This window comes from Hyperolius riggenbachi, chromosome 2 (assembly GCF_040937935.1).
Source record: "Hyperolius riggenbachi isolate aHypRig1 chromosome 2, aHypRig1.pri, whole genome shotgun sequence".
Classification (NCBI taxonomy): domain Eukaryota; kingdom Metazoa; phylum Chordata; class Amphibia; order Anura; family Hyperoliidae; genus Hyperolius; species Hyperolius riggenbachi.
The window spans coordinates 458437778-458726135 of NC_090647.1; the positions used below are offsets into that span (position 1 = coordinate 458437778).

The window sequence follows — 288358 nt, forward strand, 5'->3', positions numbered from 1 at the left end:
ACAGACATCCATATATTAAGGTTGACACACAAGAGTGCAGCAATATTCCCATGCACAGACAGCCCACAGCAATATTACAGTTGCTACCTGCAGCATGTACCACGAGTTACGCTATTAGCGTGACCCACCCGCGGTACCCGAGTATTTCTTTCTTTCTAAAAACATAACAGCAAGAGCGCAGGTTCAAATTATTACAAAAACCTTCATGTAACTGGTTCTATTTAAAGGACTACTGTAGGGTGGTAGGGAGAAAAAAAAAGTAAGTTTAATTTACCCTGGGCTTCTAATGGTTCCCCGCAGACGTCCTGTGCCCGCGCAGCCACTCACCGATGTTCCGGTCCCCGCCTCCGGTTCACTTCTGAAATTTCCAACTCTAAAGTCAGAAAACCACTGCGCCATCATGGCCATGTCCATGCTCCTGCTGATGTCACCAGGAGCATACTGCACAGGTGGGCCTGCGCAATACACTCCTGGTGACGTCAGTGGGAGCGAGGAAATGGCCGCGTAGGTGCAGTGGTTTCCCGACTTTAAAGTCGGAGATTCTAGAAGTGAACCGGAGGCGTGGACCGGAGCATCGGTGGGTGGCTGCACGGGCACAGGACGTCTGTGGGGGACCATAAGAAGCCCCAGATAAGCTCAGGGTGTTACAGAAATAGCTAAAAAAAAGTCCATCATGACGTAAAAAAGGTTATAGTTAGTGTTGGGCAGTTGGGCAAGGTTGGGGTTAGCCTGGAAAGGGTTGGATGGAGGACTAGTCAGGGGTTTCATGTAATGCTGAAAGCAGAAGTTGAGATTACTTCCTCACCATGACTATCAGTGCCCAACTGATAGCGCATCCAGTTTCATTGGTGGCAAATCCAAATGTCCACCCAACCCACAGCTATTATGATGGAATAGAAAACAGATTCCATATAAAACACTGGGCATCAGGTTGGGAGAAATAGGGATGGTATGATCCACACGCAGCAAGTTAGTCTCCTGGCCATAGTGCAGATACTGGAGGCTCTTACCAGCTTTGGCCAGAATAACCATCAGTCACTCAGCATCTCAATGGGCTGGCTGTTAAATTAATGCATTCTTTTGCCTACAGATTTATTTTAAGTAAGATTTTACAAAAGATTCGTTTTAAACAGAGTTTCACACGCAAAATTTGTACAAAGAAGTTATCTGTCCGGCAGGTAGAACCACCAATACAGACACATGCTGATGAAAAATCACTGAGAATATTAAACGTCTCACACACAGATAAATAAGATTCAGCGTTCTTTGGTTCACACACGAGATCACTTTAGTCCATAGTGTCTCCCTTATTGCACCGCCTGGGAAGCAAAACAGCTAAAAAGACACAAGAAGACTTAAAATTATACCAGGTAAAAACAAAAATATATAAAATATACAGGTTGTGACTTAATGGCACACACTGGAAGACTTGTGTTCTGTCAATACATGCCTAAGGAGGATATTAAAAAACAGATCAATACTAAAAACTAAAGCAAGTTCAGTGCAATAACCCTCCAAATGACACAGACAAGGTCTTCTCCAGAGTGACCATGCTTAATGGCTGCCTGATAATATAAACTAGAGTCTCTCAACTGAATCCATTTCCTGCAGGACAAACTGTGGTGTACAGCTGACTAGACAATGAGACACCAGGGTGTCATTCAGAGTGAGGTGCAAACATTGTCAAAACAGCTCCAGAGGTGACAAAAAGCAACACACCCATCTCCTCTTGTGTGAAGCATTAACTGTAAATGGTTTTGTAAAAATAGAGCGCTCCCAGCACCTTGTGGACATTCCTGTGTTATCTCTCACTTGTCATGCTGCCTGAGGCAGGCGCAGTGTCAATGGAGGAGAGATGCATGAGAACATGTGTCTTCTATTGTCAGGTTGCTGGATGCTGTTACAGGGAAGGGGGTAAAAGGCCCCCGACAATCTCCAGTGCCGCTGACAGGAAACTTGACAGGAGCAGGCAATGCTGGGCGAGGAATCACTCAAAACGTCGCAGGTGGTTATAGAGAGATTGGACATAAGTGAATACACACATTGGATCCGGTTTCCTGCCCATCATCAGCATATCTTCAACTTCAATGAGCCGGTCGCAGTGGGCCAATTTCCTGAAATGTGATAAAGAAACAGCCATTAACAGAGAGCCTCTATCTATATGAAAGCAACACGTCTGCCTGCACATTAGTATGTTTATACAGATTATACATAGAAGGGTAATTTTTTAAATAAGAGATCATGTCCTGTGAGAGAACTCAGGTGAAAAGCATCCTGAATCAGGGCCGTCTCCTTCAGCCAAACCTGAGGCCAATATAAAATAAAGAAAAAAACAACAAAAAAACAGGCTCTGGGTCCTGCTCTTCCTCCCATGGCCCCCTCATTTCAGCACCGTCTCCCCATTCAAATCTTCCGCTGCTGGAGGCTTCGGTAATCTGCGTGAGCCCAAGTGCTCCCAAAGATGGGCGGTTCTGTATTGCGCATGCGAGAGAGAAAACTTCCGAAGCCTCCTGTGGTGGTGAGAGCAGTCTGCTAACGGGGAAGACATCGCTGGAACGAGGGGACCAGGACAAGAGCGGGAAGGCTCTATAGGACCTAGAGTCTTCCCTCTCCCTAGGAAAGTATCTGTTTTTTTTAATTTGCCTTCAGACTCCCTTTAAAGCTGTGTTCCCACTTGAGCTGAGAAAGGAAATGTTTTGATTGTTATCCACCTCTTGTTAAAACTATTCTCATTTCCTTCATATGGTAAGAAATCACCTCAATGGGGAATAGATAGGACTAAAAGTCCTGAAGGTCTTAAAGTCTAAAGGTGCCCATACTGGACCATGAGACACATCTGGTCAGATACGAATCCATTGCCTACCTACCCATACACAACAGACTGATTCCCAATACATTTCTGCATAAGCCGGGAGTTGCGCCAGAGGCACAGTTGAGAATTGAGAATTTACACTGCACACTGGCACTAAGGGAAAGGGGGAACATTTCATGGGGGGGGGAGGGAGTCAGCGGCCAGGGGTCTGTCGCTATACCGAACGCTGCTGCCGTTGCGCACCACATTGGACCAAAGTATGCTTGATAAAGAAATGACACTGATTTCGGCCCGAAATGGATTAAATAATTGGTCGGGCATGCTTGTTGCGGCATCAATTCTCATCCGATTTCATAAAATTATTAATCGGATGGTCGACTGGGACTTAAAATTGCTAGAAGTATGAGCAACTTAACGGATGTTCTCACATTACCCACTGTAGAAGAAAGGAGTTTACCTTCAAAGTGAGATTCATTGGTCCATATGCAATTCCCTTTTTCACCTGAGTTTTCTCCTAGGTGATATTTCCACCACTTGTCATAAAATTCCTTTTAGGCCACCAGCAAGCAAAAAAATACTCAAAATAAAATTGATGGTACTTTTTCACCAATATTTGGGTACTTTTTCAATTGTAAAATGCTGAAAAATTAGTTTAAAGAGAAGATGAAAATGATCTCCTAGGAGAGAACTTAGGTGAAAAAGTTAATTGCATATAGCCCATTATGTTTTACCTACTACTCCTCCCTTTCATGGTAGCTTTGCACTAATGATCTAATCTACCAAACCCTTAAGCAGCCCATACACTCAGCCGATTTTCTGGCCGACCGATCGATCCCGATCGATCGATCGATCGATTGCAAATCGTTTGGCCAATCGACCGATCGACGGCCGATTTCGATCGATTTCGATGGATTTCCATCGAACTTGCAGGGTGGAAAATTTAGGTCGATCTGATGAGATTGCTTATCAGTTTGCATTGGCCTTAATGGAAATCTGATGGCAAAAAAATGCCATCAGATCGAATTTCAATAGATTTCAAACTGAAATCTATTGGAATTCTATCCTGGTAAAAAATGTTCTAAAAACGCATCAGATAGATCATCAGATGCATTTCTTATCTATCTGCTGCCAATCTGACGAGTGTATGGGCACCTTTAATTTAGATACAGTTAGGATTTTTCTTTAATTGGCTGGAAGGAATTCTGCCTAATGGGGGTCTTTGAAAGAGAGAATGGGGATTTGTGCAGCTCCTAGTTAAGCAGATGACCTGCTGTAGGGCTGCCAGGGCGCTGCATGATCCGTTTTATCCCGTGCCACATCCATTACCGTACATTAGATGTGCAGTGACACAACAAGTTCCCTCCTGCCCCAAGCCTAAGATTAGTATTCACAACAGCAGGATTTCTGACACAGACCTCTGCCAAATCTCTGCTTACATGCCGCGGATTAATATGGGCTTGGATGAAGCACTGGTAACAATGCTGCCCTCATCCACCTGCTCTTCATGTGCTCAGATTAAAGCAGCGCTGATACCATCCTATCTGACGGACATTCTAGCAAATCCACTACAGCACAGTTTAATCTTTTACTATACTTGTAGGTCGGTCATTTCCAATCTCAGTATTTGTCTAATCACATCGCTTTGTCCACCAGAGAACATTTAAAATATCAAATTACTTTAACTGTAAAATGTGGCAACTGTATTGAATGGATATGCACTGCTGCTTTTACAGAATGGTACAATGTACCCAAAATAAAAATGTTTTAGGAATGAATCACCTCACCACACAGCCAGCTCTGTAAGGTGTTGGCTCCGATAGATACCCACCTTCCCTACTGCTGCTCTCCAGAAACCTCGGCCTCCTATGCAAATACTGAAATCTCTGGGCTGTGGTATTTACACATTACACCTTACGCATTACACCTTGCAATCACAAGACGCTTCTAGCCATAGGCAGTACCCAACTTGGAGCTGCAGGAACACATCTGCACACAACCAAGGCTAGCCATAGGAGGGTGTGCATGTATAGTGACCAGCTAGATCTCCATTCAGAGAATTATTTGTGATTGTCTTGGTAAAGAATCTAGAATGAGTACAGTACAGATGTTCCATGACAACGCTGGCAGCCCTTGAGGGCTGGAACCCACAAGGGCGATTTTTTTGAACGTTTAGGGAGGGTTTGAGCCCTTTTCTCTAATATAAGTGGGTCTGTTCTAAGCAGTTCCTTTTTGTTGGGCGGTAACAGAACCTGAAGGCAGGATACCCGTAGGTGATGTTTATATGGATAGATCCTGTTTTGGGGGCCTTTGTGACGCCTTTTTAGGTATTGGTCTCACCATTTTGCTCGAATCCTGGATGTCTCTAACCATATGTGTGAGTTCGTTATGTTGTATTAGTTTTATCGAAAAGTCTACTTATCCTGTTCTCTGTTCATTGCCTAATGATATTGTATAATTTACAGATGAATGATTTTTACTGTTCATGCTGTAACAATACCTGCTTACTCCTTTTCTTTTTAATAAAAATTTATTGAACTCTGAAAACGCTAGCGTTTTGTAAAAACACTCAGCTAATGTAAATGGATGGGGCAACTTCCACTGGAGCGATTGCAATTAGAAAAATCACAAACGCAGGACATGCAGCATTTTGGGAGCGTTAGTGCTTCAATGTTAAGTATATAATCGCTGGCGTAATCGCTCATCAAAACCTGCACTGAGCGATTTTGCAAGCGTTTTGAAGTTACTGCACACTGTAACAAAATTGAAAGGACCAATCAGACTTTAAAACGCTAATCGCTACACAACCGCTGGCAAATTGATACACTTTTTAAAAGCGCTCCCTAAAACGCTCATGAAATCGCTTACAAACTGCTCATACAAAACGCTAGCGATTGCGATTAGCGATAGCGTTTTGTAGTGGGTTCCAGGCCTTATACAGCGCTGACATCCTCTGCAGCATTTTTAAGTGTCTATAGTCCTGTAACTAACCAGAGGGGCTCACAAGCTTATCCCTACCATAGTCTTAATGTGCCCAACGGATTTGGGAAAACGACCGATCATTCTCTGATCAGACTGATCGAATCCTACCACATCAATTTTCAATAGATTTCAGCAAAAACATCTATTTAAGAAATGTTTTAAACCACATTGATGCACTGCTCTGTGTAGTGCAAAATTATGGCCCAGCCATCAATCACTGTTTTTGCTCCACCCCTGATCGGCATAAATCTTCCGCCCTGCGCGGTCAATACTTCTGATCAATTTTAGACCAAAACCATCAAAATCTGACACTTTGGTGAAACAGATTTCTGGCAGATGCGATCAGTGCGAATGAATCTGCTGAGAATCTAACTGAAAAATTGATGCATGTATGGAAGGAAGAAGTTTTAAACCAGGATGATACAATTTATTGGCTAACTAAAAATGAATAAGAATAAGCAAGCTTTCGGATGTAAGCCCAACGAAGGCTGCAAGGCCGAAAGCTTGCTTATTCTTATTCATTTTTAGCTAGCCAATAAATGGTATCATCCTGATTTAAAACTTCTTGCTTTTACTGATGGCTAACATGGTACAATACCCTACTGCTACTAGTATGGAAGGAAGTATTTTATCAGTATTTTATCTTGTGAGATGTGGGTGGAAACTAGAATTCCAGGAGTAGGACATACAGTACAAACACAATGCACATAATTGTAGGGGTTTTGTTAACTTGCTCGTTGTTTCACTTTAAAGTAAACCCCCAAAGAAAAAACACAGTTGAGACATATAGGTGGACTGATTCCAGGGCCGGTTCTAGACTTTTTGCTGCCTGAGGCAAACTTGTGAAGATGTTCCCCACCCCCTGATTTGGAATGATCACACAGCACCCGAAATTTAGTCTGCTTCATTTAATGTTCTCACATGACATGCTGCAGCTCAACACAATAGAACACTGGCTGGCTTATGAGTCTGTGACAAACAAACTGCTCACCCTCAGCCACTCTATTCCTCCTCAGTCAGGACAGCAGTGCCACATCCTCCCTTCTGCTGTGCAAGTCAAATGAAACCCTGCTCCTCTCCTGCCTCCCACCTCCTCACTCACTGTCAGACTCCTCCCACAGCACAACTAGCTGCTTTTCCCCAATGATGACCTCTTCACCTCGCTCTGCTCTCGCTTCTCCTCCTACTCACTGCATGCTGTTAGTGTAAACACCGTACAAACATGCTGCCCCTGTAATCTCTGCCGCCTGATGCAAATGTTTCACCCTGTTTCATGAGAGAACCGGCCTTGACTGATGCCATAGCACATGTACATTTTACTGCGGTATCAGAGTAGGGTGAAATTATACCTTTTATAGATTACATTGGAGAGCTTTCCAGATAGCGCAGTTACTCTATACCTAGCGGGGAGACCTGAGATGTTTTAGAATCTACTCAGGAAATTGGAGACAAATGACACCTTTCATTAGCTAATTCAATCCAAATCAATTTACCAATTAGCAGCTGCATGTGTCACATAGGATCCTCACTGAGGGATTAAACTAATTGAAAAAAATGCTTTTAAAACAAACCTGAAGTTAAGAAACCCATACACTGGGTCAAATTCCCGCCGATACACTGCAGATTCAATCACTGTGATCAAATCTGCTGTGAAATCTTTAACGCAAACGTTGACATCGGTCCCGATAGAAAATTTTGCTCGATCGCTGGCGGGTCAGGTGCGTGTCGCTTGCGGCGTTCGATTCGGCGGTGACCGACGCAGCATAACGGCAGCAATACATCATCTGTCCGGCTGGCGAGATTCCCTGGGGTCCATGCTGTCTCACTTTCTTCTCCGTCTCCTCTTTACTTCCTGTCGCGTCCTGTGACTAGCCGAAGTTCAAACAGTAGAGCGCCCTCCAGGACGCGAAAGGAAGGGAAGAGGGGAAGAAGTGAGAGACACCACGGATCCCGAGGACTCGCGCTGGCTGGACAGGTAATGCATTGCTGCTGGCTGGGAAAGCCGAATAGGGGGAGGCCAGGGGACGGCAAGCAGTGGCTCCATGGGTTCTGAATAGATTTCATGCTTAAATCGATTCAAACCTGTGTGCAGTGTATGGGAAAAATTAGATCTCTCTTTGATCAGATTAGATCAGAGAGGGATCTAACTTTTGATCGATCTAGTGGCCATCTATTAGTGTATGGTCACATAGCAGCTAGCATTGGTATTCCCTTTTAAAAATGCAAATTGCCCAATTTATATGCTGATCTTTTGGATACCCTAGATTGTATAACATATGTCAGGCTAATGCAATGCTATGGGGGATTTTTTTTAAATCACATCGCTCAAGTGGGATCACACCCATAGCATTACATTAGCAAGAGTTTTCAAATCACAAAGCGCTCAGAAAATCACTCCTAGTGGGTTTCTGGCCTAAGAAGAATTCAAGATGGATGCAGCCAATGGAAGCAGAGAATACCAGATCTGTACATTTAACCTGTTGCTGACCCATGCTATTTAAAGTGAGCCTAAACTCTTGTACAGCAGACAAGGAAAATTGATATAATTGATTAGAAAGTCACTCTGTATGTGTTTAGAGAAAGGGGTCTGTGTAATTACCACTTATCAGCATGTAGTCACCTAATGTAAATCAGGGCTGTCAGCTGTGTCTTAGTGGTGCCACTGTGTGCCCTTGTTCTGTGCCAATATGTAAACATTGAAGGAAGTAAACACTGTAGGTTTATTGTTGCAGTTGTACCTCAGAAAGGTTTTGCTTTAAAAGGTTATTCTGCTATTCCTTATCTTTTATTGCAGAGATAAAATTCTAAGTTGAGGTTAAATTTACATTTTGTTTACAGCCTCTTATCTCTGCCAAGACATAGATAGATTTCAAAAGTCCAGCTCCCATGTGCCTTCAAAAAAACAACAACAAAAACTGAAGACAATATTTCTAGTGGAAAATTGGGATTGTAAGACAGTCTCCAGCTTTCAGTCTGGAGCACAGACATAATTCAGGAACAATGACAACACAGCAGACATGGCCCAGTACAGAGACAGTAACGTTTGGGATGGGCTGGGGCACACATAGCACTCTCCTGATCTGTCTCCTTAGTGGAGAAAGGTTTCCCCCCCCCCCCCCCACCCTGAGCCTGGTTCAAGATTACCACCAAAGAGGTTAAGAGGGATATGAAGGCTGACATACAGTATTTATTAAACATTTGGAGCCAGAGCCTTCTGTCATGCTGCCTCTACCCTTTGAAACGCCTTGCCACAGCTGATCAAGACCGCTCTAACCCTGGAGCCATTTAAATAAAAACTGAAAAAGCCACCTGTTTAGTCTGTCCTCTGAAACACATCACAAACCGCAACTATGTACTGATATGAAACACGCCTATAAGCCTTGGCTCCTATGGGAGAAAAGCATTTCACAAATGTTTTGTTGTCTATCTTTAGAATAATCAGCTCACTTATGACTTACAGGCAAGCAGTATGTTTAAAGCAAGTCAGTAATCAAATATTCACACTCCTCACACTTCAGGCTTCCTTCTGCTTAAAATACTCCAAAAGTACGGTATGTAGTGGTATGATTACGTCCAGATTTTAGGGTCTAAAAGTGGTGCAATTTTTACACAAGCATTTAGATGCTAACAACAGGAAAAAAAAAAAAAGATCTGCAGCAGCTCCTGCATAAAACTCACTCAGGCTCGGGATTACCGCTCTGAGCTGCAGATTTCCATCCCGAGCCGGACTCGGGATTACCGCTAATGGCCCATACTCACGGGCTACAATTGTCGCCGCAACCACATGGCACGCGAGTGTTGCGGCGACAGGTCGCCCGTGAGTATGAGGCGCGCACTCCGAACCGTCGCTCGTGGCTGCTGTCGCCAGGCGATTGGCGCGGTCAATCGCACAGCGACAGTTGCCGCCAGGCGATTGGCGCGGTCAATCGCATAGCGACAGTTGCGGCGGCAACTTCCCCGCAATTGTTGCTAGTCCGCGTGTGTATGCGGACTAGCGATAGCAACCAATAGAGAATTCACGGTGCTTCCGGCGGGGGAGAGGAATGTCGGTGACAGCTTCCGTCGCTTCACTAATCCCTGTTCCGCGTGTGTGCTGTCGTGTGCTACAAAAGTAGCCCGTGAGTATGGGCCATAAGAAGGTTAATCGATAATGCAAATATATTGAAAGAGGCAATCAGTGGCATCTTCATCAAAGCCATTAGTGGCAATCTTTCCCCTTTTTTTGCCATCTTCTCCATTTCTACCTTGCGAAGTTCCCAGTAGAGCGCATTCAATTTGAATATAAGGCAAATGCCATATGAAATCCTGAATATCATAGAATGTCAGGTTCTAAAATAAAACGTTCACCACAACTGTATATATATAATACACTATTGTGTTCTGATAAAGCCAACGGCATGTTAAATGCCATGATGTAGCTACAAGTCTGCATCATCACAGCGTAATTCAAAAGTCGCTATCCTGCAAAAATAATACAGCTTATGTTCACCTAAACCACAACGTAACAACAAAACAGCAAATAAATTAAACAAAATTTTATTAAAACTAAAGGCAACAAGATTCCAAGTGGAAAATTGGGATTGTAAGACATTCTCCAGTTTTCAGTCTGGAGTACAGACATCATTCAATAGCAATGACAACACACAGCAGACATGGCCCAGTACAGAGAGAGTTAAGTTGGTGACAGGCTGACGCACACATAGCACTCTCCCGATCTGTCTCCGTCTTGGAGAAAGGGAGGTTAACATAGTATGAAGTCATTATGAAAACATTCCTGAAACACAAACACAATAACTATGGCTGGGGGCGTGTGTACAAAAGCAACAGTGATTACATGTGCCAGCCAGACAGGGTTCACTGCAGCGGCACCCACTCTGCTTTATAAAGAATCAGACTGACCATAGGTGATTCCAAACCTGGTCAGATCACATGACAATCATATGTCCAAGCAGTACAAGCACACACTGCTGCATGTTCTTTGGTGGTAATGATTGAAGAGGTTATAAAATATATTCTGATTATTACTGTTCTTGTTCTGGCAATAATGTGAGAAACAACTGATCTGCTGCATGCTTGCTCAGGGTCTATTGCTGAAAGTATTAGAGGCAGAGGATCAGCAGGACAGCCAGGCAACTGGTATTGCTTAAAAGGAAATAAATATGGCAGCCTCCATATGCTTCTCTGCTCGGGTTCACAGCTCCCCTGCTTATACCAGACTATAATCCCTCCTGAGCAGCGACCCTGCTTGTTATGTTTGTGTTTCTGGGTTGTGACATCTATCAGTATTATCTATATGAATGTGCATTGCAGCCTGCTCAGTCTCTGGCTCCTCGATTTCCTGGGCAGCTTTCCCTTGCACTGTCTGCCACAGAGTATCCATTTCATTCTTGTCATTCCTCCTGTGCAGTAAAGGCAGGTTACTTGGTATTCATTGTGCGGATACCTGGCCCAGTGGCTCTCTGTCTCAGTTACTAGCCTTTATCTGCCACTCAGGTGACCCTTACAAGAAATAGCTGCAATAGTTGGATTTTGCCTTACCGTTCTGCTAGCTAATCCATACTGATTTTAGTAAAAGGTGATTTTCACAAATTACTTTTTAAAGAATGGTCACATGGAGAAACTTACAATTGTTTTTTTGACGTTCCACTATTGCTTAGCCCTACCATGGTCCTGGAAGTTGACACCCTCCCTACTGATTTCCATTCAGTCACTTTAAATGCTGCTGATTAGAAATATGTAAACAAACAAGTAAACATTGGGTTAAAAGGATGTCTATGTGTCTCAGAGACACTATTGCAATCAGAATTGCAGCAGCCTCTCCCATGACAGTGAAGATTAATCATATTAGGTTCACTCTCTGGTTGGCCAAGAGCTCTGGCCATTTAGGGCATTTCTTCACATCAATACTAAACAATAAGAAGTACAGTGTACCTGCTAATGGCTGGCCACTTTACATACAAAACTTTGCTTACTAAGTGCTGCCCAGGATGTAGAAACAAGGAGGGGGGGGGGGACTCCAACACGGCGAGGCTCCACCCAGAGGATAAACACTAGAGGCCAAATTCTAAAGGCACTATGACATGTACCTTTCATGAGCACTAGAGGCCTCTGGTGTTCAGCCTCTGTTTGTTACATGATACACAGCTCCCTAGGAGAGAAGAGACAGCGAACAGCGCCCGGCATGGATGGAGAGAAGATACTCGCTAGTGAATAGAGAAGAGTAAGCTCTGCTGGCAACACTTGCACGTAGGTTGTCCGCCAATCAAACGCTGCTGCCGCCGAACTCCCGATCCACCGACAATCGAGCAATATTTTCCATCTGGCGCGATAAGGCATATATCGATTAAATAGGTATAGTTTGCGGTACCAATTTCTAGTTGATTCAATCAGAGTAATTGAATCTGCCGGATATCAAGAGGAATCATCAATACATGTATGGCCACCTTTAGGCACGGAGCCAAACAGCTCCTCTGTACACAGATCATGGATACACAGCTGCACAATGCTACCACAACCAATCATTATGGGAGATACAGTATTTATCCAGTGTGTATTTATGCAGCTTAAAGTGCGATTGTCAGCCACAAAATCAAATTCCATTTACCCACATGTCCTGTGTTTATTAGGTAGTCTAAATGCAGTCTGTTTTGCATGCATACCACCAATATAATCCTAAATGCTTCTGCTGTAATGAATCTTATCTCTTTTAGCCTGGCTCTATTGTGGTACATTGTCAAGAAGAGGGAAGCTTGTTATCTTCCCCTCCCACATTCTTGCTCCTTACTGATTGGCTAGGATCAGTTCAGTGTGACATGAGGCTAATGCTGGGAATACACGTTTCGTTTTTGCCTTCGTTTTAGCCTTCGATTCGTTCGGTAAACGGATCGAGTGTTGAAAACGTATGTGAAAATAGTCATAATCTCATTATAGTTTCGATTAATAGACCCCAAAAACGAACGACTAGTGATCGAACATGTTTGATATTATCTCTCTTTATCCATCTAATCGAGCCATTGGTAGGCTTGATGGCTGTTCAGATCAATTATATATTCGTTTATGCCGTCCGTCCCTGTACTACGTTTCGTTTCTTTGCAGCCTTCGATCATTGGAAAAACGAAACCATCAGAATCGAAAAAAAAACCGAAACCGTGGGTGGTGATATTAACCGTACGGTCGATTATTTCAGGATCGAAAAGGACAAAAGGCACAATCGAAACGAAGGTTTAAACGAAGGCAAAAACGAAACGTGTATTCCCAGCATTAGAAGGGAAATACACCTCACACCTCTGCAGAAGCTGCTGAAATACTATGCTGTGCTCACATGTGTTTACAAAGCAAACTAGATATGACTGTGCAGTTTCTAGGCGAAAAAAATAAAGAGTAAGGCTGGTTTCACAGTGGGACGTTACAGGCGCACGTTAGAGCAGCCTGTAACGCACCCCACCGCAGAGCAATGAAAAATCAATGGGCTGTTCACAGTGCCCACGTTGCGTTACATAGTAACGCTGCGCCACCAGACAACTTACTGCATGCAGTACTTTCTGCTTGCACATGCTCAGTAACGTTGGGCAGGAGCGGAGAGCGGCCAGGCACATGGCTAATTAATTTTCACTGCACTCAGTAACGTGCAGTGTTTACTTCCTGGAGCGGCCGCTCTGTGCAGCGATTGGCCGGCGGGACCACGTGATGCCGCATGCGCACAAGAGTACGCATCATGGCATCACGGACGCCAGAGTGAGCTGCACAATGCGGCTCACTCTGACGTCCAAAGCAGGGAGCACCAGGCGTTGCGTTAGGGGCATGTTATGCGACCATCCTGGTGTGAAACCACCCTAAAGGAGGAAATTACTTCAGGATTGGCTTCAGCCAGAGGCAGTAAAGATGGAAAATGCCTGGAACAGTTTTCCCTTCGTTTACTATATAAAATTAACTGAAATCAAAATGTGGACAGTAGAATACATGTTATGTAAGTAGATCAAGTATTTATCTACTTATAGATGTGTTTTTGTTCTCTGGGCTAGTATGGCTGTCCCTGCTGCTTTAAGGCTGCAAGTGCCTGTTGGTTTCACTAGTAACGCATAATTTACCTATTCACGTCAATGGAAATAAAAGGGGAAGTCCCAAAATGCCCTCATTACAGCTTCATTAGCTGTAATGTAGTGATGAGCTGATACTAGAAATGCCAGAAACTCATCACTGCTCCAAGCTATGTAGTCCAGAAAGACCTCTGTTATAGATAAAGACATTAGTCAGCTGGAAAACACTGTGTGTAAATGGATACAGCAGGTCTATAGGGAGGTGCAAAAATGATAAGCAGTGAGGTCATGCAGGTTATGTTAACAGAAAATACATACAGTGCACATTTACGGGAATTTCTGTACATAAAAAAAGCCACATATGTTTTCAATTGCATCCTCTGCTATGACAGTTATACACAGATTGCTGCAGGATTTGTTTAACCTGACCCTTTTTGGAAAGAAGTGATGACATGACAGATTCAGAGGCCCTGTGCAGAATCAGGATATGCTCCGTACGTCGCTAATAACAGTTCTGAAGAACAACAACTTATTCATCACTTTGTTCTGGTTGCTGAGCTGCAGGGTAGAGTGAACTCATTGTTTACAGGGCAAATGCAAAACTACAGACCACCAATTCTTAAAAAGTAAAAAAAAATCAACACAGCAGATGATCAGGTTTTACACCCACCTTAACACAACATTGTAGTTGCTGAATTTTAAAAACAAACATTGTTCAGTGTAAATTACTTTTAGCACTGCATTTTCAGATCTGACATCAAATCGCACATATTGCTTTTCAATGGCAATATGCAACTTAGTTTTCTGGCCGCGGTTGACGTGTGTAACAACAGCCGATTTCCTGCCACATAAATCGCAACGCACGTACGATTCCCATAGACTGCTAGAAGGAGCCGGCAGTCTATGGTGGAAAGTGCATGTGCAACGACGTGCAAAGGATGTGAAAAAATGTCCAAGGGAAAACGCCTGTGTTTTCTGCAGACAAGTGTGGCTTTCTCTGCGACTGTGCCTCTCACATAGTAGCTCTGTGTAACCTCAGATCTGTGTTCTGAGGTGACAAGAGCTGTTGTGAGGGGTAACACAATTTGGGAGTAGTCCATGTTAGTTTGGGTGCTGTTGTAGGTGCCCATGTAAAACGCTGCTAATATTGGCTATAACAGTACATTTGGGTGCCAAAGTCGCCCGAAAAAAATAGTGGCTGGTGGACCGGCCCACTATAGAAACCGCTGCTATAAATATAAAAATAGAGAGCGCTTTACATGTTCAGAATCACTGTTCAGCTGTAGCTAAGCATCGTCTTCTGTTTATTGGAAGAAGGAGGAGCAATGAGAGGCACCCGAGCGAGTAGCATCTTGTGGTGTAGAAGACAAAAGGAGATGCTGCACTTGGTTTTCATTGGCTGTGGCAGTAGATTGACCGAAAACAATTGTCTCACTTAAGAATTATCTAGTGTGTATGAAGCTTTAGAGAGTAGTAGGTGCTTCCTTTAAATGTATCTGCCTTTCAATAAAAGTTGCAAACTACCAAAAAACAAACTATTTTTAAAAAGACTCTGTAACAACATTTTCAGCCTTATTTCTTCTATTCTATAAGTTCCTATACCTGCTCTAACGTGCTCTAGATTACTGCAGCCTTTTCCAGTTGCACTATCTCCGTAATACTGTATATATAATCTTCTTTTCTTTGTCAAGCTTTGTCGACCCAGAGAGTAATGGGCTGCCTCTGTAGTAATGAATACAAGTTATGCACGCCCCCTGCAGGCTCTGTGTGCTTTGTTTACTCCTCACTCTCTGCTCTCAGTTTCAGTTGTCTGTGATGCAGTTTGTGAGGCTGAAGGGGTAGGAAGATGCCTGTCACATGCTGACAAACTGTGAGAATCCCAGACTGGAGTGCAGATAATTCACTATGTAATAAAAACTTGTAGTACACTGTAACAATATATATATTGGCAGGCGTTGGCTCCACCCACTTTTCCTAACCCTAACATACAATTACTCAATTACTTAATGACCAAGTGTGTGAGCTTTGTGGCCTTTGGCATCAATAATTATGCATTGAAATAAAATAAATCTGATTGGCTGTGGCTCCACCCCTTTACTGAATTTGAACCCTAATCACTCAATGGCCAACTGTATCAGGTACAGGGTAAATATTACCCCTTGAAAATCAATAGGTGGATTTTGATTGGCTTTTGTAGGCTCCACTCACTTTTCTGAATATTAATCCCAGTCACCCAGTGACCAACTGCGCAAAGTTTGAGAACCCTGCCATTAACAGTGAAAGAATGGCTGCAGTTTACATTTTCCCAATGAAATTTGTATTTTTCTCCGCCCACTGATGTCCCGACATTGCTTGGGTATGTATTTGGCTGGTGTTGTCTCCGCCCACTTTTTCTAACCCTAACACACAATTACTCAATGACCAAGTTTGTGAGCTTTGCGGTCTTTGGCATCAATAATTTGAATTGAAATGAAACAAATCTGATTGTCTGCTTGTGGCTCCACCCCTTTTTTCTAAATTTGAACCCCAGTGACCCAATGACCAACTGTACCAGGTTTGAGGCTTGCGCCATTAACAGTGCAAGAATGGCAGCAATGGAATATTCCCCTTAAAAATCAATAGGTGCCATGAACCATACTGCAATAGCCCTCTTTTTTCTGTCATTGGAGGATACCCATGCACCACCTTTTACTTTTACTACTAGAGGTTACTTTATATAATAGCTTCATATATGAGGAACTCTTGTGTTTTTGGCTTCTTTTCTTTCCCTTCCCTCTCTCTCTTTCTTTTCCTCAGGGGCTAGACCCTCCTGATTCTCTCCTCTGGCTTTCCTCTGTCTCTTAAGAGAGTATTATTTATCGGTTAACTATACTAGTTAAATGTTAATATATTTCCTGATTTTTTACATTTTTTTAAGTCTTTATAATCAGCAGAGAAAATATATTGCATTTTTTTTTCTAATGTTGAATCCTTCCTCTAAAAACTCCACTTAACGCATTTGAAATATGCTATATGCCAGACACTCTCAGTACTGTTATGTATGTCTTGTTCTTGTTTCAATAAAAAGCTTTATTACAAAAAAAAAATTCAATAGGTAAATTTTGATTGGCTTTTGTAGGTTCCACCCACTTTTCTGAATAATAATCCCAGTCACCTCAGTATTCAACTGTGCAAAGTTTGATAACCCTACCATTAACAGTGTAAGAATGGCTGCTGTTTACATTTTCCCAGTGAAATTTGTCTGGCTGCACCCACTTTTCCTAACTCTAACACACAATTAATCAATTAATCACCAAGTTTGTGAGCTTTGTGGTGTTTGGCATCAATAATTTGCATTGGAATGAAACAAATCTGATTGGCTGTTTGTGGCTCCACCCCCTTTCTCAATTTGAACTCTAGTCACCTCATGATCAACTGTACCAGGTTTGAGGCTTGTGCCATTAACAGTGCAAGAATTGCAGCAATGTAAATATTCCCCTTGAAAATCAATAGGTGTATTAGGATTGGCTTTTATAGGCTCCACCCACTTTTCTGAATATATTAATCCTAGTTACCCAGCGGCCAACTGTGCAAAGTTTGAGCACCCTGCCATTAACAGTGTAAGAATGGCTGCAGTTTACATTTTCCCAGTTAAATTTGTATTTGTCTCCGCCCACTTTTTGGTTATGGGAATAAAAAGTATCCTACTTTAAAAAGTATCCTATTAAAAGCCAGGATCGCGTCAGAAATGGCAAATAGGGATCCAGGAGGTCACAGTGACTCGATTGGTATGTTTTTTTTATAGCACAAATCGGACAGTACAGATTCCCTTTAAGACATTCAGGCCACTTAGATTTCTCAGTGTTCTCAAGACTTGGCAGGCATTAGTAAATGGGGGAAAATAAATGATTATTTTTTTCAACAATGGAAGACAAGGACAAATTTCTTCCATACTCTATTTGGAGAGGCCAAGCCCCTTCCTATATTCCTGCATTTCCTGCCGCAGCTGTTGCTCTTTCAGCACTATTGCTGCCGCTACCTCAGCTGTTGCCTCTGATAGGCAGCCTCTCCCCATGGTACTGAAACATCCACTCAGCCAGGCAGGTCAGCTCTGCTAAACCACCACAGAGAGATACAACTCATATTCCCGTTCATGGCAATTTCATAAACTGCAGCAATTATCCTCATAGCCAACACATGTGACTGCCTCTTAGGACAATTTTCTCATAATAAGCAGTCTGGATTGAAAAATTTAACTGTGGTCAGTTTCAAATATTTTTTTCAAAGAGGCTAATTGTAGGTTTCATCAATGAAATGGGTATTAGGTTACTTGACTAAGGCAGGAATAAATGCTCGCCAATAAAATACCATTATTAGTCATCAGAGGCTCACAGTCAAGTGTTTGTGCTTTTAAAGTTGTAAATGCAACATATAAAGTCTTTTTTTGTATTATAATGCTTTAAAGGGAACCCGAGGTGAGAGGGATATGGAGACTGCCATTTATTTCCGTGTAAACAATGCCAGTTGCCTGGCAGCCCTGTTAATCTTCTGGCATAATTAGCGTCTGAATCAAAACCCTGGAACAAGCATATGGCTAATCCAGTAAAACCTGAGTCAGAGTACCTGATCTGCCTATGCTTGCTCAGGGTCTATGGCTAAGGGTCCATTTCCACTTGAGCCGCACGCGTCTGCGAGATGCGCGGCGGCACTTCCGGGTCTGCAGGTACACAGACTAATTCCACCACACGGCTATGGAATTCGCACCAATTCGGATGGAAATGCCGGCTGAATCGCAAGTGATTTGGCCGGCGGTGCCATTGTTACCTATGGAAGAGTTTCCCCGTGCGATTTGCCTGCGGGGAAACTCTACGGATTTGTCGTGGAAACCGCGCAAGTGGAAACGGGCCCTAAAAGTATTAAGAGACACAGGATCAGGAGGACAGCCAAGCAACTGGTATTGTTTGAAAGGAAATAAATATGGCAGCCTCCATATACCTCTCACCTTAGGAGGACACCCGAGGTGAAAATAAACTGCTGAAATAAACAATTGTATCTATCTTCCTTCTCCTAAAAAAATGACTTTTTAAGATATTCCACAGTTTTATTTTATATTTATGTCTACTTTTCAAGTTTTTACCGTTTTATTGTTTTTGCTCAATGACACATTCATTGAAGTATGCCAGAGCTAAAATTTATGAACTATTGACCCATTTTAATTCTTTCCTGCTCTCAGAAGCAATTTTCTGCTAGGAAAGTGTTTTATAGTTGTAATTTTAGTGAGGGCCACACTGTAGTCTGAACCAGTCCTGACAGGAACTGCCACTTACATACCTGATATTTAACTCTTTCAGGCAGAAAAAAAAAAAGGAACAAAGCAGTTATTTGTGTGCTAGGCACTGTACATACACATGTCTATATCATCATGTCACATGCCATCTTGGGTATCCTTTAAAAACAAACAAAATCCTTTACACTCCATCAGGGGTGGAACCCACAGGATCGCTTTTGGCAGCGCTGCGGTACGCTAGCACTTTGCCAAAATGCTGGGCTAATGTTAATGGATGGGGCAACTTCCACAGGAGCGTTTGTGTTTCTCAGAAACGCAAACACAGGACGTGAAGCATTTTGGGAGCGTTAGCGCTTCAATGTAAAGTATTGAAACGCTAGCGGAAAAGCTCAGCAAAACCTAAACTGAGCGGTTTTGCTAGCGTTTTGCGGTACAGCACACTGTAACAAAATGAAAAATAATTCACAGGACCAATCAGGATAAAAACACAAAACGCAAAAAGCTACGGAACCGCTGAGCAAAAAAATACAATGTTGCAAAACGCAACCGAAAACGTGCATGAATTCGCTTGCAAACCGCTCAGAAAAAACGCTCGCTAGCGGTTGCATTTCGCGTTTGCTGATTTCAGTGGATTCCAGGCCTCAAGGTGTTGGTGGTCAGGTAGATCTGTGAATACACAGTGCTGAATGACGATTTTCTCATGTGCTCTTTCAATAGCTTGCAACAGGAGGTCAAGGCCTCTAGGTCTACTGTGCATTCATCAGAGCTGTGGCATCGGAGTCGAAGCAATTTTTGGGTACCTGGAGTCAGGGTCGGGAACAAATGCACCGAATCCGACTCCTAATGAATTTAAACTGTAATTAAAATAGAAAATATGATAAAATGTTCTATTTCTCAGATAATAGTCATCATAAATAATTTATATATACACAATAATAGCTGTGCTTAGTCCACAAAAATGAAATAAACCAATCAAAATTAGTTACTTGTGCTGCTTCAATAAAGCAGTCCCAGTATTTTTAAAATCAGATATACCGTATTTTTCGGACCATAAGACGCACCTAGGTTTTGTGGACAAAAATCTGAAAAAAAAAATATATACATGGCACAGGGGTGTCTTATGGACTTTTTGCCCCAATCCCCCCAAATTATTATGGCTCCCTTGTACATTTTAGGTCCCCCTTGTGCCTTTTGTGTCCCTCCTTTTCCTCCTCAGTCCTTCCTTTGTCCTCCTATGTTCGTCCTGTGCCCCCCATGTCCTTCCTGCGTTCGTCCTGTGTCCCCTTCTCTGTCATGTGGCCTGTTGCTGCATCTCCCATGGCCGCCTTCAGATGTCTGCCGGCCAATCAAGTCCTCGCTCCAGGAGGCCTCTGCTTCCATATTCTTCCTTTAGATGCCAGCCAATCATGTGGGGTGCTGTCAATCATGGCCGCTGCAGCGGCCCAACACGCTGGCCCCTGCTGTCACTCTTCCTCCTGGCCTGATGCTTCTGTACAGCGGCGTCGGTGCATGCTTTCCACTAAGTCTCCTCTGCCAGAGGGCTGCCTCGCTCTTCTTGAAATGCCCATTTTGAGTGGCTGGCAGTCTTGGTCAGAAACGCTGACCCATATGCCGCCCCCCGCACCAGCGCGTTCGATCGCTGTTCCTCCCGGCTTCTGCCTCTATGTGTTCCTATCAGACGCCGCCAGCCAATCAGGAGGGGCTCGATGGTCTTGAGGGCGGGAGCAGGCTCTGGCAGAGGGCAGCACTCTGGCAGAGGAGACTTAGTGGAAAGCACGCACCGACGCCACTGTACAGAAGCATCAGGCCAGGAGGAAGAGTGACAGCAGGGGTCAGCATGTCGGGCCACTGCAGCAGCCATGATTGACAGCGCCCCACATGATTGGCTGGCATCTAAAGGAAGAATATGGAAGCCGAGGCCACCTGGACATTACCTTTAAAGTGAGTGACACGCTGGCGCATTGGTGCAGTGGGTGGCAGGGGTTAGCGTGTCTGACCGCTGTTTTTGTGGGTCCCTGGTGCTGGTCCCGATTATTACATTCGGACCATAAGACGCACATACTTTTTCCCCACACTTTTGAGGGAGAAAAAGTGCATCCTATGGTCCAAAAAATACGGTATATAATTGATTGTGACTATACAGTATATATGATGTGTACACAGGAATCTCTTATATATGTTACGGCCAGAACCCGAAGTTTGGCCACTTCTAGTTCTGGCCGGCCACTTCGGGTTCTGGCCGGCCAATGCGCGAAGTGGCCGCTGCGCTGCGGCCAATGTGAGGAATGGAATGAATCCTGTAACATTCATGTATATTCTGGCCCCAGCGCAGCGGCCAAACCTATCGCAACTTAGTTATTTTAATGAAATTAAGCCGGCGGCTTTTTCTCTGCCTCTTTCTCTCTCCTCCCCCCCCCCCCCCCCCCGCCTCTCTCTCCTTCTCTTATTATTGGCAGCACTACGTGTCCCCCTCCAGAGTCGTTCGTCGCACCAGGGAAGCCTGCCGTTCCTGCAGAGCGGGGTGCTGGCAGAAGCGATGTCTGCAGCCTCCCCGCTCTGCTCTCCCTGGCGCGACGAACGACTCTGAAGGGGGGACACGTAGTGCTGCCAATAATAAGAGAAGGAGAGAGAGGCGGGGAGAGGAAGGAGAGAGAGAGAGGCAGAGAAAAAGCCGGCGGCTTCATCTGTTTCATTGAAGCCGGCTTAATTTCATTAAAATAACTAAGTTGCGATACGTTTGGCCGCTGCGCTGCGGTCAGAAGATACATGAATGTTACAGGATTCATTCCATTCCTCACATTGGCCGCAGCGCAGCGGCCACTTCGCGCATTGGCCGGCCAGAACCCGAAGTGGCCGGCCAGAACTAGAAGTGGCCAAACTTCGGGTTCTGGCCGTAACATATATACTAAATACCATCTATGCTGTAAGTATAAAGCCTGATGTGTAGCCGTGTCACTAATAGAGATGGTTAATGAGATGGAAATAATTCTGCGCTGATGCTGTTTTATGCAAATTTATGCACTCCCTTTGCTCATGAAATCAAATAATTTGATATGTTTTTAAAATTTGTTTTGATGACTACAAATTAAAGGTTCCCGGAGACGGATGAAAAGAAAAGTTTTATACATACCTGGGGCTTCCTCCAGCCTCCTTCAGGCTAATCAGTCCCTCGCTGTCCTCCTCCACCACCTGGAACTTTTGCTACGAGTCCCGGTAATTCAGCCAGTCAGCGCAAGGTGTGTGATTCAGACACTACTGCAGACAAACAGATCAGCAAGACAACCAAGCAACTGTTATTGTTTAACCTCCCTGGCGGTATGCAGTTTCAGAGGCTGTGTCCGCCGGGAGGAGTTTTTGTAGCAAAATGTGTTTTATATCGGTTAGCTAGCACTTAGCTAGCTAACTATGTGCCCAAAGCCCCGCCGCACCATTTAGCACCCCCCGATCGCCGCCGGCAATACGTACCCCTCTGCGATCCCGCGAGAGCCGCAGCTTCCCATTGAGCTTCACTCGTCGCTATGACGACGATCAGAGATGACATCATCCGCAGTCCCGATTGCCGCCATAGCGAGGCCTGGAGCTGATTGGGAGGCAGCACCATCGCGGGATCCCTGGGGAGTACGTATTACGGCGGCGATCGCAGGGGAGAGGAGGCACTTGGGGAACATAGTTAGCTAGCTAAGTGCTAGCTAACAGATATAAAACACATTTTGCTACAAAAAAATCCTCCCGGGTCCATGTGATCCCCTGCAGCAGCTAACCCGAGCGTAGAGGTTAAAGGGAAATAAACGTGGCAGCCCCCACATTCCCCTCACTGCAGGTTTCCTTTAAAATCCTAGTTCAGGCTTACATATTTATTAATAAATATAACAATTAGCAATGCACACATTTTTATGCATTGCACCTAAACTACAGTAGTTCTGCATTATTGATGTTTATTATCTGGCTGGATGGGTTTGCAATTCTGTCTTCCTCTTCCCAGGTGGAAGGTGGATGAGGTCAGGTGATGGCTCTGAGCTGAGGAAGCACCTCCCACTCTCCTGACAACTTTATACTTTGGGAAAGTCAGTCACATGACCCAGAGATCATGCACAAAAGGGATTTCTCTGGAATGGCTGCATGAAATATGAAAACTGTAAAGTAATGGCACAGGCTCCTGTTTTCTGTGAGGGTGAAGTAGGGCACATCCCTGGCAATCCCACCTTCTCAGGAATAAAGCATTGAGCTTGACTGAAAAAAAAAATCAAACCTAGGCTGTCACTATTAACCTGAACACAGATAAGCTTTGGGGAAGCCAATACAGACATGAAGATGCCCAATTTGACCTAACATGGATAGTGTATGTGGCTACATGAATACACTGTGTGGCTATAGTCTGACATCTCTACAAAGGACAGGGGACAGAAGAGATTTTATTCTGCTTTTCCAAGGCAGTATAAGGGCCCTTCCACTCTCAAAATCAAGACCGCAAGCGCAATCACGGTGCGCTCATTATTTTAATTTGTTTTCAAGTATTTCACCACAATTCTGGGTGCGATCGGCTGGCGAAATTATGATTCCCTACATGAAAAAGAAAAACCGTGGGAAGCATTTTCAAATGGGAGATTGCAAAGCAAATCACAAAACACCACCTTTGCTGTGTGATTTTCATGCTCTCCAATTAACTTAACCTAATTGCAAATGCAGGCAAATTGCAGCATGCATTATGTTTGCGAATGGGTTACACATGGATTGGATCGCTCTGTACTGGGCACTGCAATTACTATGTTAATCACAGAGCCCTTTCAATCGGCTAAATGCATGCGCTTTGTACCTGGGGTCGAAGCACATGCAATGTTGAAGGGCCCCATCAGCTTGCAGGTCTGTTACTGCAGGCTCTCTGCACTGTACCCCTGTAACTGAACTATATACAGTACTTCTGGACACTGCTCCAAGCACTGATGCAACGTGAATGGAACAGTGGAGATTGTAGCTTTGGTCTCTAGTGTGTCAGTGCCAGGAGTAGGCATGATCAATGAGATGCAAATATTTCCAAGTTCATGCAGATTTATGTAAATTTTTATGCAAATATATGCAGCTTGAAAATGGACCAATCAAGTACCACCCTGGATTAAATTAATTGGTCCATTTTCAAGCTGTGTAGATTTGCATAAAAATTTACATAAATCTGCATGAACATGGAAATATTTGCATCTCATTGATAATTTCTAGCCAGGAGTCTGTGGCTAAAAGCTGTGTAGAGCAGCACTGGATCTGGGCATCAGGGCTGTTTCACACTAGGAGCTGTTCCGTCCATTTTGACGGAACACACCGAGGATGCAATTATAAAAGGTAACAAGATTTATTAACTTTCATGTTACCTTTCACATTAGGCAAAGCGTGCCAGAGCATTACATTGTAGCAGATACCAGATACATTGCATCTGGGAGCTTTTAAGCGTTTACCGTCAGGTGAATTAGAACTAGCGCTGCTGATACGCATCGAACTGCAACTTCCCGACGTCATGCTGTAATTCATAACGCGTGAACGAAATCGGGTTCGTACATGCATTAGTTAGTGTGAGTCCTCAGTGATCCTGCAGGCTGATATTCAAATAGGAAAGAGGCAAGTATAATCTTCCCAGTCTCTCTTTCTGCGGTTTATAACCCATGCTTGTTGGAAACTGACTTAATTTACTGTCAATAATACAATTTCACTATCATTGAACTAAACTATAGCATGCTAAAAAAAGTGTCCATTGTACATAATCCTGATTAAAGCAGTAGGATCAGCCATACCATGCTAGGGGGAAAAAAACACATATATAAGTAGATAAATACTTGATCTACTTACATAACACATGTATTATACTGTCCACATTTTGATTTCAGTGAATGTTATATAGAAAATGACGAGAATTCTGTTAGTGGTGGGGGCCATGTCTTTTGCCCACAGTTAAGGCTAACTCGTGATGTCATTTCTGCCCTTTACTTTTTTTTCTTGTCTCCCCCAATCGCTGAGTCGCCTCAGTCTTGCTTGTAAACACAAGTGAGTAGGGGAATAGGTTTCAGATAAGCAGCTGGCAGGGAAATAAAGGAAACAGGAGGAATACATTATAGATAAAAAGAACCCCCAGCATGCAATCCTTTGGCACAGACTACTAAAGGGCCAGTGCTCCTTAAAGGACTTACGAGGCCTGTTTTCTAAAAAAAAATAAAAAAGTTAGATACCAGTGTCAGTTTGTAAGGCACGGAGGATGCCGTCCGCGCCCTCCGTGCCGTTCCGCCGGGTTCAATATCCCCCCGAACGTCCCCCGACCGCACGGCCCGGGTCGGGCTCTCCAGCCTTCACAAAGATGGCCGCGGCTGCGCAGTCCGCAATGCCGCGAGTGCGGCTATGCAGCCCTAAGGCCAACCTCTCGATCCATGTAACAGGCTGTTTCCTGTAGCGTGGATCGGGGGTTGGCCTTAGAGCTGCGCAGCCGCACTCGCGACTATGCGGACTGCGCAGCCGTGGCCAGCTCCGGCGGCCATCTTTGTGAAGGCTGGAGAGCCTGACTCGGGCCGTGCGGTCGGGGGACATTCGGGGGGATATTGAGCGGCGGGGACCTGGTGGAACGGCACGGAGGGCGCGGACGGCGTGCTCCGTGCCTTAAAAACTGACACAGGTATCTAACTTTTTTTTTTTATAGAAAAGAGGCCTCGTAAGTCCTTTAAGTATGTGATAACTAGAGATGTTGCGAACTGTTCGCTCGGCGAACATCTCTGGGGCTTTTACTACTTCCGGGTCGCTCTGACCCGGAGTAGTACGCCTGCGCTGCCCGGCGAAGCACGTCCTAGATCGCGCTCCTGTTGCCGGGCACTCTCTGCGCATGTGTGTGACGTCGTTCATGACGTCACGCACATGCGCAGAGAGTGCCCGGCAACAGGAGCGCGATCTAGGACGCGCTTCGCCGGGCAGCGCAGGCGTACTGCTCCGGGTCAGAGCGACCCGGAAGTAGTAAAAGCCCCATGTATCCAGAGATGTTCGCTGGCGAACGGTTCAGGAACCGTTCGCTACATCTCTAGTGATAACTCCAAATCATAACAGCAGAAAAAGTTTTGAACGCAGGATTAGCATCTTTATCACTTAATATACTCAGACCAGTTGTTGTTGAAATTTGATTTTTATGGTGACGATACCGCTTTAACAGAGCGACATCCAGATCAGTGTGAAAGCCATAACATATAGTGCACATATGCATAAAGCTTGCCATGTGTCTCCTAGTCATCGTAATGATTATAACAGGTGCCCTGTCGCATGATATAAAGCACGGTTTTAATCATCTTTGTGACTAAAGCCGGGAAAATCAGGAAATAAAAGTGAAATACCTTTCCTGGCAAGGATCACTGTTTCCTATTTGACACAATAATCATTCCCTAAAGAAATCTGCTTAGCAGGTTATAAAAGTTCCCTGATGCAGAAATGTGGGCAGAGTTGTGCATATAAGTAGAATTGCAGCTGGGCATAACATCTATAAGAATGCCTGCAACTGCTCTGCTTCTATCAACAGCTTGCTAGCCATTTACTAACTGGGGAATTCACTTTAATGGAAACTAAACTCATTAACATATTAAATATGTAGAAAACATCAATTTAAACCAAAAGTACTGTCCATTTATTATTTTTTAAATTTGCATTTGAAAGAGAACAACTTAAAAATATATACACACTTACGTTAACCTTTTGCCACCTTTACTATTATTTTAAATTAAACATTGACAACTACTAATTAAACTATATTGTGGGTATAGATTCTAACATAACGGCCACAAAAAACAAGGACCCTGTTCCAGTGTATAAACTGTGGCAGTCAGGAATTTGGGAGTTGAAGGCGTGTGTCAATCTAATTTAGGAAATCTAAAAGGGAAAAAAATAGTTTAACTTACCTGAGGGCTTCTTGCAGCCCCCTGGAGTCATCCTGTGCCCGCGCTGTCCTTCTGAAGTTTCTGAGACAGTAGTAATGGAAAACATTACTACTTGCTCCGACACCTCCACGGACGGGACCTAGGAGTCTTGTCTCAGCCAACCATCGTCTAATGCAGGGCCGGCAGCCAATCCAAGAGGGGGCATTGTAGCCCCCATGTCACGCATTAAGATTGGGGGCGGAAGTAATAGTAGCCTGAGTGTTCCGATGCATTGTCTGTCCATGCTACACTGCACCAGCTGGGGAAGGGAAGTTATTCTGGGCCTCAACCCATGCTGCTCCATGCAGTGAAAACATGCCTCCTCATTGACTGCCATGCCCAGCTACCCAGCAGGCAGTCTCCCATCCTCCTCCTCCTGGCCTGGATCAGACGGCCTGATGATTGGATCAGGTGATTGAAAGCTACAGGAGGTGGTGAGTGGGGAGGACTTTGCGGACGCCCACAATAGCGATGTGGTGGGACACTTTAGCGCCGGTCCGAACTGTATTATTCGGTTCATAAGACACACTGACTCCCTGCCCCCCCCCCACCTCCAACACACTTTTGGGGGAGAAAAAGGGCGTCTTATGGTCTGAAAAATACGCTACTTTGACAGTACTTCCACCCCTAATTTTTGCTATTTTTTTTCAAGTACTGAAAAGTTGTTATAAACAGAAGATTAAAAAAGATAGGGGCAATAGTCTATTATACAGCAGAAAAAAAAAAATCTTGATCACAACCATTAAAGGCCCAATGTGTTTTGTGAACAAAGTTCACTTCTTCAAGACAGAAGTTGTAAACTAGATCTATTTGCTGCAGGTTCTGTGCCAAGCGTAGATTGGACCCCTAGCTGTGTGATACTCCTGTTTATTGCCTGATGAAGCGGGATTGTGCTCGTGAAACGCATTGCCAGTTGTCTCTAGGAGTATGTGAATAAATTGTTATTACCTTAACCACTTGCCGACCGCACGCTTATACCGTGCGTCGGCAAAGTGGCAGCTGCAGGACCAGCGACGCAGTTCTGCGTCGCCAGCTGCAGGCTGATTAATCAGGAAGCAGCCGCTCGCGCGAGCAGCTGCTTCCTGTCAATTCAAGGCGGGGGGCTCCGTGAATAGCCTGCGGGCCGCCGATGGCGGCTCGCAGGCTAAATGCAAACACAAGCGGAAATAATCTGCTTTGTTTACATTGTACGGCGATGCTGCGCAGCAGCGCCGTAAGGCAGATCGGCGATCCCCGGCCAATCAGCGGCCGGGGATCGCCGCCATGTGACAGGGGACGTCCTGTCACTGGCTGCACAGGACGGATAGCGTCCTGTGCAGCCTGGATCACCAGGGGGGAAAGGTAGGAGAGGGAGGGGGGGGGGGGGGGAATTTCGCCGCGGAGGGGGGCTTTGAGGTGCCCCCCCCCCGCAACATGCCTGCAGGCAGGAGCGATCAGACCCCCCCTGCACATCATCCCCATAGGGGGGAAAAAAGGGGGGCGATCTGATCGCTCTGCGTGCACCCTGATCTGTGCTGGGGGCTGCAGAGCCCACCCAGCACAGATCCCAACAAACAGCGCTGGTCCTTAAGGGGGGGTAAAGGGTGGGTCCTCAAGTGGTTAATCGACAGCATCGAGTCTGTTTGGAGTGGCTGGTCCACCACCGCCTCCTGAATGTTTTAAACAATTTTAGCATATTTTATTATTTTGGCGCCTCTGTACACCTTTACAAAGTAAGTCATCCACCCTTGATGGAAGGGTGGTACACCCTCCTTTTCTTCTATCCACAGAGAGCGACATCTTAATCCTGAGTGGGGACAGGTCTAATCTCCCCACCTGCTTCTACAGTGGTTGCCTTGGTGGTAACCCCGGTTTGTAAGTATAATACTTACGTCTCATTTACTCCCTCCTTTTCCAATACATACTACACTATATTGGGCTCTCGGTTTTCTGCTTTCTATGTACATCTTAAGGGATGTCGGGATGCCTCTTACTATTGTAATGCCCTCACTGCACAGAACATAATGTAACAAATCACCTTGATCCGCTATGCTCTGTTGGTTACCGCACAGGTTTTTGTCGATGGGCTTTGGTAAATTACTGAACTTCTACCGCACCTGTGAAAATTTCTATGAATTAGCACACAAAAGTCTAAAATACCGAATGCAATATTTTAACGACCAGATTTTTTTTTAGTGAAGAAAGGATCCGCAAACCAGGATTGGCTTAGTGAAAAAATGTCCGTTCTTTATTAGAAAAATCCACATGACAGAAAATGTGCAATAAAATCACAGGATTTTATTGCACATTTTCTGTCATGTGGATTTTTCTAATAAAGAACGGACATTTTTTCACTAAGCCAATCCTGGTTTGCGGATCCTTTCTTCACTGTATTTGCTAAAGGACTGGCTCTCTAGATCCTGCACCGATTGGTATGTGTTGTCATGGGGGTTGAGCGTTTATGAACTTGTTCTCAGATTTTTTTTTAATCGCATAGCCCTTTATGAAGTGAGGCCAATTCGTTTTTTTTGCCAGATTTACTGGCCGATTGATTTTACGATCATTTTTCTGATCGATTTCCACTCACTTCTATGAGGAAATCTATCAGAAAAACAATCAAAATTCGATGGGACCTGACGTAAAAGATCTATTGTGCTATCTATCATCCAAAAAAACCTGTGTATTCCTAGCATAAAGGTGCCCATTAACAATACAATTTCCAGAACAATTGAACCTTTCAATCCGATTTTTTTGATAGTTTGGAAAACAATTGGAAACGACTGTTCGGGACCATCTACAGAGGGGAAAATTATAAGCAATCTGATATATAGGACAATTGTTTGTCCTTGATCGGCACACAATCGAACGTTTGGGCGATTGTTCAGGAGATTGTACCATTAATGATCGCCTTTGGTATGCATTGCTTTAACATTTTTCTAAAATAAGCTACAGAAACAAGAATTAGGGTCAGGCGTGGTGAAAGAAGACACTCGTGCACCAATTTGTCCATCAATATTTCAAGATATATTAAAAACAAAATTAAAAATAAGTCTACTGGATTTCATCCTGGTCATAAAGGAGGCAGTACAGTCTTATTTCAGTGCCTGCAGATTCTCATTTAATGTTTACGGTAAATATGTTTCCTGCAGTAAGTGAATTATCTGTATTTTCTATTTCTAGACATTTCTTATTTCACCTCATTTGAACTGAAAAAGTCACTTGTAATTGTGACAAAACATCTCTGAGAACATAAAAACATGTCCACTTAAAACTCCCTTATTTTCTTTGACTATATAAGCTGAAAAGCCTTGTAAAAGTCTGTAAAGAATTCATGTGCTTAAAATAAATAAGCCAAATAAAGCCCAAAGTGTATGATGATACATAAAGCCACGATAATCAATGACAGATTGCCTCCCTGCCTATAAGCCAGCTGTTTACAACATACACCTTGCCAGTAAAAGAAGTGAGTTCAAGTGCCTCTGAAAAGTATTCCAGAAATTTGGCAAAAATGCCATTAAGTTGCATTATGACTGAACACTGAATAGGGTAGGGGTTTTAATCTCATTTCCCTGCACAGAAATGCGTGTGTGCGCGCGCGTGCGTGCGTGTGTGTGTGTGTGTGTGTGCATGCGTGTGTAACCAGTTTAAAATGTTCCCATTGTGTAGCTGACACTTTTCCAAGGCAGAAAGTCTACTCACTCAGCTGTAGAAAATGCTTGTTCAAAGTTCTGTCTAGGATTTGAAGGCTCCAGAGCATCATAATCAAATGCTTCAGGGAAGAATGAGTGTACGAGGGCGCAGAAGGCCATGCCATCACTCCAACTGGAGGAGAAGTTCTGAAGATCAATGTTCTAAAGAGAGACCAAAACATAAAACTGAATCATCCATTTTACATTATAATTATAAGATTATATTTACTGTATAAACTCGGATATAAGTCGACCCCAATGTTTGATCCTCTTAAGCTGGATTTTTTTAATGACTCAAATATAAGTCTACCCAAAGTTAATGGCTGCACTTGAGGACCAGGAGGAGTTAATGTTAAGCTATTAACTCCTCATAGCCCCCAAGTGCAGCCAATAGCTCTTCAAGGTCCCCACATACAGCCATTAACCCATCTCCTGCTTTGACCACCATCCCCCAACCACCTAATGGTATTCTGCCCCCCACCACCCACTCCTCATGTACCAGTTCTCAACTTCTCTGACCCCCCTCCCACCACCTACAGGGGTGCTTCCTCTCACTTCCCCCATTCCCCGGTGTAAACCCCCTTTCTTACAGTGCTGAAGTTCTCTCACCCATCACAACCTAGAGTGGCTGTCTCTCACTGTCCCCCTCTTCCTGTGTAAACCTCCCTCACTGCAGCACTTAGCTTCTCTGGCCCCTTCCTTCTACCCACCACAACCTAAAGAAAGACTACGCTGTCGCTGTCCATTTTCCCCCTCCCCCAGTAATACAATGTAGTGCGCCCAGCAGTCACATGCCTTACCACTCTAGTGCTGAGTACCACATCCTCTCCTGTCCTTCACTCACGCTGGTCTTTATAACGTTCTTTCGGATCCTAAAGTCAAGTGACATCGGGAGGTACACTATGCAGACCAGCATGAGTGAAGGAAGGGAGAGGATGCAGCACCTCGTGCCAGAGTGGTGAGGGACATGACTTCCGCTAGGCGCACTACATTATATTACCAGAGGAGGGAAAAAAACAAAAGTCTGCAGACGGCCACCAGTGTACAATGTCGTTTTAACAACATTGTTATACTGAATGAGTTGCAATATCAGTGTGCTGAAACTGAAAGTCTTTTTCGCTGCGTTAGTTGTCCGTTTTCAGCGTAATCAAGGTCTTTACCTCTAATCCCTTTAAGGTCTTTACAGCAAGGTAATCTGCATTGTTTTAAAGGACATAATTATCCACGTCCCTTTCAGTTCATTTGTGCTTTAAGATCTGGTTTCTGCTGGAAACCGTATCAAAATCAGAAGTGCAGTGTGTTGCATCCATTATTGCCCCTCACTTGTACTCTGATTAATGACTTTATTGCCCCTCACTTGTATTCTGATTAGTGACTATCACTCAGGAAAGGTGTGGGGCTGTTCTTGCTACTACAATTTCTGTGAAAGTACGAGTAGTCATGAATATGAGAAGTAGTTATGAAATACAAGCACAGTCATCTGCTGCTAATAATGACTCGAGAAAAGCAGTAAGGCAACCCAACAAGCATATAAACGGCAGTGAATGTACCTTATAGCCAATTGTTTTGGAGCGACACCATTCCAGGAGGATCTGTTTAATGCTGCTGGCACTGGCAACTCCGAAACTCTGCGACCTTTTCAGCTTCACCTTGGATTCCCCCTTGCCTCTATAAACAGCAAAAGAGAAGGAGTTTAATAATCCAGTTAGAGCTTACAAAGAACAGAAGGGCTAGGATTTCCCCAGTACACGAAAGAGGATATTACAGAGGAAATTAGAAGGTAATTCTGTGGAGAAAATCACATTATAAAGCAAAATATGTATGTGAATTATAACTTGTGATAATATAAACATTTTCTGCACAAATGATAAAGCATACACTTTTCCAGTGTATTAACAAATCAAAACATATCAAATCTTTGTTGAAGAACCTTAAAAGCAAAAATAGAGAGCCACTTATAGTGTAGTAATAAGACCACAAACTAGTTTAGTTGTATAATACCAATGATTACTCATAGATGGAAGTCACCTGAGGCAACCAATCACTAAGTAGGGAAATTGAGCCCACCCCTGCTTGGGTCTGTAAAGACACTCCAGGAACAGTCAACAATCCAAAAACAAATGGATGAGAACTCAAACCTGACCTTCCACCATAGGAGAAGAGTAAAAAGGAGGCATAAGGTTTTTAAAGAACAACTGAAATCAGTTTAAAGCAGAGGAAAGGTGGTGGACTCATCTCCTAAATGAAAGACAATTGTTTGCTGTTTTATTAATAAAATTCTGACCTTTGTGGTAGTCCAAAACGTTTTCTCCATTTCAAATTGTAGTTATAGAGCATTGGTTTACTCTTCTTAGTCAAATAAAAGAATATGTACAATTTAGCATAAGCTAGTAGTTGTGGATAGGATGCAACAAACCACATGGTCATCATAAACACTAAAAAGGTAGCTATATCAGCTAATGCAATTAAAGCCCAAGACCAGATACACCCTCCCCCCCCCAAAATCATAATGTATGAAATGTTCTGTTGACCGTTTATTATTTCTGTTCTGTTGAACCTCCATTGTTCAGCTGGAGTGGACGGTGCAGTATCTGTTCTAGTGGTCCACTGTGGTCCATTTGGAATCCAGAGCGAATGCGTTTCCTAGATTGGCTTCTATGGGTAACACAGCCGCCTGTCCAGAAATATTGTGCAGGTCAGGACTTTGCGTTATTGAATCACAACGGATCCGTTGCAAAATGACATGTGTAAAAGGATCCCATCAATAACATAGGATATGTCGACACCTCAGTTTGGTGAGCTGTAAAATGGACAATAAAATGTGATTTTTTTGGCTTTAGTGCAAGAAGAACCTTAAAGAGACTCTGTAACAAAAATGTCATCCTTTTTTCTACTATCCTACAAGTTGCTAAACCTATTCTAATGTGCTCTGGCTTACTGCAGCACTTTCTACTATCACCGTCTCTGTAATATATCAACTTATCTTTCCCCTGTCGGATTTGACGCCCTGTGTCTGGAAGGCTGCCAACTCTTCAGTGTTGTTGATCTGTTATGCACATCCCTCCTCCACGCCCACTCTATGCACACTCCCATGTGTGCTATTTACATCAGGCAGCCTCTCTGCCCTCTTCTCTGTGCCCTCTTTTACAAGCTGGATAAATCGTCCTCTGTTAGGATGTGAAAGGAGCTGGGCTGTCACATACTGAGGAATTACAGACACAGAGCTGTCTGCAGGAAGAAACAATCAGCCTGTCACTCTTCAGTGTATGAGAGCTGCAGGGGGATAGAAGGTAAACACACAAATGATCTCTTGAGATTCAAAAGGAAGGCTGTATGCAGCCTGCTTGTGTATGGATGTATTTTCTTTGTGTGGACATACTGTACATCAACCTACTTCCGGTTTTGGTAGCCATTTTGTTTATAAACAAACTTTTTAAAACTGTTTTTGACTACTTTGAATGCGGCGGGGCTATTTTGTTTATAAACAAACTTTTAAAAACGGTTTTTGACTACTTTTAATGCGGTGGGGAGCGGCAAAATTGTGACAGGGGGGAATAGGAGACACATGGGGCCATATGCAATTCACTTTTTCTCCAGAGTTTTCTCCTAAGTGATATTTTTAAACTAGTCAATAAAATGCCTTTTAACCTCCTTAGCGGTAACCCCGTGCTGGACACGGGGTAAGCCGATGGAGGGTGCCGCTCAGGCCCTGCTGGGCCGATTTACATAATTGCTTTTTTTCAAACACGCAGCTAGCACTTTGCTAGCTGCGTGTTTGGTCCGATCGCCGCGGCCTGCCGCAGATGCGCCGCTACCCGCCGCTAAACAGGGCCCCCCCCGCATACCTCTTGCGCAGCCTGGCCAATCGCCGCCAGGCTGCACTATGGGGTGTGACGTCACGACGTCACTCCGGTCGTCGCCATGGCGACGGGGGAAGCCCTCAAGGAAATCCCGTTCAGAACGGGATTTCCTTATGGGCAAGCGGCGCCGGCGGCGATCGGAGGTGACGGGGGACGCCGCAGGGAGGGGGGAAGCATGTAGCTAGCGCTAGGCTAGCTACATGCTAAAAAAAAAAAAAAAAAAAGGTTAAAAAAAAAACCCTGGCGGCCGCGCAGCCGCAGCAATCATACCGCCAGGAAGGGTTAAACCACCACAAAGCAAGACAACACTTAAAATAATTAATATAGTACATTTTACCTACTTTTTGGTATTTTTTTCAATTGCAAAATGTTGGAAAGTCATTTTAAATAGAAGATGAAAAATGATCTTCTATGATAAAACTCAGGAGAAAAACTTAATTGCATAGGGGCCATGATGTACCTGCAAATTAATACTACATATTTACCTCGTCGTGAGTTCAGCTCAGAAGCTCACCATTTTCTTCTTACAAAGATTACTTCCAGTTCTGACAAAATTTTGTCAGAACTGAAATAGATCAGTCGCTGTCAGTTATAACTGAAAGAATAACTGATGTGCAAGGTAATGTCCATGTTTCCCTATGGCTCATGTAGGCAATAATACAGTTTAACAGTGTGCTGACCTGGAAGCTGTTGCAGGGCCATTGCCATTTTTAAATGGAGGACGGAGAATTCCATTGATCACAGTGGACAAACAGGACGTGGGAGAGTAGAAAGAGATTGATGAGTAGACTATGCGTGATGTAAGTTTGATGTGTGTATATTTAGTTTTACTTATCAGTTCAGTTGCTTTTTTTTTGTCATCAAGCAAAAAAAATAAAAAAATAAAATAAAAAGGAATAGAAATAAATAATACCCCCCCCCCCCGCTTTACTTACCCAGGGCTTCCTTCAGGGACTGGAGGAAGACCCAGGTAAGTAGAGGGGGAAGGGGGGAGGGGCTGGGACATGTCAGCTGCAAGGGGCTTGAGGACACCTTTAGGCTACTTGCACACCAAGACGTTGCATTAGGTGCCACGTTAAGGTCGCATAACGTGCACCTAACACAATGTATGGTGCTGCAAGAGCCGACGGTAGAGTGAGCCGCGTTAGGCGGCTCGATTCCTATAATGTCTCCCAGAGTGGCGCTGATTGGCCAGCGGGACCACGTGATGCGGAGCGAGACACTCCGCATCACGTGGTCCCGCCGGCCAATCAGCGCCCACCAGTGCAGTGAATATTAAGTAGCCATGTGCGCGGCTACTGTAGCTGGCTCTCCCCGCCTCCTCTCCGCCCCCCACTGCGCATGTGCAAACAGTCTAACGCGGCTATAGCCGCTCCAACGCTGTAGCATGCTGCACTTTGCGCAGAACGTGCAGCGTTACATGTAACGCAACGTGGGCTGTGTGAACAGCCCACTTGTGTTACATTGCTGTGCGTTGGGGGAGCGTTACAGGCGCACTAACGTGCGCCTGTAACGTCTTGGTTTGTAAGCAGCCTTAAGGTTCTCAATTATCCATATCATGATTTGTCAAAATAAGGTAAAAAAAAAAAAAACAATTCTCCTTACTGGTTTCTAGCTCAGTTTCTGTTTGTCTGCTAAGCTGGGTAACTAGCTGAGCTCCTGATGTTACTCTACAAAGCCCTGTCTATGATCACATTGGGAAACGTGAAACAGGCTGCTCTTTCCTACAGATGAGGCATCAAAACATCCCAGATAACGGTGCTAGACAACTGCGCCGCTTCCCTTAAAAAGTTCTATGTGGCCTGCTGATAAACTGTATCAGAGTACGGAGGAAATGTGTGTTTGTGCCAAGTGTCACTGCTAAATGTTAATTAAATCAGCCAGTGTCCCACATATAACAATCGGACATAAAATGCACTGCTTACAGAGTGCGTGTGAGAGACACGATGAAACATCTTGTGCCGAGCTCTTGGTGACGAGTAAGTAAATGTGTATGCAAGTAAACCACAGCAGAACCGCTCCGACATACACTGCGAATGGTGCATGACCGCATAAGTCTGGGCGTTGTGACTCAACATGTCGATAAATTCACTGTTAACACTTAGTGATTCATCTAATGAAGGGTTAATGAGGCCAGACAAAATCCAACCCTATTGCACCACCACCTACCCCAAAAATTCACCCTTGTGATTATGCAGGCAATGTGCTATACATTTGTTGCTCACGTCCTGTTCCTCAAAAGCATAAAAAGGGAAAAAAAAAAAAAGAGGGAGAATGGGAGTAATCACTCCCTGATTTATGTAGGATTTATTTCTCTAAACATTCTAGAGCTGCTTAGCACGTAATGCAAGTGTGAGAACATTATTTATAATCCCCAAGGAAGAACTGGGCCACCCATAGAGCTAAACCTGCAGGTGATTTACATAGTTTTACTATCAGCGAAGCAGGAAAAACGCCGCCATAGTCACCTATGATAAAAGCCGTATTTAGCGGCATAAGTAGGAAATTTGGGAGCATGGTGGCAGCCGCTAGTGGGCGCCTAATGTTTCCTTTTTTTTTACGCAAATCTGCAAATTCTGCAATGTAGTTATTCAAAAGCCTTTTCCCCACAAGACTGTCAGCAAAAAATGGCCCCTCTTGCCCCTAATTGGACTCCTCAATTTACCTTCATAGCTGCATATCGCGGCTTTGTGGAAGGGGAGGGGGTTAGCTTAAGGAGGGGGATTTAGGGTTTAGGTGCCACCAGGGGGGTTTAGGCACCACCAGGTGGGGAGATTAGGGTTAGGTGCCACAAGGGGGGGGGGGGTCTTAGGGTTAGGCACCACTGGGGAAGGGGGGGGTCTTAGGGTTAGTCATCGGTAGAAGGAGGGTTATGTGTGAGAAGGGTTAGTTTTAGCCATAATAAAATATCAGTAAATATTACCGATATTCTACTATGGAAATTCAGTAGTAAAAGATCGCTATTTTAGCGAGATTCTACTAGAGACAAACCCTGCGCCCTTTTTTCCAGGCACCTTTTTTATGTATGCACTATTAGACCTGGTATAAGAAATAAATATGAAAGAGCAGAATTGGCACAATGATTGCCCAACGCAGGAGAAGTCATTTCAATGTCATAAAAAACTACATAGACAGACCTATGAAATGTCACCTGTTTAAAATGGAATCTAATGTCCTCTTATTGATCTTCTCTACAGAGACGTGAGCATGCCCAGTACGTCAATTTCATCAGCTTGAAGCCTAAAGCGAAGTACTGTACATGCCTTAGATTTTCGCTGGCCGCATGTCTGCTGGTAAGATCATTCAGAAATGTAATGTGAGGGCTGATGTCACTCAACACCAGTGACAGCGTCTTTTGGCGATCAGTCATGTTGGATCTCCAGCTACTGACTTCTATTGGTCTTCTATTGTATTCATCCTGCAGTGGTGCCCCTCATGTTTATCTCTACTACCAAACCCTCTATAGTTCAACAGAACAGGTTGCAGAGCAGCATGGCTGTACTACGATCATTCCCAGAATGTTCCCACAACAATCTTTGCATGTGACAATTATTGAAAGTAGGTATGCAACTTAACCAGATTCTACATGTATCATCTGATGGTATAGTAGGATTGTCCAAATGTTGCCTCTTTTGGATACAAATGAGGCTCCTTCACCTCAAAATCCTATTTAAAATCCTGTTCAGGTGACCTGAAGCAACTCAGCTTGAAGAGACTCTGAGACTTGGCCAGGTGAAGCAGATATAAGCCTCAACGATAAATTCTGTTGTGAATTGGGTGCCAGATGAAAAACAAAATATTTACAGCAGTAATGACGATAGTAGCTGGAAAAATGTAATGATATTTCTCTACAACTAACCCTACTCTCACACAGAACCCTCCAACCCATTACCTTATCCCCCCCCTTCCTGACCCCTAACCCTAAACCCACCTTCCTAAAGTCTAACCCTAAACCCCCCTTCCTGAAGCCCAACCCTAAATACCACCTTCCTGAAGCCTCACCCTATAGCCCCCCTTCTTGATGCCTAACCCCAAACCCCCTTCCTAAAGCCTAACCCTAAAGCCCCCCTTCTTGATGCCTAACCCTAAACCCCCCTTCCTGAAGCCTAACCCTAAAGCCCCGCTTCTTGATGCCCAACCCTAAACCCCCCTTCCTGATGCCTAACCCTAAAGCCCCCCTTCCTGAAGCCCAACCCTAAATACCACCTTCCTGAAGCCTCACCCTATAGCCCCCCTTCTTGATGCCTAACCCCAAACCCCCTTCCTAAAGCCTTACCCTAAAGCCCCCCTTCCTGAAGCCCAACCCTAAATACCACCTTCCTGAAGCCTCACCCTATAGCCCCCCTTCTTGATGCCTAACCTCAAACCCCCTTCCTAAAGCCTAACCCTAAAGCCCCCCTTCTTGATGCCTAACCCTAAAGCCCCCCTTCCTGATGCCTAACCCTAAAAAAAACCTTCCTGATGCCTAACCATAAAACCACATGCATCACAAAAGAAAACAATGGTAAATACCAAAGAAAAAAAAATATAAATATCTATAACTTTCCAATTACATTTAAAAACAACTTTCAAAAAAAAAAAAGACCAAAAAGTTAAATAACTATAACTTTTGAATTTTCAAAACGATAAAAACTTCAAAAAAAGTATTACATTCTAATGTTTATAAAATAAAACAAATACATTTTAAAGACTGTAACGCTCTACTTTTCAAAACAATATTTATCAGGCGCCCAATAGCCGATATTTGCATTAGCACCTATGGCGGCGCCAAAATCGTTCAATAGCCGCAAGTGCCCAAATTTCCCGCTTCCGTGACCACTCTTCCTAAATGCTGTTAATTTTCAGACAGCAGTAGTGAATAAGTATGTTTTAACAATGTAAAAAAGGGAAAATAAAATACTCAGCTTAAGGCCTGCATTATGCATGTACATACAAGATTAATGTCTGCTTCATATTTACACAAGAAATTATAAGCTCTGCTTACGCTTCTACCTGTCATTCAAATATGTAGATACCTCAGTCTCTGCAAATCTAGAATTCAATTGCCAAGGGGTACACTTCTGATGCACAGTACATCTTTGTTTGTATAATGGAGTTACCAATGTGTACATAATAATGTAGAGCAATCCACCCATTAACCATTCTGACATGTGTTGGTTAGCAGCTGACACCTGTAATTATCAGTACAGAAGAGTGAAGTAATCGGGACTCAAGAATCCAAGAGTGAGTAGTGAGAACTCCAGCCACCAGATTCCATTCATCAATCATAGCAGGAATCAACCACCAGATCAAGTCAATTGGATGGATGCCGGTAATAATTATTGGTAATTAGGCGCCCAAGCGAAGTGCAGGGCGCCCCACGTGGTAGAAATAGTCAATCAGCTACTATAATCAGGACTATTAGAGGAGCTATTTTTCTATTGCGTGGGCAATTGGCTAGAAATAGCAGTAGTTTAAGTGCCAGGTTACTGTTAGGCACTAGTTGGGGAAGGTTAGTGTTAGACAGTAGGTGTGTGTGTGGTGTTAGGGCTGGTTGACACTGCAGTAAAAAAAAGCATTTTCCAGAGCACAAATAAATGCAAAGTTGAATGGCGAACTCATCCTATGTTATTAATAGGATGCATTTACATCGTCAATCAGAACGCAAAGTGCACACATTGAACCACAAGTGCAAAATACCGATCTGCTGCATTTCCCTACAACTGTATTACCATCGCTTCTCAAAGCAGATGCATCGGAAGCCTATGGCGGCATTGAAAGCGCTGACTCACCTGTCCCGTGGATTCAATTCCGCTGCCACCCGCTGTTTGGTCCTCTGCTTGGAAGAAGCAGATTGAGCCCAACAGAAGCATGGGGCGCCCCACTGGTTTGCAATAGGGGGCCCCATGCTTCTGCCAGGCTCCGATCGGTTTTGGAATGAGCAGAGGAGCAGCAGATGGCACAGTGGATAAAGCGGACAGGTGGCAATGGATGCAAAGTGGTAAGTATGTAAACGTTGCAGTGCAGATGCACTTACCGCACTGTTGCTGCATTTAAGCTGTAGTGCTAACCGGCCCTTAGGAGGGGAGAGTTCATGTGAGAATGGGTGCCCAGTAAGTGTATAGTAATTTAAATGACCAATAATTTTACTAGCAGCACCACCCAGAGCCCAACTCACGCAGCCGCATTACAACATGAACTCATCAACCACAACAGCTGGTTGCTGTTGAGAAAGAAAACTTTAATTGGCTCACATTACATTGTGATACACGATGCTGCATATGATAATGTGTGGTAGGTGGAGCTCGGCCTGTATTTGGAGGCACTGATTTTATGACTTTTGCATTTATTATCATCCAATGTTATGTCCTTTTACATAATTAACTTACTTTCCGCTATCCTGCTCAAACTTCTCAAAGAAAGCCTTGCGGACTTGCGTGCCTGACGACCTTGGCAATGTCTGGGACCTGACCAGCTCCCGCTTCTTCTCAGCCTGGCGACTCAGCACAGGGGGTGGAGACTGCGATTTTGGAGTCACATCAAAATACCTGTCTGTACTGAAATACAAAGATTACAGATTAAAAAGATTTACTTGCATGCCATTATTTATTTTTGAAAGACCAAGTAAATTAACCTCTTGAGCCCCAGAGGTTTATACCCCCCTAGTGACCAGGCTATTTTTTACAATTCGGCATTTCACAACTAACGGTTTATTGCTTGGTCATACAACTTAGCACCCAAATGAATTTTACCTCCTTTTCTTCTCACAAATAGAGCTTTCTTTTGGCACTATTTGATTGCTGCTACTGCTATATATAGTTGTTTTTTTAATTAATAAAAAAGGACAGAAATGTAAAAAAATAAAACATACAGATAAGTTAATTGGCTTCCCCCTTAATTGGCCCTAGACTAAGATACATACACTACACTTTACATACATAGACATATGGCTGTGGAAGGGATTAGATTGTGAGCCCCTCAGAGGGTAAGTTAAGTGACAAGACTAATCTCTGTATAGCGATGCATAAGAGGTCAGCGCTATTTAAATGCTAATATTACTTATGAATAAAATAAACAGCCTGCCAGTGCTGATCTCTGGCTGGCAGGCTGTGCCCTGGGGTCCCCTGTGCACAGTGACGGTGGAACACACTCGTGCAAGCTCCAGTGAAATAACATTCCTCGCGAGATGACGTCCAGGATTCATGATAGAACCGCTGTCCCACCGCCATCCTGCGTTAGGTGGACGGGAAGCCGCCTGCCCTTACAACAATGAGAATTTACTGTATTTTTCGGCATGTAGGACACACTTCTCCCCCAAAAATGAAAAGTCACTGCATTTTACATTCCAAGTACAGGGAGTCGCAGACTTACATGCGGGGACTTGCAATATTGTCACTCATGTCTCCTCCACCCCCCCCCCCCCATTTTCTCCTTCACTCCCCCTGAATAAATGAAAGCAGCAGCTGCACCTCTCACCTCATCCATCGGAGCAAGCGGCGATCAGAGACCTCTCCTCTCTCTCACCACTTCCATAGTGCCGGCTTCTGCTAATGATGCGATCAGCAGAAGCTGGCACTAGGGGAACAGAGAGAGATAGGAGAGGTCTCTGATCGCCGCAGGCTACGATGGGTTAGGTGAGTCGTGCTGCCGCTGCTTTCATTTATTCAGGGGGAGTGGAGGAGAACATGGGAGGGATAGGAGACAGAAGGGGACACATGGGGGACACAATAATTGGGGGAGAAAATCTACTAGGCAGTCCTGGACCATGAACGCACCAGGTTTAGTATATTTTGTTTTTCCCTGGTTTTTGCCCTCTAAACCTAGGTGCGTCTTATAGTCTGAAGCATCATGTATGCCGAAAAATACGGTATATACCTTAAGGTGGCCATTAACAATACCCCCCCACGGTCAATCAATCGTTTCTGATCACAACGGTAATCTATTGAAAACAACACTGATGGTCAAAAACTCGCTAACAATTTTGATCAGATTGATGAATGCGATCCAAAAAACAATTACTGTATATTATGGCATATAAGACTAATTTTTAACCCTTGAAAATCTTTTGAGAAGTCAGGGGTCGACTTATATGCCTGGTGTCATTGATGCCGGGTGATACGCCCTATCCTGTAACCGACTCTCAGATCGCGCTGCTGAGGACTGTAGTGAAGCGGCGCAGGCTCACATGTGCGAGATCTGAGAGGCAGACGAGTAGGTAAATAGGGTACAAGGATGGGCCAGAAGGGTGAAAGAGGTGTGTTTTATGGGCACAGCGCAATGTATTCTGCCATACTGCTCTGATAAACAGGGAGAGTTGACCAATCCAACCAGTCAATCATCTGTATACTGGGTACCACATACAGTACAGCACCAGTATCTGTTCATACATATCACCAGTATATGATGTTTTTAAAATTTTTATTTGGTGGGCGTTGGAAGAGGGGTAGCCTTATACAGCGAGTACATCCCAAACTCTATGCGCTTGATTCACAAACGAGTGCTAACTGTTAGCACGTCCGTTTTCGCATGAATTTTCGCGCAAAACGATAACGATTTCGTGCAAAATTTGTGTTTGTGCGTGAAAACAGTTATCGTTTCGCACGAAAATTCGCGATCGCACGCAATGCGAACATTCGAGCGAAAACGGCCGTGCTAACAGTTAGCACTCTTTTGTGAATCAAGCCCTATATTTTAACTGGAAAAGTTGGGGGGTTCGTCTTATACGCCGGAATATACAGTATATTTTATCCAAATGTAATTGCCAAATGCTCTTGCTAATGTCACAAATCACATTACAGAAGGCCCATTTGCTCTCTGTTTTAAGAGTCCCCACAACGATGAGTTTAGTCTAACAGTATGTACATATATTTCATTTTTGTTTCCCCCCAAAAATTGTTTGTAATCATTTTGGGTGAAAATCTAGAGTATATACAGGTGACCTGATTAATGGCAGCCTTACTTTGCTGATCAGCCATGTTTGATTGCTCTTGCCGCTGTTCTTGTGCCTCCAGCAGGCCCCCTCTCTACTCTTGACCTTTTGATATCCATAGAAAAGAACATGCCTCTAGGCAGGAAGTGGAGCAGCATTCCTGCACAGCGATCATTTCTAAACTTCAGTTCCCAAAGCACGGGGGTAATATTCGACTCTTCTCTCTCTTTTATTCCTTATCTTAACTCCATAACCAGCTCCTGCCATCTCCAACTCAAAAATATATCTCGCATCCATCCATTTCTCACTCAAGACACAACCAAAATGTTAATACATGCTCTTATAATTTCTCGTCTGGACTACTGCAACATACTACTTTGTGGACTACCTTCTAACAAACTGGCCCCGCTCCAGTCGGTACTGAACTCAGCTGCTCATCTCATTCATCTTTCTTCTCGATCTTCCTCTGCTGACCCTCTCTGTCAAGCTCTTCACTGGCTGCCAATTAACCAGAGGATCCAGTTCAAACTCCTAACCCTAACCTACAAAGCTCTCCACAATCTCTCTCCCCGGTACATATCCTCACTAATTTCCAGATACAAACCCAATCGCAATCTCAGATCTGCAGACAATCTTCTGTTGTCCTCCTCTAGAATCACCTCCTCACATTCACACTTACAAGATTTTGCACGCGCTTCACCCCTTCTCAGGAATGCCCTCCCACAACTCATCCGTCACTCGCCAACCTTTGTTACTTTTAAACGCTCTCTAAAAACTCATTTGTTCCGACAAGCTTATGCGCTACCTTAAGCCACTTCCCTTTGTCCTAAGACCAAATTGCACTCCTACTAGGTATTCTAAAACACACTGCCTTTATATATTTTATCGCATACTACCCCTCCTCTTGTTTCCCCCCATTCCCTTTAGATTGTTAGCGCGCAAGGGCAGGGCTCTCTCCCCCTTTTGTGTCTTGGAAATCATTATACATTTTATTCATCATGTTACTTTTATCACTGTCATTACCACTTCTGTATTTTGTATTCTGTATGCTGTATCATTTTTTGTATTTTGTCACTAATTATGTATCTTGTATATTAGTGTACACCATTGTCTGTATTATGTACCCCATGTTTGCTTCTTACTTTGTACAGTGCCACGGAATATGTTGGCGCTTTATAAATCAATAATAATAATAATAATAATAATAATAATAAACTGTCACCCAAAAACAACAATCGTTTCATGCGACAAGGATTCAAAGTGTGTAAGCTTTATACGTCTGCACCTTTCATCAAACATTACGCCAGGTGTTTCAATAGACCCCTCTCTGTAAGACATTCATGCACGACAAGCAAAAGAATGCTGCCGTTTCAGATGACCAACATCTGTCATGCTCCATGTTTCTTTTAACCACCTGACTCTACATTTTAATGCACATAGTTTTTCCTTGCAGCACTTTGTACTTGCTTTAGTTGGAATTTGCAGTTTATTTGAATTCTTGATGGGTATTTTGTACTCATTGCAGTGTGTGTTTAGCTTCGGAAATGGCAGTGTGATAATTGTGTCTAGGTAAAAAAGTGACAGCCTGACGGATTTTCTTTCCTATTTTTCAAATGGTGGAGAGGAAAATTAAACACGCAGTGTAAACCAAATAATGGAAAAAAAGGCATCAACTCTAGAAGTAGCTGCTTCACTCAAGGGTCTTGTAACAATGTCACTCAGGCTTTCCATATGATTAAATGCAAACATTCCAGAAGAGCAGAGGAAATGCAGACACACGTACCGCGAGCCTCGGAGCGCTTATAAATGGCGTTATGCTCAGGACTTGTAGGGAAAGATGCAATTAAGTCTACACTCTACCACATGGTGCTTGTCAATAAAAAGTCATGGTGTGCGAAACAAGGAATCAATCACAGTATATAGTAAATCCCTTTCCACCTGTAAAACCGGCAATAGGAATTTCCACCTAAAAATTGGAGTTCTAAACAGAATAAGCGTATATGTTTATTGGACAGCTGGCAGACAGAAAAATCTGTGATCGCTTTAAGACTGCATGTCCAATTTACCCCACCTTAAAGTGAAAATCCAGGTGAAAAGGTCTGCTTTTGAATGGACTAGGAGAAGGTGTGAATGTCTGTAATGATTTCACAACTGTTTGTGTCTCTGCTGAAGCGACTTTTTCTGACCAGTTTTCCAAAGTGACGAGAGCTGTCCCAGCAGCTTAAAGGGAACCTGAAGCCAGAAGTATATGGAGGCTGCCATGTTAAACTCCTTTAGTCCAGTTTTACACCTGGCCATTGCCGTGCGATGCTCTGCCCCATCACATCGCACCACAAAAAAACTTTGTTCAAAAGACCCTGTGGCAGAGTGCGCCCACAGGGTCATAAGCACAGCGATGCCCCTCCCTACTCACCCAGTGACAGACTCCCTGCCGGACAGGAAGTATATATCACAATGTACACTTGCAAGGTAACTGTAAAGGGGGTCTCAAACAACTGCCTGGCAGTCCTACTGATCCATTTTTCTGCAGTAGGGTCTGAACAACACCAGGAACAAGCACGCAACTAATCTTGTCAGATCTGACAATGTCAGAAACACCTGGGGCTTGATTCACAAAGCCGTGCAAACTGTTTAGCACGGGTGTGCTAAACAGTTAGCACGTGAAGTGCCGTTCGCGGACTTTTGCGTGCGCAAAGTGCCGCGATTCGCGCCATCGCAGACTTTTGCGCGTGCAATTTGTGTCAAATTGCGCACGCAAAAGTCCGCGATCACGCGAATTGCAACACTTTACACGCGCAAAAGTCAGCGAACGGCACTTCACGTGCTAACTGTTTAGCACGCCCGTGCTAAACAGTTTGCACAGCTTTGTGATCCACGCCCCTGATCTGCTGCATGCTTGTTCAGGGTCTATGGCTAAAAGTATTAGAGGCAAAGGATCAGCAGAATAGCCAGGCAACTGGAATTGCTTAAAAATAAATAAATATGTCAGCACCATATTTTTACTGTAACTCTGCTTTATACTGTGCTGGTTACTCCTAGCTCCTTCTGTGAAGCCCCACCATTTTCTACCTCCCAATAATTAAAGAGGAACTTTAACCAAAGATTGAACGTCATTCCAATCAGTAGCAGACACCCTTATCCCACAAAAAATCTTTACCTGTCAAGAGAGCAGGAAATTTGGGCGCAGGGTGAAGCTACAAAAAGCAATTGAGAACTATTTCCCCTCCAGGGCAGCGTACAAGAGGGGGGGAAATGAGATGCAATTTTGATTCCTGCTATTGCTGGCAGACAATTTGCACTGTTTTTAATTGTAATTTGGACTCTTTGTCTTTTGCCTGCGCCCAAATTACTCACTGAGCGCCGCTATGAATTACGGCTTATGGCGGCAGCGCCCTTTTTACCTGACTTAAGGTGAGAGTTCTATGTACTTCACCACTGTGCCCCCACTCTATTGTACACACTACTCTAAGCTGGCCACATCCAGCCAGGCCCACTCATGGCTAGAGATGGTCATGGCCACATGGGCATAATCATTGCAATAGATTTCAGAACCATTGGCTAGAGTGTGAACATCTCTCCAGCATCTGTCCCTTGCTGACCTGTTGCTAACTGACTATACACATGTTTCCTGCAGAGGCTAGTGACAGGTGATTTACTTCTCTAAGCAGAGAAGATTACAGAAGGCTGTAGGACTGCAGCAGACACTATTGCCAATCCAGTAGTGGGAGCTCATACCATTTTTTGGAACACATCCAAAATACTACTTTCAGCTTTAAATTCTTGGTTTTATTTTCTTAGTAAGCCTGAAGGGATTTCATGTACAGTATTTCTGCAAGCCGTACATATGTCAACGTTAACTGTCGCCCCTCTAATTACTGCCACAATGATATATTGTTCATCAGCATGTGTGAAAAGCATCACATCTGCAAACATTTCCACAAAGACAGTCATTTTTACGAGGAGGACTTGTCCTCATCTCTAGGCCAGACCATCAATCAGGTCCTCTTGTCATATGCTTCACCACTTACTGTGACTGGGTGGGGACCGTACTGATAACTAGTAGTTCCAGAAGAGCAGGTCTGAGGGTGGGTGATGAGTTTTGCTTTTGCTATGTTTTTGTTTAAGATTTAATGAAAGTATGTGTTGACTTTTGTTTTTGCCATCTTCACAGTTGAGAGAGATGGGGGCGGCATTTCCATTGTGAGAAGAATCTGGATGGACGGGGTATAGAAAGCTGTCACACACTTGTGGTAACAAGCCAGAGGATGTTATTCTTCTATTCACAGCTGTTATTGCATTTAGAGTATAGGGGTAATTGGGCAATAAGCTACATACAGCCTTGTTGAAGATATCCGTTTTCTTCCCAACTGGTAATAGGACACTGAATGAAGAAAAACGTAATCCAAAACAAATTTTCTAAACTAAAATGATGACATTCTGTAAACAGTTGTAACAGCATATCCATTTTATTATTAAAGGGGAACCCCACTCAATGCCCTCTTACAGTGTGTGGAGGTGAGTGGGTTATGCCCTTCATACTCAGACCATCAGCTTGTCGCCCAAAGGGATTGGAACCCGATCTCTTGAGTGACAATTCGGGAGCCTAGTGATGTACAGACACAAATAGCCTCAATTCACTAAGCAGTTTAGACTAGTCTACAGATGGTTTTTAGTCTACTGATGGTTTGGTGTAATGTTTAATGCTGGATACACACTTCGCGTTCCCGCACTCGATGCGCCCATCAATTCGCGTCAACTTGATTATTTCCGACATGTCCGATTCGCGTTTGGATGGATCGTTAGGTCGATTTGGCATACTTTACATGTAAATCGACCTAACAATCATCGAAATGCGATCGGAAATGTTTGGAAATAATCAAGTCTACGCGAATTGACGGGCGCATCGAGTGCGGGAACGCAAAGTGTGTATCCAGTATTAGACCCGTTTTTAGATCTGGTCTAACCCTCAGTAATTACACAATTCACAAAGGCAAACAAGGAGTAACCACGCCCACTTTTTCTGACAGAGATTAGACCAGCTGATTGCTGTGGGTACAGTACTTCTGTGAGGTATTTTAGATGTGAGGATGAAACCTTTGAATGAATTATGCAGGAGTTTAAATTGTATGCAGAGGGGAGCTCATCAAAGGAGAAAAATGTCAGTCATACTGGTTTGTGAATTTCATCTTTTGATCATTTCCCCTGCTTTACCCACCTAATTACCAAATGTTTTAGACCAGATCTAAAAGCAGGTCTAAAACATTTGGTAATGGTGAATTCCCATTTGATGCAACTGACCAAACCATCAGAAGACTAAAAACCATCAGTAGACTAGTCTAAACTTCCCCCATGTGAAAATGATGTGATCGCGATAATTGCCGCTTTGACGATTCCGAAATTGTGATCTTGGTGATCACGATTTCGATTTAAATTCGATTTATCTTTCAGGCCTACTGCTTAGTGAATTGAGGTCATAATGATACATTTGTTACAATGGGGAGGCAAGAGGGCACACAGCAGAGTAGCTGTATCCAGGGGCAGGGAGTACTAGCGCCAGACTGCGCAAGAAGCAAAGCTTGGTAAGTCCCTGCTGTTTCAAGGTTGGAGAGTGACAAATGTATTTTGGGAGAAAAATCCAAAGCAGAGGAGACTAATGTGAAACGTCCTGTCACTTCACCCGCCAACCCCCCCTCTTGAATAGTTCTATGCTCTTTATAAAGTGAAGTGTAACATGTCAGTGATACTCATACAAAAATACAAGAAATAGGTAACACATTATGTAGCTTAAAACAAACATTTTCATCCACCTGACTTAAAGCATATCAGAGATTAAAAAAAAATATCCAGAAAGAGTTTATACTTGCAGCCAAAACCGTATCCACTCCTGGACTGTGTTCTCCATTTCCCCCTCCCTGCAAGGCTCCATTTAGTGGCTGGATAGTGCAATAGTTAAGGGCTCTGCCTCTGACACAGACCTGGTTTCAAATCTCAGCTCTTCCTGTTTAGTAAGGCAGCAACTATTCAGTAAGGTGTCCTGGGCTGCTGCCTACTGAGTGCGTCCTAATGGCTGCAGCTCAAGGGCTTTGAGTCCGCCAAGAGAAAAGCACAATATAAATGTTATTTGTCTTGTCTATTTATCCACCAACTGTCCTATAGTAGGATATCCTAGCACTTTCACATGCGCAGTTGACTCCTGGTCGCTGCTCTGGCAACGTTCCTGGTTGCTTCTTAATTGCGGCACAGGCTCGCAGCACTATTCAAGCAAATGCTAGACTATCCAGCTGACCACTTGGTGGTTGGCATCTAGTATGGCAGTGATGGCTAACTTTGGCACTCCAGCTGTGACAAAACTACAAATCCCATCCCATGCTTCTGCCTCCCCGAGTTTTGCTTAGAGCTGTCAGAGTATTGCAATGCCTCATGGGACTTGTAGTTCCACCACAGCTGGAGTGCCAAGGTTAGCCATCACTGTAGTATGGGAATGGGATGGATGGTGGATAAAAAGAGCCACAGCCAGCTGTGGATACCATTCTGGATGTAAGTATATACTCTTTTTGGGTGTTTTTTTTAAAAACTGGTATCCTTTAAATTTATATGGTAGATTTTATTGCCAGTCCACCATAGAATATAGCTGTCTAGGCTGTCTTGAAACCTGAATTACACAGGCAAAATCTCATTGGTGAATGGTTGCCATGGTAAGTGCAAACTGCCTATCAACAGACAAGCACCTTTGTGTTGTAAGGAAGAATAATGGCATCTTTAAGGACCTAGACTACAGATGAGACAGACATAGGCCATAAAATATTATGTATGGACTCCACAGATCTGGCAAAATGAACCTTCGCAACCTTACATTTTACAATTCACAATCCCTAAATCTACTTAGTAAAGCTGTAAACTTTCTCTTTCCTATCATTTCAATTTTCTTTCAAAACATCCCAGGAGTAATTCCCATAAAAGACACCTTTGCTATTAGATGTACAGAAGAAAGTTTGTTTTTTCCAGTCTTGGCTGACTGAGCGCCACTGGTCCGTGAAGCCATTTACTTTTACTGGCCTCCATGGATTGCAGTAAATGCTGAGAATTCAATGAACAGCAGGACACCTCCTTTCCGGCTCCATACAAGACAGTTACAAAGACTAATTATAGGTTTTCCTTAACTTTATCAATAAAAACAGTTGGACTTTTTTCATAAAAAAAAAGAGGTTTTAATGTGTCCTCCTGCAACTACGGTATATACAGAGTCACAAAGACTAGGCATATAAAGTGCAACGTTTAGGGCCTGTTCACACAGGACTGTATGCCAAGCACATTGCCTAGGCAACAGGTATGCACACTTGGAGCCTTTCCATAGTGTCTCCTTCAAACGACGGACACAATTGTGCAACAAAATGAGGCAAGAAGGACTATCTTTCCAATGCTTTGAGGTGCATACACGCCTGCTGGGGATCAGGACCTGATCATATTGGGCGACATTGGGTCGAGTAGCACACATGTGTATCAGCTGTGTACCAGACGACGCACTGTGTTGCTATGCAAGGGGGCAAGGGGACGATGGCGGGATGAGCCACGCGTGTGTGACGTCACCTGGCAAGTGGGGGTACGACACGAACATAGGTATCGGTGGGGGAACTGGGTCGCTGGGTGAATTGCTTCCAGATTGGCGGTAGCAGGCTGCAGTACACATGCCTGATAATGGACCGAGGCGGACGTTAACAGCCCCCTCAGGCATGCATGTGTATTGACCTTTACATTGCAGTGGTGTGCTCCATCCTTGTGTGGACTTTGGGTATAATATTCAACCATTATATGTGAAAGATTAAAATGAAGTGCCCATCGTGGATATTCAGAAATGAGTTTGTTATTACAGGCATGCATAATGGACGTTGATAGGTTTAAGAGGAAAGGAGCTACAATAGCAGTGAAAAGGACTTACCTTTCGCTGATAACTGAGGAGTTTGTAACATTGTAACTTTGTGTAGTTTTCGAAGAAGAGATGCTTTTTTCTGCAGAAATGAAAAATAGATCAGGTAAATATTTTACGCTGTGAGGTGTGTTGTCCTAGACTTTAACAGCAACCAGATTTCTTCTAGAGCAAGAAAAACAGAAAGACAGAGTGAGATTAAAGTAGGATTAGATTTTCTAAACTAGAAAGTTTTCTAATATTTGAAAGCATTCCCTGTGTGTAAAAAAACGTTCCTTTCAATGCAGAGAGCAACTCAAGCTCTGCTCTGATAATTGACAAACATAATCTTTTCTGGGTAGGGGAAGCTCTCTGCCTGGTCTCTTCACTCTGCTCCTCCTTCACCACTGCTGAATAGACACATCAAGTCAATTCAGCAGAAGAGGCAGGGGGAGCAAAGTGAAGAGACTAGGCAGAGAGGTTCTGGCCGGCAATGATTACATTTGCTTTTTAGCAGAGCCGTACAATCGTGTACTGCTCTCTGCATTGAAAGTAATCATTTTTACACACAATGAATGCTTTCAATTCATTTATGTACCAAAGAGTAAGTACTTAAATTTTAAGGCGTGTACACACGCCTGATTCCTGCAAATGAGGGGTCGTCAGACCCGCCCACGGGGCGGGAGAAGTTTTTTCTGCTAGAGGTACAGGAACAACTTCTGGAAGGTCATTTAAACTGAAGCCGAGGCACACTAAGTGTTTGATGTTAAATATAACATAATTAAGTGATCTTTTAGTTTCAAAAATCTTTTATTGGGCACATAGTGCCAAGTTTTCTGGTATCAACAATCATATAACATTGGAGCCCTAACATGGTCTTAACATATCAAACAGATAATATATAGAAGACAGTATAAAAAGGTAACACAATGTGTGCAGAATAATTTCTTATAAAGAGAAATAAAATCTTTAATCAGAGACATTCATCACATGAGGTTAAGTTGAAAACAAGCCAAGACTGTATAGGTAAGTGTTATAAAAGCTGTTGGTCCGAAACCCCAGTGTACCCCTTATTATGCTTTTGATTGTTATGCAGAACAGTGTGGGAACAACAGTCTACATTCAACCTGTGGTTGAGTGCCTCTAGAGCAGAGTTCCCCAACCCTGTCCTCAAGGCCCACCAACAGTACATGTTTTGTAGAAAACCACAAACATTCACAGGTGAGGTAATTAGTGTCTCAGCAGAGTCGATTAACCACCTTTGAGGATTTCCACAAAACATGCACTGTTGGTGGGCCTTGAGGACAGGGTTGGGGAACACTGCTCTAGAGTGTGAGACATCCAGAGGTCTTATACTTTCTGGAAGTGCGAGGTCCTGTCATTTAGGATAGCGATGAATTGTTCACATACTATTGTACCATTCATTCTGTCTATTACTTTACAGTAAGAAAGATATGGAGAGTACCACTTGGTCACTATGTGGGTCTTAACAGCTGTAACTATGAACTGGATTAATTTGTGTTGGGCATGTGGGATAGAGTCCTATTTCAGGCCTAATAACAGGATCTGAGGATCAAGTGTAATGTGGCGATGAAGAATTGAGTTCGTAAGGGACTCAATTTTGTTCCAGAGGTGTGTGACCTTTAGGCACAAAAACCATATAGGACAGATGGTTCCCGGAACCCTGCACCCTCTGAAGCACGGATCTGGAACCTTAGTGCTATCAATTTTATTTAGTCGGTATGGAAGTACGTAGACACGGTGTAGTAACAGATACCTCCATGTTGGCTGGCTGCATACTGCCTTTAGAAAGGGTTTCCAGGCATTGGGAGTGTAGCTTTATGGTAAGGGTGAGTGAAGTTGGGCGGTGGACTATTAAATACGGAATATAAGAAAGAGGGACCTATGATCCATGGGATCATTTTGGCAAGTGCTCTCAAAGTGGGTTGGTTGGACTGATTTACCTGGCTTGGCGAGTTTCAGCAGAAAGTGATGGATTTGCCAAGCTCTAAGCCACTCAAGAATTAAGCGATCTTTTGATGGAGATTATAAGCAATGAAAAATAAAGACAGTTTTAAAACGAACTGCTAACTAAAAAAATCGGGGGATCATTTTGTTTAATGCTTGATGGAATTCCACTATAAAAACTTCCAGACATTCATGAAGGCTGTTAAGTGCATTATTATATAGACCAGCTTTATGAATACAAGTCATGGATTACTGTTCTGAATAGTACAATAACGCCTCGAGATGTGCAATATCCCCACAGGTGTGTAATATACTTTTTTTTTTTTTTTTTTTTAATTTTAAGTAATGGAGGCTGTCAGTGATGGCTTCTGGCATTCATCAGCACCTAATGCACTATGCTGCCATTACACATTAAATCAAGCCATAGTCTATCGCTGAAAGAGGAGAAAACTGTTGAATGACAACTCCATATATACAAATTTCACTTTACCGGGATTAAGTGCTGGAGTGGCGATGCCTACTAAGCATTAACGTAAAATGTATCACCAATAGTTTATATGTTTAATGGTTATATTCACATGTCATCAGATAATCCCCTGCCTTGTGGCGCTAAGAGCATTACTAGCAAACATGAGAAGATTCTCACCAGAGCTGGAGGATACACCCATTGTCCTGACAATGCTGGCGTTCCATGTCCTGACAGCACCTACAAGTTACACAAAGCAGAAAGAGATACAAGTGTTTAGATAATTCATTTATAAATTAGCCAGGTCATCAGCATGTATTCACAGTGATGTCATCCATTCCGCGCCTCGTTCAACAGACTCTACACTGTGCAAGACTGTACCAGTGCAGAGTGGAGGCAATTTAAGGCAGCAGGAACAGCCATCGTATCCCAGGAAAAAAACATATTAAAATTAAATACTTGTTCTATTTACATAACATTTATTGTACTGTCCACGTTTTGTTTTCAGTGAATTTTATACAGTAAATACTGCGAAATCTGTTTCAGGCATTTTCCATCCTCACTGCCTCTGACTGAAGCCAATCCTGATGTCATGTCCTCCCTTACTTTTTTTCTTCTCCAAGAAACTGCACTGTCATATCTAGTTTGCTTTGTAAACACACATGAGCATAGATTGTATTTCTGCAGCTTCTGCAGAGGGGTGAGGTGTATTTCCCTTTTCAGCCTTGTGTCACAGTCACCTGCCCTCAGCCAATCATTGAGGAGCAGGAATGTGGGATGGGAGATAACAAGCTTCCCTCTCCTCTGCAATGTACCAAATAGAGCTAGGCTGACTGTGATAAGATTTATTACAACAGAAACATGTACGATTATACTGGAATTCTTGCAATGCAGGGTCAGGTTGAAGACTGCATGATAAATACAGAGCAGTGGGTAAATGGCTGACAGTCCCGCTTTAATGGAAATCTGAAGCTCCTACATTCTTCACTGAAAGCTGGAGGAAACATCCAAACACTGCAGTATAGTCCACCAATCGGGCATAACTCACTGCATAAATGCCACCTATTCCACTTCACTCGCAGATAAAGTACATCAGTGTGAATCAACAGAGCATGCATCAAGACAGCTTTTCTGTGGCATCCGGATTCCTAACTACAGTTGTGTTCAAAATTATTCAACCCCCAATGCTGTAAAGGGTTTTAGGGAAATTAGTGTACATTAGAAATTGTGTTCAGAATGAAATCTTACAAGGACTTTTTAAAGAACCAAATGCTACTAAAATGACATCAATTGTTTTTGTAATACAGTATTAAATGTTTTTTTGTGATTTCTTCATTGACAAAATGATTCAACCTCTTTAAGACTAAAGGTGGCCATACACTGGTCGATTTGCCATCAGATTCGACCAACAGATAGATCCCTCTCTGATCGAATCTGATCAGTGAGGGATCGTATGGCCACCTTTACTGCAAACAGATTGTGAATCGATTTAAGCCTGCAACCGATCACAATCTGTGGAGCTGCCAAACCGCATACATTACCTGTTCCGGCTGGCGCAAGTCCCCGCTTTCTTCTTCTCCGCTCCGGCTACTGAACTTCCTATCCAGGGGAAGTTTGAACAGTAGAGGGTGCTCTACTGTTTAAACTTCCTGCCGGGACAGGAAGTTCTGTGTAGCTGTGGAGCCCGAAGCGGAGAAGAAACGGTCTGGAGCCCGAGGCGGAGAAGAAGACCAGGGGACTCATGCCGGCTGGAGCAGGTAATGTATTACCGCTGTATTGCGTCGGTCGTCTGGCATTCGAACGCAGCTAACGACTCACACCCGACCTGCCGGCGGCCGAGAAAAATCTTCCGCACGGATGGGTCGACGGGAATAATCGATTTCGGACGCAAATCGATCGTTCTGTCAGCGGTATGCGCTGCGATTTCACAGCAGTTTCGATCACTGTGATCGAAACGCCTGTATATCGGCGGGAAAATCGGTAGGTGTGTAGGCCCCTTACCACTCTTAAGAACAGAGGTTCATTCAAGTGTTTTCAATCAGGTATTGAAAACACCTGTGGATGTTAACGACCAGCAATCAAGCATAATAAGCACCAATTAGGCAGATTTAAAATGACTTTGATACTCAGCTCCTTCTAGACATTTACTGGTGTGTTTACAAACATGGTGAAGTCAAGAGAATGGTCCAGGAAGACAAGAGAAGAGGTGATTTCTCTTCACAGGAAGGGCAATGGCTATAAGAAGATTGCAAAAATGTTAAACATACCAAGAGACACCATAGGAAGCATCATTCGCAAATTCAAGGCAAAGGGCACTGTTGAAATGCTACCTGGTCATGGCAGAAAGAAGATGCTGACTTTGACTGCTGTGCGCTACCTTAAAGAGACTCCGTAACAAAAATTGCATCCTGTTTTTTATCATCCTACAAGTTCCAAAAGCTATTATCTTTTACAAGCTGGATAAATCCTCCTCTGAGCTGGCTGGGCTTTCACATAATGAGGAATTACATACAGGCACAGCTGTCTGCACTCTGCAGGAAGAAATAGCCTGACACTTCAGTGGAAGATAGCTGCAGGGGGAAAGAAACACACAAATGCTCTTTTGAGATTCAAAAGGAATGCTGTATACAGCCTGCTTGTGTATGGATGTATTTTCTATGTGTGGACATACTGTACATCAATCTACTTCCTGTTTTGGTGGCCATTTTGTTTGTTTATAAACAAACTTTTTAAAACGGTTTTTAACCACTTTTAATGCGGCGAGGAGCGGTGAAATTGTGACAGAGGGTAATAGGAGATGTCCCCTAACGCACTGGTATGTTTACTTTTGTGCGATTTTAACAATACAGATTCTCTTTAAGCGCAAAGTGGAGAAAAGTCCCCATGTAACTGCTGAGGAACTGAAAAAAAGACTTGTCAAATGCGGGTACTGACGTTTCAGCTCAGACAATAAGGCGCACACTGCGTACAGAAGGCCTCTATGCCAGAACTAACAGACGCACCCCCTTGCTGTCTCCAAAGAATAAGAAGAGTAGACTGCAGTATGCCATAAGTCATGTGGACAAACCACAAAAATTTTGGAATAGTGTTCTGTGGACTGATAAAACAAAATTAGAACGATTTGGGCCCATGGAGCAACGCTATGTTTGGAGGAGGAAGAACAAGGCCTATGAAGAAAAGAACACCTTGCCTAACGAAGCATGACGGGGGTCAATCATGCTTTGGGGCTGTTTTGCTTCTGCAGGTACAGGGAAGCGTCAGCGTGTGCAAGCCAGGTACCATGAATTCTCTTCAGTACCAGGAGATATTGGATGAAAATGTGATGCAGCCTGTCACAAACCTGAGGCATGGGAGACGTTGGACCTTTCAACAGGACAATGATCCCAAGCATACCTCCAAGTCCACTACAGCATGGTTGCAGATTAAAGGCTGGAACATTTTGGAGTGGCCATCGCAGCCACCAGACTTAAATCCGATTGAAAACCTCTGGTGGGACTTAAAGAAAGCAGTTGCAGCACGCAAGCCTAAGAATGTGACTGTACTGGAGGCTTTTGCCCATGAAGAATGGGCTAAGATACCCGTAGATCACTGCAAGACACTTGTGTCAAGCTATGCTTCACGTTTAAAAGCTGTTATAACTGGAAAAGGATGTTGTACAAAGTACTAAGAATGAATGTCACTTGGGAGTTGAATAAAACTGATAAGGATGTGAGCACAGAAAATACATTTGTGGTTATTTCATTATAAATGTTATGTTATATTTGTCTGACTTACAAGTGCCTCTTAGATTTAATTGTAAATAAGATGACTGAAATGATCAAAATCAATGTCAAACTGGCCAAAACACTTAATTTCAGTGGGGGTTGAATAATTTAACACAACTGTAAATGATAAACCTTTAAAATAATACTGGCTAACTGGTGAGCACTCTTGTAGCAATCGGGTCTGTGGTTTGACCCCTGCAATGCACCATGACTGTTCAACTATTTTTGTGTGTGCATTAGGACCAAAAGAGAAATCACATTAAGCTTCATACACACACGAAACTAAAGTTGTTTGAAACATCCAACCGACTGCAGATTTTGCCATGGACAACAATCATCTGCAAAAATGTAGCCAATGACTGACTACGCACGATCGACATCAGGCATTTTGCCAATCCATCCGGTGGATGACTGTTGGGTAGATATCGCGCAATCGGCCACGTGTACAATATCCTTTAAACGACTTTGTTCTACTGAATGTGGACATGTTGTGCATAGTGTTGATACCAGTTGCGTGTGCAAGATTTCAATAATTTGTTGTTCTCAATATCAGTGTGTTGAAACAACAAGTCTTTTCAATTAAATTGCTGGTCTAGTCGTTTTCCGAGACGTTGCCTGTTTTCCATGACTTTTGTTGGGCATGTGCATGGACCTTTATGAACCTTAGCTGAGTGACTCCTTATTTCAGATTCTCAGGTAATGCATTCTGACCTTACTGTAGTAATTCATGGCTTTGAATCCTGTACACATGTCCAACTTAGGTCACCTGAAATAATCATGCCTTTTTAAAGTGTGTACAAGAGTCCCCTAATGCCACCTTAGCAGTTTAGCATGCAGGAAAACTGTGCTGGAAGCCATTTTCCACCGATGTTGCCGGCAGCTCTCTTACACCCACTCTTCCCCTCTCCACAGAGTAGAGCTTGTTTCTTAGCATGTAGCCAGGTAGCATGCTTGTACAAGAAGCAAAATCTGTGGTACGGCTGTCAGGTCGTACGATTGACACACTGCTGTTTTACTGGCATGCAGTTGCTTGTCATTTCCACTGATATATTGCACAAAAGGTGGATCAGCGCATCACCAGGCCGCTTCCAAATGGCCTACAATCAGAGGTGCGCTGAGCCCCCCCCCCCCCCCCCCAGAAACTGCAAACGCACCTTAACGTACTTAACAAGGTGCATGCAAGCTGTTACAGGAAACCAACATCCTCCAGTGGTAGACAGGTTATGTGTATGCTAGGTGTGTATTTTATCCCACAAGTGGGGCTTGCACTCTCTTGCAGGTAGGCACTTATCTGTTTTCAAGTAGCGCTGTTCAATTTCTTTGCCGTGTACTAATTTCCATTGATATGTTTTAAAGGGACAATAAACAGAATTATTTAGGGGCAATAAACAGAATAGATACCTGTGTCTGCTCACATCCCATACCATGGAGAATCTAATTACTTCTAACAAACAGAAAATCACCCCAACTACAGCAGAGACATCCATGAGACAATAAAGGTCTGCGGATTATTAGCAAAAGCTTCTATCCCAGTGAGGACTGGTGCACACCTAAAAGCGCTAGTGTAATCGCAAACGCGTTTTGAAGAAGTACATTTTCTAAGCTATTTCAGGCATGTACCTAGCGATTTTCTAGTTATGCCTAGTGATTTTTGGAGCGCTTTGGTGTAGCAATTATTTTATTATATAAAAGAAGGGGAATTTATTAAAACAGGCAACGCGTTTCATGGAGGTCCGCCTTCCATTTTATCAAGTCAATATTGACTTGATAAAATGGAGGACGGACATCCGTGAAACGCGTTGTCTATTTTAATAAATTCCTGCTTCCTTTATACAGTCCCCGGTGACTTGTATCAATTTACTATAGTTCGCCGTGTTGCCAAGAAGCGGCTTTTTGTATCCAGCTACATAGCGACGAAGTGCTAGCCAGACACCGCTCCACTGCTTCACTGGTATAGGCTATCAGTGAGAGCAAGCTCTGACGCACACCACCGCTCCATACGCCACTTTGCGACTACGTCAGAGGACCACGTGGGCACTCGAGGAGGTTCGGAAGCTTGACCCCAGCTGTTTGAAAGAGGGACACACGCAACTCAGCTGCTACATGTTACAGCCACTTTCTAAAAAGGTGAGACCTGTCCTGGATAGGACTGCATGATACCATTCGTGAGGATCTCAGAGCGTTCTTTCTTTTCTCCCTTACTTGTCCATCCCATACATTAGCACTTTGAAAAGAGCTTGGCTAGTGTTTTTAAAAGCGCTTAGAAGCGCTCTTGGTGTGCACCAGCCCTTACTGCTGACCGGCCTTTTGTTTATGCATAATCACAAAAATACAGAAAATACACAATATTATGACATTCTAGTATCTCTTCCTTTAATTATCAGCCCATTCCCATGCTGCTCAAGGCCAAACTCTGAACTATGTTATTTACACTGTAAGCAAGTTTAAAAAAAAAACACAGAATTGAAAGAAACATTGTTTCCAACAACAGAATCTGTAAAAAACTATAAAGATTACAATTGTCACAATATTTACTATCCACACATTCATTCCCAACTGTGAGAAAAAAAAAAAAAAAAGAGGTAAAAGCTCACCTAACTCCACATTCATAAAGTCTGTAGGAAACGCAAGCTTGAGGCTGATAAAAAAATAAAAGTGACCTCGGCGATCGGACCCCTCCGGCAGCATGTCCCCTTAGGGACAAAAATAGGAGGAGAGTCCGATCGCCATGCTCCTTAGCTGGGCTGTGCAGGAGGCTGAAAAGCCTGCACAGCCCAGTGCAGAAAAAAGTGCCTGGTCTTTAGGGGGGTTTAACACTGCAGTCATCAAGTGGTTAAACTAAGCAAAAAAAAAATAAAAATTAAAAAACACCCACTGCCAAATAGGAATGTTCAGAGTTGGTAATAAATTGTGGTTTAATGAACATTTCCTATTTCGATCTAGAAATTCGAATTTCCCCTTTTTTAAAAAATTTTTTTGATCCGATAGGTTGGAAAAGTCAGACCAATTTTATCAAGAATTGTATGGTGTATGATAGATTTTGAAATTGTATTCAACCAGAAAAAATGTATGGAACTATTCAGTACATTTTTATCTTGATTTTTCTAACCAAGTTTACGATCTTTTATCCCGAAATTGAGGCAATATCAAAAATAAGTGTGTGGTACCTGGAAGGTTTTGATTGAAACTTCCGATCAATCGTAAAATTGGATCAGAATGCTCAAATCGAATCAAAATTAAAAAAAAATTGTATGGTATGTGGCCACGTTAAGCGCCTCTGAGGAACAGTAAAGAATTATTCAATCTGTATTAATTACTGCAGAAAATGTAAATATACAATCATGATGACACATAACTAGGCTGCAATGAGGTGCTTTTAGAGATTTGCTAACATTTTAGGCTTTAAATCTTAAGACTGAAATAAAACAAATTTGTGGAGTGGAGAGGAAAAAAAAACACATGTGATTTGTATTAAGTGTGGCCAAACCTTCTCCTCATAAATTGAACGAATTACACATTGTCAACATGAAGCTGAACAGTACATTACGCAGTGCTCACCAACAGACACAAAGCATTCGTGACAAACGTTATATCAGCTTGTCATTTCTGGCATGTATACAGGAAAAAGTCTGAGAAAGATGTATGTTCACCTTTAAAAAAAAAAAATGACAACAATAGTGCTGTTTTTCAACAGCTTTCAGCGTAAAGAGAGCTGTCAGAGTTATCAACCACACTGTTTAAGTGGAGGTCTCATAAGGTGCCTGTAAAGTATTTGGTTATGTTCCAAATCCTGAGGGATGTCCTTACAATTTGCACACCTACACTGTACAGAGGCTTCTGCCCCAAACCTCCATGCTGTCTGCAAACCAATGACATCATCACTACTGGCCAGTTCAGACTAGAGTACTGATGCCAAAAGAGGCAAGTTACAGACATGTATGCAACTGAAGGCGGCCCTTGAAACGTAATATTTTAGAAAGGGAATCTTTTTTATTTTAGATTATTTTAGATTTGTTATCTTTATCACAGTAAATACTAACATTTATTTTGGTGTTTTTTTTATAAAAAAAAAAAACTAAAAAGAAAAGAGGTAAACAAACCATTTTACATTATAAAGCATGTTTAAAGTGCACCTGAGACAAACAATAGGACCGCATTTATACTTATCTGGGGCTTCCTTCAGCCCCCTGTGGACTGTGGGCTCCTTTGCCATCCTCCTGGGCCGCCCGATTGTCCGCTAGTCGGGCCTAGTTTCATTGCTCCAGTTGGCTAAGTCATGCTGTATTGCACATGTGATGGGGGCGTGCACAGCCAGGCCATACATGCGTGGTACAGCTTGACTGAGCCAACTGGAGCGAAGAGACTGGGCCAGCCACCGGACGATGGGGGCTGTCTGGGAGGGCAGCAGGGGAGCCCACGGTCCACCAGGGGGGCTGAAGGAAGCCCCAGGTAAGTCTAAATGTGGAACTATTGTTTGCCTCAGGTGCACTACTTTATTGCATCTTTATGAAGTTTAAAGGACCAGTATCGCAAAAATTGTAAAATTTAACCACTTCCCACAAAATGGACATTTATAAGCATCCTATTTGTTTTGTACACCTTTAGTGCAAATAGGACTTTTATATAAAAGGATATTCTGCCAAAGTGTAGGTGTGTGCATTTTAACCCTTCAGACAATGGAATGAAGTGGCTAAACTACAGTACATGTGTATGTATACACATAAAATGTACATTTGTTCCTGAATAAAATGCACTATACATTTTTTCCCCATGTTGCTGTAAAAATCTGACAGATCTGACAGGTTTTGAGCTTGTCCATCTCCTCATGGGGGATTCTCATGGTTTCTGTATTTTTAAATACACTTACTGAACGGCAGTTGCGCAATCCAACTCCCAAAACAGCGTGCAAACGATTATGGTGGCTGGATGGCATCTTTATATAGTTCTTCCCATTGAGTGCTTTTAAAAAGAATAAATGAAATACTGAGAATCCCCCATGTAAGGATGGACTAGTTAAAACCTGTCTGACCTGCCAGATGTTTGCTACTGACTGTAAAGTCACAGCAGCATAAGGGAAAAGCAATGTATAATGCATTTTGCTATATTTCTTAGATGCATGTGATAGATGCGTTTTAAATTTCACAAATTTTTGTGACAAAAAGGTCCTTTAAAAGGTTTTCTCCTCCATAAGCACGCTTAAAAAAAAGTTAACAAGTAAGTGACAAGAGGATTAACTGGATCTAAACCTATCACTCAAAAAGAAAGTTCATTGGAAAACCATTTAGGAAAAAAAGTTAATAAAATTCCTATTATGAATGCGTCTTCCGGGTCCATAAATACATACCGGTACATTTTCCCAGAGAGAATCAGACTTATTACACACAGATTGTTAAAGCTTTGTAAATGCTATAACTAAATTGCTCTATAAGAGCAAAATTTGAATGGCATGGCAAGTTAATAAATCAACATATCTACCAGTAGCTGGGCCTGTTCTGGCATTTTATCTAAACTTTGGGACTTGTCCGATCTAAAGAGAGCTGCCAGGTGAATACGGCTGCTTTGAATGCCTCATAGCTACCAGTTTGGTTTCCAGAAATTACAGGATTGGCAAATAGTCTACATATTAGCTGGAATGGTGGTTAAAAATGATGAAGGAAAACTGCACTTTTGCATCCAGTCTTCTAATAGGACAGTATAGAAATGTGCGAGATCACGCTTTATCTTGAAGTGGAACTATTATGTCACCAAATTGTAAAGGTCATTTAGCAAATAAGCTGAAAGAATAGATCCTAAAGCCAATAGACCATAGTCTAAAAGTTTTTATTGCTAAATTAGTAGTACCATCTCATTCCCTCACCTTGTGAGCCGCTTTGCTTTGAAGATAACTCCACAGGGCTCTTGAGCTCTGGAGCTTGCGGACGGACATTGCCATTGGTTGTGTTGGGGGGACTCTCAGCACATACTTTAGTCACCGCCGTAACAGGCATGTGTGGCATTCTGACAGACACCGTAGGGGAATGCTCTTGTGCAGGAGCAGGCGGTGAATCTTGCACGACTTTAGATTTTTCTGTCAGGTGTACAACGAAAACAAACAGGTAAGTCACACTAAACATTTACAACATGAGTAATGATTTTGAACCTTTTTTTTATTTATTTATTTTTTTTAGCAATATGTAGTGAGAAGCCTCTGTAAGGTCCAGAGGCTTCCCAGATCCTCCTCAAGTCCACCACTGCAGGCCAGGACCTCTTCTTAGTGGCCGTGTTGCTGTCCTCAGTGTACAAGCACATCCATACTGCCCTTCAGGTCCCCACATGCCCAGTAAAACTAAGTTGCTTGTGCACAGAGCATAAAGCTATGCATGAGTGGCTTCGTTCTACTGGGCATGTGCAGACCACACTGGTGCATGCCCAGTAGCGATCCACTCGTACAAGTGCAGGGCGTGGCAAGGAAAACATGCAACAAGTGCTTGTAGAATATGTTCAGAGGGACCCAGTGCTGAAATGGAGAACTGGGGAGGACCTCTGGACCATCCATAAGCTTCCTACTACTGAGGTAAGTATCCAATTTATATAGACCGATTCAGGTACAATCACTTATTCAAATTCTACCTCGGTTTCCACTGTTCATATTTGCAATCATAGAAAAGCAACTCAAATTAAAAAAAACAAAACAGGTGCCCAAATCATTGCATTCCCTCTTCCTACCATCATTCTGTACTCCAGGGGCTGCCAATAATCGTTGCTGTAGTCATTGCTCCATAGTAAATGACAGTGCATGCCATGCAGTGGTTGTTGATCACTAAGGAGGTGTGGCTACACTGGGGATCACATGACTCAAGGCTGGCATGACATGGAAGGAAATCAAATTATAACGGGAAGAAAATATTGTTGCTAGCTATCTTGACCACTTTTGTAAAGATGGCTAGCAACAATATTTTCTTCACCTTATAATTTTGTGTCTAACATTCATTGTTTTGGGGCCTCATGCCCTGGAGGGAAATATATACTGTAGGTATAGTAACTGACCTTTTGTTATGAATGGAAGGAAATAAAACAATCCACAGTCTACTCCACAAAAAGGGGCAGTAGCAAGATGCAGGTCACAGAAGGCATCTACCACCCCTGCAACATTCTAACAACAAATAAGGCCTGGACCTTAACATGAAACCGGGGTGAGAGTGATATGGAGGCTGCCATATTTATTTCCTTTTAAGCAATATCAGTTGCCTGGCTGTCCTGCTGATCCTCTGCCTCTAATACTTTTAGCCATAACCCCTGAACAAGCATGCAGCAGATCAGGTGTTTCTGACAATAATTGTCAGAACTGACAAGATTAGCTGTATCCTTGTTTCTGGTGTACTTTAGACAATACTGCAGCCAAATAGATCAGCTGGGCTGCCAGGCAACTGGCATTGTTTAAAATAAAATAAATATGGCAGCCTCCATATACAGCTCACCTCGGGTTAACTTTTACCAGTAAGGCTGGGTTCACACAGTTCAGTTGCCATCAGTTTTGTATGCGTTTTCTATGGCTTGTTTCACACATAAAAGGTGTACATTTCCGGTCCAGTCCTGTCAGTTTTGTATTAGTTTTCTATGGGTGTTCAAAGACATACAACAAAAGTTGTATAGGTGATACCTTTTTTGACTAACTGCACAAGAAATCTTGTATAGTCATTAATGCTATCACCTAAACAACTTTATGTTGTATGTCTTCGGATTCTCTCCTTGACTAATACTGGACCACACACAACTGGCTTTTCTATGGGTGTACTCACACATAAAAGATGTACAGTTCTAATCCTGTCAGGTAAAACTGATGCAAAACTGACAGGACAGGACTGTACCGGAAATGTACAGATATATGTGTGAACCAAGCGTAAGGAAAACGCCTTGGGTTTTTTTAGCCGGAGTAGTCAGCTACATTTTGGCTAATAAAGCATAAGGCCAGGGTCTCACTTACCAGAGTTTTCCCCATAGAACATCGTGGAAAACTCATGCGATTCTGCTAAGTTACCCTGGTTACTGATTGAAATCCGGGCTGTTTGTTGTGTATGACAAGGAGGATAACTGACCCACTCCACTGTGGAAAGGTAAGGTAAGGAGGAGGAGGAGCTAAGGGATGTCAGGTGGTGCGGATGAAACTGTCAGTGACCTGCTGCACCTTGACGTTTCTATCTTTAGATCGCAAAGACTAAGCTTTTTTTTTGTTTTGTTTTTTTTTTGTCATTAACCACTTGTCGACCGCCCACTACCAATAGGCGGAGGCAAAGTGGCACCCCCAGGACCACATAACGCCAATCAGCGGCGGCACCTTTGGGACTAATTAGCCGGGGATCGTGCATCCGCTGGCATTAGGCTCCGCCCACCCGCAACGTCAACCTGCCAGCCATTTAGCAGTGCCGGCGGGTTGTAAACAGCCCGATCTCCCCGTACAAAGTGTATAATACACTTTGTAATGTATACAGAGTATTATACAGGCTGCCTCCTACCTCCTAGGAGGCAGCTGTGTATGTAAGTGCCCAAGCACACTGATCCTGCCCCCCTGCCCCCTAATCGCCCACAGCACCCCCCCGATCACCCCCTCAGACCACTGTTTGCACCTAATCACCCCCCTAATCACCCATCAATCACCCCCTGTCACTATCTGTCAATGCTGTATTTTAGATCAGGTCCTAAACTACACTGATCACCTGTCAATCACCCATCAATCACCCCCTGTCACTGCCACCCATCAGATCAGACCCTAACCTTCCCCTTGCGGGCACCTGATCACCCGCCTACACCCTCAGATAGCCCGCAGACCCGCCATCAAATTACCTCCCAAGTGCATTGTTTAGATCTGTTCTCCCCTCTAATCACCCATCAATTACCCATCAATCACCCCCTGTCACCACTACCCATCAGATCAGACCCTAATCTGCCCCTTGCAGGCACCCAATTACTCGCCCACACCCTCAGATCGCCCTCAGACCCCCCTTGATCCCCTCCCTAGTGCATTGCTTGCATCTGTTCCCCCCTCTAATCACACCCTGAGACACCCATCAATCACCTCCTGTCACCCCCTAGCACACCTACCCATCAGATCAGGCCCTAATTTGCCTCGTGTGGGCTCCTGATCACTCGGCCAAACCCTCAGATCCCCCTCAGACCCCCTTCCGATCGCCTCGCCAGTGCATTGATTGCATCTATTCTCCCCTTCAACATCCCTGGCGGTAAGCCTGTGCTGAGCACGGGCTATGTCGCACAGGAGGATTTCTCAGGCCCTGCTGGGCCGATTCGCATACATTTTTTTTGCAACACGCAGCTAGCACTTTGCTAGCTGCGTGTGCATTCCGATCGCCGCCGCTACCCGCCGATTAGCCGCGTCCCCCCCCAGACCCCGTGCGCTGCCTGGCAAATCAGTGCCAGGCAGCGCTGAAGGGTGGATCGGGACTCCTAATGACGTCACGACGTCGATGACGTCATCCCGCCCCGTCGCCATGGCGACGGGGGAAGCCTTTCAGGAAATCCCGTTCTTTGAACGTGATTTCCTGATCAAAGATCGCCGGAGGCGATCGAAGCGGGCGGGGGGATGCCGCTGCACAGCAGCTATCATGTAGCGAGCCCTAGGCTCGCTACATGATTTAAAAAAAAAAAAAAAAATTACAAAAACACTGCTGCGCTGCCCCCTGGTGGTTTCTAATAGACCGCCAGGAGGGTTAATCACCCCCTGAGACACCCATCAATCACCTCCTGTCACACCCTAGCACTCCTATCCATCAGATCAGGCCCTAATCTGCCCCCTGCGGGCTTCTGATCACCCGGCCAAACCCTCACCCGCCCCACCTCAGTTACAGAATTTTTTTTTCTGATCACTACTGGTCTCTACGACTTAATTGTGGCTGAGACCAACCGTTATGCCACACAATACACAACCGCCAATCCAAGACGCTACCATGCTCAGCCTTTTCCTTGGAAACCACTCCAAGTTTCCGAATGTAACATTTTTTCGGTCCTTCTCCTTAACATGGGTCTAGTCAAAAATAATGTATTGCGGTCTTATTGATCTACGCACCCAATACATCACATGCCCATGTTCTCTGCTGCCATGTCCAGGTCACGATTTGAGAACATCCTGTGCTTCCTGCACTTCAGTGCTAATACAACCTGTCATCTAAGAGGCCACCCTGTTTTTGACCAGTTCCACAAAATTCGGCCTCAGACCACCTGTCATTAAAATTTGCAGATGCTTATACCCCTGAACAGTCATTTTGAGGCATTTGGTTTCCAGACTACTCCTCACAGTTTTGGGCCCCTAAAATGCCAGGGCAGTATAGGAACCACAAAAGTGACCCCATTTTAGAAAGAAGACACCCCAAGGTATTCCGTTAGGTGTATGATGAGTTCATAGAAGATTTTATTTTTTGTCACAAGTTAGTGGAAAATGACACTTTGTGGAAAAAAAAAAACAATAAAAATCAATTTCCGCTAACTTGTGACAAAAAATAAAATCTTCTATGAACTCACCATACTCTTAACAGAATACCTTGGGGTGTTGTCTTTCTAAAATGGGGTCACTTGTGGGGTTCCTAAACTGCCCTGGCATTTTAGGGGCCCTAAACCGTGAGGAGTAGTCTAGAAACCAAATGCCTCAAAATGACCTGTAAAATCCTAAAAGCACCCCTGTAAAGCCTTTAGTACTCATAGGACTTTGGGCCCCTTATCGTGGTATCGCCGTACTCAGGAGAAGTAGTATAATGTGTTTTGGGGTGTATTTTTACACATACCCATGCTGGGTGGAAGAAATATCTCTGTAAATGGTCAATTGTGTGTAAAATCAAAAAAAATTTCATTTACAGAGATATTTCTCCCACCCAGCATGGGTATGTGTAAAAATACTCCCAAACCACATTATACTATTTCTCCTGAGTACGGCGATACCACATGTGTGACACTTTATTGCAGCCTAGGTGCGCTAAGGGGCCCAGAGTCCTATGAGCACCTTTAGGCTTTACAGGGGTGCTTACAATTTAGCACCCCCAAAATGTCAGGACAGTAAACACACCCCACAAATGACCCCATTTTGGAAAGTAGACACTCCAAAGTATTCAGAGAGGGGGATGGTGAGTTCGTGGCAGATTTTTTTGTCACAAGAAGAAATGGAAACTTTTTTTATTTTTATTTTTTGTTACAAAGTGTCATTTTTCGCTAACTTGTGACAAAAAATAAAATCTTCTATAAACTCACCATGCCTCTTAGTGAATACTTTGGGATGTCTTCTTTCCAAAATGGGGTCATTTGGGGAGTATTTATACTATCTTGGAATTCTAGCACCTCATGAAACATGACAGGTGCTCAGAAAAGTCAGAGATGCTTCAAAATGGGAAAATTCACTTTTTGCGCCTTAGTTTGTAAACGCTATAACTTTCACCCAAACCAATAAATATACACTTATTGGATTTTTTTTTAATCAAAGACGTAGCACAATAAATTTGGACAAAAATGTATATAGAAGTGTTACTTTATTTTAAAAATGTCAGCACAGAAAGATAAAAAAATTATTTTTTTTTTACAAAATTCATGTCTTTTTTGATGAATATAATAAAAACTAAAAAAATCACAGCAGCAATCATATAGCACCAAAAGAAAGCTGTATTAGTGACAAGAAAAGGAGGTAAAATTCATTTAGATAGTAGGTTGTATGACCGAGCAATAAACCGTTAAAGCTGCAGTGGTCTGAATGGAAAAAAAAAAGTGTCTGGTCCTTAATGCTGGGCATACATGGTTCGTTTCTCCTTATCAATCGAGCCGCGGTGGATCGATTCTGCGGGTAGACGATAGAAAAAAAACGAGCGGCAGATAAGCACCCGCGGGGACGAGCGGGAATCGATCCACGCGGACGAGCGGGAATCGATCCACGCGGACAAGCGGGAATCGATCCACGCGCCCGTGCGGACGAGCGGGGACGCGCCGGCATCGAGCCAGCGGCTCGATTCCGGCGCATAAATGCACAGTGTATGCCCGGCATAAAGGGTTTTAAGACTGCAGTCCTTAGGTGGTTAAAGCAATTTTAATAGCTTTCAAAAAACTATACATATGCTAATTTTATTGCTTTACCAAAGTGAATTTTAAGTCTTATTTTTAGAGGACTTCTATTTGTTAGCTAAAGTGATGCCTCCTCCTACTGAAAAAGCAAGTCTGTAACACTGTCATTGCGTTGTCCTGTGGTGAAAGATACTCGTGTGTTTATTCTTTACATACCAGGCATGGGTTGGTGTCCATTTTCCACAACTGGACTGCAAGCTGCTTTTGGAGCATCCACAGCATTGTGTGCCTCTGGCACGACGCTCTGCCAAAGAAATGAACCAAACATAACGTCAGGCTGCAGATTAGCAATCACATTGAAGGCATGAGGGTACAGATTATGTCAACTCAAATAATAGTCACATCTTAAAAGCTTAGTAGTAGATACACAATTTTCACTCTGGTCACAAGCCTACAAGATTTCACTTGGCCTACAGTGCAGAGTAAAGGGATTACGATAATACTACCGATGCTAATTTGTTTTCCACTTATCTTCAGTTATGCTCCTTTGAACTGACTATACAAACCATAGTATATTTAGGATCACTTCATGTGCACATCAGTTTCAAGTTCATAATATATATAGGCTCCACCTTAAAGAAGACTGCTGCCTCAGAAGGGTATTTCTTTAACTGAACAAAACCAATGGCGACACAGAGTAATGCTTATTTCTAGTATATGCTAATCTTTATTGTATATGTGTAGGTGTGGTTTTAGGCGATTAATGTCTCTGATTTTTAATATGCCATTTTTTTTTTATTAATAAAATTTGACACTTTTGTACAGAGCCGGTGCTTCAATAGAGTCAAAAGGGCAATTGCCGCAGGGCCCCAGAGCCTGTAGGGGTGCCCAAGGTGTGTCTCCCCTCCCCTCCAGCTATAGTAATCCATACATGCTTGCAAGGAACGAGCCGTGGGGAGAAGTCCGTAGCATAGGGCACGGTGCTGCCTCCTGTGTCCTGCCTGGATTAGGTAAGACCCCAATGTGTGAACACTCTTACACTCTGGATTTGTAAGGGAAAGGAGGAGGGGAATAATGAGGTTCCCAGCAATGCTTTTGGGGACATATGATGGACACCTAATGATTTTGTGTGGCTGGGAGTGTGGTGGGTGGGTCCTGCTAGTCGGCTCAGAGGCTGCAGGTGGGGGCATTGCATTTGTGAAATTACGTACCTGTACCCACAGTGTGAGATCATAGAAGACAATCGCTCATAAAAGAGAAAATTGACGGGTGTCGGAAAAATTGCGTAGCGGTTTTGGGCCTTTAAACCACTCCTGCAAGTCGTACCATGTAATGGAACAAATGACTGATCAGTGCTTACAGGGACCTTAGGGAAGCTGCATAGAAAGAATATATATGGGAATCTCCACGTGTGTATAGTGTTCTGGAGTTACCCAACTGTTCAGTCTCTGTTTGGGAAATTAAATGGAATGACAGGCTATCTGAACGCATCTGCCCATGCATGCCAGGCCTGAGACATATCGTTTTCTCTGCACAAAACCTCTGATTATGTAGATCATTATCCCATGCTCAGTTTTTACTGCACAAGCCTACTTCAGGGTCACTTCAGGGTCTTTTGTGAGACTGACAGCCTAGACAGTTTAGCTGACAATACAGACAGATCATTTCATTCAAGTACTGTGTTATACTTTTTATTTTTTTACAGAACACAAACCTATGCAGACACTTGGATGTTTTATGTACATCCTCAAGTGGAAATTTTTTGTGGAGCTGTAGTCTCAGGTCATTCACAAACACCCCACAACAGCACTACATGAGTTATTCAAGCAGAAGTCTTGCAGAACTCGGGCAGTTACTATCAATTTGAAAAGTTTGATAACTGGAAAATACAGTTTTATTTTAGGTCTAGTACACATGGATGCTTTCAAGGCATTTATACACAAACACACACACACACACACACACGGCCCTATTCACAGTATGGATTACAACGGAGAAACAGAAATGTCAAAGGGTCCTATTTTAAAGAGTACCTGTAGGGGGAAAAAAGTGCCCCTATGGAGTATTCACCTCTGGAGGGGAAACCTCTGGATCCTGGAGTGGTTTCCCCCATCCTACTCCTCCAGCCCATTCCAGCGTTAAGCCCCCGAAAAATCACTTGTGGACAGCTCACGCTTACGCATAGTAGTGCGGGTCGGTAAGAACCCTGCCAGAAAAAGCAGGGCCCCTATCAGATTCATGCTATTGTGCAGGTGTCATCTGTCTGCACCTGCGCAGTAGCACTGCCCGTGAGTGGGCCTGTGCTACTGCAGAGACGCAGTGCAGCCATGCTTCGGGGGTGCCAGCACTGGAATAACCTAATCGATGAGGACGGGGAAGCTTCTTTACGATCCATCAGGGTTCCCCTCCTGAGGTCAGTATCTAAATCTGCTGATGGCACATCTGAAAGGTTTGATGAGAAAGTTAAACCGCTCAACCGCTGTATACCTGCAAGTGGGGGGTCAGGTCTAAGCAGCCAATGCTAATGATTAATTAATTAATTTTATTTATTGTATTATTACGCAGCGCTGGACATTAGTTAAGGTTGCAGACAATATTTAGGGGATACATACATTACTAAATATGAAAAACAGATGACGCAGCAGAGTAGAAGTACAAGATGATGCTTAGTCACTGGATCGGCACATGGGGATTAGGCAACTTGAGTTCACTCAAGAGTTCAATCAGATCCATAGGATGAGTGTACGGTAATGGAGGTGCGTGAACAGGTAGGAGACATAAGGAGGAGGACCATGCCCGAAGGCTTATAATCTAGAGGAGTTAGACATATTGATTATGATAAGGATTAGACATATTTTCAGGAAAAAAGACATCTCAACTCACTTGTAAAGTGCATAAAAATATCTTACAAAAAGTGGGTTGAGCGGTCTTTTCTTGAAAATAAACCTCACGGATAGGAGCCTTTCAGATATGTTCTGATTTGTCTGTTCCCTTGTATCCACTGCAGTGACATAATGCAAAGTCCCACGTTTTCTACATTAGACGGAAGACATATAATAGCAATGCATCAGTGGGAATATCAAACAGGGCAGCCTATACACTTTGTGATGTACTTGAATATCATACATTGTACACATTGCTGAAATTGACTGGCAGATGGATCCGGGATTGCTCAGTGACGCAGCCACATGAGCGAGCGTTACCTGATCAATCTACCTACCCGTGGTAACACGTGACAGCACAAGACGAGCGCGAATAAGAGCTCAAGCGATCGCGGCATTTTGCGCCAGAGGCGTCGGGGATCAAACGTACCCACGCCACAGAATTGCGATAACAATTGCTCGTCGTGCAAAAAAAAAAACCTACCAGTCACAGACAAAAAGGGCTTCAAAGATTGTGACGTGGGTACGTAGCTTAACACGTTTATGTTAATGATCCCTTGAAGTTCCCAGCAATGAGGAAAGCAAATGGCGAAGTGGTGCTAGAGTGGAGCCATAAACACAAGTCTGTTTTACATTTAGACCCAAGGCCAATTTTAGACCACACTGCATCTTGGCTTGCTAATGTAACTACATCTACATCAGTGTGTTCCTGACAACTTTACAAACAGACTCCTCAGCAGTGATAACACACAAGCACTTAGCTTTGCAGATAGACAAGGAAAGCTTGGTGTTTTGAAACTAGGCAACAATATGGTTTATACACATTCCCAACAGATCTGGAGTCTGAATGGATCTGCTTCCTCACTAATGAGAGAGGTGGTAATATGGGATTGTATATAAAAGGCTGGTAACAAGTACCTACTAGCTCCATCATTCCACACTGCATAGAGAAGGCTGCAGAAGGCTGATGTTATCACACAGATGTAATGTAAAGTATACCTGAGGAGGCTTCTGCTCCCCCCTGGAATGTAGTGGGTGTTCACACTGATGTCCTTGAGAATCTGAGCAGCTTGTGTATGTCAGGTGTCCATTAAGCTCACAGTTTAAATAAAGTCTGTACAAAAGCTGTATGTACCCACTGGTAAACATTGGAAAAGGGTTATCAGTATGTACATAAAGCAACAATCGGTCTCCGATTTCATCATAACCCAGGTATTTCAGCCTAGACTCACCCTGATCACAATAGTGGCGCCAAGGATTGCAACTTATTGTAACATATGATAGCGACAGCAGGTCAGTGAATTACATGAGGGGATTCTGTGATGCACCATGTAAAAGAAACCCATGTCAGGTTATCAGGAAAAAGTGCTCAATTCTGGTGCGGGTGTTAATGCTAGCCAAATTGCAACACTATGGTAGATTGCCAGGACAGGGTAATCACACTTGGCATTGGCATCTTTGCTAGGTGCTCTACCTCTAATACTTTAAGTCACTGGTCCAGAATGACCATACAGATCAGATGCTTTGACTCTGGTCTGACTAATCACTGCTTGCCTGTTGCAGGTGTAAGACTCCAAAACCGATAAAACCAAAAGCTCAGCATGACAGCCAGGCAACTGGCATTATTTACAGGCAATCCCCAACTTATGAATACCTGAATTATGAATGACCCATCGATACGAATGGCCTGAAAATGTTAAACTTGATTTTGTGTAAACAAATCAAAAATGGAAAAAAAAATACCTTATAGTTTTTTTTAAAAAATTCAAAGAAATTTTTGTTTGATTGTTTTTTTAAATTGGTAAAATTACATTTTGCTGTGGTACAATTAGGGCACAAGGGGCAGAGGTTATTCAGGAGCAGAGGTGGCACAAAGGGAGACACTGAATGCACGAGGTGACACTGGAGGCACAAAGGGGCATAGAGGAGGTACAGGGCACCTAGATGGCACAATGTATTGACTTATGGACAGATTTAGGTTTGGCATGAACCTACAGTCCCCATCTCATTCCTTATCTAGGGACTACCTGTATACCCATTGTATACAGGTAGTCCCAGGATATCGTACCCACGCGGCGATATTTGTGGCAATGATACTCAGGGACCATCGTTTAACATAAGCATGTTAAATGATGGTGCCTCCCCCGCTGCAATCACGCATCGTTAAACGGCGGATCGGATTGTTAAGAGCCCCGAAGACTTTGGACAAAGTACTATGATCCCTTACTTCCTGTTCGAGCCAGTCATGTAGTCGCATGACGTCACGAATAGGAAGAGGCATCACTTAACAACCACCGTCACGGGGACGTCGCTGGACCTGTCGGGTGGTGACTACATAGCTTAAGCGAATAAAGATGGGAGACCCCATTATCCTCTCATTTCAGGTTCCTTTTAATTCAGAGTCAGTGGAAATTTTCAAATGCAGAAGGAGTGTAAAGACATTGGAATACTGTCCATAGATGTTTTGTCCCCTCCTCCATCTTCCATGCATTATACATAGATCTGCATGCGTTGCTGAATGATCCAACCCACACATAACTAGCATAACTGAGCCCTTTGTTTCACCATCACAAAATGAATAGGTATTTTGATCATTATCTTAATGATATTCTGTTGCTGCTAATATTTATACAAGGAATTTTTGTCTTGGTTTTATGGGTGACCAGTGCTAACTTGTGGACCCGCCGCGAGTCGCTGTGCAGAATATAGAGAAAGTCGCTGAGCACAGCAAGGCTTACTACAAAGGACAACTTTCACTGACACATTCACATTCAGCCGGCAGCCCTGCAATGGGATTCAGCTTCTAAGTCACTCCTTTGTGGACATGTCACTCTGTCTTTAGCAGTGAAATCCAATGCCAAAATAAAAAGGCTACCGAGCAGGGCTGAGGCACTGAGTGACAAGAAAAACCCTGCATTCAAAACATGCCATACAGTCACACAATCCGAATGCTGAGATTTTATTACCAACAGTTTTTCAGTAAAATGTAAATATACCAGATTGGATGTTAGAGTGGGATAAAACTGACAGAACAGTCAATAAAAATGTGTTTTCCTACTTTTGATTACCCATACAGTTATATTTTTTTTTTGCACAAGTAATCAGTATAAAAACTCCCAAAGTACAGTTTATCTGCTCTGAAAGCTGCTATTGCACTTTATTGCATAGCTGCTGTATTATATATTAAATTCTATCTAGTGATCACTTCTCAACTCTTTCTGCTTCTCAGCTCAGTACAGCTCAGATTCAGAAGTTTGCTAATGTTTACTTTATGTGAATAAGTAATATAAACAAAATAGAATATCACCTTTTCAGATGTGGCCAGAAGTTACCCACTGAAGCAAGGAGCTTTCCACTGACAAAGTGGTGTGTTTAACTGTTTGAATGCTGTTCTGCTACTATTCTTTTTTTTTTTTGCAGTAGTAAATTTTATGCTGTAAATCTTTTTGAGCAAAGAGGAAATGCTGAGTTTAAGACCACTTTAAAGAAAAAATGATGATTAAACTTTGCAAAAATAAATAAAAAGAATACAAAGAAACATAAAAATCTGTTGAAAAAAAAAAAAAAAAAAAAAAAGGTCTGGAGCACTAATATGAAACACTGACACAAATGTAGCAGCAAGAGTTCCATCCTATTGAAAATTGATATTGGGCCCATTTGAAAAAAAAATTGCAATCAGATTACAGTACTGCTTTGTTCTTTTTATTAGCATCGGACTGCCGCTTTAACACCAGATTTAAGGAGTGATCTTATAATAATAATAATCTGATAAATGACAGCAGCGATTAGTTCCTTGATAGCTTTTGGTAATTACCCTAAGTTAGCATTCATTTGAAAACAGCTTTGGATGAATAGTAGCAAATTAACAGTTCACTAAAAATAGAAAAAAAATGTCTTCCTTTTAGACTCCAGCTGCAACCACGGACCAACCCTTTTAAAACATTGCATGTTCCACTAAAGTTAATAGTGTTCTTCACTCTCAAAGTGGTCGTAAATAGACAATATCAAGATTGTGAAAGTGAAATTTCTAAAAATAGTTTAAATGAAGACAAAACCTAATGACCAGCCATTTATAAAAGATTAACTTTATCCCAGGACTGAACTTCATCCTTAGTCAGTAGTCAACACAGCAACAAGACACAAGGCTGTTATACTGCATCAGCAAGGTCTCTCCCAGACAAAGATTACAAAGCAGACTGTGGTTTCAATGGATCTGAAGGGGATACGAGCTCTATGAATAGGAAGTCTGAAATAAACAACACCTTCTCACTAACAGCTGAGAGCATAGCAAGAGAGTTTTCACACTGAAGTATGCAGAGCTACTAAGCAGTGACCTGAATTAACATCAGAGCAATCATAGGTATGTATGAGTAATGCAGTAAACTAAAATACTTGAAATATATAGATGATTTGATAAATATTTTTCTATGCCCTGGGAAAAAAGGAGACAGTCTTTAAGATGAGAATATCAGGATGCAACTTGGGTGTCCCCGCAAGGCATGGGAATCAGATTTAGCATCTCACGGCTTATCTCCTGTAGATGTTCAGCCAGGAACATTCTGTACCGGTTCCCATCACTTGCTCACTCAGCTTGATTGACTTACACCGTATCTGTCTTTTAAAACTTTACCTCTGTGAAACCTGTTCTAATGATTTTGAATACTAATGAAAAAGAGAAATATTTCTACATGAAATGTTCATACTGACATCTGCACAATGTTCTACAAAGTATATTCAGGATTCCGTATCGTGTATTAACAAGCAGTAATGTCTTCCAAGGCTTTCAACTCAACTACAGACTTAAATCTAATGTTGAGGCTTAAGGTGCGTACACACGCACGACAGCAGCCAACGACGGGTCCGTCAGCACCTCCCGCTGGGCGGGTTTTAAGCAGACTGTAGTGCGTGTGTACGCACTGTGTCGGTGGACTGATAAGGCTGTTCCTGAACGATCCACCGGGCGGATCGTTCAGGAACAGCCTTATCAGTCCGCCGACAGTGCGTACACACGCACTACAGTCTGCTGAAAACACGCCCAGCGGGAGGTGCCGACGGACCCGTCGTTGGCTGCTGTCGTGCACTGAAGTGACATAAACAAATACACATACAGTATGATACTAACCCTACTAAAAAAATACAGGGCTGTGGAGTCGGTGCAAAAATCTTCCGACTCCAACCCCGACTCCTCGGTTTATGAAACCACGACCCCAACTCCGACTCCGGGTACCCAAAATGGCTCCGACTTCTCGACTCCGACTCCTTAGTCTAAAAATTAACAGGGCTGTGGATTTTGTACAAAAATCATCCGACTCCAACTCCCGAGTTTATGAAATCAACGACTCCGACTTCAACTCAGAGTGCCCAAAATAGCTCCGACTCCTCGACTCCGACTCCACAGCCCTGAAAAAATATGTGAAGTCCCTTTCTGTTTTACAATACTGCAAGAGTTAAAAAACTTGAGTTGATCTCTGAGCTTGTGGAAGTCAGTCCCATTTTTTTAGAGAGCAAAGATTGAGATGAGGTTTTATTGTAGGAGAAGTCAAAGGGTCATTAGTTCTGCTAAAGAGTGCAGATTCTAAACTGCAACTATAACAGCATGATGCAATGTTATAAATGAAGCAATAGAACTAAACATATAAGACTGTTTTCTTTGCTACTAATGTTCAATTTATTATCTGTACTACACATACAATCCATTAGCTCATAAGTCTATTTTCACTTTAATTTCAGAACAGGTTGTGCTGCCCAATTGTCCTGTTGATGCATTCCTGGCCAAAACGAATGAAAGGGATTTAGAATGAATTACAGAATTTAGAGATTAAATCATGGTATAATTAAATTTACCAACATATGAAGAAGATCAGTGTGTGCTCTACTATTAGTAATCTTACAAAACTACACCTCCTGAGTGGACAACATGAATGTTATTGAAATGCTGAGGGCTATATGACCACTCTTCGCACCATTCTCCTCTGTATGGCAGCTGTAATTTGATGCTTCCTGACTCCAGTCCTGTCATCAACTACACCCATTAATAGGCATTTGTTGGAGCCAGCCACCAGATTTGCAACTCTTGCAAGGAGGGTATCAGAAGGTTCGGCCGTTTCTTGACCCATCTTAGCCTTAACGTTACTATAATTCTTTTTAAAAGAATTATGTATTAAGAAAATTATGAAGGTTGCAATTATTGATCTGTTAACACAAAAATAAATGATTAAGGGCTCGTTCACACCGCCGCTATCGCAGGCGTTTTGCGATCAATTAGCGATAATCGCAAATGCGTTACCTGCTATTTTGTCCAGTGATTTTTCCACGATAATCGTAGAACAATCACTCCCGCAAAACGCTAGCGTTAATCGCTAGCATTTTGCGATTTCAAGTGTGAACGGGGCCTAAAAATGAAAGGGAAAAAGCTGGTACTTCCTTGGCTGCTACACTGATCTTTTTACTCTACATCATTGCCATTTGGATCACTGACCAGGTTAACACTTGCAGGCCATGAATTACCTGCAGATTCAGAAATGCTATGGGAAGATAAACTACATAACATCCAGGCAAGATGGGCTCCAGGACTTGTTCCCTCAGCTCAGAATTCCACATAAAATCTTCAGTAAATTCACAGAGTAGATTAGAGCAAATTGAGGTCTTCTCCATCAGGATAAAAATGCCAGTATTATGGCCAACATAGCGAATACCATTTTTTGAATTAAAAAAGGACCTGTCATGAAAACACCGCTATTCTTCTCTTCCTGCCACTTATGGAGCTAGAGGACAGGCTGCGATGACTCAGGGCGAACAATTTCATTCCAGCGCAGGAAACTGGGGCGCAGCCGGCGCCACCATAGGGCGTAATAGGAATTACGCCTATAGCGGCGCACAGTGAATAACTTCAGCGCCGTCAGAAGACCTAGCTAAAGTTACTTATAAAACACTAGAATTCAGCCTCCAGCAATTGCTGGAAGCCGAATTATTTCATTCCCCACCATCCATGGTGGCCTGGAGGGGGAATAGTATTTAACGTCGCCGGGAACTTGTGAAGGAGCAGGATAAGCCATACCGATTCCTCTCGTACTCGACTAAGGGCCCACACAGAGGAAGCACATGGTGCCCTAGTAGCTGGCGCTCTCACCTTGTGGTGCAAGTCCTGCTTCTAATGGGGGCTGGCCCATAGATTATGCATGATATAGATGACAGATTTTGCTCATTTTTGAGCATTTAAAGGACAACTGTTGCAAGAGGGATATGGAGGCTGACATTATTTCCTTTTAAGCAATACCAGTTGCCTGGCTGATCCTCTGCCTACTACTTTTAGCCATAGACCCTGAACAAGCATGGAGCAGATCAGGTGTTCCTGACATTATTGTCCGATCTGACAAGATTAGCTGCATGCTTGGTATTGGTGTTATTCAGGCACTACTGCAGCCAAATAGATCAGCAGGGCTGCCAGGCAACTGGTATTGTTTAAAAGGAAATAAATATGGCAGCTGCCATATTCTTCTCACTACAGTGAGAAGAAAAGGTCAGGAGACTAAAACTGTGTGTGGTTCACCTATTGCATTCTTCCAAAAAAAAGTTAGGCATTACACCTGTCTCTCTCTGTGTCCAGGTAGAGAGTGTCAGACTTTTTGCTTTTCACCCATAGTGAATCTGGGTGATTCTGGGTGAAACCCTGAGCACAGCAATTAGGTGTACTGAGCTTGGCAATTTTTGTTTTGATTTCCAGCCAGGACACCATTAGCATTGCGTTAGCAAGTTTTGCCCATATCTGCGTGGGTTTACTCCAGGCACTAAAAAAAGATACAGACTGTAGAGATCAGACAATGACTATAGTATTGACATTAAATTGCGTGTTAAATAGTGTTTTCTGTAAAATACTACAGAAAATGTCAGAGTTACATAAAAGCATGCTAATAAAATTATAGTTATGATGGGGGTATATTCTTGACTGCTTGAATGCTGGACTTTGACTAGTAGACAAGGAACAATGAAGTGCAGTCAACAGTGCAATTGAGTCATTCCACCCAAAACCATTTGTTAGTTAGGCAACCAAACGGCTTTTTGGGTCCTTCAGTTACTTTACACATATCTCTGATCTTTATTCACAGACTTGTATACCTCCTGCAGGCATTAAAATGAGGCACCCCTTTCCAATAACATTTTAAACACCCAGGTCCTGGGACAAAAAAAAAATAGTTTTGGTCAGTCTGCAAAGTAGTTCAAATTTTTAATTGGGTGTCATCCTACTGGGGAGAATCTCACTTCTTGTACCAGAGACCTCCCTGACACTGGTAGTAACCTTGCACGTCTCAGGACAGCAAACACAAAAAAACAAAACATGGAGGTTCTAACAAGAACTTTATTTGATCTCTTTTGTCCAGAGATGGACAGGATTGCACAAATATACTAATTAAGTTGTATTCCCTTTCCACCCTATCTAAAATTAACATTTTGTTTTCTGGAGTTGGGTTTAATTTAAGTTTTGAAGAATTTAATCAGGCAGTGGAGAAACATCAAATGGTGGTCAGCTATATTTAAAACTAGGACAAGAATATATAGTATGTCCACTGATTTCTCACAGAGACAGAAGAAACTTATGGTTGTGTTACTGTTAGGTGGACTAACCTTTAAAAGGAGTATTCCACCCATCACCATTTGATGGCATGCAGATTTGACAGTAATACCCACCTTGCTAAAGGGTTTTTGATATCTTTAATTCTGAAATTCCTAGCTTGTGACAGTGTACTGGTTAAGGGCTCTGCCTCTGACACAGAAGACCTGGGTTCAAAACTCGGCTCTTCTTGTTCAGTAAGTCAGCACCTATTCAGTAGGATGCCTTGGGCTAGACTCCCTGACACTGCTACTGCTTCTAGAGCGCGTCCTAGTGGCTGCAGCTCGAGCACTGAGTCCATCAGGAGAAAAGTGTGATGTAAATGTTATTCGTCTTCTCCTGTCTACATTTGTGATAGCCTCTAGTGTGTTGAACAGATATCAAGAAAGCCACCAAAGCAAGGCAGTACCCTGAATGTCAAACGTAACACGCCAGGATTTTCAAAATAGGTATTACAGAGGTCTCTAGCAATGTTAGCCTCCTGACCACACCAGGGCACCTCTCCGCCCCTTTCTTTCCTATAAAGATGAGTGGAATTCTCACCAACTAAGAAAAAAAGCAAGACAAATGCACTCTTTCCCCTCATTACTCACCATCTGGTTGTGCCAGGCATCTGGGATGAACAAAGATATGGAATAAACTATTTTTATCATGCCAACAGTCATGCCTAACACTGAAAACAGACATCAAAAATGTTGACATTGCCTGCCAGCATTACTAATCATTTATCATTGCTAAGTGATGTCAATATTACACCACAATACAAGGAAAGAAAATAATAAATACATTAGCAGGAAGATCACTTAATCTTACATTAATTAGCTACAGCTGCACAGATCAATGTGGTCCTATGATAAATACATCACCGCTCCCATTACACAAATACACAGACACAGACATGTGCTGCGCTGTCCTTATAGATTATGGCTCACACTGTGTTTGAACAGACACAAAAGTTTAGAAAGCCATAAACTTCAGTTTCCTTGTGTCTTTGTAATCTCCCGTCAATGATTAACCGTGCCGTCACCCTGCGTGCAGGATCAGCTAAGTGCACCACTGTGCCATTTACAAGTTCATCTTTAACAGTTTATGGAGAGGAGTCAATGCTGACGTTACTGTCATAACACTCAAGTGCTGTGCTGAAACGGCGGCTCCTTAGCAAAGAGGACAACATTTCATTAATGAGTCTCATACAAAAGCTCAGCAAATGACTTAAGACTCTTAAAAATTCTGAATAAACGCGGCAAAAGGTGCTCTAAGCATACAGTGCAAACATCCGATGATGCAAACTAGTTTTACAGTTAGTAGATGTGTGGTCAGCTGAATGGATGACTGAAGGCCAAAAATAATAATCCCATCAAGGCAACCATCTAATAGCTAGGAGAGCAATGGGCAACCTCAGAGGTGGTGTAGAGCAGAGCAGTGTTCCCCAACCCTGTCCTCAAGGCCCACCATGTTTTGTGGAAATCCACAAAGGTAGTTAGTCAGCTCTGCTGAGACACTAATTACCTCACCTGTGCATGTTTGAGGTTTTCTGAAAAACATGTACTGTTGGTGGGCCTTGAGGACAGGGTTGGGGGAACTATGGTGTAGAGCAGAGTTCCCCAATCATGTCCTCAAGTACCACCAACAGTGCAGGTTTTGCAGAAAACCACAAACATGCACAGGTAGGGTAATTAGTGCTGCAGCAGAGCTGATTAATTACCTCTGGATTTCCACAAAACATGCACTGCTGGTGGGCCTTGAGGACAGGGTTGGGGAACACTGGGAGGGAATCTGGAATTTAAAAAGAAACCAATCAAAAAAATCAAAAAAAAAAAAATCACTGCCAGATCACCTGTTCTACTCAAAAACATGACGATCTGGCGACACCTGCTACCCCTTCATCACTCCATTAAGCCAAGCCTTCATTTGTGTATTGTCATACTGCCATACTGGCCCATTTCCACTGAGAGCAAATTCGCATTGCAAAAAATTGCATTAGTACTGAAAGCAATGCAATTTAAATGGAATGGTTTCAACTGAATGCATATTTTGTAGTCCAATCTGGAAAAAAAAATAAAGATGTCTTGCTTCAGATTTTCTCACCACACATCCGATTCTTATGTACTGATTGTCATTTACGTTAGATGCATACTATAATTTGCACAGAAAAAAAAAATGCGAAATTTCACATCCTTGTGTAAATGGGGCTTAAGGCCGGGTTCACACTGACACGGATGGAAAAACTGATCCGTATAGAACAGATCCATGGAATGGATCTGTTTTTAAAGACACAGCTGTCGATCCGGGAAAATTGCTGCAGACCCAAACTTGTGGTCCGTTTGGCGGAATGGACCCATTCGAACAGAGCAATATGAACGGATCCTATTGATTAACATAGGATCTGTTCACCCCCGTTATGGTCCACTCTGTTACGCAGGGCTGTGGAGTCGGTACAAAAATCTTCAGACGCCTCAGTTTATGAAACCACCAACTCCAACTCTGACTCCAGGTAGCTGAAATGGCTCAGACTCCTCGACTCCGACTCCTTATGCTGGGCATACACGGGTCGATCTGGTGGCCGATTAGCCGCCAGATCGACTCCCGCGGCGTCCCTGCTCGTCCACGCGGATCGATTACCGATCCTCCTCATCGGGGATCGAGCGGGGAATCTTTTCGGAAGGTCATCGGGCCTGTCGGATATTATCAATCAAGCCATCAGCGGCTCGATTGATAAGGACAAGAGAGTCAGTGTATGCCCAGCATTAGTCTAATACTTAAGGGCTGTGGATTTTGTACAAAATCATCCAATTCCGACTCTTCAGTTTATGAAATCACCGTCTCAGACTCCAACTCCGACTCCGGGTACCCAAAATTGCTCCGACTCCAACACCGACTCCACAGCCCTGCTGTTACGGCCCGCTGAACTGAACTTTTTTTTTATTAATTTATTTTTTACCATAGGAAACTGAACTGGGGCTTACAAATTGTTTTTCAGGAGGTAAGAGTGGTCACGTGACCACTATACTTTTCACACACACAAGTCACAGACTGCCAGGGAAGGAATGGCAATGTGATAGATTGAGACACTTTCCCACCAATGAGGCAGCGAGCAGAAGATATGCAATGCTGCACCACAAGCCTACAATACAGTGCCCCTCCTCCAACCCAGCACCAGTGCTAATAAGAGTGACATACTGTGGGCTTGTGGTCACTCTTTCTATTAAAGCACACCAAAAGTGAGAGGAATATGAAGGCTGACATATTTAAACAATGCAGATTGCCTGGCTGTTCTGCTGCTCATCTGCCATCAATACTTTTAGCCATAGACCCTGAACAACCATGCAGATCAGGTGCTCTGATAGAATTGCCACATGCTTGGTTCAGGTGTGTGATTCAGACACTACTGAAGTCAGACAGATCATAAACACTGCCAAGGAACTGGTATTGTGTAAAAGGAAATAAATATGGCAGCCTTCATATCCTCCCTTACTTCAGGTTTTTCTTTAAACACCTAAAAGAGGTATTAGAACTTTTCTGTTGTTACCATGCCATTAATAATTTATCATAGTGTAGGGATAGGCATCCAGCTTTAAAGTGTACCTGTGTAGTACTGCAGTAGCACTGCGTAGGACGCTCCCAGCGGCGAGTGCATGTCGGAGCACGCACGACCAGGCCGTGTGTGCACAATATGCCCAGAGTGGCCGAATTACTGGGATCCATAAGGGGGGGATCCAGCCGGAGTAAGACGGCAGGGGACCGTTTTATTTTTATTTTTCGGTTTCCTTTAAGAGTAAAGAGGGTGTATCTGCAGTGATCTCAATGGTTCAGGATAGAGACCTAGCAATGATCATAAGATTAAGTAGTAAACAGCATATAAATGCCACAGAGCGCATCACTCTAACCACCAGAGCATCTAAACAGAAAACATCATGAAAAGAATAGTAGAACTTTAAATCATTATGAAAACAAAAATGTGCCTTTCCTCGAACAAGATTATACATTCAGCTGTGGAGGCTTGTTATAAATTCATTATTCAACAGAGGATAAAAGAGCATTTGTATTCAACATTACTGATTTGGTTGAAAACCTGAAATAGAAGCCATTTTCCTTTATTATTTCTGGACTGGTTAAACAAGTTAATATTTAATACGGAAAGGAAAGATAACAACAAGCAGAATCGCCAGTGAACCAGAAGAAAGCAAGAAGCCCTGTAATGCTTGCACACATACCCCACTGAGAGCAAATCACTTCTCCATCAAAAGTCTAAAACACTGATTAAACAAAAAAAAAAATCTTATCTTAGAGAATTGCCAGCTTATCAGCCAAAGTGGAAAGTACCTTAAAAATGTTGCTTCATTTCCTTATAAATTAGTCCCCACCTCCATAGGGGTACTGAGCAAATACAAGAGTAGTGACTAGTACTGGCTACTTGAATGTTTGCCCGAGTCCAGTCAGATAGCTGGAGGAACTCTAACCATATTTGTTCCTTTTCTCAGAGCATCTTACTTCACCCTATATGCTATCAAAGTCCTGTCCTTTAAATAGACTCTGTAACAAAAAAAAAAGTGCCTCTGGGGGGTCCTTAGTGTCCTTGGGGGTCTTTGGGAGGGGGAAGCCTCTGAATTCTATCGAAGTTTCCCCAGTCCTCCTCCGTCCCACAGTGGTCTCGCTGGGTTTCTCCGAAGCCACACAAATTGTCATGCTGTGGCGCAGGTGCAATATTTACCTTTCCCAGCTCCAGCGCAGGTGCAGTAGCGGCTCCCCGATGGGCTAAGGTGGAGCTAGAAAATCCCAGTCGGGTCCACTCTACTGCGCAGGCGACTTGCGCCAATGGAGTAGAGCGGACTGGGATCGGCTATTTCCGCCTAATTCCGAGCCAAGAGTTGCTACTGCGCCTGCGCTGGAGCCGGTGAGGTAAATATTTACATTTTTTTTTATTGTTACAGGTTTTCATTAATGTTAACTCTTTAAAAAAGCATTGAAGTACACCCAAGGCGATATGTAACATGATGAGATTATCATGTGTATGTACAGTACAAAACATTAATAACCAGGCTATTTACTGGTTTTATTTTGCTGACTGAAAGTTAATTTCTAGGCATGGAAGTGACAGCTTCTGCCTTGTCGATACCTTGTCGGGAATATAGAAAACATTACAGATAAGCAAAGTACACCCGTAAAAGTTTTCCTGGCAGAATCAGGGGAGACAGAAAAAAAGTCAGTAGTTCGTGTATTTTAACTTTGGGACACTCAATAGGGTGCCACTGATTAGAGACAGTAAAACATTTAACCTACTTGTAAATGTTTAAATATACAAGAAAACCCTGGCATACTTAAAGTCATTTTTAGGAGTAGGAGGATAAATTTGATTATTTCATCAGTTTATTTTCACCTCGGGTTCACGTTCATTTTAGATACAGGGTTCATTTTGCAAGCCATTTAACCTACAACAGTTATAGGCACAAGGCGGCTGGTGGGGACCATCATGGCTGAGAATCTAGCATGTGTACAGTGGCCCCTGACCACCTTCGATGTGTTGGAGGATAATATGCAGCAGTGAATAAATCTAGCTGTGGGCGTTGTTCTTTCATTCGCCCCACCCTCTCCATCATGCATCACTCCGTTGCGCCCCCCCCCCCCTCCATAGTAACAGAATGTCACTTGCTTAGAGAGTCTGGACAGAACTTGGCCCGAAATGTCAAACTTGAATGGTGTCATATCATCAAAATTGGCATTTTGACTATTTTCCACATTTATACTGACTATTTTCCACATTTATGTTATCATTTATCTTCTAAAACAAGGAACTTTACTTAAAATAAATCTATGATCCAACTCTGTGTAGGAATGAAAGGATTTTGCATAGACCCCCTTTGATCCCAGCAGGACTCCAGAAGTACAAGCTATCTGAACAAGTCTATTGTCTCTAATGTCAACATACAAATACTCATCAAAGGACCTTTTCTCTGCATGCCCTCCCAAGAATCAATTACAAATTAACACCTCTCTGGCTCTACTCTTAAAATCCTTTGGGATACTCAGGAAATGCAGAAGGGGGCGGAGAGGTAGTGGATCCAAGTATAAAAAACATATTTGCCCTCAGAAAAGCTTAAACACAGCTACACTCTGCAATGCCAGATCGATAAATAATAAGACTGCAACTATACATGACCTAATAGAGCTCTCTGATTTGACCTTTTTGACAGAGACCTGGCTTGGGAAGCATGCAGGCCCAACTCTTGAAGCAACCGTGCCGGCCAATTATTCAATCTTGCACTGTGAGAGACAAGTCGGCAAGGGTGGGGGGGTTGCCATATGCTTCAGATCCTCCTTGAACATAAGGCCCCTGCCCATAGGCCCCACTGAAACCTTTGAATGTATTGCAGCTCAACTGTCAGCAGAAGTAAACATCAACATATTGCTCATATACCGCCCCCCAAAAAATGGTCCAGCCTTTCTTAAGGAAATATCTGAACTCTTATCCTGCGTAACAGTGGAACACCCTAGATGGATCATCCTGGGAGACTTCAATGCATGGGTGGATGATCACGACTCCCAGCTAGGAAGTGAACTACTTCTCATAATGAATGAACTGGGTTTCTCTCAGGCTATCAACCTCCCCACCCATACGAAAGGGCACACCCTGGATCTTATATTTCATTCCGGACTTTTAATATCACACATGGATATAAACCCAGTGGTATGGTCAGACCACCACACCATCCACTTCTCTCTGACAGCACCAGCGATAAAACACAGAGGGAAAGAACTCATAAAATACCGTTCACTGAAAGATGTCTCACCCCAGCACGTTCAGAATATCCTCAACTTCGACGCATTAACCAATCATTGCGCAGACCCAGACTCCATGGTCCTGATTTACAACCATGCAGTGTCATCTGCCTATGACGCCCTCGCTCCAGTTCGCATCAAACGATCTACACCACTTCACCATGCACGGTGGTTTGACAGCTCACTAAAGGACCTAAAGAAAGAAGTGCGCAGACTAGAAAGGAAGTGGCGAAAATCTCAGAATTCAAAAGATAAACACACCCTTGTCTCTCACCGGGAAAGCTACCAAAATGCGATCACCAAGAAAAAATCCTCCTACCTATCACAGGAGATCGCAAAGGCCGCCAACAGACCAGCCCAACTATTCCGCACAGTTGATAGACTATGTAATCCATCCTGTCTAAAACCCACTATAACTCCCTCAAAGGAGCTATGTGAGAAATTTGCCTGCTACTTTGCTGACAAAGTATCTTCTATTCGGTCTCTCATTCAGTCCACAGCACCCAAGACTCATGCAACTAATGGAAATAGCTGCAAAAACAACCTAACACCCTGGACTGATTTCAAAAGTATTAGTGAGGAAGAGATCTCAGACACCCTCTGTCGTCTCCACCAGACAACCTGCGACCTGGACCCTGGACCAACTAAACATATGCTGAAATGCCCTGACCTGCTTGGTCCAGCATTTCACAAAATAGTAAATTGCTCTCTGCAAGCAGGGAGGTTTCCTACCTCTCTAAAAGAAGGAATCATCAAGCCCCTTCTCAAAAAACCTTCCATGGATCCAGATGCTATGAGCAGCTACAGACCTGTCTCCAACCTCCCCTTCTTAGGTAAAGTTATTGAAAAGGCTGTCTATCTGCAACTTGAAACCAGGCTGTCAGTAAACAACATCCTGGACCCTCTACAATCTGGCTTTAAGAAACACCACAGCTGTGAAACAGCCCTCATCCAAGTCTGCAACGATCTGCTCATGGCAAGGGACAGAGGGGAATGCTCCATCCTAATCCTGTTGGATCTCTCAGCTGCTTTTGATACAGTTGACCATGAAATCCTGCTTAACAGACTGCAGGAGTACTGTGGCATCAGTGGATCAGTCCTCCAGTGGTTCAGATCATTCCTGACTGACAGAACACAGAGAGTATCCCTAGGACCTATAATGTCCAAACCTGCACCTCTACAATTCGGAGTGCCACAAGGATCAATCCTATCCCCTCTGCTGTTTGCAATCTACATGTTGCCACTCGGTACACTTATCCAACGACATGGCCTGACGTACCACTGCTACGCCGATGACACACAGCTATACCTGTCCTTCAAACCTGGTGGAACAGACCCTACCCCAAAAATAAACTCTTGCTTAGCTGAGCTTCAGGCATGGATGAATGATAACTGGTTGAAACTGAATGCTGACAAAACTGAGGTCCTGTTTGTCCAAAGCCAGTGCTCGCCATCAAAACAGCTCTATCCTAAAGCAACACCAATCAGGATTGGGAATTCAGACATAAACAGCTCCAACCTTGTGCGCAGCCTTGGCGTACTAATCGATGGGGAATTGAGTTTCAGAAACCAAATTTCATCTGTAGTTAAATCTTCCTTCTTTCATCTGAAGAACATTGCAAAGATTAAACATCTGATTCCCCCAGAGGATCTTCCAACCCTAGTCCACGCCTTCATCACATCACGGCTGGACTACTGCAATGCCCTTTATGCTGGCCTCCCCAAAAAAGACTTGCGTCGCCTGCAATTAGTGCAGAATGCTGCTGCCAGATTGCTAACAAACCAGCCTCGCCACTGTCACATTACACCGATCCTTCGCTCACTGCACTGGCTACCAGTAGAATGGAGAATACTCTTCAAGATTGGACTGCTGACATTCAAATCCCTGCACAATCTGGGCCCTGGATACATGAAGGACTTGCTGAAGCTGCACCACACCTCTCACAACCTCAGATCAGCAAGTTCTATAAACTTGGTCACTCCCAGAGTGCACCTCAAAAAATCTGGAGACAGAGCCTTCTGTCATGCTGCCCCTACTCTTTGGAACTCCCTACCACACCCAGTAAAGACAGCACCATCCCTGGAGCTATTCAAATCCAGACTGAAAAGCCACCTGTTTAGCCTGGCATTTCCAGATTTATAAAATTCTTCCCCTGTACCACGATGGTCGGAGCCATGCTTATGCGCTTTGAGTCCCACGGGAGAAAAGCGCTTTACAAATGTTATTTGTTGTTGTTTGTTGTTATTTATTCACAGCCAGCTTGAAAAGCCGGTTGTCGAACTTTCGTTAATCCAAAAATATATTTTTCAAGGGTTTAGTTGATTATTCAAAACTATATGGCTTTTTGTTGAACAAACCAATAATACCGATCCCTCAATGGACAGGGTTTCTGTTATCTCCAACTGTTTCCTAAATGTATGCCTATATCTCATTTTTTTCTGAATTTGAAGATTTTTGCAGTTTAGGGCACCAATAAAAGGGTCTAGTTAACTCATTCTCATGATTCTGAACTTCCTTCTTGTGGCTGTGGAGATGTAGGGGCCCGGCTCAGTGCTGGTCTTTGGCACCGCTATAAGCCATAATGTTAATTACGGCTATAGTGGTGCAGCCTAAATAACATTAAAATTACTTTAATATCGGGAGCCAGCAATAGCTGGACCCAAAATTACATGTCCTAGGGAAGAAATTAGGCAATCGGTAGGGGAATATTTTTTTATTTTACGCAAGACTGCCTAGCGCAGGGATAGCTGTCCCTCTGCTTCTCACTGCACCCAAATTACACATGGTGGAATAATACATACGCCCCTTTCACACTAAGTTGCACTGCGATGACATCACAAAAAGTTGTATCATGCAGTAGCAGTGCGGCCATACAGTGTACACACAGTACAATGAATGTGAAAGGGCAATGGGTAGGCATTGTCTTATATCATACGACACTTGCATTGCATAGTGTGATTAATGCCAACCTTAATTATTGCAAATACTTTCTGTTTTAAGAAAGCAAACTTTTGTTTTCCATAGCATTTTATTAAGAGGGCTTTTTGGACAATTGTAGCCCCTTACACACTCCAATGAGTTCTGGTTCACCATGAGCTTGCTGGTTAGTCTGTACTCTGGGTGTCTCAAGCCCTACTCCATGGATACACATTAATCCATGCCATGCACTGATGAGGATCAACCAATCCAAAACAGTCTGTATGCTTGTTGGATTATTATGACTAGGTACAAATAAGCGGACACATCATTGCATTCCAGCGGATCTGGAGGTGTGTTTGACTTCCAAGGATCATGGTTGATTTCCATATTTCAGCAGTGATGCACTGGGAGACATCTCGGAGCTCACTCCAACCTCAATTAAATGCAAATACGTTCTGTTTTAAGAAAGCAAACTTTTGTTTTCCATGTCTAAATGAAAAGCCTGTTGTGACATTTGTCTTTTCACTAGGTACACAGTACAGTCTGTGTGGGGTCATCCAAGGCTGCAAACAAAATCCTAGCGGAACTCCATAAGCCATCATCCATTGGAATGTACTCACTGCTTGTTACAGAGACGGCATTCAGAAACTGTACATGTAGAGGCACTAAACTCAAAGAGGTAACTAACAACACTTGAATTGTGTGCCACAGAACGCGGGCTTGTGAAGAACTGCTTATGCTACTCTATTCTTGTGCCTCTGGTTCTTGTGCAAGCAATAAGGATTTTGTTTTTATAGCATTTTAAATCCACTTTTAGCTGCATCTTGTGCAGCCATGCACACCTGTCTGAGTCCTTTGCGAGGCAGATCTCTTCCTTTCTTCCAGGGGTTTCTGCTAGTCAGTTCCCTTACTGGATTTAAATGTTAGGAACCGATAGGGCTCAGCAGCAGAGATGGGTTAAGATGTAATGGACCCCTAGGCAAGGTAGTAGATTTGCCCCCCCTTGTGGTCTCTTTGATAAGCTGAAGTGCAGAGAGGTTAGAGAAGGTGGCTGGTGGGCCCTTTGACACCCACTAGGCCCCAGGCACCTGCCTAGGTTGCCTGGTGGATACGCCTGCTCTGCTCCGCAGAGACTAATTACATGTAAAGTCAGGCATATATGCTTTTTTTATCCTTACACATAAATTCAGAGTACATTTTAATAGAAAAAGGGCTGCAAATTGTTGAAATACATCATAGAATAAGACATAAATATCAATTACTTTTTTTTCCCTACAGCTGCTACTGCTTGTGCATATTTAGTACCCCATAGATGAGTGTGATTGAATCCAGATGAGGATGAAAACTGGCTAGACGCAGATTATTAAACCATCATGCTTCTGGCATAAAGATTGCACTTGTCAGTGGAAACTACACAAATCAGCGTGCTGCTCTGAGAGGGCATCCTGCTCCTTTCCAGCGCATTCTCCTCAAATTCCTTCTCCTGTGTGCCTCTACCAGCAAGCCTGGGGCAGCAACAGGTGCACCTTCACAAAACCCCACATAACATCGCAGGACCTCTGCAAACACTGATCTTATTGAAAGGGATTTCTTCTGCAATACAAAATGTAACCTATCCCATTATAGAAGGATTAACCCAATCCTTACCGCCAATTCCCAGACCTCCGTACTCATTATTTTAAGTATTTTAGTAGCCATAACTGCAGCTCATTGCTAGAAACTGGAATGCACTCAAAATTACCGCAGTTCATGAACCGTAAAATAAACGTGGTGAAAACATTATCCTTCTGGTGACTACTGAAGGTTACAGAGGGGGCAGGCAGCAGAAAATGGAGAAGCAGAGGAGTCTGGGTAGCACCGTACCTCTAACTAAAGGTTACGGAAGGGGCAGGCAGCAACACATGAAGTAAAGGAGTTTGGGTAGCACTGTACCTCTAACTAATGCTGGGAATACACGGTTTGTTTTGTAGCTGATTACATGGTTCGATAGAAAGTTTCGGACATGTCCGATCTTCTCACTTTCAATTGTTTTGCCGCTCGATTTCTGATATAAGTGAATGGAAAAAGATAAGAAAAACGAGAGGAAGATAAGAATAGAGAGCTGAAATTGAGCTGTAAAAACGATCGAGAGCAAAAACGCACAGCAGAAACGAACCGTGTATTCCCAGCATAAAGGTTACAGAGGGGGCAGGCAGCAACACATGGAGCAGCAAAGGGGGCTGGGTAGCACTGTAACTCTAACTGAATGTTACAGAGGGGGCAGGCAGCAGCACATGGAGCAGAGGAGTCTGGGTAGCACAGTACCTCTAACTGAATGTTACAGGCGGGGCAAGCAGCAGCACAGAGGTACAGTGCTACCCAGACTCTTCTGCTCCATGTGCTGCTGCCTGCCCCGCCTGTAACATTCAGTTAGAGGTACTGTGCTAACCAGACACCACTGCTCCATGTGCTGCTGTCTGCCCCCTCTGTAACATTCAGTTAGAGGTACAGTGCTACCCAGCCCCCCTTTGCTGCTCCATGTGCTGCTGCCTGCCCCCTGTGTAACCTTTAGTTACAAGTACAGTGCTACCCAGACTCTTCTGCGCCAACTAAAGGTTACAGAGAGAGCAGGCAGCAACACATGGAGCAAAGGAGTCTGGGTAGCACTGTACCTCTAGAGCAGGGATGTCAAACCGGTCCTTCGAGGGCCAAGGTCCTCACACATTTTTGACACAGCTCAAATTAATTGATGAGTCTGAATCAAGAAAGGTGTGGTCCATCAGGTATTACACATTCCTCTGTTTCTCAGTCCATCCTAAACACTGGCATGGATCTGGCCCTCCAGGCCTGGAGTTCGACACCTGTGCTCTAGAGGTTACAGAGCGGGCAGGCAGCAGCACATGGAGCAGCAGAGGATTCTGGGTAGCACTGTACCTCTGCTGTGTGCTCTGACCTTGTCATTGAGCTGCTGCACTATTCCAAGAAAAAAAAAAAAAAAAAAACGACAAATGCACATTAAATCGCACTTAAAAGTGGTCTGAAACTGACATAGCATTCAATAATAATGTGTTTTCCTACTTATTACCCATTCAGTTATCATATTTGCATTTATGCACACAGAATATTGTTCATTTACAAATGACAAGTTCCCAAAGTACAGCTTATCTGCTATGAAAGCTGCCATTGCATTTTAACAGCTGCTTTTATTATATATTAAACTCTTTTAGGCCCGATGCACACCAAAACCCACTAGCAAATCCGCAAAATGCTAGCAGATTTTGAAACGCTTTTTCTTATATTTCTGTATCGTTTCACCTAGCATTTTGCGGTTTTGGGAAGCGTTTTTGGTGTAGTAGATTTCATATATTGTTACAGTAAAGCTGTTACTGAACAGCTTCTGTAACAAAAACGCCTGCAAAACCGCTCTGAACTGCCGTTTTTCAGAGTGGTTTGCGTTTTTTTTATACTTTCCATTGGAGGCAGAAACGCCTCCGCAATCCAAAAAAAGTCTCACCCCGGGAGTATGCGTTTTAGCAAAACGCCTCCCACTCTGGTGTGAACCACCCCATTGAGATACATTGACAAAGCGTATCCGCAGCCGCAAGCGGCTGCAAAAACGCCAAAAAGCCGCACCAGCCCCTAGTGAGCTGTTCTCAACAGTGTGCATGCTAGAAGCAGAGAGAGCTCCTTCTCAGCTAAGAATTTAACAAATGAGGAAGGCAAACAAAAGAGGTCATCTCCTTTTTGGATGCGGAACATAGGCTGAAAGGGCATTCCACTGCAGAACAAAGTGCTGTGTTTAACTAAATGAATGCTGTTCTGCTACAATTTGTTTTGAGCTACTAGGTTTAAGGCTGTAAATAATCTTTTAGAGCAAAGAAGAAATGCTGACTTTCAGACTACTTTAAGGCTGGTTTCACAGTGGGACGTTACAGGCGCACGTTAGAGCAGCCTGTAACGCACCCCACCGCACAGCAATGAAAAATCAATGGGCTGTTCACAGTGCCCACGTTGCGTTACAGTGTAACGCTGCGCCATAATATAACGTACTGCATGCAGTACTTTGTAAGCGGCAGAGCCGCATTAGACTGCTTGCACATGCTCAGTAATGTTGGGGAGGAGCGGAGAGCGGGCAGGCACATGGCTAATTAATATTCACTGCACTCAGTGACGTGCAGTGTTTACTTCCTTGAGCGGCCGCTCTGAGCGGCGATTGGCCGGGCGGGACCACGTGATGCCGCATGCGTCCAAGAGTGCGCATCACGGCATCACGGACGCCAGAGTGAGCTGCACAACGCAGCTCACTCTGACTTCCAAAGCACCAGGCGTTGCGTTAAGGGCACGTTGTGCGACCATAACGTCCCCTAAAACGCAACGTCCTGGTGTGAAACCAGCCTAAAGTCTATGGGCCGCATTGCAAATGGTATTTCTCTGCAATTTGCAATGTACAGCTTTACAATCACACTGCATGTTTATTCTCCCAGCATACAATGCTTTCCCATGGCTAAGCATGCGTTTATTTCTGAAATAGGGTCTGTCACGCCAGGTTTGAATCAGAGATCAGATCAGAGCAGGATAGATCTGTTTGTTACATTGGATGGCAATCTAGCTGACTAAACTGCATTTATGGAAAACTATGCTCATATGGAATGAAATCACAACCTAACCTTCAGCAAAGCCACACATATCTAAAACAGCTGTTTTTCTAATGGCCACTCAACGGATATATGTGGCAGCTATCATACAATTAAGTTATCACCGACACCAACAGAAACACTTTCGAAGCAGTATTCATATTTTAAATCTAAGTACAAGTACAGCCAACAGTATATTACCACACAGGGCAGTCAGATGGAGCAGCAGCCAGATGTGTTTATTTTTTTGTAGAACACAAAATTGCACAAAACTTCAGTCAGCAACTTTTGGGCATTACAACACGAGTGTTGGCTCTTCATTTATTCCAAAGCTGTTCCATTTATGCCATACCCCCAGCAAATAAAGGTCAGCCCTAATCACCCGGGCCTAAAGAGGGGGGATTAAGTGCTCCCAATGTCTATTAAGACCGCATAAACCATTAATCAAATGAGCAGATCCAAAGGAGAACTCACCTCCCATGCTAAAAGCCATTACAGCTGTGAGAGCTGCCTCTGGGGAGATGCACACAGCCAGCTGTGGTAAGTGATGTCATCCACAGCCAATCAGAACGTTCCCAGCCAACAGCTGTCTGAGCCAGCAGGCTTGCTTGCAGGATAGTTTATACTTAAAGCCGTTTTCCTAGCACCAGACTTTATTTACAGTATTATGAGTGATTGTTACAAAAAACAAACTTGCTTGCTAAATAATCACAAAACTATTTTAGTTTGTCAGAAGGTTGCCTAACTCCATGCAATGTACTGCATATGCTCAGCTGCAGCTGGAACCGATCATGGTTAATAGATTTCTTAAGGTGGCCACACACTACAATAAAATGATCCAATTTTACAGCAATCTGATCAAAACGAGAAACAGAAAAATTGAAATGTTTTTATGTGTTCAAGAAATCGGATTGAATTTCCCGTTTTTCTTCGAGAGAAGATTGGGAGTGTTCAATTTTCATAAAGATTGATCAGAAAAATCCAATGGTGTAGGGTAGATTGTCAATTACTTTATGTACAGACCCAAGCAATTTCAATCTTTTTTTCATAACGGTGGAAAAATTGAACATGTGTGCGGTACATTGGTCAGATTTTTAAAATGTTAAAAATCAGTCTGGAAAAGTGATTGCAATTTTTGAATTGAAAAGATATTAAAAAAATTGTATAGTGTGTGGCCACCTTTAAAGGTCCACTAACACGAAAAATTGAAAACACATGAAAACACATACAAATAAGAAGTGTGTTTCTTCCCCACTAAAATTAGCCATGCATTATTTTTCTCTCATGTTGCTATCACTTACAGTAGGCAGTAGAATTCTGACAGAACTGACAGGTTGTGGTCTAGTCCATCTCTTCATGGGAGATTCTTAGCATCGTTTTATTATTTTATACATACAGCCCTTGAAAAGGATTTATATAAAGATGCTGGCCAGTCTCCCGGCTCACCGTATACTTTTTTTTTACCAGTTGGACAGAGCAACTGCCATTCACTAAGTGCTTTTGAAAATAAAGAAAACCCTGAGAACCCCCCATGAGGAGATGGGCTACTCCAAAACCTGTTGGTTCTGTCAGATTTCTGCTACCTACTGTAAGTGACAGCAGCATAGGAGAAAAGTAATTTATGGATCATTTTACTCCAGGTCCTATCCAGAGTGAAACTAGGGGGTCACCCACAGTGCCAACATTTTTACAGTATGTGCCCCCTTATAAAAGCTAGTCTTTTTCAACTATCCTTATTATGGTTATTACTTTGAGTACCCTTGACACACATACATAATTGGCAGCAGTACACCTTAGTACAGTAGAATCCCTTTATAGTAAACTCCAAGGGGCGGGGAAGCAGTTTACTATATCAGAAGTTCACTATATAAGAATCGGTCATACATTGTATATTTATACAGACACATTTGCTAGGACCTAAAGAACAAGTTTACTATATCCAGAGGTTTACTATATCAGCATTTACTATAACTAATGAGTAAGGGCCCTCTTCCACTGTGTACTGCGTCCGTTTCCAAATTGGACGCAGCACTCGTGCTATAGAAAACTGCTGCATACCGTCCAGAATCGCACCGACATGAGAATCAGAAGGCACGCAATTGTCTGAATAGGCTTATTCAGCCTGTCACAAGTACCCCTAAGGGGACACATACCACATGCTGACAATCTAGGCATTATGGGAGAGTGACATGATGGATTACTCCTGGGTCAGCTAAAGTAACTGTTTCACACCGTTCCACTGTACCTTGATGAGATCTCAGCAGACACCTGAACACAAATCACTGCACTTGCAAGCTTTGATCCTGTACACAGCTATTCAGCTGTCAATCTAAACACCACTCCTAACCTATCAATAAAAATGACAGCCATGCCCAATATCAGTTTTAATTGAGAAATGGTGCAGAATCAATAAGGATGGATTGACACTGTGCTGGTGAAAAAACATCCGTTTTAATGGATACGTCTGTTAAAATGGAATCAGGTTTTTTTTTGTTATTTCCATTCCGCTTTCGTGTCGCCATCCGCTTGGTCACCTTCACATTTGCATTTCACAACCGCTCAGGTCCTCTGAAAAAATACTGGTATATGTATCTGAGAGCTGCAACAAAAACATCAGGCTCCCAATGGTTTGCAAAAGACCAGTTCTGCTCACTGGAACGTGCCGAGAGCTTCATTCTGAATGGACTTGTGTGATCGGATCCTATTGCTTTGCATAGGATCCATTCGCATCCATTCTGTTTCCTTCTGCTAAATGGAACATTTTGAGTGCCAATGTTAACCCAGCCACAGACATGCATTGATTGGCATGTAAGGGTTAGTAGACCACTGGCAAATTCAGAGTGATGACGTATGGATGAAAGATTAATTAAAAGATTTCCGCTAGCAGAAGGGGGTCTACATAAGATTGTGTGTTTCATCTACAGCATACATGTAAAACTCCGACCCATGGGCCAAATCTGGCCAACAGAGCCATTCAATTTGGTCCTCAAGTGGTTTCCCCAATTTTCTTATGTTTGGTCCACTCTAGACCACCAAGGAATCTATATTGGAGGTAAACCCCTAGAAGACCAGGAAAGCCATACGGGGAGGTAGGGGGAAGCACTAGTTACCTGTATAGGGTAGGGTGGGGGCCCCTAGACACCAGGGAACTGTAAAGTGGAGGGAGGACCACTAGACACCAGGGAACTGTACAGGGGTTGGAGGGGGGTCATTAGACTCCCAGGAACTTTATAAGGGAGAAAGGTGGCCAGTAGACATTGAGGATGGACCGCTAGTAGGTCCTAGTGTACAATTTCAGCCCACTTTGTATTTGAGCTTGACACCCCCTTATCTACAGTAACAAACTTTTCATTATTACAGTAGAGTCCCAGTTCTCCAGAACTCAACCAACACACACAGATCGCCAGCAGTACTCACAGTGGTGAAGGTAACTTCTTAAGGCCCGCCCCCACTATGCAATTTTTATCATGATTTTTCTGACCGGCGATTTTTTGAGTGACGAGCATTCAATTCCACGGTTTCGCGACCTATCTGGGTACAGGCGCACAACCACACAGACGCTTAGCGTCAGCGGTGATAACGGCTGTCATGGCGGATTGGATATTTAAGATCCCGGACGACTACAGCGATCGATTGAACTCTCGTCCCAGCCCACCCTGTACAGTTGCTTGACGTCGCGTATATCCACCACCAGGGAGATGGATCAGGGAGTGCTCGTCGTTGTGGGACGTTGCTGGGATCCATCTCCCTGGGTCGTGAGGCGAGTATCCAGCATTAGGTTGTTGAATGAAATGTACACAACTTAAAGCGGACCTAAACTCAGAACTTCCTCTCTGCGCTAAAAGATACGCAACAGCATAACATTTAATGAAAAAAATTTCTTTGTTACAGCTGACACAAATCCTGCAATACATCTGCAGTGTTTCCACTTCCTGTTTTCATGGAAGCAGACATATTGTTAACATCCTGTGTTTACCAATTAGCTTACACAGTCAGCTGACACAACTGAGGGTTCAAACTACAACTTAGTCACAGATGAGGAGGAATTAAACAGGCTAAACTCTCTAAGTAGATACAGGGTGAATTTCTCTAGGTTTGCCTTCTGTCCTGTGCAACAGTTCAGGTCCACTTCAGAGACACTGAAGCGAAAAAAAAATTGATATAATTAATTGGTTGTGTAGTACGGATAATTACTAGAACATTAGTAGCAAAGAAAATATTCTCATATTTGTATTTTTAGTTATATAGTGTTCTTTTTTTTAATAACATTTGAATTTTACACACTACTCAGCATTCTAAATTATTTTACAGAGCAGGCCAGTGAACTATTGAACTGTCCTCTGCAGAGAAAAAGAAAATGGAGTGAACGACAGTTGAGATAACAAGCTTCAGAAGACAGAGCTCTCTGCCAATTTGAAAGTCTTGGAGCTGAATGGCTCTTTTGCATAGAAAACAACTGGAGTTTCTTAAAGAGGAACTCCAGTGAAAATAATGTAATAAAAGTGCTTCATTTTTACAATAATTATGTATAAATGTTTTAGTCAGTGTTTGCCCATTGTAAAATATTTTAAATGCCCGACTTATATTCTGACATTTATCACATGGTGACATTTTTACTGCTGGCAAGCGATGTAGCTGCTGCTTGCTGTTTTGGCAGTTGGAAAACAGCTGTAAAGAGCTATTTCCCACAATGCAACAGGGTTCACAGACAGGAAGCTGCCAAGAGTACGTACTCAGAATTTCTTTGTGGGAGGGTTTTCACCACAATATCAGCTATACGGCGCCCCCTGATGGTCTGTTTGTGTAAATGAACAGAATTCTCATGTAAAAGGGGGTATTAGCTACTGATTGGGATAAAGTTCAATTCTTGGTCGGAGTTTCTCTTTAAAGGGGTTCTCCGGTGTCTTTTACAAAGCTAAAACTGACACTTGCCTGGGGCATCTATCGGCCCTCCTGCAGCTGTAATGTCCCACACACCGTCCTCCTCCGATGCTCCATTCCCCGCCGTAAATATTCGCAGAAAGCTCCCGATGATGCGTGCGGGAGCGAGCTCGCAACAGTTATACTCGTCTAGTTAGAAGAATAATTACACCGGTGCCGGCGGCAGGGAACAGAGCATCGGAGGAGGATGGCGCGGGACATTACAGCTGCAGGGGGACGATAGAAGCCCCAGGTAAGTGTCAGTTTTAGCTTTTTAAAAGACTCCAGAGAACCCCTTTAACACTTCCAGTACTGGAAACAATATTAGACTTATGTCTCTGCTCCTAATGTTTTATTGCTTAGTTGTACTACACATACAAATCATTATATCATTTTTTTCGCTTTAGTATCTTTTTAAGGACATGCTAGCCGTTTATAATTAATACTTCAACACCAATCTGTATACTGTAAAAGCCATTTTTTCACTGGTTTCACAGCCTCATCTGTTCTTCACTCCCCCAAACCCTTTCAGCCATTTATCTCAGCATTACCACAACTCCTGTATAATCTCAATCCTATATCTGTGGAATATTATCTGCACGTTATTACATCAGGCCAGATTTGATGATATAAGGGACAGATTAAACTTATCAGGCTAATGCAGATAACAGACCGCAGATGTGTGAGTAATAAGAAACAATGATGCAATCTCTGTGCAGCAGAGGGACAGCAGGGGAAGCTGGTAGCAGCCACAGCGCTGCTATATAAAAGTTCTATATACAGTAGGCTGCTGCTAAAGAGGGAAAAAATCACTAAGCCTAGTACACACAATACAATTTTCCTTCAGATCGATGGATCGTTCCAATAATTTACGATTGGTCCGATCAGATCCCAATCAATAATGCAATTGATTTTGGGTTGTTAACGGAAAGTCAATTGCATTATTGATCAGGAGCAGTTTGGACGTCTAAAGGCGATGCAACTTCTTATCAGATTACCCATCAATCTGATGGAAAATTGTATTGTGTGGACTAGGCTTTATGCTGGGAACACAGCATGAGTTTTTTCAGCAGATAGATGGCTCGATAGATGGTAGGGGTCGGGACAAGGCTGTACTTGTTACAGATGGTGAGGACACGGCTGTACTAATTATTTGGTATTTAGATCACGCCGACATCTTCCGCAGCACTGTACAGAGTATATTGTCTTGCCACTTAACTGTCCCTCAGAGGCGCTCACAATCTAGTCATATGTCTGTATCGAAGTCTAGGGCCAATTTAGGGGGAAACCAGGCCCGGCACTAGACATTTTGCCGCCCAAGGCAAACTTTAAAGAAATCGCCGTGCCAAGCCGTGGGTGTAAGGGGCCGCCGAGCTGGAGGGGATAGCGGGCAGGAAGGGAGTATTGGGCCTAGCGGCGGGGAGGGGGGCCGGACCTTTTCCGCGTTCCAACGTGCGCTCCACTGACGTCACTTCCTGTAACACCGTCCACTTACAATACAGTGGGCGGCGTAGCAGGAAGTGACGTCAGTGGATCGCACGCTGAAACGCCGAAGAGGTGAGTGATCCCCGCCCGTGCCTCTTACAATAGCGGCGGCAACTTAACTTTTTAAAGCTGGAGGGGAGCGGAGGACGGGGGACCCAGGTGAGGGAGGGGGGGGTCCGACCGCCCTCCCCGCAGCTAGGCCCAATACCCCCTTCCTGCCCGCTATCCCCTCCAGCTTGGGCGGCCCCCCACACCCACGGATGGGCGGGTGCCGTCCCCCCAGAAGTGCCGCCTGAGGCAAAAGTTTCACCCCGCCTCATGGGCGGACCGGCCCTGGGGGAAACCAATTAACCATTTCAGCCTGCAGGGATTTTTCATCTTATGCAACAGATTAGCCCCCCGTTCATTGGCTAATAACTTTATCACTAATTATCACAATTAATTGATCTATATCTTGTTTTCACCACCAATTAGGTTTTCTTTGGGTGGTACATTTTGCTAAGAATTACTTTTTTCTAAATGCATTTTCACAGGAATATTAAGAAAAAAAAATCATTATTTCTCAATTTTCAGCCATTATAGCTTTAAAATAATACATGCTACCATAATTAAACCCTATGTATTTTATTTGCCCATTTGTCTCAGTTATTACACCATTTACATTTTGTCCCTATCACAATATATGGCGCCAATATATTATTTATGGAAATAAAGGTGCATTTTTTTAGTTTTGTGCTCAGTTCAGCTTATAAATTAAAAAATGTTTGTAATATACCCTCTTCACATGCATATTTAAAAAGTTCAGACCCTTAGGTAACTATTTATGTTTTTTTGTTTTTGGTTTTTAAATTGACATTTTTTTCCCATTTAAACTTTTATTTGGGTAATTTTTGGTGTGGGAAATAAACAGTTAATTTTAAATGTAATAATCTGTGTTTTATGTATTGAAAAATGTATGTAGATGTAGATTTACTATTTGGCCACAGGATGGCCACATTGAGCTTTTTTTTTTTGGGTCCGTCTCGCTTCTAGAAAGCGAGAAGAGGACAGGAAACTTTTTTCTGCCAGAAAGACCGCCGTCGGTTTTTCTCCCGGGGACATAGATCAATGAACGGGAACCATGTTCCCATTCATTAATCTCCGTGCTACGGGGAAGGGGGGGGGGCGTCACAGGGGCGCGCCCGTGATCACCCGCGGGAGCGGGCCGAAGAGCACAGCAGCCGCCAGGACGTGAGGATCACGTCCAGGCTGCATAAATACATTTCAATCCCTGAATAATCTGGGCCCTGGATACATGAAAGATATGTTGCAGCTGCGTAGCAATCCCCGCATTCTCAGATCCACAGGTTCTAATAATCTAGTCATACCCAGAGTCCACTTGGAAACTTTTGGTCCCAGAGCCTTCTGTCATGCTGCCCCTACGTTTTGGAACTCCCTACCTCAACAGATCAGGAGAGCTCCATCCCTGGCCGTGTTTAAATCCAGACTAAAAACCCACCTGTTCAGTTTGGCATTTGCAGAATTATAACTTTTGTTGTGTGAATAATTCATCCTACTATCAATTACTGAATCTGAGAGAGCCTAAGCGCTTTGAGTCCTATGGGAGAAAAGCACTATAGAAATGTTATTGTATTGTATTATTGTATTGTATAAATGGCAGACACAGAGGGAACATACAAAACTGTGTAGGTAGTGTCCTGGTTGTGATTCAAACTGTGGACCCAGCGCTGCAAGGCGAGAGTGCTAATCACTACGCGACCGTGCTACTGTACTTTTTACTGGGGGCCAGACATGGCTGTACCTGTTACAGGGGATCAGACCTGGCTGTACATGTTACAGGGGATCCGACCTGGCTGTACATGTTACAGGGGATCCGACCTGGCTGTACATGTTACAGGGGATCCGACCTGGCTGTACATGTTACAGGGGATCCGACCTGGCTGTACATGTTACAGGGGATCCGACCTGGCTGTACATGTTCAGGGGATCCGACCTGGCTGTACATGTTACAGGGGATCCGACCTGGCTGTACATGTTACAGGGGATCCGACCTGGCTGTACATGTTACAGGGGATCCGACCTGGCTGTACACGTTACAGGGGATCCGACCTGGCTGTACACGTTACAGGGGATCAGACCTGGCTGTACATGTTACAGGGGATCAGACCTGGCTGTACATGTTACAGGGGATCAGACCTGGCTGTACATGTTACAGGGGATCAGACCTGGCTGTACTTGTTACTGGGGGCCAGACATGGCTGTACCTGTTACAGGGGATCAGACATGGCTGTACCTGTTACAGGGGATCAGACATGGCTGTACATGTTACAGGGGATCAGACATGGCTGTACATGTTACAGGGGATCAGACCTGGCTGTACACGTTACAGGGGATCAGACCTGGCTGTACCTGTTACAGGGGATCAGACATGGCTGTAGATGTTACAGGGGATCAGACATGGCTGTACATGTTACAGGGGATCAGACATGGCTGTACTTGTTACAAGGGGTCAGCATAAATGGATTAAGATGAAATGAGGCCCAAGGCAAGATAGCAGTTTTTGCCCTCCACTGATTGTCACCTTTTTTCTTGTAGGAGTTGGTCGTGGCTAGCATCCACCAGGCCCCTAGACTCTCCAGGCCCTAGGCAACTGCCTAGGATTGCCTTGTGAATGATCCGGCTCTGGGGGTCGGACACAGATTTACTAATTACCAGAGGTTGGTTTGGGAACAAAATGAGAGCACTACAACACAGACATCACGGATAAATACAGACAATGGAGGATCAAAATGGAAACAGATTAGTTAACCCTAAAGGGGCCCATACACTTACACGATTGCCCGCTGATATACAGCAGATTTGATCACTGTGATCGAATCTGCTGTGAAATCGTTGCGCAAACGCTGAACGAACTATCGATTCCCGCTTGAAATCGATCGTTCCTGTCGATCTGTCCACGCTGAAGATTTCGCTCGATCGCCGGCGGGTCGGGAGTGCGTCAATAGCGGCGATCGAATGTCCAATGATCGACACTAGTGGCAATACCTGTTCCGGCGGCGTGTGACCCCACTGTCCCTTCTCCGCGCTGGGCTCCGGCCGGCTTCACTTGCTTCCTTGCAGGGGGAAGTTTAAACAATAGAGCCGCCTTCTACTGTTTAAACTTCCCCCGACAGGAAGTAAAGTGAAGCTGGAGCCCTGGAGCCCAGAGCAGAGAAAAGAAAGCGGAGACCGGGGGACTTACGCCGGCCGCATCAGGTAATGTGCGTGGGGGGGGGGGGGGGGGGCAGTTTCACGGCAGCTCCGCATTTCGGTTTCATAGTGAAATTGATTCAAAATCTGTTTGCAGTGTAGGCACCCATTAGATCCCTCTTTGATCAGATTCGATCACAGAGGGATCTATCTACTGGTCGATCTGGTGGCAATTAACCAGTGTATGGCAGCCTTCTAAAATACAGTATCGCTTGGGCGTCACGTGAACCAAGCTTTAGCCTACAGCCGACAGAATTTCTAATTCCATCAAAGAAAATGTGTCATGTGTAAGTATGTACCGTACTTGCAGATCAAATTAGTTTACCCTGTGAAGCCATATGTAAAACTGCATTCACAAGCAGATTTGTTTATAAAGTTTGATGGTGTCAATGTGTCAGCTGTGAATAAACAGCGACAACTGTAAAGTGAAATCAGCCTACACTAAGTAACCATATCACACAGTAAACATATATGGAAATGCTTATGTTGCATATATATTGCTGTCCCAGTAGATGGAGTAATTTGGTATAGAGGAAAATTTAGACAGCTGCGTCACAGCTTACCAGAAACATCTGCCAACATCTATTTTTTGTGTACAATTTGAGGGCCGATTCAAACTACAAGAGCTTTTTAAGCGCAACAGATTTTAAAAGCTCTTCCTAATGCAATGATATGGGGGATTTTAACAAAATCACATCACTCCAGTGTGAACACACACATAGGATAACATTAGCAAGAGCTTTTAAAATCACAGAGTGCTCAGAAATGCTCTTGTAGTATGAATGAGTCCTAAGACAAATAATTGTTTGTCCTTTTTGGATACTTTAAATAACTTTTTTAAGTTTATCTGCACATAATGCTTCAAGGGGCTTGATTCACAAAAGAGTGCTAACTGATAGCACGGCCGTTTTCGTGCGAAACGATAGCGGTTTCGGGCGCAAACGCGAATTTTCACGCGCAAACGATATCAGTTCCGCGTGAAAATTTGCGTTTACGCGCAAAAATGTTATTGTTTCGTGCGATTATTTGTGATCGCACGCAACACGAAAATGTCAGAGAAAACGGACGTGCTATCAGTTAGCGCTCTTTTGTGAATCAAGCCCCAGGTATTTCTATGAGCTCAATACTGACTGGGCAGGCTTTGGTTTGGTAAGTAACTATTTTTGAAAATTAATTAAATAATGCTGCGCCACCTAGATAGAAGAAAAGAGATAACAAATTTGCCCTTATATATAATTGTATAACGTTAGCAGTCACTGCATAAAAATCACCACAGGCTTAACCACCAATAGAGTCTCTCAAGTCCAGAGCAGCAATTGGAGTGCGCTGTGTTAAATCCTTTAGATAAAGTCTTGAATCAATTAAATCCACTGCGCGCTACCATATCTGTAGAAAACAATCTCACATAGTGTGATCTGCTTTACCAATATTAATTTAACAATGCAACTCCCATCAACTGTGTTAGTGGTAAACAAGTGACCAATCGTGATTCCCACCACCTCTAATAACAGAGCGGCTCACCAGATTTTAACCACCAATTTACAGGTGGGGTTCAGGCTCAATATGTGGTACTCAAGGCTCATCAGTAATCCACATCCTTGGTATCATAAAAATAGGCCTTTATTTCTCAATAAAACACATTAAAAAGTTCATAGCGTAACATGTATGCTCAAATAAAATCACACTGCGCCTCTCGCGCCCGTAATGCACTTACAAGCTCCAAGAGAGATTAAGCGTCTCATAGCGGCAGAGCTGTCAGGTTTCAAGTACCAGTATAAGGTCCGTCCGCGGCGTCCCGCTCGATCGGTTCCCCACGACCACCAGCCTGCGCGGATTTCCATGCTGTGCGTCAGGCATACTGGCTCCGCCCTACGCATTGTCACACGACTCATCAGGGGCCCCTGATGAGTCGTGTGACGAAACGCGTAGGGCGGACCAGTGGCAGATGGGCAGGTCATGTGACCATACTAACTATGGGTAATTGAAACTATTTATACTTTAAGAGGGGCACAGTGTGTGCAGGGGTCCAGAATCCTGGATCTTTAAAATCATTGCAACGCAACCCCCCGCATTGTTCCCCTCCTTAAGGAAGTCAGTCTGTCATGCACCATTGTCCCTCCTTCCTTCTTCATAGAAACAGAATACCTCGCATTGCTATCGCAGAAGGAGGTGACTGTAAGCACCTTAAAACTGAAACAGGCATAGTGCACATAACAACAGTCTATTCTGTGACCACTCACTGAATAAGGGAAAAAAAAAAAAAAACAGCAACATCATCCACGTACATTTAAAAAGGACGCCATGGTAATGTGAGCACTGGATATAGCTGCTAGTAGAATATCGATAAGACTACCGATATTCTACTATTGGGCAGTGATAGATCCAATAGTAAAATATTGGTAAAAAGCAGAGTTAGTACCTGCTAACGATGTTTTCAACAATCCTTCAGGGCAAAGGTGAGACGTTGTTCCTCCCAGGAACAGGAACAGACAGCACTTCCCCTATAAAAAAGTCACATGGTTAGTCCACCCTCAGTGCGTTTAGCCAAGTACCCGACAGGTGAACATTCCACTAACCCATAACCGTGCAACTATCAGACACAGACAATTAACACCCGGGTGGGATCGTTGCCCTGAAGGATTGTTGAAAACATCGTTAGCAGGTACTAACTCTGCTTTTTCCCCACAATCCTTCAGGGCAAAGGTGAGACGATTAACAAGTAATACAACCTCAGGGTGGGACCACTGCTTGGAGAACCTTTCTACCAAACGCTTGGTCGTGTGCAGACATTGCATCAATTCGGTAAGGACGGATGAACGTAGAAAAGCTTGACCACGTTGCTGCCTTACATATTTGCTCAGGCGAAGCCCCTGCATTATTAGCCCAAGAAGCTGCCCTAGCTCTAGTAGAATGCGCTTTAAATGAGGCAGGAGCCTCACTTCCCATAACTCTGTAAGCTTCTATAATAGCTAACCTAATCCAATTAGCTATAGTAGATTTAGAAGCTCTCTGACCTACAGTTTTCCCTGAAAATAAAACAAAGAATCTGTATTCCTGACATCTGCAGTTCTGTTCAAATATTCCAGAACACATCTTCTAACATCTAATGAGTGAAAAATCCTCTCTTTTCCACACTTTGGATTCACACAGAAAGTAGGCAACATAATATCATGCGACCTGTGAAACCTAGACATAACCTTCGGACAAAACTCTGGATATGCCTGTAACCCTAATGTATCCTGAAAGTAAGGACTTTTCATAGACAAAGCTTGTAGCTCACTGACCCTTCTGGCTGTAGTGATGACTACTAAAAAATACTGTTTTTAATGTAAGATATCTAAAAGAACTGTCCTTAAGAGGCTCTAAGGAACCTTTGGACAGTCCCTTTAAAACCCCTGATAATCTCAAGGAGAAACATATGGTTTATGAACTGGCAGTTTCCTAGAAAAAGCCTTCAGAAACCTCACTATCAAAAGGAGAGGAAGACAAGGGGATAACTGAAAAAGCAGATAAAGCAGCAATCTGCACTTTAAGCGTACTTACAGAAACATTTTTATCCCAACCCTCCTGAAGAAAATCCAGGACTGCTGGAACTGACAGGCTATCAAACTTAAAGCCGGACAGCCGAAGATGGAAAGTTTTCCAGCATTTCAAGTAAATCTTCCTAGTAACTTCTTTACGGATACCAATCAATGTAGAGTCTGCCTTGTCAGATACTCCCAATTTTTGAGTAAGGATCCAGACTGACAGATTCAATCTGCCTGGATGTGGATGCCACAGGTTCCCTTGCAGCAGCAGATCTGGCCTGCAAGGAAGTCTCCAAGGGTCCCCTAAGGTGCAATCAAAATCATCAGATTTTGACAACCTCTTATTGATAACTGCAGGAATCAAATTGAGAGGAGGAAATGCATACCGAAGTGGAAAGTTCCACTCCTGAATGAATGCAGTCACCCCCAGATATATGCTTTTTTGGATTGAGGGAGAAGAAACTCTGAATCTGGGCATGATCTTCTGTTGTGAACAGATCGATTGACTGTGTTCCCCATCGTTTTGTGATGTCTGGGAACACCTCTCTCTGTTTAGAGACCACTCTGATGACAGAATCCTGCTTCTGCTCAGTTTGTCTGCCTCTATATTGAGTTTTTCCCTCGAGACGAACAGCTCTCAAGGATAACACATTCTTTCCTGCCCAGGACAAGATCTCCTCCACTTCTTCTTGCAACAACAGGGATCTCATGCCTCCCTGTTTGCTGACAAAACGCTACTGCCGTAACATTGTCAGAGTGGATCAGAACATTGGACTGTGACAGTATCGATCGCGCCTGAAATAAGGCCCGCTTTACTTAATTCCCTCCAGTTGGATGACCTCAGACTCCAGTTCTGTCCACTTCCCTTGAAAGGCTCTGTGAGCTATACGAGCTCTCCAGCCCCAAGCGCTTGCATCCGTAGTAATTACCTTGTCTACAGGCTCCTTCCAAAGCCTTCCTTTCACAAGGTTGGATTCCTCCAACCACCACTGCAGAGACAACACCACAGTTTGAGGAATTGTGACTTTGAAATCTTATGTTTATGGACGACCGTCCCAATTTCCTAGAAGGAAACTCTGCAACTTCCTGATGTGCGCCAGTGCCCAGGGTACTGCCACCATTGTGGATGACATCAATCCCAGCACAGACAAAATCAACCTTGTCTTCCCTCTGTAATGATTTCACTGCCAAATTTATCTTTAGGATATTTTCCGGAGGAAAGAAAATCCTCTGTTTTAATGAATGCACTAGCATGCCTAGAAAAGGCGTTTTCTGACTTGGAATCAAAGAGTACTTCTCTAGGTTGATAATCCAACCTAGGGATCGGAGATGTTCTGATACCAGATTTAAATGGTTTGTCAGTTGATCTGCTGAACTTCCGAGAATAAGCAAGTCGTCTAAACACGGAATGATTAAAATCGACTGCTCTCTTAACGGAATCAATGCTTCTCCCAGCATCTTTGTGAACACTCTTGGGGCAGAAGTGATCCCAAACGAAAGGCAAACAAACTGGTAGTGTTCTACCCTCCTATTTTCTCCAACTGCAAATTTTAGGAATTTTTGCGATTTTTGGTGAATGCCAATATGCATCTCTTAGATCGAGAGATGCCATAAAGGCCCCTGGAAACAGTAGCTCCCTTACTGAAAAAATGGATTCCATCCGAACTTTTTCTGTCTCATAACAGGTTAAGTCTTTTTAGGTTCAGAATCAGGCGAAACTTGCCCGACGACATTTTACTACAAAAATAGTGAAACAGAAGCTTTGCTTTTGTTCCTTTACTGGCACAGGATACAGACTAACCAGCAAGCTCATGGTGACCCAGAACTCAGAGTGTGTAAGAGGCTACAATGGTCCTAAAAGCCCTCTTACTAAAATGCTAAGAAAAGCAAAAAAGTTTGCTTTCTTAAAACAGAAAGAATTTGCAATAATTCAGGTTGGAGTGAGCTTGAGATGTCTCCCAGTGCATCACTGCTGACTATATGCAAATTAACCATTGTTACCCTTAGCAGCTACACACCGCTGGAATGCAATGATGTGTCAGCTTGTTAATTTGTACAGAGCCCTAATAATCCAACATGCATACAGACTGTTTCGGATTGTTTGATCCGGCACAGGATAAAATACATTCTGTTTTAGCATGTTTTGCAATATACTCAAAATTTCTGGAAACAGAGTGGGATCTCCTGGGGCCTTTGAGACCACAAATCTTGACGATGGATGGAGCGCAAACTATTTGGTAACCAAACTTTATTGTTCGGCAAATAAACGGGCTTTTTGCCCCTTTTGCCCACCTGAGAGAGAAGCATCTTAGCCTCCCCCCACCGCCTTACACGAGTCATTGGGATTTTGACTGGGTTTTCGGAGCTTTATATTTAAAGCCCCTTTTCCCGGACTTGTCAGAAGTCCACTTTCTGCCTTTTCTCTGATCTTTGGAGGCATCTCTTTGATCACACAAAAAAAACTTTAGTTGCAACAGCTTTTTTCTTTTTAGGAAAAAAATTTTTCTTTTTGTTCGATGTACTTTCCAAAGCTGATCATTAATTTCAGCAGTGGGTGTAAACCTAATTGCCTCAGCCGAGGAATCATCTAAATATGCAGCAGATTTAATGAGAATCGCAATAGAATTCAACAAATACTCAACAGGTGCCAGTATATTAGCTCTGAGCTGATTAATCCACAGCTCCAAAGCTATGACCACACATGTAGAGGCAACAGCCAGCCTAAACATAGCCACACTAGCCTTCAAAGACCTCTTCAAATAAGCATCCACTTTTTTATCCAGTGGATCCTTTAGCTTTGTATAATTGATCATGAATAGACAAATTAGCTACCACATCCTTACTCAACTCCAAAAGAGTAATTAATGGCAGCAATCAACGCCTCCGTATCCTCAATACGGAATTTAAACTTTGGAACAGACTCAGATTTTATTTCTCTAATGTCTGAATCCTCAGAACTAGCTGCAAACTCAGCCTGACTAACATCAACCTCAGTCACAGATACTCCAGATACAGCAACCTGAGAAGTAGATGGATTAGCATTCAATAATGAAGACTTAATTGATTCCAATGAAGCATTAATCTCCTCTCTAAAGGATCTCAATGTATTCTGAACAGAGTGACCCGGCTCCTCCCTCATAACCCTCTCTATGCACAACTGACAGAGTCTTTGCATAGGGCAACATTAGCTTAACATTGCACAAAGGGCATCTCTTATAATTAGGAGGGAGCCTATGCTTATCTGCAGCAGCAGCCTCAGCAGATTTAGCAGCGGCCTCAGTTTTGGCCTGCAAACAAACAAAACCAACAAGGCATTTAACTCTGTACAGCTTTAGCACCTTTAGCCCAGAAAGAGAAGCCATTATCTCACCTTCTGGGCGGCCTGGTTGCTCTCAATCCTCTCAGCGTCTGACATGTCTCCAAACTTTCATGTCCAGCGCAGGACCAAACTCCCTCTGAGCAACAGTGCAAACAGGCCTGCGCAGCCTCCCTTTTAAAACATATCCGGCCTGCCACAATTGGATGAGGGGCGGACCGGAGGTTCAGAAGGAGTAATGAACCAGCTCTACAATTTGCTACATTCGGCATACCCGCCGGAAATTACGCATCCGGACGCGGCCAAGCGTCCTAATGGCCGCAATGCGCTCCACGCTGCACATGGCCGCTGGCTTACCTCCGTCCTGCTCCTCTGCCGCAAGGCCGCCAAGGGGAACCCACGCCTTCCACACTTGCTCTCCCTGGCAGCGGGAGAGAAAGGTAGGCAAACCCCAGTAAAGATCCAGCCTGGGGCGCATGGCCAGACTGCCTCAGTACCACAGTCTCAGCCACCCAGAAGGATCCACCTGCAGCCCAGCACACAGGCTTCACCCAGAGGGGAGATGCCGACCTGCCTGGACGCAGGAACAAACAGCACTGAGGGTGGACTAACCATGTGACTTTTTTATAGGGGAAGTGCTGTCTGTTCCTGTTCCTGGGAGGAACAACGTCTCACCTTTGCCCTGAAGGATTGTGGGGAAAAATTATTGCAAAGCCCAACCCTATTCTTAGACGAGCCCTCCATTCCCCCCCCCCCCCCCCCACCAGTTCTACTGATGCCTGACCCTAACCAATCCCCCACTGCAAATCTGCTGATAAGAGCAGAGGATCAATTCAATGGTGGTGTGGTAGAAACTTGTCAGGATTTCTTGAGCCATGCCAAACTTCCTCAGATGGCGGAGGAAAAAAAAAGTCTCTGCTGGGCTTTTCACTGGGTGACCATGATGTTGGGCCTCCAGCTGAGGTTGCTGAAGATGGCAGTGCCCAAAAGGCGGGCACAGGGTACTTTAGCCACCTCAATGTCATTGCTGTAGATTGGAGGCGGGGTGTGGGCACACTTCCTGAAGTCAATGATCTGCTTGACCGTTTTGGCAGTGTTGAGCACCAGCCTGTTTTCTTTGCACCAGTGGCATATTCTCTCCATCTGCTGATGGTACGCCTGGACATTATACTTGGTGACAAGGCCGACAATGGTGGTATCGTCGGCAAACTTAAAAACCTTGACCGAGTCTTCCGTTTAGAAGGAGTGCACTCCCACATAGAGGTTTTCTGCGAACTTATAGCAGTTATGAAACTTTTTTCCTTACCTCAGATATAGTCTATTTGCCTAATGCAGTGGGGAGGGAAAAAGAAAAACTGTGAGAAGCTGTCTACACACTCTGATCACATGATAGACGAATGTGATTTATAGACCCCTAGATGGCCAAGTAGCTGAAATACGCTCAATTTTAGCTCTGCTTTAATCCTTACAGTCCTGCATAGCCACTACACAACCCATTCCCCATTAGCAATTCACAGTGACGGCATTCAACCATTTACTTCAGCCACGCTGTAACTTGCATGGCGGCAAGGTTTCCGTAGTAACCTCTGCAACCATTTCCTTTCACTGGAGTTGTATGGAGTTTTATTGCTTGGCCACCACAGAAAACAGTTGCTTAAAAAAAAACCGATTTATTTGCTGTTGTCATTCCTTCACCTGTAATATATTAGTATGGAAAACTGACGTGTTCGTCCAGCATCTGCCAGATAATTGAACTCCTGATGTGATCATTACGGCAGTGCGCACAGAACAAATGCTGACCAAGTGTTGTACAAGCTCTTATTTCACGAATGTGCAGCACACAGGGACAACTCACATCATAGTGCTGTAATCCCCACAATCCTGCCAAAAATCAGCCAAAACAGCAAACAAATGATTTTATGATGCATTTAGGCTACTTGCACACCAAGACGTTGCGTTAGGTACTACGTTAAGGTCGCATAACGTGCACCAAATGCAACGTATGGTGGTGCAGGAGAGGATAGTAGAGTGAGCCGCGTTAGGCGGCTCTATCCGTATAAGGTCTCCCAGAGTGGCGCTGATTGGCCGGCGGGACCACGTGATGCGGAGCGAGACACTCCGCATCACGTGGTCCCGCCGGCCAATCAGCGGCCGCCATTGCAGTGAATATTAAGTAGCCATGTGCGCGGCTACTGTAGCTGCATTTCCCCGCCTCCTCTCCGCCCCCCACTGAGCATGTGCAAACAGTCTAACGCGGCTATAGCGGCTCTGACGCCGTAGCATGCTGCACTTTCGGCAGAACGTGCAGCGTTACATGTAACGCAACGTGGGTTGTGTGAACAGCCCACTTGTGTTACATTGCTGTGCGTTGGGGAAGCGTTACAGGCGCACTAACGTGCGCCTGTAACGTCTTAGTGTGTAAGCAGCCTTAAAGGAACCTGAATTAAGAGGGATATTCTACAGTATGCATTTAGTTTTAAATAATACCAGTTACCTGGCAGTCCTGTTGATCCTCTGCCTCTAACACTCTCTCACGCCTTGTTCACATTGCGTTCGGCTCGCGTGTCTTTCTGCAGTGAACTTTTTTTACCCTTGTTTCTTTTATGCGATTTCCGGCGATTTTCTGCGCGTTCGCCCGTTTTTGTGGGCATTTTTGTAAGCGCTTTTGCAGAGCGCTTCCATCTTTTGATCCGGAAAAAAAAAAAATCTGAAAAAAATACATACTATGTATTTCTCTTTTAAAAAACGCTCACGCAATTGCTTGCCAAAGTGATTTTTCCTATACCTTCCATTGAGGCAAATCGCCTCGAAAATGGCCCAAGCAACGCTTTTCAAAGGGGATCGCAAACAAACCGCTCTGATATGAACTCTTTCATAGTGAATCATTGCACAATCGCCTTCAGGGCGATTTTGAAAATCTCCCACGCTTAGACTTTTACAAAAATGCCTATAATGTGAACAAGGCCATAGACCCTGGATAAGCATGCAGGATCAGAGGTTTCTGACAAAAATCTGACAAAATTAGCTGCATGCTTGTTTCAGGTATGTGATTCAGACACCACTGATCAGAAAGGTCAGCAGGACAGCCAGGCAGCTGGTATTGTTTAAAAAGGAAATAAATATGGCAGCCTCCATATATCAATCGCTTCAGATTCCCTTTAAAGACAATCTCTTAACTCTGAAAAAAAGAGTTACCCTGGCCACTGGGAGCATACAGGTCAGCTTCTAGTACGGACAATCCTTTAGGGCTCGTTCACACTAGCAGGGATTTTTTGGATCTTTTAAGCGCAGGCGATATGTACAAATCGCCCAAAAAGCCCTTACACTATGCTTTCCAATGAGATACTTCTCATCGGGGCGTTCCGTTTGCTTGCCGCAGACAAAAGCGTTGCCTGTACCATTTTCAGGGTGATTTGCCCTAAATAAAAAGGTATAGGGAAATCGCAAAGCGCTTTAAAAAGCGCTTTGTATAGCGATTTCCCCCGAGCTTTAATGAATAAATACGGTACATTGTATTTATTCACTCCCGGGACCAAAGTAATCACTTCCTGACTGACGTCAGGAAGTAATTTAAATAATTGCTCTGCTGAAGCGCTTATAACACGCAGAGCGATTTGAAAAAAAAAAAAATAGTTCAGCGCAAGCGGAACGCAATGTGAACTAGGCCTTATTGATGGTCTTTGGCTGCTGACAATGAAACTGGGTTGGAAGGGTCTAGATGCAGAGCTTGGTGAGGCGTCCAATAATGGCACAGAATACCCATCCCTCTCCTGGATGATTTGTCCTATTTACAACTGCAATTGTTATAGTGACAATTAGAAAATAAAATAAGAAAAACTGGTTGCTGTGGGTAACCAGTACTAATACTTCTTACACATGAGGGCCTAGGCTACAGGTTTATCTCACAGGACAGGAAAAGCTGTTCTAGTTTTTGAAGACTGGTGCCCACTTATCCTGTCACAAATATTACATGAGTAGAGATAGCGACAGTTAGCCAATTGAAGCAGCTTGGTGAAGCAGAAAGAGGAGGGCATCATGTTTGAACTAGGTCTAATGCTAGACACACACCATACAATTTTGTGTTAGATAGATGGTTCGATAGATAATTTCCACCATGTCCGATATTATTTTCGTATATCGTGAATGGAAATTGATAAAAAAAAATGATAAGAGAATCGAGCAGGAAATCAACCGGAAAATTGAATATCGAACTGAAAATCGACTGAAAAAAAACACACATTGTGTGTGCCTAGCATAAGTCTAACTCCATATGCTTCGCAGCCAAGTAATAAGGCAGTTTCTGAAAAGAAAATTGACACTTGCGTTACCCTATTTTGCCTCAAGGACAATAAAATCAAAGAAAGTCTATGGAGACTTACACTTATTGCAGTCTGGCGTTGCGGCAAAAGTATCCAATCCGACGCAAGGGCAACAGTGCATTATGGCAAGCACCATGCTCAAGCACGGTGCCTGGGGTAATGCAAGTCTAAGGACGACACATGTAGCGTAAACGACAGAGCGCGGTGCATCATAGTGTGCATGCACAGATCGAAGGGAATCCCAGTGACGTACTGCCTGTCCAGCAAATGGTTTATATGTATATATTTGTAAATAAGCACACACTACGCTATTAGGTATTAGATTTTTTTTCAAGCATTTTTGGCTTTTTGATATGATCAAATATAGGAATGACTTTTTTTGTACACAATGAGAAAAAGTAATCAGATGACAGCCTTCCAAACACTGGACAGACGGTATTAATACCATACGGAGTCTCTGTGCCGGAGTCCTGAAAGACTAAAGTGGAAGTGTTAAACACTTGCAGGTAAATTTAGCACACATAAAGGTGGTGACTTCCTGCAAGATATATTATTTTCCACATTCTATACAGTAGGGTCTATGGAAAAGCTGACTAATCACAACACAGCTGTGGACCTGGTGACCTGTATAAGTGCTTCTCCAGATGATAATATATTGGCTGTTTTAATATAATGGGTTAGACATATCAAATAAAATAAATGGCTTTTTACTTTCACAATTTTCAGAGACATCATTACGCACATTCAACTCAAGCATCAATTTATTTAGCCTTTCATGAGACTAAAGTCCACCTACTGAATGGCTGTAATTTTTATCAAGGCATTTATTTTTTTGCAGCTGGCTGACTCGCTAAAATGCAATGATTGTCTTTTATTCATTTTCTGTGGTCCTGAGAGTGATCTCTGTAATAACAGCGCAGAAGATTTGGGCGCAGCCGGCGCCACCATAGACCAGAATAGGAATTATGGCTATATTGGTGCACAGTGAGTAACTTCGGCGCCTTCAGAAGACAGAGCTTAAAGAGAATCTGTATTGTTAAAATCGCACAAAAGTAAACATACCAGTGTGTTAGGGGACATCTATTACCCTCTGTCACAATTTCGCCGCTCCTCGCCGCATTAAAAGTAGTCAAAAACAGTTTTAAAAAGTTTGTTTATAAACAAACAAAATGGCCACCAAAACAGGAAGTAGATTGATGTACAATATGTCCACACATAGAAAATACATCCATACATAAGCAGGCTGTATACAGCTTTCCTTTTGAATCTCAAAAGATCATTTGTGTGTTTACCTTCTGTCCCCTTCTTCTCTCCCCTTCTTCTCTCATGCACTGAACATTACAGGCTTCCTGCAGACAACTCTGCCTGTGCCTGTGTTTGTAATCCCTCAGTATGTGTCAGCCAGCTACTTTCACAGAGGAGGATTTTTATCCAGCTCTCTTCTATTACTGATAAGATAGCAGAGAAGCTGCTGGCTTATGTAAATAAAACACACACTAGAGTGTACATAGAGGAACAGACCAGCACGGAAGAGTTGGCAGCCTTCCAGACACAGGCCGACAAGTCTGACAAGGGAAAGATACATTGATTTATTACAGAGACTGTAATAGTACAAAGTGCTGCAGTGAGCCAGAACACATTAGAATAGGTTTAGGAACTTGTAGGATGGTAGAAAAAACGTAATTTTTGTTACAGAGTCACTTTAAGTTACTTTTAAAACGCTGTAATTCAGCCACCAGCAATACCATTACATCAAATTACATGATTCCCTACCATCCATGTTGACCTGGAGGGGGAATAGTAATTAATGCCGCTGGGACTTGTGCAGGAGCAGGGTAAGCCATGTATCGGCTGTATCCTGCGTACAAGTCTGTCTGTGGCTATTTCACAGGTACGTCCTGAGAACACTGAACTGTAGGCCCAGTATTACCAGGTACAGAGCAGAACCCTTAGTACAACTTGCTAGTTGTATTTTTTGCTGGAAAGAGCTAAAAAGAGCCTGAAAATGCCCATGGCGTAAAGTACACCCGAGATCTGGCAAAAGAAAGAAATTATACATACGTACCTGGTGCTTCCCCTAGCCCCCTTCAGGCTGATCGGTCTCTCACCGTTGCCCCATGCTGCCTGGGTCCTCCACTAGGTGGCCCTGTAATTTTGCCAGTCGACATAGGCGCAGTCCGGCCGTGCACACTCCCGTCACCACGATGGGGGGCGCAAGTGGCCAGGCCTCGCATGCGCAGTACGCCCCGACTGGCAGAATAACCGGGCCGCCTAGCAAAGGATCCAGGCGGCATGGGAAGACGACGAGGGACAGATCAGCCTGAAGGGGGCTGGAGGAAGCACCAGGTATGTATAATTTCTTTCTTTTGCTAGATCTCAGGTTTCCTTGCATTTTGCAGACCAAAACAATGGTTGATTATTTAAAACTTTGGGTGGTCTAAATATCACAGTTTATATTGAAGTGTATATGGCAACAAGTGTTGCTCTAATAGCGCAATGCTCACCTGGCATTAATAGCGGTAAAACGGCAAATTTATCAAGCATTCATGCATCAGGCTCTGCCTGTTCAGTAAGCTGCACCTATTTAGCACGGAGTTTCTTGGGCAAGTCTCCCTTGCACTGCTATTGCGTACTGAGTGCACTCTTATGCTGGGTACACAGTATGAGATTTTATGGTCAATTTATTGTCAGATCGATTATTGTCATCATGTTCGATTTGCTTTCCGATCGATTTCCGAGCATTTTCCGATCGATTTCCTATTAAAGTTAACAGAAATTGATCGGAAAATGCTCAGAAATCTATCGGAAAGTGAATCAAACATGTTGGAAATAATTGATCTGACAGTAAATCGACCATAAAATCTCATAGTGTGTACCCAGCATTATGGCGGAGTCCACAATGCACGTGTCATGCTGTGTTGCTGCATGTAAACGTATTGCCCATTACAGTTGTATGGGCATAGGCACATTTCTGCATTGTGACGCATAACATTATCCTAACATACTTTTTACACTGCGTTTCTGGAAACGTGCCCGAAAATGTGCATGTTACATGGCAATGCCTGATGCCATGATAGTAATGTGCACATTTTAACCTGCATTGTACCCTGGCATTATTCAACACATTTAGTCTGGACTAATGCCTGGTACACAGCAGTGCTGAGGGAAAAACTGATTGGGAAGGTAGAGGTGGCCATACATCAGGCGACTCGGCTGCTGATCGACTATCCGATTCGATTATTATAATCGAATGAAAATCAGTGCTGCCAAAAGCATGCCTGATTGACGATGCAGCAAATTTAGGCTGAAATATATTGCATGTGTCGGTTGGACATGCTGCAAGATGTAGTGCCGACATGCTCGATCAGGTGCGCGGCGCTAACTGCGTGAGATATCGGGACAAGCGACAAACGCGGCTGCCCCCCCAGAGTAAAATGTGCCCCACCCATGTAGTATACGTTACCTGTCAGTGTCTGGGGCCCCGCACTCCGTCCACAGACACGCACCCCATGCTATGCAGCAAAGGACGGACGGAGCAGTAAGGACACTGACAGGTAAAGTATACTGCACGGGGCACACTTTACATTAGGGGGGACAGAGCCGAGGGCGGAGAGACAGCGTCACAAGCCGAATCTCGAGAGGTTTCATGCTAAAATTGATCGGGGATCGGCCTACGATGTATGGGCAGGCAACATATCGCTCTCCAATCAGATTCAATCAAAGAGATCTGTCTCTTGGTTGATCTGCACTTTAAGTTTTTGTTGCCAAAAGCCATTGAATTCTCAGACACAAATCAGAGGGGTAAGAATTCTTAGCGGATGTAAATTAAAGCAAATGCATTAATTATTACTATTATTATTATTATTTTTTTAGCACCCAATCAAACGTAGTACCTGCTGCACTTGATCAGGTCATTTCCTAGCAGGCACCAGTGCTTGCTATCCCTAGTGCCGGGGACCAGTCCCTGACATCCCTAGTGCCGGGGACCAGTCCCTGACATCCCTAGTGCCGGGGACCAGTCCCTGACATCCCTACTGCCTGGGACCAGTCCCTGACATCCCTACTGCCTGGGACCAGTCCCTGACATCCCTACTACCAGGAACCAGTCCTTGCTATCCCAATGCCTGGGACCAGTCCCTGACATCCCTACTGCCTGGGACCAGTCCCTGACATCCCTACTGCCAGGAAGCAGTCCTTGCTATCCCAATGCCAGGAACCAGTCCTTGCTATCCCTAGTGCCTGGGACCAGTCCCTGACATCCCTGGTGCCTGGAACCAGTCCTTGCTATTGCTAGTGCCTGGGAGCAGTCCGACATCCATGGTGCCTGGGACCAGTCCTTGCTAACCCTAGTGCCAGGGACCAGTCCTTGCTAACCCTAGTGCCAGGGACCAGTCCTTGCTAACCCTAGTGCCAGGGACCAGTCCTTGCTAACCCTAGTGCCAGGGACCAGTCCTTGCTAACCCTAGTGCCAGGGACCAGTCCTTGCTAACCCTAGTGCCAGGGACCAGTCCTTGCTAACCCTAGTGCCAGGGACCAGTCCTTGCTAACCCTAGTGCCAGGGACCAGTCCTTGCTAACCCTAGTGCCAGGGACCAGTCCTTGCTAACCCTAGTGCCAGGGACCAGTCCTTGCTAACCCTAGTGCCAGGGACCAGTCCTTGCTAACCCTAGTGCCAGGGACCAGTCCTTGCTAACCCTAGTGCCAGGGACCAGTCCTTGCTAACCCTAGTGCCAGGGACCAGTCCTTAGTGCCAGGGACCAGTCTTTGCTATGCCTAGTGCCTGGGACCAGTCCTTGCTATCCCTAGTGACCGGGGCCAGTCCTTGCTATGCCTAGTGCCAGGGGCCATTCCTTGCTATGCCTAGTAGTGATGGGTCGTTCGCGAACGAGCCGGCTCTAAGAGCCGGCTCTTTGCTGCGAACGACAAGAGCCGGCTCTCAGTTTTGAAAGAGCCGATGCCTCAGCCGCCCCACACAGCTCTGGTTTGCCGTGTAATAAAGGGCGCTGAGGCATGCTGGGAGATGTAGTCCTCCTCGTGCAGCTTGTAGGAGTGTATGGGGCAGAGCAGAGCAGTAGCAGGAGGGATTGCCTGAGCGAGAGAAGCAGTCTGGAGTTGTCATGGAGATGGGGGCGGGGCTTTTACTACGATTCTGAGTGGCGTCTAGTGATATTTAATGAAGAGCCGATTGAGAGCCGTAAGAGCCGGCTCTTTAGTGGGAGCCGATTCAGAAGAGCCGAAATTCCCATCACTAATGCCTAGTGCCTGGGACCAGTCCCTGCCATCCCTGGTGCCTGGGAACCGTCCCTGCCATCCCTGGTGCCTGGGAACCGTCCTTGCCATCCCTGGTGCCAAGGACCAGTCCTTGCCATCCCTAGTGCCAAGGACCAGTCCTTGCCATCCCTAGTGCCAAGGCCCAGTCCTTGCCATCCCTAGTGCCAAGGCCCAGTCCTTGCCATCCCTAGTGCCAAGGACCAGTCCTTGCCATCCCTAGTGCCAAGGACCAGTCCTTGCCATTCCTAGTGCCAAGGACCAGTCCTTGCCATTCCTAGTGCCAGGGACCAGTCCTTGCCATTCCTAGTGCCAGGGACCAGTCCTTGCCATTCCTAGTGCCAGGGACCAGTCCTTGCCATTCCTAGTGCCAGGGACCAGTCCTTGCCATTCCTAGTGCCAGGGACCAGTCCTTGCTATCCCTAATGTCACAGACCAGTGCTTGCCAACCTTAGTGCCAGGGACCAGTGCTTGCCAACCTTAGTGCCAGGGACCAGTCCTTGCCATTCCTAGTGCCAAGGACCAGTCCTTGCCATTCCTAGTGCCAGGGACCAGTCCTTGCTATCCCTAATGCCACAGACCAGTGCTTGCCAACCTTAGTGCCAGGGAGCAGTCCTTGCCATTCCTAGTGCCAAGGACCAGTCCTTGCCATTCCTAGTGCCAAGGACCAGTCCTTGCCATTCCTAGTGCCAAGGACCAGTCCTTGCCATTCCTAGTGCCAAGGACCAGTCCTTGCCATTCCTAGTGCCAAGGACCAGTCCTTGCCATTCCTAGTGCCAAGGACCAGTCCTTGCCATTCCTAGTGCCAAGGACCAGTCCTTGCCATTCCTAGTGCCAAGGACCAGTCCTTGCCATTCCTAGTGCCAAGGACCAGTCCTTGCCATTCCTAGTGCCAAGGACCAGTCCTTGCCATTCCTAGTGTCAAGGACCAGTCCTTGCCATTCCTAGTGCCAGGGACCAGTCCTTGCCATTCCTAGTGCCAGGGACCAGTCCTTGCCATTCCTAGTGCCAGGGACCAGTCCTTGCTATCCCTAATGCCACAGACCAGTGCTTGCCAACCCTAGTGCTAGGGACCAGTCCTGGCCTTTCCTAGTGCCAGACAGGTCCTTGCTCTGTCAAATAAATAAGCATGTTCAGCATGTCACATCTCAGTAAGGTGCAGTCTCAGTCTCCAGCTCACAGCAGCCTGTCACTTCGTGATTGCATGCCTGACAATCCGTACATGTCTGTAGTAGGTTTTCGTTTTCCCTCTATAAAGTTTATGGCTTCTGGATCTGATTTTTTTTTTATGGCTTTTGGACTTCCTTGTATGATAACAGCCCAAAAGCCATAAACAAGCCGTATTTTTGTGGCTCCTTTAACTTGGCTCCACACAACCAGCCAGCAAATGTGTCAATCAAAAATAATAGCCCCACTCCCTGCTGCAGTCAGAGTGAAGCCAATGAATGTAGTAAATTGTAGCCTCAATTATGATTATGTTCAGCACAGATCTTACTGGAACATACGGTACTGAGCGCACTTGGTTGAATCAATTCAAATCCACCATTTTGCTGTCACTACAAGTCTTGTGCAAGTTTTACCAATGTTTCAGACTACTATCAATTTCTAAAGGGGTCTCCTTATAATATTTTTTTTTTTTTTTTTTTTTGAAGAACAATGGTATTTCTGATCAGATTGAATAACAAGATTTTTTTATCGACTCAAACTTTTCACAATATCTAAATCAGTTGTGTTTGTATGCATGTAAAAAAAAAAATGTCACTCCGGGGGATATTGGAGTTGTGCAGCAGGTGCCGAGAGACGAGCCACAAAACTGATCAGTGGGATGGAAGGTCTCACTAAAGGTGCATAAACACCTTTGAATAAAGTCGCCCATCAGGACCCAATCCCTCTGGCCACATGACTGGGCCGGGTTGTACAAATGCAAAGTCAGCTTTATAGCCGAAGACACGTTCTATTGCATTTCGAGGGGCGATGGAGCAACGCGTGTGTGATGTCACGCGGAGGCAAGGACCGGCGTCTACAATGGAGTCATCTGTTGCTCGGGTGAGTTGATTGGAGATCGGGGGCAAGTGTATAGCTGACTTTAATCCAAGCGTGTGTACGACACTTCACCAGATAGGTTAGATAAACTGAACTTATTTAGAGGTGATCTAATTAACATGTATACATATATGAGAGGACTATGCTTGGTAGATTAGTTTATTTTCCTAGGTAGATTAGTTTCTTTTCCTAGGCTTGTGCAAAGAATTATGGGACATGATCTGCATATGGAGGAAAGAAGTTTCAGCCCACTATTTAGGAAGGGGGTTCTTTACAGCAAGATTGGTTAAAATATTAAATATCTTATCACAGGAAGTAATTATGGCAAATTCAATATCTGCTTTCCTAGCATTAAAAGAAAATTCATGTCTATAATTAGGTAAATCCCAGCGGTGTTGATCCAAGGATTTTTTATCTAGTTGCCATCTGGAGTCAGGAAGGATTTTTTTTTCCTATTTTAGGACTAATTGGCTCAAGCCTTATAAAGGTTTTTTTTTTGCCTTCCTCTGGATCAACTGGCTGCAGGGCCAAATTACAATTGTTTCAGGAATTGCAGTCAAAATCGTGAACTTCCACGATTTTATAAATAATGGGCGCTTTGTCACAAAGTGCCGCCAGTGGGTACCATGCCTAACTACGTAACTATGATTGAGCAGTTCTTGAAGGATATGATCAACAATGCGATCATTCAGGATTGGATTGGATTGGTCCCATCAGTTTCTATTCAAGAGACAGCAAACAATTGAAAGCGCTCCTGGGCAGCAAATGAAATTAAACCAACAGAGGCGTGCAGATCCCCCCCCCCCCAGGGGCTAAAATACACACCTTGAATACAAATCATATGGAAATTATGCATTAATACCTTATCTAAAAATCTGAATGAAAACTTAAGCACATGGATGCAGCTAGCCATGAGTATACTTACATTTGTTATGTACAGCAGAAGATTAGCAGCGCTTCCAGACAGAATTAACTACCTGCATAGATGTGCAGAGCTCGAAAAACAGGCAAATTACACAACTTGCATTCAAAACAGGTACAGCAAAGGAGTGCTTCAGCATAAATCAGTTTCTATGTTTCCTTATAATTTGATCTGAATCAGCTTATGGAAAATACAATAATTCACTAAAAACCCAGGGCTGTAGAGTCGATACAAAAATCTTCCGACTCATTAGTTTATGAAACCACCGACTCCAACTCTGACTCCAGGTACCCAAAATTGCACCGAATCAGAGACTCCGACTCCTTAGTCTAATTTTTACAAAAGCTATGGATTTGGTTTAAAAATCATCTGACTCCGACTCAGATTCACTTTATTGAAACCACCGACTCCAGGTACCCAAAATTGCACCGAATCAGAGACTCCGACTCCTTAGTCTAATTTTTACAAAAGCTATGGATTTGGTTTAAAAATCATCTGACTCCGACTCAGATTCACTTTATTGAAACCACCGACTCCAGGTACCCAAAATTGCACCGAATCAGAGACTCCGACTCCTTAGTCTAATTTTTACAAAAGCTATGGATTTGGTTTAAAAATCATCTGACTCCGACTCAGATTCACTTTATTGAAACCACCGACTCCAGGTACCCAAAATTGCTCCGACTCCTCGAGTCCGACTTCACATCGCTGCTAAAAACCACAGTGTGGTGTGTAGCAGAACATTTCTACGGTTACTTTGTTTGTTATTTTAGGTTATTCTGACCATATGGGGAAATGGCAATAGAAGTCTCTAAACACTTATAAATGTGACCATCAATCCAATAAACAGTTCAGCATCAAACAAACATCATTTCAAACAGAATAAAGCCTTTGTCAAAATGAAATTCCCCAGCTGAGAAGCGAGTGTCCCAGTGACCGATGTACCCAGCAGAGTGTGCCGGCAGGATAAACGGTTTGCTCCCCGTCTAGCCTTCTCACACTCTATTCTGCAATCTTCCCTAGCAATGAATCAAACATGAAGTTTCACAAACTTGGCGGTGTAAACAGAACTTCAAACCGCACATATATACAGCAAAGCCTGCCGAGAAGTCTAACCAAATGAGTGATGCTGACAGAAGAATCACAGGCAAATTGCACAGCAGCTGGAAATCACATTGAAATGGCTGTCAGCTCAGCATTGTTTCATAGAGGCTTCTCCACTCCTCTCCTCATAAGTCTGTGGAATTATGCCAGACTTGAGGCAGGCACACATTATCAGACTTTATAATAGATAAAAATAAAAAGTTAAATTTCATTAAAAACAACAAAAGCTATGAAGGCACCATTACCAGTGCTGTGCTTTTTATTGCAGTTAATCATATTTTTGATACAATCATTGAGATCGGAAAAAAGCTAATATTTAAAGGGATATTTAAAGTGGAACCGAAGATAGAGGTATATGGAGGCTGTCATGTTTATTTCCTTTTAAGCAATACCAGTTGCCTGGCAGCCCTGCTGATCCTCTGCCTCTAATACTATTAACCATAGCCCCTGAACAAGCATTCAGCAGATCAGGTGTTTCAGTTGTTCAGACTTTAAAGTCAGATCTGACAAGACTAGCTGCATGCTTGTTTCTGGTTTTATTCAGATACTACTGCAGAGAAATAGACCAGCAGGGCTGCCAGGCAACTGGTATTGATTAAAAGGAAATAAGCATGACAGCCTCCATATAGCTCTCTCTTCAGTTCCCCTTTAAGCCTGTCAAAAAAAACCCAGTTGAACTTCCCTGGGGCTTCTTGCAGCCTCCTCTGCAGTCATCCTGTGCCCACACCGTCCTTCCGAGACCCTCGAGCAAGCAGCGGCGACCCCCTCAAAGCTGGCCGGTCGTGGCCAGTCAGAGGCTACTATGTAGCCACGAGCACCCCGATTGTGCTCCGGTCGTTGGAAGCGTTCTGTGCAGCACAGTAGCGATTTTCCAGCACTGTGCATGCACAGAACCCTGCTGTGCCCGGGGACACGATTAGGAGGTGCATGGCCAATCAGCTTTAAAGGGGGTTGCTGGTGCTCACTGGAGGGTCTTGAAAGATCTTGGACGACTGCAGGGGGCTGCAAGAAGCCCAGGTAAGTTCAACTGTTCTTGGGGGGGGGGGGGAGGGGGGGTTTGAAAGGCTTAAGTTTAATGTAGAGTACTTAAAGTAAAAAAAAGAAAGAAAAATACTTAATGATACAGGACTGGCGTGGGTGGGGGGAGGTCTCGGAGGTTAAATACTTACCTGGTCCGACGTACTTTGACCAGGCAGGTAATCACTTCGCTTTCCTCGGAATTGCAGCTAAGGTGGATTTTTTTAAAAAAAGTTTCTGCTAAGGCTCTGGCCACCCCCACCAGCATTGGCCGCCTCCAGCTCGGTAGCTGCAGTGACGGGAAAAAGCAACGCAAGTGGAGGTTTTCGAAGAGCTTTGGAGACTTCGCAAACATGGCCGTGAATGCGTTCCATGGAGGGGGCGTAGCATCCCTGTTTCAGGTAAGTATCCCCCCCCCCCTTCAACACCACCTCCCCCCAATCCTGCAGCATTTAAACAGTCATGATAGGCTCTGTCTTTTGATACTGAAAGTTCTCTTTAAAATCGATCCACAGCAATAAAGCATTTAAAGGATACCAGAGCTGAAAGGCTCTAGTAAAAATGTAAGATGCAGTGTTTAGGTGCTTAAAAGTGGATACTTACCGCGCCTCTTGTTCCCTGCAGTCAGCCGCCGGTCTTCTCCTATACATTCCGGTGTCCTGGCGACTTGGCTGACCTTCAACCCAGACAGTCTTCGCTTCTGCCCGGTGCATAATTACGGGCAGAAATAGGCGCACTCCTCCACCTCCTCCATCCTAGCGTCTGCGCTCCACTTTAAAGCAAGCGTCAGATGCTAAGTGGAGTCGCGGTCACTTAGCACCGGACGCTAACTTTTCAGTGCAGCACAGTCGCTGGGGGGGGGGGGGGGCAAGTGTGCGCACTTCTGCCCGTAATTATGCGCTGGGCAGATGTGGAGGCTTGCTTTTTTTACGTTTTAACCGATAAACTCTCAATCGATAAGGTAAAAACAAAACAAAAAGAACCACACACAATCAAAAGCTGATTAATCAAGCATTTTGGGGCAACAGTTTCTCAGCAGGTTTGATCACATTTGTACACCACCCCCAAAAAAGGAAAAAAAAATATAAACAAGTATGGCTAGCTTCTGAAGCATGAACTGCCATACCTGTGCTGTGGTACAAGGCACCAATATTATAAACATGCACAATAGTCATTATAGAGTGGAAATTGCCAGAATAGGTCACTGTCATAGTTTCCCTGCAGGAGACTGGCCATGTGACTGTGTGCACATCAAGAGTTTTAATTTTAGTACAGTTTCCAGTGTTCTGTCAAGATGAACTCTGTGGGCATTCTCATGATCCCTACACATGGGAACAGGTGGCCTTACAACTAGCAAGAAACAGGACATCATGGAGCAACAACTAGCCATTCTACCTCATAAGTGAGTGTGAGAACTAACACAATGCAGGGCTGTAGGGAGACATAGCCAATGCTGTTAATAACAGCAGTCCCACTTGTCCAACTCTATGAGAGGTTTTTTTTTGTTTGTTTTTTCATTCAGCTCACATAAAGCACAGCAGGTGCCTGACAGGAAATACACTGAGCTCAAGGACAATACAGTCTAGCAATGTCACCAGAATAGATAAAAAAGAACTCCAATAACAAGCTATACTCAAAAAAAAAATAAGTAGGACTGCCATACATGTATATGAAAAATATCCAGAAGACACAAAAGAAAGCACACATACACACACCCCTTACAGATTCAAAATAATTAAAGTCATTGAGGTGATAATTAAGAATATCAGGATTTAAAACAAACATGTTTTTTTTTATTATACACACACTTCAAATAAAACAGGAAGGGCCCTTTTCCCACTTTCAAATCACACGTGGAAAAAAACCCTATTATGCTGTCTGCTGCAGTTTTATGCCCAAAGCATCCCTATAGCAGTGCATGACATGACTAAAGCAATTCAGATGCGAATTCGCATCAGCACGAGAAGCACGTTCAGTGTAAACCAAAAAGTATAAACCTAGCCACTGCTATGCATTCATTTTGTCAGCAGCTTGAGTAAAGAAAACAAGCAACAACAAACACAAACAAAATACTCAGGCACACATCATGCCACCACAAACTTTGGTTCATTCTATAGTCTTGGGAGGTTGCCAAGACACAAATGCAGCAAAGGGTCCAGAGAGCACACAGCTTACCTGAGACATACAGGACATGACAAGAAGTTCCTGCCTGGGCTCTCTGCAGGACAGTCTGACACAATGACCATGCAAGAGGCTACTTAAAGTGGTCAGCTATTTTTAACAATGGCATGAAAGGGGGGGGGGGGGGGGGGAGGAAGGAATTGCACACCAAATGTCCAGCAGTGAAAGACAAGAGGAGACTTCTAGATGTTACCATTTGATTACTTCCACTCAGACATAGGTGTCTAAAGACAGGCTTCAACACATTTTTCCACATTTGGTTTTAAATAGGACCTTGTCTACTGGTCTATGTTTACATTGTGCTTACAGGATACGCTAGGTGACACACGTGACATGATGAGATAGACATGTATAGTGTCGAGCACACAAATAACTGTACTGTGTTCCTTTTTTTCTTTCCCCCGACTGAAAGAGTTAAATCAGGGATGCAAGTGACCGTTTCTGTCGGGATCGGGACCATGTCTGTCATGTTTGCGTAACCCTCACTAATCAGGAATAACAGCAATAAAACACTTTCCTGGTAATAAAATGGCTTTTGAGAGCAGGAAAGGGATAAAAAGAGTAATAGTTCATGGATTTTATCTCTGGCATAGGTCAATGCAGAGAGTAGAGACAAACAGTAAAAAAACTTATAAAAGTAGATGTAAAAATAAAATAAAACTGCGGGATGTCTAAAAAAAAAACAAAAAACAAAAAAAAAAAAGTCCTTTTTTGGGAGAAGGAGAATAGATACAATTGTTTATCTCGTCAGTTTATTTTCACCTTGTTCTTTCCTTCACAATAGATTTTCTATGCAGTTGTTTGAGCTTTACATCATTCTCTGTACATGCTGCATGCAAGCTTTTAATATGTGCTAGAGCCATCATAAATGTTGTCCCTCCCTGGATCCCTAACCTAGTGGAGAAAATACAAATCCTTGGCTAAACTATTCCTCCTCTCATATATCTTAAAGCTAGGTACACACTTTTAACATATGTCACCCGCAGGGATTGGGATAGGATCCCTTGGCCAACAGTTCAAGGGTGACTTCTGGACAGATGCAGAGCTAGCCAGAAGGTTAGCAATGCATTCTGTCACTATGGAGACAGCAGAGGGACGATGCGAAGAGCAGCAGTAGTAAGGAAGGAGAACAAGGAGTCAGGCAGTGCATGGACAAGATGATCTAGCAGTCCAGATCTCTCACCAATACAACAAGGGGGATGGTGGGCTGCTGTGAACACGCACACTTTTTCAACTTGCGAACCACTTCAAAAATTATGAATTGAAAATTATCTGCCAGGTAGAATCTACCTTCAGATGCAAGCCACATGCACATCACTCAGGCAGGAGGTATGGGGTCAACCTAGAAGTACTTTGCAATCTATCTGTAGATTACAATCTACGCAATTGTCCTTGGGTTAGATAGAGCCATCTAGTGTGTGTACAATGTCAAATACTATTTCCCAGTTATGCAAACAGTGAAGAGGCGGCACACAAAAGGCTTGCTATTTAAAGCATATATTGATGGAGCAACACTACATGTTACGAACCATCACGGTTCTTTTACACCTGATGAAGAACCGTGATGGTTCGTAACATGTAGTGTTGCTCCATCAATATATGCTTTAAATAGCAAGCCTTTTGTGTGCCGCCTCTTCACTGTTTGCATGATTCTACCCTCAGGTGGGTGACCTGAGTGAGGCGTAGCACCGGCAGTTCAAGGATTAATTTTCCTGAAGGGGTTCCAGGACCGTGGCCAAGTTCACAGTGTACTATTTCCCAGTTACATCACTGGGAAATATTATTTAGTACCTATAATAGTAAGGGCCCGTTTCCACTAGAGCGAATCCGCATGCGTTGTCTGCATGCGGATTCGCATAACCAATACAAGTGGATGAGACTGTTTCCACTTGTCAGTTTTTTGGTGCGTTTTTCTGTGCAGGATTTTTCTGCACGGTAGGGCCTGCAGAATTCGCCTGCGTGTGGAATGCAGGCGATTCGCAGGCAATGTATTTAATAGGGGAAATCGCACATGCGTTTTTTACCGCGATTTCGCGTGCGAATTCGCACTAAAACTAATGTACATTGAGCCAGGCAGTGACATGGTTAAAATCGCTGATAGCGTGCCTATGCGAAATCGCGGCAAAAATTGCATGCGGAATTGCATCCGCATGCGATTTTGTCAGCGGTGGAATCCCAGCGATTTGCACCGCACTAGTGGAAACGGGCCCTTATAGTAGCTCCTATTAAAAATAGGGTCTGCTTCCACTTCCAAAAAAACTGATCCATTTGCCGCATTCTAGCAACCTAACGCAGAGTCAAGATCTGCTACATTTTTCAGGACGAGCAGATGCGTTGCTCATTGCCCAGGAGGGGCCAGTTCCCGGAAGTCGAGTGATGCAAGGTTTTCGGAAAGGCTTCGCGGGACAAGACTGCTCAGGTAAAAATTTTTGGACGCTGCAGGATTTTGCTTTTTACCATGGAGGTCCTCTTTAAAGGAGTTATCAGGCAAAAAAAATTAGTTTCACTTACCTGGTGCTTCTACCAGCCCCCTGCAGCCATCCTGTGCCCCCGTAGTCACTCACTGCTGCTCCAGTTCCCCGCCACCAGCTAGTTTTGTTTTTGCCAACCTCAGGGTGGGGGCCGCATTGCGTACATTTTTACGCATCCCCGCTGGTGCAGTAACATTAACACATACATTTTTACGCGTTGGTGGCTCAATGCGAAAAAATTTCCGCATTGAACCACCAACGAGGGGGGCTGGTAGAAGCCCCAGGTAAGTGAAACTTTTTTTTTTTTTTTTTGCCTAATAATTCCTTTAAGGCTAAAAAACAACGTATTCTCAATATATAATAAGCACTACAGCTCACTTAAATCACTGTATTGCTACAGCAAGAAGCCACAGCAGTAGACACTTTGATCATTTTGAGGAGTCTGGATCTTTACAACATCCATTGTTTCCCACAGAAGGCAATCATGTTACTTTGCAACAAACAAGTAACTGTATCATGACATGGAGGTGATTTCACTGCTGTATTGCAATGCTTGCAGACTCCGGCTGACATATACACTGTAATATTCTGCAGGCCTCTGACCTTTACAAGCCTCTTCAGAACGTATTCCAGCAGGCACCTGGGACTCATCAGATCCATCACATGAATCTGAAACCGGTGTGAGATTTTCCTAGCTACATCTGCTTTCTCTGGGGCCTTAAAAGAAAACAAATCCATAATTCTGAAGCTGGGATGCTGTAGCAGGTCTATCTGACCACATTGTTAAACAGCTTTATAAAATAAAAAAAAAAAAAGCACTTGTTGGACCATAATGTTCCCACTGAAATGAACAGGATGCATTTCCCAAAATAGCTACTAACAAAGAGGCTGTCCAAATGACAGAGCTGCTCATGCAAAACCACAAGAGATATAACACCTGCAGGTTATCGGTTATACTGCACAACACAGCTCCAAAATAAATTAGGAGCTGATGCTGAGACACGCAGAGAAGGTGATTTATCAAGACAGCTGCAAAGAAACCTCCTGCCACCCTACTGGTTGCACTGGACAACTCCTCAGGGCTCGTTTCCACTAGTGCGGTGCGAATCCCTGGGATTCCACCGCTGACGAAATCGCATGCGGATGCGATTCCGCGTGCGTTTTTTGCCACGAATTCGCATGCGATTTCGCATAGGCAGGGTCTATGCGAATTTAACCATGTAACTGCCTAACTCAATTTGTATTACTTTTCTTGCAAAAAACGCACGTGCGTTTTCCCTATTAACCTCCCCAGCGGTATGGACAGAAATGTCCATCCATAAAAACATGCTGTGAACAGTATAAACGTGCATACACATCAATACTCTCCTGCACTGTATACTAGACCCTTGCTTGACACAGTTTGGCAAGTTACAGGAAAAAAAAAAGTTTTAAAAATACATTTTATCACTTTTTGCAAAGAAATCCTGGGAATTGAACGCCGGGGAGGTTAAATACATGGGCTGCGATTCGCCTGCATTCCTCACGCAGGCGAATTCTGCAGGCCCTACCGTGCAGAAAAATCCTGCACAGAAAAACGCACGACAACAATGACAAGTGGAAACAGTCCCATCCACTTTCATTGCCTATGCGAATTCGCATGCAGGCCACGCATGCGAATTCGCCCTAGTGGAAACGGGCCCTCATACATTAGACAGAAATGAAAGCCACAAGGCGCTTACCACCACTTTGCAAAGGACTTTTACAGCAGAACTAACAGCTGTGAATGGCCATCAGTTGCCACATATTAAAACCTATATCGGTACTTATCCGTTAGCCGGGCGCATCCGGCAGGTGGCGCTAATTACTATTCCCCCTCCAGGCCGACATGGATAGTAGGGAAAGATGTAACTCTGGTGGAGTTTTGTCGCCACCTAGAGGATGCGCCCGGCTAACGGATAAGTACCCCTATATCAGATATTGGCTGGGATCACACTTGTATGTGCAGAAAAGCACACATTTTTTTAAGGCATGTGCATTTCTGCATTTTTCTCGGTATGTTTGAATTTTTGGATTTGCAATCTTCCTTTTCAACAAAACTACATTACTAAATCTAATTTTTTTTTTATAGCTTTTATTGGCAGGGAAAAAAACGAGACGGTTGTACTTTACTATGCAAATTGCCACATAAACCGCTCGCTCAAACGAGGAACACAAAGTCATGAATGCCTATCATATGTAATATGAACTGGTCAATTTCCATATTAACTAATACAGATGATAAAAGTCTCAGGAAATAGAAGAACATTAGCAACAGTACTACTGCACAAAATAAACACATTACAGTGATTTAACCAAAAAGCTTGATCTATTCTTGATGAAAATGAATGCTTTTGTGGCTCCATAGAAAAGCACTGTTTGCAAATTGCATGCGGATTTTTTTTTTTTTTCAAAAAGACAGTGGGGTCAATTCATAAAAGGCTGTGTGGGGAAAAAAAAAAATCTGGTCGGGAAAATACCGCATTCAATATTTTAGACGTTTGTGTGCTAATACATAAACATTTTCATAGCTGCGATAGAAATACGGTGTTTTACCAACTAAACTGTCGGTAACATGAGAATAGTAGCTGGCTAAATTGTTACATTTGCTGTTCTCCGTGCAGAGACCGCATTATAATAAAAGGAGGCATCCCAGCTTCAGTTTAGATGTGCATGTTTTGTTATACTGCCTCTCCTTGCCCTGAATCTGCTCTTAATCTGTCTATTAGTCTTTCTAAACAATCTATTTAATTGCCACAGCGTAAAAGAACTTCAAGAAACTTTACACATGCCAGGCTTTGTGATGTTCACCTCCAGTACACATCTGAAAAACAGGTACCCAAGAGGTTAAAAGCACAGCCTAGAGTATTCAGGGGAAGCCTTGTTTGATCCGATCACTCTGCTGCTGGCTTGTTGGAGATCTCACTGCTTCTGCTCAGTCTCCACTACCATCAGGGCCCGTTCAGATCAGAAATGCGGATGGCTATGCGTGCGGAACGCGTGCGGACCGCAACGCGTACGAACGCATGGCCATCCGCGTTTGTGTGCGTTGCGTGGCTGATCCCATCACTGAAAAGTGAATGGGACAGCCACGCGTTTTTGCAAAATCTGCGTGCAGCATGCGTTCCCGGACCGCACAGGTCCGGAACGCATGCAGTGTGAACATCAGACATTGCACTCTATGCAATGTCTGATGTCGTGCGTTTTGGCCACCTGCACGCGTTTCCAAAACGCGGCTGGAAACGCGTGCAGTGTGAACGGGCCCTCACACAGTCCATATCTCTTATCACCTCTTCAAAGCAGGTGGTATGTTCCCTGCCATTACCGCCTGCTCTAACCTTTATGAATTGACATTTAATGACATGTGTTGAGGTAATTACCGCACAAGTCGGTAATTTACCTCACTGCTCGGGAATTTCAGCTTTTCATGTGGTAACAGCTTTTATGAATTGACATTTTCCTAAGTGCTCGGTAAGGTCAGCTGGTTTCAGCATTACCGCTTGCGGTAATGCTTCATGAATCGAGGCCTTTGTGGTTTTTGAGAAAATCAAAGTCCGAGTTTTGCGTACACATTTTAAGGCTGGTTTCACAGTGGGACGTTACAGGCGCACGTTAGAGCAGCCTGTAACGCAGCCCACCGCAAAGTAATGAAAAATCAATGGGGCTGTTCACAGTGCGGACGTTGCGTTACATAGTAACGCTGCGTCACAAGACAACGTACTGCATGCAGTACTTTGGACGTGGCTGAGCCGCGTTAGACTGCTTGCACATGCTCAGTAATGTTGCGAAGGAGCGGAGAGCGGCCAGGCACATGGCTAATTAAGGCACATGGCTTAGTGAATATAATAACACGTCCAGTGTTTACTTCCTGGAGCAGCCGCTGTGCGGCGATTGGCCGGCGGGACCACGTGATGACGCATGCGCACAAGAGTGCGCATCACGGCATCACTGACGCCAGAGTGAGCTGCACAACGCGGCTCACTCTGACGTCCAGATCCAGCACCACCAGGCGTTGAGTTAGGGGGACGTTATGCGACCTTAACGCCCCCTCTAACGCAACGTCCTGGTGTGAAATTAGCCTAAAGCTTACCTGTGAACCAGCACTGGAACACTCTGGAAGTTTGCATCTGTGCTCCCGTCTGAGAACAAGCGCGGCCGCACTGCTCAGTGCCATGGAGTCACTCTGGCTTGGCTTTTTCACCCAAGCGGCACTGTACTACTACCCAGGCACAAGGAGTCCTGAGCTGCACTTGTTCATGGAAGGGAGCATGGTTGTGATCTTCCAGAGGGTCCCAGCGCCGAATCGGTGGTCTCAAGGAGGATGTGGGAAGCCTCTACAGCAGGGGTCAGGAACCTTTTTGGCTGAGAGAGCCATAAACGCCACATATTTCAAAATGTAATTTCGTGAGAGCCATACAATATGTTTCAATCTGGGACAGTAGGGCTTACGTCCCTGTTGCCATGGTGATGTGTATACAGTTGATCCTCCCGGCAGCAATAGTGTCAGACACGTCTTAAGCTTCTCTTGGGTTTCAGCAATTTTCCCGAGAGCCAGACAGGAGAAATACCGACTAACACAGTGTTCTCCCCAGAATTTTTTTCCAGCCGGGTGGCATGAAAAAGCAGCCGGGTGGGGCGAGATGAAAATGCAAGGCAACTCTACTTACAGCATAGGAGGTGAGCCGATGACAGCCGGGTGGTCACCAAATCTAGCCGGGTGGAGCACCCGGCTAAAAGAGCCTGGGGAGAACACTGAGCTTGTTCAATTAGCTAGTTGGCTTTGGGGTTGATTCACTTTATAGGACAAGATCCCCTCACTTTGGCCCAATAGGCTGCCTATTGGGCCAATCATAGTGCGGGGATCTTGTCCTACAAAATCACTGGACCTGACAGGGCCCAGAGTGGGACAATTGGAGCAGCCATTCATTTTGGGGTAGTGCGAGTAAGTTAGTAGCGCATTCTACAGCAGTAGCGTGCTTACTTTGAAAAGTTTACTTGCAATGCTTGAGCAGTGTAGCTTAGTGAATCAACCCCTACTGATTTGTCTGTGAGCCAGATGTAGCCATCAAAAGAGCCACATCTGGCTCCCGAGCCATAGGTTCCCTACCCCTGCTCTGGAGGATCCAAAGTCTTCTCCCTACTGAGGTAAGTATGTGAATTTCTGGCACAGAGGTGAAACATTGAGGGAGCAGAGGTGGTACAGAGGTGGATATTGGAGGCACAGAGGGCAGAGATGGCACATGTGGGGGTGGGGGGGGGACACTGTAGGCACAGGGGGGCATAGAGGAAGTACAGGGGACAGAGATGGCTCAGAGGGGGACACGGGAGGCCCAGGGGGGCATAGAGGCAGTACATAGGACAGAGATGGCACAGTGTTTCAACTTATGGACAGATTGAGTTTACAAACTAACCTACAGTCCCTATATTGTTCATTAAGCGGGGATTTCCTGCATATTCAGAGCTAACAAGGTGCTCATTCTTTCAACCTTTATTAGAGAAATCCTGTAGTAAAAAAATATTCCTCTGGGGGATACTTACTTCGGGAGGGGGGAACCTCTGGATCCTAAAGAGGCTTCCCCTGTCCTCCAGTGTCCCTCCGTTAAAGAGACACTGAAGCGGAAAAAAAAGTATGATATAGTGAATTGGTTGTGTACTATGAATAATTACTAGAAGATTAGCAGCAAAGAAAATATTCTCATACTTTTATTTTCAGGTATATAGTGTTTTTTCTAACATTGCATCATTCTCTAATATGTGCAGATTACACAACACTCAGCATTCAAAATGAGTCTTTCAGAGCAGTCTGTGATGTAATGACCTCTCCTCTAGCAGAGAAAGTGCCGGCTGCTTACCTGGTAGCAGTGTTCCGGCGAGCCCTCCAGGACGGCCCCTCCTGAGATTGTGTAAGTCCCCCCTCCCAAATCGGAAACACCTTAAGAGAATTAAAATAATTAATTGATGCAGTATAAATCCCACCTCCTCACAATCTCCCACAGTTTATGCAAAGAGAAGAATAACGAACCACACTCCCCTTATAAATAAAAGTTAAAAGTCAGGGTTGGGAACTAGGCGGCCGTCCTGGAGGACTCGCCGGAACACTGCTACCAGGTAAGCAGCCGGCACTTCCTCCCTTCGTCCTCCAGGACGGCCCCTCCTGAGATTTAGCGAGAAATTTACCCTAGGGTGGGATGACTGCTTGCAGAACTTTACGACTAAAAGATTGGTCTTGAATGGAGAGGAGTTTAACTCCGTAATGCTTAACGAATGTCGAATGCCTGGACCATGTCGCAGCCCGACAATCTGTTCCAAAGAGACTCCTGACCTTTCTGCCCATGACGTCGATAAAGATCTGGTCGAGTGTGCTGTAATATGAGCAGGTGCTATTACCTGAGCTTCTGAGTAAGCAAGAGTAATAACCTCCTTAATCCATCTAGACACCGTAGCTCTAGAAACCTGAACTCCTGTTCTAGAACCTCCGAAAGCTATCAGAAGGTTAGCTGAATTTCTCCAGTCCTTGGTTCTTCCCAATGGGACATGAAGTCTAAGATGCAATATAAGTACCACCTCATTCTACCTATCCTGAGTGCATTGAATATTACCTTGAATCAGTAGGAGATTTAGCAATGGATTTAGGTGGGTATATCTACGTGGAAAACTAATTACCGGTAACCATACTTTTTGGCTTCTGCTTGCCTCCACCATAGGTGACCAATGAGAGTTAGAATAGAACCTCTTCTCAGGATAGGACCACTCCAAGGATTGATTTCTTGGTAGATCCAAAACGATAGAGCTTTATGAATGTGACATAAGAGGCCCATGCGGTAGCTTCACCCTCATATCCAGTGAGCTTAATTTACCTCTTTTTTAATTGAGAAATTAGCACATAAGGAAAAGAAAGATTCTCTGATCCTTGTGGAAATCAGACCTAAGTTTCGTAGAAATAAGAGCGGTAACCTGAAATCAATTCTATTCTTCAGGACAGACATGGATGGTGGTTAAATGTATAGGGCCTGTATTTCTCCAATACACCTGGCCACCGCTGTCACCACCAACAAACATCTAAGGACTAAGTCTGTATAGTGATAGCCTTACTAATTCAGACGAATGGCAGCCTCACTTTAGGATGAGCAGACTGTTGGAATGAAAGTATACTTGAATTCTAGTCTCAGGTACTGAAGTCTAGAAAAGACTTGAGATACAGGGTCTCTTTAAGCAGAGTTTCTCAGAGAGAAATGATACAGTCATGTACCAGGAACATGTCCCTCTTGGAAGGCCACATAATGGGTTATCAGGTCTAACTGCCCCCGACAGTTAGACGGACACCATAAACAAAGCCGATATTTACAAAACATTGCATTCTTTGTAACTAGGTTATAAAGCAATGGCTTATTAATTAATGAGGTGGGTCACATGCCCATGCCAACACAAGATGCTTAATAAAGCCCTTTGAAAGGTGAAGAAGGCTGTCTCCGCTCTATCCCCTGTATGCTGATGAGTTTCTGGTGCCGGAGCAAAAAGTGTTGCAACCAGCCAATGGCAACCGGCATATACATTCTTACACAGACCATGCCTTCAGATATCAAGAGGCCACTATAAAATGGCCTGACCCTGCTTCACAAAGATCATCCAAGATCTGCAAGAACAATGGCACCTTTAGCAAAGGTAGGGCTACAGCAGATGCCAAACCTGTTTTGGTCAGTCTGACGCAAAAGAATACCTGTGGTCTGATCCTACATCCCTTTTCGAAGTACCCTTCAAGGGGGAAAAAACAAACGTATGCTCCCCCCTGTGCCGCAACAAAAGTGTTCACACTCTCTGGAGAAAAAACGAACAACATTGTTCCAAGCAGAAACCAGGTAGCTGCAAATTGTCAAACATATTTGTTCGGACACCAGTTCTGAGATGGTTGTTTGCAACTCAACCTACATGCTAGAATAATATCCCTTCCTTTGAGATAAACTGATCTCAAGGAAGCACCTTGTTCACTGCCCAGCAGAATGTCTGAGCATAGGAAGTTTAAGATTATGGGTGGACTATAAGTCCCACTTGTTAGTTTAAACTGAGTCACAAGTGTAATTCCCAGTGTGAAGATTCACGAATCTGTTTTCCAACCGATTCTCTCATCTCTGGAGAGTACTCCAGACTGCCAGTAGATTAAAGAGAATATTTTCTCCAGTGAAGCACACCTGTCATGCATTTAATTGAGATTCAGATGCCCTGTACAACTCCAGAGTCTTGCATCTGTCGTAATAACGAATGGATTTTATAATCCATTCGATTGCAGATTTGGTTGAGAAGTCCATTTTTAGGGAGAGTCACTGGATCTGACATCCAGATCGATTTCTCTATCCAACCACTGACATAGAATTGCTGTTTGACATAAAGGCCTCAATTCACTAAGCTTTATCAAACACTTTATCAAACGTTTGATAATTTACCTCATGGGTAAAATCTAATTTTGAATTCACTAAGGTGTTATAGATGTATTGAACGTTTTATCGATAAAACATTCAATAAATATATAACACCTTAGTGAATTCAAAATTAGATTTTACCCATGAGGTAAATTATCAAACGTTTGATAAAGTGTTTGATAAAGCTTAGTGAATTGAGGCCATTGTGTAGACAGTTTGTGCATAAGCAACAACTGGAATACAGGCAAAATGAAAGACATAGCTTGTCTGTGACCACCTTTGCTCTGAAAAACTATCAAGAGTGTTTTTGATCCAATCCTTTCTGCAGATCCATCCTAAATACTCTACAGTTGTAAAACAACCTGCATATTATCTTAGGTCTTCCTTCATTTTCACAGCTAGGTAAAGCTAGAAAATATCTTCTGTATACTCAGATTGCTGCTATTAAAATCATGTTCTTTCATAAAGATCCTGGGAACACTTGTAACCCATCAAGGAAGTACTCAGGACTGCAAATGAAAAAGACTTGGGATTGAATCCTGAATTGCTGTCTCAGCATTTATGTTGCGCTTCTGTCCCGACGGACGGAAGGCGTCTGAGCTGCAGCCATTAAGGTACGCTCAGTAGGCAGTAGCAGTTCCAAAGAGCCTCGCCCAAGGACTCCTTACCAAACAGGTGTAGGCTTTCTGAACAGGGAGAGCTAAGGTACTAATCCCAGTCCCCAGTGTCAGAGGTAGAGCCCTTAACCACCACACTAGCCACTGTCCCTTTAATTTTTTTTTTTTTTTTTTTAAACTTGCCATCAGAATAACTTATGCATCAACCTTGCATCTATTTATATGCAAAAAAAAAACAGTGTTGCAATTCAAATGTCTATGTGCAGAATCCCTGCACATAAGTAAAAACACATCTGCTAATAGCTTGACTCCTGTGCATATTCCCTGCACAAAATGATCTTCTGAAAGCACACCTGCTACCAGCATCATTATCTGAAAAGAGCACTTGCTATTGCAAACAGAATGTCTGTGTATAATTATTACACACCATTGTTATCTGAAAATTAGCTTTGCAAACTGAAGGTTTCTGTGCATATTTTTTGCATGTAATTCTGCATTGCATTCAGAACATATGCCAATCCCTGAACATAACTCCTATCTGAAATGCACCATTGCATTCAGAATATCCATGTGCTAAGCCCTGCACATAATTATCTGATAAGTAGCATTGCATTCAGGATCTGTAAAGCACACCTGCTGGCAGATAAACTAAGCATGCATATAATTGTCTGAAAATGTATGCACACAAATCATTAACAGAAAACCCAAACTTGTTATAACATTTGTGCACAAATCATTACATGAAAGTATAACTGCTTTCAGAATATTATGGCCAACCAAAATATGTATGCATGTATTTGCATAATCCGCACCACAGCCATTCATTGTAATCAGCCATGCTTCAATCAAAATGCACAATCCCTGATTGTGGAAAAATCTACTTTGAGACCCAGATTTAAATGATTCCAACAATCAAGCAATTGATTATGTATATGGCTGCTCCCCTGTGGTATGAACGCTTGAATTTGAGGGAATTGCCAGCACAAAAAGGTGTAGCCTGCATAGGGCAAGAGGGTAAAGCTGCCCTGAAAGCTGAGAAAGTTGTAGCCATTTCCTGTTTCATGGGTTTCATCAGGTCAAATAAAGCTACTGTGGTACTTTCAGGTCCAGGAGCATAAGACTTAGACTTGATATAACTGACCAAACAAAGTCTTAGAGGTTCCTTCAGGCAACTTGCAACCACATTTAGTACATCAGCTAGACTTTGAAGTGCTTTTGAGTTTCTGTAGTACAAAACAACTTAAACACCAAGAGTCTTACTAACATGTACCCATTAACAATATGACAGGAGTCTGCAATAAACACTGCAATGTGTTTGCTTACCGGTGGATGTGACCTGACTGCTCAGTCTCACCAGTTGCAGCACTCTCCTGAGCTTCTGTGGTGGGCCCACTTGACTGCACCATGACCCCCTCAGAGCTGTAGCGTCTGCGTGTATAGCGTGGCCATGGCGGTTTACAAAACTCGCACTTTCAGCCGTCTAACACGATCAGTACGCATGACGTTTTATGCATGACGCAGTACGCACCACGCGCTCACGCGTATCCAATGATGCATACATGCGACCTATCATGCAAACTTGCGTCATATTCGGGCATGCGGAAAATCCGGCATCTCTGCTTACCGCCGCCATGCCCGCAGAAAGTATAATGAAGAGAGGGAACCTCTCCAGTCCACTTCATTCAAAATAGGAAAAAACAGGTAACCTCCTGCTTAGCTTCCTATTCTAGGCCGCACACCAGTAACAAGCCTAAATTATACTTTACAAAAAAATAAAAAAAACAAAGAAAAAAACAATAAAAATGGTGCAGCAGGTGCCAACAGGCTTCCCCTACTGAAAGGAACAACCTTCCCTGGTGCTTCCGTGGTGAGGTCTGGGAAACAAACAAAAAACTGTGGGAGATTGTGAGGAGGTGGGATTTATACTGCATCAATTAATTATTTTAATTCTCTTAAGGTGTTTCCGATTTGGGAGGGGGGACTTACACAATCTCAGGAGGGGCCGTCCTGGAGGACGAAGGGAAGAAAGGTAAACAGTTCACTTACAGTTGAGATAATAAAAGTCAGATAACAGCCCTCTCCACCACTAAGACTTAAGGCCCATACACACGTCGGATTTTTCTGAACGACGGGTCGTTTGAACGTCCCGTCGTTCACACGCGGAATCAGACGTGTGTACGGACTATCGTTCGCGTGATAAGACTGGTTTGCTGGAAACCAGTCTTATCACCCGAATGATAGTCTGTACACACGTCGGATTTGACGTGCGAACGACTGAACGACGGAACGTTCAATCGACGGGTCGTTCGCAAAAATCCGACGTGTGTATGGGCCTTTAGTCAGAGAGTTAATGGCTTGTTTGCATAGAGATAACAACTGGAGTTTCTTAACTCTTCCTGTACTGGAAACAATTAGACTGATGTATCTGATCTTAATGTTTTATTTCTTAGCTGTACTACACATACAAATCATAATATCATAATTTTTTTTCGCTTCAGTGTCTCTTTAAGTGCCCGAGTCCTCCAAAGTGCAGCAATGTAAATATTTACCTCTCCCCGATTCTGCGCAGGCGTACTAACAGCTTTTCCTTCGGGCTAGGCAGAAATAGCCGAACCGATCCGCTCTACTGCGAGTCCTTTTGCGCCTGCGCAGTAGAATGGATTCGATCAGGGTCGGCTATTTCTGCCTAGCCCAAAGGAAAAGCCGCTACTGCGCCTGCGCTGGATCCCGGCGAGGTGAATATATAGAGCCTTGTAAGGCTTGTCAGGGGCGGATTGTGGGAGACTTCGGGGGAGCCATCGCGGGATTGCCGGCAGCTACAGGGGATGTGGGAGGCCTCATTGGGACCCTGAGGCTTCCCCATCCCGAGGTGAGTACCTCCCAGAGGATGTTTTTTTTTATTTTTTTATACAGAGTCTCTTTAAGGATTCAGCAAAAACGTAAAGAATTTATCTCTGTGTGCACAACGGTTTTCCCATTCCTTGTGATATGAATAACATTAACCTGCAGGTGACTGAGATTATGTAGGCAGAATAAACATCATGTGTAGTAACTCAGTTAATGAATTACATATTTATTGTAGAGATAATGGGCCCATTTTACAAATTCTTACCAATACAAGTAAGTGTGTGGTTTTTGTAGGAGGGTTAGCTATTACATTTTTATTGCATTCTTTGTTCCAGCTGAGATTTCTCTGCTGCTCAAGCAGATAACATGGCGCCAGGACTGTCAGCCGAGTTTGGTGACCAATGCTTTTGCTATTGGCTGTCTTGATGCCAATAGGAAGTATTGATAATGAGTGGAATCTATACAAAAGTGATTGTGGAGAATTCCTTGGACTGTATAATGGTTAATGAAGGCCCATCAAGGGATGCACAGATATGATGCTTGTAAAGTAAGAAATGGCTTGAGCTGCAGCCAAGGATAATGGGCAATCTCCACTGGAAAAGCCTCTACATACACTAGACTAAACTCAGCTGATGCAGCTGTTCAAAGTGGTCTCAGGCAACAATGTAGCCTCTGTGCAGGTGTCTCCCAAGGTGGCTTAAAGGACAACTGTAGCGAGAGGGATATGATGGCTGCCATATTTATTTCCTACTGCAACGCCCTGTTCATCGGATCTACAGATAAGGCTCTGCGCCCCTTACAGCTAGTACAGAATGCTGCAGCCAGACTCCTAGCCAATGCCCCCCGCAGCTCACACATCACCCCAGTACTGCAAACTCTTCACTGGTTGCCAGTAAAATGGAGAATCAATTTTAAGATCTGCCTGCTGACATTCAAGGCTCTACACCACATGGGACCCAAATACATAGCGGATCTATTGGAACTTTATGCCCCTTCACGCACCCTCCGCTCTGCCAACAAGATGAAGCTGGTTATTCCCAGGATACACTTAACATTTGGTGCTCGGGCCTTTTCCTACGCAGCCCCTACTCTATGGAACTCACTTCCACAATCAGTACGAGAGGCTCCTTCTCTGGACAGCTTTAAAAAAAGGCTAAAAACTCACCTCTTTTCCCGAGCCTTTGAGACTGCATAATGCAGGGTCACAGCGCTTTGAGTCCCCAGGGAGAAAAGCGCTATATAAATATTATTGTTATTGTTATTGTTAAGCAATTCCAGTTGCCTGGCAGTCTTGCTGACCCTCTGCCTCTAATACTTTTAGCCTTAAGCTGGGAATACACGGCTCGATTTTTGCGCTCGATTCCGCGTCCGATCGTTTTTCGTGCTCGATTCTGCGGGCGATTCTCTTATCTTTTGCACGTTTTTCTTATCTTTTTCCATTGTCTCCAGTTCAGAATCAAGCGTGGAAACGATCGGGCAGGAGACCGGACGTGTCGGAAATTATCAATCGAGCCATTTAAATGGCTCTATATCAAGCCGCCGTGTATTCCCAGCATTAGACCCTGAACAAGCATGCAGCAGATCAGGTGTTTCTGACATTATTGTCAGATCTGCCGAGATTAGCTGCATGCTTGTTTCTGGTGTACTTCAGATGCTACTGCAGCAAAATAGACCGGCAGGGCTGCCAGGCAACTGGTATTGCTTAAAGGGGAACTGAAGAGAGAGGTATATGGAGGCTGCCATGTTCATTTCCTTTTAAGCAATACCAGTTGCTTAGCAGCCCTGCTGGTCCTCTGCCTTTAATGCTATTAGCCATAGCCCCTGAACAAGCATGCAGCAGATCAGGTGTTTGACTTTAAAGTCAGATCTGACAAGACTAGCTGCATGCTTGTTTCAGGTGTTATTCAGATACTACTGCAGATAAATAGACCAGCAGGGCTGCCAGGCAACTGGTATGGCTTAAAAGGAAATAAATATGGCAGCCTCCGTATACCTCTTACTTCAGTTCCCCTTTAAAACGGAACTGTAAACTCCTTAAAAAAAAAAAAAAAAAAAAAAAAAAAAAAAAAAAAAAAAAAAACAGTTTCACTTACCTGGGGTTTCCCCAAGCCCCCAGCAGCCATCCTGTCCCACACCGGTCCTGCACGATCATCCGTTCTGTCGCTGCCAGCTAGTTTTGTTACTGTTGACCGGGAAGTCGACGTCAACTGCGCGCGCCCCGGACTACGCAAAGCTTTATTTGCGTTCCAGCCCGCAATAACGTCCTGCGCCATTAGCCCCAGGTAAGGGATACTGTGTTTTTAAGGAGTTTACAGTTCCGCTTTAACAGGAAATAAATATGGCAGCCTCCACATCATTTTCACTTCAGTTGTCCTATAAAGAGTACTAGAGATGAACTGGAGAAAATGATATTTACTTACCTGTAGCCCCCTGTAGTTTACCTCCCTCACCCCCAAATGTAAAATGTGCCCTGTGCAGTATACTTCACTTATCAGTGTCCGCTGCTGGCTCCGCACTCTGTCCACACACATGCGCCCCATGTAGTTGCTGGTGTATACGTGGGCACCTGTGATGTCACGCATGCACCCACGATACGCTGGCAACTACATAGGGCAAGTGTTTGTGGACGGGGAGCGGAGCCAGCAGCAGACACTGACAGGTAAAGTATACTGCATGGGGATCGGAAGGCATATTTTACATTGGGGGAACGTTACTGGGGGCGGCGGCACAAGACCAACTCCCAAATGATTTCCTGCTGAAATCGATCAGTCATCGGCCTGCGGTGTATGGGCAAGCAACCAATCTCTATCCGATCAGATTGGATCAGAGAGAGATCTGTCTCTTGGTCGATCTGCCCGTCTGATGTATGGTCACCTTTACTCTCAGCTCAGGGAAGCTTTATAGCAAACAAAATATAGCAAAACAAAATATGAAATAGATACTTAAAGTACTAGGAAGCCTCTGGATGCTCCAGCGGCTCCCCATATGCTACTGGACCCCCCTGCTGCTTCCCACGACCCTCTCCCTCTTTATGGCCATGCTCCCTTACATGTTTGAGCGTGAAGTACGTTACATGCATGGCCAATAGCATGGAACAGCACAGGCATGCATGGACTGTACACATGCATGTGCAATACGGTTGTGCTCATACGTGGACAGCTGCATGGCCACGAGAGCATATCCAATAAGCCCTTGTCAGATATGCTTAGAGGGACCTGGCGCTGGAACAGTGGGCACCAGGAGGATTGGGGAGACCTCTGGACTATTCACGGGCTTCCCTCTACTGAGATATCTTTTTTTCCCCTCACTTGAGGTTCAAATTAAAAACTAAAGTATAATTTCAGCCACAGAAGTGGGACAGCACTTCTATTATAAAAGAAACCGTTTTCATCACGCCTTGCAACTTGTACTACTCATTGTAATATGAACCTACACTGCAGTGACACTGAGCGCTCTCTGAGCAATTTTCTAACCATCAGCGCTTTCTAAGCGCTTTTTAAAAACTGCTCCCATTGACTTGTGTCGCAATCGTGATTTTAATGCAAGTCAATGGGAGCGGTTGAAGTGTGCATTTTATCTCCTTTAAGTTTGTTTAAACAAGTACAGAGTAGCAAAGGCAGAGAGGTAGTATTTCTGAGGCACTCAAAACATCTACCAAATGGAAACTTTGCAGATAACGCCAAGTGGTGATATTTTTATTTCTTAAAGGACAACTGAAGTGAGAAGAAGTTAGAGGCTGCCATATTTATTTCCTTTTAAACAATACCAGTTGCCTGGCAGCCCTGCTGGTCTATTTGGCTGCAGTAGTGTCTGAATAACACCAGAAACAAGCATGCAGCTAATCTTGTCAGATCTGTCAATGTCAGAAACACCTGATCTGCTGCATGCTTCTTCAGGGTCTGTAGCTAAACGTATTAGATGCAGAGGATCACCAGGACTGCCAGGCAACTGGTATTGCTTAAAAGGAAGTAAATATGGTAGCCTTGCTTCAGTTGTCCTTTAAATATGCTCAGTTTACTATACTGTATGTGATGGAAAGGGGCAGCAGAAGTGGAAAAAGTTTGGTAAATGGAGCATACACTTTAAGCAGCACATTCAGTAACGATGATACGCAAAATCCGGATGTCACATAGATTTTATGGCTATAGCGTCCTAATATGGAAAATAATCACTGAGAGCTCAGGGAGTTATACATCAGCTAACGTCAGACATACAGGAAGAGTCATAAATAATGCCATAGAGTGAAGCGTGCTGCTACATAGTATAACGCTGCAAGTACGACAGTGAGTCCACAGGGACAAGTGGAGGAATGTTAATTGCCATGAAGTATCAATCATAAAAGCATTCCAAATGTTATAAAAAACAAAAACAAATGCTTAGAGAGAGAACCAAACTTTCCAAGTGTACTTGGTTTAGAATCTCAATGTGCTGTATTTGTGCTAAAGGCATTTTAGGGGAATGTGATCCTCCTCAATATGTTTCTCTTGGCTTGAAAAGTGAAATTAAGCACCTGCCTGATTAGTCATTATTATAAATAACTGGATGCAAAATCTGTTTATTTAAAGCAAACCTGATCTAAATTTTCTTCCACTTTATCCCAGGGCTGTGGAGTCGGAGTTGGAGTCGAGGAGTCGGGGCAATTTTGGGCACCTGGAGTCGGAGTTGAAGTCGGAGTCGTTGATTTCATAAACTGAGGAGTCGGAGTCGGCAAATTTTTGTACAAAATCCACATCCCTGTTAAGTATTAGACTAAGGAGTCGGAGTCGAGGAGTCGGAGCCATTTTGGGTACCCGGAGTTGGAGTCGTGATTTCATAGACTCAAGAGTCGGAGTCGGAAGATTTTTGTACCGACTCCACAGTCCTGCTTTATCCCATCTTTGCCATGTCCTAGATACTTAAGGCCTCTTTTACACGAACTGTTGATAGGCAGTCAAATGCCTCTCAAACTCTCACAACTGCTCACTGCTGCCTGGTAGCTGCTTGTTGCTGCCTGGTAACTGCTCGTTGCTGCCTGGTAGCCGCTTGCCGAACACACAGCTCAACAGTTCGTGGAAAAGAGGCCTAAATAAGGCCAATTATATGAGCAGCTGAAGGTGGTGCCTTCATCACTTGCCAGCTGCTCCTGTGCACTGTCAGACCTTGTTCACATTATAAACGGTTCAGCGCCGCAGTGCCGAAAATCTCATGCATCCGAGCAACGTTCACCTCCCATTTATTCGCCTATAACTTTATTGCTACTTATCACAATTAATTGATCTATATCTTGTTTTTTCCGCCACTAATTAGGCTTTCTTTGGGTAGTACATTTTGCTAAGAATTATTTTTTTCTAAATCCATTTTAACAGGAAGATTAAGAAAGAAATGAAAAAAATTCATTATTTCTCAGTTTTTGGCCATTATAGTTTGAAATTAATATACGCTACCGTAATTAAAACTCATGTATTTTATTTGCCCATCTGTCCCGGTTATTACACAGTTTAAACAATGTCCCTATCACAATTTATGGTGTCGATATTTCATTTAGAAATAAAGGTGCATTTTTTCAATTTGCGTCCATCACTATTTATAAGCTTATAATTTTAAATAATATAATAACATACTTTCTTGACATGCATATTTAAAAAGTTCAGACCCTTGGGTAACTATTTATGATGTTTTTGTTTTTTTTATTGTATTTTTTTAATTTTTTTTTTTAATAAAAAAAAGTGTATGTGGGTAATTTTTGGTGTGGGAGGGAAATTGCTAATTTTAAGTGTAAGATAAAGTAATTGTTTAATTAAAACTGTGTGTGGGTGCAGTTTACTATTTGGCCACAAGATGGCCACAGTGAAAAAAGTCCTGGATGCGAACAATGTCGCATCCAGGAACTAAAATGAAGAGAAGTTGTTTCCTGGGGGCAGAAATACTGCGCTCTCTGGATAAAAAGCGTCGGTATTTCTGCGGGGAAGTTAGATCGGTGAATGGGAATTATATTCCCATTCACTGATCGGGGGGCTAGCGGCAGGCGGTGCGTGGGCGGGCGCGCGCACCACGCACGCAAAGCAGCAGTGCCTATCTGGACGAGGAAGCTCGTCCAGATAGGCCGAACTGGATAAATCGCCGGCAAAAGCATTGAGCAATTTTTAAAGCGCTTTTAAAATGAGTGCACACCAAAACCGCTAGCAGATCCTCAAAACGCTAGCGGTTTTTGAAGCAGATTTCAGAGAGCGATTCTAGGCATGTTTAGAGACGTTTTATAAACATGCCTAGCATTTTTAGGAGTGTTTTTGTCTAGCAGATTACAAATACTGTTACAGTAAAAGCTGTTACTGAACATCTTCTGTAACAAAAACTCCTGGAAAACCGCCCTGATGTATCGTTTCCACAGCGGTTTGCGTTTTTCCTATACTTTACATTGAGGCAGAAAGGCTTCTGCAAACCGCAAACGTGCAGCAGGAGGCACGTTTGCAGTTTGCTAAAAACCTCAAACCGCTGCTGTGCACCATCCCATTGAAATACATTAGCCAAGTGTTTTCAATGGCGGATGCGATTGGTGGATCGCCCCTAAAACCGCTTGGTGTGCACTGGGCCTTTTTTAGTCATCAAAAGTGCTCGGGAGATCGCTTTTTAGAGCCCTTTTTCAAGCACTTAGCGATTTCCCTATCCTTCCTATTAAATAGCAGACGCTCTGAAAATGATGCAGGAGCCGCGTTTGCAATTGGATAGAAAGCTCATCGCTTAGGTGTGAACACTCACATAAGCTAACATTGCACAAGATAACATGTGGCATAGAATTCCAGTTGCTACAGGGAGCACAACAGCCACTGTGAGCCTAAATTGTTAACTTGCAATGGTAGGCGATACTGTTCTGGTGATGTTTTATTAGATGCTCCATTAGTTACAATCATATTTATGACGTATGTCATTTCTGATCATATTTTACTGTGCACAGCACCACAGAAGGTGATGGCCCTATATAAATACTTTATACTAGTAATTGACGAACAAGGCAGGGGTCACACTAGTGAAAATCATGTGCGTTTTGCCACAATGCAGATGCAGGGTTGTGAAATCGGAGTAATTTTTGGGTACCTTGAGTCAGAGTCAATGTTTTCAATAAACTGAGGAGTCTGAGTCAGAAGATTTTTGTACTAGCCCTAGTAAAAATTAGACTAATGAGTCAGAGCAATTTTGAGTTCCATGGAGTCGGAGTAGGTGGTTTCATAAACTGAGGAGTTGGAGTCAGATGATCTATGTACTGACTACACAGCCCTGCAAAAATGTGCAATGTTTTCCTATGTGTATACGATGTGTCAATGAAAATAATTAGCTATTGTTAATAGGGGTCTCTGTTACACAGGCAAATGCTAGCAACACATAATTTGCGTTTTGCAATGAGTGAAATCATCTGTGCTTCCCCCAAGTGTGACCCCTACCTAACTGTAATAAGATGCCATTTAAGGCTACTTTCACAGTAAGACGTTACAGGCGCACGTTAGTGCAGCCTGTAATGCAGCCGAACTCACAGCAATGAAAACTAAATGGGGTGTTCACAGTGCCCACGTTGCGTTACATTGTAACACAGCACGTTTAAACAAAGTGCAGCATGCGGTACTGTATACGCGGCTAAGCTGCGTTAGACTGTTTGCACATGCTCAGTTATGTTGGAGGAGGAGGTCTCCCCTCCTCCTCTGCGGCCAGCCACATGGCTAATTAATATTCACTGCACTGTGTGACGTGCAGTGTTTACTTCTTGGAGCGGCCGCTTTGTGCGGCGATTGGCTAGCGGGACCACGTGATGCCACATGCGTCCAAAAGTACGCATCCCGGACGCATGAAGAGCCGCATAACGCGGCTTAATCTGATGTCCAACTTCAACCCCACTTTGCGTTGCGTTAGGGGCACGTTATGCAACCTTAACGTGGCATCTAACGCAACGTTTTAGTGGGAAAGAAGCCTATGGGATCATTTTAGGATTCTGATTAGAGCTTTCACATTTCTGGTAAAATCAATATTTGTATGTGGATTGAATATACTGCTTATCACCAATGGTGGTAATCAGAAAATAATAATAGCTGAATATGAGAAAATTCAAATACAACCACAAATTAGCAATGGTTGAGAAGACTTGGAAACTTCCGATTAGGGATGATCAACTGAGATGCAAATAATTGTTCTTGCAGGATTATGCAAATTTTGTATGCAATTTTATGCAGCTTGAAAATGGACCAATCAATTTAAACCTTGGTAGGACTTGATTGGACCATTTTCAAGCTGCATATACAGTATTTGCATACAAAATGTACATAATACTGCATGAACTCGTAATTAACTGCATCTCACTGACCATTCCCACTGCTGATCAACTAATATATGGCTATGGCCTACATCGAATTTTGATTGGCCAATGACTGAACTATTTTACCATCTCCATTTGTAGAATGAGGGTCAAGAGATTTAGAATACTGAGAACAGATCGTGTAAGTAAGCTCTAATACTACATGGAAGTAGGAAAATTGTCCAAACAAGATTGGATATGTACCAGGCTTTAGTCTACTAATTAAAGACTACTGCTTGAAAGCATCAATGTGCATACACACATGCGACTATAGTCGTTTGAAACGATAGTTACCCGAACGTTTCAAACGACGATCATTTAAAAAAAAGCACCCAACGACCATTAAAGAGAGTCTGAAGCGAGAATAAATCTCACTTCAGACCTCAGATAGCAGGGGCATGTGTGCCCCTGCTAAAACGCTGCTATCCCGCGGCTTAACGAGGGTCCCTGATCCCCCAAATCCCCTCCGTGCAGCGGGGGAGCGCTTCCGCATTGGGGCAGGGCTATCCGCCGCAGCCCTGCCTCCCGCGCGTCTATCAGACGCATACCTCCGCCTCTCCCCCGCCCCTCTCAGTCTTCCTTCACTGAGGCCTGGGGCACACCAGAAGAGTTTTTCTTAGCATTTTGAGTTTTTAAATCTGCTGCTAATGTTATCCTATGTGTCTGTGCACACTGGAGCAATGAGGTTTTGTAAAAAACCCCATAGCATTACATTGGGAAGAGCTTTTAAAACCTCTAAAAGCTCTTCCCAATGTAATGCTATGGGTTTTTTTTACAAAACCTCATTGCTCCAGTGTGCACAGACACATAGGATAACATTAGCAGCAGATTTAAAAACTCAAAACGCTCAGAAAAACTCTTCTGGTGTGCCCCAGGCCTCAGAGGGGTGGGGGAGAGGCGGCGATGCGCAGGCAGGGCTGCAGCCGTTAGCCCTGCCTCCAGGAAGAGCAAAATTTACGACCAAGTTGGTCGTTGATTTTGCAGGGGGGGGGGGGGAGGTTTGGGGGTGAAGGGACCCCCGTTTAGCCGCGGGATAGCGGCGTTTTAGCAGGGGCACGCATGCCCCTGCTAACTATGAGCTCTGAAGCGAGATTTATTCTCGCTTCAGAGTCTCTTTAAGTCTAACGACGGACGAGCTAGATTGGTAAAAGTAAACAATCTAGCTCGGCGGATTTTTACTCACGACGATCGTTTGCAAAAGTAGTACATCGTTGGAAAACGGTCGTTCGTACTAGGCTTGACATGCGCATTTCGCTATTTCTCCATGGAACTTTTCATTTTTATGCGCAAACGCAATAGTTGCTTTACGTGATGAAACGTTCGTTCTAACAATCAGGACGTTACACACTTTTAAAAACTAACTTTACTTAGGTCGTTCTTTCGTCAATTAAAAGGTCGTTCGTCGTTCACAACGAACGATCGTTGTCGTATGTGTGTACGTAGCTTTAGTATAGAGTGGGAAAACTACTATTTTACATTTATACCATTCAGAAGGCAGCACTAGAAATGATCAAAGAGGTAGTATTTTTTCCATGTTAAAGGACATCTGAGATCAAAAATCGTCAATAAAATCAAGATGCACTTACATTCACTGATGTTTCCCCGCTATACAGCATCCTCTAATATTAGTCATGACCTTTGAGCCGGAACTTATTTTCGCCCCACATGCACAGTAGCAGCTTTGCGGACACTCTGTAGGGAAAGAAGAGCTCCAGGAGCGCTGATGGCCCGTGGAAAGAGCATCCACAAAGCTGCTGCTGTGCATGCGCGGCACACATAAATTGCAGGTAAAAGTTGTGACTAATAATAATCGGGGTCTAGGAAGGGAGGAACCCTGGCTGAACGGAGGATCAAGTGGCCAAACAAACACTATACAGCAGGGAAAACTTTAGTGAATGCAAGTGCATCCCAATTTTAATGACGATTTTTCACCTCAGATGTCCTTTATTACAGGTTTCGTTGCAATTTGTATGTAGCTTAAAAATGGACCAATCGAACTTAGTGCTGCCGATAGGGATTGGTCCAGTTTTAAGCTGCATACAAGCTGCAACAAAATTAGCATCAAGTAAGGAAAGTGTGCAATTCGCTGATGCTTTCTAGTCACTGCTGATCCATGTACATTGTTTGACATTCCCTAAATCTATTTAGCAGTGAATGTCACATCAATCAGGCAGTTTCCCTTGTCCTTCAATAAGCGTGAACTCCCCTGGGCTGAATAGGATCTTTGCAAGGGACTAATCCAATTTGGAAGGTTATTAAATGCTACCTGTCAACTTTACTGATTAATCAGCTGTCAGGTAATTCATGGATAGGTTTCCTGATTAGCCCTGTGCAGAGTCCTGCCCACAGGAATCCTGTATCCTGCAGAGCAAGAAAATTATCTAAAGTCAAATATTCAGCCCATCTCTAGTGATTAGAAGTGGAGTGAAATTCAGGAGGGCACTTCTTGCTGAGTGTACACAGTACACATGTGTACAACTACCCTGGGCTAAACCAGATCTTTGTACAGGTCTAGTCAGATTCAGGTTAAAGATCCATGCCTGGCAGATTTATTCATGGCTGTAGAGTCGGTACAAAAATCATCCGACTCCAACACAGACTCCTCAGTTTATGAAACCACCGACTGCAGGTACCCAAAATGGCTCCAACTTTAGCAGGGCTGTTGATTTGGTACAAAAATCATCCGACTCCTCAGTTTATGAAACTGACTCCGACTCCAGGTACCCAAAATTGCCCCAACTCCTCGACTGACTCCAACTCCACTGCTCTGTAATTATTCATTAGGTATTCTAAATCTAATTAGCCCTGTGTAACAATCCAGTGCCCCACACAGTAATTCTGCTTTCTCCTGAGCAAAAGATGAATCCATCAAATTGATTAGCGGAAGTCACTGTTGCTAACCTGGGGTGACATGTGACATGATGAGATAAACATGTGTATGTACAGTACAAAATGTATATAACCAGCATCCACAAAGCTGCTACTGTGTAATAATAACCAGGCTGTTTTACTTGTTTGATTTTGCTGCCTGAAAGAGTTAATTTCTAGGCATAGAAGTGACAGCTTCTCTCTTGTTGGTACCTTGTCAGGAATATAGTATACCTCACTGATAAGCAAATTAAAGCCATAAAAGTTTTCCTGGCAGAATACAACTTCTGAGGGCAGGGAGATAAAAAATACATGAACTTTTGACCTTTTTCTAACTCTGGGACACTTAATAGGCTGCCACCGATTAGAGACAGCAAAACATTCAGGCTAGGTTCACAGTGGGACGTTATTGTCCTGCGTGTCATAACGCAGGTTACCACACTGCAATGTTAACCCTATGTGACGTTCACAGTGCGACCTTAAAGTCACATTGTAAATGTTGTGTTTATTGCAACGCATTGCATTACCTATAACCGCAGACGTTAACAGATACAAGGAAGCATACTTTTCATTGCCTGTATGCTCCACTGTATCTACTGTATGTGACAGTAACACAGCGTTAAGGTGTGTTGCGACTTTTTTGGTGCAGCGTAATGTTGCGTTGCGACTTTAACATCGCATCACAATGCAATGTCCCACTGTGAACCTAGCCTCAACCAACTTTGTAAATGTGTATTTATATTTATAAAAGTCATTTTTAGAAGTAGGAAGATAAACTGATGAGATAAACAATTATATTTATTTTCACCTCGGGTTCACTTCAACCCGCTAATTAAAATCTACACCCAGTTTGGCAGCTGTTATCCCTGCCAAGACGTAGATTTCAATTAGCGCACAGCATGGATCCTCCGCTACCGCTGATCATGCCGCTCTCCTACAGCTACAGCCCACTCGTCCTGCTGGGGAGTTTCAGCAACAGGAGGGCAGTGCGATCAGCGGTCCGTGCAGCATGACTTCGTTAGATCCCGTTTTTTATACCGCTGGTACTGAAGTGGTTAAAGATCAAGTATTCCACATGCTCAATTCTCATTAGCGTTCCGTCTAGCGTACATGCACACCTTAGGCAGGGAAGACACTTACGTGTGCGCATTTGGTGCACCGTTTTTGTCGCACAGTGATGGAACAAAAACGGCGCATGCGTTACATTTAAAAAAAAACAAACATTACTGAGCATGTGCAACACACAACGCAGCAAATGTATTGCTAAACACACAGCATGCAGCACATTCTAAATATTGCTACACGTTACACATAACGCAACGTGTGCACTGTGAATGTCGCACAGACTTTGTATTGCTGTGCGTTAGTCTGCGTTGGAACATTTTCTAACGTGCGACTTTAACTGGTTCCCCGCCGCAGTACAGTATATCTACGCTCCTTTGGACTTCACTTCCCCGCCCGGAGCGTAGATATACGCACCCCCCGCCGCTACCGCCGCTACCGCCGATGTCCGCTCTCCCGCTCGCACTCCCGCGATCGTGCACGCCGCTGCCCGCTCGCCCGGAGATCAATGAACGGGAAAATACATTCCCGTTCGTTGATCTCTGCCCCCGCAATGATCTGCTGCTTTCGCTAAGCAGCTCGATCATTGTAAAAAAAAAAAAAAAATACCAGCCTCTTTGTACTTCCTTGGAGGTCGCATTAAACTGTTGCCATCTTGTGGCCAAATAGTAAACTACACCCTAAACTATTTTTCACACACACATACATTACTTATACAAAAAAATTAACTCATTACCTCCCACACTCCCCATTTTTTTTTTTTTTGTAATTAAAAAAAAAATAAAAAATGTACAATTAAAAAAAATACATAAATAGTTACCTTAGGGACTGAACTTTTTAAATATTTATATCAGGAGGGTACAACACTGTTACTTTATAAACTATGGGCTTGTAATTAGGGATGGACGCAAAACTGAAAAAAATGCACCTTTATTTCCAAATAAAATATTGGCGCCAAACATTGTGATAGGGACATAATTTAAATGGTTTTATAACCGGGACAAAAGGGCAAATACATTTCATGGGTTTTAATTACAGTAGCATGCATTATTTAAAAACTATAATGGCCGAAAACTGAAAAATAATGTTTTTTTTCCCATATGTTTTCCTATTTTCCCATTAAAACAGATTTAGAATAAAATTATTCTTGGCATAATGTCCCACCTAAAGAAAGCCTAATTGGTGGCGAAAAAAACAAGATATAGTTAATTTCATTGCGATAAGTAATGATAAAGTTATAGGCGAATGAATGTAAGGAGCGCTGAAAGGAGAAAATTGCTCGGATGCTGAAGGGGTAAAACCCCTCAGTTGGGAAGTGGTTAACGTTGCACTGTGAAAGAGGCCTAAAGGAAACCCGAGGTGAGAGACATTTGGAGGTTGATGCTGGATACACACAATGCAATTTCCCACCCGATCGAGGGGAAGTTGCATCGTGTTTACATGCCCAAAGTGCAACCGATTGATAAAACGATCGATTTCCAACGCTAGGTGCGCAAAATCGTTGGGGAGCCAATCGGACATGTCAGAAATAATCGCCCGATTCCCACAGATTAGGCAGGAAATTGCATTGTGTGTACCCAGCATAACACATTTATTTCCTTATTAAAAAAATACAGATTGACTGGCTGTCCTGCTGATCCTCTGCCTCTGAGGCTAGGGACATACTAGGCAGAATCACTAGTGTAGTGGAAAATGCTAGCACTTCTGCCGCTAATGAAAGTCTATGGGCCGCATGTAGAAACACACGTGCATTTTACAGTGTAAGTTTTTGAAAATGCATAACTTGCTGTATAGTTTTCAAAAACACATGTAAAATGCACATAATGGGCATGATTCACAAAGCTTTTCCACCTTATCTGTTACTTTTTGAAACTACCAAATAGCAAAAACATAATATTATATAATTAAAGGGAACTTTTAACTGCAACCAAATAAAAGAGTTGCACTTACCTGGGGCTTCAACCAGCCCCCCGCAGCCACCCTGTGCCCGCGGCGTGAAGAACCGATCCTCCGTTCCCTCATCGCAGCTAACTTTTGGTTTTGTCTACTGTGGGCCACTGTGCCTGCGCAGCCCTTGGAACACATATCCTAGTACGTATACATGTCATTGTCACACAGTAAACAGTTCTATCTATACTGCGCCTGTGCAGGACGCGTTTGATGACGTGTATGCGTACCAGGATAAGTGCGCAGGCGCAGTGGACCACGGACTGATCAGTCAGCAAAACCGAAACTTAGCTGCGGCGGGGGAACGGAGGACCGATTCTTCACGCCGCAGGCACAGGGCGGTTGCAGGGGGCTGGTCAAAGCCCCAGGTAAGTGAAACTCTTATTTTGTTACAGTTAACCTCCCCAGCGGTATGGACAGAAATGTCCATCCATAAAAACATGTTATGAACAGTATAAACGTGCATACACATCAATACTCTCCTGCACTGTATACTAGACCCTTGCTTGACACATTTTGGCAAGTTACAGGGAAAAAAAAAGTTTTAAAAATAAATTTTATCACTTTTTGCAAAGAAATCCTGGGAAAATTGAACGCCGGGGAGGTTAAGGATCCCTTTAAGGTAAGCAAAGTAATATTGAAATGAAGTTAATCAGGAATAACTTAGAGTGATTATTTTGCTTGTGTGTGTGCTGAATAGTTATTTTTATTAAAGGGAACCTAAACTGAGAAGGATATGTATTTTTCCTTTTAAAATAATACCAATTGCCTGAATCGCCTGCTGATCCTGTGTCTCTAATACTTTTAGCCACAGGTGCTCTGACTGAAGTCAGACTGGATTAGCTGCATGCTTGTTTCAGGGTGTGATTCAGTCACTATTGCAGCCACAGAGATCAGCTGGACTGCCAGGCAACTGATATTGTTTAACAGGAAACATCCATATTCCTCTCAGTAAGGGCTCATTTCCACTATCGCGAATTCGCATGCGTTTTTCGCATGCAAATTCGCATAGCAATACAAGTGAATGGGACTGTTTCCACTTGTCAGGATTCCTTTGCATTTTTCTGTGCAGAAAAAAATTTGCATGGCAGAGCCATCAGAATTCGCATACCGCATACCGCTATGCGAATCACATACAATGTATTTAATAGGAAATTCGCATGAGTTTTGGGTATGCAAATTTTTCATGCGAATTTTCATGCGAATTCGCATAGAAACAATGGAAAAGCACACCAGCACTGCCATGGTTAAATTCGCATACATCGCGGGTCTATGCGAATTCGCATGAAGATTCGCATAGATCCGCATGCGAAATTCGCATCCGCATGCAAATTTTTACCGCTGCGATTCGCACCGGACAAGTGGAAATGCAGCCTTAAGGTTCCCTTTAAAACGGTGATAAGTCATTTATGAGAAGTTTTGTAAATAGAGCCCAATTTATCTCCATGAAGGCACAGAGGAATGGGTTATATTTGGTTGTTTTTTTTAAACAAAAAATATATTGTATGTTTTACATATGTTGGAAAATAGACCAATTTAATGAAGCTAATGTGAAATTTAATTGGTCTGTTTTCAGGCTACATGAGTTTGTGTACAAATTTGTATACTTCTGCATCAGCTACTTTAGGGGACCCAACAGGAAACCTCGTGGGGAACAGTTCTTCAATCACAGTACCCTCTTACAGCACAAAGCATTGTAATTGGCCAAATAGTGTGGATGTGGTTTACTACAACCTATTGGAAACCTAGCTGTTCTAGAGGGTGCTGTCCACCTAATCACATTAGCAGAATTTGCCTGTGAGGTTTTCTGCTGGGTCCCCTAAGCTAGACTAATGCCAAATTATTTGCATCTCGTTGACCATACAAACTTCTCTCTAGTCAAAATAATACAGAGCTAGTGTGGTTGAGGTGAGCATGCAAGAAAGTACATAGAGAACAGTTCTCCAATCACAGCACCATCTACAATTTTAAGTGTTCTAATAATTGGCCGAATAGTGTGGTCGTATTATTACTACAATTTATCTGAAACCTAGCCATTTGAGACAGACAGTGCTGTCCACCCAATCACATCAGCAGAATTTTCCTATGGGCTTTCTCACAGGGTCACCTCAACCATACTGACTCCAATGATCCTAAAATTTGCCAAGTTAGACAGTTGCTAAGAACTTAATCAGCGATTCTTCAATCGAATTGTCCCCAGCAACTTCCTGTATCTGTGCAATCAAACATTACTTTTAGGGTGGATTTTAATATCATCATTAAAATATAGTGATAGACTTTCAAATGTCTGCTTCCAGGCAACTGCTATTTGCATAGTCAGGGATGAATCGCGCTTGCGCGTGCTGGAACTGCAGACGATTCTTTGCAAGTGTTTTACTGCATGATATGAACAATTGTCTTTGATTGAATGCAGGTTAATGAAAACTGTTCGGCTAGGTTCACAGTGAGACGATGCGCTGTGATTCGAAGTTAAAGTGGCAACGCAGCATTACAATGCGAAAAAGGTGGGAAAGGACATTAATGCTGCATTACCGTTGCATACAGTAGGTACAGTAAAGCATACAGGCAATGAAATCAATGCTTTCCTGTACCTGGTAACGTGTGCGTATAGAGGTAACGCACTGCAGCAGTGCGTTACCATAACGCTACACACGCTAACGTTGCACTATGACCATCCCATAGGCTTATCATTGCAGTGTGCTAAGCTGCATTATAAGAGTTTATAACGCAGATCAGCAACATCCCACTGTGAACGTAGCCATAAACTTGAAATTATTAATGATCAAAAAGATGCTAACTTTCCATGTTTATTGCATTTTATTTTTTGCAAACTGCATGCAGCTCCTGTACTAAGGCCAGCTCACATTGCACGGATCAAAAATTAATCTATGTATTTGTGCGTAGTGAAGGCGACAAGTCTGTTGACCTGGAAAAATCACTCCTTCCACAAACTGGCGGAACGGGGCTAAAGGATCTGTTAAAAACAAACCAATGCAAACAGATCCTTTTCATTAACATACGATCTGTAAAGCCGCATCTACACGCGTAGATGCGGCGGCAATGTTCCTTATCAATCGAGCCGCTGATGCGTGATTGACAGGACGGATCTCCCCACCGCCGATTCCCTGCTCGCTCCCCGCGAGGGGACAATGGCAGGGAATCGAACGGAAGATAAGCGGCGCGGGGACGAGCGGGTATCGAATCCAGCGCGAGCGGGGCCGCGGAAGACACGATCCGACGGCTAATCGAGCCGTCGGACACGATCCGGCGGCTAATCGAGCCGCCGGATCGCCGCCTCATCTACGCGTGTAGATGAGGCTTTAGGGCTGGTGCACACCAAGCGGCTTTTTCTGCAGCCGCTTGCGGCTGCGGATACGCTTGGTCAATGTATCTCAATGGGGTGGGTCACACCAGAGCGGGAGGCGTTTTGCTGAAACGCATACTCCCGGGGTGAGGCATTTTTTGGATTGTGGATGCGTTTCTGCCTCAATGTTAAGTATAGGAAAAAGGCAAACCGCTCTGAAAAACGGCAGTTCAGAGCGGTTTTGCAGGCGTTTTTGTTACAGAAGCTGTTCAGTAAAAGCTTTACTGTAACAATATATGAAATCTACTACACCAAAAACGCTTCACAAAACCGCAAAATGCTAGCTGAAACACTACAGAAAAATAAGAAAAAGCGTTTCAAAATCTGCTAGCATTTTGCGGATCTGCTAGCGGGTTTTGGTGTGCACCGGGCCTTAGGACTGGAACCCACTAGAGCGATTTTTTGAGCGTTTAGGGAGTGTGATAAATTGCTGGCGATTTCCCTAAATGCTCTGCCAATGTAAATGGATGGTGCAAATTCCACAGAGATTGCGATTAGCAAAATCGCAAGCGCAGGACATGCAGCATTTTGTTAGCGTTTGCGCTTAAAGTATGTAATCGCTCATCAAAACCTGCACGGTGCGATTTTGCTAGCGTTTTAAAGTTACTGTACACAGTAACAAAATTAAAATTAACTGAAAGGACCAATCAGACTTTAAAACACTAATCGCTACACAACCGCTGGCAAATTGATTACACTTTTTAAAGATCGCTCCCTAAAACACTCATGAAATCGCTTCTAAACTGCACATACAAAACGCTAGCAATTGCGATTAGCGATAGCGTTTTGCAGTGGGTTCCAGGCCTGAGATCAGGTCTGCTAAATTTACCGTTTTTATGGGTGTTGTGAACTGGCTCTGAGGCCTCTTTCAGATGGGAGGCTGAACTGTGGGCTTGCCGAGCAGTTCAGCATCCTGTCTGCTGCCCGCCAGTGCAATTCGGGTGCAATTTAAATGCAGTCTAATAGCAGCGGCTGTAACACTGCGCGTCAAGCGTTGACACATGGTGGCGTTATCCGGCGGCAGAGGACGGTGACATCCCGTTTCAGCACAGCTGCACTCAGATGTGACTCCGTGGGGGGAGGGCACCTGTCCAAGCACCGGTACCGAACGCAAGCAAGCGCCTGGCCAATGCAGGACAGAAACTGACAGGCAGTGCTGCCCATCTGAAGGGGGCCTAATGCTTCATACACACTTGAGATAAAAGTCTTTGGAACAGGCAAGATCACAGACCAATTTTACCCCCTTCCATATAGTATGAGAGCCATACTCTACACAGTCTATTCTATGGAGCTGCACTCCCCATCAGATAAAATCTTTGCAAGATGCTGCACACAAAAATGCCCATACACACTCAAAAGATCATTATCTGCAAAAGATCTGTTCCTGCAAAAGATCCATTCCTGCAAAATGCATTCATAGTCTGAGATCTGCAGATCATCATACACACCTTGTTTAACAGACTTCATCTGCATATCTGGCAATCATCTGCAGATCTGAAAATCCATCCTGGTGGATCTGATCTGCAGATGATTGTCTGTTAAACAAGGTGTGTATGAGGATCTGCAGATATCATAAACTATGAATGCATTTTGCAGGAATGGATCTTTTGCAGGAACAGATCTTTTGCAGATAATGATCTTTTAAAGAGAACCCGAGGTGGCTTTGTATAACGTTAGTGGGGCACAGAGGCTGGTTGGGCACACTAACACCAGCCTCTGTTGCCCCATGGTGTGTGTCAAAGACCCCCCTGCTCGCCGCTATACCCCCGCAATGCTGGCGACACGCAGCGTGTCGCCAGCACAATGTTTACCCTAGCGCTGTCTGTCAGCGCCGCTCCGCCGCCTCCTCCGCATCGCCGCTACCCGCCCTCGTCCCTTCCCTCACGCTGATTGGAGGGAAGGGACGAGGGCGGGTAGCGGCGATGCGGAGGAGGCGGGGGAGCGGCGCTGACAGACAGCGCTAGAGTAAACATTGTGCTGGCGACGCGCTGCGTGTCGCCAGCACTGCGGGAAGGATAGCGGCGAGCAGGGGGGTCTTTGACACACACCATGGGGCAACAGAGGCTGGTGTTAGTGTGCCCAACCAGCCTCTGTGCCCCACTAACGTTATACAAAGCCACCTCGGGTTCTCTTTAAGTGTGTACGGGCATCTTTTTGTGCAGCATCTTGCAAAGATTTTATTTGATGGGGAGTGCAGCTCCATAGAATAGACTGTGTAGAGTATGGCTCTTATACTACATGGAAGGGGGTAAAATTGGTCTGTGATCTTGCCTTTTCCAAAGACTTTTATCTCAAGTGTGTATGAAGCATTAGTTGTCTTATTTCTAAGCTGCATGCAATTTGCAACAACACTGCAAATTAAATTGTAAAATGAGCACCTCGCTGATTATCTCTACAATAGCATGGGCTTAGAATAAATGCAGGCCAGGCGTGCTGGATCCCTTGTGTTCTCCAGCAGAGTGAGCAGCATGCACAGTAGCAGAGGAGACTGACCTGTGTCGCTTTGCCGGAGAGGGAGAGCAGCGCATGGCTGGCGAACCTGCTCTGTCCCTCCAGCCCCGCAGCCCGGCTCAGTACCTCCACCTGGCGGCTGAGCTTCTCCACCTGCTCCCGCAGCCGCCGGTTCTCGCACTGCAGGTCGGTGACAGATCTGGAGAGCGGTCCCGCCAGGCGCAGCACATCCTCCAGCTGCCGCTCCACCCCGCGCCTGAACTCCTGCATCTCGGCTTGTAATCCCTGCACGGTGCCTCGCAGCGGGCACTCCTTGTCGTGCTCCGGGAGGCTCCTGCAGCTGACGGACGGCCACACGGACACTTCCACGCCGGGATCCATGCTGCTGCTGCTGCCGCCGCCGCGGAGGGCTGCGCTGACAGATGCGGGGAGCGATCGGCACGTGGGCGCAACTTCTACAGCAGCAGCAGATAGCAGTGCCCAAACATCGTGCGCCCCGCTTGTATGAATGACAGTGCCTTGTCCAGCAGCAGAGATTGTACAGGTCACTTCCGCTGTGCTAGGTGTGCAGGTGCAGCAGGATCAGATGTGGGCAGCAATACCATGCAGTGGGGATCAGGACAGTTCGATGCTCAGCTATCAGAGTAGGGTTAGCTGCTGCAGATGAGTCCAATGATCTGTCACCTGGATCATGTGTGTGTCCAGATCTGCACGCTGCAGTAGTGAGCACAGTGTCAGCTTGGGCGCCCCTCCTGCTCCCCCCTATTCTCAGGCAGCTGGAAGGAGATGCTCAGGCGGGGGAGGGACGCAGGAGACGGGTGGGGGGGGGAGTCCTCGCCTTTCTCCTCTGTTACCACGCTGTGCCAAAATAAACAGGCTCTTTATCTATCTCCAACCGAGAATAAGAGGAGGGGGTGAGGTGACAGCGACGAGTAGAGGGAGACACAGGGCTGGTTGTGGCAGATAACTTCCCTGACTTATTATGCAAGGCCTATGACTAGTATTTAGGTGCAGGAATACACCGATCCTATAGGTGCAAATACTGATGTGGTTATCAGTAGCAGACATAATAAAAGAACGTGTAATACTGATGATTATTTGCACAAACCTTTACAGTAGACCTGTGTAGTCATCACTCATTAACTTAGCTGCTGTGACTCCTGTCTTTGTAATTGGAACTACAATAATAAAAGTTAATAATTACTCAATAATTTACTCAGCCTCCATAGGTGAAGGAAGTGTACCAGTCATGTATTTTAGAAGTGACTTCATCTGTACAGAGTCAAAAACAATCTGTTGATTTGGATTTTTATTATCGCTTCCGCACAGATGACGCGCTTGTACCTAGTGTTCCTGGCCGTGCACCTGCTATGTCCTCATTTTATGGGATGGTCAGGCTGAATGACTGGCAGATTTTATCTTTCCGCTATCTCTTGCTGCTCCTCTCTGAATTTGTAGATAATGCCAAAATAGCCTCAGTCTTCACAGCCTATTCCTTGGGGATAATATTTAATTCAAACCTCATTAAAGGGGAACTGAAGAGAGAGCTATATGGAGGCTGTCATGTTTATTTCCTTTTAATCAATACCAGTTGCCTGGCAGCCCTGCTGGTCTATTTCTCTGCAGTAGTATCTGAATAAAACCAGAAACAAGCATGCAGCTAGTCTTGTCAGATCTGACTTTAAAGTCTGAACAACTGAAACACCTGATCTGCTGAATGCTTGTTCAGGGGCTATGGTTAATAGTATTAGAGGCAGAGGATCAGCAGGGCAGCCAGGCAACTGGTATTGCTTAAAAGGAAATAAACATGACAGCCTCCATATACCTATATCTTCAGTTCCCCTTTAAAGGCAACTAAGCACCTTTTTTTCCACAAAATATATACAACAAACCCCCTTGAGGTGTGCATAAAATAGGGGCACCAGGAAAAATGGGTGCCAGTTTTTGTTAATAAATGTATTATTAATATCTACAGATATGCTTAATTTTTAACGTGTAACTAGTGTAATTATTGTAGTATAATAATAAAAAAAAAATATATATATATATATATATATATATATATATATATATATATATATATATGATATTTTACTACAGGAGGCAGCCCGGTGGCATAGTGGTTAGCGCTCTTGCCTTGCAGCGCTGTATTCCTGGTTCGAATCCCAGTCAGGATAATATCTGCAAGGAGTTTGTATGTTCTCCCTGTGTCTGTGTGGGTTTCCTCCGGGCACTCGGGTTTCCTCCCACATCCCAAAAACAGATACGTTAATTGACTTCCCCCTAAATTGTCCCTAGACTATGATAAGTACACTTCACGATACATACATACATAGACATATGACTATGGTATGGATTAGATTGTGAGCCTCTCTGAGGGACAGTAAAGAGAGTCTGAAGCCAGATTAAAAATGGCTTTTTACCTTATATTCAGCAGGGGCATGTTTGCCCCTTCTAAAACGCGCTATCCCGCGGCATAACGAGGGGTCTTTACCCTTTAAATCCACCCTGCTACCTCCGGGGAGCGCTTCCGTGTGAGGCAGGGCTATGAGCTGCAGCCCTGCCTCACGCGTCTATCAGCGGCGGATCTCCGCCTCTCCCCCGTCCCTCTCAGTCTTCCTCGTGGGAGGCAGGGCTGCAGCTCATAGCTCTGCCTCACATGGACGTGCACAGGGGCAGCAAAATCCACAACCAATTTGGTCGTGGATTTTGCAGGGGGGATTTGGGGGGTAAAGACCCCTCGTTATGCCGCTGGATGTCGGCGTTTTAGCAGGGGCAAACATGCCCCTGCTGAATATAAGCTAAAAGCCATTTTTAATATGGCTTCAGACTCTCTTTAAGTGATAAGACAATAAACTCTGTACAGCGCTGCAGAATATGTCGGCGGTATATGAATAATAATACAACTTAACCTAACCCTACTCTCACACAGAACCTTCCCTTCCCCCCTCTCCCCCCGATTCTTAACCCTCTGCTTCATGATGCCTACCCTAAAACCCCCATTGGCCACTGGTTGCCCATATTTCCTGCTCTGACCCCCCCACCCACCCAAAGGGTGGTTTGTTAGAAGAGTTGGCCATGGGGGGCTGCCCATAGACCCTCATCTGTATGCACTCCTCCATCATATCCAGGGAGATCCACTGGTGCTGCAGTTTAAAGCTCCCACAGCGGTGTTGCGCATTCCTGACTGCAGCACTGCATGCTGGGAGATGTAGTCCATCATTGTGAGTAATCTGCCCAGGAGATGTACTGATATCAAAGGACCACATCTCTCTGCATGTATTGCAGCGGCTGGGAATGAGTGACACCGATGTGGGCACTTCAAACTGTGGCACCTGTGGGAGAAGGTGGAGGAGCCCATACAGATGGGGGCCTTCTCAAAGGTAAGTAATGCCTGTCATACCTTCCCCCATGCCCCCCCCCCAAAAAAAAAAATCCAATGTGCTCCGCTGGTAATACAGTAAATAACAAGTGTAACAGGTAGTCTAGGTGCTAAATAAATTATTGTTACATTTTACCTGTCTTGATTCTTCATAACAGGTAAGAACTTACATTCTTACCTTTAGATATTACTTGTTAGACTGATATATACTATATGGGCTCCTTCTACCATTTGATCTACTGACTATCAACCCTAGTGCACCTGCCAGGGGTAGCGTCTCTTAGGACACATAGGCTATCATTTATAAAGGAGCTGTCGGTAAGGGGAATCAATGCGGGAAAACACCGCTGGCGGTGTTTTAGACTTCTGGGTGGGCATTCATAAAAAAGTATCCATGTGCGGTAGCAGTGCGGAGATTCCCCGAACTAGGCTGGCGGTAGGCAGGCAGTAGGCTTGCGGAGACACGGAAGCTGCCGAGTTGATACATTTCTCCGTGTTCCGCTCTGATGCAGCTGCCTAGGAGGTCTGTGTGTCTCCATTCACTTACATTGGTATCGCCACATCAGAGGGAGCGGTACTTCCCGACCTCACACCGCTTGCGGTGATCTTTATGAATTAACATTTTGCTACATTTGTTCCGATAATCACCGCACAAGGCGGTGATTTATCACTGCTCGGTAGTGTCATTTTTTCATGCGGAAAGAGCCTTTATGAATGCTGACTTTGCTAAGTGGTCGGTAAAGTCAGCTGTTTTAAGCATTTCCGCATGCGGAAATGCTTTATGAATGATAGCCATAGAGCGTTTTTTTCAGGAGCGGCGACCAAAAAGGCCGAGAGGAGACGGTACTTCTCCACATGCACTGAAGGTGGTTGCTCTCACAGGCAACCCACAATTGTAAGTATTACTTTTATACGTCGGCCATTTTAAGTGACTTTATTACGCGATACTGGGCTCCTGGTGTCCCTGTGTTTTTTGTTTTTCAACTAGTCCATATTAATAACCAGGCTGTTTTACTTTGCTGCCTGAAAGAGTTAATGTCTAGGCATGGAAGTGACAGCTTCTGTCTTATCAGGAATATAGTAAACATCACTGATAAGCAAATTACAGCCATAAAAGTTTTCCTGACAGAATACAAGTTCTGAGGGCAGGGAGATATAAGATAATTGAACTATTGACACTTTTCTAACTCTGGGACACTTAATAGACTGCCACTGATTTGAGACAGTAAAACATCCAACCTACTTTGTAAATGTTAAAATATAAAAGAAAAACCCTGGGATACTTTAAAAAGTCATTTTTAGGAGTAGGAGGATAAATATCATTGTTTATCTCATCAGTTTATTTTCACCTCGGGTTCACTTTAGGCCGGTTTCACACTGTTAACCTGCTGTTTTAGTGTGGTGCGATCGGCTGTTCGCACCATAACACCAAATAAAGCCTCTGGAGATTAGTGCGCAGTAATCTCCATTCTGGTTTCAGGTCAAGCAGGAAGCGAGGCTCTCTAGCGCTCACTTCCTGTGGCCAAAATAAGAATTGCGTGGAAGTGTATTGAAAAAATACCCTTCTGCGCCTGCGCGCCACAACGCAAATGCCACACAATTTTAAAAAATATGCGTCACCATAGATTTACATGACTTCTGGTTTACTGCATGTCCCTGCACATGCTGGCCACAATGCGCTGCTGCTCTTGCGTTGCCCGCGCATGAAACTGGAGGCTTTCGGCACATCGCACTGCGCAGGTATGAAATGCCCCATAGCCTTACCCTGCAGAAAAACAGGGTAACGCAATGCGCCAGTGTGAAAGGGGCCATAAGCAGTATTGAAAATGTCCTATTGCCTTATGCTTTCCATAAACATGTCAGTTCCCATCCTCCATTATTCATTGACTTGATAGAATTAGCCAGTGATCTATTAACCCCAACAGGAACAGTTACAGTCGCGAGAACATGGAAACGGCTGCTTGTCGCTCAAAAAATCGCCGGTTATCGGGAAGATTGTTGGAAAATCTATGACTTCTGTATCATTATGCCTATGGAGAAATGTTATTGAGCTGGAACCAGAATGAATATCTGCTCTGTTTCTGTTATATTTCTTTTCATCACTTTCTCTTTGTTTTACCTTCCCTTCTGAACAGCCATGAAATTTGAGGAATACTGTAATGGACAGCAGATCTGTAATGTTTCATCTATTATATTTGACATTTATACAAGCCCTATGGTCTGTATTTTCTGTTTTGTCTCCTGTCTTTTCAATTTATCATGCTACAGAAAAGTCCATTGGTTATGTATACTCATATGATCATTACCAGAACTTTCGCTGTTTGCTACTTGTTCTTTGTTGTGCAAAACTGCAATACAATTTATTGTTAAAAAAGGATAATTGTAATCAGAACTATACTTTAATGTGAAGCTCAAATCACCTTAGCACATGTACATATTTATTATGACTACTGAGGAGGAGGAAAATAGAAAGATATCTGTGACACTGGCGTATCTCAGAGAAAGTTAAGCTGACCGAGAAAAATCTAGTCCATCAAATGGATTGTTCTTCCAATGCGGGTCAGCCAGAGGGCGTCTCAGAAAGTTTGGACAATGCTCATAAACATGTGATTGTTTCCCAATTGTAAAAACTTATCCTATTATGCTTCACTTTCTGGAATGAGATATAAGGACATCACTAGTGTTAAAATATTGGGGCAAAATATGCGCACCTGTCCCACTCCGTGATGTTCACCAGTAATTCCTTACCAGCATAGATTTTTATTGTTCAATTTACTCTGGTCCTTTATCTTTTTTTTTTTGTACTTTTCCTTTATATTACTGTTTAAAAATAAGCAATGTCAACCTATTCTCGGCAACTACATAGAATTTAATGTTAGGCAGTTTGGGAGGGAGGGGGGTTAAGGGTAGGCATCGCCAGGAGGGCTAGCGTTAGGCATTAGGTGGAGGGTTAAGGTTAAGATAGGTGCTGGGTTGGCTGATATTATACTATTAGCAGTTTATTTTGGCGCCCAACTGATGCAGCACTGCGATAATACCTACTTGCTATAGGGGACGAGTGAGAAATACCCATCGTATATGGTGGACCTGCCCTATAAAGGAGATTTTGTACTTAAGTAAGTCAATTTATTAATAAAATAATAGATTGGCCTATAATAATCAATAAGGCCCATAGACTCTACCTAGGAACTTGCCTAAGTTGGCTTGTGGATGATCCGGCTCTGCCAGAGTCCTCTGAGGGAGAAGGGTGCTTGACATCATAGCCAATCACTGGGAGGATACCAATATACAGCAAACTATAAATAAAAGAAACTGAAACCAAGATAATTAAGGTAAAATGAGTGTCTTGAAATATTCATTATGATTTACTACATGTCACTATGTTTCCTCTTTACGTTTTCTCCTTAAATCATTTTTAAGATAATTCTGAGCGTTGTCTATGTCACAGTTCCTCTAATTGGAAACAAATGGGACGTTCTTGTTATACAGGTTCTTCTCAAAAAATTAGCATATTGTGATAAAGTTCATTATTTTCTGTAATGTACTGATAAACATAAGACTTTCATATATTTTAGATTCATTACACACAACTGAAGTAGTTCAAGCCTTTTATTGTTTTAATATTGATGATTTTGGCATACAGCTCATGAAAACCCAAAATTCCTATCTCAAAAAAATAGCATATAGCGTGAAAAGGTTCTCTAAACGAGCTATTAACCTAATCATCTGAATCAACTAATTAACTCTAAACACCTGCAAAAGATTCCTGAGGCTTTTAAAAACTCCCAGCCTGGTTCATTACTCAAAACCGCAATCATGGGGTAAGACTGCCGACCTGACTGCTGTCCAGAAGGCCATCATTGACACCCTCAAGCAAGAGGGTAAGACACAGAAAGAAATTTCTGAACGAATAGGCTGTTCCCAGAGTGCTGTATCAAGGCACCTCAGTGGGAAGTCTATGGGAAGGAAAAAGTGTGGCAGAAAACGCTGCACAACGAGAAGAGGTGACCGAACCCTGAGGAAGATTGTGGAGAAGGACTGATTCCAGACCTTGGGGGACCTGCAGAAGCAGTGGACTGAGTCTGGAGTAGAAACATCCAGAGCCACCGTGTACAGGCGTGTGCAGGAAATGGGCTACAGGTGCCGCATTCCCCATGTCAAGCCACTTTTGAACCAGAAACAGCGGCAGAAGCGCCTGACCTGGGCTACAGAGAAGCAGCACTGGACTGTTGCTCAGTGGTCCAAAGTACTTTTTTCGGATGAAAGATTTTGCATTTCATTCGGAAATCAAGTTGCCAGAGTCTGGAGGAAGACTGAGGAGAGGGAAATGCCAAAATGCCTGAAGTCCAGTGTCAAGTACCCACAGTCAGTGATGGTCTGGGGTGCCATGTCAGCTGCTGGTGTTGGTCCACTGTGTTTTATCAAGGGCAGGGTCAATGCAGCTAGCTATTAGGAGATTTTGGAGCACTTCATGCTTCCATCTGCTGAAAAACTTTATGGAGATGAAGATTTCATTTTTCAGCACGACCTGGCACCTGCTCACAGTGCCAAAACCACTGGTAAATGGTTTACTGACCATGGTATTACTGTGCTCAATTGGCCTGCCAACTCTCCTGACCTGAACCCCATAGAGCAGGGGTCTCAAACTCAATTTACCTGGGGGCCGCAGGAGGCAAAGTCAGGATGAGGCTGGGCCGCATAAGGGAGTTCACAAAAAAAGTCCTCAAATGTCATTAACAGTTTTAATTATTTTTTTCTGAACATGAAGTGTCCTACCTTATAGTTCGCTTCAGTGCTCCAACTTACAAGTAATCCGCCGTGTCCCCGCCGCAAAACGAGGGCTGCAGAGCCCCCAAATTGCCCTGGGGCAATCCGCCGCCATTTCCTGAAAGGGGCAGAGCTGAAGCTGAAAGCTCTGCCCCTCCTGACGTCAATCGTGGTGCATCGCCGCCTCTCCCCGCCCCTCTCACTCTTCCTTCACAGAGAGGGGCGGGGAGAGGTTGGCGATCTGTGCGGCGATTGACGACAGGAGGGGCAGAGCTACAGCTGGAAGCCCTGCCCCTCAGCGCAGTTGTGGATGTTTGCCCGGGGGATTTGGGGGCTCTGCAGCCCTCGTTTAGTGGCGGGGATGCGTCGGATTACTTGGGAGCACTGAAGCAAACTATAAGGTAAAATAGTTCGCTTCCGTGTCTCTTTTGCCGGCGCGGGCCACAAAATATTGTACCGAGGGCCGCAAATGGCCCGCGGGCCGCGAGTTTGAGACCCCTGCCATAGAGAATCTGTGGGATATTGTGAAGAGAAAGTTGAGAGACACAAGACCCAACACTCTGGATGAGCTTAAGGCCGCTATCGAAACATCCTGGGCCTCCATAACACCTGAGCAGTGCCACAGGCTGATTGCCTCCATGCCACGCCGCATTGAAGCAGTCATTTCTGCAAAAGGATTCCCGACCAAGTATTGAGTGCATAACTGAACATAATTATTTGAAGGTTGACTTTTTTTGTTTTAAAAACACTTTTCTTTTATTGGTCGGATGAAATATGCTAATTTTTTGAGATAGGAATTTTGGGTTTTTATGAGCTGTATGCCAAAATCATCAATATTAAAACAATAAAAGGCTTGAACTACTTCAGTTGTGTGTAATGAATCTAAAATACATGAAAGTCTCATGTTTATCAGTACATTACAGAAAATAATGAACTTTATCACATTTTGCTAATTTTTTGAGAAGGACCTGTATATATTTGTTCTTCTTCCAATAAAACTTTTGAACCTAAAAATAAATCTTTCGTGCAATATAAACAGTCCTTTTAGCATATTCCAGAACAAGGTCTGAAAATTTGGGCCAGTTCACGCTGGGGCACTTCTGGGGGGTTTTCAGCGCTTTGCTGTTCGCCGCTAATCAGCAAAGCATTGGGACACTTGTATCCCCCTGGTATCGTTCTCACTGCAGATTTTGCGATTTGCATGAATGACTATTTTTACACTCTCGCCCTGGGAGCTACCAGTACGTAGCCTAGAAACTGCCCTAACTACGGCCACCTGAAATCTAGGATTATCCAAAAGGTTTTCTTCTCTGCGATTTATAAAGCTGCTAAAAGAGAGGAAGTTCTTTCAAGCAAGGCTGCATGTGTGACATGATCAGAGCCTTTCCCAGTGACCTCAGATGATTCAAAGATTACCACAGTCTGAGATTATCAGTTAAAAGTCTCTTATCGCAAACAGATGTCTTCTGGCAGACCTGCTACTGTAGAGTACGTGTCAAGGTTCCCAACATTACTGAGCTGATGCTTCTACATCTCAGCAGGGAAAAATGGGCATTTTGACAAGAATACCCAATGAAGATGTCCACCAAAATCCTGAAATCGTCTATTAGCATCTAATATCCAGGGCTAGTTAAAACAGTGATGATTTCAAAATAGCACAAATTATGATTGCTTTGTAAAGCTCTGCATTTGATATTGGGACTGTAAGATAGTTTTGGCATACCTGAGTTTGCCGTCTCATTGAATTGGTAGCGACAGGAAACAGTTCAGCGCCAAAACACCTCAATGCTGGGTCCAACCTTTTCCATTAAGGCTCGGTTCACATTTGCTGTGAAAACTGAAAGATTTTGTCTACTTCACAGATTGCAGATGTATTGATGGATCCTATGTTAAAACATACCTCACCCAAACATTAGTATTAAAACTAAGCACAGGGGTATGTTAAGAGAGAAGGTATATACCTCTGTGCATTCTCAGTTGTCCTGTCCAATTCCCTGGACCTTATAATTACTGGGCAAAATTTTAAAACAAGAAGTATCTGGCTTGCGGGGTCATCCCAATCATGCCTGCTCTTGGCCCCATCCACGCTCTTTGTCTGGCTGGTATAGCAGCATCTTGTCATCTACCGTATTCTGGTCAGATAGAATAGACTGTATGGTTTATAGCAGGGGTGTTGAACTCAAATACAAAGTGGACCGAAATTGAACTCTGGGACCAAGTCGTGGCCGACCTCAATGTCTAGTGGCCACCTCTCTCCCTTATTAAGTTATTTGGTGTCTAATATCCCCCCTCCATCCCCTATACAGTTCCCTGATCTTTAGAGGTCCTCCCTCATCTATACAACTCCCTGATGTTTAGTAGTCCTCCCTCCCCTATACGGTTTCCTGGTGTCTAGTGGTCCCCTTCTTCCTCTATACAGTTCCCTGGTGTCTAGTGGCCCCCTCCCTCCCCTATATAGTTCCCTGGTGTCTAATCCCTCCCCCCCTCCCCTATACAGTTCCCTGGTGTCTAGTGGCCCCCTTCCCTCTCCTATACAGTTTCCTGGTATTTAGTGCTGTCCCCCTCCCCATATGGCTTCCCTGATAAACTAGGACTTACCCTCCAATATAGCATCTCTGGTGGTCTAGAGTGGGCCAAACATAATGCAAAGTGGGGAAACCACCTGAGGGCCAAATCTGAAGGCTCCGAGGGCCAGATTTGGGCTACAGGCCAGAGTTTGACATGTATGGTTTAGAGACAGTATTGATAGTGGTACACGTGACCAAGCGTCATACAGACGCGAAATGGCCGTCGCTTCACCGCTTAGAGCCTAACACCCACCTCCTGCATTGTTTACCCTGCACCTCCTGGACACGTAAGCGATGCCCAGCATTACACCAGTTGTACACTTGGATTTCATATGAAGTGTTCTTTATGCCTGTTTGTATATTGACTGTTATTTCACGCCAGTTAATTTGAAGGACGGAAGGTGCACGCTTGTCTTCTTTCTTCTTGTGGTTACTACTTCTAGAGTGCTAACTGCAAAACACACAATTTGCTCACTCCCAGCTAAAGCACTTTTCTACCTTTATTTGGTCAGCAGGCTCCAGTCAGCCAATCAGGTGTACTGTCATACACCCTTTGCCTGCCATACCAAATCTAGCAGGAATTTCATAAATTAGGTAGCATTCAGGTGGGAGGCTTCGGTTAAACGTAATCGTATATTACATCTTTTACAGGGACGCCCCATGTAGGCACATCTCCCACACGGCTGTCGTGCGAACCAGTGTTTGTGATTTTAAATTTATTTTTTGCAGCTTCCAGGATGCGGTTGACAGGTGAGTGGTTAGGGAGGGGACCGTGTGGGAGATGTGTTTGTATACTCAGGACCATACGCAAATCACTTTTTGTCCTACGTTTTCTCCTAGGAGATAATTTTTCATTTTCAATTTAATATAACTTTCTGGCACTTGTCAACTGCAAAATTACCAAAAAGTAGGTGAAAGGGTACTATCAAAATTATGTTTAATATTCTCTTGCTTTCTGGTGACTTAAAAGGCACTTTACTAATACGTTTAAAAAATATCACCTAAAAACTCAGGAGAAAAAATTAATTGCATATGGTCCTCAGGCCCATATGCAATTAACATTTTCTCCTTAGCTTTCTCATTGGTGATATTCTCACAACTTGTAAATAAAATGCCTTTTAAACCAGCAGCAAGCAAACCAATGCTCAAAATCATTTTGACAGTACTTTTCCTCTACTTTTTCCATTGCAAAGTGCTAAAAAGTTATTAGAAATCGAAGATGAAAATTACCTTCTAGGAGAAAAAGTGAATTGCATATGGGCCCTGGGGCCATATTCAATTAATTTTTTCACCTGAGTTATCTTCTAGGACATAATTTTCATCCTCTCTGTAAACAACATTTTCATCATTTTACAACTAAAAAAGTACCAAAAAGTTGGTGATGAGGTACTATCAAAATAGTTTTGAGCATTTTTTTGCTTGCTGCTGGTTTAAATAGCATTTTATGACAACTTATGAAAATATCACCTAGGAGAAAACTCAGGTGAAAAATTGAATTGCTGGCCCCTGGGGCCATATGCAATTAACTTTTTCACCTGACTTTTCTCTCAGGAGATAATTTTTCATCTCCAATTTAAAATAACTTTTCAGCACTTTTCAACAAAAAAGTACAAAGAAGATGGTGGAATAGTACTACTAAAATTATTTTGAGTATTTTCTTGCTTTCTGCTGGCTTAAAAGGCAATTTATTGACACGTTTAAAAATATCACCTGGGAGAAAACTCAGGAGAAAAAGTGAATTGCATATGGCCCCTGGTCCCATATGCAATTCACTTTTTCTCCTGAGTTATCTCCTGGGAGATAAAATTCATCTTCTCTTTAAAATAACTGTCCATCATTTTACAGTTGAAAAAGTACGCAACCGTTGGTAAAAAGGACTATTAAAATTATTTTGAGTATTTTCTTAATTCCGGGCGGTTTAAAAAGCATTTTATGACAAGGTGTAAAAATATCACCTAGGAGAAAATTTTGGAGAAAAAGTGAATTGCATATGGGCCCAGGTCTCCCAGAATGTTCTGGGAGGAGAATTTAATTAAACAGCGTGAGGTGTGACATTGCTGGGAGGGTGAGGTTACATACCAATATACAGCACTATTTAACTGTAGGAAGTGTTTCTGATGCTGAAACCAGGATAATTAATGTAAAAATGGAGTATCCTGAATAAATTACTACATTCTATTATACGTCACTACGGTGCCTCTTTAAGTGCCCGCAAAAAGTTTCTGCAGTTGGGCTTTAACTACCTGTAGACCGCTCCACGCCCAGGGGCGTGGCCGCGGCGGCAGCCCCAGGATCGCCTGACGCCGATTGGTGTCAAGTCCTGGGGCTGCATTTTGCAGGAGATCGTGCGCAGGCTGCGCACGCATTTCCTGCTCGGGGGTGGAGCTCCACCCCGCCTTCAGTCTCCGAACGGCTATCGCTGCTCGGGACACTGTTAGATGGCGAAACCGCCGTCTTTACTGTTAGTACAGTGCTGTGATTAGCAGCAGCGCTGTACTGGGGACAAGAGAGTGATCGGCTCTCATAGGCAGAAGCCTATGACAGCCGATCGCCGTGATTGGCTGGGGAGGGGGGGGATTGAAAAATAAATAAATACAAAAAAAAACAGTCAAATACAGTAAAAAAAACAAACAAATATTTATTTTAAAAAATGTAACAACTTGGTGGCGATCAGACCCCACCAACAGAGAGCTCTGTTGGTGGGGGGAAAAGGAAGGGGGGGGGAGTCACTCATGTGCTGTGTTGTGCGGCCCTGCAGCTTGGCCGTAAAGCTGCAGTGGCCATTTTAGAGAAAATGTGCCTGGTCTTTAGGGGGGTTTACCACTGTGGTCCTCAAGTGGTTAAAAAATATATGTAAATTTGAGATGATGAAAGAACAATTCTCCAGAAACCTAAACTCTTATTCTCTACACACTCTAAAATTGATGACCATGTAATCATCTCTTTCCTGTTAGGGCTAGCTTCTAGTGCGTTCTAGAGTGTTTTAAACAGAATAATGAGTCACAAGAGTTTTTGTTCAAAGTTTATTTATAAGGCATCTGTGCATACACAGTATCTGGCAGTTTCACTGTGTCCCAGACGCTTGCTCAACAATACAAAAGCCATGGTACATTTACAGGAAATTCTGCTTTTATGTATGACAAGCAATGTTGTGATGAGCTTAAAATGTGACTATAAGTCTGCAAATTTCCATGAATTTGAACCAATCTAACTTAGCAGGTAGTGAAATAATTGTTATAGTACTTATCTTTTACCAGTGGTTCTCGAACTGGGGTCCGCAGACCCCTGAAGGTACATCAGCACCTGTCAGGGGGTCCCCCAGGGGCCACAGAAAAAATGGGCGATCTCGCCCACAGGAGAAGTGGCAGGCAGTGTCCACGGCAAGGGGAGCCGTAACTTACATAGCCGCGTTCCAGTGCAGACTACCTCTCGCTCTCTCTCCTCCTGCCGCTGCGCTCTCTTCCTCTCACCGCCTTGCGCCTTTCTCCATGGTTACCCGGCGGTGCCTCTCATCAAGTCAGAGGTGCCGCCGGAAGTAACCATAGCAGTAGGACGTGGCCAGGCATCGAGAAGAGTAGAGCTTGGAGAGAGGAGGAGAGCCTAGCGAGAGGATTCCACGCAGTAACAGGGTTATGTAAGTCTCTAACCTATACTGGGGCTCCATCTGTACCTGGCTATCTATACTGGAGCACCTATAGCTCGCTACCTACTCTGTAGGTAAACACAGCCAGACTAATCTGTCATTAATATGTGTATGGAGGTAAAAGAACACCCACTGCCTATAAATACGCCATTGCCATTAACTGCATCATGATAAACTCATTAAAAGCAGTCACATTGAAAGATGTAAGTGAACACAAATATAGCTTTATAATGGCTTGATTCCCTAACTTGATTCACTCACCTTCATCCCTCCAATCCTACACTGGGACCTTTAGAAAATATTCAACAATACAGTAATAATAATGTCAAATATGGTGCTTGTGCTCGTGAACATGCTGCCCTCTGTGTACAAGCTCGTCTGCACTGAACAGGCACCAGGGAAGTGCAGCTGCGCTCGTACACAAAGGGGAGAGCACCATGAAGAAGAAGCTGGTCGTATTAACCAAGAAAGTTCATTTCACACCTTATTTTTCACTTATTTCATTCTGTCACATAAGTGATATTTCCCTGGTGCTTCCATGGCAGCCTACTATGGGTTATGGTCCGCCCCCTTAACCCTATTGGACATCGTATCTATAAATCCTTTGAGTGCCCCGCTGACCACCATTCTTTTTTTTATTTGTCCTCCCTCTCTATAGGACATCGTTTTTTCTTTTATACTTAGGTTCCCCCAGGGTTTATCCCTTTCCCTAGGGAGGACTCCCGTGGGTGCTAAATGCACTCCAGAGAGGCTGGCTATATAGCTGGGCGCCTGGTGTCTGTTAAACACAGACGATCGCGCGTGCTGCAGGGTGAACTTTTTTTTTCTTTCTTTCCTCTGCCTCCTCCTCTCCTCTCTTTCCGCTCAATTGTTCCCTCTCTCTGCCTACCTTATGTGCTGGGGGCCCGGCTGCGGGGTCTGGACGCCGAGACCGTCGGAAGGCATGCCCATGCTCGGGGAAGTATGGCTAGGAGGCTCCTTCCTCCATAGCGTCTGCGGCGTTCTGGCGTCCTCTCGCGCGTGCGCGCGCGAGATTCTCTGTCAGATGTACTGACGGCGAAAGCCCCGCCTCTTTCCCTTCCTCAGTCAGGGGCGGCCATCTTGGACGTGGGCAGTCGCGCTACGGAGCATGCCCACAGCTCCAGGTCCTATTTAAACGGCCGTCCTCACCCTGACAGGTTGCTTTCTGAAGCTCCTGTCGGGAATAGAGGAAGGCTACACCGTTACAAGTACTTTAACAATAGAAAACAGTGAGTGGGGAGCAGAGTACATTTTCCTATTGTAGCTATATGCCTGCATACACTAAACTATGCATGGCATACATATTTTGTTAATGTTTTGTTTTTTCTCTCTCTCTCTCGTTTCTCTCTATGCTTGTTTATCCTGCAGCACCTTGTGGAATACCTCATTATGGGTCGGTCAAAAGACAAGAAAAAAGATAAGAGGTATTCTTTTAAAAAAAAAAAAAAAAAGGAGGGTCAGTGGCTTAGTGGATACTAATTAGTATTCCCTCTTTTCAGCCCTTCTAGACCTAAAACGTCGGAAGCATACCGTGCTCAAGATTCTTCAAGCTACTATCAACCAGCCTCCAGGAAAGGCCGTTCAGAGTCCCGACGAGATACGTCACAGTATTACTACCGTTCAAGGTCAAGGTCAAGATCAAGATCGAAGAGACGTTCTCCTACCCCGCGACGTCACTATACCCCACCACCAAGACATCACGCTACCCCACCACCAAGACGTCATGCTACAGATTGTTGGATGTGTGGGAAAAGAGCGATTCCTGGGAAGATAGTTTGCGAAGATTGTTTAGAAGCGAACACGGCTACTACTTCGGAAGACTCTTCTAGAGTTCTGGATCTCATTAGACAGGTGGTTAGAGAAGAAATTGCCTCAAAACCGTCTACTAGCGCTACGGGTCCTGATATCGTAATAAATGAGGAATCATCAAGTTCTCAAGTAGCGGAAGCACCACACATAGAAGTCACAGAGGAGCGTCATTCAGCAGAAGAGCACTCTGACATTGAAGAGCCTCTTGCTTTCCATTTTTCATTGATTGATCCACTAATCAAGGCCGTCAAAAATGCAATTCAATGGTCTGAGCCGGACGAGGCGGCAGCAGAAGTGGGAAAGTACTATCCTCAGTTAACCAAGTCTGGTCCTACCTTTCCCCTCATGAAGGAGATCAAGGGTATTATGGATGACGAGTGGTCCAAAGTAGAGGGAAAAGCTTCTTTTACAAATCGCTGGGCAAAATTGTATCCTCTAAAAGACTCTGATGCGATCCCGTTACAATCGGCACCAGCAGTAGATGCCTCTATTGCCAATCTGGCGAAACATGTAACACTACCCTTAGAAGATTCTGTAGCTTTTAAAGATACCTTAGACCGGAAAATCAAAAGTGATCTAAGAAGAACGTATCTTTCGGCTGGGGCTGCATGTAAAACTTCTATTTCCTTAACTTCAGTATCGTTAGCAATGAAGGTCTGGACAAACAACATCCAAGAAGCTGTGAAGGCTGGTGCTGACACAGAACATATCGTGTCTGCCCTTGAAGATTTGAAGATAGCAGCCGACTTTGTCGGAGAAGCAGCCATAGACGGGGTTCGTGCCTGCTCAAGAGCAATGCTGTCTTCCGTTACAGCTAGAAGGGGGTTTTGGTTGAGACCGTGGAGTGCCGACTCAACTTCCAAACAAGCTTGGATTAAAATCCCTTTTAATGGCAGAATGCTCTTCGGAGAAAAATTAGACGCAGCGATCTCTAGAAAGTCCGGAGGAAGGTCGGGCGATATTCCGCAAGACAGAAAGATCAGGAAACAGCGCTTTAACCAAACGCAGCAATTCCAGAGGTACAGGAATATAAGATCTTATAGGCCAGGAAAGGAATATCAAAGAAAGTGGCAAGGAGGCCAATCTTCTCTACCAAAGTCCACAAAATCTACCTCCACTGGTCGGCAGGCTCAGGGTAAGTCCTTTTGAGGCCTTGTCCGTCCACACTCTGCCGGTTGGGGCGAGGCTCAGTTCCTTTGCTCGAGTGTGGGCGGACAAGGTTTCGGATCCTTGGGTCTTGTCGACCATAAAAGACGGTCACAAATGGCAATTCAAGACCTATCCAGAGGACATATACCTGACAACCAGACTACCTTGTCAAAAAGAAAAAAGATTATGTTTAATCCAGTACGTGAATCAATTAATCCAACAGAACGCCGTCAAGAATGTTCCCATCTTACAAAGGGGCAAAGGCGTCTACTCGCCTCTCTTTTTGGTCGCAAAAAAGACTGGAGACTGGAGGCCAGTAATAGATCTAAAGAGACTGAACAAACACATACTACTTCCGAGGTTCAAGATGGAATCCCTTCAGTCAATCATATTATCAGTTCAGCCGAACGACTTCATGGTCTCTATGGACCTAAGAGATGCATATTTCCACATACCAATCCATGCTCGGTTCCAGAAATACCTGAGATTCGTGGTTCAAGACCTCCATCTTCAGTTCATAGCTCTGTTGTTTGGTCTCTCCACATCTCCCAGAACATTTTCGAAAGTTTTGCAAGCACCAATAGCAATCTTGAGGCAGGATGGTGTACGAATTTTCCACTATCTGGACGACATGCTAATTTTGTCGGCCTCCCGAGAGGGTCTGCTTCAACACACGAAGAAATCACTCTCGTTACTACAAGAGATGGGCTGGGTGATCAATCTGCAAAAAAGTCAGTTGACTCCGTCCAGAACAATGACATACCTGGGAGCATGTTTCAATACAATCAGAAATACAGTGTCTCTGCCTGTAGCGAAGGTTCCGGTCATTCTTCATTGGATTTTCAAAACTTTGACTTCATCTCGTATGACGGCAAGACAGTGTCTGCAACTGTTGGGAACTCTAGCAGCAACTATCCCAATGATAAGATGGGCACACTGGCACATGCGCGGGTTTCAACTACCTTTCCTACTACAGTGGAACAAGAGCAACATGAATCAACTAATAGTTATCTCTACATCAATGAAGAACTCTCTGCTGTGGTGGACCAAAGAGGAAAACCTTCTTCTGGGTTTTTCCTTACTTCCGATTCCATGGATATTCGTGACTACGAAGGCCAGCAATCTCGGCTGGGGAGCCTGGTGTCAGGACAGGATAGTCCAGTCACGCTGGCCGTCTCGCCCTGTCAAAAGCAGTTCGAACTTCTTAGAATTGAGGGCAGCACGTCTAGCCCTGGAAGCTTTTGCGCCTCTGATACAAGGCAGCCCGGTTTGCTTGAGGACCGACAACACAACTACAGTAGCATATGTGCAGAATCAAGGAGGGACTCACAGCCACATACTGTCTCAGGAAGCAGCTCTCCTGTTTGTCTGGGCAGAGAAGAACTTGTCGTACCTCAAAGCAGTTCATATTCCTGGTGCTCTCAACAGCAAAGCGGACTTCCTTTCGAGATCTATAATAGACAACAACGAGTGGGCTCTGGATCAAGAAGTCTTTCACCAACTCACACGGAGGTTTGGAGTACCAGTAATAGACCTCTTTGCCTCGGCACACAACAGCAAATTGCCCCAGTTCTTCTCCAGAGCTCCTTGTCCAACAGCCCTGGCTGTAGACGCACTATCCCAGCCCTGGCCACCCCTACTTTTATATGCCTTTCCACCGGTCCCGCTGATCTTTCGGTTTCTTCGCAAAGTGTCGTTGGAGACTTCAACAGTTCTAGCGATTCTACCACACTGGCCATGCAGGATCTGGTTTCCACTGCTAATGCAGCTATCACAGTCCCAGCCGGTGTTCCTTCAGAACTCCCCCAGACTGCTGTCTCAAGCGGGGATATTCCATCCAGCACCGCACAAGCTCCACTTGGCTGCCTGGATGTTGAGTGGAAAAGGCTTTCGGCTCTAGGTTGCTCAAACGCGGCTGTAAACACTTTACTGAAAGCCAGGAAAACTTCAACAAACACAGTTTACAAGAAAGTCTGGGAAAAATTTTCACAGTTCGCCTCCAGGAATAAGTTTGATCCTCTCAAAGCTTCAGTAGCCAACGTAATAGATTTTCTGCAGGCTGGGCTGGATATTGGACTAAGTTACAATACCTTAAAACTTCAGGTAACAGCATTGTCTACCGTCTCAGGACAAAGATGGTCATTGAATACGTTCGTCCAACAGTTTTTGAAAGCAGCACTAAAGTTGAAGCCACCCAGGAGAAATTGTTTTCCAAAGTGGGACTTGCCAGTTGTGCTTGACTACTTAAGCTCGGCCCCGTTTTGTCCGCTGAAAGATTGCTCAATTACAAACCTAACACATAAGTTGGCTTTCGTGCTTGCAATTACATCAGCAAGGAGAGTTTCTGAGATTTATGCCTTAGGGTGTTCTGATCCCTATGTTGTATTTCATCATGATAGGGTAGTGCTGAGGCCTATCCTGGAGTTCTTACCGAAAGTCGTGACAGTTTTTCATTTGGACAATGAATGGACTTTACCTGCCTTTATGGACAAGGACAATCCTTCTACTCCTCATGCGCTAGATGTAGTCTCCTTATTAAAGAGATACCTGGAAATATCACAGCCATTCAGAAGCTCCCAGCGCTTGCTGTTACTCCCAAATGGTAGCCGGAAAGGAAAGGAGGCTTCAATTAGAACTATTGCAGCTTGGATCCGTAAAATCATCAGCGATACATACAGGTCTAGAGGGCTTGCTCCTCCTGTTAAAACTACGGCCCATTCTACTAGAGGTATAGCAGCTTCGTGGGCAACTTTGGCCGGAGTATCACTTCCAGCAATCTGCAAATCGGCAGGATGGTCTTCTAGTAACACCTTTATTGACCACTACAGAATTGATCCTTCATTACTTACCTCAGCCTCTGTTGGTCGATCAATTATTGATGTGGCTTCTGCTATGCAATAAATACTTTTTTTTCCCCTCCCTTTGGCGTTTTCCTTTTGGATAGTTAAATCCCATTGTAGGCTGCCATGGAAGCACCAGGGAAACAGGAAAATTGGAATACTTACCTACAAGAAATTTTCCTTTCCTGGTGCAATTCCATGGCAGCATACGAACCCACCCATTTCGGGAGGACGATAGTAACAAGAATGGTGGTCAGCGGGGCACTCAAAGGATTTATAGATACGATGTCCAATAGGGTTAAGGGGGCGGACCATAACCCATAGTAGGCTGCCATCGAATTGCACCAGGAAAGGAAAATTTCTTGTAGGTAAGTATTCCAATTTTCCTGTATTTTTTCTGTTATTAAAAATTGGGTTTGTTTGCAATAGTACCCCTTTAAATCCTCCTGGTCCCCAACCATGAAAAACTGGATATACTTACACTTGAGTTATTTAAAATATCCAGCTTAGTTAATAGGGACAAACATTTGGGTTGATGTATAGACGAGGTTGGCCTATATCCGTGCATATACAATACTCAATCCTGGTTAAGACACTGTAAGGCCTAGCGGATCCACTGTCTTATTAACAATTCCTATCTCCACTGCAGTCTTCACCCTATGTGGCACGTCCCCAATCAGCCTCGGGAGACTTGGTGCACCTACCCAGCACACGGGTACACCCAGACCCTAATGCACAGTAGATACAGTATGGAGACTGATGAGGCTAGGACAGGGGTACAACCCAAGACCCACCAGGCAGTGGTACTGGCAAAGCAGAATAGTTAAACAGTTCAATGTAATACAATGAAATATGATATATATATATATGTGCTGGGTATTAAAATACACCCCCCCCCCCCCCAAAAAAAAGGAAAGGAGCGATTGTGCATAAGTGCCCCCAGTATAGGTAATATAGTTGCCCCAGTATAGGTAGCATAGTTGCCCCCACAATAGATAGTATAGTTGCCCCCGGTATGGGGGAAGCTTGGAAGGAGGGGCAGCGAGAACAGCGCCCCCTCCTTCTGGCCCCTCCCCCTCTAGGTTAGCAGCAGCAGACAGGAGCAGACGGAAAGGAATTACTCACCTGCGTTCCAGGCAATGACGCACAGTGTCATCGTCAGGTGACACTGGTCTCCGCCTTCTCCACCGCTCACTGTGCTTCTGCTAAATCAGGAAGCACAATGAGCGGTGGAGAAGGCGGAGACCAGTGTCACGTGACGATAACACTTCACGGCATTGCCTGGAATGCAGGAAGCAGGAGAGTAATTTCTCTCCGCCCGCTCTTGCCCGCTCCTGTTTGCTGCCGCTAATCTAAAGGGAGGGAAGCACAAGAAGGAGGGGACCCAGGTGAGGGAGGTGGGGGTCTGGCCCCCCTCCCCACCGCTGTCCCCGCTGCCCCTTCTTCTTTTTCTGCTATCCCCCTCCTGAAATATGGCCTCTGTAGGAGGCCTTGATGACACCCCGTCCCATGTGTCATCTGGTGCACTCCGCCCTCCATTACCATAATGCAACATTTACAACGCTAACGTTGCACTGTGAACATCACATAGGCTTAACATTGCAGTGCAGTAAACTGCGTTTTAACACTTTAACGCAGGGCATTAACGTCCCACTCTGAACGTAACCTCAGTGTGATTTTTTTTAAATGCTCTCAGAGAGACCTACAAATGTGCGAAAGAAAATGATGTCCCTTTTCTTCACTGCAAAGCTAAAATGATGAAATTATTGCAGTAACTGTTTACAACTGTGTTGAATTAGTGATTGGGAGTCAGGAAGGTTCAGCTGACTGCGGGGACTTACCATTAGTCTAATGATGTTGAAATGAAGCAGGAAGCAGTACAGTGGTGTCGTTATTTATAAATAAAAATCATTTTATTTAAAACATCTGGACTATGGTTCTGGCTGCCCAGGATGTCAGGAGCACAATTGGATTCTGACGCTTACATCATCTGCATAAATTACAGAGCTACTCTAGGCAAGCAAAACGTATCAGTGTTCTGCTAATGCAATCTATGGAGCCATGTATCTGTGCTGCAATCAGAAAGTTCATGCAGTTTAGTTTTATTTGGGTTTAACATAATGATTTGAGTTATTACCAGGCATTTCTAGAAGACTCATGGCTCCCAACTGTGTCTCTTTTGGATGAACAATTCATAGTTTTTTTGAGGAAAACTTCCATGTCCCTCTTTTATCCCCATTCATCCCTCTTTTGAAGAAATAAATGTGTTTATATACTAAAACTGTTTATGTACATACATGTCATATTAACATACTTTAGATTAAAAATAACCAAGGCCCAAAATACAATCCTTGCGTCTCCTGTGGGCCGGGGTGGGTTAGTGCCAGGAGCCTATAGGCACCAAAATGCTGCACAGTTAATTACACACCTTACATATGATCACATTCACCTATCATCATTGAAGTATTTATGCAGCCACAGTACAAAAAAGCAGCATTCTAGAAGCAGCTGGATGACTAGAACTATGGCAGCACTGACATTGGGGGGATAGGGAAGCAGCTATCTCTACAGCACTGGATCCTTAGGCATGTGATTATTGAGCCCCAGCCTAGTGATAAATCCAGCCCTGCTCATTAGGTTTGGGTTTAAAGGTGTTTTCACTTTATAGAGGAACTGTGATGGCAGATACTGTATGTGGGTGCTGCTACTGGTCACTGATGGAGGTCCCGATCCTGTTGACTTTGTTGCTTCACTGCTTACTAATTCATTGATTCAAGCAAGGATCTAGTACAAGAAGTCTGATGTCTTGGACTGCATAGTCGCTCCAGTTCAGTACATGACTAAGTAATTAGAGGACATCCGAGGTGACTAATAAACTGATGAGATAAACAATTGTATCTATCATGCTTCATCAAAAAATGACCTTTTTTAGATATTTCACAGTTTTATTTTATATTTAAAGAGAACCAGAGATGAAGCACCCTGTTGTATTTTACCTTATAAATCAGTGGGAACATGACAGTAAACACCTAATCTGCTCTTTGTTTCATTGTTCTCTGTTTAATCTGACTGTTATCACCTCTGATAAGAATCCCCGACTGAGCAGATTATAGCTGAGTCTGTCTTCTCTGGTGTCTTTTCAAGTCCAAGCCTGCCCCCTTGTGACTCTGCTATAATGACTCAGCAATAATCATTCCTGGCAAAGCTAGACTGAATGCTCAGTCCGGGATTCTTATCACAGCTGATAACAGACACTTTTAGCAGTGAGGATGAAACAGAAAGCATGGTAAGTGTTTTCTCTAATGTTCTTACTGATGTATATATGGTAAAATACACAAGGGTGCTTCGTCTCTGGTTCCCTTTAAATCTAGTTTTTAAGTATCAAAGTTTCTGCTTAATGACACATGCAGTGAAGTATGCCAGGGCTCAAATCTATGAACTATCGAACCTTGTTATCTCTTTCCTGCACTCAGAAGTCATTTACTGACAGGAAAGTGTTTTAGGGCTGTAATGGGCCCGTTTCCACTAGAGCGAATCCGCATGCGTTGTCCGCATGCGGATTCGCATAACCAATACAAGTGGATGGCCCTGTTTCCACTTGTCAGTTTTCTTCTGCGTTTTTCTGTGCAGGATTTTTCTGCACGGTAGAGCCTGCAGAATTCGCCTGCGTGTGGAATGCAGGCGAATCGCAGGCAATGTATTTAATAGGGAAATCGCATGCGTTTTTTGCATGCGTTTTTTCCCGCGATTTCGCATGCGATTTCGCATTGAAAGTAATGTTAAATGACACAGGCAGTGACATGGTTAAAATCGCATATACCCTGCCTATGCGAAATCGCATGCGAAATCGCGGCAAAAACGCATGCGAAATCGCATCCGCATGCGATTTCGTCAGCAGTGCTATGCAGCGATTCCGCACCGCACTAGTGGAAACGGGCAAGGGTTATGCTATAGTCCGACCCAGTCCCGACACAGACAAAAACTATCACTTGCATACCTTTTGTTAATTCTTTCAGGCAGAGCAAGAAAAAAAGAAACACAGCACAGTTATTTGGGTGCTTGGCACTGTACATACACATGTCTAACTCATCATGTCACATGTCACCCCCCTATTGTTCTTTAAAGCCTTAGGATATGCATGATAAACAGGAATTTAGAAACATTTGCAAAGCTAAACAATGGCATCTTCCATAGCTATTTAATGCTTCTCTTTTTTCTTAAAAAGGAACTATAGTGAACATGAAGTAATGAATAAAATTGCTTTTTTTCCCCTACAATATTCATTTATAACTTATTTGGTCCGTGTTTGCCCACTGTTAAATCTTTCACCACCCCCTTAAATCTTTCACCACCCCCATTTACACTCTGAAATATGGCTCTACCGTTTCCTTTTAATATACATTGAAGCTGGCAGCAGCCTGCCCTTGACACATTTAATTCAATGGAAATGCATGAAAATTTGCATTTTTTTACGCAAAAAATCGGACTTCCTCCAACCCCCTGTAGTCCGTGGGCTCTCTCTGTGTCCATACTCTCTCCCACTGTCAGCCCCAGTAGTGGCTGACCACTGCGCATTCGCGGCCCTGGCCACGTGCCTCCTTCCTCCTTGCCAGGAGCATTCTGGGAATGCACAGTTAGATAAAACTTTTAACTGCTCAGGCGCAGAAGGGAATAAGACCAAGCAGGCGTGCGGCCAGGGCCATGCATGCGCAGTAGACCCTGACTGACTCAGTCGGGGACATAAGCGGGGCTTACTGTGGTGGATCAGACGGGACCAATTTAAAGGATTCAGCAAAAACTGAATCATACTGCTGAGCAGTTTTATGGGTTTTCTGTATAATAGTTAGAGTCAGGGGTCAGGAACCTTTTTGGCTGAGAGAGCCATAAATGCCACATATTTTAAAATGTAATTCCGTGAGAGCCATGTAATATGTTTCAAACTGGGACAGTAGGGCTCACGTCCCTGTTGCCATGGTGATGTGTATACAGTTGATCCGCAGGGCAGCGGAAGTGTCAGACGCGTCTTCAGTTTCTCTTGGGTTTCAGCAACATCAGCAATTTCCCCGAGAGCTAGACAGGAGAAATACAGACTAACAGCTTGTACTTAGCTAGCTGACTTGGGGTTGATTCACTTTGTAGGACGAGATCCCCACACTTTGGCCCAATAGGCTGCCTGTCAAGTGACAGGCAGCCTATGACAGGCAGCCTATTGGGCCAATCAAAGTGCTGGGATCGCGTTCTACAAAGTCGCTGGACCTGACACAGTCTAGAGTGGGACAATTTTAGCAGCTGTTCGTTTTGGGATAGCGTGAGTAAGTTAGTAGTGCATGCTACAGCAGTAACCACTTTAAAAGTTTTACTTGCGCTGCCACACTAAGCTGTGCTGCTTGAGCAGTGTAGCTTAGTGAATCGACCTCTACTGATTTGTATGTGAGCCAGATGTAGCCATCAAAAGAGCCACATATGGCTCCCGAGCCACAGGTTCCCTACCCCTGAGTTAGAGCATACAGTGAGAATCTTTTGTCTGGGTAAATGATTTTGCAGGCAGGGAATGCTTTATGAGATGATTCAGCCTTTGAATTGGGCCTGTGTGCTGCTGGCTTTCTGCAGATATACAGGTGCCATGGCTAGAGACATGCTCTTGGTCCATTTAGCAGACATTAAACAGCCAGCTAACCTTGGCATGGAAGACATTACTGATTTCGGAACTAGTGTTTAGCATACTTTGAAGGCTGCAGTGCCTTTTAATAGCCTCACATATCAGCCCAGCAAGATATTCTGTTCCATGAACTTTAGAGAGAGAAAAGGTCTCTTCTAGACACGCTTAACAGAAGAGCAACATGGAGTTAGTGCCCTTTCACACTTTTTCACACGATTTCGACAAAACGCTCAAACGCTAGCGCTTTTCAAAGCGCTAGGGTAATAAAAGTCTATGGGCCTGTTCTCATTTGGACGATTTGCGCTAATCGCCGCAAATCGCCCAAAAACGCAAACGCATAGCCTGCACCATTTTCAGGCGATTTCCCGGCGATCGCGTTTTAGTGCTACAGAAGCGCAAAACACGATCGATAAAAAATCGACAGGTGTGAATTGTGATTTTTGCTAGCGTTTTGCAATCAGCAAGTGTGAATGGGCGCTAAAAGTGGTTCTCCCGCTGGATGCAGCGACAGGGACAGATTTGTTTAGTAAATTCCACTTGCTGGTTGGTTTATCACATTTTCAGAGGTGTAACTACAACCAGCTAAGTGCAGATTACAACATATATGTGAAGTGCCTCTCAAAACATAAGTGTTTTATTCAGCAAGTGAGCCCTGAGATTCTGATTCTTAAAGGGGTTTGCACTTTAGAAAAAAACAGTAGTATATTACCTGATTAGTTTATTATTGTTTACTTATACAGCACTGTCATCTTCTACAGCACTGTACAAAGTACATAGTCATGTCACTGACTGACTCTCAGAGAAGCTCACAACCTAATCCCAACTACAGTCACTAGGATTGATAGTTCGCCTGGATGAACAGGTTTGTGTCAGAAATTCAGGGGCGTAGCAATAGGGATTGCAGAGGTTGTGACCGCATCGGGGCCCTAGGGCCCGAGGGGCCCTGAAGGGCCCTCCCTCAGCTGCAGTATTAGCTCTCTATTGCTCCTGGGCTCATAATAATCACTTCTATAGATACTTTGAATAGTAGTAATCATTAACAAACTGTTTCCCATCCCCTTCTTGCACCTCTGACACTGTAGTTGCCAGTGGTAGGTTTTGGTGTGCTGTATCAATTGTTATATATAGAGTGTTTGGGGGGTCCCAATGTAAAACCTGCATCGGGGCCCACAGCTCCTTGGCTACGCCACTGCAGAAATTGCATGTTCACTCCTGCCACTGGCGAACCCATTAGCCATAAAGACGAGCATGACCTTTGAACTGAGGTCAGCTAGGTTAAGATAACCAATCTGAAGCGAGCTCTATTGTGCATGTGCAGTTGTGTGCACACTAGCATTATCACCAAATGTTCATGTATGTTCATAGGCTAACATGCGCTTACCCATTTGCGAATGTGCCCATTTGTGAATGGGCAGGTGCATGTTTGCCCCACAAACTGCATCATAAGGTGCCAGGTTCACCAAACACGTGTCAGTCTATCATAATCTAAGGCCAGTTTTGGGGGAGGGATAAATGCAAATATCTGTATATTTCTAGGCTGTGGGGGGAAATCAGAGAGCCCAGAGAAAACTCACAAAAACACTGGGTGGAATTTACAAACATTATGCAGATGGTGCCCTCCCGACCCAGATTTGTACCAGGGACTACAGCATTTCAAGGCCAGAGCGATAGCCATTATGCAACTGTGCCACGCCATTTCTGATGAGCAAAAAATGGGTAGTCACTAAATCAGACTGATAACCATCATATAAGTAGCTGGCAAGGGTGGGCAAATACACAGAACACATTTCAAAGGGACCTGGGCTCAAAACTCACAGATAGCCAACGGTTAACATAACATGCTAAAATTAAGGAGATTATTGGTGCCACATATGGTGCCATATATCCTACTGACATTTGGGTTAAACCTCCCTGCCGGTGTCAAGGCCAATGTCCTAGAAGGATCCCTATGCTAGAAGGATCCCTATGCTAGAAAGATCCCTATGCTAGAAGGATCCCTATGCTAGAAGGATCCCTATGCTAGAAGGATCCCTATGCATCCGCATCCTGCACAAACACAGGATACAATTTTCCATCAGATTGACAAGTGATCTGATAAGAAGTTGCATCAAGTGTAGCCGACCAAACTGTTCCCGATTGATAATGCGATCGACTTTCTGTTGTTAACTACCCAAAATCAATTGCGTTATTGATCGCAATCTGATCGGGCCGGTCGGAAGTTATCTGATCGATCCGTCGATCTGATGGAAAATTGTACTGTGTGTTCCCAACTTAGGAGCAAACTTGAGGTCGCCCCCACAGGGCTATAAGTGCCTAACCTCGTAGGGTGCAGTCTGACACCACCAGCAGATACCCCCGTGCCTCTGCACTAGTGTTGGGCGAACATCTAGATGTTCGGGTTCGGGCCGAACAGGCCGAACATGGCCGCGATGTTCGGGTGTTCGAGCCGAACTCCGAACATAATGGAAGTCAATGGGGACCCGAACTTTCGTGTTTTTTAAAGCCTCCTTACATGCTACATACCCCAAATTTACAGGGCATGTGCACCTTGGGAGTGGGTACAAGAGGAAAAAATTTTTTAGCAAAAAGAGCTTATAGTTTTTGAGAAAATCGATTTTAAAGTTTCAAAGGGAAAACTGTCTTTTAAATGCGGGAAATGTCTGTTTTCTTTGCACAGGTAAGATGCTTTTTGTCGGCATGCAGTCATAAATGTAATACAGATGAGAGGTTCCAGGAATAGGGACCGGTAACGCTAACCCAGCAGCAGCACACGTGACGGAACAGGAGGAGGGCGGCGCAGGAGGAGAAGGCCACGCTTTGAGACACAACAACTCAGGCCTTGCATGAGGACAAGAAGCGTGCGGATAGCAATTTGCTTTTTGTCGGCATGCAGTCATAAATGTAATACAGATGAGAGGTTCCAGGAAAAGGGACCGGTAACGCTAACCCAGCAGCAGCACACGTGATGGAACAGGAGGAGGGCGGCGCAGGAGGAGAAGGCCACGCTTTGAGACACAACAACCCAGGCCTTGCATGCGGACAAGAAGCGTGCGGATAGTAATTTGCTTTTTGTCGGCATGCAGTCATAAATGTAATACAGATGAGAGGTTCCAGGAAAAGGGACCGGTAACGCTAACCCAGCAGCAGCACACGTGATGGAACAGGAGGAGGGCGGCGCAGGAGGAGAAGGCCACGCTTTGAGACACAACAACCCAGGCCTTGCATGCGGACAAGAAGCGTGCGGATAGCAATTTGCTTTTTGTCGGCATGCAGTCATAAATGTAATACAGATGAGAGGTTCCAGGAAAAGGTACCGGTAACGCTAACCCAGCAGCAGCACACGTGATGGAACAGGAGGAGGGCGGCGCAGGAGGAGAAGGCCACGCTTTGAGACACAACAACCCAGGCCTTGCATGCGGACAAGAAGTGTACGGATAGCAATTTGTTTTTTGTCGGCATGCAGTCATAAATGTAATACAGATGAGAGGTTCCAGGAAAAGGGACCGGTAACGCTAACCCAGCAGCAGCACACGTGATGGAACAGGAGGAGGGTGGCGCAGGAGGAGAAGGCCACGCTTTGAGACACAACAACCCAGGCTTATCCTTAAAGTACACGCTGACTGGCAGCAGTACAGTGGCAGTACAGAAATGCTATACAGTGGCGGGTGAGCGGTGTACTACTGTTCCCAGCAGAGACACAGAGTGGCAGTAAACACAATGCTATATAGTGTGGGTGAGCGGTGTACTACTGTTCCCAGCAGCGACACAGAGCACAATGCTATACAGTGGTGGGTGAGCGGTGTACTACTGTTCCCAGCAGCGACACAGAGCACAATGCTATACAGTGGTGGGTGAGCGGTGTACTACTGTTCCCAGCAGAGACACAGAGTGACAGTAAACACAATGCTATATAGTGTGGGTGAGTGGTGTACTACTGTTCCCAGCAGCGACACAGAGCACAATGCTATACAGTGGTGGGTGAGCGGTGTACTACTGTTCCCAGCAGCGACACAGAGCACAATGCTATACAGTGGTGGGTGGGTGAGCGGTGTACTACTGTTCCCAGCAGCGACACAGAGCACAATGCTATACAGTGGTGGGTGAGCGGTGTACTACTGTTCCCAGCAGCGACACAGAGCACAATGCTATACAGTGGTGGGTGAGCGGTGTACTACTGTTCCCAGCAGCGACACAGAGCACAATGCTATACAGTGGTGGGTGGGTGAGCGGTGTACTATTGTTCCCAGCAGCGACACAGAGCACAATGCTATACAGTGGTGAGTGAGCGGTGTACTACTATTCCCAGCAGCGACACAGAGCACAATGCTATACAGTGGTGGGTGAGCGGTGTACTACTGTTCCCAGCAGCGACACAGAGCACAATGCTATACAGTGGTGGGTGAGCGGTGTACTACTGTTCCCAGCAGCGACACAGAGCACAATGCTATACAGTGGTGGGTGAGCGGTTTACTACTATTCCCAGCAGCGACACAGAGCACAATGCTATACAGTGGTGGGTGAGCGGTGTACTACTGTTCCCAGCAGCGACACAGAGCACAATGCTATACAGTGGTGGGTGAGCGGTGTACTACTGTTCCCAGCAGCGACACAGAGCACAATGCTATACAGTGGTGGGTGAGCGGTGTACTACTGTTCCCAGCAGCGACACAGAGCACAATGCTATACAGTGGTGGGTGAGCGGTGTACTACTGTTCCCAGCAGCGACACAGAGCACAATGCTATACAGTGGTGGGTGAGCGGTGTACTACTGTTCCCAGCAGCGACACAGAGCACAATGCTATACAGTGGTGGGTGAGCGGTGTACTACTATTCCCAGCAGCGACACAGAGCACAATTCTATACAGTGGTGGGTGAGCGGTGTACTACTGTTCCCAGCAGCGACACAGAGCACAATGCTATACAGTGGTGGGTGAGCGGTGTACTACTGTTCCCAGCAGAGACACAGAGTGGCAGTAAACACAATGCTATACAGTGGTGGGTGAGCGGTGTACTACTATTCCCAGCAGCGACACAGAGCACAATGCTATACAGGGTGAGCGGTGTACTACTGTTCCCAGCAGAGACACAGAGTGGCAGTAAACACAATGCTATATAGTGTGGGTGAGCGGTGTACTACTGTTCCCAGCAGCGACACAATGACTGGGGGGACCCTGGCTGGAGAGAGAACTACCCTGCCTGCCTACCCAAAGCTAAACCCACAGACAAATGGCGGAGAAATGACGTGGATCGGGTATTTATTTACCCGATCCACGTGACCCGTTCGGCCAATCAGAGCGCGTTCGGGTCCGAACCACGTGACCCGTTCGGCCAATCACAGCGCTAGCCGAACGTTCGGGGAACGTTCGGCCATGCGCTCTTAGTTCGGCCATATGGCCGAACAGTTTGGCCAAACACCATTAGGTGTTCGGCCGAACTCGAACATCACCCGAACAGGGTGATGTTCTGCAGAACCCGAACAGTGGCGAACACTGTTCGCCCAACACTACTCTGCACACACCAAACCATACACAGCAAAATATTGGTAGTCGCTCAGTCAGGCTGAGAACCATCATGTGAGCAGCTCACAAGGCTGGACAAATGCACAGAGCAAAATTTAAAGGGACCTGGGCTCAAAACCAGCATCTCTGATGAGCCTCAGGCAAAAATACACCATCAATTCAAAACAGTTATTTTGCTGATGTGCTTGGATGCCATTTGTCCACCTTTATAAATAAAAAGCCGTATGTCTGTGATATGCTGAAGTGACAGTGTTGGCGCATAACAATGTGGAAGCATGGTGACACAGTAGATAGCACTTTGTGCCTCTTGATCTCTAGTATTAGGTGGACTTCCCCCCCCCCCCCCCTCCTGATACAGGTATTAGGTGGTCTTTGCCCCCCTCCCCCAACAATGCAGTGTAAGCACAGTGGAGCATAACATTTCACCTGTCCTGTGTCAACCCGCACCTTTTCTCTATTCCCCACAGGCATGTATGCACTGACATAACATGCTGATGGGTCATGGGGGCAGAGACACCGCTGTAGGGGCCAGGAAAACCGGAGGATGTGCTGACGAAGGAAAAAAGGGGAGCAAGCCAGATGGACAGGTGAGATTTTTTGCTCCACTGTGCTTACTCTGCATTAACTCCCAGGTATCCCCCCCGCCCCATAGTGGTGGCACCAAGTACTTGCCACATCCCCATAGTGATGTTACTGATAGGGAGAAAACTTAGGGATCATCCCTTTAGTCTCCGGGGCCCTGGGCAATTTTCTAGTTTGCCCTTATAGAAACTCCAGCCTTGCCTGGCTGTCCTGCTGATCCTTCGTCTTTAATACTTTAAGCCACACAATGAACCAGTATGCATATCAGGTTCTACAACTAATGCACTGAGTAGAGCTGGATGTGCTGCACAGTATGTCTGTATCTGGCATAGAAGGGGATAACGCATGCATAGAAGTATGCTGCTTTATTAAGGATAATTATAAATGGTAAAATTGACCTCAATAAAAGTTGACAATACCACAATATGGCATCCAGATGTGCAAAAGAACCACACACAGTACATTATTAGTTATCACACATCTTATGAACCAGCTGTACCTACATGGTGTGCAATGTGTCAACTGACCAGAGATATTCATCTGATAATTCACACTAATGAGAAGTTTACAATAAGAAAAGTTTAAAAAGGAATCACATGCACACTGTAAAAATAAACATGTATCTACGGTATATAGTATGTATTGACAACAAGAAAAAGAGCCAAAATCAACACACCTATATGTTAATATGTAATAAGTCTTTATTAAAGCAAATCTGTTATAAAGAAAGCTTCCACTGGGGGTAAGCCGCTGGATCCTGATGAGGCGTCCCCCGTCCTCTCCTCCGGGTTTCAGTGCTGTCAGCCGTGGAAGATCATATATGTAAATATTTACCTTCCCCGGCTCCAGCGCAGGCGCAGTAGCGGCTTTCCAATGGGCTCTGATGAAAATAGCAGAGCCCGATTGTGTCCGCTCTACTATACAGGTGACTTGCTGTAGAGCAGACAGGCTTGGCTACTTCCGCCAGAGCCCATAAGAAAGCTGCTACTGCACCTGTGCTGGAGCCGGGGAAGGTAAATATTGCAGGTGCTGCTGCGCCTGCACCACTGCCGACAAGCTTGTTGTCTGTATTTTGGGGACTGCCAGCGCTGGATCCCTGAGACTTAGGAGGATGGGGGAAGCCTCATTAGGATAAAGAATCTTCCAACTCTTGAGGTAAGGAGTGGACCCTCCAGGGGCACTTTTTCTTGTTACAGTATCCTTTAAAGCACATATGCCATTAAAAACCGAAGTGAAAATACAAAGAAACATGGAAAAAAAGAGGTGGTCTCTGAGGAAGCGGGAGTCCCACGACACACGTGTTATGAGCCAGGAGCGCCTGTGGCGGCACGGGTTTGGGCTACTTACAGGTATGCTGACTTTCCACCTTTAGACTATGCGGTTTTTGTCATCTATGTACAGTGGTGTGAAAAACTATTTGCCCCCTTCCTGATTTCTTATTCTTTTGCATGTTTGTCACACTTAAATGTTTCTGCTCATCAAAAACCATTAACTATTAGTCAAAGATAACATAATTGAAAACAAAATGCAGTTTTAAATGATGGTTTTTATTATTTAGTGAGGAAAAAAACCTCCAAATCTACATGGCCCTGTGTGAAAAAATGATTGCCCCCCTTGTTAAAAAATAACTTAAAGGTGGTTTATTACACCTGAGTTCAATTTCCGTAGTCACCCCCAGGCCTGATTACTGCCACACCTGTTTCAATCAAGAAATCACTTAAATAGGAGCTATCTGACACAGAGAAGTAGACCAAAAGCACCTCAAAAGCTAGACATCATGCCAAGATCCAAAGAAATTCAGGAACAAATGAGAACAAAAGTACTGTAATTGAAATCTATCAGTCTGGTAAAGGTTATAAAGCCATTTCTAAAGCTTTGGGACTCCAGCAAACCACAGTGAGAGCCATTATCCACAAATGGCAAACACATGGAACAGTGATGAACCTTCCCAGGAGTGGCCGGCCGACCAAAATTACCACAAGAGCGCAGAGAAAACTCATCCGAGAGGCCACAAAAGACCCCAGGACAACATCTAAAGAACTGCAGGCCTCACTTGCCTCAATTAAGGTCAGTGTTCACGACTCCACCATAAGAAAGAGACTGGACAAAAACGGCCTGCATGGAAGATATCCAAGGCGCAAACCACTTTTAAGCAAAAAGAACATTAAGGCTCGTCTCAATTTTGCTAAAAAAAACATTTCAATGATTGCCAAGACTTTTGGGAAAATACCTTGTGGACCGACGAGACAAAAGTTGAACTTTTTGGAAGGTGCGTGTCCCGTTACATCTGGCGTAGAAGTAACACAGCATTTCAGCAGAAGAACATCATACCAACAGTAAAATATGGTGGTGGTAGTGTGATGGTCTGGGGTTGTTTTGCTGCTTCAGGACCTGGAAGGCATGCTGTGATAGATGGAACCATGAATTGTACTGTCTGCCAAAAAATCCTGAAGGAGAATGTCCGGCCATCTGTTCATCAACTCAAGCTGAAGCGATCTTGGGTGCTGCAGCAGGACAATGACCCAAAACACACCAGCAAATTCACCTCTGAATGGCTGTAGAAAAACAAAATGAAGACTTTGGAGAGGCCTAGTCAAAGTCCTGACCTGAATCCTATTGAGATGTTGTGGCATGACCTTAAAAAGGCGGTTCATGCTAGAAAACCCTCAAATAAAGCTAAATTAAAACAATTCTGCAAAGATGAGTGGGCCAAAATTCCTCCAGAGCGCTGTAAAAGACTTGTTGCAAGTTATCGCAAATGCTTGATTGCAGTTATTGCTGCTAAGGGTGGCCCAACCAGTTATTAGGTTCAGGGGGCAATTTCTTTTTCACACAGGGCCATGTAGGTTTTGAGGTTTTTTTTCTCACTAAATAATAAAAAACATCATTTAAAACTGCATTTTGTGTTCAATTATGTTATCTTTGACTAATAGTTAACGTTTTTTGATAAGCAGAAACATTTAAGTGTGACAAACATGCAAAAGAATAATAAATCAGGAAGTGGGCACACCACTGTACGTGTGTTTTAACATGCAGTTTCAGAACTGGGCAGCTTTGGAGATGGGTGCCAGCGAGAAACAGCAGGCTGCTGCTGCAATGCAGTTGTTTTAAATGTTTGTCTTTTAATAGAACTAATAAAGTAACTCTAGGTGGTGCGGACTTGTATATTGCATCCATTATTGAAGTTCTCTGTGATACCTGGAACGAGGTCTGCACACACCACCCTATCATTGGGTAGACCAGTGATTGCCATTCCTTTTGATCATTCTACCCAATGCACTATACTAGCTGTTGGACAAATGACCATATTCCCTATGATTCAGAACCATGACTGGTAGCTGTTTGATGGCTGATAAGGCTATGCGCACATTATACGCATTTTAGTAATGCATATTTGAAGCAGTAGAGTGATGGCAATCAGGTAAAGAAGGAAATTTTGAAATGGCATGATACCATTTATTGGCAGACTTTAAAGATTCAAATAGAGAACTTTTGACCCAATATATAGTTGTTGCTTTTTTTAACTGTTTTCTGATATACTGTATACTGATTAAAATGGTAGATATATTTATATACGCTTTGACTTATTCATGATAAAACATGCATTTTCCAGTGGAATAAGAAACACTAGGAGGAGGTCCCTGTGTGCTTACGATCTAGAGCAAAACAGAAATGTGCCTTTTTAAAGCAGAAGATATTTGTGATTATTTAAGGTGGAGTGAGCATATGAAGTCTCCCACAATGCATCACTGCTGAATATTTTTTGTAATTGTAATTGTAGAGCCAAACTAATCCAACATGCATATAAACTGTTTCAGACTGAAGGTCTGGTTCACCATGAGCTTGCTAGGCAACCTGTTACAAACTTGGGGGTAGTAAAAACAGAAAATCTGAATACTCGCGATGAAGAAGATGGACGTTTCACTGACGACGAGCTTCCCATGATCCATCTTCTGGCCAGCAGATATGCGCAACGTCACATGACTTTACATGACGGGCACCAACGGGAAGTCAAACAATTGCAGTACTTTGCATGGAGTCGTCAGGATCTTAAAGGACTTACGAGCCGAGTCATAGAAAAAAAGTTAATTACCTTAGGTGAATATCAGACCTCAGGGCAGACGATCACTAGCATAATCCACTTATCATTAGCGGCCCCGACCCGGCCCAGGGTCGCCTTAGCTCACACTGCTAAGAATCGCCGCTTTAAAAGTCCTCTGCCAGTGCCTGCGCAGTTCGCATACCCAGTACTGCGGCTGCGCAGGCTTTCAGCCCTGGGAGCGGCACATCGTAGCTCCGTATACACTGTAATAGGTCATGTGGGCATCATCACATGACCGCCCACATGACTGACTGCTCTTCACTAGCCGCGCCCCCTCAGTCAGCACAGAATATCAGCGCTGAGTGAGGGAGGACGTTACCTAGCTACAGGATTTGTTTGCTGCAGATTTGCATAAAATAACTTACTCTGCAAATCTTTTTTTTTTTGCTTCAGTGTCACTTTAACTAACTACTAGATGCTCATTGCTAGTAGTATCTGATTGAAAATCTTCTGAAACCAAGAAAAAGAGCATGACAGCCAGGCACGTGCCCCTTTGAAGAAAACTTGAAGCAAAAATAAACTTATTAGATAATGAATTGTATGTGTAGTAAAGCTAAGAAATGGTACATTAGTAGCAAATACATTGTTTTCCAGTACAGAAAGAGTTAAAACAAAACTTCAGTTGTTATCTATGTAAAAGTGCTCCTCTGAACTCTTGGACCCACTGGGTTGAATACAGTCCTGTTTTCTGAAGCACTTAAACAGCAAAGAAACATTGAGAGACAGCTTGAGATAAGGGTTTACTGCAGGAGAGATCAAAGAGTCATTATTTCTGCTTTGTTTTATAGCTTAAAAGACTAGTTTAAAAGGCAGAGTGTGTATTTAAAACTGCAACAGAATAATGCAATGTTATTGAAAAAATTAAAAAAAAGTTTTTGTGTGTGGTAAATCCAATGCATTTCACTTTCATGTCTAAAATGAATTACAAAAAACAGTAGTTGTACTTTCATAAATGTTAGTATAAACTAATCAACTAGAAAGTAAGAGAAGTGAAAGGGGATGGAATGGAAAGATACACAGTGTTTCACTCTGTACAGAATGTGAGGTGGGTGGAGGATTAGTTATGACATTTTGTCAGCTCCTGAGCATCATACACATCCATTAGTCATAAGTGTTGTCTTGTGGAGTGAATTCCTGACACTTTGCCCTGCTGGTGAGTCTGTACAGCCAATCATTCTCTGTATAATCGACATGCAACTCATTTTTTTCTCATGCTTTTATTTAATGTGGAGTCCTCCGAATATCGTGTGCTGGTAAAGTGGTAAATGGATCTCTATAGCTGTGAAGTAACAGTACTACAAAGCTCAGAGAGCAGACTGAGAATCTAAACAAAACATCTGTTCCATGGATTGGCCCTTCCTGCAGCCAATCCTAGCTAAATAGCTGATAAGGTGGCCATATATTAGGCAATGGCCACCAGATCGACCGTTAGATAGATTACTCTCTGATCTATTGCCTACCCACACACTGCAGACCGATTTCCAATAGAATTCAGCATGAAATCGATTGTAAATGAAAATTGGCGCCGCAACAAGAATTCATAATCAACGATTAACCAATTTTGGGTACAAAATTGGTTGTATCAATCGGACATGCTGGGAAATCTTGGGCCGATATGGTCAATCAGGTGTGCTGCAGTAACAACATGCGATATCACGATGACCGATGAACACAACGGAACACCCGGCTGATGTACCCACCAGATGTCATCCCCGTGCCCGTGCACGTAATGTAAATACTTTACCTGTCTGCTGTCCCCGAGTCTCTGCCGTACTTTCACAAACCACGTGACTAGCTAACCATTTGAAGAGAAAGTAACCTGTTCTCTGCCTCATGACGTGCCTCTGTGTCGTCCCCCCCACCACCGTGCTCTCTGCCCCCCCAACCCCCAACCCCCCCCCCCCCCCCCCCGCCGCACTATAGCTCCCGGAATTAGTGACAATAATTGTCGCTATCTAGGAGGGAAATGAGAGAAGAGGAATTCCCTGCTCAAAACGCCCACAGGTTTTACAGAGCTGCCATTGGGCAGCTCTCTCTCCCTAGCCGCGCCCCCTGCCACTCTCCTGCCTCCCTGCACACTGCTGTGAGAGAGAGATCTCTCTCCTTCCAGTGTCGTAACCCAGAGGTAAAAAAACAAAAGTGGGGCAGTGCGGCGGCTACCACAGGAGCAGCGGAGAGCGGCAGTTTTGGCGGTTACCTCGTCTGCCCAGCTCCCCCCCCCCCCCCCCCCCCAGATCAGGTAGCATATATTTTTTTTAATTTTATGAACCCAATTCATGCTCTCTTTAACTTTTACTTTACTTTACATTTACTTTAATTTGCAAAATATGTTTTCAGCACCCTGTAAGTGAAAAAGGTCTAAAAAGTAGTTAATAATAACATCAAACGCAAAAAAAATGTTTGGAAAATCTATTTTGGATAATTTTATTGGCTGGTGATGGAGGAAATCTGTTTAGTTGGTAAGATGTGGAAACATCCTCTGTGGGAAAACTGAGGCGAAAAGATAATTGAATTGAGCATTGGGGAATAAAGCTACGTACGCACTAGGCATCAATAGTTTCAAACGTCAGTTTTAACAATGGATCGTCCAGCTATCTGGAATTAAAATTTAACCAACAATCTGAAAAAGTAACAACCAACGAGAAATCTCAGTCAAAACAATCAATCAGCCTGATCTGTTCTGCCAAGGATTGTTTGGTTAAGTGTGTGTGCTAAAATCGTTAGATAACAATGGTGTTTCAGTTCTTTTCCGTTAGCCGGGCGCATCCTCTAGGTGGCGATAGAACTCCAGCAGAGTTACATCTTTCACTACTATCCATGGCGGCCTGGAGGGGGAATAGTAATTATCGCCACCTAGAGGATGCGCCCGGCTAACGGATAAGTACCGGTTTTTCAAACAGCACATGTGCATTAAAATGGAAGTTAGAAATGTGCTTTTTTTTTTGCTGTTTTCCACCATCGGTTTGTAACAATCGTGTGCGTGTGTATTGTGATTGAGGGATAATCAGTTGTTGTCATTCCCATCTACACACATACTGTATGATTAGACCAGTGCTTCTCAAACTTGTCATGTGACTCCCGACGCTGTTTTCCAAGCAACCTCCCCTATGCACAGGTGGGGTAATTAGTGTCTCAGCTTTATGGAATCCACCTAGCTGAGACACTAATTACCCCACCTGAGTATAGTTGAGGTTGCCTGGAAAATATGCACCATTGGGGAGTTACGAGGACAGGTTTAAAAAACGCTGGACTAGACTACGGTTATATTCCTTTAGATTGTAAGCTCGCAATGGGCAGGACTCTCTCCCTTTTGAGTCTTGGAAGTTGCTGAACATTTTGTTACTTATGTTATGTTTGTCACTGTAATTACTATGCTGCCTACCAATTCTGTATTATGTACCAATGTCTGTATTTTGTATATATCTCATTGTATTTTTATGTACCCATGTTTGTCTATTACTCTGAACACCACAATGGAATATGTTGACTCTTTATAAATCAATAGTAATAATTGTGAATGATTTGTTGTTAGGGTTTGTGTGGGACCATTTGTATCTTTAGTCGGGTGTAGAATCGATTAATTATTCTGTGTTGAGGGGTTTATAACAATCGTTATCTACTATGTGTACGAAGCTTTAGTGTACTTTAGTGGAACTTTTTTCATCTTAATTCTCTCTGCTAATAACAAATTTAACCCAGCGTCTTGCAGAGCTCTCTCTGGGGAGTTTGCTTGTCATACGCTGCTCTGTGGAATCCGGTGATGAGTGAATGAATAAACATCTGACTGCTGATCATTTCTGAAGGAGCAATTAGAAGATCACATGCAATGATGAGTGAGTATCCTGAAATTTATTAGGAATCTCTGATATGAGGGCACAGGTCCCACCAGGAACACTATTCTTAGAGTTTGTCAGCTCTCTCCATTTCCTCCCAAAATCAATCAACTCCAGCCAAAACACTGTTTTCTAGTTTTGGAAAAAAAGTGTTGAGTGGTTAGTCTACCTGTGTCCAAGTGAATCTGGGGCCCCTCTAACAGTGCCACACATGGGCCCCAGCTGCAGTCTGTCTCTGTCCGTGTCTGTCCTTCTGGCTTGCAATTAATGTGGTGAGAGGTGCCAGGAGTTACCTTAGTCAGTATGTGAGTAAAGAAATGCTGAGATGAATGAGAGAAAAGGATTTTTAATTACCTGGGGGCTCCTTCAAGCCACTGTAGTCCAGCAGCTCCCTCAATACCCTTCTGGTTCGATCAATTGTGCTCCTGTGAAGTCCATGCAATCCAGCTAGGTTGGGTGCTTTCGAGGTAACCTAGCTGGATTGGGCTGTGTGCCTTTTCCCTCGTGCTCCCATAGCTAGGAGCGTTCTGTGGAAGCGCAGTTACAGTCTCAAAAACAGTCACACTGACATTAATGTATTCAGGCCTTCAAAGATAGTGATTTGTCATGTGGAGGCAGAGGGGGCTGAGGGGGACCCAGTAGGTTTGTCCAGTATGTGACCAAAAAGCTTCTGATCGCAGTCCTGGGTACTAGGTGCGTTTCTTGTCTGATGCTCCTCTTTATAAAAGCATCAAAGTTGCATGAGGCCAGCCTTAGGTTTCACATTCTTTACGAAACGGCGGGGGAGAGCGGGTATAGTGCTTAGCAAGTCACCTTCTGTGATCCACACTTCCTCAATCTTCTTCCTCCCAGGTGTCTGTTGCGTTGGTAGCAGCGCCCGCATGATGAAGTAACTGCACATCATCACAGATGGTGCTGTTACCAAGGTTGCGACGAAGGCCTATGAGGAAGAAGATTGAGGAAGCATTGATTGCGGAAGGTGAGTTCTTAAGCGCTATGCCCACTCATCCCCGCCGCTGCCTGGCTACCTATACTGGGAGCACCAATGCCTGGCTATACTGGGAGCACCTATGCCTGGCTAAACTGGGTGCACCTATGCCTAGCTACCTATACTGGGAGCACCTATTCCTCCATACCTATACTGGCTGCACCTATTTCTCGCTATCTATACTGGGAACACCTATGCCTAGCTACCTATACTGGGAACACCTATGCCTAGCTACCTATATTGGGTGCACCTTTTCCTGGCTACCTATACTGGGAGCACCTATTCCTGGCTACCTATATTGGGTGCACCTATTCCTCGCTACCTATCCTGGGTGCACCTATGCCTTGCTACCTATACTAGGAGCACCTATGCCTAGTTACCTATCCTGGGTGCACCTATGCCTACCTACCTATACTGGGAGCACCTATGCTTACCTACCTATACTGGGAGCACCTATGCCTAGCTACCTTTATTGGGTGCACCTATTCCTGGCTACCTTTACTGGGAGCACCTATACTAGGTTCACCTAAGGCCTAGCTACCTATACTGGGGGCACCAATGTCTGGCTACCTGTATTGGGGGAACCTATACCTGGCTAACCTATACTGTGGGCCTCTATACCTGGCTAACTTACACTGCAGGCACCTATACCTGGCTCAACGGGATTGGGCAATTTTTACACCCTGCCATGGGTGCAATTTAGCTTAGAAACTGCCCTGCACAGTAGATCTCTTCAAGTCTCATGCTAGCATTTGCACTCCAGAAAGTCTGGGCATCTTATAGATGAAAAGTATTGTTAATTAAGAACCCTTGAGGACCTTCACTTGTCCTGATCTCCTGCATGGACTAAAGCAAGAATTCAAAGCACTTGGGAGGTATGTGGGCAACTAATGAGCAGAGCATCCAGTGTGTTTAATTACACAAAGAATGTTAACTTAAAGAACAAAAGAAACCCCCAACACAAAACTGAAAGTAACTTTTATCAGGATAATTTGTTCTTTTATGTATTTAATTGACGCATTGACAGTTTCCCTAATTGAGTTCCTGGTATTGTGTTTAATTTGTTGCTTGGAGATAAAATAGCCGCCTGATTGTTCTGATTTCGAAAAATGTCATCAGATTTTTACAGAGGAATCCAACATCACAGGTAAGGGAGCAGTTGAAAATGAAATAAGCTGAGAGAAATGCCAATGAAGATTTCCATGCTGTCATAGCTGGACTCAAGAGGAAATGAAGTAGACTGCAAGACATTAATACAAATTAAATAAAATATAACATTTCTACAGGGCCATTTTGCAATTATATGTACATTATATTATTTAAAATGTATGTTTATGAATCAAGTAGTGAATAGTTAAAGAGCAACTGTAGTGAAAATAACATCATTAATAAAATTGCTTATTTTTTTTTACAATATTCACTTAATAAATTATTTAATCATTGTTTGCCCATTGTAATTATAGATTTAGAAATTTATAGTGTGACATCTTTGATCCTGCCAGGCGATCTCTGCAGAATGTTTGTTTACCAATAGTTCTACGCACAGAGGGAGATATTGCTTGATTGGCAATATATTGGAAAAAGCCATAATTTCCCATAATGCAACTAGGTTCACCGACAGCAAACTGTCAGGGCCATGGTCAAGACCTCACACTGTGGGAGGGGTTTCACCACAATGAACAATACAGACATCCCTGATGATCTATTCGAGAAAAGGTAAAGATTTCTCTTGGGGGGGAAGGGAGTATCAACTACTGATTGGGAAAAAGTTCAATCCTGGGTTAATGTTCTTTTTTAAAGAGAACTTATCGAAAGACAAGGAAGCCTCTGGATCCTAATGAGGCTTTTCCGGCTGTAATCTGGTCCACGTTGCTGCTAGTTGACCGACCAGTTGATCAGGGCTTTACTCCTCCTCTGGCAGGAACGCAGCCGTGCCTGAGCAGCCGCGGCCATACTTGCGCAGGCTCAGTATGGCCGCACATATGCTTGAAAAGGAGCACAGCCCCGATCAGATTACCGACAAAGCCCTTGTCGGTAATCTTTGAAAGGTCCGACAGGGGACCAGAGGACAGCAAGGGAAGCCTCATTAGGATCGAGAGACTTCCCTCTCCTTAGGTAAGTATGTGAGCTTGGATACACTTTACAGCCAAACTCCAAGTATGGTTCTAAATGATAGCTTGGTAAGCAGAGAGCACAAATATTACTTTTTGTGTCATAAAAGGATGCTACAGCTAAAGCCTCTGTCCTGAAGGACTGTGGGCGGGGCTGTTGCTAGGCTCAAGAATATCTACGCCTGGTACTTTAAAGTGGACTGAACTCATGCACAGGACAGAAGGAAAACAGAGAGAAATGCACCCTGTATGTATTTAGAGTGTTTAGCCTGTCTAATTCCCCCTCATCTGTGTCTAATCACAAGTTGTGACTTGATCTCTCCCCTGAGTCACCTGACCTGCCACAGCAGAGAAGGCAGATAACCCCAGATAAGCTCAACTGAAAGCACAGGATGTTAAAGAGAGCCCGAACTGGGCTAAAAAAAAAGTAGGCTACCTGATCCGCAGGGCTGAGCGGATCAGGTAGCCGCCAAAAAACGCAGCTCCCCGCCGCTCCTGTGGGCCGCAATGGCCCACTTTCACTTGCGTGTCCCCTGGGTCACGTAGCTGCACTGAGAGACTGTGTTGTCTCTCATAGCGTGCAGGGAGGCCGGGGAGCAGCAGGAGGCGTGGCCAGGAAAGAGAGCAGCCCAATGGCAGCTCAGGAAACCCTAAAGAAATGCCCCTGGCGGGCGTTTTAAACAGGGAATTCCTCTCACCTCTGTTTAGCTCCGAGTTAGCGACAAATCTTGTTGCTAAACTCGGAGGGCTGTAGCGTGGCGGGGGGGGGGGGGGGCAGAGAGCGGCGGTTGGGGGACACAGAGGCATGTCATTAGGCAGAGAACATGGCTTTGTGTCCCATCTGCCTCCCGAAGATCCACCTCCGGTTCTCTTTAACTACTTAAGGACCAAGCTAATTGAAATCTACGCCCTGTTTTGGTGATCACCTGGCTGGCAGGGCGTAGATTTCAATTAGCCGCCGCTGCATGCACCCGCCGTTTCCCTCACTCTCGCCGCTTAATCCCAACTGTCTGTCGCCGCAGCGCATTGGCTCTGCCTGTCTCTATGACGGCAGAGCCCTGTGAGCGGGTCAGGAGCCGATTTCATTGGCTCCTGGCCTTGACTTTCAATATAAGCCGCTCCCATTGGCTTACATTGAAAGACAGGGTAAGGAGCCAATGAAAGTGGCTCCTGACTGGCTCACAGGAACTCTGTCATCACAGAGACGGCAGAGTGGGTGGCTCAGGATCCCGACGTGCGGTGGTGATGGCGGTTGCGACGGGTATGTGCGCTGATTTGTCGGTATTCTGTTGGGATTCTGCCGTTTCTGTACCAGCGGTCTCTGGTCTGGGGGCAGAGACCGCTGGTACTTAAGTGGTAACAATATTAGGCTTTACTGTTTTGTTATTATTATCATTGATTTACTAGTTGACCTAAGCCCGTTTAAAAACGGGCTCTAGGTCTCTTCATGCCACCGCCGCTGCCACTCAGTGCAGGCATGTGCACCCGCCCGCCCGCCATGTGCGCGCACTCGTCCGCCCGCCCGTCCTCCTGTCCCAACGGCTGTCTGTACTGCGCACACGAAAAACCCACGGACACACAGCCAGGGACAGGAAGGATGACGCAGGGACAGTTAGCTTTTATTATTTAGGACTAGTCTACCTAAGCCCATTTAAAAACGGGCTCTAGGTAGTGAAATTACCATGCCACCGCTGCCAGTCAGTGCGTGCGCGTTCCCGCCGCCGCAATCGCGCGCACATGGCTGGCCTGCTCCCTGGCCTGGCCTCCCGCCCCAACGGCTGTCTGTACTGCGCACATGTGCAGTACAAAAACACCACAGGCGGACAGACAGGGAAAGTGGATTAGAGATTTTAGGTTCACGAACTTCCGCAAAAGTTCGGTTCGCACGAACTTTCGCGAATCGCAATAGACTTCAATGGGGAGGCAAACGTTGAAAACTAGAAACACTTATGCTGGTCACAAAAGTGATGGAAAAGATGTTTCAAGGGGTCTAACATCTGAGTTTTTGCATGGATAAGTGGGATACATGCCAAATGTCCCGGGGAAAAATCTGGATTTGACGCAAAGCAGCGTTTTAAGGGCAGAAATCACACTGAATGCTAAATTGCAGGCTGTGAGGATTAGTGATGGGCCGAACCGTTCGCCTGGCGAACCCTTCTGGGCCTCTTACTACTTCCGGGTCGCAATGACCCGGAGTAGTACGCCTGCGCTGCCCAGCGGAGCGCGTCCTAGATCGCGCTCCTGTTGCCGGGCACTCTCTGCGCATGAGCGTGACGTCGTTCATGACATCACGCACATGCGCAGAAAGGGCTCGGCAACAGGAGCGCGATCTAGGACGCGCTCCGCTGGGCAGCGCAGGCGTACTACTCCGGGTCATTGCGACCCGGAAGTAGTAAGATGCCCAGGGAATAAGAGATGTTCGCCGGCGAACGGTTCGGGAACCGTTCGTCTCATCTCTAGTGAGGATCCGCGCGGCTGCCTGCGCAGGCAGGCAGCCTTTTGACCACTGTTCAGGTCTGAATTCTGCAGGTCTCTGGAAGAGAGACCTTTTGTCAGTTGTGCAGCTTGCTGCTGAGGAATTTGCATACGTTTGTCATGCAGATTGCCTAGCCACATCCTTTGTGGGCTTGCTCTATAAAGAGCTATGTTTCCCACAGTAAGTGGCTGGTCATAAGGATTTAGTCCTGTGTAACACGCCTGGAGTATCAGCCTTGCTCATTGTTTGAAATTTAGCTTAGAGTAATTCCTGGAACTGCACTAGGCAGATTCCCTAGTGCAGTTAGGATTGCATATCTGTTTTGTTTGTCTGTTGCGATTGTTCTGTCCCAGCGGTGGTCGACAGGAAGTCGTTCTGATCTTGGTTCTTGGAGTATAGCTGGAGCAGCGGTTGCTACCAGCCATCTCCTCTATCTGTCTTGTCTGCTACGAACGCTTGCTGGAGGCTCGGTGAGGTAACCGTTAAGCAAACGCTCGCGTCCTCTGTTTCATGTTTGTCTGTCGGTGGTTAGTTAGGCGTGCTTGTCTCTATTGTGCTTATCACGTGGAGACCGCGCATAAACGTGTGCACTGTTGCGAATGAGTGCGGTGTTCGCGTTTAGCTAGCGTTTGTTATTTTCCTTATCTTCTCATTGTATGATTTGCTGTGCCTTTGCTACTCTCGTGCTCTGCCTTGCTGTAGCCTTGTATCACCTCTGGCAATCACCTCTCTCGCAATTGCGTTCCTACTTCATATCTGCTGTTATGTATGCACCGTCGCGGGTTGGCGACTAGTTTGGTGCACACACATACAATCTGTCCCTGTGCTCATTCTCTTCCGCAATCGCTTCTCTTGCGATTGCGTTCTCACTTGGTTTCTTCTGTTGTGTGTCCGCCGTCGCAGGTTGGCGGCTAGATTGGTGGACATACATACATTCCTCATCTGTGCTTATTCGGTCTTGTGTCGCTGTTAGCAATCGCCATCTCCGGCAATTGCCTTCTCGCTTTGTCTTCCTGGTTGTGTGTTCATCGTCGCAGGGTGGCGACTAGTTTGGTGAACACACATACCCTCTGTCGCTTTGCTCTCTCTCCTTCAGGGCTATCTTGCCCTGCGTTTCTTCCCTTCATGCAATTCCTGTCTGGCATGTGTGGTAGGGCAGAGAAGCTGTTCCTCTGCACTCCACAGCTCCACCTGCCGACAGGAATTTCCCTCTACAGGTGCATTGCACCTTTTGCTGGGTTCCCTCAAATTACACGCTTGTGGAGGATTTCCGCAGTGTCAGCGCACGTCTTGTGCGCTGATCACGGAGAGAATCCCACAATCGTTACACAGGCCTAAAGTGCTTTAAAACATCTTGCATGTGTATACATCAATCAGGGAGTGTAATTAGAGTTCTGCTTCACACGGACACACCAAACTCACTGTGTAATGCACCACAAACAGCTGTTTGTGTAGTGACGGCCGTCCTGGACTGGTGCGCACCATGGCCAGAGTGCAGGCCGTGGCGGTTTTCAAGCCCATATGGTCGTCGGGCTGTGGTAGCTCAATGATAGAACAACAGTGACTGTCCAGCTGATCAAATTTAGTCTGTCCACAATGAAGCAAAGACCTATTATCTTGGGTGTGCCCCCCCCCAGACACTCATATAGCCATCGGTCATTGCTTCATTGTGATATGCAAGCCCCTTCACCGTGGCAAGGTAATGATCACGAAGGGGAATTGGCACATGTACATGCCTTTTGTTTTGTTGTTGCAGCTGCAGTACAGCCAGAAATTTTAGGCAGGCATGAACAGGCACCAGAAAAATTATTATAGTGGCCGCTGCTAGCAGCCTTAAAAATTCAGGAATCCACCTGGAGTCCTGGACCCTGTTGATGGTGGCGGAGAAGGCAGTCAATTGGCCTGCGGGCAGAGATGCTGTGTGGGAAGCGACTTAGTCTTGGGGCAGGCAGTCACACGGCGTGCAGGCAGAGATGCTGTGTGTGGGGACTGACTTAGTCTTTGGGCAGGCCTGAGCGTGCTTTGCAGACCAGGCATCCGTGGTCAGATGGACCCTTGACCCAACGCTGTGTGCCAGAGATGTCACCACTTGCCTTTCAACATCACGGTACAGTTTAGGTATCGCCTTTTTTGAGAAAAAATTGTGGCCTAGTATCTTCCACTGCGGTGTGTGGCTTTGCTTTGTGTGCTGCTTTTCCTCAGGTGGTCATCCCATTGCAGTTTGTGCTTTGTAATCATGTGCCTTTGTAAGGTAGTTGTCCCTACGCGGCTCAATTTTCAGTGGCAGAGAGTACAGATGGCATTGCTCTCATCTGAGGCAGACACACACAAAAAATTCCACACCGCTGAGCCCTGAAGTGATGGCACTTTGGTGGTGGCGGCCGACTGAGTGTTAAGTGGAGTGCCAGAATCAGAGTAGTAGGAGGAAGATATGTCATGCTTCAGTGCAGAAGCTGAGAAAGATGAGGTGTTCTATGTTAAATAGTTAACTACATCCTGAAAATATTGGGGGTTGATGGCACGTGCCTTCTTCTGAACACTGTATTTTGATCGAGGGCCGCACAAAATCACGGCATTGCAACCTTGAACAGACCTGCCAGGTGGCCTGCCTCTGCCTTTTGTTTTGTCCATATTGGGGGGGGATGAAGTGAAAGGTATGCACTGACTTGACTAATACAATGTGCAGTCACACAGGTGCAGTTAACAGGTATGCACGGAGTGGTATATTACACTGTGTGCACTCACGTAGGTAGGTGGGAGCACTGAACACAACAGGTAGGTATATGCAGTGATGGGTATTATAATGTGCACCTGTCACAGACAGGTACCAGACAGGCACAGTGACACTGCGTGCGCTCACGTAGGTAGGTGAGTGCACTGAAGTGAACAACAGGTAGGTATATGCAGTGATGGGTATTATAATGTGCACCTGTCACACACAGACAGGTACCAGACAGGCACAGTGACATTGCGTGTGCTCACGTAGGTAGGTGGGTGCACTGAAGTTAACAACAGGTAGGTATATGCAGTGATGGGTATTATAATGTGCACCTGTCACACACAGACAGGTACCAGACAGGCACAGTGACATTTCGTGCGCTCACATAGATAGGTGGGTGCACTGAAGTGAACAACAGGTAAGTATATGCAGTGATGGGTATTACAATGTGCACCTGTCACACACACAGGTAGTCACTGAATGTGCTGGGCCTAGCAGTGGCAAACACAGTAGGAATTACCAAAGCTGTCTTTGCAACACAAGTGTCTGTGGGACACACACACACACACAAAAAAACAAAAAAACACAAGAACAAGATTAGCTCTCAAAAGAGCTCTTAAAGAGACACTGAAGCGGAAAAAAAATATGATATAGTGAATTGGTTGTGTACTATGAATAATTACTAGAAGATTAGCAGCAAAGAAAATATTCTCATACTTTTATTTTCAGGTATATAGTGTTTTTTCTAACATTGCATCATTCTATAATATGTGCAGATTACACAACACTCAGCATTCAAAATGAGTCTTTCAGAACAGTCTGTGAAGTAATGACCTCTCCTCTAGCAGAGAAAAAGTAAACAGTTCACTTACAGTTGAGATAATAAAAGTCAGATAACAGCCCTCTCCACGACTAAGTCTCTGCACAGCAGCTCTCCCTTCTCTAATTACTGCAGGCAAACGAGTGAGTCCAATGCCTGACGCTGCCTGCCTTTTATAAGGGGGGGGCTCCAGGAGGGAGTGTAGCCTGATTGGCTACAATGTGCCTGCTGACTGTGATGTAGAGGGTCAAAGTTGACCCTAATGATGCACTATGCTAGCGAACCAAACTTCCGTAAAAGTTTGCGGTTCACCGCGAATGCGAACCACCGAAATTCGCCGGGAACCGTTCGCCGGCGCTCAGTTCGGGCCATCTCTAAAGTGGATGACGCAGGGACAGTTAGGTTTTATTGTATAGGATAACATATTCCATGGCACTGTACATATTAAGAAAGTAAACAAACATGGGGTACATAATAATACAGACAATGCAATACATCAAATATGGACGCTGGTACAAATTATAGAACTGGTAATTACAGTGACAAATGTAACATGATGAATAACAGAATGCAAGCAACAAATAAATAACAAATTCTCAGACACAAAAGAGTAAGAGAGCCCTGCCCCTGGGAGCTTACAATCTAGTTGTTGCAGCAAAAACTACAAGTAAAGCCACAAATACAGGCTGCCATACACTGGTCAATTGCCACCAGATCGACCAGCAGATAGATCCCTCTGTGATCAAATCTGATCACAGAGGGCGCTCTACTGTTTAAACTTCAAGTCGGGACAGTAAGAAGTGAAGCCTGCTGTAGCCCAGCGGAGAAGGAACAGTAGGAACAGCGGGGATACGCGCCGGCAGGATCAGGTAATGTATTGCTGCTAGCGTCGGTCGTCGGACATTCGAACGCCGCTATCGACGCACTCCCGACTCGCCGGTGATCAATCGAAATCTACCGAACAGACAGATCAACGAAAACGATCGCTTTCGGATGGAAATCGATAGTTTGGTCAGCGTTTGCGCAATGATTTCACAGCAGATTCGATCACAGTGATCGAATCTGCTGTATATCGGCAGGAAATAGTATAAGTATAAGTGTATGGGCCCCTTTACACAGTCTTGTGAGTCCTTCTGCATCTTGATGATCACGTACAGCTTTCCATTCTCTGCTTGGTGTTTCTGTGTATATATCAGCTGTTGGTGGCTGTGTTCCCAGAATAGAGCTCCCTGCATGCGCCCTGTACGCATCCAGTTTCATGCTGTCACTATGTCACGTGCCAAACAGCCTGCAGAAATCACACTGGATGCATTTCATGGTAGCTGGAACTTCCAAGAACTTTGGGATTATACTGGTGCACACAGTTATTAGAATTAAAGAGGAATTGTACTGAAAATAATGTAATTAATTAAACTGCTTATTTTTTAGATTACTTTATAAGTTGTTTAGTCAGTCAGTTTTTGCCCAATGTAAAATCCACTCTTTCCTCTCCCCGATTTACATTCTGAAATGTATCACGGGTGGTGAAATCTTCAGTGCTGTCAGGTGCATCTCGATGGAATGTTTGTGTACTCAGTGTTCCAAAGCCCAAAGAAAAATTACCTTGTCTCCCGAATGTTGAAACCTTTTTCTTTTTCTTATGGCCCATACTCACGGGCTACAATTGTCGCCGCAACCACGTGACGCGCGCGTGTTGTGGCGACAGGTCGCCCATGAGTATGAGGCGCGCCCCCCGAACCGTCGCTCGTCGTTGCTGTCGCCAGGCGATTGGCGGCGGTCAATCGCATGGTGACAGTTGCCGCCGCAACTTCGCCGCAACTGTCGCTAGTCCGCGTGTGTATGCGGACTAGGGACAGCGACCTAATAGACAGTGCACTAGTTTCCGGCCGGGGGGAGCTTCCGTCGCGTCGCCAATCCCTCTTCCGCGGTGTGTATGCGGAGGGACCTGGCGACGAGCTGTCGCCAACTGTCACGCACACTCTCCCGTGTGCAAGCGACAAGATACAAAAGTAGCCCGTGAGTATAGGCCATTAGAGTGTGGTGATAGAGTGGGGAAGGGTTTGAATGGCAGCTTTTTTGGTTGCCTCTCACAGACATGGGGGGACAGGTGACAGACACAGGGACAGGTGAAAGACACAGAGGGGGACAGGAGCAGGGTTGCTCTCAAGAGTAATCACGAGTGATTACCCGTGATTCAAATGAGGCTTAATTGGCGCAGGTGTGAGGCGGCGATACAAGGGGTATTTAAGACAAGACAAGACAAAAAACATTTATATCACGCTTTTCTCCTGGCGGACTCAAAGCACCAGAGCTGCAGCCACTAGGGCGCACTCTATAGGCAGTAGCGGTGTTAGGGAAACTTGCCTAAGGTCTCCTACTGAATAGGTGCTGGCTTTACCCATAACTCCACTGTCCGCCCTGTGTTTCAAACAGCTTACACGCATCTTATTGGTTGCGTTGCAATACTCACCACGGCGCACTTCCTCCTTCAAGCCGCAACCTTTCTTCAACAATCAGTAAAAATGCCAGCCCTAATTTTGGTGCGTCTTCCTGCAGTGTATGTCCACTGATGTGTGCCACACTGTAGGAACAGATTTCCAATAGATTTCAAAATGAATTCTTTTGGAAATCGATCGAAAATCTAAATCGATCGATTTGCTGATTTGAAAGAATCGATTTCTGATCGATTCTATAGAATTGATTAAATCGATCGATGGCTGAAATCGACTAGTGTATGGGCCCCTTTAGGCTCAGTTTGAATATAAAAGCTGAAATCTGATTGGTTGTTATGGTTGACAAACATAGTTTCAATTCATGAATTGAATGTTTACCTATTTTTGCTGTACCCTTTGCAATATACTGTAGACAGACAGACAGACAGACAGACAGACAGATAGCTATAAATATATTATATATATTTATGTTTTTAAGAAAATAACTTACAGGTATAGTCCTCACATATAACCACAAACTCTAAGTAAACTTTGCTAAATAACTTACGTCAAGCAAGCTAAGTAACGTGAGCAAGCATAATATTTCATTGCCTGTCAAAGGAGGACAAAGCTGCATGTTCCTCAGCTATGAATAGCAAGATGTAAAATCCACATAAGTTGCTTTTATAGTGGGTGAAATGACAAATGACATAACTAAACACATGAGCACCTCCCTGCATCTACAAAATAGTTGATACATTAGGAAAACATAAGTGGTACTTTACTTACAAGAATTGACTCAAGTGTGCACTTATCCCTTGTAACCATGTCCTGACACATACAAGGACCATCTCTCTACTAACACCTGAGATGATAGGTCATTTCACAGCAAAATGCCATTCTATTCAAATACTTCACAATCGTGATATCCCAAATATTGTTTCAGAATTCAGCATACCTGTAACTAAGGGACATAATCCAATCACTAGAACGTAAAAAGAAAAAAAGGTTACAAAAGTTGCATTATGGGAAGAATGACAGATTTCTAAAAGTGTACCAGAGATCAGGGTTTAGTTATAAAATATACATACCTGGTGCTTCCTCTAACCCCCTCTGGCCTTATCGCTCCCTTGTCGTCCTCTTCCTCCCTCTCCGTTTGCCCACTACTTGCCCCCAGAAAATCCGTCAGTCGGGGCCAGTCGGCGCATGCGCAGTTTGGCCAGGTGCGCTCAACTGTAACGCTTCCGCCCAGGAGTGTTCTGCGCCTGCAGGCCAGGTCGTGCATGTACAGTTGGCCCTGGATCGGAGGACTTCCAGGGCCAATTACGGGGCGAATGGAGAGGGAGAAGAGGACGCTGTGGGAGCGATCAGGCCAGAGGGGGCTGGAGGAAGCCCCAGGTATGTATATTTTATGGCTACTCCCCCATCTCAGGGTCACTTTAAAGCTCTAGATCAGCCTCCATTTTGTTTAGTGTGTATGATGTCAATTTGCATGAATTAGCAAAGCACAAAGTTTTTGATTTTTTTCAATAAATATATTTAACCTTTTAAACTATCTTTATGCTTAAAGGGACTCCGAGGAGTGCCCAAATTTAAAATAATACACTTACCTGGGGCTTCTTCCAGCTCAGGGTAGGCGGCGAGGTCCCGCGGCGTCCTACTGACTCATCTCCTTCAGCCTCCGCCGGCCCCCCGTTTTCGGCATCACCCGGCCTGGTGTCGGCCGGATGACGCAAAGCGTCATCACACCGGACGCTTCGCATCATCACGGTGGCCGGCGTGACAGGTCTGCGCATGCGCGGAAAACCCACGCATGCGCAGACCTGTCACGCCGGCCGCCGTGATGATGTGTTGCCGGGTGACGCCAAAAACGGGGGGCCCGGCGGAGGCTGAAGGAGAGGAGCCAGGAGGACGCCGCGGGACCTCGCCGCCTACCCTGAGCTGGAAGAAGCCCCAGGTAAGTGTATTCTTTTAAATTTGTGCACTCCTCGGAGTCCCTTTAATTTTTGTTTTTAAAAATGTTTTGTTAAAGAGGATCAGAACTCAGAACTTCCTCTCTGCTCTAAAAGTTAAGCAACAGTATAATAACCTTCACAGAAAAACATTTCTTTGTTACAGCTGATACAAATCATGCAGTAAATCTGCATTGTGTCTACTTCCTGCTTTCACGGAAGCAGACATAGGATTAACATCCTGTCTTTACAAATTAGCTGCTCTGCCAAGGCAGCCAGCTGACACAGCTGAGTAATCAAATTACAGTTGTGATTTGTCACAGATGAGGCGGCATTAGACAGGCTAAACTCTCTAAATACATATAGGGTACATTTCTCTCTGTTTTCATTCTTTTCTTTAAGTGGATGCAAAAACCAGGCCTGAATGAGGGATTTAAGTAGTAAATGCAGCTCTTTCTGCTGGAGAGTGAAAATTCTACAGCGCCTGAACAGAGCCTCCCTTATGATGCTGCCCTTTCATTTCTTCATTATAAAAGGAAACCATACACTATGCGCCATAATAAAATGATCTTGTGTTCCGGAGAGGGAAGTGATACCACAGTCGCTCTCCTCAGCTTTGTTATGCTGCTCTATCCGCCGGTTTCATGTTCATTGAGATGCAGCTTACAATGATATTAGCTGAAAGGATGATATTGGCTATTTACATTCAGGCACAATGCTCTGCTCAGTTCTCTGGGCTGTTTCTCTTACTGGGAAAACTTCACTTTCATTAAACTACTTCGAAGTTTATAGCTTATTGGTATTTCTTAATTATGGTTCCAACTCAGCCTGTAGAATGAATACCACCTACGTGTCAGAGAGCTGCGATTGCTTTTCATTTCAACCCTGGCCATGGATGGGATTTAAAGCAACCCTGAGGCAAAAATAAACTTATGAGGTAGTGAATTGTATGTGTAGTACAGTTAAGAAACATTAGTAGCAAAGAAAAGAAGTCTAATGGTTTTCCGGTATAGGAAGAGTTAAAGGGAACCTGAAGCGAGTAAAATTATTTAAAATAAACACATGATGTAGCTGCAAATGAATATTACATACTTACCTCGCCGTCAGTTCCTCTCAGAAGCTCACCATTTTCTTCTTACAGTGATCCCTTCCTGTTCGGACAATATTTTGTCAGAACTGAAATATACCAGTTGCTGTCAGTTATATATCAGCAGCTGTCAGTTACAACTGAATGTGCAAGGTAATGTCCATGTTTATCTATGGCTCAAGTGGCCGATATTACAGTTTAACAGTGTGCTGACCAGGAAGCTGTTATGGGGTAATGGCCATTGTCAAAATGGAGGACAGAGAATTCCATTGATCACAGGGCAAACGGGACGCAGGAGAGGAGAAAGAGACTGATGAGTAGACTACACAGGAGGTAAGTATGGCGTGTTTATGTTTATTCTGACTACTCATTTTCAGTTCAGGTTCTCTTTAAAAGACTTCATTTGTTGTTTATGCAAAAGAGCTTCTCTGAGCTATTTGACCCACTGAGTCAAATACAGTCCTGTTTTCTGAAGCACTTAAACAGCCAAGAAACAGTGAAAGACAGCTTGAGATAAGGTTTTACTGCAGGAAAGTTATAAGAGTCATTATTTCTGCTTTGTTTTATAGTTTAAAAGACAGAGTGTGGTTTCTAAACTGCAAATATGACAGAATGATGAAATGTTATATAAAAAAAGCTTTATAACTATGAGTAAAAATATGAGACTCTTTTCTTGCTACTTATGTTCTATTCCTTATCCTTACTTCACATATAATTAATTATAATCATACGTTTTGTGTTTTTTTTTCACTTCAAGTTTGCTTTAATAACCATTCAAGTCTAGTTTAGGCTAAGTTCACACCATGTGCATTGGTCAATGCATGCATTACAACACATAATGCTATGCTCGCTCTGCATGTTAAAACATGCAAGTTATTTTTTTATGAACATTGATGTGTAAAAAAAGTAATGATATGATGCACACAGATGAAAGTGGAATCATTTATACAAGCTTCTAATTAAGTGATTTGTATTAAAATAGACAATGCTCACCCTGAAACTCTGCAGCCCTAGTCCAGGCCTGTCCTGCCTCTCCAAAAATATAGAGTATCAGATTACACACAGCATCCGGAGTACTTGTAGTGCAGCTTCACTAAAATTACTTTATTATTATTATAACAGACATTTTTAAGGACGTACAGAGCTTGCTTTATGATTGTTATTCAGTGTTGATATAGTGCTGACATCTTCTGCAGCACTGTACAGAGTATATAGTCATGTCACTAACTGTCCCTCAGAAGAGATTATTATCCAGTCCCTACCATAATCATATGTCCATTGTAGTCTGGGGCCAATTTAGGGGGAAGCCAATTACGGTAACTTATCTGTTTGTTTTTGGAATGTGGGAGGAAACTGAAGTGACCGAAGGAAACCCACACAGACAGGGAGAAGATACAAACTCTGTGCAGATATTGCCCTGGCTGGGATACAAACCAGGGACCCAGCGTTGCAAGGCGAGAGCGCTAACCACATAGCCAATAGCATGTGGCTTTGCTGATTGATGTTTAACCTCCTATTCCCAAGGTATATACCCAAGGGATTTTAATCTTAACTGTGCTCTATTGCCATGCCCAGCTACATCCTTGTAAATCAGCTATTTATTTAGAAACACCTCTGGATTACGTGGAAGATTACGTGGAAGATTCTTGTCAGATATAATTTCCCAAAAATCAGTAACCCTTTGCACACTCACATGCAAATGTTCAAACAAATGCATTCACAGATTCACTCATCCAGGCACCACTGTTATCCCTACAGTTAAAAGCCGGGGTCTTAGTTCACAGAAGAATGCATTCTTATACTTAGTCACCTATACTGCGCAGAAGTACCCAGGTAAACATAGGTGTCCAGATATGCAAACATTCATTGCATCAAACCTATCAAGGGAATAGGAGCACACATCCTAACATCCTCTCCTGGGACAGATAGCCCAACCGCACAAGGGAGCTAATGTAATGTATCCATGCGCATACACCAGCTTAACCATGCACATACACCAGCTTAAAGCGGAATATAACCCTGCATTTCAACTTTGCTCTAAAACATTATTTACAGCATATTATATGCAAAAAGCATTTTTTTTTTTACTAGACCAGCATTGGAAGGGTTAAACACAGAGGTTTAATGTTCGGTGGAGATATATGCAGAAGTTCAGATTGTTACATTCTATTTAGTTAAATGTATCTATTGAGAAATGTTACACACTCTTTGGCTGTCCTCCAGCTCCTTCTCAGTCAGAGAGAGTGAGTCACATTCAACACTTAGATACATTTATGTAAACAAAATGTATCTATGTCAGCTTCGGATGCGCCTGCAGAAATCTCCAGGAACTTTAAAGCTCTGTGTAACCCTTCCAATGCTGGTCTAGTAAAAAAAAAATGCTGGTTGCATATACAGTGCTGTGAAAAACTATTTGCCCCCTTCCTGATTTCTTATTCTTTTGCATGTTTGTCACATTTAAATGTTTCTGCTCACCAAAAACCGTTAACTATTAGTCAAAGATAACTGTGATGATCCGCTCAGCTGGCTGCACAGGCAGACAGCTGTTTGTCCATTCCTCTAGTCTGTGGGCTGCAGGTCTCTGGAACAGAGACCTGTCTTTCCATTGCAAGTTTCTGGTCTGTTCTCTTGCTGGGGAATTTGCATACATTCGTTATGCAAATCCCCTACCTGCCTTCTTTGATGACTGGCACTATAAGAGCTTTATGTTTCCCAGAAGGCTTTGCTGGTCATTTCCTTTCCATGGTCTGTTCCTGATGGACACTGCTGGAGTGTCAGCCATTGCTATCTAGTATAGTTAATTCCTGGGGGTTGCTTTAGGCTCCCCTTCTAGCCCAGTCAGGTTGTATTATCTGTATTGCCTGTTCTGTCTTGTCTTGCCTGTTGCCATTGTCCTGTCCCAAAGGTGGTCGACAGGAAATGGTTCTGATCTCTGTTCTTGGAGTATAGCTGGTGCAGCGGTTGCTACCAGCTATCTCTTCTGTTCTGTCTCCTGGGATCGCGCTAGCTACTTTTCGCTAGCACTGGAGATCCTTCTGTTCTGTCTTCTGGGATCGCGCTAGCTACTTTTCGCTAGCGCTGGGGATCCTTCTGTTCTGCTACTCTGTACCTGGATCGCGCTAGCCACTTTTCGCTAGTGCTGTGGATCCTATCTCTCGCTTGTCCCTGTTTTCGTGTGTCTGTCTTGTCTGCTACGCTTGCTGGAGGCTCGGTGAGGTAACCGTTAAGCAAGCGCTCGCGTCCTCTGTTTCATGTTTGTCTGTCGATGGTTAGTTAGGCGTGCTTGTCTCTATTGTGCTTATCACGTGGAGACCGCGCATAACCGCGTGCACTGTTGCGAATGAGTGCGGTGTTCGCGGTTAGCTAGCGTTTGTTGTTTTCCGTATCTCCTTATTGTATTATTTGCTGTGCCTTTGCTACCCTCGTATTCTATTCTGATCTGCCTTGTGTCACGTCTGGCGATCGCACCTCTCGCGATCGCGTTCTTATTTCATATCTGCTGTTGTGTGTGCGCGGTCGCGGGGTGGCGACTGGATTGGCGTACACACATACAACCTGTCCCTTTGCTCAATCTCATTCGCAATCGCCTCTCTTGCGATTGCGTTCTGTGCTTCGTACAATTCCTGTCTGGCACTTGTGGAGGTACAGAGGATTGGTTCCTCTGCACTCCCCAGCGCCATCTGCCGACAGGAATTTCCCTCTACAGGTGCGTAGCACCTTTTGCTGGGTGCCTGCAAATATACGCTTGTGGAGGATTTCCGCCGTGTCAGCGCACGCGTTGTGCGCTGATCACGGAGAAAGTTCCACAATCGTTACAGAATGACCAGCCAAACCCAAAACCCCAGTGTAGACGGAATTTCCGATTTGTACGATTTTGTCGAATATGGCTCTTGTACCTTTAAGAGATTTAAAAAACTTGAACCTGAATCAGCAGAGGAATTTTTGTCTGAGTGTACGAAACTGTTAGCGAACCCTGAATTCCAATGCACCCCAGTGTCTACCTGGGCCCCCCAAATGGTCTACATTCTGTTGGGGGGCGAAATGTCAATGTGGGGTTATGATGTGTTAGATCATACCACCCTGAGTCAAAGACCCCTGGAATTCTTGGCCTTTTTAATTCACAATTGGCTGAGATTACCTCAATTACCATACCCCCTTAATGAGTTGTTGTCAGCAGCTCAATCAGCTGTTCCATCTACTCTTTCATCCATAAAGCAGCCATCCAAAGCCTCTAAGTCTAAACGTAAAAGATCTAGGAAGGCTTCCCAGCGGAAAGATCCGTTGCCCATGGCAACCACAGATAGAGAGGTTATTTCTGTCAAGTCTGAAATGGGCAAAACCATGCAGTATGATAATGATGTTTATAATGCATCTGCTGATCAGTTTCCAGGTTTTTTGCCCCAATCCAAAGCTTATGTGGATCCTGCTATAGGTAGGATCGCACACTATATTAAATCAGTTAAAAAATCTGTACTCGTTCCTGATCCCCACCCATATGGAGATTATTTAGATACTGGGTTGTTCGAACCGCCATTTGCCTCATGGGAAATCGGGGCCTTGGTGGAGGAATTTGATTTGGATTGGAAAGCCTTTTGCGATTTTTACATCGCAAAAAGCGCGGATGTCCTGAACGATTGTCTTGACTCTGTGTGCCTTTTGATTGATTCTGATGAATGTGATGAGTGTGTTGTGGATCTGGTGATGTATGTGTGGCAGATCATTTTGGATGAATTACACACACACCAATTAATTGATCCCAATAAAGAGGTAAAAGATTCCCGTTCCGTTCCTGCTCCAGTTCCATCTGTAGACTGTGCGCACTATGATTGTTCATCCTTTGTTAAGTATGCATGGGAGCCCCCGTTTGAGAAATGGGAGATCGAGCTCCTGGTCTATGAATTGGAATGTGATTGGAGATCGTTTTGCAATCATTACCGTTCTAAAAACGAAGCAGTTTTGTATGCGTGCATTGAGTCTGCGTGCACTTTAATCAAGACTGGTGAATGTATCTCTGACTTTGTGACTCCGCTGTTTGACGTGTGGAGAATGATTTTGGATGAACTACATGCGCTTCAATCTGCTAAAAACACATTGTCAGCGGACGATTGTTCCAATCCTCTGGATTTAAAGAAAGTGAGTTTTGAATGCATTCCCTTTCCCAAAGCAACTGAGTGTTTGAAGTCTGAGTGCAAGTCGTTCAGAGCAGTTGCTTGTGTGGAAGTTGAACCAGTGCGGTCTGATGTCGCCACCGCACGTATGGCTGCAAAAGGTCTGTGTGGTCCTGTGTCTAAGGAAGACAGATTTTTTGCCTCAGGTTCTCTAAGATCGTCCGTTTGTGAGCCTGCCATGGGGAAAATTCCTAAGTTATGCAACTTTAAGAAAATTATTGATGTGTCTAATAAAGTTTCTCCTGTTGTTGTCGCCACTTCTTTTGCAAATGAATCTATGTCTTATTCTGTTCGCACCTGTGCAGGCCTGTTGCCTGATGACAGTTGCTCCAGTGTTTCTGTCCTAGATGCCTTGCAGTCTGCTCCGCAGATCGCGGAGGTTTGCGATATGGAAGCGTCAGTTTCGCAACCTAAAGCGATATTGGATCCACAAATTTTGCGTTCTGACTCCTCGGATTTGACATTGTTAGCCGAATCTAAGAGTGAGACAGCGCTTCGGTTTTGCGAATCTGATGCTGAAGCTTCTTTGCCTTGTCCAGAGAAGCTTTCTCTGAACCTGCCCTGTACCATGAATGAAGGCATGATGTCCACTTGCATTGACATTTGCGAGTCTGATTCTGAAGAAAGTATTGACTCTCCACCCAGTACTCTGGATGAGTCAATATTGCCTTGTACAATATCTCCTGCCCTGCCCCTAGAGGCTCGTCTAGGTATTGCTGCTATTTTTACCTGTCTTTCTGCAGTTTTGGAGTTGCAAGCTAGTTTGACTGCTACGCAGAGTTCTGGGTGCAGCGAGATTAAAGTTAGGGAGTCAGTGTGTGGTCCAGTGAATATTCCTGTACGTTCCACTCATGATGATGAAATTCAGTCTCAGTTTATGGTGGAACTTTCCCTGGGACATCTGCCCTGTTCTCAAAGTAAAGTTCCAGTTTTGCCCTGTAACATGGATAGTACAGAATCCTTCTTAGACAACTTGAAAAATGATGTTCCTGAGGTCTTGTTTGATAATCTGAAGGTCTCCGAGTTCCTCCCAAAGGGTGCAGAACTTGTAGGAGATGTCTCCTGCCCCCCAGGTCCTTCTGAGGTGTTGCCCACTTCAGTAGGCATTGCTGCCTTGCTGACTACTTTTGCAGCTCTTGTGGAGCTTCATTTATGTGTAGTCAATGATGATATTACAGTTACAGAAAATTCTGAATTTGAGTCCGAGTCTTCTTTTGAAAGACCAGTACCTGTGACCTTTACTCGTGATGATTTTCTGCCCGGTACTGGTTTTGGTCTTGTCGTGTCGGACTCTGAGGTTGGCAGTTCCCCGACATGTCCTGAGGTTTCTCCTGTACTAGTGTACCCCGATGTGCTCTGTGACCCAGAAAGCCCAAGTGTGCCTCGGTTACCAGCGTACTCAGATGCTTCCTCAGTGGAGACATGTTCTGATATAGCCTGCCTGCTTGCATGCCCAGAAGTGGTCCCTGAAAGACCTGATCCTGATGGGTGTCCTGCTAATTTTGAGTCTGGAATGATCATAGGTTCCATAGGGGTTCTTGGTGGTTCTCCATGTGAGCCTGGTGAGCGTTCTGGCTTCTTGGGATCTCTGCGGAGCTTCAAGGCGTTCTGGGAGATTCCGGGAAAGGTTTTGCTTGGTGCCCTGAATACGATCAGCAATGGCTTTGGTGTTGTAAGGGACACTTCGAACAGGTATTGCGGCAGGTTTGGTATTCTTGGACGTTCCTTGGAAGGTGGTGAGTATTGTCTGGAGGGTGTCGATGGCTTCTTCTCTGGTGTCCACAGTCCTGATGGGTGTTACGCTGAGACTTGTAGTCCTGATGGGCATGTTTCGGTGGCTTCTGCTTCCGATGAGGTCGGTTTCGGATGGACTGACTCTGGAATTGGGCCTTGTCGGGCTGTCTCGACCTTCATGAGTCTTTAGTTAGAGTTTTGTGATGATACCAGTTTTGAGGGATGTCTGGAATCCATCCCTAGAGGGGGGGGGGGGGGGGGTACTGTGATGATCCGCTCAGCTGGCTGCACAGGCAGACAGCTGTTTGTCCATTCCTCTAGTCTGTGGGCTGCAGGTCTCTGGAACAGAGACCTGTCTTTCCATTGCAAGTTTCTGGTCTGTTCTCTTGCTGGGGAATTTGCATACATTCGTTATGCAAATCCCCTACCTGCCTTCTTTGATGACTGGCACTATAAGAGCTTTATGTTTCCCAGAAGGCTTTGCTGGTCATTTCCTTTCCATGGTCTGTTCCTGATGGACACTGCTGGAGTGTCAGCCATTGCTATCTAGTATAGTTAATTCCTGGGGGTTGCTTTAGGCTCCCCTTCTAGCCCAGTCAGGTTGTATTATCTGTATTGCCTGTTCTGTCTTGTCTTGCCTGTTGCCATTGTCCTGTCCCAAAGGTGGTCGACAGGAAATGGTTCTGATCTCTGTTCTTGGAGTATAGCTGGTGCAGCGGTTGCTACCAGCTATCTCTTCTGTTCTGTCTCCTGGGATCGCGCTAGCTACTTTTTGCTAGCACTGGGGATCCTTCTGTTCTGTCTTCTGGGATCGCTCTAGCTACTTTTCGCTAGCGCTGGGGATCCTTCTGTTCTGCTACTCTGTACCTGGATCGCGCTAGCCACTTTTCGCTAGTGCTGTGGATCCTATCTCTCGCTTGTCCCTGTTTTCGTGTGTCTGTCTTGTCTACTACGCTTGCTGGAGGCTCGGTGAGGTAACCGTTAAGCAAGCGCTCGCATCCTCTGTTTCATGTTTGTCTGTCGATGGTTAGTTAGGCGTGCTTGTCTCTATTGTGCTTATCACGTGGAGACCGCTCATAACCGCGTGCACTGTTGCGAATGAGTGCGGTGTTCGCGGTTAGCTAGCGTTTGTTGTTTTCCGTATCTCCTTATTGTATTATTTGCTGTGCCTTTGCTACCCTCGTATTCTATTCTGATCTGCCTTGTGTCACGTCTGGCGATCGCACCTCTCGCGATCGCGTTCTTATTTCATATCTGCTGTTGTGTGTGCGCGGTCGGGGGGTGGCGACTGGATTGGCGCACACACATACAACCTGTCCCTTTGCTCAATCTCATTCGCAATCGCCTCTCTTGCGATTGCGTTCTGCGCTTCATACAATTCCTGTCTGGCACTTGTGGAGGTACAGAGGATTGGTTCCTCTGCACTCCCCAGCGCCATCTGCCGACAGGAATTTCCCGTAGCACCTTTTGCTGGGTGCCTGCAAATATACGCTTGTGAAGGATTTCCGCCGTGTCAGCGCACGCGTTGTGCGCTGATCACGGAGAAAGTTCCACAATCGTTACAATAACATAATTGAACACAAAATGCAGTTTTAAATGATGGTTTTTATTATTTAGTGAGAAAAAAAAACTCCAATCCTACATGGCCCTGTGTGAAAAAGAAATTGCCCCCTGAACCTAATAACTGGTTGGGCCACCCTTAGCAGCAATAACTGCAATCAGGCGTTTGCGATAACTTGCAACAAGTCTTTTACAGCGCTCTGGAGGAATTTTGGCCCACTCATCTTTGCAGAATTGTTGTAATTCAGCTTTATTTGAGGGTTTTCTAGCATGAACCGCCCTTTTAAGGTCATGCCACAACATCGCAATAGGATTCAGGTCAGGACTTTGACTAGGCCACTCCAAAGTCTTCATTTTGTTATTCTTCAGCCATTCAGAGGTGGATTTGCTGGTGTGTTTTGGGTCATTGTCCTGCTGCAGCACCCAAGATCGTTTCAGCTTCAGTTGACGAACAGATGGCCAGACAGTCTCCTTCAGGATTTTTTGGTAGTCAGTAGAATTCATGGTTCCATCTATCACAGCAAGCCTTCCAGGTCCTGAAGCAGCAAAACAACCCCAGACAGTGGCGTAGCTAAGGAGCTATGGGCCCCGGTGCAAGTTTTACATGGGCCCCCCCCCAAGCACTCTATACATAACAATTGATACGGCGCAACAAAACCTGCCAAGGATTTCCACAGTGTCAGAGGTGCAAGTAGGGGATGGGAAGCAGGTTGTTAATGATTGCTACTATTTTAAGCATCTATAGAAGTGATTATTATCAACACAGGGCCAATAAAGAGCGAATATTTTACTTGAAGGAGGGCCCCTCGGGGCCCCTATGGCCCAAGGGCCCCGATGCAGTCGCTACCTCTGCAACCCCTATTGCTACGCCCCTGACCCCAGACCATCACACTACCACCACCATATTTTACTGTTGGTATGATGTTATTTTGCTGAAATGCTGTGTTACTTCTACGCCAGATGTAGCGGGACACGCACCTTCCAAAAAGTTCAACTTTTGTCTCGTTGGTCCACAAGGTATTTTCCCAAAAGTCTTGGCAATCATTGAGATGTTTTTTTTAGCAAACTTGAGACGAGCCTTAATGTTGTTTTTGCTTAAAAGTGGTTTGCACCTTGGATATCTGCCATGCAGGCTGTTTTTGCCCAGTCTCTTTCTTATGGTGGAGTCGTGAACAGTAACCTTAATTGAGGCAAGTGCGGCCTGCAGTTCTTTAGATGTTGTCCTGGGGTCTTTTGTGGCTTCTCGGATGAGTTTTCTCTGCGCTCTTGGGGTAATTTTGGTCGGCCGGCCACTCCTGGGAAGGTTCATCACTGTTCCAGGTTTTTACCATTTGTGGATAATGGCTCTCACTGTGGTTCGCTGAAGTCCCAAAGGTTTAGAAATGGCTTTATAACCTTTACCAGACTGATAGATCTCAATTACTTTTGTTCTCATTTGTTCCTGAATTTCTTTGGATCTTGGCATGATGTCTAGTTTTTGAGGTGCTTTTGGTCTACTTCTCTGTGTCAGATAGCTCCTATTTAAGTGATTTCTTGATTGAAACAGGTGTGGCAGTAATCACGCGTGGGGGTGACTACAGAAATTGAACTCGGGTGTGATAAACCACAGTTAAGTTATTTTTTAACAAGGGGGGCAATCACTTTTTCACACAGAGCCATGTAGGTTTGGAGTTTTTTTTCTCACTAAATAATAAAAACCATCATTTAAAACTGCATTTTGTGTTCAATTATGTTATCTTTGACTAATAGTTAACGGTTTTTGATGAGTAGAAACATTTAAAGTGTGACAAACATGCAAAAGAATAAGAAATCAGGAAGGGGGCAAATAGTTTTTCACACCACTGTAATATACTGTAAACAATGTTTTAGAGCAAAGTTGAAATGCAGGGTTATATTCCGCTTGTGTGCATGCTGACAAAAAATACAAACGGGAAGGCCGGAGTGCACTGAATTAAAACCCTGGCCACAGGGGGTCAGTAACAAGAAAAAAAAACACATATATCCAGGCACATCGCCTCTAGTTAGGAGATATAATTTTCCCTCACAGACAAGACCCGGTTTCCTCCTCAATAGAGCACAAAACACAAATAAGTGCTTTTGCTGTGAAATCAATAAAAGTATCATGACATGAGCAAATATTTTGGCCAAGGAGTCAGGAATCTACTAGTATCATCATCAGCAGAAAGGCAAGACGCACAAGAAGTGCCTGAGGTGCAGTGACAGCACTTTAATCTTCATCCATTTTGCCACGTGAAAAATGACTTGGGGGAGATTATTGCCGTTTCCAGAGGATCGGGTTCTTACATTCTATCATTTATGTCCCAGGAACAGGAAAGCACATTCTATGACCTAATCTCAACTCACTTCCAAGTTTACTTAACTGAGCTCAACGTGTGCCAAGAGTCTGTGTCTGCTGTCAGGGGGTCATTTATTTGAACTTGAGAGAAACATTTAAGTGTAATTATCTTGCTATCTATTTGTATTCATTTATTTAGCACTGCATTGCGACACTGATTGGAGAAATATTAGTGGAAGCTGAATACAGACCTAAATCTGGATGGAGCTGAGGCAGCCACTCATAGAGCGGTTCTAAAGCATTTTTTAAAACGCTTGCAGGGGGAAAACCGCTTGGCTAATGAAAGTGAAAAGGATGGTGCAAACCAAAGCAGTTCGTTTTTTCCACAAGCGCAAACTCAGGGGATGCAGCATTTTTTAGATTTCTGAGGCGTTTCTGCCTCAATGTTAAAGTATAGGAGAGTAAAAAACTGCCCTGAAAAACGCTAGATCAGAGCAGTTTTCCAGGCGTTTTTGTTACAGAAGCTGTTCAGTAACAGCTTTACTGTAACAATATTTGTAATCTGCTACACAAAAACGCTCAAAAAAACGCTAGGCATGTGTAGAAAACATGCCTAGAATCTCTCTGAAATCTGCTTCAAAAACCTCTAACGTTTTGCAGGTTTTTGGTGTGCACTGGGACTGAAAGGGTACCCGAAGTGTCATTTGACATGATGAGATAGACATGGGTATGTACAGTGCCTAGCACACAAATATCTATGCTGTGTTCCTTTTTTTCTTTCTCTGATTGAAAGAGTTAAATATCGGGTATGTAAGTAGCTAACTCAGTCCTGACTCAGACAGGAAGTGACTATAGTGTGACCCTCACTGATAAGAAATTCCAACTATAAAACCCTTTCCTACCAGAAAATAGCTTCTGAGAGCAATGAATGTGCCATTGAGCAAAAACAATAAAACAGTTAAAACTTATAAAGTAGATGTAAACATAAAATAAAACTGTGGAATATCTTAAGTCAATTGAGGAGAAGGAAGGTAGATACAATCGTTTATTTCATTAGTTTATTTTCGCTTTGGGTGTCCTTTAAGCTAAATACCCATGGCCAGATTGATCAGGACTCTACAATAACGAATGATCATTCCTTGATCTATCTGGCAGAATCGTGGTAACGAAAAACGAATGGGCCGAGAACGATCGTTTAACCTGTAGGCGACTGCGTCACACTTATGTGCAAGGTCGCAGCGCCAGACCCAGGACCGCTTAACGCTGATCGGTATAAAGTCCTGGGGCGGGGATTTGCAGGAGATCGCTCATCTCCGCTTGGATGATGGAGCTCCGCTCCGCCATCAGTCTCCCAGTGGCGATCACCATCTAATAACACTATACAGCGCTGCGATCTAAGGCAGCACTGTACTGGGGACAGCTGTGTGACACGGCTGTCCCCTGAGACAATCATGAGCGATCCGCTGTCATAGGCTGAAGCCTATGACAGCCGATTGCTGTCATTGGCTGGGTGGAAGGGAGGAATGGAAGAGAAAAAAATAGTAAAAAAAAATTAGAAGAATCTATTTAGAAAATAAACAAAAAAATATTTGTATAAAAATAAATAAACATTGGGGGAGCGATCAGACCCCACCAACAGAAAGCTCTGTTGGTGGGTAGAAAAAGGGAGGGGGGGAAATCACTTGTGTACTGAGTTGTACGGCCCTGCAGCAAGGCCTTAAAGCTGCAGTGGCCTATTTTGTAAAACATGGCCTGGTCTTTGGTGGTGGTGGTGGTGGGGGGAGGGGGGGTGTAAAGCCTGTGGCCCTGAAGTGGTTAAACAATACTTCCAATTTTCATGTGGGATAGACATTTGCAGAGAACTGAACGATCGGTGCTGCCATGATGCAACATGATGGTCGTTCAAAGCGAACATTCGTTGGAAGGTAGTCCACAATGCTTTTTATGTTGCCCATACACGATACGATGAAAACGCTGGATTTTCCAGTTTATTCGACTAAAACGATTGAATCAAATGAAAATCAATAAGAATCCCTTTTCCGCTCAAGAAAAATTTATGATTATCCCGTTTTTTTCGATAAAAATCCGCTCAGACATGTTTGAAAAATCTTTATATTCGATCTAATGGAATCATTGAACGAAATGATCAAATTGAAAAAATATGAAAACTTGTACTATGTATGGGCACTGTTAGTTTGCATAGAATTCAGCAGTCTGCAGCTATAGATAGGACCAGATTGCAGAGGCTCTTAGCCTTGTTCACATTATAGGCGTTTTTGTAAAATTGCCCTGAAAACACTTGTGCAATGATTCTCTATGAGAAAGTTCATATCTGAGCGGTTCATATGCGATCCGCTTAGAAAAGCGGTGCTTGCGCCATTTTTGAGGCGATTTGCCTTTGTTTCCGTATTTTTTTCCGAATCAAAAGACGGAAGCGCTCTGCAAAAGTGCTTACAAAAACGCCCACAAATATGAGCAAACGATCGAAAATCGGGGGAAAACTCTTAAAAAAAATACCGGGAAAAAAAGCCCACTGCGGACAGACACACGAGCCGAACGCAATGTGAACAAGGCCTCAGAGATGCACTGAGAGACAACAACACTGCCACTATTGTCAAGAAAGCGCAACAGAGGATGTACCATCTACGGCAGCTGAAAAAGTTTGGCCTACCTCAAAATTTAATGGTGCAGTTCTACACTGCAATTATCGAATCCACCATAACATCATCTATGACTGTATGGTTCAGCTCCTGCTCAGCATTAGAAAAGGGGAGGCTGCAGCGCATCATCCGAACAGCGGAAAGGATAATTGGCTGTAGCTTACCTTCCCTGCAGGATGTTTACGCTAGCAGGTGCAGAAAGAGAGCGACCAAAATTGCCTCTGACCCCTCTCACCCAGCTCACTCCATCTTCCAGCGCATGCCTTCAGGAATAAGATTCCGGTCAATCGCTACCAAAACCTCCAGACACAGGAACAGCTTTTTTCCTCAAGCGGTAGCCATACTTAATGCTGAACCACGTTAGAGCTGCTAGGACTTGATAGTAATCAGCACAGAACTGTAAATGAACAATTCTCACATTGCTTACTGCCACTATACTTGCATAAATGTCCTTGACTTTTAATATACACACTGTCTGTCCTTGTATTGTTTTTGTTTGCGTTTGTTAAGCAACTGCCAAGACAAATTCCTTGTAGGTGAAAACCTACTTGGCGAAATAAAATTGATTCTGATTCTGATTCTGAGAGGCTTGTATAATCTACACTTTAAAAGAGGCAATAAAGTAAATGAAAAAAAAATTTCATAAGAAGTTACTGAAGGTGTGGCCGGTGGTGTGTCTTCAATTCAAATGTTTTTGCACCAAAATATTTCTTTCTCATTATAAAAACTGTGTGGTTAGTTATTTTCCAAAAACTACCGCACACAAGTCTTGACAGTAATTACTGTTGTCTGCTTCTAAACCAGTTGCATGAGCTTCTCTGAGGAATGCCCTCAATTGGCTCATACACACGGGGCACAACTGTCGCCACAAACACGTGGCACGCGCATGTTGCGGTGACAGGTCCTCCGCGCGCCACGAACCGTCGCAACTGTTGGTAGTCCGCCACGCATACTGCGTGTGTATGCGGACAAGCGACAGCAACCCACACACTATGCACGGAGCTTCCGGCGGGGGGTGGGGGGGGGGGGCCCTTCGGCGACAGCTTCCGCCGCATCTCTGTCTCTCTGTGCAACGTGTGTACAGCTGCCGCACAGAGGTACCTGGCGACGAGCTGTCGCTGCTTTTTTTTTTGTCTCTTGTCTGCTGGCAACTGCAGACATTTGTGCCTCGTGTGTATGAGGCTTAACAGGCAGCTATTATAACTACAGGCACGTGACGTGAGGAGGGATGAAGACGGGGCTGGTTGGGGGTGTTCACACTTTTACCATGCTTGGGGGTACTTTAATTCTCATACAACAAAGTCAATGAAAAACTGAAGAGGAGGTTGGGGTCACGGCCTGCAGACTTCTGTGTTATCACAGTGTGCACACTTTCCTAGAGGCCGTATATACTGCTTTTTAAAAGTTGACCACAGAGCACACGATCACTTTTTTCAGCTAAAAAGAAGGGCATTTTGTTTTTTGTAAGTTTAGGGAATAAGGCCATATTAACCCTAGCACAGAGGCACGGGAGAATGTGCAAATGAATCACGAAAACATCCAGACTCTTTGATTGAACCAGTTTGATTTGGTGTAGAAGTAACCACAGGAAACATATTCCTTTGGACTTTAGTAACATTGTGACATTGTTAGAGGGAAAGTTAGTTTTATCATTTACATTGAGCTGTGCTTATTGTCATTACCATTATCCTTCCCTCGCATACTAGAAAAGCTGTTAACTCCTCAGTACTGGCACAGCCTAGCTGGGTACCTAATCCCATATGGCACCTTATAACTAGGGATGGTCGATACATGGCAAATAATTCCAAATTGATGCAGAATTACGCAAATCTTCTATGCAAATGTACGCAGCTTGAACATAGACCAATCACACCTTGGTGCGATTTGATTGGGCAGTGTGATATGGTTGCTCCATTTTCATGCTGCACCAACTCAGAATTATTTGCATCTCATTGACCATTCCTACTTATAACATAAAGCACTTTGCTCCAATAACTGACACTAAATACAAGGCCCAGCACCACCACCATCTCATTGGCGTCAATGTAACTTTCAGTGCCTAGTCTTATCAGGTAATCAGACAATGGCAGAAGTGAAGTGTTGAAGTCCTTGACACTTGAAACATTTACACTTCTGTTGAGGAAGTGAAGAACTCTAGACTAAGTCAGGAAGAGTCGCTGCACCAAAAGTTGACATGTGTGTTAAACACTATTTCATTGTGAGGAAATTGAATTATTGGTGGAGGTGCAAACTATACCCTGTAAATCACATCTATGGGAAGGGGGTGGAAATCTCTGCAGACTTTAAAAACGGAGACAGGAAAAAGCCTTAATCAAGTTTCCACCTGGAGTTGAAAGCCTCACTTCACAATCTTTTGATGTATAGACTTTTACCTGGAAATGGAATATGTCTGAGATTTAATTAACCACTTCCCGACCGCCTAACGCACAGAGGCGGCCGGGAAGTGGACCCCGCAAGGAAAATGACACTTTGTGAAAAAAAACAATTAAAATCAATTTCCGCTAACTTGTGACAAAAAAATAAAAACTTCTATGAACTCACCATACTCCTAACGGAATACCTTGGGGTGTCTTCTTTCTAAAATGGGGTCATTAGTGGGGTTCCTATACTGCCCTGGCATTTTAGGGGCCCTAAACCGTGAGGAGTAGTCTTGAAACAAAAATGACCTGTGAAATCCTAAAGGTACTCATTGGACTTTGGGCCCCTTAGCGCAGTTAGGCTGCAAAAAAGTGCCAATCATGTGGTATTGCCGTACTCGGGAGAAGTAGTATAATGTGTTTTGGGGTGTATTTTTACACATACTTATGCTGGGTGGGAGAAATACCTCTGTAAATGACAATCTTTTGATTTTTTTACACACAATTGTCCATTTACAGAGTTATTTCTCCCACCCAGCATGGGTATGTGTAAAAATACACCCCAAAACACATTGTACTACTTCTCCCGAGTACGGCGATACCACATGTGTGGCACTTTTTTGCACCCTAACTGCGCTAAGGGGCCCAAAGTCCAATGAGTACCTTTAGGATTTCACAGGTCATTTTGAGAAATTTTGTTTCAATACTACTCCTCACGGTTTAGGGCCCCTAAAATGCCAGGACAGTATAGGAACCCCACAAATGACTCCATTTTAGAAAGAAGACACCCCAAGGTATTCTGTTAGTAGTACGGTGAGTTCATAGAAGATTTTATTTTTTGTCACAAGTTAGCGGAAATTGATTTTTATTGTTTTTTTTCACAAAGTGTCATTTTCCGCTAACTTGTGACAAAAAATAAAATCTTCTATGAACTCACCGTACTACTAACGGAATACCTTGGGGTGTCTTCTTTCTAAAATGGGGTCATTTGTGGGGTTCCTATACTGTCCTGGCATTTTAGGGGCCCTAAACCGTGAGGAGTAGTCTTGAAACGAAATTTCTCAAAATGACCTGTGAAATCCTAAAGGTACTCATTGGACTTTGGGCCCCTTAGCGCAGTTAGGGTGCAAAAAAGTGCCACACATGTGGTATTGCCGTACTCAGGAGAAGTAGTATAATGTGTTTTGGGGTGTATTTTTACACATACCCATGCTGAGTGGGAGAAAGATCTCTGTAAATGGACAATTGTGTGTAAAAAAAATTAACAAATTGTCATTTACAGAGATATTTCTCCCACCCAGCATGGGTATGTGTAAAAATACACCCCAAAACACATTATACTACTTCTCCTGAGTACGGCAATACCACATGTGTGTCACTTTTTTGCAGCCTAACTGCGCTAAGGGGCCCAAAGTCCAATGAGCACCTTTAGGCTTTACATGGGTGCTTACAAATTAGCACCCCCCAAAATGCGAGGACAGTAAACACACCCCACAAATGACCCCATTTTGGAAAGTAGACACTTCAAGGTATTCAGAGAGGGGCATGGTGAGTCCGTGGCAGATTTCATTTTTTTTTTTGTCGCAAGTTAGAAGAAATGGAAACTTTTTTTTTGTGTCACAAAGTGTCATTTTCCGCTTACTTGTGACAAAAAGTAATATCTTCTATGAACTCACTATGCCTCTCAGAGAATACTTTGGGATGTCTTCTTTCCAAAATGGGGTCATTTGGGGGGTATTTATACTATCCTGGAATTCTAGCCCCTCATGAAACATGTCAGGTGGTCAGAAAAGTCATAGATGCTTGAAAATGGGAAAATTCACTTTTTGCACCATAGTTGCTAAACCTTTACCCAAACCAATAAATATACACTGAATGGGTTTTTTTTTTATCAAAAACATGTTTGTCCACATTTTTCGCGCTGCATGTATACAGAAATTTTACTTTATTTGAAAAATGTCAGCACAGAAAGTTAAAAAAAATCATTTTTTTGCCAAAATTCATGTCTTTTTTGATGAATATAATAAAAAGTAAAAATCGCAGGAGCAATCAAATAGCACCAAAAGAAAGCTTTATTAGTGACAAGAAAAGGAGCCAAAATTCATTTAGGTGGTAGGTTGTATGAGCGAGCAATAAACCGTGAAAGCTGCAGTGGTCTGAATGGAAAAAAAGTGGCCGGTCCTTAACCTGCTGGGCGGTCTGGACGAGCTCAGCTCGTCCAGTACCGCCGGAGGCTGCCGCTCAGGCCCTGCTGGGCCGATTTGGCTGAAATAAAAAGCAGCACACGCAGCCGGCACTTTGCCAGCCGCGTGTGCTGCCTGATCGCCGCCGCTCTGCGGCGATTCGCCGCGAGCAGCGGCGAAAGAGGGCCCCCCTAGCCGCCTGAGCCCTGCGCAGCCGGAACAAAAAGTTCCGGCCAGCGCTAAGGGCTGGATCGGAGGCGGCTGACGTCACGACGTCGGCTGACGTCGATGACGTCACTCCGCTCGTCGCTATGGCGACGATATAAGCAAAACAAGGAAGGCCGCTCATTGCGGCCTTCCTTGTTTATTCTGGGCGCCGGAGGCGATCGGAAGATCGCCTCCGGAGCGCCCTCTAGTGGGCTTTCATGCAGCCAACTTTCAGTTGGCTGCATGAAATAGTTTTTTTTTTATTAAAAAAAAACCCTCCCGCAGCCTGCCTGGCGATCTTAATAGAACGCCAGGCAGGTTAAGGGGGGTAAAGCCCTAGGTCCTCAAGTGGTTAAAAACTAGTTTCTCCCCTCCCCAAGGAAGTTGCAGCCTCCAGGCGTATCTCACAGTATAAAACAGCGGCTAGGATAACCACAACTTGTAGTTCTTGGAGGTAGCTCACACGGCTAGAACTAACCTGGTTCCTGACCAGAGTGCGTACTCCCACAACAACACCAGATCGATACGCTGGTACGTTTATTTCCCCGTTTATTTTGGTAAGCAAAATCGCTTTGTGTGTATTTTTGTAACTTGTATTTTTGTACTTTGATCCTTGTAACTTTTTATTTTGTTTTTGTAATCTTTTGTATATATTCTGTTCTGCATTGTTCCACGTTTTTTATGGAATATTAAATCGTTATTTAATAAGCTTGACTTCTGCTGTGCTAAACTAACACTCATAGCCTAGAAGAGATTGAAGCGCAACTGTGTATAGTCCATGCCTAATTGTATGCTTGAGCAACACTACCATATGAAATTGTAATTGCATTGTGTGTGGGGGCGTTTGTCATACGTTAGCCTAAAGCGCGCAGCTGACCCAACGTACGAAAAACGCCAGTGCAAGTAGCGACAGCAGAGTGGCTAACAGTATCATTCGGAACGACTGTTAGTGGGTTTTTGCTTCACTACAGTGTAAGATTGCAACTGTGTGATGTGTAAGGTGGGCGCTCCCTCAGCTGCTGTGGTAACCCGCAGCGCTAGAGAGTCTACAGCACAGGGACTGTCCACCGAAGTGGCAAATGTTGCTGGGTCAGCCACATCCAATTCGGAACCTGGCCCTGAGGGCCCAGGAGCCTCTCCGTCTGCAGCCTTCCTGGAATGTGTAACAGGCAGCACTGAGCTCTCTGGGGCTGTTCGATTTGACAGCAGCCTGGAAGAGCTCAGGGGGCGTTTGTCATACGTTGGCCTAAAGCGCACAGCTGACCCATCGTACGAAAAACGCCAGTGCGAGTAGCCACAGCAGAGTGGCTAACAGTATCGTTCGGAATGACTGTTAGTGGGTTTTTGCTTCACTACAGTGTAAGATTGCAACTGTGTGTGTGTGTGGGTGCGTGGCGTTCCCGTATTCGGCCTAAGCGCAAAGCTGACCCGAATATGAAAACGCAGAGTGCGCGCTGAGGACTCCACAGCAGAGTGGAAGTGTCTAGCGAACCGCTAGTGGTGGCAGTGAGAGGTGTTCTGAGGGGTCCCAGCCTTGTTTTAGCTCGAATAAGGCTGCTCCCTGCTTGATCTGGTCAAACCCGCAGTCGGGAACCGTATACGCAGGCGTGCCGCGGGCCGGTTCCTGACAGAGGTCATTGGTGGTGTTGCTCTGAGGGTGTTGGTCTGGGGATGCTCCACTAGGGGTGGGGGTCTGCGGGGATACAAGTGTGAGCGGGTGGGTGAGGGAGGGTTTCTTACCCAGGCTTCTGTCTTTCTGTTGAGTCCAACGTTGCGTCAAGTGACTACCATGCTTCCTCCTACCAGGTTGGAGGAGGAAGCGTGGTAGTCACGTGACGCGGCCTGGGACGCAATTGCAGGAAGACCGAAGCCTCTTTTCCCTCACCCGTCCGCTCATTGGAAGACCATAGTGGCAACAGAATGAAAACGGATCTGATCGACCAATGACCAGTGATCAGATCCGTTTTCAAGGATCCATTTGCCAGTGTGAACAAGCCTTATGGATCCGGTGAAGCGGAGACCGGATCCGCTTTACCGGATCCGTTTTGGCTTTAAAATGCCAGTGTGAAATGGCCCTTATAGTTTATATTTGTACCATGTGGGGTCCTACAGCCATTTCATATTTTTTTTATGAATTTCAACAAGTTAATATTTGATTATTCTCAGTGAAGCTTGTTTAGTTTACTTACAGTATCTGCATGATAACAGTATTGTCAGTAGTAATCCTGAAGATTTACAACTTTAAAGAAGAAATTATTCAGAAGATGATGGACAAAAATTTTAGTATGGAGCAGAAAAACAGATGTAAAGAAAGAAAGATACAACTGTGTAGAAATAGGCATACAGATGAAAAAGAAGACTATAGAAGAGTACAGATAACATAAAATACAAAGGGGGTTTTTTTTTGAGTATAGATATCTAATAAAATGTTTTGGCTTTTTATTATTAATCCTTAGTGGCAAATTGGTAGGTAGTAAAAAATTACCTCATTTGCCTATTTACCTGGGTGTGGAGGGCAGATATTTTGGGGTCCATAACAATGGACAATGATGGTCTTTTTACACTTGCATTGCAAGTGTACGTTGCCTTACTCTGTTTTACCACAAGGTAATGCAACAGCAACGCAAGGCAATGAGAGCTAGCACACTTATTTTGTCGTGTTGCGCCTGAAGTGCCCGATCCGCCAACGAGCCGCCGCAAAGTCAACAGCGCGTTATCGCCAGACTTCCATGGCAGCTGAAGTAATATAAGTCAATTGGTGACGCATACCTTTTAAAAGCGTCTGTGTTGTTGCAGCGCACATGTGCGGAACGATGGGAATACGATGGGGATCCGCTGGAATCCCAGTGATGTACTTCCTCTCCAGCAGGTAGTACGTCAGTGGACGAGGGATGGCGAGAGGTGTGCGGGAGGCGGCGCTATTCATATGATCCTGTCAACGTACTCTGCCGCACACATGTTTGTGATTTTGTGCTTTGCGGTGCAATGTGGCAGGGTTGGGTCAGGGCATTGCATCACAAACGCACACCTCAAGTGTAAAACTGGCCTCAAAGGAATGCCCCCAGTTGTATAGGCCATGCGGCTTTGTATTTACTGTTATTGTTTAAGGGGTGAAGATGGGAATGCCATCCTGCATGAGGAACAAGGTAATAATAAGTCTTGGGAGGGTGGGGGTAAGCTTGCTCATTTTTCTTTCTTTATTTTTAAATACTAAAGAAACTGCAATCAGAACCATAGACATGATAAGTGAACTTGTCCTCTATATAGATCAGTGAAGCAGACCATAAGGGTCATATTTACTGAAAGTAGTGAAAACACCTTTTGAGTTCTTCCTCAGTGTACTTCACAGCATTTCTCAGGGCAAACTTTGGTCCATTCACTGAAGTCTGAAGATTAAAGATTTCTCTGAGCAATGTGAATTGACGAATGATGATTGTTCTGAAACTGGCCTCTAACTGGTTCTATGCATGATTTGACACTTGAGAGAGATGATGGACTGTTACACGGGGTGTCTACAATGGAAGAGGGAAATAGGTTATTGCGCTATGAGAGAAAAGCAGTTGTATGCTTAGAAAACTCTCTAGGGTGATGTCACCTTTCCAGCTACAGGGCAGCTTATCATTTCCTGCCAGCACATTGAAGTTTAAGGAGTAAATTCCGATAGATGTCATATCTCTGGGTGAGACCTCGAAGTGTCAAAACTTTCTGTATTTTTGAAGATATGGGTGGGACAAGGCGTACTTTACAGGGGATTTTAGGTAATTGATAGACAACTTTCCCAGGCTGAAGCTGAAGACAGATGTCTTTGGGAAAGTCGTGCTGCTAAGTTGCATAAGTAGAGTGATGGGAACCAAGAAAAAAATAATTTTGCCAGTTAATTGGTCGAATCTTTTATGACTGGTGGAAACAGATTTACATTGTGAATTGCAGCAATTTCATCTTCCCTGCATCTGTTAATAACCCCCTAATTTACCCATGTGGAAGCCAGCAATCTCCAGTCCTTACTAGCCTGCTACAAGGAACTTCCTACCCTGTTATTGCTCACTGCAGTGCTGTGTGTTGTAGGTAAATAGGTCACCTACACCAGTCACTAGACAGCTATGAATATAATGGTCCGCACCACATCCAAGTACAAATCAGCTTTATTGAAGATCCATAAAATGCTGTGTAGCAGCTACAGCTTGCTGTTTCGAGTTACATGCCCTTTTACCAGCCGCTCAGCTGGTAAAAGGGCATGTATGAGGTATGAATTCTACCACCTTGATCTCCTTCTAAAAAAAAGTCGTAGTAGTTTCCTGACATGTCTGACATTGGTTGAGGCAGCTGATAACAAGTCCGCCTCAGATGATAATTAGGCATGTGATCTGTCAAAGCCCGACCCCCAACCCTCAGGCGATCCGCCCGGCGGATCTACTCAACCCCAGCAATGCCATCACTCAAGTGGGATCACACCCATAGCATTACATTAGCAAGAGCTTTTCAAATCACATGCACTTACAAATGGCTTAGTAACATACTGTTAGTGGGTTCTAGGCCGACATCTTGTTATCTTATTGTCTCTTTTCCCTTTGATTGTGAGCTTGCAAGGGCAGGGCTCCCTCCCCTATTGTCTCCCCTATTGTTTTTTTTTTCAACTACTGATTTTGTATTATGTAACATTCAGTATTAGTTGGCATTGTACTTTCTGTGTCGTATGCACTCATAACACTAACTGTTTTTAACATGTTTTGCAAGTGGTGGCTGAGAAAGTCTAATAGATCCTGCAACCTGCAAACATTTTAAAAATAGTTAAAATCAAATTATTTTACATGCAGGAGGTAAAATCTATGGATTCTAAAACCTGTAGTTTATAAGTGGAATACATTTCATGACAAGAAATAACCCACTTCTGGTGTTCAGACAACTAGAACTGCCATGGGGCCCGGGGGAGATTCACTTACATTTTACAAAAGGTGTGATACTAAGCACATCATTTAGTGCACTATACAAGGCCTTAGTGCATGCACAATTCATTAACAAGTGAGCAATATCTCACATGCAGGGAGCCATAGTAATCACTTGCACCATGCATTTACTTATGCAGCTTTTATGTTACATTACCACATAGCTAAATATTCATTTGCCTTAATAAAACAGAAGGAATTTGGAATTATTCTGCTGTATTTGAAGAAAGAAAATCTCCCATGATGCATCACTGCTGAATGTGAAAATCATCCCGTTATGCCTGTAAAAGCCAGGCATACCTCCAGAACCACTGAAGTGCAGTGTCTGTTAATTTTATAGAGTCATTTTGGATGTGTGTCTGGCAGTTAGGGACATAAAGGCAGGATATGCATTTCAGCAATGATGCATCATGGGAAATCTTGCTCATCTAAAGCTGAATAGTTACAAATACTTTATTTTAAGAAGGCACATTTATATTTAGCCTTCCTTTTCTTTTAAAGTGGGATTGTCAGCCTCAAAATCAAATTCCATTTACCCATTGCTCTGTGCTTAGTATGCAGTCTTTGTCCTGGCCCTGCATTGCGAGCATGCCAGTATAATCATAAATGTTTCTGCTTTGATGAATCTTATCGATGTCAGCCTGGCACTATTCTGGTTTATTGCCGGAGAGAAGGAAGATTGTTATCTCCCCTCCCACATTCCTGCTATTCACTGATTGGCTGAGGGCAGTTCAGTGTGACATGAGGCTGAGAAGGGATACACCTCACCCCTCTGCAGAAGCTGCTGAAATACAATCTGTGCTGTGCTCACATGTGTTTACAAAGCAAGCTAGATATGACAGTGCAGTTTCTAGGAGAAAAAAAGAGAGTAAGGGAGGAAATGACATCAGGATTGGCTACAGACAGAGGCAGTAAAGATGGAAAATGCCTAAAAAGGTTTTATATTTATTTACTATATAAAATGAACTAAAATCAAAATGTGGACAGTTCAATACATATGTTATGTAAGTATAACAAGTTGTTATCTACTTATATACAGTATGTGTTTTTTCTCCTGGGATAGTATGCCTTTCTGTCTCCATGCCTGTTGCTTTAAGTAAAATGGCTTTTTGGTACCTTTTAGCTCCTTACAATATTATTGTGGTTCTATGTCACCATGAGCAATTATGGTACTCACACACAGCATGTGCTTTTACATAGAAGTACATTTTACTAACGTAAATGAGCTTGGAGTATTTATCCATGGACTAACAAGTCCCTTTTCAAGCATATTGTTTTGCAGAGAGCAAAAATCCAGACAGAGTGTAAAATCAAGATGATGACAATATAATTAAAATTAACTTTGGAAATTGTACTTTCTTGCTTCTTGGATCATGCAAATACAGATATATATATATATATTATATATACTGTATATATATATATATATATATATATATATATATATATATATATATATATATATATATATATATATATATATATATATACTGTGTATAGATTGTAAGCTCGCAAGGGCAGGGCTCTCACCCTTTTGTGTCATGGACTGTTATTAATTTAATCGCTTGCACACTGTTAGACATTTATACATTTTAGTCATCATGTTAAATCAAATTGTAATCAGCAGTGCTGTATCTTGTATCAGTGTTTATATTTGATGTATATCATTGTCTGTATCATTATGTATCCCTTGTTTGTTTTCTTACATTGTACAGCGCCACGGAATATGTTGGCGCTTTATAAATAAATAATAATAATATGTGTACAGTATATGTGCTATGTGAAGTAAATCCAATGTCCTGACTCATGCTAAAAACACACTAGTAGATTAATGCTGGCCATGCACACATTGATTTTTACCGGCCGATTCAATCAGGGTTATCTATGATGCAATGAACTGCATCGATCATAATTTCGATTTGCAGAAAAAATCATTCAACGTTACAATGGGACCAAATGTTGAATATCAGTTGATCAAATGCAGCGGGGGAGTGGCGATAGATAGACAGCCCTTATTTGATACAGTGCAACACTGCAGTTCAATTCAATAGATTTTTATTATGAAATCTATTGAAAATCTGTGTGCAGTTTATAGGGGTATTCTATCCTTTCTGATCACATTCAGATAAGAGAAGGACTTTTCTGTTTGCCACATTCCACTTAAAGGGAAGGTCCGAGGTAATTAAACAACACAAATCTACTTACCCGGGGCTTCCTCCAGCCCCTAGCAGCCTTGCTGTGCCCTCGCCGCAGCTCTGCTTCCAGCCGGTGGTCCGGGATGCCCTCCGATGCAGATGCTGACCTCGCCAAGTCTGCATCTACTGCGCATGTACCAGAACAGCTCGGGGTCGTGCTGACGTGGTCTGGAGTGTACTGCGCAGGCACAGTGGCTCTGCACCTGCGCAGAACACTCCAGATGACGTCAGCACGACAACGCCGGTGCAGTAGGGTACTCCAGGCCACCAGCTGGGAGCAGAGCTGCGGCGAGGGCACAGGATGGCTGCCAGGGGCTGGAGGAAGTCTTGGAAGAGGAACTGAAACCAAAGGCGTAGCTAATGGAGGGGCAAGGGGGGCATATGTCCCGGGGCTTAGCACTGTGAGGGTGCTCAACACGGCTGCTGCACCCCCATGAGAGTGCGAGGCAGCTCGCTGGCTGCCCGAAGTGCCCCTGCTTCTCTTCCTGCTGCAGATTGCAGAAGCGTTAACAGCAGTAGAAAAAGTGGGGCGCATCTGGCTATCTAAAGGGCGAAGGGGGACAAATCTGCCTATCTGAAGGGGAGCACATTTGGCTATTTAATTGGGGGAAGGGGGGCACACATCACTATCTAAACACCTTTTGTACATTTTACTCCACCCATGTCCATGACCACATTCTGACGCATGGCCGTGCCCATTTTGTCGAGGGGGGAAGCGCAAAAACTGCCTTTGTCCCCGGGTGCTGAAAACCCTAGCTACGCCGCTGACTGAAACAACACACATATTAAACGAGATATCAATATGAATCAGTTGCAGTATCTTCTCAACATAGCTAAAATGTACATCCCTAAACATCTCATCAATCCTGCAGTAATCTGTAGTACATGATGTTGTGTCAGGCAGTGTGGTGATGACCTGAGAAGTAGTGCAGTAATGGTCACAGCCCAGAATAGGAAAAAAACGGCATAAGAGCCCTTATGAAAGGCGCCTACTACAAAAGACACAATTTGCAGCAAATAATGGAAATTTGGGCGGGCGGCATTGGCATGCCACGCTATCAGGCACCTCCAGGCGCAGAAACATATGTTCTTTGGAACCATTATTTACCTACTTTGGTGCAAATTGTGGATTTTATAATGGGCACGATTTGTGGCAAAGAAAGTACATTTTGGTGCCCAGAGGCGCCCAGTAAAATTGTGGTCACCAAGGCATGCCGATATGTAAATTGGAGCATGCCTCAGCACCCGTTATTTTATCGGGCGCCCATCTTTGCCACACATCACAGCTTTTACAATGTGTGCGATTTGCATCAAAGAAGGTAAATTTGGGTGCCTTGAGGTGCCCGATAAAATCACAGGCGCGGAGGCATAATGTTATGCAGTGCCACAATTTGCATATCGGCATGCCTCAGTTCTCGTGACTTACCTTCTTTGCTGCAAACTGCAGCTTTGCTGCAGAGTTTGGTTATGGTTAGGAAGAGGGGTATGTGTTCGGCGGAAGGGGGTTAATTGTTAGGAATAGGTAGAGGGAGGTCTTAGGGTTAGGCATCGATAGAGGGAGGTTTTAGGGTTAGGCATCAATCGAGGGAGGTCTTAGGGTTAAGCTTTCGTAGGGAGGGGTCTTAGGATTAAGCTTCGGTAGAGGAGGGGGGGGATGGTTAGGGGTAGGCATTGGTAGAGGTAGATCTTGGGGTTAGGCTTCGGTAGAGAGGGGTCTTATCGTTAGGTATCGTTAAAGGGAGGTCTTAGAGTTAGGCATTGGTAGAGGGAAGTTTTAGGGTTTAGGCATTGGTAGAGGGAGATTTTAGGGTTAGTCATTGGTTGAGGGAGGTCTGTGGGTTAGGCATCAGTAGAGGGAGGGTTCCGTATAGGGTTAGGTTAAGACATAGTAAAATATCAACAAAGAGAATCTGAAGTGAAAAAAAACGTATAATATACTGATTTGTATGTGTAGTACAGCTAAGAAATAGAACATTAGTAGCACAGATATGAGTCTCATATTGTTTCCAGTACAGAAAGAGTAAAGAACCTTCAGTTGTTATCTATGGAAAAGAGCTTCTCTGAGCTTCTCTGTAGCCCAAGCTTGGTGGGCGACAATGCTGTTTGCTGAAGCACTTATCTCATCCTGCCTCTCACTGTTTCTTGTTTGTTTAAGGTTTTAGTGCAGGAAAGTTCAAAGGTTCATTAGTTCTGCTCTGTTTCATAGTTTAAAATACAGAGTGTAGTTTGTAAACTGCAAATATTAGAGAATGATGCAATGTTATAAAAAAAAGTCTATATGACTGAAAATAAAAATATGAGACTCTTTCCTTTGCTACTAATGTTCTATTAATTTTGCATACTAAACATACAGAGTACAGTTCATTATATCATACTTTTTTTTTTCGCTTCAGTGTCACTTTAAGTAGTAGAGTATTGGCAATTTTTACCGATATTCTATTAGCATCAATTCCCCACACCTTTTTTCCAGGCACCTCTTTAACATGTACGTGTCACAGACATGATTATCATGTAGCATAATGCAGTAGGTGTAGTAGTACTCTATTATAATCCTCTGCTGTAAACATGGAACTGCTGCTAACATGGGCTGCTGAACTTTGATTGCCCCAAGCCACAAACATTGAGCTCAAACATTGAGCTCTATTCTGGTGTGTCTTCTGTCCAGAGCAGGGACAAGGTCCTCCAGCACCCAAGGCTGAGACACCAAAGTGCGCCCCTCTACCCCTCCCACCCCAGCTGTCACTCACTGATTGCTATTAGACTAAGAGGGCCACAGGGCCCACAACCTCCCCAACACCTTAATCTCTAGTTATCTGGCTTGCAGTCACTGCCATGTATCCCCTTTTCTTATTTCTTTCTGCTTCATACACAATTAGGAAGGACAGCTGAATGAATTGTGCGCCCCCTCCTACACTGCGCCCTGAGGCTGGAGCCTCTCCAGCCTATGCCTCGGCCCGGCCCTGCTTCTGTCTATAGACAAGTTGCTGCTTAGATGCTTTCCATAACCCTATTTTACTTGCGTTAATCATTGTTTTACTTCCATTTGTCTTTATGATTTTGATAGTCATAAAAGTTTGTTTCCAATTATTCATCATGTACAATAAAAACTTACCTGTTAAAAAAAATGTATTCATCATGTCTTGTATTTTTTGTTCAGTCTACTTTGGGTTTTTAGCCGAAACCGTGGGAGGTTGTCTCATCTCAAACAATTACAATCAATTAGATTTTCTTTTCTTTCATAAATCAATGTTTTCTTTGGCAGCCATCAAGTAATTTGTGGTGTACAGATATTGTTTTAGTATTGGTTTTATGCAGAATAGCTTTATCCGGAGTGTTTGTTGTTTGGCTGGAATATACATGCTTTCACTGCACAGAGTTTACTTTAAGTGAAGTTGTAAGGGGTTATTTGGATGTGCAAACACTACTGCTTAAAGGAAACCATAGGTGAAGTAACTTAAAAGATTTATACATACCTGAAGCTTCCTCCAGCCCCATCCACACGGATCGCTCCCACACCGCCGTCCTCGGCCTTCTCCTGCTCTGGTTCCAGATCCGTGCAGATGGGGCTAGAGGAAGCCCCTCGTATGTATAAAACTTTTAAGTTACTTCCTCTCTGGTACACTTTAACCACTTAACCATTTGGGGACCAGCCGCCTAACCCTCCTTAAGGACCAGGCGCTTTTGTATGGGGGGGGGGGTGTTTGGGGGGTCAGGCAGCCGGATGCCCTCTGTGGCATGCTGGGCTGTGTGTTTACCCTTTAGCCTGATGTCCTCCCTGCACACAGCAGCCATCACTCACCTTCCAGGCTCCAGCGATGAGCCGCAGTAGCCACCTCCGCTCCGGCCAGCATCTCTGCTCCTACTGCTGCTCAGTTCCGAGTCGTCATCAAGCCGGGACCTGGTGCTGACATCAGAGGGAGCAGAGATGCCGGTCAGAGCGGTGGGGAGCGCCGATCATCGCGGGAACAGCAGGGAGGTGAGTGGATCCTCTTCTTTACCCCCTGCCCCGCCACAGCTGTTACTGGTGATCACTACGATCCGCCGGCAATCGTAGTGATCACGTGATCAGCAGCCCTACGTGATGGCTGTTGATCACTGAGGGGAGATGTCAGCTGTCATATGACAGCTTAATCTCCCCTCTGGGGTGTGCACGATTGCGTCGGGGAGCGGTAATGACGGGCGGCGTAGATCCTACGCCGCATCAGGCTAGAACAGCCACAATTGCGGCGTAGCATCTCATACAGGCGGTCCCCAAAATGTTAAGTACCAGTGGTCTCTGCCCCCTTAAGGACCAGAGACCACTGGTACCAAAAACTTACCGCACATACCCGCCACAACCGCCGTCCACACCGCGAGCTGGGAGCCTCATCTTAGGCCACTTACTCTGCTGTCTCTATGACGGCAGAGTTCCTGTGAACCGGTCAGGAGCCACTGTCATTGGCTCCTGACCCTGTCATAAATGTAAGCCAATGGGAGTTGCTTACATTGATAGAAAGAGTCAGGAGCCAATGAAATCGGCTCCTGATTGGCTCACGGGGCTCTGCCTTCATAGAGATGGCAGGGCGAGTGAGCTGCAGCGGGCAGAGAGCGACGTGATTGCCGAGAGTGACGAGAGCGGTAAGAACGTGCGGCGGCGGTGATCTGAAATCTACACCCTGGCAGCCACAACAGCATCAAAACAGTGCGTAGATTTCAACTAGCATCATCCTTAACCACTTCCGGATTCCGGGTGGTTTGGCTGATCTGTGCTGCGGGGGCTCTTCAGCCCGCAGCACAGATCAGAAATCAGGCAGGGCGATTAGACCTCCCCCCTTTTTTCCCCACTAGGGGGATGTCCTGCTGGGGGGGTCTGATCGTTGCCGCGCTGCTGTGCCTAGCGGGGGGGGGGGGGGGCTCCTCAAAGTCCCCCTCCGCAGCACTAGTCCTCCCTCTGCCTCCTTCCCTCCCTCTCCCGTCCCCTGTGTGTGGCGCAGGACGGAAAGCCGTCCTGCGCCGGATAGGATAGGCTTTAGCCTATCAGATGCCGGCGATCCCCGGCCAATCAGAGGCCGGGGATCGCCGATCTCCTCTACGGCGCTGCTGCGCAGCAGCGCCGTATATATGTAAACACCGGGGAAGATCTTCCCCGCGTGTTTACATTTACCCTGCGAGCCGCAATCGGCGGCTCGCAGGGTGTTCACGGAGACACCCTCCGTGAACTGACATGGAACGGCCGCTCGTATGGAAACCACTTCAGGATTCAGGGGCGTAGTTAAGCGTACGCAGAATCCTGAAGTGGTTAACTGGTTAAAGAAAAAGGATTTTTTTGCAAATAAAGTAATTGTCTTACATTTTAACAACATATCATTGATTTTAAAAATCCTTTACAGGTGCCATCATGGCAGCATTCTAATTGGGTAAGCCCCGCCCCTTAACCTGTTGGACAGATTAACTATATAGCTGTTCTGAGAGTATGTCCCCATTAACCTCCTTGGCGGTATGAAAAATACCGCCAGGAGGGAGCGCAGCAGTTTTTTTAAATTTTTTTTTTTTTTTTATCATGTAGCGAGCCGAGGGCTCGCTACATGATAGCCGCTGCTGAGCGGCATCCCCCCGCCCGCTTCGATCGCCTTCGGCGATCTCCGATCAGGAAATCCCGTTCATAGAACGGGATTTCCTGGAGGGCTTCCCCCGTCGCCATGGCGACGGGGCGGGATGACGTCACCGACGTCACTGACGTCGGGACGTCATTGGGAGTCCCGGGCCACCCCTCGGCGCTGCCTGGCACTGATTGGCCAGGCAGCGCTGGGGTCTGGGGGGGGGGGGGGCCGCGCGCCGCAGCAGATAGCGGCGATCGTGAGCGGGCCGGCGGCGATCAGAGTGCTGGCGCAGCTAGCAAAGTGCTAGCTGCGTCCAGCAAAAAAAAAATTATGAAAATCGGCCCAGCAGGGCCTGAGCGGCAACCTCCGGCGGCTTACCCCGTGTCACACACGGGGTTACCGCCAAGGAGGTTAATCTAATTTTTTTCCGTCCTCCCTCAGGATAGGTTCTATATAGCTGTGCTGGGTTCCTATTTTTGTTTTTTCCCCAGTTGGGTTTATCCCTTTCCCAGTGGAAGACACTGTGTATACAGTCTAAATGGCTGTTATCAGTGTGCGGCTTGCCTATTTTCCAGAGGGACTGCCTGCTTAGACCTTTAACCACTTGCCGACTGCTCCACGCCAATTGGCGTGAGCAGTGCGGCAGCCCCAGGACCACTCCACGCCCATTGGCGTGAACAATCCTCTATGGGGCTAGCAGGAGATCGTGCGCACGCTGCGCGCGCACTTCCTGCTCGGGGGGCGGAGCTACACTCCACCTTCACTCTCCGTGCGGCAATCGCCGCTCGGGAGACTAGTAGTCTAACTGCTTTGTACAGCGCTGTGATCAGCAGCAGCGCTGTACTGGGGACAGCTGTGTGCCACGACTGTCCCCCTGGAGGACAAGAGAGCGATCGGCTCTCATAGGCAGAAGCCTATGACAGCCGATCGCGTGATTGGCTGGCAGGGGAGAGGGAGGGAGGGAGGGAAAGTAAAAAAAAAAATAGTAAAGTTTTTTAAAAAATGAAACACATAAATATTTATTTTAAAAAATATAAACAATGTGGGGGCGGTCAGACCCCACCAACAGAGAGCTCTGTTGGTGGGGAGAAAAGGAGGGGGGAATCACTTGTGAGCTGAGTTGTACGGGCCTGCAGCTTTGCCTTAAAGCTGCAGTGACCCAATTAAGTAAAAATGGCCTGGTCACTAGGGGGGGTTAACACCGCAATCCTCAAGTGGTTAAATAGGGTCTTTGGCTTTCCAGTGGGCAAGAATTATCCACATTTGCAAAAGATATGCCCATCCTTTCCCATGATGCCTGATATTAAAGGTTTAATGCTAGAGGAATGGGAAAAGACGGAGAAGAAACAAAGTCTCAACAATAAATTGTCTAAAATGTATCCACTTCCTGAAGAAGACACAAAATCCTTAAACAATGCTCCTTTGGTCGACTCCTCATTATCGGATTTAATTAGGCATATTACTTTACCTATGGATAATTCGGTATCATTCAAGGATATTCTTGATAGAAGAATTGACGCAGATTTAAAGAAATTATATCTTCTAGCAGGTGGTTCAGCAAAACCAGCTATAGCACTGACGTCCATTGCAAAAGCTATTAAAAGCTGAACTTCAAATATTGAAGACGCCATTAAAGCTAAGGTGGATCCCGACCAGATTATTACCGCTTTAGATGATTTACGTATTTCAGCAGACTTTATTAGTGAAGCTGCTATTGATACTGTCAAACTGGCATCCAGGTCAATCCTTACTACTGTTACCGCAAGAAGGTCACTTTGGCTGAAACACTGGTCAGCAGATATATCTTCCAAGCAGAACTGGGTAAAGATACCTTATGATGGTAAATTGTTATTCGGTGAAAAGAGGGATGCAGTTATTCGCAAAAAGACAGGTGGAAGGTCCGGTATGTTACCTCAAGATCGCAAAGCCAGAAAGCAAAACTACACTCAGAGGACGCAACAATCAAGTAACTTCAAGGATGCTAGATCTTATCTTCCTGGACGCCAATACAGGAAAAATTGGAGGGGCTCACAATCTACTCTGGCAAAATTAGTCAAAGGAGCTTCCAGTGCCTCTCAGTCCCAACAAAAGTCCTTTTGAAACGTTGTCCACTCATGACGGCCCGGTGGTGGACTTTGAAAACGATAACCAAAGGTCACACATGGAAATTCAAGACTCAATTACCTCACAGAATCTTTATTCCAACAAAGATACTGAAGTCAGAACAGAAAAAGCTTTTTCTCTTCCAGTATGTAAAGACTTTAGTAGAGCAGGGTGCCGTGGAAGCAGTTCCTTTAACCTCCTTGGCGGTAACCCCGTGTGTGACACGGGGTAAGCCGCCGGAGGGTGCCGCTCAGGCCCTGCTGGGCCGATTTTCATAATTTTTGTTTTGCTGGACGCAGCTAGCACTTTGCTAGCTGCGCCAGCACTCTGATCGCCGCCGGCCCCTGCCCGATCGCCGCTATCTGCTGCGGCGCGGCCCCCCCCCCCCCTCCAGACCCCAGCGCTGCCTGGCCAATCAGTGCCAGGCAGCGCCGAGGGGTGGCCCGGGACTCCCAATGACGTCCCGACGTCAGTGACGTCGGTGACGTCATCCCGCCCCGTCGCCATGGCGACGGGGGAAGCCCTCCAGGAAATCCCGTTCTATGAACGGGATTTCCTGATCGGAGATCGCCGAAGGCGATCGAAGCGGGCGGGGGGATGCCGCTCAGCAGTGGCTATCATGTAGCGAGCCCTCGGCTCGCTACATGATTAAAAAAAAAATTTTTTTTTAAAAAACTGCTGCGCTCCCTCCTGGCGGTATTTTTCATACCGCCAAGGAGGTTAAGACAACAATATCAGGGAGTCTACTCGCCCATTTTTCTAGTAAAAAAGAAAACAGGTGAATGGAGGCCGGTTATAGATTTGAAGAAATTAAATCATCATATTCTGCTAGAAAAATTAAAAATGGAGTCCTTACATTCGATAATGTAAGGTCCATCCAACCGTACGACTTAATGATTTCCATAGATCTCAAGGACGCTTATCTCCATATCCCAGTACACAAAAGATTTCAAAAATTTCTCAGCTCTACCTTTCGGTCTCTCCACATCTCCTTGTACCATCACAAAGGTGCTCCAGGAGATGATTGTGATACTAAGAAAGTCCAACATACGGCTTTATCATCATTATTTGGACGATATTTTAATACTGGCTCAGTCAGAAAGTGTTCTGCTTCCTCACAGAGATCAAACCTTGAATCTTCTACAAAACATAGGCTGGATAATCAACTGGAACAAGAGTTTGCTAGTTTCGGCCAGGTCCATGGTCTACTTGGGGGTGCAGTTCGACACAACTCTAAACACAGTGTCTTTAACTTAAGAGAAAGTAGACAAAATAAAAGCTTTTGTGTCAATAATATTGGCTCAAACGTACATCTCGGCCTTGTCCAAGACTGATAGGCTTGATGACGTCATCAATTCCCATGGTAAAATGGAGTCACTGGCACAGCCGTCAATTTCAACGAAAGTTTTTCCAGCAATGGAACAAAACTTCATACTCCCAGTCTATATTGATTCCCGAAGAAGTAAAGAACGATCTTCAATGGTGAATGTTTCCACAGAATCTTCTGAATTGTCGTTCTCTCTTGGAACCAACTTGGTTGATAGCGACAACGAATGCCAGCAAAACGGGTTGGGGAGCCCATTTCAAGAATGTGTCGACTCAGGGCAGGTGGTCCAAGCTCCAGTCTCAGGTCTCATCAAATCTGTTAGAACTTCAAGCTATTGGTTTAGCCCTTCAAGCTTTTGCTCCATATCTCCCAGAAAAAATCAGTGTGGATACAGTCAGACAATCAAACAGCAGTGTTCTACATCAGACGCCAAGGAGGTACCGGTACTCACAGTTCTCCTCTGAGGAGTTGAACTAGATAATGAGTTGGGCAGAATTCAATCTTCAGGATCTAAAGGCAATTTATATTCCAGGAGTTCAAAAACAAACAGCGGATTTTCTCTCAAGACATCTGATGAGCAATAACGAGTGGTCTTTGAATCTACAAGTGTTCAAACTGATCACGAAATGATATGGGATGCCAATTCTGGATCTGTTTGCTTCACAGGAGAACAACAAACCAGCAGGTTCTATTCCAGATACCCGTGCATGGGAACAGAGGCAGATGCTCTGATACAATACAATATAATACAATAACATTTCTATAGCGCTTTTCTCCCATAGGACTCAAAGCGCTTAGGCTCTCTCAAATTCAGTAATTGGTAGTAGGATAAAGTATTCACACAACAAAAGTTATATTTCTGCAAATGCCAAACTGAACAGGTGGGTTTTCAGTCTGGATTTAAACACATCCAGGGATGGAGCTGTCCTGAGTTGTTGAGGCAAGGAGTTCCAAAACGTATGGGCAGCATGACAGAAGGCTCTGGGACCAAAAGTTTCCAAGTGGACTCTGGGTATGACTAGATTATTAGAACCTGTGGATCTAAGAATGGGGGGATTGCTACGCAACTGCAACATTTCTTTCATGTATCCAGGGCCCAGATTATTCAGTGATTTAAATGTCAGTAGGCCGATCTTGAATAGGACCCTCCATTCTATAGGTAACCAGTGAAGGGAGTGCAGGACTGGCGTTAAGTGGCAGTGACGGGGTTGGTTGGTTAGCAGTCTGGCAGCAGTATTCTGTATCAGCTGTAGGCGGTACAAGTCCTTTTTTGGAAGGCCAGTGTAGCATTGCAGTAGTCCAGTCGGGAGGTAATGAAGGCATGAACTAAAGTTGATAGATCTTCTGGGGGGATGAGGTGCTTGATTTTTGCGATGTTCTTAAGGTGAAAATAGGATGATTTCACCACAGCACAGATGTGAGTTCTGAAATTTTAACCCCCATCAATTAGAACTCCCAGGCTACGCACATGATCAGAGCTGCGTAGATCCGTGCCTCCTATTCCCAGTGGTGAAGACTGCAAGGTAAGTTGTTTTGTTGTCCTCCGATCAGAAGGACTTCAGTTTTGTCTTCATTTAGTTTCAGCCAGTTGTCATTCATCCATTGCTGTAGTTCACGTAAGCAGGCGTTGGGTCTGTCACCCCTGGCTTGAAGGAAAGATATAGTTGGGCCACAGGGCCTTCTGTATGCCTTTCCTTCAGTACCTCTCATTCATAAATTTCTTTGCAAGTTTAGGAAGTAAAAGTCGACAGTGGTTGCCTTAGTGCCTTACTGGCCCAGGAGGGTTTGGTTCCCTCTCTTACTTCAGATGAGTGTAGGTCGTCCATGGTCTCTGCCACTGTCTCAGGATCTGTTATCCCAGAAAAAAATCTACCATCCACATCCGGAGAAACTTCATTTGAAAGTTTGCCTGCTGAGAGGTCAAGTTTAATACAGTTGGGTTGTTCTGAACCTGTGATCAATACATTATTGAAATCAAGAAAATCATCTACTAATTTTGCTTATTCTAGGGTCTGGAGAAAATTTCAAGATTTCGCAAGCTCCACACAATTCAATCCCTCTAACCCTTCAGTGGTGAATATTCTAGCCTTCCTGCAGGCAGGTTTACAGTTATGATTGGGTTACAATACTCTAAAGTCACAAATCTCTACTTTATCAGTATCCACAGGTGTCAGGTGGTCTCAATATCCCTTGGTTCAGCAATTTCTAAAAGCAAGTTTAAAATTGCGTCCTCCTCAAAAAGTGTTAGTCCCAAAGTGGGATTTGACCATCGTTTTGGACTTTTTATCTACGGGTCCTTTTACAAACTCCTCTTCCTTATGGAATATTACACATAAAACTGTTTTCCTAGTGGCAATTACGTCAACAGCAAGAGTTTCTGAGATTCTTGCCCTGGGAGCCAAGGAGCCATTTTTGACTTTTGAGGATAGGGTAGTATTGCATCCCATGGCGCATTTCTTACCTAAAGTAGTTACTACATTTCACATTAGTCCAGAGTGGACTTTGCCTGCTATACCAAAAAGTCAACAATTACAAGACTCTAGCCTCTGTTATTAAAGCCTATCTGGAAGCGACAAGTTCCTTTAGAAAATCCGATCATCTATTCGTGCTTCCTTCAGGAGCTAAAAAAGGACAAGCGGCCTCAGCTAGAACAATTTCTACTTGGATTAAAAAGGCTGGTTTACTGGTTTACAAGGCTGGTGGCCATGATATGCCCGAATGCACTACTGCCCATTTTACTAGAGGCATTGCCTCTTCATGGGCTTCCATTGCCGGGGTCTCTGCGGCTACAATATGTAGGACCGCAAACTGGTCATCAAAACACACGTTTATAGACCATTATCGGGTTGACCCAACGGTGTTGTCTTCTGCTTCGTTTGCCAAATCTGTCATTCTGTCTGCTTCTAATGAATAATTAAAGTGTGTTTCCCTCTCTTGCAAATTGTGGCGAGTTATTTCCCAATTAGTATGCTGCCATGATGGCACCTGGAAATCAGGAAAATTTAATACTCACCTTCGGTAATTTTCCTTTCCTGGTGCTTATTCATGGCAGCATAAGGCATTCCCTCCCATTTTTCCTTCGGGAGGACGATATATACTAAAAGATTAATGGGGACACACTCTCAAAATAGCTATATAGTTAATCTGTCCAATAGGGTAAGGGCTTACCCAATTAGTATGCTGCCATGAATAGGCACCAGGAAAGGAAAATTACTGAAGGTGAGTATTACATTTTCCTGATTTTTGTAAACTTAGATAATTGTTCCGTCTTTCTTAAAGCAAACCTGTAACTTTGTTTATCTATATATAGAAAAGTTGGATACTTACCTACTTTAAGTAGATGGAAGCCTCTGGAGGCTTCTCTTTACTAAGGTAAGTATCAACATTTTTTTGGGGGAAAGTAAAGGTTCACATAAGTAGCACAGAGTCACAGACCTAACAAAAATTAAGGTCTTAACTAGTGTTGGGCGAACAGTGTTCGCCACTGTTCGGGTTCTGCAGAACATCACCCTGTTCGGGTGATGTTCGAGTTCGGCCGAACACCTGACGGTGCTCGGCCAAACCGTTCGGCCACATGGCCGAACTAAGAGCGCATGGCCGAACGTTCCCCGAACGTTCGGCTAGCGCTGTGATTGGCCGAACGGGTCACGTGGTTCGGGCCCGAACGCGCTCTGATTGGCCGAACGGTCACGTGGTTCGGGTAAATAAATACCCGAACCACGTCATATCTCCGCCATTTGTCTGTGGGTTTAGCTTTGGGTAGGCAGGCAGGGTAGTTCGCTCTCCAGCCACGCTAGCCAGGGTCCCCCCCAGTCATTGTGTGTCGCTGCTGGGAACAGTAGTACACCGCTCGCTCAGCCACACTATATATAGCATTGTTTACTGCCACTGTGTACCTCGCTCAGCCACGCTATATATATAGCATTGTGTTTTCTGACACTCTGTGTACACGGCTTAGCCTGACTAATATAGCATTGTGTGTACTGCCACTGTGCACCTCGCTCAGCCACGCTATATATAGCATTGTGTGTACTGCCACTGTGCACCTCGCTCAGCCACGCTATATATAGCATTGTGTGTACTGCCACTGTGCACCTCGCTCAGCCACGCTATATATATAGCATTGTGTTTTCTGACACTCTGTGTACACGGCTTAGCCTGACTAATATAGCATTGTGTGTACTGCCACTGTGCACCTCGCTCAGCCACGCTATATATAGCATTGTGTGTACTGCCACTGTGCACCTTGCTCAGCCACGCTATATATAGCATTGTGTGTACTGCCACTGTGCACCTCGCTCAGCCACGCTATATATAGCATTGTGTATTCTGACACTCTGTGTACACGGCTTAGCCTGGCTATATAGCATTGTGTGTACTGCCACTGTGCACCTCGCTCAGCCACGCTATATATAGCATTGTGTTTTCTGACACTCTGTGTACATGGCTTAGCCTGACTATATAGCATTGTGTGTACTGCCACTGTGTACCTCGCTCAGCCACGCTATATATAGCATTGTGTTTACTGCCACTCTGTGTACACGGCTCAGCCAGACTATATAGCATTGTGTGTACTGCCACTCTGTGTACACCGCTCAGCCAGACTATATAGCATTGTGTGTACTGCCACTCTGTGTACACGGCTCAGCCAGACTATATAGCATTGTGTGTACTGCCACTCTGTGTACACCGCTCAGCCAGACTATATAGCATTGCGTACTCTGCCAGTCAGTGTGTATATTGCTGGGATCAGTAATACTCCACTCACCGCCAACCACTATATGAGCTCACCATGAGTTCCTCAGAGACCTCCGCTGTGAGCAGCACTCCCAACAACAGCAACAGCCAACGCCCCACGCAAGCTATGACATCCACTACAGCAGCCAGTGGTCAGCAGCAGCCCTCTCCGGAGGAGAATGTTGTGTCCATCGGTCCGTCGCCAGAACGATTAATGAGGGCTGCCATTGAGGAGATGATGGGGCCTGATGTGGAGGAGGAGGTCGGGCTCAGGCCAGCATCCCAAGTTAATGTTGAGGACGATGAGGGGTCTGTGTCTGGGGATGTTGGGGTGGCAGAGGTGGTGGGTGGGTCAGACTCAGGAGAAGAGTTGTATGATGAGGATGATGATCGGGACCATCTGTATGTGCCTCAGAGTCCGACCCCGGAAAACATGTTGTATCGTGTGTTTAGGTACTAAAATCTGCGTTCCCACTTCCCAGTACTGCCTGCAGTGCCCGGGTCCACGGATCCATATAATTTTTTGGGCAGCACTATCAAACTGTGGTACTATGAGTGAGTTGCCATGGTCCTTCTGTGCTGCCTGTCACACTCACCATCTGTCTGCAGATGGATTGTTCAACACAGCTACGCCATCTGACATGTAGTCCTGGACCTTGACCATCTTCTCTAGGCGATTGGTGTTGGAGGACGTGGAACTGCCCGATTGCTGTTCTGTGGGCTGCTGCATGGGTGTCAGAAAATGTTCCCACTCCAAGGACACTGCCAATACCATTCCCTTTTGGGCACTAGCAGCAGCTTGTGTTCTTTGCTGCCCTCCTGGTCCTCCTGGGTTTGCTAAAGTCAGTCTGTCGGCGTACAACTGGCTAGAGAAGGAGGAGGATGTCAATCTCCTCTCTAAAGTCTCCATCCTCAAGGGCCTGCTGGAATTGTTCCATTTTTGACCTGTCTGACACTTTCTTCAATCAGTTTTTTAACATTGTGTTTGTATAAACTGGGTATAAACCCAGTAATTGGTGTTGTCCAGATTCCAGAATAATGAATAATAATGAATAGTGAATAATGCGCGGGCCGCGTTCAATGCAGTCTAGCATGAATTGAGCCATGTGTGCCAGAGAGTCCTGCCAGACTCCTCTATCTTCATGTTCTTGTAAGCGTTGTGATTGTTGTGATGCACCATATTCGTCACCAGCATCACTTTCTTCCTCTTCTGCTGTCCTTTCCCGCTAAATTGTGGAAGTCCAACGTGCACTGCTCTGTCCCTCGGCAGTGGGGGCATCCAATTCCTGCTCCAACTCCAGCTGTTCCTCGTCCTGTTCTTTGTCATAGCTGGGACCAGCGTTTCCTGAGGCAGGTTGCCTGTAGTGTTGGGCGAACATCTAGATGTTCGGGTTCGGGCCGAACAGGCCGAACATGGCCGCGATGTTCGGGTGTTCGACCCGAACTTCGAACATAATGGAAGTCAATGGGGACCCGAACTTTCGTGCTTTGTAAAGCTTCCTTACATGCTACATACCCCAAATTAGCAGGGTATGTGCACCTTGGGAGTGGGTACAAGAGGAAAAAAAATATTTGAAAAAGAGCTTATAGTTTTTGAGAAAATTGATTGTAAAGTTTCAAAGGAAAAACTGTCTTTTAAATGTGGAAAATGTCATGTTTCTTTGCACAGGTAACATGCTTTTTGTCGCCATGCAGTCATAAATGTAATACAGAGAAGAGGTTCCAGGAAAAGGGACCGGTAACGGTAACCCAGCAGCAGCAGCACACGTGATGGAACAGGAGCAGGCGCAGGAGGAGAAGGCCATGCTTTTTGAGACACAACAACCCAGGCCTTGCATGAGGACAAGAAGCGTGCGGATAGCATGCTTTTTACCGCCATGCAGTCATAAATGTAATAAAGATAAGAGGTTCAATAAACAGGGACCGGGCGTCAACGCTAACCCAGCAGCAGCAGACGTGATGGAACAGGAGGAGGCGCAGGAGGAGAAGGCCACGCTTTCAGGTGCAACTCAGGCCTTGCATGAGGACAAAAAAATGTGTGCGCAAAGCAATGCAATGAGTAGTTTTCAGGACACAATGGGCTATTCGGAGGAGCTATTCCCACCCCCACAATCTTCTACCTGTGAAAGGTCAATGGAACAGCCACAAATGTTGTGCCCGGATTCACAACCTTTTTCTGTGGAAAATGCACCTCGCACTGAAATGCAAGGCGAGGCCGAGGATGAACATGACGTCAACAACTCAACATGACGCAAAATGGGGGCGGAACAGAAAGCTGCTTTCAATGTTTTGAAGGCCTTAATTGCCTCCGGTGGCCAGTTAGATGCATCATTCATCACACCCAAATCCCAGAGCAATGTGTGCAGGAATTTGAATCTCAGGAGGTGTACCGAGATCATCTGGACAAGTGACCAAGTGACAAAGTGACTAGTGACAAAGTGACAAAGTGACAAAATGACAAAGTGACAAAATGACAAAGTGACAAGTGACAAAATGACAAAGTGACAAGTGACAAAGTGAGAAGTGACAAGTGACAAAATGACAAAGTGACAAGTGACAAAATGACAAAGTGACAAGTGACAAAGTGACAAGTGACAAAATGACAAAGTGACAAGTGACAAAGTGACCAGTGACAAAGTGACAACTGAGAGGTTGTTCTGGGGAGCTCCACTGCACTCAGTCGCATATGAGGAGAGGTCTCGTCGGGACTGCTGATCCTCCTCAGCTTGCTCAAAGCCTTGAGGGTTCCTGAAGATCCTCTGCTTGGAGTTCGCCGGGGTTCAGCTTGGTGTCGGGGTCGGCGGCGTCCTCCTCACTCCAACGTGGCAGATCTTCTGTTGAAGGAAAAAAAAAAAAACATTGTTAAAAGTCCAGTACCGCTTCTGAAGGACTCACCAAGAGATGCAGGAGCGCTTCAATCCAGCGCACCATCGCTCGCTGGGTGATGTCCCTGCCTACGCGCTGGAATTCTACGCTGCACATGCTAGCACGCTTTTGCGCAGTGCCGAGGCGCATTCCAGCAGCTAGTAGCTACCAAGCTTCTGTGGATCTGATTGGGCCACCATGTTGGATCTCTGCCAAGTCCTCCAAAATTTTGAGCAATCCACGTTGCGTGACTGAGCAGCAGTGGCGTACCTAGGGCATTTGACACCCGGTGCTGGGTATTAAAAAGACACCCCCCCCCCCCATTAAAAAAAAAAAAAAACAGCAAATGTGGCATGCTAAACGTGACACGGCGGGTAATGCCAGGTGTAGGCTCGCTCCCCCCCCTAAAGTTGTCCTTAGTATAGTATAGTGGCACCAGTATAGCTAACAAAAAATGGGTGCGGTTATAACATGCGGCGCGCATTGCGCGCCGCGGCGAAAAATGGGCGTGGCCATGACCGGATGAGGGCAGAGCTAACTAATTTAAAGTGAACCCGGGATAAGAGTGATATGGAGGCTGCCATATTCATTTTCTTTTAAACAATAGGCAGCCCTGCTGATCTATTTGGCTGCAGTAGTGAACTGAATTACACCAGAAACAAGCATGCAGCTAATCTTGTCAGTTCTGACAATATTGTCAGAAGCCCCTGACCTGCTGCTTGCTTATTCAGGGTCTATGGTTTAAAGAATTAGATGCAGAGGACCAGCACAGCAGCCAGGCAGCTGGTATTGCTTAAAAGGAGATAAATATTGCAGCCCAATATTATTCTCACCTCGGGTTCCCCTTAAAAGTGCAACACAAAGACAGTGGGCCTTTCCCCAGAAAATTCACATAATTGTTCAGGTTTTCTCAAGAAAATACACGTAATGTGAACAGATTTGACCAGAAAATAGTTCAATCATGTCGGCAGATTTGCCCAAAAAACACGTTCAATCATGTCGGCAGATTTGCCCAAAAAACACGTTCAATCATGTCGGCAGATTTGCCCAGAAAATACATGCAATCATGTCGGCAGATTTGCCCAGAAAATACATGCAATCATGTCGGCAGATTTGCCCAGAAAATACATGCAATCATGTCGGCAGATTTGCCCAGAAAATACATGCAATCATGTCGGCAGATTTGCCCAGAAAATACATGCAATCATGTCGGCAGATTTGCCCAGAAAATACATGCAATCATGTCGGCAGATTTGCCCAGAAAATATATGCAATCATGTCGGCAGATTTGCCCAAAAAACACGTTCAATCATGTCGGCAGATTTGCCCAAAAAACACGTTCAATCATGTCGGCAGATTTGCCCAGAAAATACATGCAATCATGTCGGCAGATTTGCCCAGAAAATATATGCAATCATGTCGGCAGATTTGCCCAAAAAACACGTTCAATCATGTCGGCAGATTTGCCCAAAAAACACGTTCAATCATGTCGGCAGATTTGCCCAGAAAATACATGTAATCATGTCGGCAGATTTGCCCAGAAAATACATGCAATCATGTCGGCAGATTTGCCCAGAAAATACATGCAATCATGTCGGCAGATTTGCCCAGAAAATACATGCAATCATGTCGGCAGATTTGCCCAGAAAATACATGCAATCATGTCGGCAGATTTGCCCAGAAAATACATGCAATCATGTCGGCAGATTTGCCCAGAAAATACATGCAATCATGTCGGCAGATTTGCCCAGAAAATATATGCAATCATGTGGCAACCTGGCCAGAAAACACTTCAATCATGTAGCAGACCTGGCCAGAACAGTCGATACACCTGCTAATATAAATTAAATAAAAATTTACTCACCTGAAGCAGCAGCAGACCTCCTGTCCCGGCCTCCGTCCGGCGCGCAGCTCTCACGATCCTCTGCAGCCAGCAACTGAAACTCCCGCGGTGAGAGCAGGGCTACGGGAAAATGGCGCCCGAAGCCCTGCATTGCAGACTCAGTCTCCAGAGCAGGGCTTCGGACGCCATTTTACTGTAGCCCTGCTCTGCCGCTGTTGGAGCTGCGGGCTGCTGCTGTCAGTGAACTGACACAGCGTCTATTAGACGCCGAAAATCAGTTCACGCTGGGGGTGCTTGGACAATATTAGGGGGTGCTTCAGCACCCAAACCACCCCCCTGGCACCGCCACTGCCCCAGTATAGCTAGTATAGTTGCCCCAGTATAGCATAGTGGCCCCAGTATAGTTTAGTGTAGCATAGTGGCCCCAGTGTAGCATAGTGGTCCCAGTGTAGCATAGGTGCCCCCAGTGTAGCATAGTGGCCCCCAGTGTAGCATAGTGGCCCCCAGTGTAGCATAGTGGCCCCCAGTGTAGCATAGTGGCCGCCAGTGTAGCATAGTGGCCGCCAGTGTAGCATAGTGGCCCCCAGTGTAGCATAGTGGCCCCCAGTGTAGCATAGTGGCCCCCAGTGTAGCATAGGTGCCCCCAGTGTAGCATAGGTGCCCCCAGTGTAGCATAGTGGCCCCCAGTGTAGCATAGTGGCCCCCAGTGTAGCATGGTGGCCCCCAGTGTAGCATGGTGGCCCCCAGTGTAGCATGGTGGCCCCCAGTGTAGCATGGTGGCCCCCAGTGTAGCATGGTGGCCCCCAGTGTAGCATAGTGGCCGCCAGTGTAGCATAGGTGCCCCCAGTGTAGCATAGTGGCCCCCAGTGTAGCATAGTGGCCCCCAGTGTAGCATAGTGGCCCCCAGTGTAGCATAGGTGCCCCCAGTGTAGCATAGTGGCCCCCGGTATGAGGGAAGCTTGGAAGGTGGGGTGGCGGGGTCCCCTCCTTCCAGCGCTTCCCCCTCCTAATTAGCAGCAGCCAGCAGCTTAGCGAAGCGGGCGGGGAGGACTTACTCACCTGCTCCAGGCGATGGCGCATAACGTCATCCTCACGTGACGCTGGTCTCTCTGTCGCTCACTGTGCTTCCGCAAATCAGGAAGCACAGTGGGCGGTGGAGAAGGTGGAGACCAGCGTCAGGTGACGATGACGCTATTTGCCATCGCCTGGAACGCAGGAAGTAGGTGAGTAAGTCTTCTCCGCCCGCTCCTGCCCGCTCATCAAGCTGCTGCTAATTAGGAGGGTGAAGCGCCAGAAGGAGGGGACCCAGGTGAGGGAGGTGGGGGGTCCGGCCCCCCTCCCCGCCGCTTTCCCCGCCACCCCTCCTTTCCGGGTTGCTTTCCCCCTCCTGTCCGGCCGGCACAGGCCTCTGTGGGGGCCTTGATGACACCCCCTGGGGCGCCCGACACCCGGTGCGGGGCGCCCCATGCCGCCCTATGGTAGGAACGCCACTGCTGAGCAGTGACAACTCTACAGTCAGCATTACAATACCACTGCTGTGTTTACTGAAGAAATCAATGTTGAAGATGGAAACCGCTGGCATGATGCAAGTGGGGGATTCTGAAGATGAAAACGATCAGCGTGATGATACCAACATCAGGCAACCTGCCTCAGGAAACGCTGGTCCCAGCTATGACAAAGAACAGGACGAGGAACAGCTGGAGTTGGAGCAGGAATTGGATGCCCCCACTGCCGAGGGACAGAGCGGTGCACGTTGGACTTCCACAATTTAGCGGGAAAGGACAGCAGAAGAGGAAGAAAGTGATGCTGGTGACGAATATGGTGCATCACAACAATCACAACTCTTACAAGAACATGAAGATAGAGGAGTCTGGCAGGACTCTCTGGCACACATGGCTCAATTCATGCTAGACTGCATTGAAAGCGGCCCGCGCATTATTCACTATTCATTATTATTCATTATTCTGGAATCTGGACAACACCAATTACTGGGTTTATACCCAGTTTATACAAACACAATGTTAAAAAACTGATTGAAGAAAGTGTCAGACAGGTCAAAAATGGAACAATTCCAGCAGGCCCTTGAGGATGGAGACTTTAGAGAGGAGATTGACATCCTCCTCCTTCTCTAGCCAGTTGTACGCCGACAGACTGACTTCAGCAAACCCAGGAGGACCAGGAGGGCAGCAAAGAACACAAGCTGCTGCTAGTGCCCAAAAGGGAATGGTATTGGCAGTGTCCTTGGAGTGGGAACATTTTCTGACACCCATGCAGCAGCCCACAGAACAGCAATCGGGCAGTTCCATGTCCTCCAACACCAATCGCCTAGAGAAGATGGTCAAGGTCCAGGACTACATGTCAGATGGCGTAGCTGTGTTGAACAATCCATCTGCAGACAGACGGTGAGTGTGACAGGCAGCACAGAAGGACCATGGCAACTCACTCATAGTACCACAGTTTGATAGTGCTGCCCAAAAAATTATATGGATCCGTGGACCCGGGCACTGCAGGCAGTACTGGGAAGTGGGAACGCAGATTTTAGTACCTAAACACACGATACAACATGTTTTCCGGGGTCGGACTCTGAGGCACATACAGATGGTCCCGATCATCATCCTCATCATACAACTCTTCTCCTGAGTCTGACCCACCCACCACCTCTGCCACCCCAACATCCCCAGACACAGACCCCTCATCGTCCTCAACATTAACTTGGGATGCTGGCCTGAGCCCGACCTCCTCCTCCACATCAGGCCCCATCATCTCCTCAATGGCAGCCCTCATTAATCGTTCTGGCGACGGACCGATGGACACAACATTCTCCTCCGGAGAGGGCTGCTGCTGACCACTGGCTGCTGTAGTGGATGTTATAGCTTGTGTGGGGCGTTGGCTGTTGCTGTTGTTGGGAGTGCTGCTCACAGCGGAGGTCTCTGAGGAACTCATGGTGAGCTCATATAGTGGTTGGCGGTGAGTGGAGTATTACTGATCCCAGCAATATACACACTGACTGGCAGAGTACGCAATGCTATATAGTCTGGCTGAGCGGTGTACACAGAGTGGCAGTACACACAATGCTATATAGTCTGGCTGAGCCGTGTACACAGAGTGGCAGTACACACAATGCTATATAGTCTGGCTGAGCGGTGTACACAGAGTGGCAGTACACACAATGCTATATAGTCTGGCTGAGCCGTGTACACAGAGTGGCAGTAAACACAATGCTATGTATAGCGTGGCTGAGCGAGGTGCACAGTGGCAGTACACACAATGCTATATAGCCAGGCTAAGCCGTGTACACAGAGTGTCAGAAAACACAATGCTATATATAGCGTGGCTGAGCGAGGTGCACAGTGGCAGTACACACAATGCTATATTAGTCAGGCTAAGCCGTGTACACAGAGTGTCAGAAAACACAATGCTATATATAGCGTGGCTGAGCGAGGTGCACAGTGGCAGTACACACAATGCTATATTAGTCAGGCTAAGCCGTGTACACAGAGTGTCAGAAAACACAATGCTATATATATAGCGTGGCTGAGCGAGGTGCACAGTGGCAGTACACACAATGCTATATAGCCAGGCTAAGCCGTGTACACAGAGTGTCAGAAAACACAATGCTATATATAGCGTGGCTGAGCGAGGTGCACAGTGGCAGTACACACAATGCTATATTAGTCAGGCTAAGCCGTGTACACAGAGTGTCAGAAAACACAATGCTATATATAGCGTGGCTGAGCGAGGTGCACAGTGGCAGTACACAAAATGCTATATTAGTCAGGCTAAGCCGTGTACACAGAGTGTCAGAAAACACAATGCTATATATAGCGTGGCTGAGCGAGGTGCACAGTGGCAGTACACACAATGCTATATAGCCAGGCTAAGCCGTGTACACAGAGTGTCAGAAAACACAATGCTATATATATAGCGTGGCTGAGCGAGGTGCACAGTGGCAGTACACACAATGCTATATATAGCGTGGCTGAGCGAGGTGCACAGTGGCAGTACACACAATGCTATATATAGCGTGGCTGAGCGAGGTGCACAGTGGCAGTACACACAATGCTATATATAGCGTGGCTGAGCGAGGTGCACAGTGGCAGTACACACAATGCTATATTAGTCAGGCTAAGCCGTGTACACAGAGTGTCAGAAAACACAATGCTATATATATAGCGTGGCTGAGCGAGGTACACAGTGGCAGTAAACAATGCTATATATAGTGTGGCTGAGCGAGCGGTGTACTACTGTTCCCAGCAGCGACACACAATGACTGGGGGGGACCCTGGCTAGCGTGGCTGGAGAGCGAACTACCCTGCCTGCCTACCCAAAGCTAAACCCACAGACAAATGGCGGAGATATGACGTGGTTCGGGTATTTATTTACCCGAACCACGTGACCGTTCGGCCAATCAGAGCGCGTTCGGGCCCGAACCACGTGACCCGTTCGGCCAATCACAGCGCTAGCCGAACGTTCGGGGAACGTTCGGCCATGCGCTCTTAGTTCGGCCATGTGGCCGAACGGTTTGGCCGAGCACCGTCAGGTGTTCGGCCGAACTCGAACATCACCCGAACAGGGTGATGTTCTGCAGAACCCGAACAGTGGCGAACACTGTTCGCCCAACACTAGTTGCCTGATGTTGGTATCATCACGCTGATCGTTTTCATCTTCAGAATCCCCCACTTGCATCATGCCAGCGGTTTCCATCTTCAACATTGATTTCTTCAGTAAACACAGCAGTGGTATTGTAATGCTGACTGTAGAGTTGTCACTGCTCAGTCACGCAACGTGGATTGCTCAAAATTTTGGAGGACTTGGCAGAGATCCAACATGGTGGCCCAATCAGATCCACAGAAGCTTGGTAGCTACTAGCTGCTGGAATGCGCCTCGGCACTGCGCAAAAGCGTGCTAGCATGTGCAGCGTAGAATTCCAGCGCGTAGGCAGGGACATCACCCAGCGAGCGATGGTGCGCTGGATTGAAGCGCTCCTGCTTCTCTTGGTGAGTCCTTCAGAAGCGGTACTGGACTTTTAACAATGTTTTTTTTTTTTCCTTCAACAGAAGATCTGCCACGTTGGAGTGAGGAGGACGCCGCCGACCCCGACACCAAGCTGAACCCCGGCGAACTCCAAGCAGAGGATCTTCAGGAACCCTCAAGGCTTTGAGCAAGCTGAGGAGGATCAGCAGTCCCGACGAGACCTCTCCTCATATGCGACTGAGTGCAGTGGAGCTCCCCAGAACAACCTCTCAGTTGTCACTTTGTCACTGGTCACTTTGTCACTTTGTCACTTTGTCAGTTGTCACTTTGTCACTGGTCACTTTGTCACTTGTCACTTTGTCATTTTGTCACTTGTCACTTTGTCACTTGTCACTTCTCACTTTGTCACTTCTCACTTTGTCATTTTGTCACTTGTCACTTTGTCACTTGTCACTTCTCACTTTGTCACTTGTCACTTTGTCATTTTGTCACTTGTCACTTGTCACTTTGTCATTTTGTCACTTTGTCATTTTGTCACTTTGTCACTTTGTCACTGGTCACTTTGTCACTTGGTCACTTGTCCAGATGATCTCGGTACACCTCCTGAGATTCAAATTCCTGCACACATTGCTCTGGGATTTGGGTGTGATGAATGATGCATCTAACTGGCCACCGGAGGCAATTAAGGCCTTCAAAACATTGAAAGCAGCTTTCTGTTCCGCCCCCATTTTGCGTCATGTTGAGTTGTTGACGTCATGTTCATCCTCGGCCTCGCCTTGCATTTCAGTGCGAGGTGCATTTTCCACAGAAAAAGGTTGTGAATCCGGGCACAACATTTGTGGCTGTTCCATTGACCTTTCACAGGTAGAAGATTGTGGGGGTGGGAATAGCTCCTCCGAATAGCCCATTGTGTCCTGAAAACTACTCATTGCATTGCTTTGCGCACACATTTTTTTGTCCTCATGCAAGGCCTGAGTTGCACCTGAAAGCGTGGCCTTCTCCTCCTGCGCCTCCTCCTGTTCCATCACGTCTGCTGCTGCTGGGTTAGCGTTGACGCCCGGTCCCTGTTTATTGAACCTCTTATCTTTATTACATTTATGACTGCATGGCGGTAAAAAGCATGCTATCCGCACGCTTCTTGTCCTCATGCAAGGCCTGGGTTGTTGTGTCTCAAAAAGCATGGCCTTCTCCTCCTGCGCCTGCTCCTGTTCCATCACGTGTGCTGCTGCTGCTGGGTTACCGTTACCGGTCCCTTTTCCTGGAACCTCTTCTCTGTATTACATTTATGACTGCATGGCGACAAAAAGCATGTTACCTGTCCAAAGAAACATGACATTTTCCACATTTAAAAGACAGTTTTTCCTTTGAAACTTTACAATCAATTTTCTCAAAAACTATAAGCTCTTTTTCAAATATTTTTTTCCTCTTGTACCCACTCCCAAGGTGCACATACCCTGCTAATTTGGGGTATGTAGCATGTAAGGAAGCTTTACAAAGCACGAAAGTTTGGGTCCCCATTGACTTCCATTATGTTCGAAGTTCGGGTCGAACACCCGAACATCGCGGCCATGTTCGGCCTGTTCGGCCCGAACCCGAACATCTAGATGTTCGCCCAACACTAGTCTTAACCAGGGATGCCCAAATCCAGCCCTCGAGGGCCATATCCATGCCAGTGTTTAGGGTGGGTAGAGAAATAGCAAATTTGTTGTACTTGATGATCCACACCTCTCCCGATTCAGTCCCATCAATAAAAGTGAGCTGTGCCAAAAATGTGTGAGGACCTCAGCCCTTGAGGACTGGAGTTAGGCATCCCTGGTCTAAACAGTGGTAAGGTGCTGTCCAAACTCCTCCCCTTGACCCACCATCATCACTCACTGGAGATAATCAGGAATGGGCTGGGAGGGGGCTCCGGACAGTCTTTTCATGTGGACACAGAGCTAATCTAACTCCTGCCACTGAAACAAAGCTGCTCAGCCTCATTAATCATGAGAAATATGTGAATCAACCTCTTTATGCCTTATTTAAAGTGAACTGCATCAAATTTGATACTTAGGGAAAGCTCTGGAACCTATAGAGCCTTCCTGGTCCTCCCTGCGTCCCCTCGTTCCACTGTTCAAATTTCCACCTGGCTGCGTATTTGGCCCTCCTCGGCCAGGCTTCAGAAGTCTCAGATCACCGAGTACTTCTGTAGACGAGTGGCTCTGTACTGTACATGCATGTGCCTGTGTGTGCACACGCAGTATGGAGCCACCTGACTTTGGAAGTACGCAGAGACATAAGTACTTTCGAAGCCTTCTGAGGAAGCCCTGAAGCTTCTTTGATATTAATGTTGGTCCTGGTTCTGTCGCACCATTTCTGCACCATCCCTGGCAAAGGATACCCATTCTTCTAGGTCTTTGCCACTACTTGTGTAGCCTCTGGAAGTACTCACATCTCTAAGTACTTCCGAAGATGAGTGCATCCATACTGTGCATGCACAAGCCCGTAATTTTAGCTTTAGATCTGCGTTAAACTCTGACCAGTACAGTACAGACCTTCATTAAAGTTTACTGTTTTGTGTCATATGTCTTGTTATCCCCCCTCCACCCTCTAGGCATGTGGTGCCGGTTCTGCTTCTGAACTTCATGCTGAATGCTGGTCTAGTCTCCTTAGTGATATTTCTCAACCTCTCTGTAATATCCAGACCTAATTTATATACTGATTCTATAATGATGATATGACATTAAAAATGTGAGTCAGACTACAGTTATAATTTAATCATAAACTGTGGTAATTACATTCTACATACATAATCCCCTAGCTCATACAATTCAAAGACCCAATATGATTTTGTCTCTTTCTTATTTATTGTACATGCCACAGTGATAACCAGGGCAAGGCATTATGGGCTTCTCAGGTATTAATGTAGAGAAAAGAAGGACAGGATAATTTTATTATTCTCTGCAAAGGGTTTCATTTTATATAATGCCCATAATTGCCTGCAGTTGTGTCCTTTGATCACTCTCCCGAAACCAAATTAATAATCTTATTTTTAGAAGTCTCCTGTTTTCAGACTTTAGGACGGTTGAAAGAATAATATTTTTTCTCCATTAAAGGCATGGCAAGCAGGAGATATTGGGTAATAATACACTGATTTTTAAAGTGAAATTTAGCCTTAACGTTTTCATTCTAGCCAAGGAAAGAGCTTTACCTGGGATTTATTTATTTATTTTTGCCACTCACTTCCTGTCTTCTGTCTCACGTTTGGACAGGAAGTGAACAGACATCTTCGCAGCCATGACACTAATGAGAATAAAAACTATATTTAGTGGAATGGGGAAAGTGTGTGAATGTGGTCATACTTTATTGCTGTAAGCACCCTTTTACACTTGCAGGTTAAACCTGAGTTGCGTTACCCTACTTTACCACAAATGGCCACAAAAGCAATGAACGTCTATGAAGACTTTCACAATTATCGTGGTCTGTTGCAGTGTGCCAAAAGTATCTGAGCCGTCGCAAGGGCAGCAATAGCACAGTGCTTAGGGCAAGGCTTTTCAACCTGTGGTACGCGTACCACCGGTGGTACTTTGCTGTTGGCCAGGTGGTACACACCAGGTTTGCCTGCCACTTTATTACCCCCATGCCACTTGTCCTGGTCCTGTCCTGCCTCCACAAAGCTTGGCTCCCCCTCCCTCGCTCCTTGCTGTGCTGCTCTGTAACATACTTCAGACCTCAGATCAGTGGGGAAGAGACAGCCAGGCAAACAGAGCACAGTGATGGCGCAGATAGAGAAAGTGACATCACTGCTCACTTCCTGTATTTGAAGTATACACGCCATCACCGTACGCCCAGTGGCGTAACAATAGGGGCTGCAGTCCCTGCAGCCGTAGGGCGGTTTGGGGCCCCTTTGGGGCCTGATCAGGGCCGTTTTGGGGGACAGGAGGAGTTGGAGCATGAGGAGAGAGCATGGCCACACATCGGCGGGGAGGGGGGACAGTCCCCCCCTCCCTCACCTCAGGCTCTCCCCTCATCGATCCCCTCCAGCATCAATCAGTGGAAGCAGGCGGCAGGCAGGAACACATACCTTCATGCGCTTCCTGCGCCGGAGGTTCTACTCTCTAAGTGTCTTCTTTAAACAGGAAGTAGTGTGAGGCACTTAGAGATTGGACCCCTCCACAGTGGAACGCGGAGGTATGTGTTCCTGCCCGCCACCTGCTGCCAGTGATTGATGCTGGAGGGAAGCACTGAGCCCAAAGTGAGGTGGGGGAGTGTCCCCCCTCCCTGATGATGCTACGCTCTCCCCTCTTGCTGCAACCCCTCCTGCCCCCCAAAATGGCCCGGGGGGGCATCCAAATTTTTGAAGGGGAGCCCGGTGATTTCTAGTTTCTTCCCTGCGTGCACCGTTTGCCTGGCTGTCTCTTCACTGCAACTGGCTTACCGATGATGAGGTGTGAACTATATCGCAGGGCAGCACAGCAAGGAGTGAGCAAGGGTGAGCCGAACTTTGTGGTGAGTCACTGCCTAGCTCACAGCTCTCTGGTGGTGGGGCCAGGCTACCTATAATTAAGCGGGGGGGGGGGCAGGGGGGGGCGGAGAGGAACTTGTAAGGCTACCTATATTGGCAATCTACTTCCAGATTGCCAATACTGACGATCTGTAGGCTGGCGATCTAGTTGTTGTCTTTTTCCCCATCAATGCCTCCTACTTTTCCCCTCCCATATGCCCTTTTTTGTGTCTACCTGTAAGAAAAAAGTGGCCCTGGTGGAGGGTACTTACCTCGGGGAGGGGAAGGCCTTTGTATCCTAAACAGATTTCCCCCCTCCTCCTCAGTAGATGGGATCCAGCGCTGGGAGCCCCAAAGTTCTCCTTGTCGGTGTGTGTGCATGCGCAGTAGCTGCTCTCCGTTCAGGCTCCAGCAGAAACAGGCAAGCCCAATCACGTCCAATCTACTGCGCAGGCACACTGGTGGTACTTTTTAGGTGATAAAAGTGGTAGAATTAGTGAAGAGGTTGAAAAGTCCTGCTCTAGACACACACACACACACACACACACACACCACACACACAGTGACCACACACACCATAAACACACACACACACACACACACACACACACACACACACGCACAGTGACCACACACACCATAAACACACACACACACACACACGTTCTCAGCAACTATATTTGTTTTCCTTGTCTGCAGTGCTTGAGTTTAGGTCTTCTATAACCTGCCTGGCGTTTTGATTCCCGCGGCCCCAGGGCAACGTTTTTTGTACATTTTTTTTTTTATTTTTCATGTAGCTGGCCTAGCGCTAGCTACATGATTCCCCCCTCCCTGCGGCGTCCCTCCCATCCCTCCGATCGCCGCCGGTGCAATGGCCCATCCGGAAATCCCGTTCTGAACGGGATTTCCTGGAGCGCTTCCCCCGTCGCCATGGCGACGCACGTCGTGACGTCATCGACGTCGGCGACGTCGTAACGTCACAGGGAGACCCGATCCACCCCTCAGCACTGCCTGGCACTGATTGGCCAGGCAGCGCACGGGGTCTTGGCTGGGGGGGGCGCTCTATCGCGGTGGGTAGTGGCGGATCGGCGGCGGGTGGCGGCGATCGGGTAAGGCACGCAGCAAGCAAAGTGCTTGCTGCGTGTTTTTAAAAAAAAATTATTCAAATAGGCCCAGCGGGGCCTGAGCGGTCACCTCCGGCGTCTCTGGACGAGCTAGGCTCGTCCAGAACTCTAGGGAGGTTAAAGGGGAAATGAAGAATATGGTGACTGCCATATTTATCTCCTTTTAACCTCCTTAGCGGTATGCCCGACACTGTGTCAGGCATACCGTCGGCTGTCCCCAGGAGTCCCCCAGTATAATTTTTTGAGATCGCATACTTGTAATAGCTTCAATAGCACTAGGCTAGCAGTGGTGGCCGGCATCCCCTGATTACTTTTGATCCCCCCCTATCGCCGCTAAATTCATTACCCCCCCCCTGGATCCAGCGATCGCGCAGCCTCCCTGTACATCTCCGGTCCTCTCTATGGGGAGGATCGGGTCTGCGCATGACGTCACATCATGCGGAGCTGTCCGGGGAGGCTGCGCCGATCGCTGGATCCAGGCTGGGTAATGTATTAAGCGGCGACCGGGGGGATCAAAGGTAATCGGGGATCCAGGCCACCACTGCTCGCTAGCCTAGTGCTAGCTGAAGCTATTACAACTATGCGATCTCTAAAAATTATACTGGGGGACTCTCGGCTGCAACCCCTCCTGAGCGGCGTAATGCTCAGGGGGTTAAACTATACGAGTCAGCCATGCTGATCTATGTCTCTGCAGAAGTGTCTGAACCACACCAGAAACAAGCATGCAGCTAATCTTGTCAGATCTGACAATAATGTCAGAAACACATGATCTGCTTGTGCTTGTTCAGGGTCTATGGCTAAAAGTATTAGAGGCAGAGGCTCAGCATAATAGCCAGGTAACTGACATTGCTTAAAAGGAAATAAATATGGCAGCCTCAATATCACTCAATATCACTCAATATCACTTCAATTCTCCTTTAACTGCTCACTTTTTTCTCTGTAGTGGTCCTTAACCTTCCTGGCGGTAAGCCCGAACTGAGTTCGGGCTATGCCGCCGGAAGGCACCGCTCAGGCCCCGCTGGGCCGATTTGCATAATTTTTTTTTTGCTGCACGCAGCTAGCACTTTGCTAGCTGCGTGCAGTGCCCGATCGCCGCCGCTACCCGCCGATCCGCCGCAATTCCTCTCGCCGCGGCCGCCCACCCCCCAGACCCCGTGCGCTGCCTGGCCAATCAGTGCCAGGCAGCGCTATGGGGCAGATCGGAGTCCCCTCTGACGTCACGACGTCGATGACGGGGGAAGCCCTCCAGGAGATCCCGTTCTTTGAACGGGATCTCCGGATCTCCGATCGGAGGGGCGGCGATCGGAGGGGCTGGGGGGATGCCGCTGAGCAGCGGCTATCATGTAGCGAGACTTTGTCTCGCTACATGAAAAAAAAAAAAAAAATTAAAAAAAAAAGATTTGCTGCCCCCTGGCGATTTTTTTGCAAACCGCCAGGAGGGTTAAACAGTTGAAATTTGACAGTTGGAAAATGACAGTTTAAAAAAGACAGTTAGAAAATGGCAGCTGAAAAACTGTTTACATTTGGCAGTTGAAAAATGACAGTTGAAATTCGGCAGTTGAAAAATTACAGTTGAAAAACAGCAGCATAAACTTGGCAGTTAAAAAAACAACAGTTGAACTGTCGTTTTTCAACTGTCATTTTCCAGCTGCCATTCTCCAACTGTTGTTTTCCAACTGCTGTTTTCCAACTGCCATTTTTCAACTGCCATTTTCCAACTGTCATTTTCCAACTGCCATTTTCCAACTGGCATTTTCCAACTGTCATTTTCCAACTGCCATTTTTCAACTGCTGTTTTCTAACTGCCATTTTCCAACTGCCATTTTCCAACTGTCATTTTTCAACTGTCATTTTCCAACTGTCATTTTCCAACTGTCATTTTCCAACTGTCATTTTCCAACTGTCATTTTCCAACTGCCATTTTCCAACTGTCATTTTTCAACTGCCATTTTCAACTGCCATTTTCCAACTGTCATTTTCTAACTGCCATTTTTCAACTGTCATTTTCCAACTGTCATTTTCTAACTGCCATTTTCCAACTGCCATTTTCTAACTGTCATTTTTAACTGCCATTTTCCAACTGCCATTTACCAACTGTCATTTTTCAACTGCCATTTTCCAACTGTCATTTTCCAACTGCCATTTTCAACTGTCATTTTACAACTGTCATTTTTCAACTGCCATTTTTCAACTGTCATTTTCCAACCGTTATTTTTCAACTGCCATTTTCCAACTCTCATCTTCTGTTTACTTTCTGATAAGGCCTAATTAGACAGGCTAATCTCTCTAGACCAGGGCTTTGCACCTTTGGTACACATACCACCGGTGATACTTTGCTGTTGGCCAGGTGGTACACACCAGGTTTGGCTGCCACTTTGTTGTCCACCTGCCACTTGTCCTGGTCCTGTCCTGCCTCCACAAAGTTTGGCTCCACCTCCCTAGCGTCTTGCTGTGCTGCTCTGCAGCATACTTCAGACCTCAGATCAGAGGGGAAGAGACAACCAGGCGACCGGTGCACAGTGATGGCGCAGATACAGAATAGAAAGTGACATCACTGCTCACTTCCTGTATTTGAAGTATACATGCCATCGGTAACAGTAAAAAAGGGCGCAGGAGGCTAGTGGACAAATTGGGCGCCGCCATTCACTCCCATAATAATTATCGTTTACTGGCCGCCGAACAGGAAAAAAGGGCGCCCGAGAATAATAACGTTTTCCAACGGCGCCCGAAGATTTTTCATGTTTTATAACTGCTTGTGATGATTTACGTTTCTTATTTCAATAAAACATTATTTTAAATGTTATCCCTTACTGTTTGTAAAACATTATTATTCACGAAACAAAGCGATCAGTACGTAACGTAAATTGTAATATATTTTATCCCTTACTGTTTTTAAAACATTATTCTACACACAATACAGTGATCACTAAGGAGGGTCTTAGGTTTAGGCACCAACAGGGGGGTCTTAGGTTTAGGCACCAACAGGGAGGTCTTAGGTTTAGGCACCACCAGGGGGGTCTTAGGTTTAGGCACCAACAGGGGGTCTTAGGTTTAGGCACCAACAGGGGGGTCTTAGGTTTAGGCACCAACAGGGGGGTCTTAGGTTTAGGCACCAACAGGGGGGTCTTAGGTTTAGGCACCAACAGGGGGGTCTTAGGTTTAGGCACCAACAGGGGGGTCTTAGGTTTAGGCACCAACAGGGGGGTCTTAGGTTTAGGCACCAACAGGGGAGTCTTAGGTTTAGGCACCAACAGGGGGGTCTTAGGTTTAGGCACCAACAGGGGGGTCTAGGGGTTAGGGGTAGGTACAGGGAGGGTTACTTGGGCACCAACAGGGGGGGTCTTAGGTTTAGGCATTAACAGGGGGGTCTAGGGGTTAGGGGTAGGTACAGGGAGGGTTACTTAGTAATTTTTTTTTAAACGTTATTATACGTTTCACAATTTAAACGGAAGATTAACGTTTTTACAATTGCCGATTTAATGCACATTATTTAATGATTTATAACTTTATAAAACATTAATTTTAAACGAAATACAGTACAATACATTTTTAAACGTTATCCATGCTTATCGTTTAAAACCCCGCGCCCTTTTTTCCCAGCGACCCTTTTTAACGTACGCCATGCCATCACTGTGCACCGTTTCCCTGGCTGTCTCTTCACTGCGGCTGGCTTTTCCCCTCCTATATGCCCTTTTTTCTTAAAGTGTACCTGTAAGAAAAAAGTGCCCCCGGGGGGTACTTACCTCAGGGAGGGGGAGACCTTTGTATCCTAAAGAGGCTTCCCCCTTCCTCCTCAGTAGAGGGGATCCAGCACTGGGAGCCCTAAAATTCTCCTCGTCGGTGTGTGCGCATGCGCAGTAGCTGCTCACCGTTCAGGCTCCAGCAGAAACAGCCAAGCCCAATCACGTCCAATCTACTGCACAGGCACACTGGTGGTACTTGAAAATTTTCAGGCGAAAAAAGTGGTAGAATTAGTGAAAAGGTTGAAAAGCCCTGGCTTAGGGTATTGGAATTCTGTGGGCGACGCCCATAGTGTAAATGATGGACCTTTGTGCGGCGTGGTGCGCATGCGCAGGCTGACTGGAATCCCTGGGAGGTACTACTTGCCCAGCAGGAATTACATCTCTGAGTGGGGGGCGGCGCTATGCATATGACCCTGTTGGCGCACTCTGCCACACTGTCTTTAAGTCTCAGTTGTCATTGGGACAAGAACTGAGGTGACATCTCCACAATGGGAAACTAGCAGAACCCGCATCCTAAACATGCATCTGGTCTTCTGTCAATGGAATGCCATTATCCAGCCTGCCTATGGCTTGTTTACTGGATGTTATGGAAAGGTCTGCCTGCTAGATGGTTAGCTATTAGGATCTTCTATATGGGAACTCAGACAGCAATAAAAACCTAGCAGAGAACAAAGAAAAGAGCTTTGGATGGAGTTACACTTCAAGCATTTAGGCTTCTTTCCCACCAGGACGTTGCGTTTTAGGGGACGTTATAGGTCGCATAACGTGCCCCTAATGCAACGCCTGGTGGTGGTGAACAAGGACGCTACCTAGAGCTGTGTTATGCGGCTCTTGGTTGGCCTTTTTTGTGCCATGCATGCGGAGACCACGTGATCCGCATCACGTGGTCCCGCCAGCCAATCGCCGCACAGAGCGGCGCTCCAGGAAGTAAACACTGCACGTCACTGAGTGCAGTGAATATTAATTAGCCATGTGGCTGGCCGTGGAGGAGGAGGGGAGACCTTAGCCGCGTATAACGCACAGCATGCAGCACTTTGTTTGAACGTGCTGCATTACAATGTAACGCAACGTGGGCACTGTGAACAGCCCATTGATTTTTCATTGCTGTGCGGTGGGCTGCGTTGCAGGCTGCACTAACGTGCGCCTGTAACGTCTCACTGTGAAAGCAGCCTTAAACTACAGGTGTTGTCCAGAAAGTTACAGCCATTTGATTTTACACAAGGTATGCTTTCTAGGTACATAACTACAGGGGAGCAGCCCCTGCCACTGCAGGGGGACCCAGAGGAGTGGAAGACCCCAACTACTGCAACTGCAGGGGGACCCAGAGGAGTGGAGGACCCCAACTACTGCAACTGCAGGGGGACCCAGAGGAGTGGAGGACCCCAACTACTAACCTCCTCTCCCTCCGGTGATCTAGATCAGTTGTTTTTGTGGCTCCATGTGTTATGGGTGTTAAGATCCTGATGGCCACATTCAGGGCCGGTTTAAGCAACAATGGGGCCCCAGGGCAAAATAAACCTGGGGGGCCCCCCCAACATATACCCCGGAACAAAAATCGGCATTAGGGGACCTTTTTTGCAGCTGGTATAGTCAGGGTGTGAAGTCCCAATCGGTCGGAGCTCCACATTCTGGCTATCCCAGCCTGCATGGGGGACAAGGGGTTAAAAAGTTTCAGGAGGGGGGACCCCACATAATTTAAAAAAAAAAAATTCCCACACTCTAAACATAAAAAAAAAAAATGGGACAATAGGAAAAAATGCCAGGTATCTTCATACAGCCATATTGCGGCTGTATAGCGATCCCTGGCCAAAGCGCTGCGGCTGCGTATAGACCCCCTGGAAACCCAGTCAGGAAATTTATTGCACTTTCGTTTGATGCATGTAAAATTACACTAACGTTAGGTTTGCTACTAAAAGTGACATTTACCGCATTTAAAAGTATACTTTTTTCCTTCGAAACTTTAAAATCGATTTTCTCAAAAACTATGAGGTCTTTTTGAAAAATTTATTTTTCCTCTTATTCCTAATGATCTCCTAAACATATCCTGCAAATTTAGGGTTTCTAGTATTTAAGGTGGATTTGCTATTAACCATTAAAGTCGGCAGGTTTTTAAATGTGTATTTTTTTTTCCTTTGAAACTTTAAAATCGATTTTTTTCAAAAACTATAAGGCCGATTTGAAAATTTTTTTTTCCTCTTGTAGCTACTGGGGGCCCCTACAAGCTCTGGGGCCCTGGGGCAGCTGCCTCCTTTGCCTTAATGGTAGCGCCGGCCCTGGCCACATTTATTTTATGGTGCTTGTAAGGTGGGCCCCCAGGCTGTGAGTGTCACCAAGGGGAGATAAGGGAAGGGTTGTGAACATTGTGGGGCCCCATCAAAGTGTTGCTGGGGGGCACCATGATTTGAAGTTACGTTCCCTGATTCTTTCTGTGTAATTAACCTACATCTGTCAAGTTAACCTCTTTTCTCTTGCTTGTGACATGGCTGCAGAATGCTGGTAACTGTTTGCTCAGCAGCACTAACATAGTTCTCCTCATTCCCAATCCCTCTGACTCATGGATGGAAAGTGTGATGCTACTACAACAAAGGGATTGAAAACCTTGTAAAAAGTTATGATAAATGCTTAAATAATCGGGAGTGAAAATGTGGAAAAAAATTAAGAAGAGAGGCCTAGTGCACACCGGAGCGTTTCCGCTGCGGTTTGCGATCTGCTTGCGGGTGCGGATCCGCTAGGGTAATGTATTTCAATGGGCTGGTGCACACCAGAGCGGGAGGCGTTTTGCAGAAACGCATACTCCCAGACTGCTGCAGATTTTGGATTGCGGATGCGTTTCTGCCTCAATGTTAAGTATAGGAAAACCGCAAACCGCTCTGAAAAACGGCACTTCAGAGCGGTTTGCCAGGCGTTTTTTGTTACAGTAGCTGTTCAGTAACAGCTTTACTGTAACAATATATGAAATCTACTACACCAAAACCGCTACACAAAACCGCAAACGCTAGCTGAAACGCTGCAGTTCAATAAGAAAAAGCGTTTCAAAATCTGCTAGCATTTTGCGGATCTGCTAGCGGTTTTTGGTGTGCACTAGGCCATACTGTGTGTTTCTGTGATTAATTGAATGCAAACAGTTTTTACTTTCCTGATAACCCTCATATTTATAGCCATCATTATAATCATCACATTAACCTTACCTCAACACTAACCTTACCATTGCATTTACTTGGTTATCCCTTCTAAACTAGAGCGCTTAGGGTATCTACCAACACTGAATGTAACAGTAGAGATGGCCCGAACTGTTCACCAGCGAACAGTATTCATGCGAACTTCCGCTGTTTACATTCGCGGTGAACAGCAAACTTTGACACCTTACCTCACAGTCAGCAGACAAATGGCAGCCAATCAGCTAGCACCCACTCCTGGACCCCCCATCCCCCTATTAAAAAGCAGTTGTGGTGGCCATATTGGATTCATTCTCTGGCTGCAGTGATAGTGAGAGCAGGATCAGACTTGCTGCAGATAGGTAGGGAAAGCATTAGCTAGGCCTGTGTACTTGTTCCTCACTGACTACTTGCTAAAAAGCACCCCAAATAGCCCTTTTGGGCTAGTACATTGGTCTTCTGTGCTTTTTGTGTGTGTGACACTCCACAGCCCACTGACACCCATAGCTGTGCACACTACTGCTATTTGTTGCCACATTAAGTTGCAGGCACAGAGTACCACTCCAGTGCATTATTTTTCACTGTATTCTTATACAGTAGTACTATTGCATTTCTCTGTGTGTGATACTCCATAGCCCACTGACACCCAGAGCTGTGCACATTACTTCTATTGTGGCCACATTAAGTTGCAGGCACAGAGTACCACTCCAGTGCATTATTTGTGGGAATTTAGTAATTTCTGCCCTTTAGCGATTAAAACACAACGGCGTCAATTAATTTTTGGTGGGACTTTTGGCATGGATCCCCCTCCGGCATGCCACAGTCCAGGTTTTAGACCACTTGAAACAACTTTTCCATCGCTTTTGTGGCCAGAAACAGTCTTTGTAGTTTTAAAAATTCGCCTACCCATTGAAGTCTATGGTGGTTCGCCGAGTTTGCATGTTCACGAACATTTGCGGAAGATCGCTGTTCGCGAACGGAAAATTTGATATTCGCAACATCTCTATGTAACAGTAGCTTGGATGTCGTGTCATCCACAGCAGAAACAACTTCTGCGATACACTTATATTTCACTTTCTGCTTAGACACATTTGTATTAGAGAGCATTTGCACCCTCTTGCCTAACCACCCCTGGTTCACGGGCACTGACATGAATGAAGCATCTCACAACTCTGCCTTAAAGCTGCCACAACACTGCTGTGCAAATATCAGTCCGGACAGCAGTCCAGAAGATGCAGCTATGAAAAGATCACACTGAGTTATAGCCTGCCACATTCGTACATTTTTCAAACATGACTTCAAATATATCTTGTACAACTCATGTTTTGCTAAACCAATTAAGAAAACAGTGTTAACATGCTAAACCTCTGACATACAGCACATTCATTTCATACTTCCCTCTAGGTAAATGGTACCTATTGTTTAGTAAGGAGTCAAAAAAAGGGCACCATGTTGTCAATGGCAGATTGGCTGACAGGGCATTAAACAGAAGAATAATGTGATACAGGAAAATGCTGGCACATGGCTGTTTGCATGGACACAGTCACTGAAATCTGCACTGGGCTGGTCAACATGGACATTTGATTAACTGTTGGAAAAATATTTTGAACCATCCAATGACATAGCAACCAACTGAAATAACTGGCATAGTCAGGAAACAGGAAATCAACAGGAAATTGATTGATTGCATTACAAATAGTAGCCTTTCACAGTTGTAACGCTGCTTTGGATCCACGGGATCCAATGCAGTAAGCGGACCGCACTTCTGTGCAGTTTCTGATAATTTTAGGCAGGCGGATGCATAACCCCATATAGCCTATGGGGGAATGCATCTGCCCATTGCTACAGCCAGACCATGGCGGACCATCTGCTTCCGCTGGCCACAAATGGGAGCACAGATTCAAAGCTAAATGAGGTAAAGGGTTGAGTCTTAGCCCTTCCAATACCTTATAAATCAGCTAGATTAATATTTGTAAGGATGTCCAGCACCAGCAGGGCTGTTTCTGTCCTCTGTCACTCCAGGCAAGAAAATCTGTGGCCCAGACGGTCTCAATGAGTGGTGGCTGGCCCCACGTGCCCGCCGCCTTGTCTACCTCCTACTCTACACAATGGAGTATTAGCTGAGAGTTGACAGCCAAGTGTTGCAGAGTTAGTGGAGGCTTACCCTAGTGCCCGCCCCGGCCCACCGGATCACAGGCATAGCAGCAGGCACTGGCAGACAAAAAATACGTTTATAGGTTGGCCGGTGGCCGTTAAATTTATGCATGCGGGCGGGTAAGCGATGCAGCGTGCCTCTCCTTAGCGGTGCCCCAGCAGTTAGTGGTGATACTTGCACCACTGGACAGCGCCCTTGAGGCCAACAGTGCTCCAGGCGGCAGCCTGGTGTGCCTTTGCCTTGAAATGGCTCTGAGCTTAAGATGAGTAATAACTTTATTTTCGACATCTATTTATGCAGTGAATGATTTAATAAGAACATTTTGAATATATAATAAAGTGTGCTTGCTGCTGGACATTCCATTTTTTTTTCTTATTAATGATGTTGCTTTTACAAAACACCCCCTATGCCCCTATCTTATTTTCTCTGTGGACTTTTTCTGAGAAATTTAATTCAGCCCTTCTGTAAGACAAAGTGTGAACCTCCCCCACTTCAGTTTGGTACTAGATCACTACCTGGACTTCCTTGATGGTAGCCCTGGGTGCCAAACCCTAATGTTGTAACATACCTTGTTTTTTGAGTCCTGCATTTGCCTAGTGTATATTTGTACGAGAAATATTTATATATGTTCATTTTTCTAAACCTTACCCAAAAACAAAAAAGGATTTAGATGAAATGAGGCCCTAGCCAAGATGGCAGTTTTTGCCAACCTGTCTTTTTTTAGTAAGGTTTGGTGGGAGCTAGCATCAACCAGGCCCCTAGACTCTCTCCAAGCCCTAGGCAACTACCTAGGATTGCCTTGTGGATGATCCAGCTCTGCACAAAACAAAACTAAGCTGTTTTATAGGAAGAAGAAGATGATGATCACTATCCAGTCTGGGAAGTGATGGAACTTCAAGAGAAGTTTTTACCAGTTAGGTAGCAGTAAATATTACCTGGCAAATCATATATTGTAATAAAGTACTGAACTTGTAGCAACTGGCTCTGGGAATTCATTAACGACAATATTATTGCCTGTGCTTCAGTGAGAATCAGATGTGGCATAACAACAGGAATCACTTAGTAATGGTAATATTAACCTTTAGACTCAGGGCTGGATTTATCACAAGGCACTATAGGCACGTGCCTACAGGCGCCTGATGATGGAAATGCGGCTCTCTTCCCTCCCTGAGTGCCTCTCTACCTCCTTCCCTACAGAGCGTAAATGAGAGGTTACTCACCTGACTCTGCATTCCACTAACGAGACCTCACTTCAGTCAGGGGCTTGGCTTGTGATTGGCTTAAAATTTCAGTTGCATTCCGTTTTCTGCAATAAATTACCACATTCTCTGATTGTTCCAATAGTGCAGAGGATTTCCAAATTCCGAGTCTTGTGAGTGGACTAAAATTTCAGATTTTAGGCCAATCACAGGACTCAGAAATACTTGGTAGTGTTGGACCAATCAGAGTATGTGGTGGTTTATCGTGAAAAAAATCAGAATACCACGGAAATTTTAAGCCAATCACAAGATTCATAAAAACTCAGTAGTATCACAGTCTTGGGATTGGTCTAAAATTACAGCAGTATTCCGATTTTCGTGGTGAACATTTGCATCCTCTGATTGGGCAAATACTTCCGACTCGCATTCCATAAAACAACATTTTTTTTTAACTAACATGACTTTATTAACAAACATGTAAAAAATTAAAATTTTGTTTCAGAAATTCCAGTTTCCGCGCAATCGGTAACCAGCATTTGTGGAAATTGGAATTGTGTGGAATTAGCAATCTCGATTTCCGGCTATCCTTTTTTACCATATTTATAATTTTCATTCTTTTTTTTTTTTTTTTTTTTAATACTGATGTCTGTATTTGGACATAGGGATTAGTATTAGGGCTGGTTCAGACGGACGTTTGCAGAGCGTTTACTGCCAGCGTTCGGGGCTTGGCGTTAAACGCTCCAATTCAAGTGAATGGGAGCGTTAGTACCAAGCTTTTACGCGCGTTTGCACAAACGCGGCGTTCGGGTCCCGATTTTCACTGGCGTTCAAGGAGCCCCTGGAAGCTACATGTTGCTTCCAGGGGCGGTTAACCGCGACGGGTAATGTCCCCCTAGGGGAAGAAAAAAACGCGACCGCATCCGAACGCAATGCGAACGCTGCTGAAAGCCTGAACGCATCACGAACGCAACGCCAACGAACGCGACGCCTCCAAATGTCCGTCTAAACCAGCCCTTAGTAGCATTAGTATTTGAGATTAGCAGCCTCGTGCATGCATGAATGGGTTAAGGACCGGTGGGAAGCACACATCACTGCAGGAGGTAGCATACCGATGCAATGAGGAACAGCTCAGAGCAGCTTTACTGCAGCACAACACAGTGCTCCTGTTATTACAGTGACTTGCACCTTTCAGCACCTATGCGCTGAGCTCATGTGTATTATCAGCTCCACACCTGGCACAATCCTAACAAACTACTCAGTCCTGAGATATGTTGGAGGAAGGAATGCAATGTGCTGCCCACAATAGTAGAAGATTCAACTCAGCTTAGAAAGCATATTTCAAGTCATTTTTATAGTTCTCAGCAAACCTAATATAACTTTAATATGTATTACTGTTGGTATTTTATTTCTCTAGAAGGGACAGGCACAGGGCCGGCCCTAGACTTTTTGCCGCCTGAGGCAAATTTTGAAAAAATTATTGTTGCCGCCCGTGGGGGTGGGGGGGCGCCGCCAGGCTGGAGGGGTAGCGGGCAGGACGGGGGTATTGGGCCTAGCGGCAGGGAGGGGGTCGGACCCCCCCCCCCCTCACCTGGGTCCCCCGATCTGCACTCCCCTCCAGCCTTAAATAGATCAGAAGCAGCCGCTACTTGTAAGAGGCACGGGCGGGGAGGACTCACCTCTTCCTCGTTCCAGGCCAGCGTGCGCTCCACTGACGTCACTTCCTTCAACGCCGCCCACTGTATTGTAAGTGGACGGCGTTGCAGGAAATGACGTCAGTGTTGCGCACGCTGGAACGAGGAAGAGATGAGTCCTCCCCGCCCGTGCCTCTTACGAGTAGCGGCTGCTTCTGAACTATTTAAGGCTGGAGGGGAGCGCAGATTGGGGGACCCAAGCGAGGGAGGGGGGGTCCGACCCCCCCTCCCCGCCGCTAGGCCCAATACCCCCGTTCTGCCCGCTACCCCTCCAGCTCGGCGGCCCGGCTCCCCGCACCTACCGACGGGCGGATGCCGCCCCTAGAAATGTGCCGCCTGAGGCAAAAGTTTCACCCCGCCTCATGAGCGGGCCGGCCCTGGACAGGCAGGATAAATCGGCTTGTGATTCCGCTGGCTTTACTGCACCACCTGAGCTTTGCCAGCTGGGGCAAAATGAAACTTAATTAAACTAAGTACAGAACATAAAAGGAGCCACCAAAGCGAAACTAATAGCAATTTTATGAACTATGATGCAAAAACACCAACATAGAATAATAACATACAGGGACTGAATGAGTAAATGATAGCTTCAAAAAGATATGCTTATCGCTATTTATCGTTAGTACTGCATAATAATGGCGCACAGGGAAAAAAAGAAGAAAAACGGCACACACTAACGTTATTTATCAATAGTGCCAAACAGCAGACGTTATTGCGCACAGTAACATTATTTATCAATAGCGCCCTACATAAGCAAAACTGCAGACGTTATTTAACTGCAAAACGGTGAATGGATTTAATGTAACACTGTCAAGGTTAGGGTTAGGCACCACCGGGGGAGTCTTAGGGTTAGGCACCACCAGGGGGGTGGTTAGGGTTAGGCACCACTAGGGGGTGGTTAGGGTTAGGCACCACCAGGGGGGTGGTTAGGGCTAGGCGCCACCAGGGGGGTGGTTAGGGTTTGCCACCCCTAGGAGGGTCTTAGGGTTAGGCACCACCAGGGGGGTCTTAGGGTTAGGCACAACCAGGGGGTGGTTAGGGTTAGGCACCACCAGGGGGGTCTTAGGGTTAGGCACCACCAGGGGGGTCTTAGGGTTAGGCACCACCAGGGGGGTCTTAAGGTTATTCACCACCAGGGGGGTGGTTAGGGTTAGGCACCACCAGGGGGGTGGTTAGGGTTAGGCACCACCAGGGGGGGTTTAGGGGTTAGGGATAGGTACAGAGAGGGTTCTGTGTGTTAACGCTAAATAACGATAAGGCTTTAACGTTAAATAGCGATAAGCGACAAAACGGATTAGCGGCAACACCGTGCGCCATTATTCGCAGGCGCCATTTTCAGATGGATCCCTGTGGAGTACTTGGTCACATCAAATGCCATGATTTACTCTATTGAACCAAACAGAATTCTGAACATTGAACTGAGCAAGAAATTGTGCATAGGAATGGATTATTCGTGTGAGGGGTGGGGGTTGGAGGATTTATACCCACCCTTTGTAAGTTAACCATTATTGTTATTGTTATTTAATATTTGTATAGCACCAGCATCTTCCTCAGCACTGAACATAGTATACTGTCTTGTCACTAACCACCAATGTTAGAGAACATTTGGGCTGGTATTGGCCACAAGGCAGACTCTTATTCTCCTAAGTTCTCCCTTCTATACCAGTACAAACTTCATGAACAAGTTAAGAAGACTTGAGAGATTAGGTTGCTTTCTTTCAATTGCTTTTTTTATTTTATAATAATATAACTTTTACTGTTGCTATGCCATAATCTGTATACATATTACTACAGGACCACTAGCAATAGGCTGGTAAGCAGTGCCTTTTCTTCTCTTTTTCTAACATTGCATTATTCTATAATATGTGCAGATTACACAACACTCAGCATTCAAAATGAGTCTTTCAGAGCAGTCTGTGAAGTAATGACCTCTCCTCTGGCAGAGGAAAAGTAAATAGTCCAGGAACAGTTGAGATAATAAAAGTCAGATAACAGCCCTCTCCACAACTAACTTAGTCCGAGAGCTTAATGGCTTGTTTGCATAGAGATAACAACTGGAGTTTCTCAACTCTTCCTGTACTGGAAACAATTAGACTGATGTATCTGATCTTAATGTTTTATTTCTTAGCTGTACTACACATACAAATCATAATATCATAATTTTTTTTCGCTTCAGTGTCTCTTTAAGACAACACAGTAAAAATGACCAGGGCTAAAATTTTATGTTTATTTCCTACAAGTGGCGTCGCTAGGCCATTTTATCCGGGGCACCGCCCCCGAACCTGTTGCCATGGTGCCCCGGATCAATTATGGCCCCCGTGCCCCATGAGCCGCCCTCCTATCCTAGTCCTCAGATCGCGGCAACTCTGCCCGCCTGCCCTCCTCCCCTCCCCGCTCGTCCCCTCTCCTCCTCCTTCCCCTGCACGTATACAAACAGCACCTGCTTACCTCTGCCTCGATTCCAGCGTCGAGCCTGGAGACCAGCCGCCGACCTCTCTCCCTCCTACTGTTCCTCCTAGTGACTGGCTTCTGCTATGACGCGATCAGCGTCAGGGAAACAGCAGGAGGGAGAGAGAGGTCTGCGGCTGGTCTCCAGACTTGACGCTGGAATCGAGGCAGAGGTAAGCATCCGCTATTTGTATATGTGCAGAGGGAGGAGGAGGAGGAGGGGGGACGAGCGGGGAGAGGAGGAGGGGGGACGAGCTACCTATCTACCTATACTAAAAGCCCCATACCTACCTAGCTACCTATACTGAAAGCCTAATACCTACCTACCTATACTGAAAGCCTAATACCTACCTATACTGAAAGCCCCATACCTACCTACCTATACTGAAAGCCCAACCTACCTACCTATACTGAAAGTCCAATACCTACCTACCTATACTGAAAGCCCTGTACCTACCTACCTATACTGAAAGCCCTGTACCAACTACCTATACTGAAAGCCCCATACCTACCTATCTATACTGAAATCCCCATACCTACCTACCTATACTGAAAGCCCTATTACCTACCTACCTATACTGAAAGCCCTATACCTACCTACCTATACTGAAAGCCCCATTACCTACCTATCTAAACTGAGGACCCCATACCTACCTACCTACCTATACTAAGGACCCCATACCCATCTATCTATACTGAAGGCCCCTATACCTACCTACCCATAGGCCTAAAGCACCCAAAAATGCCCTCACCCCAGTGAAGCCCCCAGCAAATTGCCCAGCCCAGCAAAGCCCACAGCGAATCACCCAGCAAAGCCCCAGGCCCAGCACCCGGCAAAGCCAGGCCGGCACAGCATTACCACCAGCCAGGCAGCCCAGCATCACCACCAGCAAGCCCAGCATAAACGCCAGCCGAGTACAGCACACAGGCCAGCCAGCCAAAAAGAAGACAGAAGCAAGGTGAGGGGCATATTTATGTGAAATACTGCCTATCAAATTTATTTAAGTTACACCACTGCTATGTTCATGTGCATTTGGCCCTACCTACGACCACGCTCACTTTCAGCGGCATGACCACGCCCATTTTTTCTTCCCCTCTTGGTGCCCAGAGATGTCCCGGATCTCGCAGAAACCTAGAAATGCCCCTGTTTCCTACAAAGTTTGGGTTGTCAAGGTTGATCTTATCTGTGAAATGAGAAAATCTAGAATGCCACCCTGGGTTGCACATTAGTGTTTTCTTGAACATTCTTTCTGAAAGGTTGCTGTGAGAGACTGAATAAGTGGAGCGTATACAACATTCCAGGTTGTGTAACCTGACTTGGAAAGGTTCTGTACATCCTCAGCGACTCTCCCACAGTCTGTTGCGTGAGGTACCGCTGGACTCTCACTGAAGCAGGAACCACCTGGCACAGGCACTAAGTTTAAAAGATAAGCGAAACGTGAAAACAAAAATGCTTGAAAATTTCCACACATTGAAATTACGTAACAAAAAAATAATATTCATCCCATTCAATTAATCAAATGAAATGCTGATAAAATAGATTTCATTACTGGTTATTAATACGTGAACATTCTACTTTTGGCTTGTGAAATAGCTGGGAAAATGTTTGGACGTAGTCTGAAGACTATTATATGAAAGCTGTACGATAAGACCTTCTTCTCGGTCATCACACTGCTATAGTTAAGGAGGAGTGAATGTTATCTTATACCGTACATAGTTCCGTGACACTGTTTATACATCTTCTCAAAGGTCATTTAGCAGGTGGTCTCACACGGCCTTTTGAATGCTTCTCGGAATCCAAGCACTTTCACTGAATCCATATGAGAACATGAGCTCCAATTGTATCTATATCTATGACAGCATTTCTTGTCAAATCACCTCTTCAACCACCCCCTCAACGTGTTTTCGTAAAGCAGACCTTCCATTCAAAAACAACATTGAAAACATACTACTAATCTTCATCATATGGGCTTGTAAAGCAAGTGCACTGTGTAAAATGTCTTTTATTTACATGACACACAGTATGATGTCAGCAGTTTCAC

At 44.7% G+C, this 288358-nt stretch overlaps 1 protein-coding gene across 1 annotated transcript; it reads right to left on the reverse strand.

The window, feature by feature from the left end:
* Window positions 1-585: 585 nt before the first annotated feature.
* SMTNL2 (smoothelin like 2) lies at window positions 586-163870 on the reverse strand. The gene is made up of 9 exons (XM_068270102.1): window positions 163151-163870; window positions 69799-69886; window positions 63413-63622; window positions 53972-54031; window positions 51391-51460; window positions 40915-41082; window positions 32237-32354; window positions 30697-30848; window positions 586-2114 (listed from the first exon to the last, which is right to left on the reverse strand). The coding sequence occupies exons 1-9, from the start codon at window positions 163487-163489 to the stop codon at window positions 1988-1990; spliced, it is 1332 nt and encodes a 443-aa protein (XP_068126203.1). The 5' UTR covers window positions 163490-163870; the 3' UTR covers window positions 586-1987.
* Window positions 163871-288358: the final 124488 nt, after the last annotated feature.

Coding starts and splice junctions, on each gene's coding strand:
- SMTNL2 (XM_068270102.1), bottom strand. CDS start 163,489: ATGGATCCCGGCGTGGAAGTGTCCGTGTGGCCGTCCGTCAGCTGCAGG. Junction 69,887..163,150: donor TCTCCGGCAAAGCGACACAG/GTCAGTCTCCTC, acceptor TTTCTTTGGCAG/AGCGTCGTGCCAGAGGCACA. Junction 2,115..30,696: donor CAAGCATTTTCTACAGCTGA/GTGAGTAGACTT, acceptor ATCACATTTCAG/GAAATTGGCCCACTGCGACC.